Source organism: Crinia signifera, chromosome 6 (genome assembly GCF_055691185.1).
Source record: "Crinia signifera chromosome 6, ASM5569118v1, whole genome shotgun sequence".
Lineage (NCBI taxonomy): Eukaryota > Metazoa > Chordata > Amphibia > Anura > Myobatrachidae > Crinia > Crinia signifera.
Genome location: NC_139222.1, coordinates 151,233,975 through 151,471,665, shown reverse-complemented (window position 1 = coordinate 151,471,665; position 237,691 = coordinate 151,233,975). Strand labels below are relative to the sequence as shown.

The 237,691-nt window shown below is 43.1% G+C and overlaps 1 protein-coding gene across 4 annotated transcripts; it reads left to right on the top strand.

The window, feature by feature from the left end:
• The first annotated feature begins 106,300 nt into the window (after positions 1-106,300).
• Positions 106,301-237,225, top strand: CHD6 (chromodomain helicase DNA binding protein 6). 4 transcript variants are annotated; one of them, XM_083147651.1, is made up of 39 exons: positions 106,301-106,480; positions 119,136-119,343; positions 134,574-134,624; positions 140,358-140,842; positions 141,797-141,938; positions 143,851-144,000; positions 148,077-148,142; positions 154,853-154,911; positions 156,908-157,025; positions 159,181-159,267; positions 161,114-161,248; positions 165,437-165,558; positions 165,706-165,949; positions 170,310-170,486; positions 171,933-172,076; positions 172,277-172,532; positions 172,749-172,959; positions 174,895-175,090; positions 176,082-176,246; positions 179,508-179,687; positions 180,342-180,452; positions 180,532-180,734; positions 180,979-181,178; positions 182,263-182,422; positions 190,377-190,466; positions 193,380-193,483; positions 193,889-194,015; positions 197,627-197,681; positions 198,348-198,405; positions 198,548-198,761; positions 204,240-204,448; positions 204,805-206,247; positions 209,866-209,916; positions 218,842-218,984; positions 220,237-220,440; positions 221,625-222,068; positions 223,336-223,512; positions 226,093-226,212; positions 229,693-237,225. In XM_083147651.1, exons 3-39 carry the CDS (start codon positions 134,592-134,594, stop codon positions 230,584-230,586), a joined length of 7,977 nt encoding a protein of 2,658 aa, XP_083003777.1. In that variant the 5' UTR covers positions 106,301-106,480; positions 119,136-119,343; positions 134,574-134,591; the 3' UTR covers positions 230,587-237,225. The 4 variants fall into 4 exon arrangements, with proteins under 4 accessions (XP_083003777.1, XP_083003776.1, XP_083003780.1 ...); XM_083147650.1 differs by lacking the exon at positions 119,136-119,343; XM_083147652.1 differs by lacking the exons at positions 106,301-106,480; positions 119,136-119,343 and adding an exon at positions 107,082-107,155.
• Positions 237,226-237,691: the final 466 nt, after the last annotated feature.

The following is a 237,691-nucleotide window of genomic DNA, read 5'->3' as shown; positions in this document are numbered from 1 at the left end:
GACCTGCTCCCATTTCCAATAACACTGCCATGCCCCATTCCACATGCTGGTAGCCTGTCAATCAGATTACGGCTTGGGGCACTGGATGCAATAACACAGGGCCAGTTTTTCAAATGTGCAGATTGGGTTTTGTGCCTTCGCAGTGGTCTCACCATTAGAGAAATGTGCTTAAACCATCAGTTTTACATCCTATCTAAATTTGGCCTTAAATATTTAAGAGTATTTTTTTTTTGCACAAATTTATTGTTATAAAAAAGCAGATAATTTATTTTAAGAAAAAGTTGCATGGCCCTTCTCAGTCTATGGCCAAACAGGGCTATTTTTAAAAAAGTTGAGGGTAGGTGTGTTTCTAAACAAGTGCAAAATTCTAGCACTTTTGATAATCCGTAATATCCTTTTTATATATAGACAAGTTGCTGTCTCAGGTATCAAAAATACTATAGCATAGTACTTCATATCAAATTTGTTGTTGGGAGCCAATTAGCCTAACAGTATAATTTTGGATTGTGGGAGGAAACTGGAGCACCCGGAGGAAACCCACACAAATACAGGGAGAATATACAAACTCCGCACAGTTCGAGCCATGGTGGGAATCGAACCCATGACCTCAGTGCTGTGAGGCAGTAATGCTAACCATTACACCATCTGTACTGCTCTTCATGCCAACATTATATCCTAGTGGCAGTGGCATTTTTCAGCAGGATAATGTGCCCTGAAATGGTTTGAGGAATATGACTACTGTTGTTACCAGTTATATAGCACTTTACAGAGAATATCTGGCCTGTCAGCTCAGTCCCTGCCCCCAATGGAGCTTACAATCTATAGTCATCATTGCATATGCACACCAGGGTACATTTTCAAAAGTCAAATAATTTACTGGTTGATTTTGGATTGTTTGGGGTATCCCAGAGTACCATGAGAAACACCATGCAAGCTTGGAGAGAATATACACACACACTCTAAATTCCCTAGATGTCTATCTGGTTGAATGTCTGGTAGATGCGCTGGGGAAAAAAAAAAAAAAAACCTTACAAGGAAACAGCTCTAATGTGGTATCTAAATCAAGACATTAGCAGCAGATCCTTTAAAATATCTTCAAAGGTCTCGTAGGGTCCATGTTTTTCTGTTTTCCGTCATAAGGGGGACCTACACGATATTAGGAACATCATTTTAATGTTTTGGCTAATCGTGTTGTGTGTGTGAGATATATATGAAAAATATAACCACAATATACTGAAGGAGAAACAAGTACATTTACAGAGGAGAAAGTCCTCACAGAACTCTCAAAACTGAAATTGGATAAATCAATGGGGCTAGATGGGATACATCCAAGGATACTAAAAGAGCTTAAAGGGGAGCAGGTAAAACCAATAACAGAATTATTCAACCAGTCACTAGCTACTGGAATAATCCCAGAGGACTGGAAAACAGCGAATGTAGTCCCACGGCACAAAAGTGGAAGAAAGGAAGAGGTAAGTAACTATCGACCAGTGAGCCTTACATCAGTAGTAGGGAAATTGATGGAAACACTCTTAAAACAAAGAGTTGTAAAATATCTCAAAACCAGCAAATTACAGGATCCGAAACAGCATGGTTTTAATGGGGGAAGATCATGTCAAACAAATCTTATTGACTTTTTTGGCTGGGTGACTAAAGTAATAGATCAAGATGGGGCTGTAGATGTAGCTTATCTAGACTTTAGTAAGGCTTTTGACACTGTCCCACATCACAAACTGTTAAACTTGAAAGCTTGGGATTGGATTTTAAGATAGTTGAATGGATAAGAGCATGGTTGCAGGACAGAAAACAGAGTTGTAGTAAACTGAGTATAGTCAAAGGAGGGAAACGTTACAAGTGGGGTACCCCAGGGATCTGTACTTGGACCAGTGCTTTTTAATATCTTTATTGGTGATATCGCAAATGGAATTGAGGGTAAAATTTGCCTTTTTGCAGATGGCACAAAGGTATGCAACAGGGTAGACACACCAGGAGGGGTAAAAAGAATGATTGATGATCTAGGTAGATTAGAGGAATGGTCAAGAGCATGGCAACTACAGTTTATTGCCAAAAAAATTTAAAATCATGCACTTGGGTCTCAAAAATCCAAAGACTAAATATAGTATAAATGGCACTATAATGGAAACTACTGAGGAAGAGCGGGATCTAGGTGTCACTATTTCAGGGGACTTAAAAGCAGGTAGGCAATGTAACAAAGCAATGAAGAATGCAAGTCAGATGCTTGGTTGCATAGGGAGAGGTATCAGCAGTAGAAAGAAAGAAGTAATAATGCCACTGTATAGGTCATTGGTACGACCTCATCTAGAGTACTGTGTTCAGTTCTGGAGGCCATATCTCCAGAAGGATATAAATACATTAGAGACTGTACAAAGAAGGGCAACTCAAATGGTGCATGGTCTACATTACAAAGCGTACCAAGAAAGGCTAAAATATCTTAATATGTATACTTTGGAGCAGAAAAGGGAAAGGGGGAACATGATAAAAACTTTCAAATATATCAAGGGTTTTAACAAGGTACAGGTGGGAGACCTTCTTCACAGGAAGAGAAGATGCAGAACAAGAGGACATGCACTGAAACTAGAGGGAGGAAGAATTACTTCACAGTAGTAGATAAGGGGAATAGCCTCCCATCAGAGGTGGTAGATGCAAATACAGTAGTACAATTTAAACATGCTTGGGATAGGCATATTGATATCCTTACAAAATAAGGATCAAATATGGTTTGAGGTAACATGTTTAAAAAAGGGGCAGACTAGATGGGCCAAGTGGTTCTTATCTGCCGTCAAATTTTATGTTTCAAATTCTATAATATACAGGTTGAGTATCCCTTATTCCAAATACTCGGAACCGCAAATATTTTATATATGGGGTTATTCCGACTTTTGGATGATTTTTTTTTTTTTACATTCTTACCTGCTCCCCTGACTCCCACCGTGACCATCAGATCCATCTACAACAGCATCCCCGGTCCGAGGGATGCATTGCGCAGATGATGTCACCGGTGTACCCACTCAAAGCATCCTTGGGACTGGGGATGCCACTGAAGACTATTCTGATGGCTGCTGTGGAAAAAAAAGGTGGGGGGAGGGGTTTATTTTGGATATGGAATTCAACCTGTATCATCAAATTGCAAAGTAAGGAATCCAAAAAAAAGTGCCGTATTCTGCAGACCTGGGGATTGTAGTGTTTGTATAAGAGGAGAGTGGTCAAGAGTGTCAAAGGCAGCAGAGATCTACAGTAGAACAAAATAAGAGTACTGGCCTTTAGAGGCCTTTAGCAGTGACCAGTTAATTCACTACTTTAGTCAGTGTTGCCTCTGTGGAGTGTCTGGAAGGAAAGCCTGACTAAAATGGGTCCAATGAAATGTGCAAGTTAAGGAAGTATGTGAGGTGAGTGTAGGCAAATCTCTGAAGAGGGATGGGGGATGGTAGTTAGATGGTTTTTGGTTTAGAATTTTTTTTTTCAGAATTGGAGTAATAACTGCATGGTTGAACAGAATACGTTGGTACTTATGTATTATCTGGGCTCCCATGTTAAATGCACCCCATTTTTTCATACCTCTACTATCCAACTACGCATGGAGTCAATTCTATATAGTGTGGCGAGCGTAGCGAGCCACCATGCCCGAAGCGTGGCGAGGGGATGCGGTCTCATAAGAAAAACGGGAGCCCAGATATTACATAAGTACCAATACGTTCACTAGGTCGACGTGCAGGAAAGTCGGCATGGGCTTGGTCGACAGTCATTAGGTTGTGCTGACATGTCCTGACAGGGAGAATAAAAGTGCGCCGAGCGTAGCAAGGCACCGTGACCGAAGCATGGCTGCTTCAACATTTCAGTGTCCAAGTTGACTGTCGAAATTGGGGACAAAAAAATGTGAAAAACCCCATATCAAATACCCCCCACACCCCCGAAGCATGCGCGCATATGTAAGTGGCGGGTGGGTGTGGCTTCTCCCCGCCCGCCGCGTCACTCTCCCAAAAGCACGCTTCTCTATGCAGAATGACTTGCCAGAGCAGCATCTGCCAATACCATTTAATTTTTCTTTCGCGACCCCACCCTCAGCATTTTTGCAACCATGCCTCCGGATCCACTGTGAGAAGTGTCACCCCGGAAGGAAGCGGTTCTGTAGCAGTTTAAGCCCGGAGAGCTGCCCCCAGTTGGGGCATTGTGTGATAGGGCGGCTGGTGTCATGGCTGGTGCTTGTGTGCTTGGTCTGTGGCTTTTGCTTGTTGCTGACTGTACGGTCTCACACAGAGAGGCGGAGGTGACACCGAGGCTCGAGAGCCACCAGCAGCCTCCTCTTCGCGAGTGTGGCGAGCAGAGCCAGGGCAGCAGTGGCACATGTAACCCGCCCCCAGTACTAGGCATGTGTGGGCATAACAGGTGGCGAATGTGGGAATGGATTTGCAGTTTGTTTTTTGTCCAGCAAACTCCTCGCATACTGTAGGGGCAGATCTGTAGTAAATCTGGGGGAGTGTTTACAAGTGGAGAGAGAGATAAAGTAGCAATTGCCATGTTACAGGCTTCTTTTCATAAACGACAGGAGCTGATTGGTTAGTAGTTTATCTCTCCACTTTTCACTTAGTACCCCTGCCCCACTGTGTTTATGACCTGTGAATAGGTCGGTTCATCCCCCTGAGAATCGTTATCTTATGGGGCATGCACACAGAGATTTGAGCATATCATTCTTAAAATACAGCCGAGTTGCAGTCTCTTGCTTAAAGCGTTTGGACTTGACCCCGGTGATTGACTAGATTTATCCAGCGTGTGGGGGTATATCTAGCACTATGGGGCCATATATGTGTGGCACTCTTGGGGCATATTAGTAATGGGCATCAGTTGTGCAGCAGCAGCAGCGCAATGGGCACTACAGTGTGCGGCATACTGTGTAATGGGCATTACGATATGTGGTGTAATGGGCATTATAGCATGTATAATATGTATTGCGTAGGTGACTCGTAACAGGAATTACTGTGTAAATTGTGTCCGCACGCAATATCCCTGTTTTGTGGTTCATCTGGCTCCTACACTTTGTGTGCAGGATGCAATGCACAAGCCCAAACAAAAATGTGTTCTAAAGTTTTGTCATGTAGCTACTCCCCCTCGCATCATATGACCATGCCCCCGACCACGGCAATTTTCCGGCGCGCAGCACAGTACCGCTAAGTTGTTTTGGTACTTGTTTCCTAGCACGGCCACACCGATTTACATCGGGGTGGTCGTGTCGGAAAAATCGCGTCGATCGCATCGCATGCGATGCGATCGACGCGACCGACCCGATTTTTTGATTGAATGAAATGTAAATCGGGTCCCTGCGCTCGCCACACTATTCTATTCTCAACTCCACGCCGACGTGGATAGTAGGGGAATGAAAAGGTCGGAGGACGCGCACCACCGCCCCTCGCGGGCTCACTGCGCTCGCCACGCTTCGGGTTGGCGTCTATCGTGGGGTGACGACGGGGACATCTATAATGTGAAATGGGTCATATTGGCCCATTTCACATTTTTCACATTTTCTCACGATTTCAATGTTAAAAAATATTTTAACATTAAAGCCTATGGAAAATCGGGGGCATCGCGTCGGGACCAATGTTAATGGTCCCGACCGACGCGATGCCCCCGATATTTTACCTTTCCCGACACGATTTCAATGTTAAAATATTTTTTAACATTGAAGCCTATGGGGAAATCGGGGGCATCGCGTCGGTCGCGTCGGGACCAATGTTAATGGTCCCGACCGACGCGATGCCCCCGAAATTGTGTCTTAGCCGGCAAAATGGACCTGATTTCAAAGGAAATCGGGTCCATCGTGTGGATCGTGTACCTTAACTTAAAGGTACACGGTCCACAAGATTGTGGCCGTGCTAGGAAACAAGTACCGTTGTTTTTTTTTTCTATTTGCACCACTGATGACTGATGCTGGAACAACTGGTGGCTGGAATAAAAATCTATTTGAAGTACGCACAGGGTCAAGAATACTTTACTATTTGGTTACTGGTCTGTGGTCACCTTGGCAAAATAAAACTAATCTGGTGTCGCTGTGCTGACTGTCTATCTGTTTATTGTCTCTTTCAGCCGGATATGTCTTTCAAATCCTTTCACAAGTGATATAACAGAATACTAAACAATATGTCGCCAGACTAAAATTAAGGTAGATTGTGAATGTTTCTTATTTGAGTATAATGATAATAATGATATTCTCTATCAGTGAGGAAGATGTATCAAACCTGGAGACAGCTAAATTGAAGAGAGAAATAAAATACCAACAAATCTTATTACAGACCTTGCTTTACAAATAACAATATAGTTGGTACTTTACCTCTCTCCTAGGTTTGCTACATATCTCTCCTGTTCTCATATGTAAGCATCCTGCATCAATCTTGTATGCATTTGTTCTAATATGTTATATTGAATTTTGTGGATCTTTAAAAATTAACCATGCTGATAAATTGTTAGGCTTCAGATTAACCTTTAGGAATTTTGGTATTGTCAACATGTGTTGTAATTTTGCTGAAGGCCAAAGAAATCTAACGAAAATTGTAAGCGCTCATAGTAAATTTGTGCAGAAGATAGATAGATAGATAGATAGATAGATAGATTCTATTTCTGCAGATAGTGTTACTACAGTATATCTATCTGGATACATTAGCTGCTGCTCTGCAGAACCTGCTGTTAATGCTGATCAAGCAGCACCCCCTGGTGGTCTCCTGCAAGCAGTGAGATGTGAGTCAGTGGACAACAGATGGCAGAGCTTCCATCCTCTGCATGCAGATATGATCTCACCTCTTCACACAGCTGCTCAGCTTGCTGTATGCAACCACAGAACACTGCTACAAGGAGGCACATTCAAGCTGCATAATAAGTAATATGATTAAGAAAGCAAAACCTAAACCTGAAATACTACTGTGGAAATTAAGGTTGTGTACCATCATATATTACTGACACAATGTTAAGACCATTTAACATTTACCAATAATATAGGGGAAATCCCTGTTGGTGGCCCCTGACTGGTGTCAGTTGGGCCCAATGTAATGTAGAAAATACATACAGATAGTGGTAGATGCTCAATTAGTTCAGTAGCATTTCCCAGGTGCATGAGGGAGGGGTTAAATACTGGGTAAGTAAAACAAGACATTTTTTCCCTCAGCACACTGAGCAATGCTAGTAACCAATCTAGAACACTACATGATAATAGAATTCAGAGATATTGGTTACATATACCTGCGCAGGTGTATGCTATGCCCCCAAGCCGCGTCAAGGCTTCTCTGTATATTGGGGGTCCCTAGCGCTATATCTAGGTGCAGGGTGCTGCACCCCAAAAAACCATCATAAGCTGGGAAGCCCAGTGCGGCATGCCAGTGATATACTAAGTGTTAATAATTAGTGATAGGAAGCCGAAGCTATGTAAAAAGAGATAAATTAATGTAATTAAAATAGGATAGAGATAGTGTTAGTGAGGGAAAAGTGTTAATAGAATGTAAGGGCATGCCGCACTAAAGCCACCCAGCCCATCCAGTCCAGGAGCACCGCACCCCACACCACCGTTACCCTAAATTGGGTCTACGATTAACCAGCAAGGAGCCACATGATAATGGCTCCTTACTTGATATATCCAAACTAAGAGCTACCTACCTTGGAGCAACCCCGGACTACTCCATGTGGCATATCAGGACCCACATCTCCTCCTAATATGGGCTCCCTTCTGCCTCTAACAACATACATACAGATAGTGGTAGATGCTCAATTAGTTCAGTAGCATTTCCCAGGTGCATGAGGGAGGGGTTAAATACTGGGTAAGTAAAACAAGACATTTTTTTCCCTCAGCACACTGAGCAATGCTAGTAACCAATCTAGAACACTACATGATAATAGAATTCAGAGATGTAGAAAATACACCATAGTCCTAAAAGGAAGTTATCATTTTGGGACAATGGTGTATTGTCTACATGCCATTATTAATCTGGTACATTATCATTCATGCACTAGCAGTATTTTATTAAATGTATTTAGTAAGGGGCCCACACCATGCTCCATTCCATGCACAAGTGAAATTGTGGTGGCAGCTGGCCACACACCCCTGAAGACTTTACACACCTCTGAAAAAGGGCCATTACCACTTGCATTCCCCTGGCAGACCCTTTCACAATCCTACACGGAACGTTTTATAGGGGGAAATCCACCTCATTGATGAAAGCTGTGGTCCAGTATTGAAGGATGTTTTACCAGTACACCTGGAAAAGACCAGAAGAAATTACCTGACATCTCTTTTGGCTCAAAGGTATAATAAGAGCATTTAGCAGGGATCACTAAAAACTGTCATACAGTATAAATTCTGGCATGAACTGTGGCTCAACTATGTCCAGCTTCCAGGGTTATCTGAGGGGAGCAGGGGTTACAGCAAAGACGATTGCCTAATCACTAGCACAACGTCATATGTCCCTAAAGTGTATAATGCAGGTTTAAGCCCCATACACACTAGGTGACCCTGGCCGCGAGTGGCCGATATTCAGTGTACACACAGAACGATATCGTTCAGTGACGTCGCCGACATGCGGGTCGTTTTGGCTATGTAGCCAAATTGATTTGTATGTTCAGCAGATGAGAGGGGTCATTAACGCTATTGGGGGTACACACTAGATGATATTTTAAAAGATATCTCAGATATCCTTAAGTGTGTATGGGGCTTTAGGCTGGATTCAGAACAATTTGTGTTTCCTAGCTAATTTAAAGACTGATGGGATCATACATTGTGTTGATGTGTGCATTCACCCCTATGTCGCCATAGCTGGAGTCAGCACATCTGCTGTGCCGCACATTAGATGGGCAGGAGCTCACAAACACAGGTATGTGCTGAGTGATATGGATTATACCAGGGGTAGCCAACTCCCGTCCTCGAGAGCTACCAACAGTTCACGTTTTCCATGTCTCCTCACAGGTGCACTCATTACTGACTGACACATTTTCAAAGATCCTCAGGTGGATCTAATTACTTCACTTGTGATTCTGTGAGGAGACCTGGAAAACATGCACTGTTGGTAGTTCTCGAAGGACTGGAGTTGACTACCCCAGGATTATACAGTGGGTATGGTATAAGTCTGGGGTAGCCAACTCCAGCCCTCGAGAGCTACCAACAGTTAATGTTTTCCAGATCTCCTCACAGAATAACAAGTGAAGTAATTAGCTTCACCTGTGGATCTTTGAAAATGCTTCAGCATGTGCAGCAGCTAGGTTGTCTGGAAAATGTGAACTGTTGGTAGCTCTCGAGGACCGTGGTTGGCTACCACTGGTATAAGTTACCAACAGTCGGTATTCAGTTGCTCATTTCTCCGACATCTGAATCCTGACTGCACTTGCCACCTATTCTATTCTCACTCTATGGGGGGGGGGGGGGCACACAGACAGACACACACACACGCACACACCCCCAAGGGAAAATTGCCCATGTAAGTTGGTATACTGACTTTGGCTGCTGAGAAACGACCACCGGAATTCCAACACTCATCCAGCACCCGATACACACAATCACTTTGATCAGCTTAAGACTGGGGTAGCCAACCCTAGTCCTCGAGAGCTACCAACAGTGCATGTTTTGCAGGTCTCCTTCCAGAATCACAAGTGAGCTAATTAGCTCCATCTGTGGATCTTTTAAAATGTATCAGTGATTAATGAGTGCAGCTGTGCAGCAGCTAGGTTGTCTGTAAAATGTGAACTGTTGGTAGCTCTCAAGGGCTAGGGTTGGCTACCACTGGCTTAAGAACTATATATTGTCCAATATATCACTTAATGCAGGGCTGGGCAATTGCGGCCCTCCAGATGTTGAGGAACTACACATCCCAGCATGCCTTGCATCAGGTTCAGCATGGCCACATAGCAAAACTAATGCAAAGCATCCTGGGATGTGTAGTCCCTCAACATCTGGAGGGCCGCAATTGCCCAGCCCTGACTTAATGTATAACCTACCACAGAAACGCCAATATATAATATCCCATATCATAAATACCCCTGATATCTAGTTCAAATATAAATGTAGCTCATCCTTGTGGTACGTTGGAGGTTGGCCTATTCTCTCATGACAGGCTGCTAAAATTTGAGACTACCCCAGACATTCTGTTAAGATTGGTGAAGAGGGACATGACTAAAGGTGCCCATACACGTTACAATTATTGTATACAATATTGCATCTCATCGTATCTCGGTTTTGCGATGAGATGAGATCTAGTACAAAAAGTATGTGCTGCACGTACTTTTTGTACTAGATCTCATCTCATCGCAAATCTGAGATGCGATGAGATGCAATATTGTATACAATAATTGTAACGTGTATGGGCACCTTAAGCTCTATTTGCTGCCTCTTACATAAAGTATGTGCACCGAGGGAGACATGGCACCGCTCCCCAGCAAGCCAAGCTTCTAGAAAGACCAGGCCCTTTGTACTTAATACCCTTTCTCAGCACACCTGTCTGTGACATCAAAGCCAATGCGGAGGCAGCGTTATCCATAGTGGTTATCATTAAGGTATTGAGTGCTGTTACTTTTCCACAGGTACAATAAACAAGACTGAAAGCATTACATAACATCAAAAATAATCAAATCGAACAAATGAGAGATCCTCTGGGTTTTATTTACTAAGGTGGGAGGGAGGTCTATTGAAGATTGGATGTTGCTATGGGCAACCAATCAAAATCTACTTATTTAGCACCTTCTAGAATATAATAGATTCTGATTGGTTGCCCATAGCATCCCATCTTCAATAGAAATCCCATCTTAGTACATAAATGCCCTCTTAAGAGACAGCTCATGTGTGTGAGTGTCTTTGTGATGTGTAATGCTGGATCTCTGATTGGTAGCCCATGGCAAGTGCCACATAGTGCAGGAGGGGTCATTGCATGATGGCAGCAAGGTTAGAGGGGAGTCCTGTAGAAGAGTCCTGAGTAGCCACATGCTTATGTAGAACAGCCCAGCAGTGGAGGGCTTAACAGCTTGCTTAAATATGACAGTTACCAGCGAATCATATGAATGGTCCCTGCATAGTGCAATGTGCAATAGCGGCAGAGTCCTTGGGATAAAGAGATCTATAGTATGCCTGAAGAAGGTGTATGCTCGAGACAGGAGTGAGGGTCACTGTATGATGGCATGTGCCGCACGTTAGTAGTCTCCTATGACGATCGAGATGAGTGTGATAACAAGCCTTGAACTTTGGAATCCCCTGTATGAGTATGCATCAGCACCCAGCAACATCAGGGTTGCCGACCCTCCCGGAATTTGCGGGAGTCTCCCGAAAATCGGGTCCTTCCTCCCGGCCCCCGGAAGGGTGGGCAACCCTCCCGGAATCAGGGGGACCCCCACTGAGCCCCCCGATCGCGGCATTTATATGCCGCAATCCGTGGGTCTCAGGGGAGGGGGCGGAGCTAAAACTGCACAATAGTGACGTTTTAGCCCCGCCCCCTCCTTGGATATCAGTTATTTAGTCTATTTCCCGTAATGGGGGCGGGGCTTAATGACATCACGGTTAAGCCCCGCCCCAAAAAATCAGAATGAAAGCTTCCTTTCTGGGCTTCTCCCGGAGAGGATTTTCTAAAAGTCGGCAACCCTGAGCAACATCAAGTACAGTATGTGGTGTCTCTTCTCTGCTGTCATATGCATAGGACTGTGCTGGAAGTGTTCATTTGGAGTGCAAATAAAACTACAGTACTTAACTTTTTGTACCAATCATGCTTTAAATATGTATAACCCTTATGCTTAACATTCTGGGGAATATATGGAAATGTAAAGAAAGTTTTTCTGTTGCATTATGAAATGGTCTGGTGCGCAACATTTCTTTCTTGCACTGCACCTGTTGTCCATGTGTGTTCCCTCCATCCGGTACTTTGGGGGTGATTCATGTTAATTCACAAAGCACATTTGGTTTGCAAACGGACAAAACCATGTGCACTGCAGGTGGGCCTGGTGTAACATGTGCAGAGAGAGTTAAGGCCCCCTTACACTTGCTCAACTTATTGTTCAACATATTGGACCTGATTGACTTGAGATTTATCCTATGTGCAGGAGGATCAATCTATTACAATCTCTTGGTTATACCCAATGGCACAGGATTGTGCATTGTGTCCTACACATCAGGGACATCAGATTTTGTCAGATAAATTGACTCAATCCACCTGAATTGGCTCAAATCTCACAAGTGTAAGGGGCCCTTTAGATTTGGGTATGGTGAGTACATTAAACTGATATCTATATTGCAGTGTCAAAATAAAGAAGGCAGTATTTACCCTGCACAGAAACAAAATAACACCCAAATCTAACTCTCTCTGCACACGTTACATCTGCCCCACCTGTAGTGCACATGGTTAAAGATCGCAGCTTACCGGACACACTGAGCGTCCGCCCCCCACCGCCGCTGAATCCCCTCATTTACATGCGAGGGCATGTGTAACGATGATACATATCCTCACATGTCTCCACACAGGAGAAATCATTCGATGGTCACCGACCAACAAATGATTTCTCCTAGCTTTGCAAATAAGTCAGTGGTAACTGACTTATTTGCGAGCGTCGGGACGAAGACTGGGCACGCCCAGTGTTTTCATGGGGACACCCGTCCTCGCTGCCGTCTGCCCCCAGCCCTCCACGGTCTTTGCGAACATCCCTTTGTATGTCTCATTTTGCTCGCCATTCTTCGGGCTAGGGGGCTTGCTGCGTTCTACACACTTTACTGTTCCCAGTCGTAGCTTACGTGGATGGTAATGTATGACATTTTTTGTCAACCTTTCCATGTGTCAACCATAACCATGTCAACCTTTTGCTTGTGTCGACCTATTGACTGTTGACCTACCATCCAGATCCCAATCAATTAGCAGGTAAGAAGAATAGAAGCAGCATGTATGTATTCTAAAATATATGATAAATGACTGATATTTCATTTTATTTTATATGTTGTTCATTTGTCTAAATTAGTAATAGAAATAGCACATACTGCACACAGCAACGTGCAATATTAATAACCTAGAACAGACACACACACGCACATATATATATATATATATATATATATATATATATATATATACACACAGTGCTCGAAGTGGAAATTTTAAACTGGGGGCGTGGAAAAACAGAGAATGTATTTATGCGCGTGCTCCAGAAAAGGGGGTTTGGCCACTCAGAAGGGGCATGTCTTTAAGTGCAGTGTGCCACACCACATATCCCCACTCCCGACATCACTACACTACACCCCATAAATGTGGCACACATCTCTACACAACATCCCCACAATACACCACAATAAATCACTATACAACATCACCACAATACGCTGCAAGACATCACTACAATAAATCCCTCTAAATGCTACACTACATTTACATTACAGCTTGTGTAGGAAAGAGAGAGTAGGAATAGCGGGATAAGGGAAAGGAGGAGGAATAGATGGAGACGGGAGAGGAGGGATAGTGGGAGACTGGAGAGGAGGAGAGAGTAGGAATAGCAGGAGATGGGAGAGGAGGAATAGTGGGAGACGGGAGAGGAGGAGGAATAGTGGGAGACGGGAGAGGAGGAGGAATAGTGGGAGACGGGAGAGGAGGAGAGAGTAGGAATAGCAGGAGATGGGAGAGGAGGAATAGTGGGAGACGGGAGAGGAGGGGGAATAGCAGGAGCTGGGAGAGGAGGAAAAGTGGGAGATGGGAGAGGAGGGATAGTGGGAGATGGGAGAGGAGGAGGAATAGTGGGAGATGAGAGAGGAGGAGGAACAGTGGGAGAAGGAAGAGCAGGAGAGAGTAAGAATAGCAAGAGATGGGAGAGGAGGACTAGTGGGAAACGGGAGAGGAGGGATAGTGGGAGATAGGAGAGGAGGAAGAATAGTGGGAGAGGAGGAGAGAGTAGGAATAGCAGGAGATGGCAGAGGAGGAGAGAGTAGAAATAGTGGGAGATGGGAGAAGAGGAGGAATAATGGGAGACGGGAGAGTAGGAATAGCAGGAGATGGGAGAGGAGGAGGAATAGTGGCAGACGGGAGAGGAGGAGAGAGTAGGAATAGCAGGAGACGGTAGAGGAGGGATAGTGGGAGACTGGAGAGGAAGAGTAGTGGGAGTTGGGAGAGAGAGGAAGAATAATGGGAGAGCAAGAGAGGTTAGGAATACCAGGAGACGAGGGAGGTGGGAGATGGGAGAGGAGGAGGAATAGTGGGAGATGGGAGGAGGACTAAGGGGAGACGGGAGAGGAGGAGGAATAATGGGAGACGGGAGAGGAGGAGGAATAGTGGGAGACAGGAGAGGAGAAGCAATAATGGGAGACTGGAGAGGAGGAATAGTGGTAGACGGGAGAGGCTGCTTTCTCACATTCAGCGCCAGTGCTGCCATCAGAGATTGTGGGGCCTGGTACTGACAAAATAGGTAGGGCCCCACCCCCCTCCCACTGCTGTGGGAGGGGGGGGTGTACTACCTATTTTGTCAGTCCCAGGCTCTTATGATACTTGCATACCTTATGCAGCAGCAACAGATACGATCACTGAGTAACATCTGCCAGTGCAGCCTCCATGGAGATGGATGCTGTGGTGGACCTGGGGTGTCTCCGAGGTGACAGAAGAATCCGTGGAGGAGGCACCGAGATAGGAACAGGGAAGCAACATCAGGTGGCGATCGCTGGGCTTTTGTGGGCGTCCTTTAGATGGTCCGGCAGGCTGTATAGCAGTGGAAGAAGCGGGTGTGAGTGCGGCAGCTGTTAAATGCGGGCATCCGTTTTGTGCTAAAATCGCATTGCATGCCTTGTGCATGTGTGACACAATCATCAAAGAGCACATAGCACTATACATGCGATATATAGATGACTTGTTCATCTCATGGACCGGAGACCAACTTACATTGGAAACATTCATAAAATCTATAAATAAAAGAAGTGGCCCCATCAAGTATACTTACGATATACAACTGTCTAAAATACATTATTTGGACATACAAGTATCAATTGCAGAGGGTAAATTACATAAGGGAGTTTACTCCAAACCAACTGACCGCAATACACTCCACTTGTCTTTAAGTCACCATCCCAAACCCCTAAAAAGGGGATTGCCTAAATCCCAGTTGATGAGAGCAATGCGAATATCTAGCTCTCAAGCAGCAGCTGAGGAGAGTACCAAACAGATTGTAGATAAATTCTGTACCAGGGGATACAATCTGCATGAACTGTACAAGATCAGAAATGAGGTACTCCAGATGCCAAGGGAGAAGTTGTTTGAACACAAACAGAAGGATACTGTAGTTCCAATATACTACCATGGAAACAGACCTTCAATACATCTAGTGCGGAAGTCCAGAGAGCAACAAATGCACTATGGCCGATAGTGAAGACAGACCAGAAATTAACATCACTGCAGACCACTAAACCAATGGCCTGCTACACTAGAGGCCGCAATATCCGAGATATGGTGGTCCATACTGACATCACCAACTTTAAAGCTTCTTTGAATGAATCCACCACATTTCTATCGCGCCAACTGGGTTGTTACCGGTGCCTACAGTGCACTATCTTTACAAATAGGCAGAGAATTCAAGCATCCAATTAAGGACATCCAATTCAAAATTCGTCACATTTTGACGTGTACCACCACCCACGTCATTTACCTTGCATACTGCCCCTGCAAGATGCACTATGTCGGGAAGACCATCAGGACCATCCGGGAGTGGATGGCCTTGCACCGCTCTGCTATTAAAGCAGCCTTGACTACGGGCAAACCCGCTCAACCTCTAGCAAGGCATTTCAGGGATCACAAACATTCCCTGCATGATCTGAAGTTCATCCTCATAGACCACGTCCCTGCGTCCCACCGGGGGGGTGCTCTATTGAGAATGGAGAGTAAGTGGATTTACCGCTTACAAACGGTTGCACCGAGCGGTCTTAATGAGCAAATGAACTGGACCGTATGTTTATGATTATTCGTCATACTGTCTGCACACATTGACTGACTGCTGTAAAATGTCATCAGTTTACCTTGATGAGGCATATATGTAAACCTATCATTTGTATTTGCTCCACAGATTTATCCTATTGAGTTTGTAATCGGCTCCCGGGGACCCTTCCTAGCTAATGCAGTGAGTGACCATAGCAACGCGTCTGGTTGCCAGGCACTCCTGACCAGCATGGATGATGTCAGTATATGGGGATGCAACTGCGCGCGGAAGTGGAGACCGAGCCACACTCGGCTGCCGTCCATAACTCTGCAGGACTGTAAGTATTTAAGATACCCGCTTGCGAGCGGCTGTTGTTATTTTTCATGTGCCAGGCGCCTTGAGGAAAATACCCGCCGTGGTATTGAAACGTCGGCCATGCCGCACATGTTGTATTTACTTTTGATCGATTAAACCATTGTAAACAAGACCCAGGAGTGACACTACTTATTCCTACTAAGTACATATTCACATTGTGGGCACCCGGGCAATTTATCACCTATTGGAGAGTGCCGGTTCAACACCACATCTATTTTTATATTATATATATATATATATATATATATATATATATAATATATATATATATATATATGTGTGTGCTGCCAATTAGTGTTATGCCAATCAGAGATTGCAACCACCTGTGAAGTAAAAGTGGGTATAAATACCTGATACTCACCTAAGGTAACCACACCACCTGACGAAGTCGTTCTGTGTAACGAAACGCGTTGGGCGTGGCTTTTATGGTCCGACGTTGAGACGTCCCTCTTCCACCTGTGTTCCAGCTGGCGTCCTCTCTGATCCTGTGTGAAGTGGTGCGGTTTCTCGGTCTAAGGTCTTTGGACTGCAGCTGAGCAGCGGTGATTCCCCCACAGAAGTATCCGGGCTGTGACGGTGAACTGATCTGGCTGGCAAGCATATTACTACAAACCCCTGTGTACGTGAGCTTTGTTATATTAGTAAAATTTTGTTACATTGTGCTCATTGGTGCGTATTTTCTACTTTTTTGCAAGTTTCCCATTGTTGGATCATTGGCACGATCCTAAGAAAAACACTGCACACACCTGGGGTTCAATGTGGATTGCTCTATAGAGACACTGAGGACTTTTGCGCTGGGTATTCTTGTTTGTGTATATATATATATATATGTGTGTGTGTGTAAATTTGTGTGTAGGTATATATGTGGTTATATATGTGTGTGTAGGTACAGTATATGGGATACATCTGGATTACTGGTGTTGGCATGCCAGCAGTCAGAATACTGACACCAGCATCCCAAAGGAGGGAATCCCTCCCCCTGCCCCCCTTATCCTCCCTTCACACAGCCTAACCCTAACCACCTCGCCCAGCAGCCTAACCCTCCCCCCCCCCATTCCCTAGCGGCCTAACAAACTAGGTCCTAACCCTCCCCGCTAGTGGAGGGGGTAGGGGCCCCACAGAGATAACACAGAAAGAGGGGGGTGTTAATCGCACAGGTCATAAGTCTATAGTAAATTCTTAACTGGCCCCTTGTATTGGGTATTTATTTGGAACATATACCATTACCAAAAGGGTGTGCTACCACTGGACACTGATTGGTTAAAGCAGAACATGATGATTTTTGAAGAGACAAAAAACAACTGGAGAATGTCTCTATGTGGTGCACCAGAGAAAGCAAAAGAATAAAATGTAACTTTTAATTAGATACTTGATAAAATTTTAAGCGAAATAAAAGACACAATACATATACACATACACATACATGGACATTGGAATAAAAAGGATAATTAAATCCTCACAACGTGGGACCCCCCTGTCCCATGTAAATTTGACAATAAACTTTATTATTTATAAATGTGTTTATTTGATGATCTGTAATTGAACTGGTTTATACAGATATTACCAGTATACACGTGTTAGTGCACAATTCTTCCTTTGTATAGGCGGTATTGTTCTGGTGATAATCACCTAAATGATACTGTAGCTAGTGGCTATGTTCGTTGATTTAAATTCAACATTCAGTTTAGGCAAATATAGCAAGCAATATCTGCCAATAAATTGCCCAGATTGGTTGGTGTGTATGACACCCTCAAAAATACAGGTATTAGTGCACAATTCTCCCTTTATATGGGCGATGTTTTTCTGGTGATAATCACCTAAATGATACAGTTGCTAATAGTTGCATTTGTTGATTTAAATTCAACACTCAATTTACGCAAACATAGCAAGAAATATTTGCCAATAAATTGCCCAGATTGGTTAGTGTGTGTAACACTTATGCTAATACTGTGGGTTGCGGTCCCCTCCCTTTTTTTCTTTTTACCACCACCCTTTGCAGTGTAATCACACAGTGTTCTGTTTTTTCACCTCATATTCTCGCCTTTATGCGTCATCACAGACACATTATCACTCAAACATTTATTAACACAAATCCGTCATTTGACACCTACCTCCTTTTACGTATATGACACCCCCCCCTTCTCATTAATTGCCTTTGAATATGGTAGCACTTACCAATATTGATCACTAGCGGATCGGTTTTCTCTCTAAACTGTGTGCCTGGGTGACGTGTGTCTAAATATATCACACGTACCCCAGTGTATGCGGCGGGAGAGTGGACCCAGATCTGTCATTATCCCTAGGGATGCCAATCCCGGGGCATTTTTTCAATCCCGGGATTCGGGATTGAAAAATGCTCAATCCCGGGATTCCCGGGATCCCGGGATTGGCTTCCCTAATTTAATAAAAAACACCCTGGCCACCCGAGCGCTGGGTGGGTGGGTGGGCGGGTGTCAGGGACCGCTGGGTGGGCGGGTGGTTGTCAGGGACCGCTGGGTGGGTGGTTGGTAGGGAGTGCTGGGTGCCGGTGAGCGCCGGGTGGGCGGGCTGCCGGCCGTGAGTGCTGGGTGGGAGGGCGGGTGGACGGCCGTCAGCGCTGGGTGGGTGGCCGGCCGTCAGCGCTTTGGCCGTCAGCGCTGGGCGGGCGGGCAGCCGTGTATGTGCGGCTGTGCCGTGTGCCCTGCGCAGCGTGACCTCGCAGCGTGACCTCGTCACGCTGCGCACTGCGGGGTATGGGGAAGCCGGGCAGCAACTGAGTGCTCAGACGCTGCCCGGCATTAAACTGCGCATGCGCAGTTTAATCCCGAAATCCCGGGATTGGAAATTCCAATCCCGGGATTGAAATCCCGGCGTTTTGGGGGCCAAATCCCGGGATCCCGCCGATCCCGATCCCGGGATTGGCCACCCTAATTATCCCCCTTTTATTCTCACCGTACTATGTCTATAATATTTAGCACCTCCAATTTTTAGATATACCCCTCCCTTCACATCCCAATAATAATTATGTATGATATTCACCAATACCATTCTAGGTATCAACCGATATGTAGATTTCTCACCTGTCACACATTGCTCTATATTTTATTTTTACAGCAGAAAGATTTTTTTACATTTATATCAATTTCTAAACCATTATTTTTCATTATTTAACATTTTTTCATTCAATAATGCATCTTTTACTAACGAGTACTACACCAATATATTTTTTCGGTACTTATGTAATATCTGGGCTCCCGTTTTTCTTATGAGACCGCGTCCCCTCGCGGGGCTCGCTGCGCTCGCCACGCTTCGGGCACGGTGGCTCGCTGCGCTCGCCACACTATATAAAATCAACTCCATGCGTAGTTGGATAGTAGGGGTATGAAAAAATGGGGTGCATTTAACATGGGAGCCCAGATAATACATAAGTACCATTTTTTCTTATCAATCGCCTTTTTAAATCATATTATTCTCTTTCTCCCTATAAACTCCAATATCTCACTAACTGGTTAATTGACATTTTTCTCCGTCGCCTACCATTGATTCTCATGTCCACTCATTAACTTTACAATTTATATAATATCACAGACCTCCAATATTGCGATCTTTGTGATATGTGTATGGTCTAAATATTTAAATGAATACATAATGTCTACTACGTTCAAACCTTCTCATGAAACCAGCCCACTTTGAATGGCACCTTAATAAACCAATAGATCAAGAGACTGACACACCTTGATTTGCATGTTATGAATATTCATGAACGGGCAGGTATTTAATGGGCTTCCGGGGCTCATTCAGGTTGGTCCTGACGAAGCTGCTAGGCGAAGCGTACGCCGACTATACACTTCGTGGCTTCTCCCCCTGCTCCCCCCACCCCATTTGAATGCATTTTGATCTGCTTTCTTTCCTCAGCGGTATAGGTAGCGGCTTTCCGCACAACGAGTCTGCCCGGCAGACACACGCTGTGTGTGACGTCCACACAGCTTCTATCTGTCTCCCGGCGAGCTAACCACGCTGCAGCACAGTATACTGTTAAAGCTCACGGCCCCTTATATTAATATTGGGTTGCCGTACTCGTGGCTACCTGTGGCTATTATTACCACCTGCTCATGAAACACTGGCTAGTGGAAACCACGCGACATTATATGTGGGGACCGCAACCCACAGTATTAGCATAAGTGTTACACACACTAACCAATCTGGGCAATTTATTGGCAAATATTTCTTGCTATGTTTGCGTAAATTGAGTGTTGAATTTAAATCAACAAATGCAACTATTAGCAACTGTATCATTTAGGTGATTATCACCAGAAAAACATCGCCCATATAAAGGGAGAATTGTGCACTAATACCTGTATTTTTGAGGGTGTCATACACACCAACCAATCTGGGCAATTTATTGGCAGATATTGCTTGCTATATTTGCCTAAACTGAATGTTGAATTTAAATCAACGAACATAGCCACTAGCTACAGTATCATTTAGGTGATTATCACCAGAACAATACCGCCTATACAAAGGAAGAATTGTGCACTAACACGTGTATACTGGTAATATCTGTATAAACCAGTTCAATTACAGATCATCAAATAAACACATTTATAAATAATAAAGTTTATTGTCAAATTTACATGGGACAGGGGGTTCCCACGTTGTGAGGATTTAATTATCCTTTTTATTCCAATGTCCATGTATGTGTATGTGTATATGTATTGTGTCTTTTATTTCGCTTAAAATTTTATCAAGTATCTAATTAAAAGTTACATTTTATTCTTTTGCTTTCTCTGGTGCACCACATAGAGACATTCTCCAGTTGTTTTTTGTCTCTTCAAAAATCATCATGTTCTGCCCCACAGAGATATCAGAGTATGGGGCCCCAAGATTTCTATTGCCAGCCCTGCCTGTAGTGTCTGCCCGATGAAAGCATTTCAAACAGGCTGTGGCCAGGGTGAAGCGTATCAGCTGCAATTTTCCATGCACACTAGACCCTGGGCACGTATAGCTTCTTGACAGGGGCAAGTCCGCCCCAATGATCTTTTCTGCTAACCTCACCACCCTTTGCAGCCTACATCTGTCCCTCTTGTTGGCAGCCCCATACCAGACTGTGATCAAGGAGCATAGGACTGACTCTACAATGGCAGTGTAGAATATGAGCAGCAGCTCCTATATATATATGCACCGGGACAGTTACGTTTATTATGCAGTGAGTGCCGGATACACTGTTACTATATATATATATATATATATATATATATATATATATATATATATATATATAGCTATTGTATTGCGGCCTGGCACTCTCCCGTCAACGACAACTGCCTCGGTGCCCTCAAAACGAAATTTGTAGATCCAAGAAAAAAAGACAGCGGCAGTCCAAGGTCTTCATAAAACGAATGTATTTCAGGTAGTGACTGACGTTTCGGAGCTCACACGCTCCATTTTCAAAGTGAAATGGTGAGAAACACAGTGATGGTACAATCTTACCTTAAATAAGGTGCCTTCCCTCCTGCGCTGTCTCCCGGGCCCGCCCGCCAAGGACGCCGTGTGCTATGCGCCGGAATAATGTCCTGGCCGGATGTGGTGTACAGGAAGTGCTCTGTCGGGTTTGCTGTGGAACGCAAACCTTCTGTCACCATGGTAGCATTCCCTACAGTACTATTTAATGTACGTCCTGGCTGCGGGGAACCTGGGGGAACACGCGTGAGATTGACAGACACTGACATTGTGCAGACAATTAAACAAATGAACAATGTTACGTGCAAAATACATTGAATGGGCAATTCAAAAGAGAGATACAGGGGAGCGATGGGTAGATAGTGGCAGCATGCCACAGCCAGGGAAAGACAGAATACACGGCTGCCATAGAGATCGATCTGAAGCCAGCCACGGAGACAGGAATAGCAGTATTTCAAATATGGATGCTGGGCATTTGGCTGCAGACCATTCCTGGTTGGCTGTTGGCCTGATAGCTCTAATTGGCTGATGGCTGGCATCTGTCTCCATGGCTGCCTGGTGCAGCACCCTCCTCTTTACTCAGTCACATACCCCGCGTCATTTATTTATTATTGTTATTTATTACCAGTTCTTTATATACCGCACACATATTTCATATTAATTCCAGACTTAATTTTTATTGGCAGTCAATTAACCTACCAGTATACAGTATGTTTGGATTGTGGGAGGAAACCTGAGTGCCCAGAGGAAACCCACACAAGCACTCAGTGAATAATTCCGCACAGTTAGGGCCATGGTGGGAATCAAACCCATGACCTCGGTGCTGTGAGCCAGTAACCATTACACTATACGTGCTAGGTGTAATGGTCAGGTCAGATCAGGTCAGGTTCGGGACAGGCTGGCCCTGAGGATGTCTTGGAGGCATTTGTGGGAGGAGGTGGTAATCACTTTGTAGATGTTGGCAGGCTGGAGATGTATGAATTGTGTTTTTTACAGCTATTTTTTTTATATAGATTTATTCTGGTATCTTAGAGGGAACTAATGCTAGGTAACTCATAATTCATTTACAGACCCTATGTTTTAACTACACGATAAAGGTTGTGTCTGCAATAGTATGCAGTCTACAAAATCCCTTGCCGCTCGGAGCATATGCTCCTTGTGCTATTATTATCAAACTCTTCTTGACTCACGTCTTACTATACTGTGTTACAATCCTTTATGGCATCCTGGAATTTACATACGGGTGGGAGTCTTGCTGAATTGTGTCCATGCGCAGAATGCTTAATTATGTTTCTTTAGAAAAGCAAACATTTTCAACATGAAGGTTAATTACACCCTTAGCAATTAGATATAAAGTGAAGACACAAATACATAAAATGTATCATTACAACACTGTACGAGATTGTTCAGTCACAAGAAAACATAGCATGTTTTTTTACAGTATAATTCAGTCTCTTTCCCAGTGTCTGTATCTGTCTCTCCTCCCCTCCTTTCCCGTTTTTTTTTTTTTTTTTTGTACAGAAGCCAGAGGCAAAGCGCTATAGACCTGCTGAGTATCAGGATACCAGGGGAGTCATTTCCATGACAACCAGCACCACGTGCAAAGAATACACGGATCTTGTAGCATGGCAACCAGACTACGTCCATCCACACTGACACTTTCCTCACACACATGTACATGTCTATTAAATACTGCCTGGACTGTACTAGGTTGTGTGCTAACTATGAAAACAAGAAACAAGTTCTTGAATGAGACTATTGAATGGCACTTTGTTATATTTATAAATGTCAAGGTGCCCATACACGGTGTGATGCGATGCGCGCTCCCGCGGGCATCTCATCGCACAGTACAAAAAGTATGTGCTGCACATACTTTTTGTACAGCATTCAGATTGCATTGAATGCAAATTGCGTGTGATCTGATGCGATGAAATTTAGTACAAACTACATGGGCACCTTTACTGTTATTGTTCTTATTATTTGGGGGACATAGGGCCTAATTCTAGTTCACTCTTTCTGACAAAATCCTTCTTATGGTGTGTACACACGGGGGCGATATGCCGTGCTATGTGAGTGAATCGGGACTCGCATCGCACGGCATGCTAGAGTGGCACAATTTAGACTATATAGTGCAGATCTGCACTATATAGTCTTGCCTGCCCTCTCTATTTCACTGCCGATTTGCGCTCACACGGGAGCATGCAATATGGCTTCCAATGTTCATAGGGTGACCAACTCATCCCTTTAATCCGGGACACATATTAATTACACAGATTCTGTGGCTGGCTTTCACCTGGTTTTAAACTGCCACACCTCAAGACTCCATTTCACCTGGTTTTAAACTGCCACAGAACCTGTGTAATTAATATGTGTCCCGGATTAAAGGGATGAGTTGGTCACCCTAAATGTTCACTATATTGGTAACATCGGAAGCCATATCTTACCGTCTGTACACACCATTAGATGGACAAATCCATTTTTGTTTCGGTTTTGTTTCTGTGCAGGGAAAACACTGACATTGCTTTATTTTTACACTGCAATATAGATCTCACTTTGAAGTAAAACCCCACCCAAATCTAACTCTCTCTGCACAAGTAACATCTGCCCCACCTGCAGTGCACATGGTTTTGTCCATCTAAGAAGGATTTTGTCAGAAAGAGTGAACTAGAATAAGGCCCATAGTCCATTGCTATTGTATTATTGTAATGTATATTTTGTTATACACGTCATGCTTCATTATAAAACACATTTTTAAAAGCAAACAAAAACTATTGAATAATTGGATTTAATGTGTTTATTCTAGTTCTTTATAGAAGTATATACATGATTTGATTTGAAGCAGTTACAAATCATTTAATCAATTATATTTTGTATTTATGATTGCAATGTTGCAGTTAGTATATATTTTTACTTATGTTTATATTAAAGATTTTTAAAGCAGATTCATTTCAATATATCCCCAGACTCACAGATTTATCTGTACAGGATAACCTTGGTACATGTTTTTTGCACAGAAATGAAGCTACCTGCTATGATTCGCGTGTGCAGAGTTCGCCGCAAGATCACACACCCTAACCGCGAGATCATATGTTGCCATGGTGAATGTACCAGCTGTTTATTTTATTTATGTAACTTGTTGTTCAAATACACATTGAGCCCATTCTAGTGTGGGAAGTGGATGGGTGGTGATGCAAGTCTGCTTCCGTGAAAGTTTCACCTGGTGCTTTCCTTGGTCTACCCACTCTCAACCTCTGGCCACATAGGCGGTGGTTGTCCTGGAACAGAGGTTGGATGCAGCTACAGTATGAAGAAGAGGAAGGTCCTCATTTCCAGGTTCTACAATGGATGGCAGAAGAGCTAAGTCTGCTTGAGCTCCACTGGGATCAGAGGAACATCATCAATGGCACTTATGACCCAAGACTCAGCTACATCCTGGTGCCAAGCACCCAGATGGGACATATTGGGATCACCAATAAAAAGGAAAGGGGATTGAACCAAAGACAAACAATGGTTGCTGTCATCATGATAACCTTGTCAACTCAATTCTAGCTTCACTGTACTCTTTACAGGTCTTATGAGGCGGACATGTAGCGAATTTAGGGCATTTTTAAGCCATCTCCCATGCTGGATATATCTAGTCATATCACCGGAGAACACTGGCCCTGATAGATTGCTCAGCACACAGCACTGATACATTGCTATGTCTCACCCCGTGTGTAGGCCCCTTTAGGATAATAACATTCAACCCACCCACATGACCTATACCTGCCTAACACTACTGTTAAGCCAGATGGCATACACATGGAGTGATCCATGCTTAATTTCTACGTGCTCAAGTCACATTGCCTAGAAATAGACCCCATTGTGTATGCCCCTTTAGTCTATGCAAAAAGTATGTTCAGACAAAACAATTAGAACATGATTAATCACCCTAGAGTCCTGATTGCAAATCAACTGAACTCCTTGGGGACCATCTGGATTGGTGTGTTTGAGATGTGCTAGTGAAGAACTAAAATATACTTAGGAGTAGCTACAAGTCAAGTGTGCTGCAATCCCAGTTAAGACTTTACACAAGTTTAAGGAGATCATAATTACATTTATTTGTAAACAATGTATACAGTATGAGTAGAAAACATTTTATTTGCCAAAATAAACATATGCAGCCTCTGGTGCCATTCATACGCCTTGCCTCACCAATTGACTTTTCCGCCCTATCCCTCAGCCCACTCCTCCTCAAACCCTAACTGTGATAAAATCCTCTGTGTATTGCCCAACCACAGAGTGCCCCCACACACCACCCGATTTCATCTGCAGGTTCTGGTACCAGTTGACAGCAGGAACAGCCTTTGCTGGTGAGAGCTGTTCACACTGGACTCTGTTTCCATCCACAGAATACCTGCATCCATTTCATTTATTTCATTGTATTTACAATATGTCACTTTTGCACCAATAAATAAATTATTCTTTATCCCTAAAACATTGACATCCATTTATTATCTGCACACCGCAGTTATACATCATCTGCACACTGCAGTTATACATCATCTACACCTTAAGATTAGAAGGTGAGCGCAGGGTTAACCCCATATTCTCATGTACGTTCATGAGTGTAAGGACACACTCAAACTCAGCAGCCCCTTCGCACATTTAGGTATCTTAAGGTGAGTACACAGGGGTGCAATTTCACGTAAAATCGCTGGGAATATGGTTGCTGAGCGACCATATTGCCAGTGATTTGGAGCGCATCTGGCGATAAATCGCCAGCTGCGCGCTCCCGTGTGCACTGCCTAATGGTCGCTGGTCGCAGGAGCATGCTCCTGCGACCAGCGGCTTTCCCTGGCGATCGCTGTGCCAGGAGGTCAGCACCGGGGAGATCAGCGTTGATCTCCCCAGCCCCGTGCCGCTGCTCCCTCCCTCCTCCCATTAAAGTGACAGCAGCAGCGTCTGCTGCTGCGCTCCCCCTCCGCCCCGTAGCAGTGTCTCCTTTTCATCAGCTAGCAATATATCCCCAGCAATCATATTACCCCGTGTGTACACAGCATTAGCGCGGACACAACAATATCTATCTCCAAAATAAACATATATTAACCACAAACTAGCTTCTTCTGAAAAATGTACTATTTGGGTGGTGTATTGAAATAAATGCACTGTAATGTATACTCTACAGCAGGCATGTCCAAAGTCAGGCCCGGGGGCCAATTGTGGCCCATGCTGTCATTTCAAGCTGGAAGCTGGCAGAGCATCAGATGTGGGAAGCACAGCACAGGACACTAAAGGTGGGGCCCCGGCGAGCGCGCCTTTACCTTGCTGTCTTCTGCAGTGAGGAGGTGCTAGCCGCCACAGTCAGATGTGTTTGGTGTCCTACACTTGCTGCTGCAATCGTATATCACCCTACTCCACAATCACAGTGACAGCAGTGTTTGGGGAGGAGGGCAGTAAGGGGGAAGCTTGCTCCCGTAACATGCAGAGCAGAGGAGGGCAGCAGCGGAAGCCCAAGCATCTCCTGTCCTTGCAGTGCCTGCTTTGCCTCTCCTTCCTCTGGCTCACACAAGGGGCTGGGAAACATACAGAGAAGGGAGGGAGCAGAGTGGGAGACATACAGTGAAGGAGGGTCAAGCTGGGGGACATACAGAGAATGGAGAAAGTGATGGCCATTCAGAGCAGGGGCAGGCTGGGGGACATACAGTGAATGGGGGAAGTGTGGGGTACAAAGTGAATGGGGGTCATACAGTGAATGGGAGTCATACAGTGAAGGTCAGGCTTGGGGACATACAATGAATGGAGGCACTGATGGACATTAAGAGAAGGAGGCTGGAGGACAGTGAATGAGTGCAGAATGTGAAACATACAGTGAATGGGGGACATACAGTGAAGGAGGGGCAGGCTAGGAGACATACAGTAAATGGGGGCAGGTTGGGGGAAATACAGTGAAAAGGCAGAGTGGGGGACCATTCTGATGTGATTAATGATTCAAAGAATGTCAGGATGTATGGCCGGCCCCCACACATTTACACTTCACCAAATCTGGAGTTTGTCGCAAAAGGTTTGGACACCACTGCTCTACAGCATGGGTCTTCAAACTGTGGCCCTCCAGATGTTGTGAAACTACAAATCCCAGCATGCCTTGCCACAGTTTTGCTATAAGGGAGTGTTAAAACTATGGCAAGGCATGCTGGGATTTGTAGTTTCACAACATCTGGAGGGCAACAGTTTGAAGACCCATGCTCTACAGCCCACCCACCAATTCATGGGATTCAGATAATAGATTGACAATGAATAGGGTCAATAGGTGGACACCATATTTGACAAGCTGTTTGGAATGTGTCCCATTTGAAACACACTCTGATAAATTTGGCCTCCAGTTTTGTGATAACTTAAGGTTGTTCAGGTTGTGGGTATCCACGTAGTGTTAGCTGTTGAGGGTATACTGCCTGCCACAGCAACTATGCCATGCATTCTCAGAATGACTATGGCAGATCGCTTCTTGATTGAAAACTCCTACCTTGGAGACATTTATACTGTAAGACCACGTTACACACTTTCAACAGGTGTTCACACTATCACAATGCAAGACAAACTCTGGAAATCTTCCACTGTGTATGAGTTGACGAAATGCGCATTGTGACCTAGTTGGTGTCATTTGTTCATTTTCAGGATCAAACATTATTTGTCTTTTGGCATACAGCGCAACTTCTTCAGGAAGATGGACCTTTGTGTGCAGTGCAGCTACACGGCCTACATTAGGGTTCTGTGGTCTCATGGTTTGTGATCTTGTGTGGAATTCTGCACCCACTAATCACAGCAAGTGGCTTCATTTCTGGGGTATGGGTCATAGGATGGACAGAATTTAGGTCGACAGTCATTACGTTGACCACTATAGGTTGACAAGCACTAGGTTGACACATGAAATAGGTTGATATGCATTAGTTCAACACTTATGTTGGCATTTTTCATAATGCTTGTGTCAACCTAATGACCATGTCAACCTATTTCTGCGTGAAAGACCTGTACTAAGGTTATGTTTTACAAAGCAATCTACAAATCTTGGGATGTATTGAAATAAATAATTTTAGTATATAAACATAAAGCTATCCAAAATATATAACTGTAACACTGCAATCATAAATACTAATTTTATTAGGTAAATGATTTGTATCCACTGTACAGGTGATTAGACATTGCCGTCACGTTTCTAGCCTCTGGGGCTCTTCATCCCATGCAAAATATTTGGAGCCTGGCAGGGTACACATCTGGATTGCATCCCTGCCTTAAAAACATCCCCGCAGGCTCCAAATACCCATTGGGGAAAGATTCCACTTTTATTGGAAGTACTTCTATTGTTTTTATCATATTGTTTTATGAAATACTACTTTTAATTATAACCTTGGCGCCTTATATATATATATTTTTTTTTTTTACAAAAATCTTTTTCACACATCTGTATATGGTCAGAGGGAGACCTACGTGATAAAATCTAAGGCTGCGGTAGGAGGGAGTGCAGGACACTGATACCCCAACAAATATCTTTGTCACAAATAGATTAATCAGTATGATATTTCGGTCCTCTAACTGTGGCCCTTATTCTGATGGGTGCGGCCGGATCCGATTATGCGGCCAGGACCGTGCGTGCGAAACCCCGCCTTCCATACGGATCGCCAACTCCGTCCGTACGCGGTAAGAAGCTGGCCGAACGGACCGCACGTGTGTTTTTCACGGAATACGCCTCCTCCATCTAAGGGAACCTCCCCCATCATTCGATGGTCGCAGACCATCGAATGCAGGACCGAGTGCTCCACCAGCTCCCGCAACCTCAGACCACACGGACATTTTTCCGTGCAAAAGCAGGGATCTGGGCAGGCAGCTAACATCCGGCGATGTCATATGTCCGCCCCCTACACGTGCGTCACGGCCGCATTACCATACGTACGCCCAGCGTATGCATATGGTAATGAGCCCAAATAACCCTTCACGCCCCTCTCCACCCCCTGTTCGGAGTGTTCACATATCATGCGGGATTTGGCCGTACGCCCCGCTCGCACATGCGCAGAGACGCCTCTGCACATGCGCAGATACAAAACATTGGCGGCCCGAACGCACGCGGATATATCCCCACCGATCAGAATAAGGGCCTGTATCTCAGCTGCTCCCGTGCCCTCAAGGTGTTGAAGATGTGTAGGCAAAAACAAAGGAGGCGGCACTCGGGGACTTGTGAACATGGCAATTTGTATTCTAAGGTCACAGGTAATCCAACGGTTTTTCAAGGTGTGTATATAAAAATGTATAATTTATGGTGTGGTTTCATTATTATTCACTTTTAACAAGATCATTATATTGAATAGGTGGATATAGAATATATATATATATATATATATATATATATATATATACACACACACACACACACACACAGTTGTGCTCATAAGTTTACATACCCTAGAAGAATTTGAGATTTTCTGGCCATTTGTCAGAGAATATGAATGATAACTCACAAACTTTTCTTTCACTCATGGTTAGTGGTTGGGTGAAGCCATTTATTGTCAAACAACTGTGTTTACTCTTTTTAAATCAGAATGACAACAGAAACTACCCAAATGATCATGACCCTCTTTGTCACTTCCGGCCAGAGAAGACTTCCGGTTTCTGGATCAAGACATTCAGGCAGCCGGGGATCGTGGGATGAACCAGAGTGAGAGGTACTATATTTAGGTAAGCAACTGTCACTTGTCATTGTCTCACACTTACCTTGAAAACAGAGCCTACATGCTCTGAAACGTCGGTCACCAGCATTTGTATTCAAATGCCCTAAATATATTTTTTCACAAAGACCTCCAAGTGCCGCTGCTTGCTATATGATATATATATCTATATATCTATATCTATATATAGATATATAGATATATACATAGATATATACAGGGCTATTTTTCAGTAGGCTCCAGCAGGAACTGAGGCCCTTATTCTAGTTCACTCTTTCTGACAAAATATTTCTTAGATGGACAAAACCATGGCCCTTATTCTGGTTGGTGCGGTAATATCCGCGTGCGTTCGTGCCGCCGATGTTTTGTGTCTGCGCATGTGCAGAGGCGTCTCTGCGCATGTGCGAGCGGGACGCACGGCCACATTCCGCATGAAATGTGTACACAACGAACAGGGGGACATATGTTTACACCCCGCGTTTCATGGGCGTTCCCATGAAAACGCTGGGCGTACGTATGGTAATGCGGCCGTGACGCACGTGTAGGGGGCGGACATATGACATTGCCGGATGTCAGCTGCCCGCCCAGATACCTGCTTTTGCACGGAGAAATGCCCGTGTGGTCTGAGGTTGCGGGAGCTGCCTGGCCACTCAGTCCTGCATTCGATGGTCTGCGACCATCGAATGATGGGGGAGGTTCCCTGAGATGGAGGAGGTGTATTCATGAGAAATACACGTGCGGTCCGTTCGGACAGCTTCTTACCGCGTACGGACGGAGTTGGCGATCCGTATGGAAGGCGGGGTTTAGGACGCACGGTGCTGGCCGCATATTCGGTTCCGGCCGCACCGATCAGAATAAGGGCCCATGTGCACTGCAGGTGAGGCAGGTGTTACTTGTGCAGAGATAATTAGATTTGGGTGGGGTTTTACACCTGCCTCACCTGCAGTGCACATGGTTTTGTCCATCTAAGAAATATTTTGTCAGAAAGAGTGAACTAGAATAAGAGCCTCCGTTCCTGCTGGAGCCTGCTGAAAAATAGCCCTGGATAGATTTTATATATATATATATATATATATATATATATATATATATATATATATATATATATATATATATATATATATATATATATATAAATGGAAGACCGTCATCAGTAGCATAGCAGCAGTATCAACATTCCAAACAAGTAGCACAGCACAAACCAGGCAGCAATTCCTACCATAATGGATGGCGGTTTTCCATTAACCAAGCAAGCTGTGTTAGATTATGTGTTATATGGCATTAAACACATTTTATAACCCAAAAACTAGGACTTACACATCCCAATGGCAACATTCAGATTTGTGTCTCCAAAAAAAGAATATTTTCTGAGGTTTTCATCATCACTTTAGGAAACTCCAAATGTATGATCGTTACGTTACCAAGTGGATATCCACAACAGACGGACAATCAGCACAGCAGTCTCCATGTTGTGTGTCCCTCCTGGAGAAGGTCATGTTGGGAGTTATGAGAACATACTGTGGTCCGGAAAGCTGCACCTTTACTAGACAATGAGCAGTCCACATATCTAGTTGTATCTACCGTATGGGCTTTGCTTAGTCTAATTTTCAAAGTTGAATTGCAGAAACTGTATCTATCATTCAAAGCATGTTGATCTATACTGGTCAGAAGTTCCCCTGTACTTATAATATTATATACTCCCTGATGTTCAGTCTATTTGTACTGATCTTTGGTATGCGATATATGCTGCAGTCTGTTTTTGTATTAAACCAGTAATCTTATTTGCTAAAGTCTGCTTAAGGCTTTACCATTCACTAGTGAGACAAGCATCTCTGCCTCAGTCACCATATTGCTTTTGTGTGACACGTACTGTACCTCTTTGTGGCAGGGAGTTTCTGTAGCATCCTCTCACGTGGGACTCAGAAGGAGACCTATCCAGATTCGGGAATCCAGTGCCAATGCCTACAGTTTCTCATTTCCTTTAAAAATCCCACCTGTCCCAAGGCTAGGAATGAACCACTGTATTGTGATTGTAACCACTACATTCCTGAACATCACACATACATAACTTGGAATGCAATGGAACAAATATTAAACTATCTGTTCTGTGCTGCTGCATTTTAAAAGCTTCCTGTGTGAGTGAGAATAATCAAATTAAAACATTACAGCTGAGTTCAGAATGCCATGATTTTCTGCCTTTAGGATTGCAGCATTATCAAAAATCACATATGACAGCCCTGCTAACAGTGGCGTAACTAGATACATGTGGCCCCCATTGCAAAAGTTTGTAAGGGCCCCTATTTATCACCTAATGCTGAAAAATGTATACATCATATGATACTTTGACAGGCAAAGTGGGCCCCTCTCAGCTCTGGGCCCCATAGCAGCTGCACCCCCTGCACCTATGGTATACTAGTTACGCCCCTGCCTGCTAAGAAAAGGAAAGGTAATCCATGCTTTCAGTTTATTCCTAAATCCAGTCTAGTAAACGGTTGTAACCTTCTGTTCAGTGTGAGTTACTAAGCATACAGATACCCTAAGATTCTCGCACCGTCTCCTTTAAAAGTGAATTATGAAATAATAAAGCAACCACGATGCATAACATAGAAAATGAAAACAGACACTATCTAGACCAGGCATGTCCAACGTTGGCCCTCCAGATGTTGTGAAACGACACATCCCAGCATGCTGTGCAATAGTTTTAGCATTCGCTAATAGCAAAACTGTGGCAAAGCATGCTGGGATGTGTAGTTTCACAACATCTGGAGGGCCAACGTTGGACATGCCTGATGTAGACTACATGGTTAAAATTGCATAGCAAGTTAGTCAAAACCGCACATTGTTCAGCCGCATGCGATCCCGATGCGTGGCTCCGCTGCGTCAGTTTTGCATGGCTTGATAGACTGTGCAGGCAAGTCTTTCTTGACTATGTTGCATGTACAATGTATTTGGCCTAGGGCTAAATAGCAATATAGTGTAAATCTAAAGTAAAAAATCTTAAGTGCTTTTAGCCAAAATCAGATAGTCAAAATTGGCCATTAGCCTGAATCTCACCGTGTGTTCACACCATTAGTCTAGGTCGACAATCATTCGGTTGACGGCAAAAGATGAACATGCACAAGGTTGACATGTTTTCAAATTTTTGGGGGTGCCAGTGCCGACACATGAGCATGTGGACCCCTCAATTAGTGTACCACTTCCCTTGCCATGCTTTGGCACATTTTACCATTCCCAGTGGAGTCCATGTGTGGGGCAGTGAGGACGCAATTGTTTCTCACACACCTCCTATAGGGCTGCCCCCTCTGGGACTATCTCCAGGGGGCCCAGCAAAGGTTTTGAAGAATGATTTTGCTTTTCATGCGACCATGTTAGCTGCTGTTGGAAGCTGTTCATGCTGGCTACAAAGCACAATTTGTAGTACATTCTTAATAATTTCCCCTCCTCCCTCAGCCAGTGTTTAGCATGACCTGGTAACCCTTGTTGTATTTTCACACTGCAGACTACCCAGGTCAGTCCTGGCTTCAACCATGGCCATGATCCAGGTCAAATTCCCAAGGCACCAGAAGCAGTTAGTCCCTTTCTGCACCAATCTGCAATTTAGGTTGCCCCAACATTATCCCTGGGAAGGGGCTCGTGTATAATGGGGATATCCGAGAACACCTGGACTCACAAGGAACTGTTCTTGTGGAAGTAGAATCCCCTTGAGGTAATCGTAAACATTGGCCTAGAGTGCCCTTGCCTCACCTGACTCTCTGTTGATCCCCCAACACCACACGCATGCACACCTACTCACACCCACACCCACACCCACACAAAAACCCACATACATTTAAAAACATAGAAACATGTGAAGTGATATTAATTTAAACATAAACATAGAAGACCCCCTAGATGAGGTATGTGCAGTAGCATGACCTAATTAGTATGAGTCATTAATTTAGCAATGACTAAAAAAGAAGTCCTCAATAAGCACGGAAATAGTTAAAAATTCAGCTACACATAAAAAGCCATCATTGATAGAGAGCACTAAGAATTCAGTCATTTCCTCCTCTTTATAGACAACAGCTGCATGTTGCAACCAGTAAAGTCTTGTACTTGCAGATAAAGAGGTACTGTACTGTATATGCAGTATTTCTCCAGTCAGTGCATTTTCTTATCTGTCCCGTTATAGCAGCCAACCACGGAGTCAGTAATATAGAATAACCCCATGTCCTTATAAGGATGTGACCAACTATAAATAGGTGTGTACAATTGTGCCGCTGTGAAGAGTGACATATCTTATTTCTATTAGCTTTGAAGGCTCTGGACCATGCACATATTGATTTGAAAATGACTGAGATTGTATTATTTATTAAGCAAGTTCTCAGTGAAGCAATACACTTTAATTTCAAGTGTATGTGCTTCCTAAATACTGATGTCAGGTGTAGGGTGGTGTGGTTTAAACTATCAGTGGTTCAGACTATTAAGGGCCCTCATTCAAATGTGGCTAGAGAAAGAGGCCTAGGTTCACAAGTTGAAGTTTCGTGCCCCCAAACCCCCCCCCCCCCCCCCCACATTAGAAAAGAAAGGACCCCACAGTAAATTGGCAGGACGCCAGCTCTGCAGTGTGATGACAGCCAGTGGGTTAGGGTCAGACTCATGACATCAAGCTATCTTCAGCATGCTATGCCATTTCACAATCTAGCTGCAGGGGGCAGGTGCACTGTCACTTGCTACAGAACAGGCTGAGTGCTACCAGACAAGAGCCGTTCTGACCCCTATTTCAGGTGTTCGCAGGACTCAGGATCCAATTAACTATGCAGCAGCAGCAGGTGCACTGCAGAGCTCCGTTTGAAGATCAGCGGTCACACTTGGATCCTGTTGTGATCCAGACAGGTGCTGCTGTACATGTAGGGGCCCCTTCAGGGCTTGGAGCAGGCTAATCGATTGCCTCTGGGAGTTACACCTCTGGTTGGAGGAGCTATTAATGCAGATTACATGGAAGCAGAAGTAATAGCACTAATATAGTAGTGCAGCAGGAAGCATTACTGATCCTAGGATGCAGTACAGGATCATCTCCAACACCATCGGCCAGCTGCATGACCAATGGGGTCATGCAAGCTGGACATTGCTGGAGTTATTAAGAGGCCAGTCATTCTCTGTCCTCTGACACAAATACTGGCCTTGTCTCTCCAATGCAAAAGTAGGTGACACGTCTCCCCACCAAGGAACGGCATCAGACTGTCAAACTCGGTTGCAGGACTATGAATGGGTCCTGCACATGCACAGAGCAGCAAAAGGGCTCATGGTTAATGCATGTTTGTGATCATTTATAAAGTTTTGGTTATTAGCTCTTACACTGTGGGAGTTATTCTGGTTCACTCGCAAAGGCACAATCACTCTCTAATGGACAAAATCATATGTACTGCAGGCGAGGGTGATGTAACATGTGCAGAGAGAGTTACATTTGGGTGTTTTATTGTTTCTGTGCAGGGTAAATACTGACTGCGTTATTTTTACACTGCAACAAAGATATCAGTTTGAAGTACAAACCAAACCCAACTGTAACTCTCTCTGCACATCTTACATCAGCCCCACCTGCAGTGCACATGGTTTTGTCCATTAGAGAGTGATTGTGTCTTTGCGAGTGAACTAGAATATCCCCCAGTATGTCAATGGTACCACAGTCTCTGCCTGCCCTCTCCTGCCCTTCACGCTGCCAGACCCTTAGCTGTCTGACCTCCTCTCTGCCCTGTCATTCTGGGGGAGTGCTGAAGGCCTTTTTGAAAAATCTGCTATGGGGCCCACAAGTCGAGCTCTGCCCCTAAAACATAGCAGACCCCCAACAAGATCATATAGTTTGTAGTATATGGATATCGGGAATCTAGGCGCTTCAAAGTTATCTGCCTGCGATCTACCCCCGTGTGACCCACAAAATCTACCCCCGTGTGACCCAGAAAAAGTTTAACATACTTTGGTGGTCTGTATACTATGTCTGGAGGAGTGATCAATTTTGTTAGGGAACCATTTATACAGTATACAGATGGAGCAAGCTCCATCTTTGCAGGGGCTGGCGATAGAATTGCATGCCCCTTTGCAAATGGAGCCTGCCTGCCGCCTCCCCCGCTGGTTCCCCTTGCTTCACCAAACCCCCACCCTGAACTAGGCAGCGTCTCCCTGAAGCGGCCATGATACTGGAACGCATGTGCGTGTGAGACGCACGTGCGTCCCAGTCTCTATCGCCGGCGTTTGCCAGTGCAAGGGATCTGGCGAGCGCCGGCCAAGGATGATGCCCGCTTCATCTGTACAATAACACTACTGTGCAGTCGCATATCTATAATGGGTGCAGTGTACGCAGTACACATGGGCCTCTGAGTACCAGGGAGGCCCACACTGCACACATTGCACACACTACACCCATTTGGTAATACTTAGCAGGAGCACTGCAGAAATCACCAGAAAAATGTTCCAGTGAACTGATCAAGCGCAATGGATTCTGAGAGTTCTAGTGCTCAGACTTCACAACGTGGCGGAGGTTCGCGCATGAGCAGTAGGGTATGAGCACTACAGCGCTCACACCATACTGCTCCCAGCAGAGGAGACGGACAAGCCGAAAAGGCTGCACACGGCCTTCTCCTCTCTTAAGATGCCCCTGCTATTGTGGTTGACCCAGAAGGTCGTTATGTGATAGCTGATGTATCTATACAGTCCTCCAGATTTATTATTTGCAATATTTACGCCCTTAATGTATATTCAAAATCCATTTTTTTACATATATATTGCTTCCCTTTCCAGTTCATACGGATAAACATGTCATTTTTGGGGGCGACTAATACAGTATAACTGCATTTCCTCAAATGGATAGATCTGCACAAATTGGATCATGTTTGCTCTGAAGCTTAATATTCCCTATCTTTCCTAATAAGTACACTTAGTAGATTTATGCAGAGCATGCCATTCGTCTTTCGGCAGCTCATGGTACGCTCTCCCACATTGATTATATGTTACTAACTTACTATACTATATGTTCCGCTATGTCTATGTGTGCTTGATTCTAAAGTCAAACAGATATGTGCTTCTGACCATACCTTATGTTGCATCAAAATTGCCACCACTAAAGATAAATGCCGTTAGAGATAATGGCGGTTCCCATCCTACCTCTGCACTTCTTTGAAATTCAGAAATCTGCTTGGATGTACGATAAGCACAATAACTCTGAGGTGGAATGGGATATGCCTCTCTTGTCCTGGGAAGCTTCAACATCATTAATGAGAGGTGATATTATGCTGTCTTGTTCTCCGTAAGGTTTATTTAGATACACAAATTTTTGTAATATTAAGTAAATATATATTTTTTTAAAGCGTGTTCAGAGTCTTTCTTGTGAATCACACCAGCGCCAAGCGATCTGTTTTCTCCTGTAATTGTACCTGTTCCAGATATCTACTGAAAGTATGCTAGTGCTTGTTCACGGTCACTGACCAGTGCTGCTGTTTGCAGTCATCTTCCAAGTACAGTATATGCTGCAATTATCTCATCATTGCCAGTCCAAAGTGCCTGCTATTTATCATCTGCTCTCTGTTTACATCACAGCACCCAATTCAGCTTTGGTCAGTCATCTGATTTCCTGCTTGATTTTTGTGTTCTGACTAAAGGTTTGTTAATATACCGTTAATATACAGTGATAGTTCTATAAGCAGGTTCCTTCACTGGTTCCAGTTATTCCTAGCTATAGTACACAGTCCTGTATCCTGATATTTAATCCAATCTGGGCCGTCTCTCTCAGCTTCGGAACCACCATAAATGCCGTCCTGCTATAGGGGGCTATTCTGATTCACTCAGAAAGGCACAATTACTCTCTAATTATTTATTTATTTATTAATTAACAGTTTCTTATATTAACAGTTTCTTATATACACATGTACACACAGACACACAGACACACAGACATTCTAGGGTTAATTTGTTTTTGAGCCAATTAGCCTACCAGTATATTTTTGGATTGTGGGAGGAAACCAGAGCACCAGGAGGAAACCCACGCAAGTACAGGGAGAACATACAAACTTCGCAGAGTTAGGGCCATAGTGGAAATAGAACCCATGACCTCAGTGCTGTGAGGTAGTAATGCTAACCACTACACCATCCATACTGCCCCTCTAATGGACAAAACCATGGGCACTGCAGGTGGGGAAGATGTAACATGTGCAGAGAGAGTTTGATTTGGGTGGGGTTTGAACTTCAAACTAATATCTATATTACAGTGTAAAATAAATCAGCCAGTATTTACCCTGCACAGAAACAATAAAACACCCAAACCTAACTCTCTCTGCACGTTATTTCCTCCCCACCTGCAGTGCATATGGTTTTGTCTATTAGAGAGTAATTGTGCCTTTCCGAGTGAATCAGAATAAGCCCCATAGTGAGATCCAACATTGCAATTTAATGTGTACGCTGTTTGAATAGATGACCAAAATCCTTTGTTAGAGACTCATCAAATGATTTTTCCACTGGGCAACAGTCATCGCAAGCTAGGAGTAGCCAGGGACTTACTCGATGGATATGATGAATACAGGCTTATACAGGGGATGGGGGATGGGTAGGTGAGGAGTGAGCAGGGGATCTGGATGGGGGAGGGTGGGGGGTAAGGGGTGCCCCTGTTGGAGAATGTGAGAAAGTGAAAGACCCTGTAAGAGAAAAACTACATACAGAACCTACCATATTATATGGCTGCTGTGGCTCTGCTGTCTGTCTGTGGCAGATGATTGCCGCTTTAAAAAAACTAGAGATTTCTTACCAAATCTCTCACTTTCTGAATCTCTCATCCTATTAAATCTCACCCATAGGGGGGAATTTACTAAAGGAAATTTGTAAAAAATAGGTGTATTTGTATCCAGAAATACACTTATTTTTGACATTTACTATCCCGAAAATACGGCAATTCGTATTGGTATTGATAGCACATCAATATGAATACGAATTGCCGTATTTTCGGGATAGTAAATGTCAAAAATAAGTGTATTTCTGGATTCAAATTTATCTATTTTTTTACAAGTTTCCTTTAGTAAATTTTAGGAAGTGGTGGTCATGTGGCTTCTTTTCTAACTATGCATTGGAGACAAGGAACTATTAGCAATTAAAAATGGTAGCACTTAATGGAATGAAATTAAATACAACAATACATCTTGACCTAAATATATTATGCAAAGGGTTCGGCAGCCAGGCGTAGCTTCGTTGCTTAGCAACGGGCGACGCTGCCAGGAGCAGCAGGAGGCGCACAGATAGGGCCAGGTAGCAGGCGGACCTCAAGTGTCCGGGCCGCAGCTGAGCTTAATGGAGCTGGGCTGGCCTTCCATAGGGATTGGCCACAGTATCCCATTTAAGGAAGCCAGTCCATTACAGCCCCACCGGTGATAGCTTCAGTCTCTGAGCGATCCACCTGCCCCTTCTCTCCAGTGCCTGTCTGTGCCAGGTAGGTGCTTTCCTGTGGTGTTCCAGCCTTGCTAGCTGTTCCCGGTCTCGTGAGTACCCTGCTAGGGGCTTGCTTTAATCACTTTGTTACTTGTGGCTCTCCAGAGCACATCTTTATGTTTGCAAGGGTGTCATTTCAGTAGTACGCTAAATCCTTGTTTGTTTTTGCCGGTGTGCCGCTTCCGGCCTTATTCTGTGTTCTTTGTTCCGTGCGTATTGTTCGTTGTGTGCTTTTTGGTGTGGTGTTTATTATTCTTGTGTATGCGACGCGGTCGCTGGTGGTTGGCTCAATTAGTTGCGTAGTTAGTTTTCGGCAAGTTGCTTTTTTTTCTCAATTTTCAGTTAGGCCTCCGTCGTTAGTTTTCACTTTTGGCCGTACCCTGAGGGGGTCCCCGGTTCTTTGTCATAACCCCTGGCTGCACCAGAGCTAGGGCAGGCTTAACTCGCCCTTTCAAATGGCAAAGCCTAGTTCCTGCAAGAACCGGTCACCCAACTGGGGGGTCAACAGAGATAGTATAGGGCTCCGCCGTGCTTGTCCTAAACAGCGGTCCCGGCTGTGGGTGCACACCTGAAACCTAACAGAATGCAGGCTTTTCCTTCACACAGACTCATTTAAAAAGTTTTATACAAGAAATTAACCTTAAAGGGTTAAATCTCCTATACATATGAGTAATGTAATTTAAAAAAAGAACGTACTAACAACATTTAAGGGAGATAGCTAAAGTCTGGGAGTAATACAGGGTCCCTGTGCAGAAAAACAAAATGGTCTGTGTCATGGTTTTACTCCGGGATGGGTCTAATCTAGAGCTAGAGCATTCATGCATATATCAAAATGTGTCAGCCAAACTTCAATGTGAAGTTTTCCGTAGACTGTACAATAAAGGCAATCTCTATTTGGAGTCTGAAGTTAGTTGATCGTACAGGTTTTATAACCTAAACAAATTTTCCAATCTGTTTTTAAAAATGTCAGACTTTCTTTTTTTTTATTCAATACTTTATTTATTTTTCAATAAAACAAACAAATCGCCCGAGTTTAATCGCAATCCACCCACTATATAGAGGTGTCTTCTAACAATTTCTTTATCATTACCGTCAGATTGGCAGTCTTATTGGTACTCTTTACCTAGCACGGCGCCCACGATGTCCATCGCGGTCATCGGGGGTAAAAAATCGCGGCCATCGCATGCACTAAAAAATCGGGTGCGACGCGATGCCCGCGATTTCCCATAGGGATCAATGTTAAAAGTGTGATTGGACGCGATTTTACTGTTCAATGCCTCAATGCCCGCGATTTTTCCATAGGAAACAATGTTAAATGGACCACAGAGCCCTAATAGTCCCCCTGAAGTCTGAAATGGCCCCCACAATTTTTAATGCCACCCCACGATCAACGTGAACCCGAAGCGTGGCGAGCGCAGCGAGCCCGTGAGGGGCGGCGCTACGCGTCCTCCGACCTTTTCATACCCCCACTATCAACGCCGGCGTGGAGTTGAGAATAGAATAGTGTGGCGAGCGCAGCGAGCCACCGAGCCCGAAGCGTGGCGAGCGCAGCGACGCGGATACCTGTGAAGCCCGCGAAGGGACGCGTTTACCTGTGAAGGTATCCGCGTCCGCTCGCCACGCTTCGGGCTCGCCACACTATTCTATTCTCAACTCCACGCCGACGTGGATAGTGGGGGTATGAAAAGGTCGGAGGACGCGTACCGCCGCCCCTCGCGGGCTTGCTGCGCTCGCCACGCTTCGGGATCGTGGGGTGGCGTTAACAATTGTGGGGGCCATTTCAGACTTCAGGGGCACTATTTGGGCTCTGTGGCCCATTTAACATTGTTTCCTATGGAAAAATCGCGGGCATTGAGCCATTGAACAGTAAAATCGCGTCCAATCACACTTTTAACATTGTTCCCTATGGGAAATCGCGGGCATCGCGGCCATCGCGTCGCACCCGTTTTTTAGTGCATTTGATGCCCGCGATGGGTGCCGTGCTAGGTAAAGAGTACCGTCTTATTTTATAAAGATCTATTGATCAGTGAACTTGATTCAAAACCCGAAAAAAGACTGCTATTTATAGACGGGGTTCACACATAATATAGAACGATTTGTGTGCATAGGTTCTGTGTGTCATGTATGTGTTGTGTCATGTCAGAATCGATTAACCAATATTTTTAGGATTAAAAATTAAACGTTAAGTTTTAATTAAGCGTGCCCCCAAACAAAGCGAGTACTTTTCTTCCTTTTGTTGATCCTATCTTACTCTCGGGGGAGCACCTCCACACCGTCCATCTGTGCCTAGGCACACAGATTCTCATTTTGTGGATATGGTATCATTGGTATTCATTATCAATAAAAAATATTTTGTTGCCCTTTTTGTCTTCTCCTGTCGCAACATTATAATACCACTTTCACATTGCAAAAACCTGCTTTCAACCCGTTTTTCTAAACGTGTCTTAAAACTGGTCAAAAGCCAGTTAAACCCCTTTCATATTGCATGATGTAAAGGTATATTGCAGTTTAAATACCGTTTTGTACCTTTCAGATTCAACCCGTTTCACCCATAGAAAGCCATACAATGTCATTTTAAATGTTTTTTTTTCCTGCTTGGGGGCGGGGATCAAGTGTGGTTATCATTTATAGCAAATACCGTTTCTGAGCTGTTCACACTGCAGGTGAAACGGCTCCGAACCGTGTAGGATCCTCCTTTTAACACGTGTCAAAATGCCGGTTTTCTGTAACCGGTAAATTGACAATGTAGCTTTCACATTGCAGCTGGAACCGTTTTAAAGCACTAAAAAAACGGCAATATACCGTGTTACAGCTGCAATGTGAAAGGGGTATAAGAAGCAGAGGGAACCTTCATCTGTATATTTTCAAAGCGTATATAGTGTACAGAAGTATAGGGAGGAGATGTGTCATCAGTAGCCCCTCCACCCCTCCCACCAGAGTTAGTTGCAGGGGAACAAGTATTCAAGTGTATCACCTCAAGCTGATTGAGGAGACTCTGGGACGATGCCCAAATAAATTGGAGGATATGGGAAACATCCATGGTGCGCTCAGTATGTCAGTAACTTGATATAGAGAAAACTGCTCCAGGAGGCCTCAAAATGGCTGCGGGCTCACCTCGCTCACGGGTTGTCGCAGCCAAACGAAAGGGGAGCACTCAGAAGGGTCTAGTACAAACTGGCAAGTGTCACTGGCAGACTTCAGGGTAGTCCAGCAGCACGGCGTCGCAGCAAGCAGGCAGGAGGACACACTCGTACAGCCCAACTTCCCGCAACAGCTTCCAGCACACACTGGAGCACCACGAGGACGGGACAGCCGCTGTAAATATCGGGCCACTGACGGAGCTGGAGACCAAGGAAATCCAGCTGGCTACCCACAGCGGGTGCAGGAGTCCTTCCCTCAGTTGTGGTGCCCGACTGAAAGAGGTATCGCCGCTAAAAAAGGATGTTTATTAGGATGTTTGGTGGAAGAATCAGAAGACACGTCTGCTCCCAGTCACTCCAGGCCATGGCCCTCCAAAAATGTCAGACTTTCAATGATCATTCAAGTCCATATATTGAATAAGGTCAATATAACTGGTTGTTTGGCTGGTTTGAACACTTGCCATGCCGTGACCAGCTTATGTGCTCCTTTCCCATGCAAAATTGATCTCCCACTGTTATTACCATCTTCTTATCAATCAGTATTATTTTTTTTGTGATTTGGAAGAGGTGGTTAGGATGCAGCAATACATGAGGTTTCACTCACTCGATGTCTAAAACTATTTGTGAATTTTCAGTGTTTTGTAATTATTTGGACATTTTTAGAATAGCTAGCATAGAATGTAAAACAAACCAAATGATTAGCTAATCAAACATACAAAGAGTCTGCATATTTCCTATAAGCTATTGTTCCAAATGCTATGGAAATTAAAATGGTTAAGAATCCCAAAAAGTGTGTGGATGGTTTCAGTCAGAAGATCAATTGTAATCACATCATCAAGCATAATGTTGATACCACAATGTAATATGATTGATATCATCTACATGGTTCAGACTTAAGGCCCCCATACATTAGGCCGACTTGTCCTTAGGACAAGTCGGACCCAATTCTCCTGTGAGCCGCCCGGCAGCTCCCCGGGAGGCTCACATACAATTTGGCACTTGATGAGCCAGTTTTTACATGTGATAAATCGCTTGCGATTTATCACATGTAAAACAAATGGGGAGCTGCAGGGCGGTGAGGAGCAGTGGGGCGGGCAGCGGCAGTAGTTGGGGCGGGCAGCGGCAGTAGTGGGGGCGGGCAGCGGCAGTAGTGGGGGCGGGCAGCGGCAGTAGTGCCTGGCCGGCATGCTGTGATCACAAACAGCAGCGCTGCCGCTGCGGGACGGGACGCACAGTGGCGGCTATTAGATTTTCAAAATACCTGTCAAATGACCGGCTGTTCTGTGATTGGCTGAGAGAGCTCTCAGCCAATCACAGAACGGCCGGTCATTTGACAGGTATTTTGAAAATCTAATAGCCGCCACTGTGCGTCCTGTCCCGCAGCGGCAGCGCTGCTATTTGTGATCACAGCATGCCGGCCAGGTCAGCATCACTCGCCGGGAACTCATTTGTGAGCCGCCGCCCGCCCCCACTACTGCCGCCGCCGCCCCCACTACTGCCGCTGCTATTTGTTATCACAGCATGCCGGCCATGTCAGTGTGTCTGCCCGCTGTGCTCCCCCGCCCCCCGGTGTCTGCATGCATATGCCTGACAGGTGGGCAGGCATATGCATAGCATACAGGGAGGTCGGATGATCTTATGTGCTGACCGTCCGACCTCCCTGATCCGGTCCGATGCGCACGGGACCGCGCATCGGATCGGATCATATATCACACACCTGCGATTTTGGGGCGATTTCATCCGGTTATCGGCCCAAAGTGCCGAAATCGGATGAAATCGTCCCAAAATCGTATAGTGTATGGGGGCCTTTAGACAGGCATGCCAAAATGTGCATACACAAAACACTGAACATGTCCAGACAGTGATCTGGTCCAATGCGATGTCACACACATGCGATTTTGGGCCGATTTCACCCAATTTATCGGCCCAAAGTGCCAAAATCATGTGAAATCAGCCCAAAATTGCATAGTGTACTGGCACCTTAAGCCTTGAGTCTATTTTTCAAGAATTGTAGAGTGGAGACTTCTAGAACTGGACAGGGAACAGACTTCCATAGAATCAGAGTCACAAAGCAAAAAGCTTGTCCACAAATGACTTCAGAGAGATTCTAGGTACAGTGCAGTTAATAGTCCATCTCAATAGAGTAATACAGTAAGGAATTCTTGACTGTATTGCAGTAATACAGTAAGGAATCAGAAGCTTCAGGCCCTGGTCATGTAAGGCATTTAAAGGTAGTAAGCCATTTTTGATCATCCCCCCGAAACCTGTCTGAATTTGCCCCGTTCCGACCTTGAATCATACCCTAAGGTCAGTGATACAGTACATGGTTGTTTAATCACTAGAACTAATCCTCATGTGACCGATGGAACCCATAATAAGATGCTGAAGCCAGCGGGAAAGGTATAGTGATCACCAGGTATAGTTTGTCATGTCAACATATCAGCCATGTCCACATGAAGAATGCAACAGTCACTGTCAACATGCTGTGCATGTTGAAGTGCTGCATGTCGACAGTTCAACCTTATTCACAATCTCATGTCGATAAGATGCATGTCAACATGATAACCCGTCCACCAATTATACACAACCGAGGTTAATTTCTATTGGGCACTAGTTAATCTGATAACTTCAGAATTCCGATTTTCTTCACTCTCGGTCTATAACTTTGACAGGGTGGTTTTGTACAGTGAAAAATTATTACTGTGTTCAAAGCAAACTGCAATGAAATAGAAATTAAGAAACAAAACTAATTGCTGAAGAAAAAGATTGTCAATAGCAAGAAATTAAAAGCTAATGACAATAATGCACTACATGTTTTCCTTAGAAGTACAATTATGCCAAAACCTAAAAGAAGCATATTAATGGTTTTATCTCATAAAAGAAAAGAATATTTCTTTATTTGCATATTAAGTTAATATAATGAAGTGTTAGCAGACTATTTAAACCAATTTTCCTTGCTAAATTAATGATCTCTTAAGCCTCATTATGCAAATTTTTCTCCTGGAAATTTACCAGCTTTTCACTTTAGTTTCGTAGTGTGACAATTTCTATTGTGAAACTGAAAGGAAAAAAATGCCTAATCAGATCATCTCTCATTAATGTAGAATGAATGAAAGTGAAAAAGGATTAGGAAATACATTTATAATACTATTTCAAATGTATCATGAATTAATTCTTATATGTACTTGTTGATGATTTATGAAATTAGACTGGTACATATTTTTGTTTAGCAAAAGATCATTTTCTATTAGGGGCTCCATAAATATGAAAGTGGCATAAACTTGCCTTGTTGACTGCATTAAAAACAAGTTCTTGTTTATTTTTTTTAGGGAAATGTAGGGAATAATTACAGAAATCCGTTGTCATTGCCACATTATCTTTGTTTACTTTATTTGTGTTAAGAGTTGTGTAAAAGCAATAATGATTTCCAGGTTAAAGATTTTATTATATTTTTTACAATGTGTGTATTTAACCCTTTGAGTGCCATCATATTTGACAGATGTTCAAAATATCTGCAGAAAACGCCAGCGTCGCTAATATATAAATTAAAAAAAAAAAAAAAATAGGATTTTAATACCTACCGGCAAATCCTTTTCACAGAGTTCATATGGGATACTGACAGGGGTGGATTGGGAATTGAAAGCGGCCCAGGAAATATGACGAAGCAGCCCTGGGGGAGGGGGGGGGGGGCCTGTTGCGCGCCCATTTTTTGTGTGGGGGGTGTGGCCAATTGATATGGGGGTGTGGTCGATTTCAACAAGGCCACGCCCCATTTTCGCTGCTTTGGGGGCATGGCTAGTGGCTCTCTGAACTGCTGGCTATGTCCCCAGCCCCTCAGGCTGCAGAATAGGCGCATGGGAGGGGGGACACTCCATTATACATATGCCGCACACTGTGATGCTCCATTATACATATGCCGCACAGCGTGATGCCCATTATACATATGCCGCACACCGTGATGCCCATTATACATATGCCGCACACCGTGATGACCATTATACATATACCACACAGTGTGATGATCCATTATACATATGCCGCACACCGTGATGCCCATTATACATATGCCGCACACCGTGATGCCCATTATACATATGCCACACACCGTGATGCTCCATTATACATATGCCGCACACCGTGAGGCTCCATTATACATATGCCGCACACCCTGATGCCCATTATACATATGCCGCACAACCTGATGCCCATTATACATATGCCGCACACCCTGATGCCCATTATACATATGCCGCACACCCTGATGCCCATTATACATATGCGAACACCCTGATGCCCATTATACATATGCCGCACACCGTGATGCTCCATTATACATATGCCATACACAGTGATGCCCATTATACATATGCCACACACAGTGATGCCCATTATACATATGCCACACACAGTGATGCCCATTACACATATGCCACACGCAATGATGCCCATTACACATATGCCACACACCGTGATGCCCATTACATATTATGGCACATAAGCGCCGCTTACCGACATGCTCATTCCAAGGTTTAATGCTTGTTGCCAAGGAGGTTTACATGCTCCTAGCCATGGGGAAGCAGTCTGATAGCCAGGCAGAAGTGGTGGGCTGCCTGGCTGTCTTTAGAGTGGGTCCACTGCTGTTTGAAATCTTGCGCTGGGCCAGCAGTCAATATGAGCACACATTTGCATGACACCACCTCTCCCCAGCACACATTTACATGTCACCCCCCACCACCACCACCACCTCCCCAGCAAATATTTACATGTCACACACACCCCTCCCCAGCACACATTGACATATCATGCCCATCACATTACATACCTGGCTGGCTAGCTAGCTGTAGAGCTGCTCCAAGCTCTGTCCATACCGCCCTGGCTGGCTCTTCCAGTATATCAGCAATGGCTCCCAGGCTGCTGCTGTTATGAAGGAGGAGGAGGAAATAAGAAGGGTGGGCAGCGCTGCTGACTGCTCCCGTTTTTGATCCCCAGAGCGCGAAAACTCCTGCGCTGCCTGCTGGGGATCACTTCAGCATCCGCACACTCAGAGGACCACGGGAGCAGCTGAGTGCGACCGCGCATGCGCACCAGCGCTCCCGCGGTAATTTTCACTGTTGAAATAGCTGAGGCCGGGCGCGGCCATCTTTGCTGTGGGCACAAGTGCTGTGGCCGCGGCCGCAAACCGTGTGCGGTCCGCGGTCCGCGGCCCAGCCATGGGTATGTGCGGCCGTTATATGTGTGAAATGGCCCAGCCCACCGGGAAATAGCCCGGTTTCCCGCCGTGCCAATCCGCCTATGGATACTGAGGTCTCAATACATTGGGGAATAGAGGTCATCCAACAGGAGACAGCCACATAAATTTCTTCAACCAGGGTGTGCTGGCTCCTCCCCTCTAGTTCCCCTCCACTAGCCAGTTAAGAAAACGGTGCCCAAAGGAAGGTTGAACGTATGTGAAGTAGGATTAATGTGAACAAATAATGTGGTGAGATTCGCACCAGCACACCACAACAAACACAACATACTTAACTAATTTTAGTTAAACCCGTTATTGTAACAGTTATCATAACAATAATCACTACTGTGATTAATAAGTAGCTACAAGTCACCAAAACTCTTCATGCCTAACATTGACCTTATATGTTTTCTACACCAACATGATCAAGAGATAACAACTGATTTCAGAGACAATCCACTCTTGTGGTCAGTAAAGAGAATAAGGCACATCATTCGCCAAGGCGCGGGATTGAATCATCATCATTTCTTATACCTACCCATAATACGAAATCCGGGATTTTTGGATGGCATGGCTGCCCACCGCTTCACACTGTGGAGGGTGTCGGGCATTGATACAATTAGATCATTAGACTCCATAACAGACAAGCGCCTATTGATGTTTTCAGAACTTTCAACAACTTTCACAATGATTAGCCCTTACCCCCTCGCATTTTTACAAATACGTTTCTATAGTAATCGCGTCATCTCACACTTCTCTGATAAGGTTTGGAGCAACACACTAGACACGCTTTTATCCTACCAGGTACCAACAACTAAAGCTATTTCCATACACTATAACTTCATGAGAAAGATCATAAATTACTCTAAAATTAAAAGGGGGCATGTCCAATTGGCTAGGGCATTTCCCGGGTCTATCCATCTCAGATATAGATGGGGCTCTTCGATTCTCAGGAGGAGCCTTGACCTCTAGCATATACACTGAACTGTTCCTAAATACATTCCATCATGCTTACTTATCGCACCTCAAATGCTTTCAAATGGGGATATCTGAGACTCACCAATGCCCAAAGTGCCACCAACCAGAGGCAGACATATCACTGCGTGTGGAGTTGCCCCATCGTGCAATATTTCTTGCACCTCATCAGAAAATATGCAGAAAGGAAACTTATAAACTATGTGCCCTTTACCCCAGAGTGGGCAATTTTAGGGGCATTTGACAAAAATTTGAGGATGACCAAAGAAAGCAAAAAAATATTACTGGCCCTCAGTGCAGCAGGAAGAAAAACCATACTGCAGGGGTGGATTGATAGCTCCCCACCTCAAATACCATTGTTCTTATCTAAACAGAACTTTATATTCAGAATGGATTGGGTGGAGGCCATTATAGATAAGGGGAAGAAGGTTGAAAAATTTGGTACTTGTTTCCTCGCACGGCGCCCAGATTTCCTACGTACGGCACCGTAGGGAAATTGCATTGCATCGCATGGGCCATTATAGCGGCATGCGATGCGATTTTTTACTGTAATTTTTTCTATCCTCATTGTACCCCCACTATATTGCATCGCATTGCATCACGTCCCGTAAAATCGCATGCGATTACATGCGATTTTATAGGGTGTGCGATGCCATGACATTAGGTATACAATAATATGATTGTATGTCCCAAAAATAGGTTTAACGCACCCCCCCACTATCCTCGCCACCCCGAAGCATGGCGAGCGCAGCCGGAACGTGCCCTCCGACTTTTTCATTACCCCACTATCCACATCGGCGTGGAGTTGATTTCATATTGTGTGGAGAGCGCAGCGAGACACCGAGTCCGAAGCGTGGCGAGCCCAGCGAGGGGCCGCAGATTACTTTACATGTATTCCACGTCCCCTCGCGGGGGTCGCTGCACTCGCCACGCTTCGGGCTCGCCACACTATATAAAATCAACACCACGCCGACGTGGATAGTGGGGTAATGAAAAAGCCAGAGGACGCATTCCGCCGCCACTCGCTATGCTTCCGGGTGGCGTGGATAGTGGGGGGCTGCGTTAAACTTATTTTTGGGACATACAATCATATTATTGTATACCTAATGTCATGGCATCGCACACCCTATAAAATTGCATGCGATCACATGCAATTTTGCGGCAGATGCGATGGTCCGGGGCTGAGAGAGCAGTGAATAAATTACATAGGAAAATCGCATCGCACATCGAATGGCCCATGTGAAGCGATTTCCCTACGCAGAATAGCCCACTAAGCAAATTGCTTAGTGAGCGCCGTTCTTGGAAACAAGTGCCAAAATGTTTTTACATACATACATTCACTCCCTCTTCCTACTTGCAACCAAATACACAATAGCCTGAAAAATACGACCTGGTACCTAACTAGGATGGCGGCACAGGACCAACCAATAGTTCTGTATTAGACATGAAGCAGTGACCCACTCCTAAACATGAAACTTAACTCCCATATTTGTATACACATGTAAACGAAATAATGAATACTCATAACTTTATTACAAGACTTTATTTAATAACAATGTACAGATGATTCGCAAAATATGCTGTATTACATATACGTATGTACAATTGTATATCCATTGTAAGCTTTTCCACAATATTTCAATAAAAAAGTTTAATGAAAAAGTCACCAAAACTCAGGTTTTCCAACCTGTAAGGTACAAACCAGAATTCTAAACACACTGTCATGTAACTTGCAAAAAAACAGTTGAAAAAAAGATCACACAGACTTGCAATCAGGACACCGCACTGAGGCGGGTGCTCAGTATCCCATATGAACTCTGTGAAAAGGATTTACCGGTATGTATTAAAATCCTATTTTCACTATCATTCATATGAGATACTAAGGTCTCAATACATTTGGGATGTCCCAAAGCATCCAGAAGGAGCTGAAACGTGTGGAGCCTGTTGCAACACCGCCTGCCCAAACTGGGTTTCAACCTTGGCCAAAGCGTCAAACTTGTAAAATTTCACAAAAGTATCGTGACCCAAAGTATCTTGACCCGACCAAGTAGCAGCTCTACATAGCTGCAATGCAGAAACACCCCGAGCAGCCGCCCAGGATGCGCCCACCGCTCTTGTGGAGTGAGCTCTCACAAAAGCCTGCACCAATAATTGTGCTGCCCCATAGGCCTGCTGTATGGTGGAGCGGATCCACCTAGCAATTGATTGCTTGGAAGCCGGGCAGCCTTTCTTTTGTGCATCATAAAGCACAAAGAGACACTCTGTCTTATGGCAGTCCTCTTGATGTAAGTCCAAACAGTCCTGACCACATCTAAGGATTCAGGAATATCATGATGCTCCAAGCTGGAAGGCACCACAATCAGCTGCTTCAAATGAAACGCAGACACAACTTTTGGCAGGAACTGCTGTCTTGTCCCAAGTTCTGCCCTATCTTGATGAAATATCAGATAGGTGCTCTTACAGGAAAGAGCGTTAGCTCAGACACCCTCCTGGCCAAAGCCAGAGCCAACAATGTCACTGTCTTCCAAGTGAGGTACTTCAACTCTGTGGAATCCAAAAGGTTCAAACCACGATGACTGAAGGAAGGCTAGGACCACTTCCAGGTCCCAAGGCGCCGTTAGAGGCACAAATGGGGGCTGTATACGCAGGACTCCTTGTAGGAACATCTGGACTTATGAAAACGCAGCCAACTTCTTCTAGAAGAAGATAGAAAGGGCCGACACTTTTAAGGACCTCAGACGGAGGCCTAAGTCTAGGCCCTTCTGCAAAAAATGCAGAAACCGTTCCAGTTTGAAATCCGCTGGTGGAAAACTCAACTTTTCACACCATGCCACGTATCTACGCCAAATCTTGTGATAGTGTGACGCGGTCACCGACTTCCTGGCCTGGGTCATTGTAGTAATGACCGAAGAATGAAACCCCTTTTAAGGCTAAGATCTGCCGCTCAACTTCCAGGCCGACAAATGAAGCCGCCCTAAGTCCTGGTAGATGAAGGGGCCTTGAACCAGAAGATCCCTTCTGAGAGGCAGTCACCATGGGTCTTCTATTAGCATGCTTAGCAGACTTGCGTACCACGCCCTTTGAGGCCAGTCTGGGGCTATCAGAATCGCCTCCACCCTTTGGCTTCGGATTCTTTTCCATTATCTCCCCAACAGCGGGAGGGGAGGGAACAGATACACCAGATCGTAAGACCATGTTGTGGTCAGAGCATCCACCGCCTCTGCCTGGGGATCTCTCGTACTCAAGCAATACCGGTCGACCTTCTTGTTGACTCTGGCAATCAGGTTTATCTGTGGCATTCCCCACAGAATTACAATGCTCGCAAAAACCTGGGGATGTAAAGCCCATTCCCTGGGGTGAAAGTCGTGGCGATTGAGAAAGTCCGCTTCCCAGATGTCCACCACAGGGATTAAAATAGAAGATATTGCCTTAGCTTTAAGCTCCGCCCAGGCAAGGATCTTGGTGGCTTCTCTCATGCAGGCCCTGCTCTTTGTCCCTCGTTACCGGTTTATATATGCAACTGTCGTTGCATTGTCTGACTGGACCTGAATCGCCCGATGTTCCAGAAGGGAATGAGCCTGTAATAGACTGCTCTCAGCTCTAAATTGTTGATGTGAAGCTGAGTTTCCAAGGGTGACCACTTCCCTTGAAACTGAACCCCTTGTGTCACCGCACCCCAGCCTTGGAGACTGGCATCCATTGTCAACGGGATCCAGTCCTGGATTCCGAATCTCCGTCCTGCAAGGAGGTTTGGAGAGTGGAGCCACCACTGTAGAGACTGTCTTGCCTGAGCTGACAGGTGGATTAACTTGTGTATGTGGACGTGTGATCCGGACCACTTGCTCAACAGGTCCCCTTGTAACACTCTGCAGTGGAATCTCCCAAACTGACTTGCCTCGAATGAGGCCACCATTTTTCCCATCAACCTGATGCATAGGTAGACTGACACCTTCTCTGGGGTCAGCAATTCCAACAGCAACTGTTTGAGTGCAGTTACTTTTCCTCTGAGAGAAACACCCTCCTCTCCACCGTATCCAATATCATCCCCAAGAATTGGAGACGCTGGGTCGGCACTAGAGAAGACTTGGGTATGTTCAGTATCCACCCGTGGTCCAACAGTACACATCTGGTGGTTTCTATCGCCAAGTAGACTTGTCTCTGACTCCGCTTTTAGAAGCAGGTCGTCCAGGTATGGAATTATATTTATCCCCTGGGTCCTCAGAAGGAACATCATCTCCGCCATCACCTTGGTGAAGACGCGTGGAGCGGTGGACAGGCCAAAGGGTAGGGCCTGAAACTGGAACTGTTCATTCAGTATGGCAAACCTTAATCGATGGATGCCAGGAATTCTTCCTCCTCCAACCCTGCAATGATCGCCCTTAAGGATTCCATTCGGAATTTGAAGACCCGAAGATAAGGGTTCAAGGATTTTAAATTGAGGATCGACCTATCCGGCTTTGGTACTACAAATAGGTTGGAGAAATATCCCTGGCCCCTTTCCAGTGCCGGTACAGGTATGATTACCTGGGCATGTACCGATTTTTGCACTGCCTGCATGAGAATCCTGTGATCCTCCGCAGCTGCTGGGAGCCCTGACCTGAAAAATTTGAGAGGGGGCAGTCTTTCGAACTCCAGCTTGTAACCGTGTGAAATAATATCCCTGACCCAAGGGTCGAGGGATGATGCATCCCACATGTGGCTAAAATATTTTAGCCAAGCCCCCACCACGAGTATGTCTCGAGATGGGAGGAGCCCATCATGCTGAGGGCTTGGGCTACGGTCATGATTAGAAGAGGTCGCTGCTCTCCTGGGTTTATCATGAGCACCTCTGTTGGCATTTGAGCCGCCCCTGGCCTTAGGTCGACAAGGAACTCCTGTTGCCCCTGTACATCCACAGAAGGAATTCCTTTCAGGACCCTACAAGGAAATTTGTGTGAAAAGAAAACTGGTTTCAACAGAGAAGCATGAAAGGTGTTTGCAATCCTGAGGGACTTGGGAAGCGACAGACGGAATACAACCAGATTAAACCTCTTAATGATTTTGTATGGCCCTATGAACCTAGGCCCAAACTTTGCCGACAGCTGATGCAATTTGATATTCCGGGTTGATAACCAGACCCAATCGCCAACCTTAAACGGACAAGGACGTCTAGAATTATCCGCAAACACCTTCTCTTTGAAGGCTGTCTCCTTAAGGATGTCTTGTATCTTCCTCCATGTGGCCTTAAAACGAAAGGCCCTAGACGGAGCAGAGGAAGAAGCCTGAAGAATTGAATTGGCCTGGGGATGGTAACCATAAACTGCGAAAAAGGGTGATACTTTGGATGCTGAATGCACCGCATTGTTGTATGCAAATTCTGCCATGGGAAGACAATCCACCCAAACGTTCTGCAACTTAGAGATGAAGCATCGCAGATACTGCTTCATAGACTGATTCAGCCGCTCAGATTGTCCATTAGACTGAGGGTGAAAGGCTGAAATCAGGCTCAGTTTTATTTTGAGAGAAGCACAGAACGATTTCCAGAATTGTGCAACAAATTGTGGACCCCTTTCGGACACAATATCAGTGGGCAATCCATGCAACCTAAAGACATGCCGCAGAAACAAAGAGGCCAATTTCTTGGCCGAAGGCAACTGCTTCAGAACCACAAAATGCTCCATTTTGGAAAATCTGTCAACAATCACCCAAATGGTTTGACAGCCAGCTGACACTGGCAAATCTACCACAAAGTTCATGGCAATGTGCGACCATGGTCTTGAGGGCATGGACAAGGGCATAAGTTCTCCAAAAGGCCTAGACCGAGGAACCTTATGCTTGGCACAAACAGTACGTGACTGAACAAATTCCCTGACGTCCCTGGACATTCCTGGCCACCACACGACTCGGGCCAACAAGTCCTTGGTCTTATTGACCCCAAGATGCCCTGCTGTCTTGTTGTCATGAAAGTCTATAAGCACTTTCCGCCTAAGCGTATCTGGCACAAATAAATGACCACTAGGAGTCTGGACTGGCGCCTGGATCTGGGCCTGGCGAATGAGCCCATCCAGGGTCAAACTGAGACCAGCCTGTATACAAGAGGCAGGAATGATGGGGGCAGCAGTCTCCTGGCCCGAATGCTGCAGAATAAAGCATCATGAAAGAGCATCCGCTCTAACATTGTTAGGTCCAGGTCTATATGTAATAAAAAAAATGAAGCGCGCAAAGAACAAAGCCCAGCGGGCATGCCGGGCATTGAGCCACTTTGCAGCTTCAATATACTGCAGGTTCTTGTGGTCGGTTAAAACCAACACCTGATGGTTGGCTCCTTCTAGCCAATGCCTCCATTCATCGAAGGCCCACTTGATGGCTAATAATTCTATGTCTCTGACGTCATAGTTGGTTTCAGCCGCAGAGAATTTTCTTGACATATGCGCAAGGATGAAGGACCTGGGTTTTGGGGTTGCTTTGCGAGAACACTGCTCCTGCTCCCACTTTGGAGGCGTCCACCTCCACCACAAAGGGACGATCCAGGTCAGGATGCCTGAGGATCGGAGCAGAAACAAATGCTTGTTTAAGAGTTTGGAAGGCCTGTTTGGCTTGGGAAGACCAATTAGCTGGATCCGCCCCTTTCTTGGTGAGAGACACCAGGGGGACCACAATAGAGGAAAAAGAATGAATAACGCGCCGGTAGTAGTTGGCAAAACCAAGAAACATTTGGATTGCCTTGAGATTGGTAGCCTGTACCCAATCTACTACTGCCTGAAGCTTTTTGGGATCCATGCTAAAGCCCTCAGCTGAAATAATATACCCAAGAAATGAAATCTGGGGCACCTCAAACTCGCACTTTTCGAGTTTGGCAAATAAACAATTCGCTCGGAATTTTTTGCTAAACCTGCCTTACTTGGGCTGTATGTGAATCAAGATCCTTGGAATAAATAAGGATGTCATCCAAGTAGAGGACTACAAAACTACCCAGAAAGTCTCGTAAGGCGTCGTTGATAAAATCTTGAAACACGTCAGAGGTGTTGGACAGCCCAAAGGGCATAACGAAGTACTCATACTGCCCAGAATGCGTACTAAGTGCAGTTTTCCACTCGTCCCCTGCCTTTATTCTGATAAGGTTATACGCCCCTCTCAAATAAATTTTAGAAAAGACGGTAGTGGACCTCAACTGATCAAAGAGAACTGAGATCAGAGGGAGTGGGTACGCATTTTTCATCGTAATCTTGTTTACGGCCCGAAAGTCAATACACGGGCGCAAGGACCCATCTTTCTTGGCCACGAAGAAGAATCCTGCGCTAAGTGACGACTTTAACGGGCGGATAAACCCCTTCTCCAAACTTTCCTGAATGTACTCATTCACGGCCTTGGTCTCTGGAATTGACAAAGAATAGAGCCTACCCTTGGGTAATGGAGCGTCGGGTATAAGCTGGATAGCACGATCGTATGGACGATAGGGCAGAAGCTTATCCACTTTACCTTTGGAGAATACATCTGCATAGTCAGAGTAGGCAGCTGGGATTGCAGACAGTGAGACCGAGGTCTGGAGGAAATAGGTATTAATGCAAGAACCAAAACAACTGGAGTTCCACTGGACAATATCCCCAGACTTCCAATTAATCTGGGGACTGTGTTGGACCAACCAAGGATGGCCCAAGACCAGTGGTATGGTTGGACAAGTAACCAAAAGAAACGAGATCTCTTCCTTATGAAGAGAGCCAACAGTCAGCCGCAGATTAGGAGTTTGAAAATAAAACTCCCCATTGGGCAATGAACTACCATCTAATCCTCTCATGATGATGCATTGCCTTAAAGGAACAGCGGGGATGCCGAGTCTCTTGGTTAAAGCGATATCCAAAAAATTGCCGGCTGCGCCGCTATCAACAATAGCGGAGCAATCAAAACTAACCTCCCCATAAGCGAGAGTAGTTGGTATCAATAGGGAGTTATGGAAGGAGAACAAATTTTAGGCCCAAGTGAATCTCCTCCTCACTCATTTGGCCTGACCTTTTACCACATTGTTAGGACAAGTATGGTATGGGTGACCCTTACGACCGCAGTACAGGCAAAGACCAGCACCGATCCTGCGAGCCCTTTCCTCGGGTGTGATCCGAACGGACCCCAATTGCATGGGTTCTTCAGCATCATCTGAGGTATCCATGACAAATGGGATGGGGTGAGAGAGTGACGCTCTCTCTGCTCTGCGTTCACGGAGCCGGCGGTCTATTTTAATAGACAGCTCCATAAGTTTATCTAAACGAACAAGGCACCGGATATTGGATTAAGCAGTCTTTGATGGTATCGGTCAATCCATACCGGAACGGACTACGCAGGTCCGGATCGTTCCAACTAGGGTGGCCAATCCCGGGATCGGGATCGGCGGGATCCCGGGATTTGGCCCCCAAAACGCTGGGATTTCAATCCCGGGATTTTCGGGATTAGACTGCGCATGCGCAGTCCAATGCCGGGCAGCATCTGAGCAGCCGCTCAGCCGCTGCCCGGATACTCCCATACCCGGCAGAGCAACCCTGCGCAGCGTGACCTCTCAGCGTGACGAGAGGTCATGCTGCGCAGGCAGGCAGAGATGAAGCCGCCCGTCCACCTAGCCAGCCCACCCAGCAAGCAAGCAAGCAACTCCGCATTATGAAGTCGCCCGCCCGCCCACCTAGCCAGCCGACCCAGCAACCCATCTCCCGAAGTAGGAAGCTGCCCACCCGGTATCCCGGCTCCCACCCTGCCGCCGGCCGAATGAAGCTGCCCACCCGGCATCCCGGCTCCCACCCATCAACCCGGCCGCCCCTGCAAATGTAAGTAAATGCGGGGCGGCCAGGGCGGTTTTTTATTAGGAAAGCCATTCCCTGGATCCCGGGAATCCCGGGATTGTGCATTTTTTAATCCCGAGATTGAAAAAATGCTCCGGGATTGGCTTCCCTAGTTCCAACCACAGACGTTCGCCCACCAGCGGAACTCCGTGCAGCACACTTCTACTGAATTTCTACCCTGCCTTAGGGCCCGTAAGTGGGATTCTGCAGACGCCTCTCTATCAGGGTCATCATAGAGCAAAACCCAAGGATTTAAAGAAATTTTCCACTGAGGCTAACATGGGACTATCAGAGGGCAAGCCAAAAGCCCAGGTCTGTGGGTCCCCCTGTAACCACTGTGACAAGAACACTGGAGTAGTGTTTGAGGGCAGGTATATTTGTCCCAGGTTCTTGTCCTACACCTTTTAGAAACAGGTGTTTTGCCTCACAGAGGGCTAATCAGCAAGCAAGCTGTAAAAAGGCTGCCAGAGTGAACAGTGTGAGAGGATTGCCTGGGAGATTGCAGAGTCCCAGTGTTGACTGGGAAACTTTGTATTTTTCTTTAGTGACAGTTAGGAGCACCCTGTGTATAGTTAGTGCCGGACAGGCAAGGTATTTTCTTTTATGTTTATTTTGTTTTCTGCCGAAATAAAACTGGTTGCGGCCAGTTGTACCACAAAGACTGGACTGGTGTGATTACTCAGCTGCTGTTGGCTGCCTTCTACCCCAGGAAAAGGCATCCAAATTCCCCTACAGTGTTACACCACGAAATAACCAAACTCACTCTTTGGGCCTCTGACCCTGAAGACTTAGGTCAGAGATGAAAGTACAATTTACAACTCTCCCTAAAGTTGAAAAAATCTCTTCTATTACCCGAAAACCATCATTTTTGGTTCAGATGCCGCTACCAGGGGAGCTAGGGTAACCCGGAGTGAGAAATCCTGAACCAGTTGTGTTAGACCCATAATCTGGGCGTCTAACGGAGGGGCAGTGGGATTCATGATGAGGATCTCCCACAACCACCAGCACCCACGGCTAAAACAGGTATATTATATAAATTAAATTTAGGTACTTGTTTCCTAGAACGGCGCCCAGATTTCCTACGTATGCTAACGTAGGCAAATCGCATTGCATCGCATCGCATGGGCCATTATAGCGGCATGCGATGCGATTTTTTTTAATGTAATTTTTTCAAAGCTCTGTGTACCCCACTGTATTGCATCTCATTGCATTGCACCTCCCGCAAAATCACATGCGATTTTATAGGGTGAGCGATGCCATTACATTAGGTATACAATAATATGATTGCATAGGTCCTATAAAGAGGTTTTACGCACCCCCCACTATCCACGCCACCCCGAAGCGTGGCGGAACTCGTCCTCCAACATTTTCATTCCCCCACTATCCACGTCGGCGTGGAGTTGATTTTATATAGTGTGGCGAGTGTGGCTTCAGGGTGACGTGGATAGTGGGGGGTGTGTAAAAACTCTTTTTAGGACCTATACAATCATATTATTGTATACCTAATGTAATAACATGCAATTTTGCGGGAGGTGCGATGCGATGCCCACAGAGCAGTGAATAAATTACATGAAAAACCGCATCGCATATCGCATGTCTCTAAAATGGCCCATGCGATGCGATGCGATTTCCCTACGCATAATAGTCCACTAAGCAAATGGCTTAGTGGGCGCCGTTTTAGGAAACAAGTACAGAAATGTATATTATCTGTTTGGCCAGTGATAATGTAACGTGTGTGGGTGCGTGCAGGCAGTGGTGGTGGGCAGAGCCCTCAGCCGGGACTGCTGTTTAGAACGGGCACAGCAAAACCCTACTCTGACTCTATTGACCGTCCCAGGCTTCTCCTTTAGTCGCCGCGTTCGAAGGAGCGAGTTAAGCCCGCTCCGATCCCGATGCAACCAGGTTTTAGGATGGTACAAACCTATGGCGACCGTCAGGGACAGGACCAAGAGGACGATCTAACTAACAGGGTCTATCTGGACTAAACAACCTGGCTAACGGCACCAGGCCAAGGACGGGGAGTGTGACCGAGTCACAAGCACCGGACAAAGTGATAACGGGGTGCCACCAAACAAAATACATGCCAACATAAAACAGTACGCTAACAGTAACGGTACCCCAAAACAGGCATGGGCCCACAACCGTGGGCCTCTCTGAATCACGGAGAGCAGGACTCAGATAATAATAATGAAAACTTAGGATAAAGGGCAGCTTGCCCACAGAAATAAAAGATAAGGAACCAGGCTCCACTGGAGCACTTACGTGACCGGTCCGAACCCTCCGGCAGCACCGGATGGAAATGTGCACACCAGGGGTGACTTGGCAGGAATGGATGGAGATACGCCGACTAAGACGGACCAGCCCCCCTCAGATGCGTCCACCTCTGAATCAGGTCCAAAGATCTGACAAAATGTGAACATCTTATGCTAATGAAAATATAAATTTCTCTGTTTATCTAGCAATTTTTATTGGCACTTGCAAAAACTCCATGTAGTTTGCAAAAGATCTCCTTCCACATACCTCAAGCAGGCACGAAAGTATGAATACATGCCCATGACACACATATACAATGAATCTGTGGCATGTGTTGACACAATAAGTAGATGCCATCCAGAAAAGACCATATCACAGAAAGAAATGGCATTCATATCCTCTATCTGTTGAAAGAGGAGTGCTGCACTGTGCAGACCCAAGTCTAACATGGTGGAAGACATAAGTCTCCTCCTTACAGGGCTTCCGTTCCCAGAGGCCGAGTGACTGGGACGCGCATGCGTGTGGGACGCTCACGTGTCCCAGTCAGATGGAGCGCCTCTCCATCGACGATCACCAGCAGGGGCATTCTGGCGATTGCCGGGGATGAATGAGAGATCTGTAGCTTCTATGAGAGACCTGGTTAAAATCTAGTGTAAAGCTGTTCAATTGCGCCAGGGATGGGGAAGTTTTGGACCTCCAGCTGTTGTGGAACTACACATCCCAAGGTGGCTATTGGGACTACCCAGAGGACTTACAAACCAACATATCAGCTCGAACCAGCTCTTTCACACCAAGCGACCTTTTGGCCCCGATCATCTGGATTCCACCCTGAAGTCCCTTCATTGACCGGATTGCACCAAAAAACTCGCAAACTAGAGAGGTTCAAGTCTACACCATTTGGAGCCAAAGTTCCATCTCTCCAGCAGATTGCCTTGGTACCGGACCAACTTGGGACAGTGGTGATGTATAATTGAGTGACATTCTCATTCCCCACCAAAGGGGGGCCTTTCAATTGTGATTCATGAACTGAGCAATATAGGAACGAGCTACATATACAATATACTATAGCCTCTATTCCGTCCCCACAATTTTACTTACTTTTACCCAGTATATTTTAATTGTCTAGTCATGCAAATGTATGATATGTCTTTTTATTAACTACATGCATATTAAATAAGAAATGTTCTAACTTTGAAATTACAACACAGCACTACTCCTGTTTAATTCTGGTTTCCATATTGTATCAGGAGAATTGACCGACTCCTTAGTGTAGGCAGCTAGACAACACACCCAATTTTGAGGTGCCTGATTTACTTGGTAAACAACTCTCTATGCTACAACTGTTGCAGGGCATGCTGGGCTGTGTAGTTAAACAACAGCTGGAGGGCCGAAGGTTCCCCATCCCTGCATTACACTTGTGCAGTATATACTCACCAGCTGCAGAGCTGTAAGTAACAGTGAGTACATCTGTGCCTGCTATCTATCAGCCAACAGCACTGATTAAGTAACTGGGGTGTTTATAGTTTGACACATGTACTGGTGTGTGACTGTGTAACTGTTATATGAACACCTGCACAAACATTATTTCAAAAACTATCAAGGTGCATATGCTTAGTGAGCAGTCTGCGATTGCTTTCTGTGGCAGCTGATAAGCACAGGATGCATCCAATTTTGGACATGTGACTAACTCAGAATAATGCCTAGTATTGATTCTTATTAGACAAGACAGATTTAACCAGTTTGAACCAATTTCTATATCTTTTACACTTCTGTCTCTTGTTTCACGTTCATTACACTATAAACATAATATAGCGTACTGTATAGGCTTGTAAAATGGTAACTAGACATTAAGGGCAAAATGTAATAGGGTGTGGGAATGGAAAAGTTAGATTTTCAGAGTTTTCCCATTTTTTTAAAGCGACAATCATTTACACTGAAAAACAAGATATTTTGCCATGTAAGTTATTGGCGCTTTAAAAATATAAAAAAAAAATGGGAAACCTCTCCCAAAATCTCTCAAAGTAATTAAAACTGAAAAAGACGTTAGTCCATCGAGTTCAACCTATCTAACTACTGATGTGAGTAAGTCATATCTATAGGATTCCCTTTGTGGACAAAAATACATCCAGTTTTAATTTCAATTCATTAACAGTAGTTGCTGTAATCACCCCCACCGGCAATGAGTTCCAGAATTTTACTCTTACTTTCTGATTCTCACACCCTATTAAATTTGGCTCTGAATCTCTGTTGTATCCCTAATAACTCACAAATACTGTCACAGCAACAGATATGTGCTTAAGGGGCAGATGTTTAAGCCTTAACATGAGATAAATGCAAGGGTGATAAAGAGAGATAAATGTCCAGTCTATCACCTGCTAACGGTCATGTTACAGGCTGTGTTTGAAAAAAGTCAGTAAGGAGCTGATTGGCTGGATGTTTATCTCTCCTGATCACACTTGCATTTATCTCTTGTTAAGGCTTAATACATCTGCCCCAATAACTGCTACAACTAAAATACTGTTCGAAAACATATCAACACATACCGAAACAAGAGCTAGTATAGTCAATTTGTATTAACTGCCAAGAACCATCAGCTACATACTTGTAAATGCAGAAGGACATTTTTACTTTCCTGTTATATAATTTTGAAGAAAGCAAACAAGACTAATATTGAATTTCAACACAAAGATTCCCCACATTTATAATGTACATTTTGAAAGGGTTAATATTTAAAGACACTTATATACCTGATCAGAGTCATAACAGAGCAATATTGAGCCTATGTTAGCCCAGACGCCCACACCTGTGACATCATGGGGGGCTGCCACTGGCAATAGGAATCTGAGCTCCGGGCACTTCCTAAGGACATGCAGGTAGGTATTTAGTAAGTAAGTACATTTAATTAATATAGCGCAGTTTCCCCAACAGGACTCAAGGCGCTTTACAGACATTAAAAACAATGCACATAATACAGAGGATGTTGGTCGTACAGTAACAAACAAGTCACAGACAAAATAAACCCTTGAACGCACAGTAAGCATAATGCAGGGTTTTTCCAGAATTTTGGATAACTTCCATGGGTTGTGTACCCTGGCAAGGTAACAGCTGTTCTGCATAGGATTACCCTCGGTGGAATAGATTACCCCTAAAAGAATTTACCCAAATAGGCGATTTCAGTGTATACTCAGGTCCATGTATTTTTCATCCCATCCACATGTGCACCAGATGAGGCAACCATGGTGGTGGGCACCCTAAGAAGGTTACACTGTAGGAGGCGAGCCATACAAGGACCAAATGTATATATTGGAAAGCAAATACTTGTGTAGTAGTATGATAAACCCTGCACAGAAACATCCATGTGACCTATATCCTGCCCACAGAGAAACCACCTGAGGCAACCATCTGGGTGCACTGCATAGGTCAGCACTGGCAGGGTGTGCAATCTGATACACATTACAGGAATAGAACATGGATGGGTATATGTATGCTGTGTGGGGTGGGGGTGGGAGGGGAAGAGAAAAGACATGAACACACCTTTGCAAGGGACTGACGAAATGGAAATATTAAGAAATAATTTCCATGGAATCATCAATGTCCTGGTCTTCCTGGTCTCATGAGAGCAGTACAGGTGGCTATGAGAAAGTGGGGAGCACATTTAAGTGTGAAGTGTTGCTACATAGGCTGGCCCTGGTGCTTTCCCTCACAGCTCCAGGCATGAGGGCCTGGGGTAGTCCTGGTGTTCTCAGCTGTAGGGGTGAAATCAGGCCCAAATCGCATAGCTTATGTACGTAAATATGTGCCAGAATCACGTTTAACAGTGACAACATCTATACCTTCAATTTGCCAACCACCTTTTTCAGAGTTGGTCCCTGATGTTTGAATTAGCAATCCGTAATATATATATATATATATATATATATATATATATATATATATATATATATATATATATATACATATATATATATATATACATATATATATATATATATATATATATATATATATATATATATATATATATATATATATATATATATATATATATATATATATATATATATATATATATATATATATATATATATATATATATATATATATATATATATATGAAAAAAGGAATGGGAGGAGGCGCGCCAGTGAGTATGAAATATAACAATTTTTACTAGATCATAAAAGCTCACGTACACATAGGTTCAGATAAAACAGCATATTCGTCACCAGTGTCCAAAGAATTTCGGTACACTCGGTTTCTCCAGAGTCGGTATAAGAAGCTTTATGATGCAGCGTGGATGTCTGCTAGGCTTCACCGCAGGATCAGACCACCGGTTCACGTACGACAGGAACACCCTCAACGCGTTTCGTCACGCTGGACTTCGCCAGGAGGCGTGTCCACATGGTGTTGTAGGTAAGTATATATAGCTATATATACTTACCTACAACACCATGTGGACACGCCTCCTGACGAAGTCCAGCGTGACGAAACGCGTTGAGGGTGTTCCTGTCGTACGTGAACCGGTGGTCTGATCCTGCGGTGAAGCCTAGCAGACATCCACGCTGCATCATAAAGCTTCTTATACCGACTCTGGAGAAACCGAGTGTACCGAAATTCTTTGGACGCTGGTGACGAATATGCTGTTTTATCTGAACCTATGTGTACGTGAGCTTTTATGATCTAGTAAAAATTGTTATATTTCATACTCACTGGCGCGCCTCCTCCCATTCCTTTTTTCGCATGTACCCTAATCTCTGAGGTTGGAGATAGCCTCTATCGTGGAGGAAAGGCTGCGCTACACGAAGGAATATCTATAAGATTGACCACTCGCTATAAATTAATGACCGAGCGCTCTTCAGATTATTGGTTGTATATATATATATATATATATATATATATATATATATATATATATATATATATATATATATATATATATATATATATATATATATATATAAAAAATATACAGAAAAGAGAGGTGCGCTTCATAGTGCAGGTAAAAGAGTTTTTTTTAATAATACATATATAATGAATCCAGGTATGTACAGACAATTGTTTGTACCGGTACTTGTGAGTTATCCGGGCGTCCGATTTGTAAATCGGGTCGGATCGGGACATCGCATCGCATCGCATGCGACCATCGGATGCGATGCGATGCGATGACCCGATTTTTCCATAGGAATCAATGTTAAAATGGACTGAGTCCATTTTAACATGGAATTCAATGGGAAAAAGGGTCCTTTTCATACCCCTACTATCCAAGTGGGCATGGAGTTGGATATAAACCTGTGGCGAGCGTAGCGAGCCACCGAGCCCGAAGCGTGGCGAGCGTAGCGAGCCCCGCGAGGGGACACGTAATACCGTCCCCTCGCGGGGCTCGCTTCGCTCGCCACGCTTCGGGCTCGGTGGCTCGCTACGCTCGCCACAGGTTTATATCCAACTCCATGCCCACTTGGATAGTAGGGGTATGAAAAGGACCCCTTTTTCCATAGGAATCATTTTAACATTGATTCCTATGGAAAAATCGGGTCATCGCATCCGATGATCGCATGCGATGCGATGCGATGCGATGCGATATCGCATCGCATCTGATTGTATGCCTTAACTTAAGGCATACAATCAAAAAATCGGACGCCCAGATAACTCACAAGTACCCTCGTACCATATATAAAATCACTGTGGGCTGATTACCACATGATATAAACAATACCCAAGGCAAAGCAGCTCCTCTCACGCCAAGGACGTCTTCAGGACAGGGAGTAGGTGCAGACGCTGGATTGTGCCGCAGGAACCAACCGCGCAAGCCGACGGAAAGGCAGGTAAGCCGGAGAGATGCCAGGGCATAGACAAGACGGGTGTCACAAGCCACGGCCTAACGCGTTTCGTCAGAGACTTCATCAGAGGGCGTGGTCTTGTGAGTACCCGTGTTGCATATAAAGCATGAACAACCAATAGGGGACCTCCATTGATTAGGTGACATCACAGCAAGGTGTTACACATTATACAGGCAACGGCACACTAATGATCACTATGTGAAACAATATAACATATTCTTGTAGAACGAGCATTCATACATACAAAAGGCAAAAAAATATTTTTTTTAAAAACAAGCAATACATTTACAAAAAATATTGCTGATCATATAAAACATTAAATGTACAAAAATTATCGCATCATTTAAATACACCATCCAAATGGATGCCTCTATACAAATAATTCTGTATAAAAAAGAGGAATTTTTATACAACATTAATTAATGCTGCACTATAAATATACAGATATGAATAAAAAAGATATAAAACAGAAATATAAAACAGTGAAAACACTATATCATATTGCACAAATATACAGCAATATTTTACAATTAATACTCCAAAAAATATGCAAAGTTGAAGAATAAAGAGAAGGGAAACATCATTGGTTGATAAATGGGGTTATTTCGTACCCTTCATTGAGACCCCGCGGTGTTAGGGTATTAAATTTCAGAATCCAATAGGTTTCCCTACGTAACAGACGTTTCTCCCTATCTCCTCCTCTTTTAGGCTGATGTACTTGTTCGATAGCTCTAATCTTCATCGAACTAGGGTCACTGTTATGGACGGACTTGAAGTGACGTGGAACACTATGATTAGTTAACCCATTCTTTATATTGCGCTGGTGTTCTAGCGCTCTAATCTTTAGTGCTCTCTTAGTCTTTCCCACGTATTGTAAGTCACAGCTGCAAGATAAAACATAAATCACGTGCGTGGAATTACAATTGAGAAATTGATGTACTTTGATATTACTCAATTTGGGATTCAATAACTCAGAACCTTTTGTTATATGTTTACAAATCTTACAACTGTTACAAGGGAAGCACCCTTTTATCTCTAAAAAGGTACCAGAAATGACAGGATTAATTTGTGCAAGCTGGCTTTTTGCAATCATGTTCTTGAGGGTTTTGGCTTTTTTGAAAACTAGGCTGGGTCTATTTGATAGCGAATCGCCCAGAATAGGGTCTAGTTTCAAAATGTGCCAATTCCTCTCAAGGATATTCTTAATTTCTTTTTCCTTGTCATTGTACTGTGTCACAAAAAGGACAGTCATTTTTCTTAGTAAGAGATTCAGGCTGTGACTTGTATTCTAATAAATCTGTACGATCTAGCGCTCTAGCTCTTTCACGTGCCCGATTAACAGTGTCGAGGGGATACCCTCTTTCATTAAATCGTGAAGTATACACATTTGCCTGAGAATCATAAAGGGAAACATTAGAACAATTTCTCCTTAAACATACAAATTGTGAAAAAGGTATATTTTGTTTCCAAGAGTTAAGATGACAACTCTGATATTGCAAGTAACTATTACAGTCTACATGCTTGAAGAACGTGGATGTTTCAATATCCCTAACATCTGGATATTTCTCGGAACTCAGAAAAAGGTCAAGAAATTCAATATTTTTCTTATCAAACTTATGGGTAAATGTTAAATTATAGGTGTTATTGTTAAGCGTTTCTACAAAAGAATTAAACGATACTTCATCACCAACCCATATAACGATAATATCGTCGATATACCTTTTAAAAAGAACCACGCTTTCAAGCAGGTCTGGGGTAAGGGTATTCTTCTCCCAGTCACCCATATATAGATTAGCCAGACTTGGGGCACAGATCGTCCCCATCGCTGTGCCCCAAGTCTGGAGGTACCAGGACCCCAAAAATTCGAAGTAGTTGTATTGCAATACAAATTTTAAGCAATCACAAATAAATTGGATTTTTACATCAGAAAAGCCGCTTTTGAGTTTTAGTACATCTTTGATAACCTCAATACCTTTCTGATGTGGAATTTTGGTATAGAGTGAGGAAACATCGATTGTTCCGAAACCAAAATTATCACCCCATTCAATGTTTTTCAATATTTTAACATATGGGTGGAATCTTTAACAAAGGTGTCTAGAAGAGGGACAAAGTCTTTTATAAAAGCATCCACGTACTCAGACAGACGCGATGTTAGAGAACCGACACCAGCAACAATCGGGCGCCCCGGAGGGCATTCCCGATTTTTATGTAATTTGGGCAAATGATAAAATGTTGCCAAATTGGGTGTCACATTGTATAGATATTTAAACTCCTCTAAAGTGATGCTTTTTTCTGATAATCCACGCTTTAACAAAATCTCCAACTCCACAATAAATGATTGAGTGGGGTCACCTTTGAGCTTTTTATACGAGACCTCGTCCAATAATAAATTGTGTGCCTCATTTATATACTGATCACGATCCATTATAACAATGCCGCCGCCCTTATCGGCATTCTTAATAACTATGGACGTGTCACTCATAAGATTTTTAAGGGCACCTCTTTCTTTAAATGTTAGATTAGACAGGTTTTTGTTAGTAATGTCCATTTTATCAATGTCACGTTTAACAAGCTCAGAGAACATATCCAAGTATGGTCCTTTTGATTCTATTGGAAAAAAAGTGGATTTTAGTTTGAGACCTGAATTCGTATCATTAATAGGTCGTTCAACCATAGGTGCGGACTCAGTGTCTTTTTTGAGAAAATGACGTTTAAGTGTTAATTTTCTAACAAAAAGGTTAAGGTCTATCTGTAAGTCAACTTTGTTAGGAAGGGACGAAGGAGCAAAAGAAAGTCCTTTCATCAATACCGATTTTTCATGTGGTAAGGACTTTTTTGGATAAATTATAAATCCCATTTTTTTCTTCTGAAGGAATCTCAACTATAGGAATACTCTCACTTACAGTACTCTGATTTTTGATTCTCTTCTTGGCAACTCCTGATCCCCTCCCTCCCCTAGTCTTCTTTTCAGGCTTATGGGGGTTTTTGGTGGACTTTTTGATAAATGATGTTTGGGATGAGGGGCCTGGCCTAAAAAATGGTGGTCACTATCTCCATCTTTAGAATATAGTCGTTCAAAACGATTATTATGGACAAATCCACGTGGTTCATCAAAAACAGGCTTGTTCCAAGAAGTTTTAGGATCTCTCATTCAAATGTTTTTTCTGTTATTTTTATTTTTTGGGCGTACTACATTCCATCTATCCCTACTGTTAGAGGAAAAATTGTTGTTACGACCTTTAGAATGATTATCATTAGGTTTTCTATAGTGGTATTGATGAGATTGATCCTCATAATCTCCTTCATAGTATCTGTGGTCATAATATTGTTCACGCCCACGAAAACTATCCCTCCTTCTAAATTGATTTCTATTTTGACCATGGGTTTTGTTTGGTCTATTAGGACCATCAATGCCTGATATTTCAGGGGGTATATTTTGGATGGGATTTTTCTCTTATATATATATATATATAGTGGAGGTAGAACAGAGTTGCACACCTTTTGGAATTCAGCGGTGAAGTGCTGTAGCCATGTAGATAAATGGTAGATAGAAGAAATATGAAGCCAGCACATCCAGGAAACGTTTTCAATGCAAGATTTTATGTAGAAAAAGTCCAAGCAAATGACAAGAGGTATCCATGGAAAACAGGCAGTACATCCAATGCAAACAGGTACTTAATACAGGAAGCTGTTACATCATGGCGATCCTCAGGCAGTACATTCATGCCCATGAATGGACTGCCTGAGGATCTCCATGATGTAACAGCTTCCTGTATTAAGTACCTGTTTGCATTGGATGTACTGCCTGTTTTCCATGGATACCTCTTGTCATTTGCTTGGACTTTTTCTACATAAAATCTTGCATTGAAAACGTTTCCTGGATGTGCTGGCTTCATACTTCATATATATATATATATATATATATATATATATATATATATATATATATATATATATATATATATTTATATATATATATTTATATATATATATATATATATATATATCTATATATATATATCTATATCTATATCAAGGGGTTCTCAAAACGGCACTCTGTAGCATATGGTAACGTTTTTGGTGCAGGGTCCAATTTAGTAGATAAAAAAAGCACTTACCCAACCTTGCAGCAGGATAAGAGACAGACCAGCACTCAGTGAATAGGTGAAAAAAATCCGTGTATTAAAGTTGTATCACAGCATAGTTACAATAGGTTATTACAACATCACAGCTGACCCGACAGCTGTTTCAAACTGGATCACACATCTAGTTCTCATCAGGGGTACTGACAGTTACTGAGGCAGCTACATTTATAGTACAAATAAAGGCGCCAAGTACGCCCAGAATCCAGTACTAGCGCTGTCACTCAGCACCACGGGGTGTGCTGTAGCGTCCAGTTGCTAGGAGACCAAGAGGGGGCGTCTAGCTGCTCAGCGCGTCACAGGGGAATCCCAGTCACGGCTGTGTTGAACTGTCAGTGCGGCTAGATGTATTAATCTCGGCAGATAGTAGCGCTAGCGCTATTGCCGTTCCTCTAGTGAAGGGGGGTGAGTGTGGAGTGACCATGTTTCTAAAAGAACGGGGGTGGGAACAAGTCCACGGTACATGACTGAAAAGGGAGCTTTAACAGTGCAGCTGCTGAGACAGAGTGATGGAGCCGTCACTTTACACTTATGCGTTGCGGTGTCAGCGTGCGTATTGTATGCTGGCACTGTGGAATCCATGTAGGAGCGCTGGTTAGAAATAATGGCCAAGTAGCTGTTAAGTGTTGAAAAAGCTGTATCCTGTGTTTTTGCTGTATATATGCACAATTATAGCGCTGTCTGAGGAACAAACACCCGGACACACATTGGTGTCAACTTTTGAGTGTGTAGACAATGGGCAGCAAAGTCATTAGGGCGGCTTAAATAAACCACGTATCTACAGGTTGATAATCATCCTGACACACGGTGGTGTCAGCATATGCTAATGTCGACCATTAAACGCATAATGTGGATATAGTTAGTAAATCAGCCCAATTGGCATATAGCAGTGTTAGTACACAAAATCAACAAGGTTGCTTTGATAAAATACGGATCATCAGGTCAATGGATAACCTGACACACGGCGGTGTCAGTACAAGAATATGTCGACTGATTATAGCATGACTTAAATAGATATATATATGGTCATTGAATCAGCCCAAGATGCATATAACAGCGTTAGTCCACAAAAGCTAGTATAAAGACAACGTCCAGCTCTCTTGCCCACGGCGGGGTTAATATATAACATAGAGTTCAGCTCACATGCCCACGGCAGGGTTAATGTGTAACATAGAGTCCAGCTCACATACCCACGGCGGGGTTATTGTAATGTGTCTGTTGTGCTTTTAAAAGAAAAGAATCACAAGCCATGGCATCAGAGAAGACTGCCCGACCTGTTCCCAATTCAGTTTGTGTGCATTATTTTATTGGTATGTGTTTAAGCGCTAGTCAAAAAAAAGGGGTTGGACATGTGTCTTAAGAATGTCCATAAATGAGTACACTCAGGCACTGTCCGTGAGGTGTCTGCTAGATGAAGCAGCCCATTTTAAAGTCCTCATTTAGGCCATGAGGGGTTAGGGTATTCAAACGATAAATCCATTTGAGTTCACGCTGTAAAAGGAGTTTGTCTCTGTCCCCACCTCGCCTAAGTGGCGGTATGTGGTCAATGAGGTGACATTTGAGGTGTCCGATATTGTGTCCTTTTTCAAGGTAATGTCTTGCCACAGGGAGTTGTTTGAGGTCCACGGTTGCATTAGTAGTAGATGAGCTTTTCTTAATGGATGACCTGTGTTGTCCAAGTCTCTCTTTGATCATTCTGGTCGTCTTGCCGATATAAATCAACTTACAAGGACATATTAACGCATAGACTACGTGTCACAATATGTAGTATTCAGTGTTACCTGCGTGCAAAATCCTGCTGGCTCTGTCTATTACTGCTGACAGCTCTGTGTGGTTGAACTCTGCATGCTGATTTCAGCTTCTGATCCACTCCATGCTGCAGGAAAGTCTGTGTGATCTGAGCTCTGCTGATTAGTTGCAACACCTGGTAACTCTCTCCTGCAGGAGAGTTCAGTGTGAACTGACCATGCTCAGCCTTCATTGATTAGGGCACCTGTGAGTAATTAGCTCCCTGTGCTTCCTATAAAAAGGCAGTCTCTGGCAGACAGAAGCTGCCAGAGTATAGGCTCACATCCTGCTCCAGCGTCCCTTGTACTTCACTGTATTCCTGATCACCAGATACTGACTTCGGCTTGCTTCCTGACTATCCTTCGGCTTAATCCCAGTGTACCGTGAATCGTGGGTTACCTGTGTATGACCTCGGCCTGCCTCCTGACCACTCTCCTGCCTGATCCTCGTGTACCGTACCCAGTGATTACCAGTGGACGACCTCGGCTTGCCTTCTGACTATTCTCCTGTCTGACCCTTGTGTACTGTGCTCCGTGACATACCAGTGTACGACCCGGCTAAGATGACTACGCATAATCCTGAATCCACGCTACCTGTTTCCAAGGGGTTACCAGTGCCACATGGGGAACCTGCTCAGGGGACCGCGACCGGCATGTCCATAGCAGCAAAGCCCAAATCCCAACTGGAGGGGTCACTGGTGAACACCTATGGCATGGTAAGACTCCGCACCCCTGTGTCAGGTCTAGCCAATCCCCGGCCTGGTGACCAGCGTGATGTACCTGAGACCGTGACAGAATACTCTGGCCCAAAAAAGGAGCTATGGGAGCAACTGTCTGCTAGGGTCTGTAAGCAAGAGCAGAACCAAGCTCTGATCTTACAAAGCATACAGACTCTGTTACAGCGGATGGACTTCGCTTCATCTCCTCCAATATCCGTGGAACCAGTGTCAGAGGCATTGAAGATTCTTCACCTTTTAATGCAGCAGTTGCAGGAGCTACTGACTAAGGTGTTTTCAGTGATTACCGTCTTACTAGGCAGTCCTTCTAGTGGCACGGTACCTTCCACTCTAGGTTCAGTGCCTGTGAAACCCTCTGATGACATTCCGGGCACTCCAGTGGCATCTACATCTGTGCCCTGCAAGGACAGGTACCTGAGTCATCCTCGTCCCCAGTTGTCTGATGAGGAGCGCCAGCGGCGTAGATCCCTCAGCCTATGCTTTTATTGTGGAGCCCAGGATCATTTCATCGGGGAATGTTCCCTACGTGGGACCCGAAATAGAGCAGTAGATTCTGTTCTAACCCAGAGGGAATCCTATGGTTACAACTGGGGTCCTAGGACCAAAATTTCTTTGAAGAACTGTATAGCCCAGGTCCAGCCTCGGGAAGGTGTTCATGATCGCAAGCCCCAAGAGGGGGTCCTGTTGGTCCAAGTCCATGAGAGGGTCCAGCCAGCCTCACCCCAAGAGGGGCCCCTGTTGGTCCAAACTCAAGAGGGAGTCCATTCAGTCTCACCCCGAGAGGGGGTCCCATCAGTCCAACCCCAGGTGGGGGTCCTGTCCATCCAGCCCCAGGAGGGGGTTCATGGTTACAAGCCCCAGGAGGGGAGTATCAAACCCAAAGATGGGGTCCTGGCAGTCCAGCCCAAGAAGGGGCTTCCGAGTAATGTGCTCCAGGAGGAGCTTCCTAGTGTTAAGTCCCAGGAAGGGCATCAAAGTGCTGTACTCCAAAAGGAATTCCCCAGTGTTGAGTTCCGAGAGGGGTCTCAGAGTGTCGTGCACCAGGAGGGGTCTCAGACTGGCAGGCTCCAAGCAGGGTCTCAGAGTACCACACCCCAAACAGGGTCTCTGAGCATTGCGCCCCAGGTGGGTTTCCTGAGCACTGCACCCCAAGAGGTGTCTCTGAAGGTGGTACCCCGAAAAGGGCGTCTGAATGCATTACCCAAAGAGGAGTCTCTGAGTGTGGCTTCCCAAGTAGGGCCACCGAGCACTTTGCCTCAAGAAGGGGCTCTGTATGTCACCCCAAGTAGGGGTTCCGAGTTTATCACCCCAAGTGGGGGTTCCGAGGTTATCACCCCAAGTGGGGGTTCCGAGTCTATCACCCCAAGTGGGGGTTCCGAGTTTATCACCCCAAGTGGGGGTTCCGAGTTTATCACCCCAAGTGGGGGTTCCGAGTCCGTCACCCCAGGTGGGGGTTTCGAGTCAGTCACCCCAGGAGGGGGTTCCGAGTTAAGCACCCAAGAAGGGTGTCCCCAGTTAATCACCCCAGATGGGGATTCCGAGTTAATCACCCCAGATGGGGGTTCCGAGTTAATCACCCCAGACGGGGGTTCCGAGTCCTCCACTCCAGACGGAAGTTCCGAGTCCTCCACTCCAGACGGGAGTTCCGAGTGTGTCACTCCCAGTAGAGATCCATCTGCCCTTGCCTTCGGGCATGAGGACCCATCTGCCCTTGCCTTCGGGCATGAGGACCCATCTGCCCTTGCCTTCGGGCATGAGCACCCATCTGCCCTTGCCTCCGGGCATGAGGACCTATGTGCCACGGCCTCCGGGCCTGTCTCCGCGGCCTCCGGGCCTGTCTCCGCGGCCTCCGGGCCTGTCTCCGCGGCCTCCGGGCCTGTCTCCGCGGCCTCCGGGCCTGTCTCCGCGGCCTCCGGGCCAGTCTCCGCTGCCTCCGGGCCAGTCTCCGCTGCCTCCGGGCCAGTCTCCGCGGCCTCCGGGCCAATCTCCACGGCCTCCGGGCCAATCTCCATGGCCTCCGGGCCTGCCTCCAAAGTCTCTGGGTCTTCCTCCGCAGCCTCCGGACCTGTCTCCAGTACCCTCATGGTCTCTAAGGTTCCAATGCCTGCCATTCAAGAAGATTTGCCTGTGTTGCTGGGAGTCCCGGCTCTACCCAAACTGTCCTCCAAGTCCATTTTCCAGGAGGATCCAGTTCAATTGGATTCATTTAAAGAGCCTCAGTTTGTCCAATTTGATGGAGATCTCACCCATTTCCAAGCCCTAGCAGACTATTATTTAGATGCTATGAACTCTGATCCATTCTCCGGGGGTTAATTTGGCAAACATTGTCAAATACTTAGTGTTGTCATTCAGGGGAGAAGCCATGGAGTGGGTTAGTACACTCATTGAGACTCATGACCCCCGACTAAAAGACCTAATTTCTTTTTCCAAGGCTGTGGTTGAAAGATTTGGACCCAAGACTCCTGGTGAGAGGTCTACCCTTGCCGCACCTGAGGTCAGTCAGAGTGGTGAGTCAGCTGGACTACATTCTAAAATTCCCAGAGCATCTCCAAAAATTTTTTTGAGACCCGATTCCTTGAATTTAAGAGGTGGAGTTATATGTGTAGGTTCTTCCAGGTTGATGGTGGATCCTCATGAACTCCCTACACGGACCATGGACCAGGATTCAAGTTCAGAGTGCGGCTCGGATCATGATGTCACTCCTTTTCTGGGACGTCCAATATTATCTACTGCCCGTTTTGTAGAGCCAAAGGTCACACATCAGTCAACAAAATCCAAACAGTCTTCCAAAAAGAAGAAGCACCGCAGACGACCATGAAAATTTCCTTGTGGGGTGTTCGGAGCCCACCCCTAGAGGGGGGGGGGGTAATGTCACAATATGTAGTATTCAGTGTTACCTGCGTGCAAAATCCTGCTGGCTCTGTCTATTGCTGCTGACAGCTCTGTGTGGTTAAAGTCTGCATGCTGATTTCAGCTTCTGATCCACTCCATGCTGCAGGAAAGTCTGTGTGATCTGAGCTCTGCTGATTAGTTGCAACACCTGGTACTGTAACTCTCTCCTGCAGGAGAGTTCAGTGTGAACTGACCATGCTCAGCCTTCATTGATTAGGGCACCTGTGAGTAATTAGCTCCCTGTGCTTCCTATAAAAAGGCAGTCTCTGGCAGACAGAAGCTGCCAGAGTATAGGCTCACAACCTGCTCCAGCGTCCCTTGTACTTCACTGTATTCCTGATCACCAGATACTGACTTCGGCTTGCTTCCTGACTATCCTTCGGCTTAATCCCTGTGTACCGTGAATCGTGGGTTACCTGTGTATGACCTCGGCCTGCCTCCTGACCACTCTCCTGCCTGATCCTCGTGTACCGTACCCAGTGATTACCAGTGGACGACCTCGGCTTGCCTTCTGACTATTCTCCTGTCTGACCCTTGTGTACTGTACTCCGTGACATACCAGTGTACGACCCGGCTAAGATGACTACGCATAATCCTGAATCCACGCTACCTGTTTCCAAGGGGTTACCAGTGCCACATGGGGAACCTGCTCAGGGGACCGCGACCGGCATGTCCATAGCAGCAAAGCCCAAATCCCAACTGGAGGGGTCACTGGTGAACACCTATGGCATGGTAAGACTCCGCACCCCTGTGTCAGGTCTAGCCAATCCCCGGCCTGGTGACCAGCGTGATGTACCTGAGACCGTGACACTACGTATCTGCTATTGCAGTCTAGCCTGTGGTGTAGTTTGTATTTCTGTCCAGTTGCTGGGTTTGTGAATTCATTCCCGGTGACCAGAAAGTTGCAATTGGTGCAACCTGAGGATTTATATATATATATATATATATATATATATATATATATATATATATATATATATAGCAGATGGGGGCACTCCTATTCATCACCGAAGAAACAACACAGGTATACACATATAAATCCGGTGCCAGCCAATATGCAGCGCTGCAGCTGCTAAATATAGGGTCCAGGGGGATGGCGGCACTCAGTTGCAATAAAGACTCCACACTCGGGTAGTGTTCAGAGTTTATCTGTCAGAGGCACAGTCAGCGTGACTGTGCCTCTGACAGATAAACTCTGAACACTATCCATCGTTATCTAGAACTGACGGTAACGTGAAAAAGACATCAGTTGGAGAGGCGTTTATTGCGCCCTAAGTTCTGAAATCGCTGTTTTTCCATCGAGTGGACCAACACAGAATTGGTAGACTAACAGCTGAGACCTTGTCATCACTTAAAACACTCACCCAAGAGTGTATCTCTAGATTCATACACTTAATCAAGGTTTAAAAGGCTTATTGATCTTGGTGTACTACCCCTGAAGAAGTCCCTAAGGGACGAAACGCGTTGGGTTTTATCGTATGATCATGTTACACCTGTGATTGAAGTCCTGTACTGAACCATGAAAAATAGTGCAAAACGATTTCAAAACTTGTACTCTTTTAAATTGTTTTATTGTAAAAAATAAATATTTTGTATTTTTACTAATTGCGGACTGGTGAAACCACCCTTTGAGCGCACCTCTACACCCTTTCTTTTCCATATATATATATATATATATATATATATATAGATATAGATATAGATATAGATATATATATATATATATATATATATATATATATATATATATATATATATATAGATATAGATATAGATATCTATATATATATATATATCTATATATAGATATATATATATATATAGATATATATATATATAGATATATATATATATAGATATATATCTATATATATATAGGCGTGGAACAAATGGTGGCACTTGGAGACTTGTAGTAAAAGACAATTCGTTTTTATAAATTCATGGTGCAGAAAAAGATACCGTAGTTTCGGGGAGACCCCGTTTTCAAGGTGCAGAGATACAACAAACAAACAAGTGTAAGGACCCTTACCTTTATACGGTATGGGAAAGCTGAGAAAGGAGCCCGTCCCCCTCGACCGCGTCCAGCGTGTGGCAGGAAGTTGCTGGTGCGGTACTTCTGGCCTTCCGCCGGCATCGCGCGTCCAGGGTTGCCTAGGCGACCTGTGCGTGCAGGAATAAACAGTGTAAAAAAAGGTGCCGTACTTATGTAATATCTGGACTCCCGTTTTTCTTATGAGACCGCGTCCCCTCGCGGGGCTCGCTGCGCTCACCATGCTTTGGGCACGGTGGCTCGCTGCGCTCGCCACACTATATAAAATCAACTCCATGCGTAGTTGGATAGTAGGGGTATGAAAAAATGGGGTGCATTTAACATGGGAGTCCAGATAATACATAAGTACCAAAGGTGCTAATAACAGTGTACAGGGAGATTATATATATATATAGCAGCGTTACTTATATCCTGACAAGCATATATACATTGAGACAGTGTAGCCTGGATGTGCTTTGTAGACATAACTATTGGCTTTTGTGCGGCTGGCATATGGTGTTATGAGGCAGTCCCGTCTCTTAAAGAAACACAGAGTAATCTCTGCGTAGTCCTGAATAATGTCTGCCAGATTGTTGATGCCACGGCCAAATACATATATACAGGCTGCTGCATGGAACATTGTATATGCTCTATAATGAACTTTAAGAAAAAACAGGTGTGGAACATGTCCATGGGAAATGCAATGGGGGAAAAAATTGACAGCAATGGAGTGGATGGACAAAGCTGGGCAGCATTAGGGGATTTGTGGTGAAAGTGTCAGGTTTGTCCACTGCTGTATGCCAAGGGGCCAGGATGGCTAGAATACATTCCACGGCATTCTCTCATTCAATCCATGGGGGCAGGTTGTCTTCAATTTAAAGATCCAGCGGGCTTCGGTTTGCAAGAGCTTGGTGTCTCTATCTCCGCCTCTTAATTGTGCTGGTACATGCTCAATGATGATGTGGCGTAGGTCACTCATTTTGTGGCCTGCTTCGGCGAAGTGCCTGGCAACGGGATGCTCCAAGGTTTTTCCCTTTTCTCTGTTGGTCAGAGCAGCTTTGATAGTTGAGCGATGCATTGCTGCACGTTCCCTAAAGGGTCGGATGGTCTTGCCTACATATCCTTTGGAGCACGGGCAGGTTAACAGGTAGACAACGTGTAGTGTAGTGCAAGTAACCACCTGTGTGCCCTGTGCTGATGGTATTGTGAACGTGCTGCCAGTCCTCATGGATTGACAAGTCGTGCAGTGGATGCACTTGTAGCATCCTGGTAATTTCCTCAGAAAGGTTCCTTCAGCTGGGATCTGGGTGCTGCTGTAGCCAGTGATGTCAGTGTGAACGACTAGGTCACGGATGCTTTTGTTGCGTGTGAAGCATGTCATCAATCTCTTATTTTTGAAGCAATAGTCAGTACTGACTATTGGCCATAGAGCCCTGGTGGCTCTGGGTATAACTGGGCTGGTGGTTGAATATTTGTTGGTCCAGGGTATCACATTGCTGTGAGCTCGTTCTTGTTTATCCAGCAGTATCTGCCTGGGCATCTCCATTACCTCACTCTTCTGCTGCCTCAGTGTCTTACTGTTATAGCCTCTGGCAGCAAACCGTTGTACAACTGTGTCAAGAGACTCCTCCATCCTTTCGGGCTCGCTGGTGAATCTCGCGCTGCGAATGAGTTGAGACTTCGCAAGACCCTTTTTCAGAGCCATGGGATGGTGGCTGGAGGCCCTAAGCAGAGTGTTTATGCTAGTAGGCTTTTAGTATACTCAGGGCTATTTTTGTGCAGGCTCTAGCAGGAACTGTGGCCCTTATTCTAGTTCACTCTTTCAGACAAAATATTTCTTAGATGGACAAAACCATGTGCACTGCAGGTGAGGCAGGTGTAAAACCCCACCCAAATCTAATTATCTCTGCACAAGTAACACCTGTCTCACCTGCACATGGTTTTGTCCATCTAAGAAATATTTTGTCAGAGTGAACTAGAATAAGGGCCACAGTTCCTGTTAGAGCCTGCACAAAAATAGCCCTGAGTATACTGATGTTGCCAGTGTGTCAACTCCTTTGCTCACAAGCACATCCAAGTAGTTGATAGCCTTGGTCTCAATCTGGGTGGTGACCCTTATGGGTGAGTTCCTGTTGTTTATAAACAAAATTAGATCTTTCAAGGCATCTTTCCTGCCCTGCCACAGCAGGAAGACGTCATCTATATAACGACAGTACATTGAGATGCAGCCGGACCACTTAGCTTCTGTGAAGTACATCAGTTGTTCCTCCTGTTGCATGAAGACATTGGCGTACGATGGGGAGACGTTGCTCCCCATGGCACACCCACTGGTCTGCAAGTAGTAGGCCCCGTCGAACAGAAAGTAGTTAATCTTCAGTATGAGTTCGAGGAGACACATAAACAGTTCAATGTCGAGGGGTACGGTTGCCTCTTGCGTTAGAAACCTTCTCATGGCCTGCAGCCCCTCACAATGGGGGATGGCCGTATATAGGCTGCAGATATCCATGGTGCAGAGTAGGGTGTCTTCATTGATGGATCGGCACTGTTGTATGCGCTTGAGGAAGCTTGTGGTGTCTTTGACGTGGTTAGGCTGCTTTAGGATCAGGGGCTGGAGTAGGCTGTCCAGGAAGGCTGAGATTGGATGGTACAGTCCGTTCCGGGCAGATATGATGGGCCTGCCCGGTGGATGCTCCTTGTTTTTGTGTACCTTTGGTACAGTAAAGAACACTGGGCAGATGGGGAAATTTTGTTTTTAATGCTTCCGCCAACTTGGCTGAGATTATTTTGTCCTTCGTCGCTTTGTCCAAGATCTGGTCTAGTTCGGTCTTGTATTCTGCAGTAGGATCCTTTAGAAGCTTGCAGTAAGTGTTGGGGTCATCTAATTGGGATAGGGCTTCAGTGCGGTAGTCGTCGATGTTCATTAGAACTATCCCCCCGCCCTTACCTGCTGGGCGTATGATGATTTTCTTGTTGTTGCCCAAATTGCGAATGGCTAGTTGTTCCTCGTGGGACATATTGGAATGAGTGACCCTGTTAGCCTCAGTGTATTTGGTCACAGAGTCTCCATGAGTCTCATTGGCTATGAAAAAGGGTCTCGCGAAGTCTCAACTCATTCGCAGTGCGAGAATCACCAGCGAGCCCGAAAGGATGGAGGGGGCTCTTGACACAGTTGTACAATGGTTTGCTGCCAGAGGCTATGACAGTAAGACACTGAGGCAGCAGAAGAGTGAGGTAATGGAGATGCCCAGGCAGATACTGCTGGACAAACAAGAACGAGCTCACAGCAATGTGATAACCCTGGACCAACAAATATTCAACCTCCAGCCCAGTTATACCCAGAGCCACCAGGGCTCTATGGCCAATAGTCAGTACAGTGCTTCAAAAATAAGAGATTGATGACATGCTTCACACGCAACAAAAGCATCCATGACCTAGTCGTTCACACTGACATCACTGGCTACAGCAGCACCCAGATCCCAGCTAAAGGAACCTTTCTGAGGAAATTACCAGAATGCTACAAGTGCATCCACTGCACGACTTGTCAATCCATGAGGACTGGCAGCACGTTCACAATACCATCAGCACAGGGCACATTTTAAATTAACCAGGTTGTTACTTGCACTACATCACACGTTGTCTACCTGTTAACCTGCCCGTGCTCCAAAGGATATGTAGGCAAGACCATCCGACCCTTTAGGAAACGTGCAGCAATGCATCGCTCAACTATTAAAGCTGCTCTGACCAACAGAGAAAAAGGAAAAACCTCGGAGCATCCCGTTGCCAGGCACTTCGCCGAAGCAGGCCACAAAATGAGTGACCTACGCCACATCATCATTGAGCATGTACCAGCACAATTAAGAGGCGGAGATAGAGACACCAAGCTCTTGCAAACCGAAGCCCGCTGGATCTTTAAATTGAAGACAACCTGCCCCCATGGATTGAATGAGAGAATGCCGTGGAATGTATTCTAGCCATCCTGGCCCCTTGGCATACAGTAGTGGACAAACCTGACCCTTTCACCACAAATCCCCTAATGCTGCCCAGCTTTGTCCATCCTCTCCATTGCTGTAAATGTTTTCCCCCATTGCATTTCCCATGGACATGTTCCACACCTGTTTTTTCTTAAAGTTCATTATAGAGCATATACAATGTTCCATGCAGCAGCCTGTATATATGTATTTGGCCGTGGCATCAACAATCTGGCAGACATTATTCAGGACTACGCAGAGATTACTCTGTGTTCCTTTAAGAGACGGGACTGCCTCATACCACCATATGCCAGCCGCACAAAAGCCAATAGTTATGTCAACATTTGCACACACCACAAAAACCATTTGATGGTCTCGGAATTGCGAATGGATAGTGGATATTGATATTTTCAAAATTTACTCACAGATTTGCACAGCATGGGTTTGCAGATGAACGATTGTCTTTAGGGTGAACTTTGGTGTGAGGTCTTGAAGTGAATCCTGCTTATGGATCAAAACATTTTTTTACATTAAGTCCGGTGAGTGCTTAATCTTCAGTATCTATCTATGTATATACATGCATACATACATACATACCCACCCACTTACCAGAGTTAGATAAAGTAGCACACCAGTCATCCCAGCAGGTCATTAATTTGGCAGGAGCTGAAGGCATCGCATCATTAGGCCAAATGTAGTGTGTGTGTGTGTGGTCTGGATATCCAGAAACCCTCCTGCATGTGCCACTGGATTAGAAACTGTCATAATAGTAGTATAGGTGCCATAGATATACTGTATTCCTTATTTTCCTATTATTCCATACATTTTTGACAGTAGATTCCATGTTAAAACAAATACCTTCAAAAGTAATTCATATTATGTCAAATTGAAGTCCCCATTTCATATTATGCCCATTTACAATGATGTCAGTTCCATTATGCCACATTACAACGCCCCCATTACATTACAATATGCACTACAAAACAACCTTCAACAATGAGCCTGGTTCATGATTGTAAGTAATGCAAAAAAAGCAAGCATCAGGGAAAAACCAGGTACAGAGAGATTATGATTTGGGTGAGGTGTGTTCAAACTGAAATTTAAAAGGCACTGCAAAATAAGGCCCTTATTCTGGTTGATTCGCAAGGTTGCAAATTTCACAGCCTTGTGAGTCCACTAGACACCCCCCCCCCCCCCTGAACGGCTCGATTCCCCACAGGCATGCGAATGGATGATTTGCATAATCATACATTCGCAGCATTGGGTGCGTGCACAAAATCATTTGATGGTCGCAGACCATCAAAATAATTTGGAAGCACTCGCAGATCAGAGACACTTCTGGAGAATTACCATGAGAATTTCCAGTGTTTTCATGGGAGCGCACATTAAATGCTGGGCGTTCCCATGGGCGAATCCCCAGTCCTGCCACCCCTCACCCACACTGTTGTGTGTGAGCACCCGGCGAGTGAGAGGGGAGCATGCCAACCAGAATAAGGGCCTAAATCTAGTACAGATATTTACCCTGCACAGAAAAAATATAAATGTAAAGCCCTTTAATGGCACCATGATTTGTTCCAGTTACAAAGTTACTAGATTTTTTTAAATCTTCATCACAGATTTAAAGGATTGTTCTAGGGCAGCAGCCTAGGTAGGGCCTTGGAGTGGGCTCATCAGCAGTTTCTCCCAGGTGGAACACAAATGGTCACCCCATGCAATCTCTATATGCAATTATGTTGTCCCAAGGTTTACATCTTGTTCTCCATTGGGCAGATCCTTTAAGACCAAAGATCCAGCTGGTGAATTAGTTGATGTTATGTCTGGTTGAACTTGCTCATCTGTAATAACATAAAGTTGCATTTCAAGATGAGTGGATATGGCAGCTTATGAGCTATCAACTCCATGGTCCACATGGTCTGGCCCCTGAGGGTGACTGGAAGGTTAGTCTAAATGTTCTATGAATACACAGGACCTTCAGTTTTGGCAACTGTGACGTTCAGATTCTGCTGGGATCAGGGAATCAGACACAAAAGTTAGGTCATGATTTATATCCAACAAGACCAGGACCACATTCTGGTTAATGAGGATGTTAAACCAAAATAATCAGTTGCCTTTCTGGGGTACACTCGCCTATGTACATTTGGCTTTCTCCTGGGCAAGGGAGCAGTCCATAGACTCCAGCAGTGTTGTGCACTTCATCTGAATGTGGTGGGGCTCCCCATATTCAAAACACATAAGCTTATCCAGTCTCTAACCTCTTCAATCAAAAGGGTTTTTCATCTTTAGGCCTTAGTGGTTCCTGGAAACCACAGGTTTTATACGAGCATAGGACGATGTTTAGTGTCCGATTCCATCCGTACTGGCACACAACTATCTCTAGGTCCAACCTTCAAGCGGCAAATAAAAAAAAAAAAAAAACACACCACACATTCAAAAGAATGAGTGGTCGCTGATTGACTGAGACAGCTTTCTGAGACAATTAGCAGCTGTCCATTAATTTAGGTTTTTTTTTCAAATTCTCCCCGCCACTGCAGCAGATCCCTGGGAGTCTTTACATTGCATGCGATTTATTGCATGTAAAATATAGCATATCAAGTCCAGCCTTTACGAGAACCGGAATTAAACCTAGCTGCACCATTCTCTGATGACCAATGGGAACAAATCAGACTACTTACATATTTTATTAGTGTTGCAGTTCATGAAACCTGCTAAAAAGTTTACACCCAGTGGTACTTGGGGGTTGATTCAACATAGATTGGACAGGGTTGAATACGGAGACTTACATAGAGAAAAGAAAAGCAGAGAGAGAAAATGATAAAAAATAAAAAAAATGATCTATCTATCGATCTATATAAATAATATAAAATAAATAAATACAAATAATAGAAAATAAATAAAATTAAATAATAAATTGCAATGCAATATGTTTTTGTTTACACTCTTTTCATGAACAATTGGAAGTGTCCGATACCGGGATAAAAGGAAGGTTTCCTTTGCAAGTCCTTGATTTGGTGTGGGTGCAAACGCACTGAGAGGGAGCAGTCTTTAGGTATTGCTATCTATCCCTTACTTAGTATGGATGATCAGCAGTCCTCTTCTGCTGCTACGATGTACCTGCGGCTCTTCTCTCTCCACGCTTGTGGCAACTTCTGGTTTTTGGCTCCATGTTTCCGGTCGCGGCTATTCATCTTCGCCAATGCGTTTCAAGCCTGGGCTCTTACTCATGGATGTCTGCTGTCTGGGAATGGCTTCCTTTTATTGGCAACTTTAAGAAACTTTATTTAGACAATTCAAAAAACGGACACTTTGCCCAGAATTGGAGACTTGATTTGGCGGTAACCACATGTCTCCTGAGATATTGCATAGGTCAAAGATTTTTTAATCAAAATAAATAAAAAGGAAGCCATTCCCAGACAGCAGACATCCATGAGTAAGAGCCCAGCCTCGAAATCCGGAAGTTGCCGCAAGCGTGGAGAGAGGAGAGCCGCGGTACATCGTAGCGGAAGTATCATCCATACTAAGTAAGGGATAGATAGCGATACCTAAAGACTTCTCCCCCTCAGTGCATTTGCACACACACACACACACACACACACACACACACACACACATATACAGTATATATATATATATATATATATATATATATATATTTATAATCACTCTCTATGTAAGTCTCCCATACCCTTTTTCCAATCTAATACCAGCGCTTTGTATCCCCACTTCAAGTTTGTTCAATACCCCAACAGAGATGCTTCACATGAAAATCAGGCGCAACGAGCAACTCTATATTTTCTTTTTGAAATATATTTTTATTATTAAATTCAAGTCAAATATGGTACAACGATATTAACAGTGAGTAGCATATCAGGTTCAATAGACATAGGTAGCAAAAAGGAGTTATACATTTTAAAGGTGTACGTTATGACAGTTCGACCAATGGTTATCAAATAGCGCGTATGGGACATCTTGTGTTAGTTTAAAAGGGGGGTTGTCCCCTTTCCAGGGTGGCCATATTATACCAAGTTGTGAGTGACACTATCTGTCTAATGTTGTTCTTTTCTTGGGCCGTAAGAGAGTTTATGTACAATAGCCAAATGTCAAAGAATTTTTTGGCCCCTGTTTCCGTGTCTAATAGACATTCTATCCAGTCCATCTGGTATAGGAATTTTAGTCTTGGAAGCATGAGTTGTAGTGAGATTGGGTTGGGGTGTATCCACTGAGATAGGATGGTTTTTTTGGCAGTTGCCGCAATTTTCGCCAGTAAGCACCTTGTGCCCCTGGGAAGGCAAGAGGGTGTGTTCGCATCATGTATATTCCATAACGCCCAAGAGGGGGTCATGCTAAAAGGTATTTTTAGTGTGTGGGTGATGTACTGCTGTACGTCCTGCCAGAAAGTTTGTACTGTGGGGCATGCCCATAGGCAGTGGTATATGTCAGCTTCTGGGGAGAGGCATTTAAAGCAATTGGAGTCATCCGATATTCCCATTAAGAAGCGGTGTTTGGGCGTGTAATAGGCCCTATGTAGGATCTTGAAATGCATCTCAGCATAGGATGATGAGATAAGTAATTTGTTTAATGAGATTGTGGCTTTTATGATGGTTTCTATTGGTGTGTCAGGAAAGGTCTGCTTCCAGTGAATCAGTCCTGTTTTGACCTTGGAGAGGTCTAAAGTAGGGCGGATATGGGAGTGCAATATTGAGGTGGGTATTGGTTCTCCTTTTCTGTAGACTATCATCAGGTCAAACGCTCTGTCTGTGCCTGTTTTGCATAATGTTTGCAAACTTTTTGTTATGTAACTTCGCACCTGAAAGTAGGCAAACAGGGGGAATTGTATCTGAGGAAAGTTTTCTTTCAACTGTGCTAGGGTGAGAGGAGTGGTGTAATCTTCACCTAGAAATTGATATATCGACCTGAGTCCCTGTAGATGCCAGGAAAAGAATATAGGGTCCGGGTTTCCATTTTGAAAATCTTGATTATGGATCAGTGGTGTGTGGAGGGATACTGTGAGTGGTAAACGGAGTCGTTTCCGTGTGGTGCGCCAGGCTCTGTATGATGAGTGGAGTAGGGGGTTATCTTTGACATGTGGTGGGGCAGACGTGGGCGGTATGTACAGTAGAGCGTCTAAAGTGCATTCTTGGAGAAAGGACTGATCTAATGCTCTGTGCGTGTAATTATTGGTACCACTCACCCAGTCTATAGCGTAGCGTAGATTGGCAGCTAGGGCGTAATCTTGAATACAGGGCAGGTTAATACCACCCCTAGACTGGGGTTGCTGCAGTTTCAATTGGGAGATTCTAGGGCGCTTACCGGCCCATAAAAACTTAGTAAGAGCTCTATTTATGGTTATGACATCCTGGTCTCTCAGCAAGAAGGGTAGCATCTGAACCGGGTATAATAGTCTAGGGAAGGAAACCATCTTAAAAAGACTACATCGTCCCAGATATGATAGTGGTAAGTGTCTCCATCTTTGGAAATCTGCTACCATTTGGGCGATGAAGTGAGAGTAGTTTAGGTCATATAAGTCTGATACCTTACTGGAAAAGCGTAGACCAAGATAGGTTAAGAATTCGGTGGTCCACCTGAATGGGAAAGTGATTCCCCATCCAGACTGGGCCTCGGAGTGAACGGCCAATGCCTCCGTTTTTTGGTAGTTGACCAGAAATCCTGATATGTTTAGAAATATATCTAATATCTCCAATAATTTGGGAAGGGCTTGTTTAGGATTGCTAATGTATAAGAGAAGATCATCAGCGAAGGCAGATACCTTTACTTCTGACCCCCCTATCTCCAACCCCTGCCATGTGGTTTCCTGGTAAAAGGTGCGTATTAACGGATCCAGTGCCAGGTTAAATAATAATGGGGATAAAGGGCAGCCCTGGCGTGTACCCCTGGCTAACTTAAAGGTTGGTGAGTTCAGTCCGTTAATGGTTATGCATGCTTCCGGGGAGGAGTATAGCATGTTAAAAATATTAATGAAGTCTGGGCCAAAGTGCTGTATTTGTAATATCCTTAGTAAGTGAGACCAGGAAACGCGGTCAAACGCCTTGTCTGCGTCACAACTTACGATAATCGCCTCTTTGTTGTGTAGAGAATTATAGCGTATTAGTGCCGCTGTTAGAGTGCGAATATTGTGGACAGAGGTTCGACCTCTCACGAAGCCGGTCTGAGCTGGGTGTAGAATCCTATGTAGGATAGATTGTAGTCTTCTGGCTAATAGTGTGGTAAAGATCTTTAAATCTTGGTTCAGTAGGGATATTGGGCGGTAAGACTGAACTAGTTGGGGATTCTTCCCCGGTTTTGGGAACACCACTATGCGTGCGGCTGTGAATTCTGGGGGGGGTGCGTTACCTTGTAACAGAGAGTTGAATAACGATATCAGGTGGGGGGTTAAGCTTTCTTTCATGAGTTGGTAATATTCGGCACTAAAGCCGTCGGGGCCTGGAGATTTACCTTTTTTTAGGGTGCTAAGTACTGCTTTAAGTCCCAGCTCCGTGATTGGGGCGACAAGTGCGTCCCTTTCTTCGGTAGTAAGGGTAGGTAGTTGGGCCTGCTGTAAGAACCGCATACCTTCTGAGGGCTTATCAGTAGGTGCTTCATATAGGTGTTTATAGTAGTTCTGAAATGTTGTTGAAATGTCGACGGGGTTCGAGGTCAGCGTTCCATTCTGCGTGGACAGTTGTAGTATGTGCAGTGGGGCAGATTGTGAGCGAACTAGATTGGCCAGGAGTCTCCCCGTTTTGTTTGAGCTTCTAAAATATTTGTTACGGGAAATGTCGTAGGAGAATTGGGCCTTTTCGGTGCATAGTGCGTCATAAGCTTGTTTTGCTTCTGCATATGCCGTTTTGGATATCTCTGAGTTATTGAGGAGCATAGCGTTATATGCCTTTGACAGGCGGTTACTATGATCCGCAATAGCGAGGTTTAATTTTTTGCGTTTCCTGGCCACGTATTCCATTACCTGTCCCCTAACCACTGGCTTTGAAGCCGCCCAAAATAGGTGTATATTCTCTATATGTTGTGCATTGTCCGATGCATATGTGGAAAAAGCATGTTTCAAATGTAGTGTGAAGTCTGTAGAGTGGGTCAGGTAGGAGGGGAATCGCCAATTGTAGGATGTGGTGATTGGGCTATTTAAGGTGAGTGTAAACCAAACCCAGGCGTGGTCAGATAGGTCTATTGGCCCTATCCCCGACTCCACCACTTGGTGATATAAGGAATTTGTAATCAGCCAAAGATCAATGCGTGAGGAGGTGCCATGGGGATGAGAATAAAAGGTGTATTCTCTGGATGTGGGATGTTGGCATCTCCAGAGGTCACATAGGCCCAGATTGTCTAGTAATAAAGAGACGGGGGAGGGTGTAGTTGCACCATCCCCACCAGACCTCCGTCCAGATCTGTCTAGCCCTGTTGACAAGACATTGTTAAAGTCTCCACCCATAATTAAATCTCCCTCTTTCCAGGATAGTAGTTTAGTGTATAGTGATGTGTAAAAGGGGGCATTAGGTCCATTGGGGGCATATATTGTTGCTAGAGTATACATTGACCCACATATCTCAATTTTTATAAATAAGAAATGGCCCTCTGGGTCCAACCAAGTGTCTCGGATCGTGTAGGGCAGGTGTTTTCTGAATAGTATTAGTACTCCTCTACGTTTAGCTGTGAAAGAGGCTGCCCTGAACTCACCTATCCAGGAATCCCTTAGTATGTTGGGATCCTTAATATCCCAATGCGTTTCCTGTAAAAAGGCTATATCTGGACGTATGCGTTTCAGATGGGTTACTACTTTGCGCCTTTTAATCGGTGAATTTAGTCCCTCTACATTCCAGGACACGAACTTTAACGTGGTCTGTGTCCTAGTTGGTCTGTTAGTCATGGTGGGCATCTTTAGCCGATCCCCTCACGGGGTCTATATGCTACTGATAATGAGTTTTTTCCGGGCCCCCAGTCTGTCCCAGCGAGCAGACTGTAAAGGGGCGATATGAACCCAAAGTGCCATTTCTCGTCACAAAACATATATCGTGTACCACATATTATAAACAGTAACCATCTAATGATAAAACATTTTTGAACATTTTCATGAATCAAAACAGGCGGTCGTATAGACCAATATTTAAAGTAATCAACTATGGGATATCTCAACAGGGAAGGGGGAATATTATTTGGTAGTTGCTGACAAGGGGGGTGTGAGCCCACACCAGTCCCTGTGACCTCGTCAGCAAGAAACACATAGTCCCCCACTACATAATTCAAAGAGGCCCCAGCGTTTGGAGCAGTTCCCTCGCCTCTGTAGGCGGCATGCTGGCTCCGGCCATATATAACTCTAGACCTCCCAAACCAGACCTGATAAGCAATAACATATAACAAACCGGTGTAGAAGAATAAGAAGAAGTTGTTGCGTATTACCAGTCCCTTAGATATGAACATAGAAACGTAGGATAAAGATGAGATTCCTGACGGGCAACCGGTCAGTCTGCATCGTCCATGGTTGTGGGGGGCTGTTGGGGTAAGGAGTCGAGGAAATTCTTTGCGGCTTCGGGGGTTTCCAGGTAATATGGTTTGCCGTTGTATTGAACTCGTAATTTTGCTGGATACAGGAGGGCGAAGCGGTATCCCAGCTCGAATAGACCTTTGCAAATCGGTGTGAATTCTTTTCGTTTCATGGAGACCAAATATGAAAAGTCTTGGAAAATGAGTAGCCTAGCACCTTCATAGCGCAGGTCAGAGTGTTTCCTGTAAGCGTCCATTAGGTTGACCTTGTCGGCATAGTTCAAGATGCGTAGGATGACAGGTCTGGGCCTGTCTCTGTTCTGTTGGCGGTCTGGGCCTACACGGTGTACCCTCTCGACTTGGATTGAGTCGGTTGGGGAGACACAGCCCAGGGTGCGTGGCAGCCACTCAGAGACCAGGGACATAAGGGCAGCCGGTTTAACGCTCTCTGGGACGCCTATTATCCTAACATTGTTCCTCCTATTTCGATTTTCCAAATCTTCCAGCTTGTCATGGATGGAGGACAGTAGTTTTTCCTGTGAGGAGGCGGTGGCTTTTGTGGTAGCCAGTTCATCCTCCAGATCAGAAATTCTCTGTTCAGCTTCTGACAGACGTTGGTCATGTTGTAGTATTTGCGTCAGGGCAGAGTCAATTGACTCCTTCAGTGGAGTCAGTTTTTGGTCTAGTAATGATGCCAGTATGGAGGTTAGCTCGTTGGTGGAGACAAGTTCCCCAGATGGTTGGGGTATGGTTGCAGAATCCTCAATCGAGGTAGAAGATCTCGGGCCGGGGGAATGTGGGTCAGGGGAAGATATGGGGGTGGCCTCCCTGACACGGTTTTTCCCTTGCTGTTGGGACTTAGTGCCACGTTGGGGTTTGGCCACGTACTTATCCATTCCGGGCATCCGAAGTACCTCCAGAGAGCCAGGGGTTATTATGGCGATGTTATATTTTCCCAAGTCTGATGAGAATTGCGATCTAGATCAGGGCTTTGGCTTTGACCCCGGGATCCTATGAGTCCGTGACCCGCAGCGGGCTCAGGTAGCCGGGGCAGAGTTATCAAGTTGTTGGGGCAGCTAGTGCCAGTATATTGGTTATGTGGAGGGGGGTGAGAGGTCAGCAATAGTGCCTGCCGCCTCGGGGAGTCCTCTAGATTGTGGGGGTTGTCGGCCTGGGGTGCGTCAGAGCAGTAAAAGGGTGTAAGTGCCTGCGGCTGGCTAATTAGTTGAGAAAGTCCGGACAGGCTAAGACATTCAGCCAAAGATGCTAGTAGCGAGGGGGTTGTGACTTTGAGGCACGGCGTGGGGGGGTGGGGGGTGGGGGGGGTAGGGCCGTAGGTCGTTTGTTTGACAGGCCTTGAATAGTTAGATCGATAAAGTAGTGCTTACCCGCAACTGCTGGTTGGCAGAGATGATCACTTGTTGCATCAGAGTACAGTTCTGTGTGGAGTCTTTATGGGTGATGCAGTACCTGGGGGTGTCTGAAAGGTTGCAGACTTGACCGGTTTCTCGGTTGTTTATGGTGTGGTAGCAGTAGGTGGCCCCTTCACAATGAGGTTTCAGTCTGGGCCAGGTCCCCAGGAGTGCTTGGGCCCAGCAGGTCACAGGGAGCTGGTGTTTGAGTCCTGGCAGGTCTAGGCAATGTTTCCACTATGCAGTGGGTCCAGGAGAGGGGGTTGATGAGCATCCCCTGTCACCCCGTTTGCACAGATCCCCTTTGCTGTATTGCTGCCTCCGGGGGGGTGTCTGTGATATAGGCCGTGGCTTGGGGCCTGTGTGAGCCGGAAGATCTAGTTCTTATCTGCACCCGCCGGGTGCTTGAGCGGCTCTGCGGGGTTGATTTGGAGGGTGAGCGGGAGGGTGTGGGGGCCGCCAGGGAACCCCAGTCATCCGGTGCTGGCTGGCGTCTGGTCCGACGCGCTCGTTGCGGCGGCCGCGTCGCGGGTTCGCGGCCGGAAATCGAGGCCGCGGCTCCGGCGCTGTGACTAGGCCGCGACCTGGAGCGGCTCTCCGGCTGTCACCCCGGAGCTGTAGTTGAGCGGGTGTGTAGCGGGGACGTCTAGGGACCCGCTAGGACTGCAGGGCGCTGTTAATAGCTCTCTGAGCTGGCTCAAAAGGTGGTGTATAGAGCCAGTCCACTCTATATTTTCTTAATCTAGGGTTGAATACGGGCCCATTCCGTTGGGGTGTGTATGTGTGTGTGTGTGTGTGTGTGGGGGGGTGTCTTTGCATGCGCATATTTGTGCATGTGCAGAACCACCTGGGAGCAAACGTCTTCGGCGAGTTATATTTCTGCACTTCAGAGCAGCTTGACCTGTACAGTAGGTGTGTCACCATACACACCGCACATAGACCAGAAAGGGAATACCGACAGTTTTTCATGTGCTCCTTAAATGTGTAAATTCCAGTGTCACTAATGTATCACTGATGACTCATATGACATAGAAAAAAGAAACAGCAATATAGTATAATACCGTCAAGTGGAAAGTGATGACAAATATGACAATTTAAGGTGGGAATCGTACCCTATGTATTTGTCCACTTCACAAAGAGTAGACAATATTCGCTTGTGGTTTAAATGAGGAATAGGTCCTCAAAGGATCCTCCTAGATTCTCCACGTTCATCCGACATGTAGAAATATCAAAAAAGATCTCCAAATAGTGAAATACCATTTTTTGGTGGATTAAAAAGCAATACAATGCACAAATGGGTATAAACAATGGACTCTCACCGGAAATCAGACAAACACAGCATGAATGGTAAACCTCAGGTGTCCCTGGATGCTGGCTGTAGATGTTCAGTCCAATGTTTATCAGTCCCCTCCTCCAACGCGTTTCAGACTATCTGTCCTTTGTCAAGGCATAGAGACTTGCCCCCATATCCGGATTTTTATACCCATACAACAAAATAAAAGTAAAACCTGTTTCCAGACATGAACTACTATCTTCTAATAAACCCCTTTGGCAAACTGGATTTGATCTCCAGTATTTGACATCAACCCTCCGTATCGGTGATCAGCAATAATTAATGACACGCCCTCCGGAGTTCAGCGCCGTCCGCCGGAACTTCCCTGCGAGCCACGGATACCGGAAGTCTTATGCGTTCCACCTTTTTTCATGTCGGACGCTGCTCACACATGATATTCCCTTGTGCCGTACTGATCATCATATGAGTTCCTCATGACATTGCGTCCATGTGCGTTCCACACATGTCTAGTTCCGGGGTATTTGCGGTCCACCGCCATTTTGTTAGCGGCTCCATATTAAACCGCCCTCATATTATACATAAAAGGAAGACAAAAAGACATGGCATTATTTACTTGATATTTTTGTTATAAATAACTTAAAACGGAACTTTATAAAAATGCAGATTATGATCATTTTTAAAGTGATATTAATGAACATCGTTAAAAACCTATAAAAATTACTTTAGTTTGAAATCCTTATTCAGACCATTTGGTATCAATGTTTTATATTGATAAATCATGCTCATTTCACACTTGGCCAATTTTGTGGCAACATTACCACCCCTTTCTCCAACATCGATTTTTTTAAGAGCTGCAAAATTTTTTAGACATTTTGGGTAACACTGATGGTCTACTTTGCAGTGCGATGAGAGTGCATGCGTCTCAAGGCCCTTCTTGATATTTCAAAGGTGTTCCCCATCTCTTATTTTAAAGTCCTACTGGTACGACCAATATTGAATTTCCCACATGTACACTCTATCACATATATAATGTTAACAGAGTGGCATGTTAATTAATAATTCAGTTAGTTTTGTGCCGAATTTATTGGTGACACATCTGCAACCCAGGCACGACCGACACCTAAAAAACCCTTTAGTTAGTATAGTGTCCTTTTTTGGTGAACTTGGACATAAACTTTTAGTTAATTTAAACAGAAAAAGGATGGTTGGCGCTAACCCAGTGGGGGGGGGGGGGGTGTAATTGCATACAAGCTGCAGGTCCTCAAAGAGGGGGGGGGCTACCCTCTGATGAATAGTTTGAACAATGGTTTTTTTGAGGTCTTGCGCTAAGTATGAGTACATAAATCAATAAAACAAATGAATGCTGGATGTGATTGCAAGTGAAAAAAACACACATTTATTGCTGCGGTACTAAACAAAGTTTTACACATGTGCCTAGTTAAGCATGTGAATGACAATGTCCAGTGGTGGTGCAGGCAATAAGCAAGTGCTGCAGTGCAAAAGGTGAGCCTGTGGCTCAAGTTCCCAAAGGTGGTGGGCAGCGGGATACGCTGCACAAGTGTGGTGGGGTAGGCAGTCTGGAATGGGGGGGGGGGGGGAAGAAAAGTCTAGGTGACACAGTACTGGTGGTGTGGGGGGCTGGCGTCCCGTCCGCAGTACACCTCTGACCTGTGTATGCCGGACTGTGTTCTCCTCAGGTCCCACGCCGCGATCGCCTCTCGATAGGCACCTCAGTCGTGCAGCCCGCCGGGCTCCACAGATTGTGTTTGAGATGAGACTTCCGGGTCCGGTTTTGCGAGATCCCGGCACCGGCGTCTCAGTCCCTACACGCTCCGTGCGCTCTACTCCCAGCCGGGAGGAGACTTTGGTCGACTTGGATATGGTGTGGATGTCTCTCCAAAGCGTTGCGACCCTTGAAGGGTCTTCTTCAGGGAGTTGTGATGTGGGTTTGTCTGGACGTGGTATTTAACATAATGACGGTGGGAGGTGCTGAATGTCCGGTGGCCATCTTGGTTGAGGGCAAATAGCCCTTACCACTTTTGCGCGAGTGTGATAGAGAAACTGTACGGTTTAAATAGCAGTGCTGTGTTTCCATAGAGGGCAAAACCTGTTGACTTGCACATATACTATTTGTATCTGTTTGATGGGATGTACCAGGCTGCTTATCACTGTGCTTGAGGAATGTGGTGGGAATTTTATTTACATTTGTGATGAATTTTAATCAAGGCACATTAATTAATGCGCTCGGTATTTAATTTATGGGATGGTGAGGCATTTTTGTAGCGGTCCCTGGTGGTGCTAATAATTGCTTATGGACCTGACCTCATTGTCTGCATTTAGGCCCCTTGGTATCATGGATCTGAGTAAAGATCCACTTCAGTTCTTCCTTATTGATAGTCTTTATAAAGTCGCCCGCTCGCCAATTTCTGTGTACTAGTTTTATTCCTATGATGGATAGGCCTGTGGAGTTACTGTTGTGTACATCTCTGAAATGTTTCGAGAGGCTGTGTGTTTCTGAACCCTTATTGATATTTCTTATGTGTTCTGCTGTTCTTATCTTTAACTTTCTTGTTGTTCTCCCCACGTATTGCAAACCACACGGACAGGTGGCTAGATAGATGACGCCCGTGTGGTCGCAGGTGAGGTGTTCTGAAATTCTGAATTCTTCTTTTGTTATATGTGATGTGAAGGAGTCTATTTTCTTTGTTGTGTTTATGTGTGATTGTTTGCATAATTTGCATCTACCACAATAGTAGAAACCTTTATTCTTGGTGTGTTTGTCTCTTGATTTTATGTGATTGTTGGTAAGTTGTTGTTTTAAGTCAGATGACTTTCTGTAAATCATTCGGGGTTTGTCTGGCAGAATGTCACCAAGGGTTTCATCCTCTAGTAGGATGTGCCAATGTTTCTTCACGATATTATAGAAGAGTCTGTTATCTGTGTTGTATTTTGTTATGAAAGTCAGTTTGAATTTGTCTTGGTCATTGGTCGGTTTGTCTTTGTACCTAAGGAGGCTTTCTCTGTCTAATGTTTCTGCTCGAGTGTACGCCTCATGTACTTTGGTGCTGTCATACCCTTTCTCTATAAACTGTGTGCTGAGTCTGTCTGCTTGTGTCTGATAGTCTTTTATGTTGGCGCAGTTACGTCGTACTCTTTGGAATTGGCTTATGGGGATGCTTGATAACCAGTTGGGATGATGGCCGCTGGTGGAAAGGATGTAACTGTTCGTGTTAGTTAACTTAGATTTTAAATTCGGGGCCCTTGTAAAAATGCATTTAGGTAATTCCGGCAACATGTTGCCAATCACTGGATCTTTCTTTAAAATCGACCAATGCTTCTTAACAATAGTTTTGACTCTACTGTGTTGAGTATTAAAATGCGAAATAAATGACCATTTAAAAAAAATAATCTGAGTTCGATGGACCTAGTGGTTGTCTTTTCTTTAGCAGCTCTTTTCTTTCTATATTTTTCACAATAGACATGGATTTCTCCAGATCTTGTTTTTTATACCCACACAATAAAAAAATATTTTTCATCTCTTCAGCCTGCTGGTTAAATGTCTCTGGTTCAGAGCAATTTCTCTTGAGTCTCTTGAATTGCCCAATTGGTATTGAATTGAGCCAGGTTTCCTGGTGGCAGCTATCCCTATTGATGTATGATCTGGAGTCCGTGGTTTTGATATAATTTTTCATTTTCACTTTACCCTCTTCCACATAGATCTCCAGATCAAGGAAGCTCACACTTTGTGCATTAATCTCATAAGTGAGTAATATATTTTGATTGTTAGTATTCAAATGGCTGCAAAATTGACTTAAAACCTCCCTATCACCTCTCCAAATGAATAAAATATCATCGATGTACGGACGCCATGACACCAGGTTTGCCCCAAATGGGTTGTTGTTATATACACATTTTTTTCCCATGCGCCCATGAAAAGATTTGCATAACTTAGGGTGAACCTGGTGCCCATGGCCATACCTCACTTTTGAATAAAAAATTCCCCTTAAAAAACAAAATAGTTGTTGTTTAAAATAAATGCAATGCCTTCTATTAATAATTCCTGTAAATGGGTATCAAGACCTGAAGTGGAAAGTGCTTTTCTAGTCGCATCTATACCATGACTATGTTCAATAATGGTATAAAGTGAGCTGACATCAGCAGTCACTAGGTAGAAGTCATCACTCCAATCGAATTCTTCTAAAAATTGTAGGACCTCAGTGGCGTCCGTCAAGTGGGAACGGTTTTTAATTACAAGGGGTTGGAGAAAGGAATCTATGACTAGCGACAAATTAGGTGTAAGGCCACACCCGAAATAATGGGTCTCCCAGGCAGTCTAGTGGTGCTTTTATGCACCTTGGGTAAGATGTAAATCGTGGGAATGATGGGATCCTCCACGTTTAGAAATTTATATTCTTTATCTGATAAAAGTTCCTTTCTTATGAAATTTAGCCAAGATACTTTTCATTGCCAGGGCCTTTTTTTTGTAGGTATTTTGTTCAGCTAATTGTCTATAAATTTCTGACTCGTAATCTACTTTATTAAAAAACACTATCCCCCCCCCCCCCCTTGTTTGCAGGTTTAATTATTAAGTTGTCTTCTTCTACCAAATTCTTAATTGCGAGCCTTTCTTTTTGAGATAAGTTAGATTTTTTTCTTATCTGGTCTATCCCCTAATTTTTGTAAATCCTCCACTACCAGGCTCCCAAAGGTTTCAATGAAACAGCCCTTTAGATAGGTAGGGTAAAAGGTTGATTTGTGTCTAAATGGTGTATGTGGTTCTAATAAATTTGGGTCTTCCTTTTTTTTTGTTTAGTGTTAACTTTCTTAAAACTTTTTGTACAGCGACATAAATGTTAAATTGGTTTATTCCAGTGGCTGGACAAAAATGTAATCCTTTTTCTAGGAGTGTCCTTTCTTCCTCAAGTAAGAGGTGTTCACTGAGATTGAGGAGCAAGTAACTGAAAAGGAAAAAATCTTCAATCTCATTTGTATTCTGTGGACTATTTTGACGTTTTTCTTTTTTTTTGTTTTATTTTTTTCTTTATGTTTAATTAAACCTCCCCTCTTTCCCCTTCATTTTTTTTCTGAGGTGGTGGTCGAAATTCCCCCTTCTTTTTGCTAAAAAAGGGTAGAGGGAATCCACCCTCTTTAATGGTGAAAATCTATTCCTTGTTGGCACTGGTGAATTATTGTATTCGATTAAAGCTGGGTTCCTTCTTATTGGGGACCGTGGTTTATAATTTTGTGGGGTCACATAATCCCTCCTCTGATATTCTCTATAATTCCTAGGTGTTTGTTTTGGACTTCTTTCCCTGTCCCTACCACCAAGATGTTCTAAGGAATGGTCCCTTCTATTACTTCTCCAATCCTGTCTTTCTCTCCTTCTATTATGATAATGATTATATTTATAACAAAAATATTAATAAATAATGCCATGTCTTTTTGTCTTCCTTTTATGTATAATATGAGTGCGGTTTAATAAATCAATATGGAGCCGCTGACAAAATGGCGGTGGACTGCAAATACCCCCAGAACTAGACATGTGTGGAACGCACATGGACGCAATGTCATGCGGAACTCATGATGATCAGTACGGTACAAGGGAACATCATGTGTGAGCAGCGTCCGACATGAAAAAAGGTGGAACGCATAAGTCTTCCGGTTTCTGGTATCCGTGGAACGCAGGGAAGTTCCAATGGACGGTGCTGAACTCCGGAGGGAGTGTTATTAATTATTGCTGATCACTGATACGGAGGGTTGATGTCAAATACTGGAGATCAAATCCAGTTTGCCAAAGGGGTTTATTAGAAGATAGTAGTTCATGTCTGGAAACAGGTTTTACTTTTTATTGTGTTGTATGGGTATAAAAACCCGGATATGGGGGCAAGTCTCTATGCCTTGACAAAGGACAGATAGTCTGAAACGCGTTGGAGGAGGGGACTGATAAACATTGGACAGACCATCAGGACTGAACATCTACAGCCAGCATCCAGGGACACCTGAGGTTTACCATTCATGCGGTGTTTGTCTGATTTCCGGTGAGAGTCCATTGTTTATACCCATTTGTGCATTGTATTGCTTTTTAATCCACCCAAAAATGGTATTTCACTATTTGGAGATCTTTTTGGATATTTCTACATGTCGGATGAACATGGAGAATCTAGGAGGATCCTTTGAGGACCTATTCCTCATTTAAACCACAAGCGAATATTGTCTACTCTTTGTGAAGTGGACAAATACATAGGGTACGATTCCCACCTTAAATTGTCATATTTGTCATCACTTTCCACTTGACGGTATTATACTATATTGCTGTTTCTCTTTTCTATGTCACATGAGTAATCATCAGTAATACATTGGATGGAATGACACTGGAATTTACACATCGAAGGAGAGCATGAAAAACTGTCGGTATTCCCTTTTTATTAAAAATATCAGCGAGTGAGGCATCCGATGCTTTGACCCCAGAAGGGGTATCTGTTTCTCCAGTTCCAGAAATGGCACCCAAGCCATTTACTCCAGGTCAGCCTTTTTCCAGTGTCATTATGTCAACACCCTGTGTTGTCCAGGTCCAAGACGAGCCATCTGAATGCCCGTATTCTGCTCATTCCGGTTCCAGGCCGGACTATGCCTGTCCCAGTGTGGGACTTCTGTCTGTTTGTCTCCCTGAGGGACTACAGTCCATCAACCCTGGAGAAGTATCTAAATGTCTAACCAATGAACTGACATCAGACCTTTCAGTTTCCAGTAAAGTTCCCTGCATCATGGATTCGGCTGTCTTTCAGACGTTTTCAGAAGAAGTTCCTATGCCAACTGATACGGTCGTCCAGATCCAAAAAGGATCGATTATGAAACTTCAGTCTGATCCTGTTAGTATTGGACTTCCCATTGTAAACCCAAAAGGGGATTTAGGTTCAAACTCTTCAATAGACAGTCTACTCCCAAAGGATGAAATTGTTACCACAATCCCAGAGACTTTTTCCATTGTCCGAAGTATCTCACCTGAAGATGTTGTTGTAAGTAGTTCATCATTATACTTTGAAGATGATTTTGCCCAATTTCGCTGTATTGTTCAACAAATCCTCGCCCAGATGGATTCTGATCCATCAATAGTCATAACTCCTGCTAACACAGTTAGGCTTTTACTGCTTTCCATCAAAGGTAAAGCCTTGGAATGGGCTAATCCCCTCATCGAATCTAAGGATCCCATAATTAGTGACCTCCCGGCATTTCTAGAAGCAGTTCAAACAAAATTCCCTCCAAAACCAGCTACTTTGGGATCTTTGAAAAGTTCCACCAAGGTTACCAAGAGCTTATCCACTACTGCACCATCACTTTCCGAACAAGATCAGGCTATATAGAATCAAAGCATTTTGCAATACAAAAACTGGAATTCTCCCAGTGTACATCAGCGTTCTCAAGTTTCTGGAGTATCCAAACTTGAACAAGACCAGGCTCTCCAGGATACATATATTAAGAGTCATCATATCTCCAGAAATAAAGATATTTCTAAACCCCGGTCCCTTGACTTGAAGATGGGTGTAGTTTCACTCTGTTCTTCTGCAGGTCCTTTGAGAAATTCAAGTCCTATGGATGTACCAGCTGACATTATTTCTGTCCCTAAAGAGAAGAATCTTGATTATTCAGATTCTGGAATCTGCATTGGTTGTTCTGCTTTACATTATTTACAGGACTCTCTATCTGATAATTTCAAGAGAGAGGAATATATACATCCATTAGAATTGGACTCAGATTCCGATTATGACCCGGTTTATGATCAAACTCCTTTCTAGGGAGGTTCTATCCTTCCCGACCAAGTCCAGCTATTTCAGGAACACTGGGATTGATAGGATGAGGCAGAGCTAATGGTATGTTGATACAGACCAGCTATTTAGGAACTCCAGGGTTTAGTACTTGTATCGATTAAGCATAGTGGCTGGGAGAGAATGAAGGCCAGCTATAGGGAAAACCAGGGTTTAGTACCTGTATCGATGAAGCAGAGTTGTAGCTATTCAGCATAGCTCAGGTAGTGTGCCTGACTGGGCTGTGCTGTTAATTCCCATTTTGTGACACACTGGCTACAGAATAAATGTAAGTGGGGTGGCACTGGCTAAAAACATAAATATAACTGGTTGAGAAGATGGGATACTGGCTATAGCATAATACTGGTGGGTACTGGCTATAGGTTAATGGTAACTTGGGAAGGGTTGTGTCTGCTTATTGGATACATTTAACAGAGTGGGGACTGGCTATAGGATAAATGTAACTGGGGAGAGGGGACACTAGATATAGGATAAATGTAATTGAGGAGGGTCAGGTCTGGCTATAGGATAAATATAACTGGGTGAGAAGAGGGGGTACTGGCTACAGCATAAATATGCTGTAGGAGAGGACTTTTGGTTATAGGATAAATTCAACTGGTGGATCTTGGCTATAACATAAAATGTACTGGAGGGAGGGGTCACTGGCTACGAGATAAATATAGCTGGGTGGAAAGATGGGGTACTAGCTATAGAATTTATGTAACAAGGGGAGAACAGTCTCTGCTTATAAGATACATTTAACTGAGGGGTATTGCCTATTGCAGCGGTTCCCAACCTTTTTTCTCTCCCATGCCCCTTGATTAGGCTTGTCATTTTGGAGTTCCCCCTACTTACAATTGTAAATATCCACGATACTTACAAATGGCGTATAAGTGAGCGGTACGCACATCCTTATGCATGTCCTTATATTAAGGAGTAGCAGAGGACTAGTCTTGCAGTCAAATATCGAGTCCCTCTGTGTCTGGCCTCTGGCTGTGTACTGTCTCCATGGTTCCCACTAACACCTGTATGATTAAAGCCACTGCTTCCTCCAGATAAACGCTGGTGTCCGAGGGCAGCATGTGTAGATCCCATTGGATTGCTGGTTGGGAACGAGGAGACCCTGATGACACTGCAGGCACAACCATAAGTGACACAATGTGCTTCATCTTAATGGGAATGGGAGACTTCTAATTGGTAGACCAACATTCATTTCAAGTACCCCAAAGAATGGTCTGCAGTGTACCCCCAGGAGTACTCGTACCACAGGTTGGGAATGACTGGCCTATTGGATAACTAGTAACTGATAATGCCATCTAAGCATCCCAGCCCATTTCTGTCAATCTGGGGGATGATGGCTGCCCCTCAGAGACTGCCTTATCTGCAGTGACTGTCCATGGTGACAGGAGCTGGGTGCTGCACCTGGCTTATGTCACTGACCTGGAGCTGACAATTTGGAGTCAGCCAGGTTCCGGCTGCATCCCAGGCACACTATTGCGGAGAGGTTATGTCTATAGCATAAATGTAACTGGGGGAGGGGGGGGGGGGGTAAGGGTGTTTGGGGAATATCTTCTTATATGGTTTATTTATTCTTGGGGCTGGTTGAAGGGGCTTATTGGCGATAGGATTAATGTACACTGCTCAAAAAAAATAAAGGGAACACTTAAACAACACAATGTTACTCCAAGTCAATCACACTTCTGTGAAATCAAACTGTCCCCTTAGGAAGCAACACTGACTGACAATCAATTTTGCATGCTGTTGTGCACATGGAATAGACAACAGGTGGAAATTATAGGATATTAGCAAGACACCCCCAATAAAGGAGTTGTTCTGCATGTGGTGACCACAGACCATTTCTCAGCTCCTATGCTTTCTGGCTGATGTTTCGGTCATGTTTGAAAGCTGGCGGTGCTGTCACTCTAGTGGTAGCATGAGTCGGAGTCTACAACCCACACAAGTGGCTCAGGTAGTGCAGCTCATCCAGGATGGCACATCAATGTGATCTGTGGCAAGAAGGTTTGCTGTGTCTGTCAGCGTAGTGTCCAGAGTATGGAAGCGCCACCAGGAGACAGGCATGTACATCAGGAGATGTGGAGGAGACAGTAGGAGGGCAACAACCCGGCAGCAGGACCGCTACCTCCGCCTTTGTGCAAGGAGGAACAGGAGGAGCACTGCCAGAGCCCTGCAAATTGACCTCCAGCAGGCCACAAGTGTGCATGTGTCTACTCAAACGGTCAGAAACAGACTCCATGAGGGTGGTATGAGGACCCGACATCCACAGCCCAACATCATGCAGGACGTTTGCCATTTGCCAGAGAACACCAAGATTTGCAATTACGCCACTGGCACCCTGTGCTCTTTACAGATGAAAGGAGGTTCACACTGAGCACATGACAGAGTCTGGAGATGCCAAGGAGAACATTCTGCTGCCTGCAACATCCTCCAGCATGACCGGTTTGACAGTGGGTCAGTAATGGTGTGGGGTAGCATTTTTGGGGGGACGCACAGCCCTCCATGAGGTAGCCTGACTGCCATTAGGTACTGAGATGAGATCCTCAGACCCCTTGTGAGAACTGTGGAAGTCGAGTTGCACACACGCCATTTTAGGATAGTATGGCCGCCATTTTGGTTCGCAGAGTTGCGCTAATAAAGTTTCCATACCCGATTCTGTGTGACAAAGTGGACCAGAAGAGTAGCCATACTATCACACATAAATTCATAAATACATACTGACACTAAGTAAAATGTAGTTAAAGGTTTAGAACGCCACACATAGCTTAGTTAGCCCTGCATACATCTGTCTGTATCATGTTTAGTACCGTTCTGTTCCGTTTCTTATGCGTAGTATTCCGGTCATTGCGAATATTTCGCAATAGACACGGCCTGATAGTTATGGACATAATTCCATATTCCCAAGACAGTTTCGGTTGAAAGTATATAACAAAGGAATCTAGATGTAACCGGTTTCTACAGCTGTTTACAATCCCTGCCGACGATACTAACGAACAAAGGACTCCTAAAGTTCACTCCCCTGCACCTAGTCAAACCAGGTGTATCATCTTACCCCCCAATCACAGTGGACCTGACATACGATCTCTGACCAATGGGAATGGCCTTTGACCTCCCCTTTCTGACCCTATAAGATAGGCGACCCAGAACAGTCACGGTCACTTCGGCACATCTTTCTTTCCCTGACCTTCAACCGGGCTATAGTTCAATCCTGAACGATAGCGAGCTCTGACCGGACTGCGCTTCGCATATTTGATGAGACGGTAACGGTTGCATTCACGGTACTTATACTTATTGTATTGTTGGCTGATTGTATCCTGTATCTGTTTTTCTTCCCTTAGTAGAGTCTAATTATTGAATTCATTGTTAGTCTATTGCATTACCTGTTATACCTGTATCTTCTATTCCTGTAACCCCCTTTTGTCCATTAGGGACTTAAATACAACCTTTTACGGAGTTCTTATCTCCTTATTTCTATACAGTGGTTTGTGTCTGTTATTCGCACTTAGCGATAAAGGTATTTTACGGACACAGTCCTTAAAGGTATATTCGCAGATTAGAGACAAAGTACTGCGAAGGGATCTCTTATTAAGGTATTGGTTCTTGGGTGTATAATACACAATAAAAGGTACGCTACGCTGCGCTACGCTTTGTTCGCACGTAGTTAGGTATAAAGGGTACGCAGGTTACGGACATAATACGTTACCTGCGCTTTTCACTTATTGTATCTTTGGTCATAATTCATCAGCATTAACAGAACATAAGCTAATGCAGTTGGCCCTGGGTTCCTCCTAGTGCAAGACAATGCTAGACCTGATGTGGCTGGAGTGTGTCAGTTCCTGCACGCCAAAGACATTGATGCTATGGATTGGCCCGCCCATTCCCCAGACCTGAATCCAATTGAGTACATCTTAGACATCATGTCTTGCTCCATTCATCAATGCCATGTTGCACCACAGACTGTCCAGGAGTTGGCGGATGCTTTAGTCCAGGCCTGGGAGGAGATCCCTCAGCAGACCATCCGCCCAGACATTATAGGGAGGTCATACAGGCCACACACACTATTGAGCCTCATTTTGACTTGTTTTTAGGACTTTACACAGAGCCGAATTTCCCAATAGGCACGTGAGGCACGTGCCTAGGGGCGGCACATGTTTGGGGGCGGCACTTGGATGCCTGTGATGGTACTGTCAGCCCAAAATGTACCAATAACTGCAAAATATCCACTATACTGTACTATATTCCATCTTAAATAGAGTGTAAATGGATGGGACATGCAGATACTGCCCCTGTAAACTGTCCTACTTAGTAAATATGTATTCATAATAAAAGAACATGTCACAGTTAGTGGCTTTTTTTATAAATCCATTAAATTGGCTATTATCAAATGAGGGCTTATAAGTAAACAATAAAAATAATAGACAGGGGGTGGCGTTATTGTTGTGCCTAGGGGCGCCGTCATCCCGAAATCCGCCCCTGACATTACATCAAAGTTGGATCAGCCTGTAGTGTGTTTTTCCACTTTAATTTTGAGTGTGACTCCAAATCCAGACCTCCATGGGTTTATAAATTTGTTTCCATTGATAATGTGTGATTTTGTTGCCAGCACATTCAAGTATGTAAAGAGCAAAATATATAATAAGAATATTTCATTCATTCAGATCTAGGATGTGTTATGTTAGTGTTCCCTTTATTTTTTTGAGCAGTGTATTTGATATTGTAATTTAGAGATCTAGGGTGAGATTTAATGGGATGAGAGATGCAGAAAGTGAGAGATTTGGTGAGAAATCTCCAGTTTTTTTAAAGCAGCAAACATTTACACTGCAAAATCAAACTGGTATTGCAGTGTAAATGATTGCCGCTTTAAAAAAAACTGGAGATTTCTTACTAAATCTCTCACTTTCTGAATCTCTCATCCCATTAAATCTCACCCCAAATTTTTATTTTGCTAGTTGTTGAGGTCAGTACTATGGTCATTACATTCCCATTCCGGAATATATGGGAATTCAGACTCAGGAGTATTAGATTAGTACAACAGTTTATTTTTACCAAGGATTATAAAGGTAGGAGGTTCATATAGCGGGTGACATCATGATTTACCACGTTAGACGACACCAACCCTAGTGACGCTACTGCACGTAAATTCTTCAAATATTTTTTTGTACTTTAGCGCACCTTTTTAAGATGTACAGTGACAATATTGGTTAAGCAATGAATGCTAATAAAGTTTTTTTGTAAAAAAAACCAACAACAACAAAGTCCATACTAATATGCATATTCCATAACATCACATATTTGTACGTCATCCTCCTACCACATGTATTCTCTCTGCAAGGAAAGGTAGCGTTTATTTAGCCCTCAATAGTACACCATCACACCTGCAGTTACTCCCTCTGACATGTATGATAGAGATTAGTACGGAACCAGCAGGAAAAAGCTCAAATATCCAGAAGGACCCCCTGTGTTCCCCATAGCTGCTCTCCCCCCTTCTCTCTCTCTCTATCTCATACACACTCACACAGTGACTGCACCCCCTCCGTTACCTCTTCCTCCCCATCAGCCAATCCGCAGGCACATCTCATCCATGCAAATAGCAGCACAATGGAGCAAAGCAATAACCACGCCGCAACCAACCTTGAAACGACCACCACTTGTTTGACAAGCCAGAGACCAATCATTTCTGAGTTTTGTTCCTGCCTGCCACAAAGGTAACCAATCAGCGTGAAAAGGAGGCGTTCCCCGGCCAAGTTAGGGTGTCCTTGCAGGGTGTCTTGTGCTAAACTTCACCAAATAATAGCTGTTTGTATTTTGGCTGCAGCAGTGGCCATTTTAGGTAAGTTCTCCTCTTAACTTTTTAATTTGCAGCTTCTTTACCTGTCTGCATGTTACTGTGGGCGTGTGGCAGCTATCCATCCCCTTGCTGGGCATCTCTTATGAATGAAACTGTGATTTTTCTCTGCTATTCCTTTGCTTTTTGTATCTGCTTCACAAGGAGGGGGGTGTATGCAAACGTGTCCACCTCGGAGAGTACGGGTATATATGTAATGCATCTAGCTCGATTTTGGACCCCCTCCTCCATCTACCTTGCTCTGGTTCCCTCGCAGGTTTTCGTATTTTGGGTTATCCACATCCCCCTTTTATACCCCCGTGGATCTGCCCACTGCACTAAAGCGTGTGCTGTGGGCAGTACCAAGTGGGGGAGGAGTAGGGAAACTGCAAGCTGTTAGGGCATGAAAATACTAAAATAGGAATTGGTTATAGGGCGATGCATCTATCCCCGTTAAGGTGGTGAAATCAGCTGACTGGTGTGGGTGTCCGTGTGAAATATATATATGGTCATTTAACAAATGAATATGGATACTATTGTGGTACTAAACGTGTGTGTACACTGCAGAGGGTTATATTGCTGAAGGACTGTTGTCTTTCACATATAGGTAGCCTGCCAGGCCTACACCACCCACTTCCCCTACTTCCCACATGTGGGCTGAAGCAGCTGCAGACAGTATAGGTGAGGAGACCTGCATGTTGGTTTAAACATTGGGATGCACCAGAATTATGGCCTAAAATCAGGATTTTTATACTTGCTTTGAACATTTTTGTTCATGTTACCATATACAGAATATTCTCAGCATATGGTTGGTTAGAACTGAACTGCAGCTGTGCTCATTTTCTTATTTATATATTTTCATATTTAATAAAAAAATTTTTTTTTATCCTTATGAGATTGGCGTTCCAGCATATAAATATGTGTTTGTATTGTTCTGGCTCATATTTGTTAATTTTCCATCGTCAAATAGTTAACTGTTATGTTTGCCATGCCAGTTAATGCATTGCTGAGTACTTTAGTAGGTATGCTGTTTGTTTGTTTTTTTTGCACATAGTATTAATACTTGTCATTGCTGAATCTGAAAATGTTTGAAGTTGATGGGCCCTCTGTATTAAATTGCTACATTATTTTTTTTTTCCTTTTTGGTGTCTCTTATTGCTGTTTTTTTGGAAGTTTTAATTTGATTATAAAAATAAACAGATTTTATCTATTGCGGCTACAGTTGTTTTGGTTAGAAATTATTTGTAATTTGTATACCATATATCTCTTGAAGTCAGTATAATTTGCAGCATGGATGATGTAGTGCAGTTATTCCCAAACTTTATTGAATAATGGCACTCAAGTGTATCAGATTTTGGTACTTGTTTCCTAGCACTGCGCCACAGATTTTAATTGTATGAAATCGGGTCAAAAAAATCGGGTCCATCGCATTGAACCAAATCGCATGAGATGAGATCGACCTGATTTTTACATTGGAACCAATGTTAAATGCCCCCCAGACCTCATTTTTCATTGTATGCCCCCCCATTGTTAATGCCACGCCACGATCAACGTCAACCCGAAGCGTGGCGAGCGCAGCGGTACGCGTCCTCTGACCTTTTCATACCCCCACTATCGGCGTGGAGTTGATTTTATATAGTGTGGCGAGCGAACACACATTACTTCAGACATATTACGCGTCCACTCGCTGCTCTTGCTGCGCTCGCCACACTATATAAATTCAACTCCACGCCGATGTGGATAGTGGGGGTATGAAAAGGTCGGAGGACACGTACCGCTGCGCTCGCCACGCTTCGGGGTTGGCGTTGATCGTGGCGTGGAGTAATGTTAACAATGGGGGGGCATTCGACATAATTCACCATCAGGGTGGGTTTACAATTAAAAATTGGGTCTGGGGGCCATTTAACATTGGGTCCAATGTAAAATCAGGTCTCAGGGACCATTTTTACACTGGTTCCAATGTAAAAATCGGGTCGGTCGCATCGCATGCCATTATAATGATGCGACCAATTTTCAAAGTGCATTAAAAACGTGTTTTAAAGCCCGAAAATCGGGTCGGTCGGGTCCCATCGCATACCTTAAGTTAAGGTATGCGATGGGACCCGACGGGCGCCGTGCAAGGAAACAAGTACCCAGATTTTTCTTTAGTGGTACCCTTAGGAAAAAGGTTCATTATTTAAATATTGAAGATGGCTATATGCCTACTGATTTGTCTATGCAGTATGTCTGGTGGGAGCATATTGAACACCATTTACTCAAAAGATTGAATGTAAAGGTGCCCATGCACATTACAATGATTGTATACAATATCGCATCTCTGTTTTGAGATGAGATCTAGTACAAAAAGTATGTGCAGCACATACTTTTTGTACTAGATCTCATCTCATCGCAAAACCGAGATGCAATATTGTATACAATCATTGTAATGTGTATGGGCACCTTTTATACACACACACACACGTTCCAGTTTAATTTCCTACATGTGCACTTCATCAGCAGAACTCCATAGTCATCAGTGATCTTTGTTTACCTGCAAATGTAAAATCTAAACAAATTAATGAATGACAAAAAGATTTAGGGCCAGATGTACTAAACTTTAAAAAGATAAAGGAGAGTGACAAATTACCAGCCAACCAGCTCCTTACTGTAATGTTTCAAACACAGCCTGTGACATGGCAGTTAGCTGGTACTGGTTGAGTATCCCTTATCCGAAATGCTCAGGACCACGAGCATTTTGCATAAGGGATTTTTCCTGTTTTTGGATTTATTTATTTTTAACATACTTACCTGGTCCCCTGGTGGTGCCCCGATGGTTCCACAACAGCCTTCAGGATCCTCTTCAGTGGTCCCAGGGGTGCATTGCGTGAGTTTGAGCAATGCACCCCTGGGACCGGAGATGCCACTGAAGAAGATCCAGAAGGCCACCGTGGACATCGGGGTGGGGGAATATTTTGTTTTTTGGATATACGGATACAGGATACTCAACCTGTAGTTTGTCACTCTCCACTTTATCACTTGTTGAAGTTTGGTGCATCTAGCCCTTCATGCCATGGGTTGCGTATAGCTTTTGGATTCTTTCCTGAAAAACCTATAGTGTGATGCTTATTTCCACTTCTAGTAATTGACCTGTACCATAACAGTTGTTCAATATGACTGATATGCAGACAAAATGGGGTGCAATACAATTTTTATTGTCACTAGGAATATTATTCTGGTCACCACCTTCTGATTGACAGTCTGCTGTTCACTGCGGTTATATACAACCCATACAGGCCAAGCCATGGTTATTGCATGCAATGATCTGACTGTGATTCCTTCTGCTGAGGTTCTTGTCACAGTAAAGTGTGTTATGCTGTGTACACACGGGTACAATCAGCATGAGATTTTGACTATATAGTCAAAATCGCATGGGGATCATATGCAGATCGTACAGGTTGCGTGCTCCCATGACAGTACAAATCGAAACCCAGATAGATAGGGCAGCAATGACTATATAGTGCAAATCGAATGTAGATAGCAGGAATTGTATGCAAATAGTACAGAGATAGCAAAGATTGCATAGCACTCAAATCTTTAGTCGAATAGCAAGGGGATCGCAATGTGTGTACACACCATGGGGTGTATTCAATGCCACAGCGAGGGGGTTAAACAGTGAGGATTGCAGAAAACCAGCAATCCTCGCTGTTTACCCCCGCGCCGGCCGCTCGCTCTATTCAACGTACCAGGGAAATCCTTGCGAGAATTCCCCAAAACAGCGAGACCCGCGGCTAATGCAGGAAACTCGCTGTATGTAGCCGCGAGTCTCGCTGCTTCTGGAGCCACATACGCCAATTTCCCCTCGCTCAAAAAATGGAGCGAGGGGAAATTGGCGTATGAGGTGGGCTGCGTTGAATACTGTCAGGGTGAGTGGTGGCAGCGAGCAGGAAGCTCTGCTCGCTGTCTCCACTCGCCCACAGCATTGAATACCCCTTCATTACTTGTAGTGCAATATCAGGGACCGAAAAGGGCATTGCAGGAGGTCACCCTGCTCATTGTTGGAGCAGACAGACAAGAAAAATAGAGATCTATCCTGTAACTTCATGTATGTAAGGCACTGTATGAGTACATACAGTATATTGGTAGTAAAAAAAGGGGTTTCTTTCTACTGTATTCACTGCGCCTTGAGCAGCAATGAGGATCACAACAAATGAGGGGTGGTTCAGTCCCTCCACATAAATACTAGACAACAACAAAATTTATGATGCAATCCTATTTGCACTCAAAATAATACAAATGTTTGGAAATAATTACATATCCTCTGCTGTATGAGGCCCAAGAGTGTATCACATCAAGTTTCTCGTGGACAGTCCATACATGGAAAAACAAGTGAACAACAAAATTCATGGTGTAGTATTTCAACAAAAAGTTCTTATGGGGACTATCTTCCCATGGATAATATATCTGGTCTTCTTGTATAGAATGGTGGTTCTATTCCTTTATAGGTTCACCCTTTGTGCGGCAATAATAAACTGTGCCAAGTTTTGACTTCATCGCTAAATCTTGAATTTTGGATGCAGCCTTATGTAGCTGTGTACAAAAATCCATGATCTCAGTTCTACTGTAAGTGTAGTATATGCACCCAAATACTACTCCCTGATACTCACTAATTGAATTGATCTCTAGATGTTCTCAGTGTTGCCTTTTCTCCTGCTCCCCTGCAGAGAAGACATAGAAAACTGTCAGGAGTTGAATGTGAGGAAGATTATGGCTAGTAGGGCATGTAGGCATTAAAAAGCAAATTATAGTCACTGAAATATACCTACTACATTTGGATACACTGTTAAATAATGACTGACTGGTGGATCAAGTACTCACAGCAAGTTGTGATCAAACTGAAGGCTCTGAGGAAACCTAAAGTGCAAGACTACAAAAATAAAAGTGGTGTGGGCCAAATAGAGTGGCCATATTACACCTTGTGATTAGGGTGGCCAGTCCCAGGTTCGCTGGGATTTGGCCCCAAAATGTCCGGGATTTCAATCCCGGGATTGGAGTAATGCATGCACAGTCTAATGCCTGGCAGCATCTGAGCAACCTGCTACCTGTTTCCGACCCCAGCCTGTAGCCTGCGCAGCTTTATTTGGCCTCCGCTGCCAGAAACCTCTGCCCCTGACTGGTCACGGCAACACACCAGCATTGCACCCATCCCGACTGCCTTCACTCCGCCACACCACTGCCACCTGCTCCACTCCCCCAAGTAATGTAATGTGTGGAACAGGGACAGTTTTCTTTTAGGGATGCTAATCCCAGGATTGGGTATTTTTGTATCCTGATTCCCGGGTTTCAGAAAATGCCCCAGGATTGGCATCCCTACTTGTGATATGCTCTATTTGGCAACTCAGCCTTATCCCTTTCTTCAGCTTGTCCAACTAGATGGTGGCGTTCTATTGACCTAGACACCGTCGACCTACTGCATCACTCAGATCTTTTTTTTTTTTTTTTATAAGAGCTATCATGTTGCTTGCAAAAGTAAAAGCAGATTACTGGGTCAAACAATCCTGACCATTGCAGGATCGTTGTAAGCTGTTTACTGGATAAAGGCACACACACTAGGCGATTTTGAGCTAAAAGCCACTCTAAACACCAAGTTTGAGCAGCTTTTAGCGCAAACCCGCCCAGTGTGTAAGGCCCGCCGATAAGCGGTGATGCTCGCTCCCGCATCGTCGCAGGGAAAGCTGCTCATCTGCTGGTATTACCAGAAATTGAGCGGCTTTGTGGACGGCTTTGCATAGCGCTGCGCTTTACAAAGCTGCCCCCCCCCCCCTGCTGACAGCACTGGGCAGGGGAAAGTGGATCAGTGTGTATGCAATGATACATACACGCTGGACATAATTGCCCGTTGTGTATGGACCTTAACACTCCTGCATTCGCACTGCATACACACCTGTAAAATCAACATCTGTTTCCGCCGATGTCGGGAGAATGCCCTGACGATTTTATAGGTGTGTACCCAGTTTTAGAAGTGATTCAGATTATTCCAGCAATACACAGTAGAGAAAGGGTGGAGGGGACAAATGGGCACAGGCTTGTATTTTGTGGAGGAACTTGGTTGCTAAATGCATTACCAGAATGAGCTGATCACTCAGATTGTATGCAGTTATAAGTTGACATTCTTACATAGGATGCTGTTTTATTTCTTGCACCAGGGGTTCCCAAAGTTTTTGAATCACGGCACCCCAAAGCATCAGAAATATTTTCTCAGCACCCTTAGGCTAAAGCTTTCTCATTGAGAAAGTCAGAAACAAATATTAAGTTAAATAAATTGTGTTTCTATCTCATCCTTAGGATCAGTTATGTGGTAATGGACAGGATTTCCTTCTGTTTGTCCACAATTTGACTATTAAAAGGAACATAAAAAACTTGAAGTGGTCCTGGACCACCAACCCAGGCACCCCTGCAAGGCACCCCAGGGTGCCACGGCACACAGTTTGGGAACCACTGTCTTGCACCATATAATGAAATCATTGTGTATGACTGCATTCTTAAATATTGTGTGTTATTGTGTGTTACTTGTGTATGCTTTCTTAGAAAATAGCTTGCACCTAACTTTTTCTGGAAACTTGTCCAATACAGGTCGCTGCCTGAACAAGATTTTTCATGCTTAGCTTTTATTACAGGATAACTGAAGCCAGAATGGGTAGTTTTCTAATTTGAGGCACGGCTCATTCAACACTTAACCCCACTGTCATGGTTGCTACTCATTTCAGTTATATAGGGGCATGTAAAACAATAACTGCATCATAACTACCACTTTCACTTTGTCAATTCGTTATGAGGCTTTGCAATGTGAGTTCTCCAGTGAAAATAACCCTAGATATCTGCAAATACACTCCAAAGATACTGTATTACAGGGGTTCTCAACTCCATTCCTCATGTACCACCAACAGGTCATATTGTGTGGATTTCTTAAATCATGCACAGTTAATCTGTTGTGCTAGGTCAGTAATTATCCCACCTGCTTCCACGGGCAAAAATCCTCAAAACATGAGCTGTCGGGAATTCTTGAGGGTTAATTTGAGAACCCATGCTCTATGGATTTTAGATCTGGGGACTGCAGCGGACATGGAAGTGTATATACTGCATGTATATAAAGTGTTGCTACATCTTCTGGGATGAGTGCTACTGTAAGTCTTTTATTTAATTTTTTTTACCTATGGCCAATATTCAATGCCCTCGATTCACTGCTTTTTTGGTGAATCGGGCTGTTTTCACACTCTGCGGTGAACCTTTGCACTGAAAATCTGATTCATCCTATTCAACGATCACTGTTCGCCGAAAGCGAAAAGTGGATGCCGGCCAATTCTCCGTTTCATGCTGCAATTCGCTGGTGTATTTCAATGGGGTTTTGACTCTAATTCGCTGAGAGTGTAATCATTGCTAGAATGGAGAACTGCTTTCACCATAATTTTCGCCGCGATTCACCGTTCAACATCTTTTTACGGTGAACTGGAATGTGATCTTTTAAAATAAAGGTTTTCTTTTTTGGGGGGGGGTCAAAAAATCATAAATTTCACTATTTTACTAACTTGCAGCACAAGAATATATATTTAATTATTAATGTTGTTTTTTTTTTGTTACATGACGTCATCAGGGGGGGGAGGGGAGTCGCTCAATAATATTTACTGCGCTGGGTCCAGCTCATTACATATGCAGGAGCAGGACCAGCACCCTGCACCTCCCCACCTGCCCAGTTTCCTTGGGGAGGCAGCTTCTGCTGCCTGTGTCCCCACCAGACCTCCTTCTCCCCTGCTGCTGTGTGCAACGAGCGGCACAGGCAGGGAGGCTTCCACCTCCCTGCCTTCCACCGGCTCCCTGCGGCATTCGCCGGGGGGTATACAAATTTGCCATCATGGGCAGCGAGCTCCTGGCGCGTTGAATAGAGGGAGGGCTGGCAGCGAATCCTCCAGTCCTCCGAATGCTGGCGAATGTGCAGCAAATCCTAAACAGGATTCGCTGCACAGGGTGAAAATTTTCATTGAATACTACCCTATGACTATCCACAGGAGAATGGACTTATTAGCCGCAGGGACAAGGTATTTCTGTAGGTTTGAGTGTTTGTGTACAATAAATAATTACAATATTTGGTGTGTGTATACTATAAGTATATGTAGATATTGTGATATTGTGGTTCTCCTTGTTGAGCCGTGTGCTGATTCATGAAAAGCCTTAAACCTTTTTCCTAGTATTACCAGGAGCAGGACCTGCTCATAGAGCCTGGTGCTTGCTGTACTTGATTTTTTTTTTTTTTTATTTTTTTTTTCTATTTTTTAAACCATAACAAAGATCTTGGTAATCTGTACAGACTACAGCAGAGCACGCTGCTCACATGAGAGTATTTTTTAAACTTCTGCTTGGGTCATAGTTTGCTCCGTGTTTACAAACCTGATTCTCAGTAAGGGGGTATTCAATCTGTGCTGATATTTCACAATGGGTAATATCGGTACTCGCCTATCCAATGCTGCTGTTAACTACAGCATTTAAGGAAGTGGTTCCCAAACTGTGCCATGGAACCCTGGGGTGCCGAGGAGCACTTGCTGGGGTGCCTTGGGTTGGTAGTTCAGGACCAATTCAAATTATTTATGGCCAGTACAATAGGCAAAACCACTGATGGTGACTTTTAATCATAAAATATGTGGACAAATCAAGGGGGATCCTGACCCTCACCACATAACTGAACCTAATGAAGACAAATAAACACAATTTACTTAATTTAATATATTTTTTTCTAAATTACTCACAAAACTTTTGGCCTTGGGGTGCCACAAACAAATTTCTGATACTCTAGTGCGCCATGATTCTAAAAAGTATGGGAACCACTGATTTAAGGATATCAGATCTGAATTTTTTTTTTAAAGTTCAATTTGTTTTGGCGGAAATGGCTGCAGATTGTTGAATTCACTGCCATTTTACAGCAATTTACGGACTTTGCAACACTCAACAGTTGTAACATAGAATTCTGACTGTCGAGTTCGAATTCGGAGCCTACCGCCTGCACTGTGACAGGTATGAATACCCCTTTTACAACAAATGCCAGGTTGCACCTAAGTTTTTGGACCAGGATGCACCCCGGCGTTTGCCCCTTTTTTTCAACTGGCATACCCACCCTGCATATTGCCAAGTGGGTGATGTCGGCGGGTCCTGAGCTGGCACTTGGAAGTGACATCATCTCCCATGCGCCGGGAAGTCTGCCAGCCAGGATCCCCGCAATACCAACTGACACACTGGGGGCAAGCCCAGCACCCGGAAAAACTGCTGGGCTGCCCTCAGCCTCCGTGTGCCCCCCAACCTTAGTCCGTGAAATGAATGGATGCCGCACACAGCATCCATTTATCTAATCCCTGCTCTGCTGCTGTTTGCATAGTACAGCAGAGCAGGGATTAGATGAATGCCCAACCTTTGGACTGACCGCAGGGCACTGCGATAGGGAGGTATGGGCTCCCCCATTGGTGTAAATGGGTTTTGGGTCAGATGACCTGGGTTTACCCATTTACACTGCCTCTGAACCTGGGTCTCATCTGTGTTCAACCTGGAACTTTTCCCAGGTTGAATTGCCGGTTAACAGGACCCGGGTTAGTTATTTATTGTTTTACACCAAACATTAACCTGGGTTATTGCTTTTTTGTAAAAGGGGGTGTAAGATTCATCAGACCAGTTATGTCTTTCAATCTAAAACACCAGGGGCGAAATGTAATAGGGTGCGATTTTTTTAGAATAAAAAAAAATCGCACCTTTTAAAAATCGCATTTTTTGCAGCGAATTCGCATATGTAATGAGATGCGAATTTGCGGCAAAGAAATGTGATTTGCCGCGATTTTGGGCGATTTTTAGTCATGAAAATGTGCGCATTTTCAGTCATAAAAATGTGCGCATTTTCATAAATGCGATTTTGTGCTAAAAAAAAAAAGTTTAAAAAAAAAAAGGCGTGGGGTCCCCCCTCCTAAGCATAACCAGCCCCGGGCTCATTGATCCGGACCTGGTTCCAAAAATACGGGGGACAAAAAATCTGGGGGTCCCCCGTATTTTGAAACCAGCACCGGGCTCCAACAGCCCGCGGTGTCATGCCACAGCCGGGGGACACTTTTTATACAAGGTCCCCCGGCCAAAACATGAGCACCGTGGCTGGTCAGCCTTGGACGGGGTACCTGGAGGAGTGGGGACCGCCCCAATAAAGGGGTTCCCCCCCCCCCCCCCAGGCTTCACCCGTCCAGGGCTGAAGCCCGGGGCTGTCACCGGCGTCCGTGGCCAGTGGACGCCGGCCTGATAGGGTTAAATCGATCATACGTTACATTGCTTTATACCGGAGAACTACAAGTGCCAGCAGACCTCCCCCGCATGCTGGGACTTGGAGAACCACAAGTCCCAGCATGCGGGGCATTAATGGGCCCGCTGGGACTTGTAGTCCACCTGTAAAAAGAATGTTTATAAAAAACACACACACAGAGAAGTAAAAGTTTATTACACACACACCTCACTTTTACACCAGCGTTACTTACCATTCCTAGATCCAGCGCTGGTCTGGCTGCTTCACAGCCGGCTCCCCCCCCCCCGCACTGACAGGCAGCGGGGAGAACCGGCTTTCTCCGTTGCCTCTAACAGCTTCTGTAGCGCTGTCCCAGTGCTACAGAGGCTGAGAGCGCGATTGGCTGAGCTATGCGTCTCCATGGAGACGCATAGCTCAGCCAATCAGGACTGAGCTATGCGTCTCCATGGAGACGTATCGGCCAATCGCGCTCTCAGACTCTGTAGCACTGGGACAGCGCTACAGAAGCTGTTAGAGGCAACGGAGAAAGCCGGTTCTCCCCGCTGCCTGTCAGTGCGGGGGGAGCCGGCTGTGAAGCAGCCAGACCAGCGCTGGATCCAGGAATGGTAAGTAACGCTGGTGTAAAAGTGAGGTGTGTGTGTAATAAACTTTTACTTCTCTGTGTGTGTGTTTTTTATAAACATTCTTTTTACAGGTGGACTACAAGTCCCAGCGGGCCCATTAATGCCCCGCATGCTGGGACTTGTGGTTCTCCAAGTCCCAGCATGCGGGGGAGGTCTGCTGGCACTTGTAGTTCTCCGGTATAAAGCAATGTAACGTATGATCGATTTAACCCTATCAGGCCGGCGTCCACTGGCCACGGACGCCAGTGACAGCCCCGGGCTTCAGCCCTGGACGGGTGAAGCCTGGGGGGGGGACCCCTTTATTGGGGGGGGGTCCCCACTCCTCCAGGTACCCCGTCCAAGGCTGACCAGCCACGGTGCTCATGTTTTGGCCGGGGGACCTTGTATAAAAAGTGTCCCCCGGCTGTGGCATGACACCGCGGGCTGTTGGAGCCCAGTGCTGGTTTCAAAATACGGGGGACCCCCAGATTTTTTGTCCCCCGTATTTTTGGAACCAGGACCGGTCCAAGAGTCCGGGGCTGGTTTCAGAAATACGGGGGACCCCTATGCTTTTTGTCCCCCCGTATTTTTGGAACCAGGTCCGGCTCAATGAGCCCGGGGCTGGTTATGCTTAGGAGGGGGGACCCCACGCCGTTTTTTTTTTTTAATAAAAACACTTTTACACATTTTTATTAACAGGACCATGCACAGATCTCAATGATCTGTGCATGGTTCTGTCAAAGTCGCCTGTCAGAACCTGGTCTATTTTTTTTTTGCGATTTTTGGTAACATTTACCAAAAATCGCACCCTATTACATTTGCGAGTTGTATACTTTATAATGGGAAAACATCTGGATGCGATTTGAAATGTGTCTAAAAATCGCACTTCTAATGCAGCCCACACACGCACCAATTCCAGCGTGCATTGTGGGCTTAACTAGCACACACAGCATCGCATCGTATGCCTTGTGCATACGATGTGCATGCGATGCGATGCTGTGCTAGAAAAAGCTAGTACAAAAAGTATGTGCAGCACATACTTTTTGTACTGTACGATGAGGTGCCGCGGGAGCGCGCACCTCATCGTACAGCATCGCACCGCCGGCATCGGCGCGTGTGTGGGCTGCATAAAAGTGCGATTTTCGGAAAATGTGCGATTTCGGCCGTTTTTGACCAAAAATCGCACATGTCTAAAAAATCGCACCCTATTACATTTCGCCCCAGTTTTTGTAAGCTTTTGCCCATCCACATACAGTTTAAAATTACATATGGAGATTACTGCTATTGTAACAATATTATTTCAGTTATTACATTCAGCTTGAACCAGTCAGGCCATTCTCCTCTGCATCAGAAGATGGCTATGGCACATCTTCTGACGAGGGAAAACCGTTTTCCCTCGTCATTCGGGTTGCAGGTTATGCTTCGGGTTGCAGGTTATGCTTATTTTAAAATAAGGAAAAAGGCTGACCGTAAAATGCAGTCATCAAATCTGTTCTGTTGACTTGTGATAAGCAATTCTTTGTTGAGACATCCTGTAGTTGTCTTTGGGTCAGTAATTCCGAAATGGCAAGGGATGTCTATCATTATTAACATTTATTAACATTCTGGCTTTAACAATGGATTGGAGGAACCTTCCCGTTTTGCTTCTTTGAGGGAGATTTAAAGACCCCATTGAATTTGCCTTGACATCTCAACTGCATTATCTGTGAACTTTTATATGAATTTAATAGCCTCTTTTAAAACAATCTCTCTGTTTTGTCAGTATAAGCAGAAGGAAAGGGATATGGATCTTTGGTTCTACACTTGAGTGTTATGCAGCTACATTTCAGAATTCCTTGACCAGATGAATACAATAAGTTGTACTTCTCTGGCACTTTCATGAGACCTCAGTGGTGTGTAACTTTCGTGCCGGGCAGATGGGAAGCGTGGGGTGAAGCCAGTGTTGAATACCCATACCCATCGTTCAGAAGGTGAGTGAGGTGTTTTGGTGGTGGTTAAACCCTTAGGGAGAAATCTATAGGGATTTCCTGAATGGTAACGCATTAATTACGGTAATATTTGGAGTCCAATATAAATCTTTGGAGGCCCAGTAATAGCTGAAACAAATGGTGGAATTACATGTACAGTAAGCCAGTGAGGGGTAGATTTATTAAGCTCGTAACACATCGTAAAATGTGTGTGTCTCAATTTGTTAGGCAACGAATAATTGTAAATTGGTGTACGTTTAGAAAAACGTAGGAGTGATTTAAAAAATATATATATTTTACTTTCATTATTAGTCATCTGTTTGGTGCCAAATGGATCAGAATAGACCCATCCAGAGACTTTATGAATACGAATGTGATAAAAGGTTTGAAAGTTGGTAGAAAACAAAAAAAGGAATATGCCCACACTTACTGCCATGCATATTATTGTACATGGTACCAGCTGCATGGCAGTATTGCAACCATCGTCAAGGAACCCCAATCCTCTGCAAAAACCTACACTAGCTGAGTATATGCCCAACACCATTACCTTGAAGATAAACACACTCCTAGAACTAGGCCTTTATTGGCACCAATAACAAACGTATTTCTGTTTTGAAAGTCTGTGACACATGGTTTTGAACAGATTGCAGTCAGTCATGTTAAGACAGAAGAAAAATGTCTGTTATCCATCACCTGAAAATCTCTTATGTTATATGGGTTAGAAATGTTGATATTTTGTTTATAGCCATAATTTACAGCCTTCAGTGGTTTGGTGTGCCCACATACACTGAATCAATCACATTGGAAAATCATGCCAATAAAAATCTAGTGATAACATAGTTCTGATTCTGGGCCAATGTTTACTTCACCTGGCATAGGTATTCTTGCTGTATACAGTAGGGCTGCTGCAGCATCAACAGCACTACAAATTGTTCCACGGTACTAGTCATTGTAACCAATTTACTTACTGCTAAGTGTGGACTCACTGCTCATAGACAACTGTGTCCTCATCATTCATGTTCACTATTATGAAAACTTGAGTGCATCTCAAGTTTTTAATACTGAAAAACAAGGGTTTCAGTAAAGTCTTGTTGTCCATCCTTTGTGGTAAATTCACAACAATGTATGAAGGTACAGGAATCTCTACCTCTGTGGCAGTGTGTCTGAAATGCTCCATATGGCACAAAAGGATAGGTGTATTAAGACACATCTGCACTGGAAATGGCCACCTAAAATTGTAATTTACCAGTGGATACAGGTATCTTGTTCCATAAGAAAAAAAAAAAATCTCTATCTATCTATAGATATATATACACACACACAGGTTGAGTATCCTGTATCCGTACATCCCTTATCCGAATTATTCCAAAAACCGTGGTTTTTGGAATCATTCAAAAAAAATTATTTTTTTTTAACCCCCCCCCCCTAACCCTCTTTTCATACTTACCAAGTCCCCGGGCGTCCACAGCAGGCCTCCGGCATCTTCTCCAGGGTCTCCAGCGGTCCCAGGAATGCATTGCGCGAGTGTGCGCGTGCACCGGTGACGTCACCGGTGCGCGCGCACACTCGCGCAATGCATTCCTGGGACCACTGGAGACCCAGAGAAGATGCCGGAGGCCTGCTGTGGACGCCTGGGGACTGCGTGGACGCAGAGGGACCACCGGACACCATCAGGGGACAGGTAAGTATGCCTAAAAAAAAATATTCCAAAAACCGAAAAATTCCCCTATCCGGAATGCTCGTAGTCCCGAGCATTTCGGATAGGGGATACTCAACCTGTATATATGTGTGTGTGTGTGTGTGTGTGTGTGTGTGTGTGTGTGTGTGTGTGTGTGTGTGTATGTATGTATGTATGTATGTATGTATGTATGTATGTATATGTATATATATGTATATATATATATCCCTATAGATTGTAAGCTTGCAGCAGGGCCCTCCTACCTCCATGTCTGTCTGTTGTTACCCAGTTTGTTTTATCACTGTTTACTATTGTAAAGCGCAACGGAATCTGCTGCGCTATATAAGAAACTGCAAATAAATAAATAAATATATGTATGTATATATATGTATGTATGTATATATATATATATATATATATATATATATATATATATATATATATATATATATATATATATGTGAAGAAACCGGCACTCCAGCAATAAAATGAGATATCTGACCGGGGTGCTGCAGGTAGAGGAAATGCAAGGGGGATGGCGTAGCAGCACTCCACGGATTTGAATAAGAAGACTCCAGACACTGGTAACAGTCAACGTTTCGGAATTTACTTCCGTTCTCAAGACAAACCAAATGCATACTAAACAATGAACAACATAAATACCGTGCACTGTGTGAAGATCATCCAATCCCACCGCCAGCTTCCAGGGTGTCAGCTCCCGTCTCCCAGCCATTTCCGGGTCCGTCAGGCCTGCGTGCTGATGTCATCAGCCTGCGTCGTGCTCATTCCCTGGTTGCCTGGGAAACGCCTCACGCCAGCCCGTGTTGTTAGTCACACAGAGCCGGCATCCACGACATCCACGATCAGAATATCTATGTCTCCAAAGCGCCGCTATGGGACCTCCACCGGGCTGTGTGTAGCGCTCGCTGGCGTCAAGGAAAGAGTGCACTGAACAAAGTGCACTTCATAAGCACACTGGTCACGGAGCACACGTAGATGGCATCCGGTTGCTAGGCAACCCGCTAGAAGCTGTCTGGAACGGAAAGGAGACAAAACAGTAAATAAGTGAAAAAATGAAAAAAATAAACATAAGTGCATAAAACCAACAGTTAACAGTATCAGTGTAGAGAGCTGACATAACGTTACAGATCAGGAGGCCAGAATCAGGGGAATTAGAGAAAAATATTAAATGGCATGTGTTCATTCAGTCCCTTGGGACTTAAGGTTTGAAGCCGAAAGATCCAATAAGTTTCTAATTTGAGCAATTTAAGAGCCCTATCACCGCCCCTAATGTCCAGTGGCACGTGATCAATGATCACATATTTCAGATTGGCCAGAGAGTGTTTGGCAGCCACAAAATGCCGAGCTACCGGCTGATCATTTTCTTTGTTATTGAGTGCAGCCTTTATGGCGGATCGGTTAGCCGCTATCCGTTCCCTGAAGGTTCGGATTGTTTTCCCCACGTAGCATAGACCACAGGGACATGTGATCATATATACTACGTGGGTACTTAAGCAAGTGACAGCATGCTTAATGGGTATCTGATGTCCCAGGTGAGGGTGGGAAAAAGATTTGGTGGTTCGCATCCCACTGCAAGTGGTGCATCCCACACATCTTGTACACCCCCCGGGTTTGCGTTGTGTGTTTGGTGGTAATCAAAGGGAAATGTCCGACCTCACGATCCAGTCGCGAAGATTACGGCCGCGTTTGTAGCATGCCATGGGGGTCTTGTTCTTCAGTACTCGAAGATCCTTGTCAGTCTGTATGACCGGCCATAGAAGCTTGGTGTTTTGAGAGATAACATCATCGGTGTGGTTATATTCTCGCACCCATCCGAACCTATCATCGAGGTTTTTCTTGGGCCCTGATTTCTGAAGCAATTGGCTCCGGGAGAGATTATTGACTTTATTTCTAGCATGTGTAAGCGTCTGAGCAGAATATCCTCTATCTGAGAATCTTTTGACCATGCGGTCAAGATTGGAGGAGAGTTGGTCGTCTCTGCTGGTAATTCTTTTCACCCGGATTAATTGAGAAAAGGGTAAGCCTTTTTTGAGTGCGGGTGGATGGTGGCTCTGGGCACTCAATAGGGTGTTTCGATCGGTGGGTTTGGAGAAGGGGGATGTCTCTAATTTCCCATTGAGTATAGAAATTTCAACATCCAGGTAGTGGATGGTCGTCTGACTCAACTCGTAAGTAAATTTAATTGGACAGTCCCTCAGATTGATTTCTTTCACCATATCTTCAAACGCATTCCGGGTACCTGTCCAAAACAGCAGGACATCATCGATGTACCTCAAATAAAAAATTATTGAGGCGGCATAACTGGACTGCAGGAACAGGTCTTGTTCCACGAAGTGCATAAAGACATTAGCGAACGAGGGTGCCACGGGAGATCCCATGGCACACCCCGTCCGCTGCTGGAAGAACTCTCTATCAAAAATGAAGAAGTTACGGGTGAGCGTCAGCTCCAGTAACTGGTTAAAAAATGGGACGGGAGGGCCAGTGTAAAGAGGGTCAGACTCCAGCAATTTTGCAATGGACAGCAGCCCCTCACCATGCGGGATGCTGGTGTAGAGGCTACTGATATCCAAGGAGCAAAGCCACATGTCAGGTACTGGATCCCCGAACCTTTCAATTTTGTTCAACAGGTCCGTCGTATCTTGAAGATAGGAAGGTAGTCGCTGTACACATGGCTGCAGGAAGTGGTCTAAGAAGGAGGAGATGGGACTGTATAAGGACTCCCGGGCCGAAATGATGGGTCGGCCGGGAGGACTCTGGGCATTTTTGTGAACTTTCGGCAAACAATAGAGGACTGGTGTCCTTGGAAAATCTGTGGTAAGATATTCACGAGTGGTGTTGGGTATCCAGCCCTGATTGACAGCATTGGTGAGAATCTGATCCAACTCTTTCTTGTAGCCGATCGTTGGGTCTGCTACCAATCGTTCATAAGTGTCCGGTTTGGATAGTTGTGAGAAGACCTCCTGTTTGTAGGCCGTCACATCCCAAAGGACGATCCCCCCACCCTTATCGGCGGGGAGAATCATGATGTCCTCATAAGACTTCAAATTTTTCAAGGCCTTCCATTCTTCCTGGGAAAGATTAGAGTGTGAAGGAATTTTAGGGACGTTCATCACCACCTGTGAATCAAGAACCTTGATAAAGCTCTGTATTGCGATATTATTGGAAGGTGGGTCGAACCGTGACTTCTTCTTAAAGATATCATATGGGGTTGGGACAAGTTCAAGTCTGTCCCCTGATTGATGCCCGAAAAAGTCTTTCAATTTTAAGTTTCTGTGAAGGTGGTTCAAGTCTATCCTCCATTTGAAATCGTCCCACTTGTTGGTAGGGACGAATGATAGACCGCGATTGAGCACTCGCGTTTCCATATCGGTCAGAGTTCTGTTGGTTAAATTAAAGATTAGGTTCTCTTGGTGCGTCCCTTGGTTTTGGATCCTTCGCCCTTGTCCTCCCCTGCGTTGGGGCCGTTGTCTTTTTTGATGCCTGCTCTGGTGCGGACCCCTGCACCAGGGCGCTTGGCGTTTTTTGAAGCCTGGTTGGACTCGGCCTGTGATGTTGTCGACTCACTACTAGTGTCAGTCTCAGGACCGCCTCTGTTAGCTTGGCGACGTTGTCGTGTCGATCTGCGGGAGTTCCTGGTAGAACCAGTGGTCCAAATATAGACCCGTTGTTCCAGATAATCCCGGTTCACCTTCTCGAACTTACTTTTCTTAAAGGCGACTAGTTCCTATATATATAGTTTGCAATTGTGAGTTTAAATATTTGGCAGCCTCACCACTCGGTTCCCTGAGGGGTAGGGAACAGACAAAACCCAATATTTCTACCCAATAGTGGTATGGTGCCTGATTTTAGAATATTAATGTCCAAATACAGTTTAAAAGGTCCACATCCAATGAAGCGACAAGATGATATCTTCCGATATTTGTTTATTAGTCTTCACAGGATTATCGACAATAAAAACCGCATGTAGAGAATATATATATATAGAAGGTAGGGGGTCCGGCAGAGAAAAGAAAAAAGAGGGCACTCACCAATCGTTGAATAAAACGTGAAAAAAGATTTATTGTTGCTCAGATAACAGGGCTAAGCTTTAGCCCTGTTATCTGAGCAACAATAAATCTTTTTTTCATGTTTTATTCAACGATTGGTGAGTGCCCTCTTTTTTCTATTATATATCTCTATCTCTATCTCTCTCTCTCTCTCGATATAGATATAGATATAGATATAGATATAGATATATATAGATATATATGATATATTTTTTACTAAATGTTGAGGTTCCTCCCATGCCTGGGGGGAGAATCTCAGTACTCACTACTATCTGAAGGCTACCTAGAGAATTTCACATAGACCATTATATTTTAGAATAGACCGAGGGATAGACAGATAGACATTCGGAAAATATATTTAGATCATGGAGTATAGTGCTAAATTGTCATGCAGTTTACATCTGGTGATAATCAACCTCCCAGCATCCATTAATTCTAGTCCTATAATTTGATGCTGACACCATGGAAGTTGGTTAAATGATGATTTGGATGGACGGCTCTTCTGCTACTTACTGTTTGGCAATCTGCATGAATTAATAAATGGTGGCTATATTGTAAAAAAAGAAACTGTAAATTGTTATCTCCAAGGTATATGTTATTACTGAAATACTGTTTTCTCCACTCATCCAATGGAGAAATAGGGGTCTATTTACAAAGCCTTCGTTGTAAACAAAGTTGACAGATATAGGAGCAGGTGTATTAAGCCTTGGAAAGTGATAATGCACCATCCAGTCCTCTCCTAATGTCAAGTTATAGGCTGGGTTTGAAAATGTCTTGGTTTGACTGGTTTGTGTGTTCTCACCTTCCACTTTATCACTTAACCATACTTAACACAAGGTACCAACCAACCCACCAACCCCTAACTGCTATTTTATCTGTGCCTGTAAAATGGCAAATAGGAGCTGATTGGCTGATGCTTTGGTGATCTATTCATGAAACAGCGTGGAGAAGTGAGCTAGTGGAGAAGAAGTCCATGGCAACCAATCAGCTTTAAAGTAACCTTTATCAAGTGCAGTCTATAAAATTATAGTTGCCATGGACAACTTCTCCACCAGCTGACTTCTCGTCTCTCCTCACTGCTTCATAAATATCCAGCCAAGGCTTAGGAAATAGACCCCATATGCTTTATACACTGGGTATAGGAAGTGAGCTGAGCCGGGCATTAAATATTTGATTTCTTCCCCCTACTCCCTAAAAGGGGGGGTGGGGGGGGGGGCAGCAGCATCAGATCACCCCACATGCCCTTCACATAAACCTTGGGTAGTCACACATACAATTTAAAAAATAAATATGTTTTTAAATCATAGTACACCACTAAATCACGAGTACAGTATAGGGTGGTGGGGGGCGGGCAGCATTTGGGCCAGTGCTGGGTTCATGTGGCAGCTTGGACAGTGGCGGTTGTCATAGGAATGTGGGGATGAAGTGTAGATATCAGCTGGGTCAGTACTGGGGGGAAAGGAGAGAGTTGGGCACAGGCAGTGCTAGGGTTAGGGATAGTTTGCTGCTGGTACACAACTGGGGCAGAGCAAGTGCAGGGGGTAGTGAGTGGATAAAAGTAGATATCAGCTGATGGACAATTTTGGATCAAGAAGGGGGTTAGTGTCAGGCATTGCTAGGGTTAGGGAGTGGATGAGGGTAGTTAGCAGCTGGGACAGCACTAGGGGGAGCAAGAAGGGGGTTAGGAGCAGCCATGATGGGGGTTTGGAGGGGATAAAGGTAGATATAAGCTGAGGCACCATGAGGGTTAGGGGCAGGCAGTACTGGGGGTAGGGAGGGGAAAAGTGCAGTTAACAGCTGGGACAGTGTGACATTCCAGAAATTCATAAATATTGTAATAAATATGTCAAATTATTTATTGAAGATCCCTCACATAGGGAACATATAGGGATTCAATCCCCTCACAGAGGGAGAGTTTAGTATTATATCAGAAACCCCTCATGGAGGGGAGGCGGGTTAATCACAAACTATCTTGATGGTTAAACTTCCCTAAAGGGAGATGGGAGGCTGATAAGTGACAGTTAATCTGAAGGTGGCTCAAAGGCAAAGTGAGAGCCCCACAGGCCCAGGATGAGAGGGGCGTAAACAGCAGAGCTGCTTGTGACAAATGGAGCAGTTGCTGAGGAGAGAGATGCAGAGCAGAGGTGCACTCTGTGATGAGTGCTGCAGAGGCAGTAAATGTGGCAAGAATTACCATAAGGCGAATCCCGGTGATGCAGCACAGGTGCCCGGTGTCCAATGTGTTCCTTCCCATCAGGAAGCAGCGCAGTGAATCCCATAGAGATGCATCAGATTTCAGCTGTCTCAGAGGCCCGGCCTAGCTGAAGGATGCCAGAGGTGGGTGTCGACGCAGAGCCCCTCTATTCCATAAAAAGGGCAGATATTTCACACCAGAGCCTCGACCAGGGTTATTGCCGCTCCACTCTGGGCCGGGGCTTGGTGTAAAAGGGGTAAAAAAAAATAACCCCAGTTCAGGGTCGGACACGGGGCTTCCCTGGAGTCAGGGGCGATGTAAATGGGTAACCTGGGTCATCTGACCCGGCACCCATTTCCACCAATAGGTTCAGTCCGGAGGTTGGGCAGGGGCCGCATACAGCCTCCACTGCAGTCTGTGGTACTATGTAGACAGCAGCTGTGAATGGATGCCTGTGTTCTGCATCCATTCACCTCCATGGACGGAGGCTGGGGGGTAGCCCAGAAGGTTTTCTGGGTGCTGAGCTTGCCCCCAGGTCGGCATCGTCTGGTCCCGGCTGGCGGGTTTCCCAGCGCTTGGAGATGATTCTTCTCCAAGCACCGGCTCAGGGCCCAACTTCACCGGCATCGCCCTCCCGGCATAATGCCTGGAGATACCAGAGTAAAAGGGAACAACTGCTGGGTTGCATCCGGGTCGAAAAACCCAGGTGCGGTCTGGCAGTTCTGGTATCTGAGTCAAGCCCTGGATATCCATGAAAGCCAATAGTGGTGGACCTAAAAGTATTCCCCAGCGCTTGAGATCAGACTTTGGATAGGGAGGCAGACTTTGCATATTCATTATAGGCTCCCTCAGGACATTCACTGCTAATTAAACTAGGAGATCTAATATAGCAGCAGAAAAGAAAATTACAAAGGAACTATAAACAGAGTTGTCAGCGCAAGAAACATTAAATGTTAAACTTCATATTATAACTAAGTACCTATACAAGATACGTGTATGTGCATAGAATAGCAGTTCCCCTTAATGGTGTGTACACACTTGTACAATGTGCATGAGATTTTGACTATATAGTCAAAATCTCATCTGGATCACATGCAGATTGTATGGGTTTTAACCCTTGCGATCCCGATGCGTGCTCCCGTATCGCAGCCAGAAAGTCTTTGCTGCATAGACTATATAGTGCAGATCTGCACTATATAGTCTAAATTGTATGCTGATAGTCTAAATTGTATACAGTGTACACACTTGTACAATCATGACTATATTACAATTTAGACTATCTGCATACAATATATACAATTTCGACTATCTGCATACAATTTAGACTACATAGTGCAGATCTGCACTATATAGACTATGCAGCAAAGACTTTCTGGCTGCGATACGGGAGCGCACATCGGGATTGCAAGGGTTAAAACCTGTGCGATCTGCATGAGATCCAGATGAGATTTTGACTATATAGTCAAAATCTCATGCACATTGTACAAGTGTGTACACACCATTAATTGTAATAGTCTAAATTGTACAAGTGTGTACACACCATTAGAGCTAAATTGCGCAATGTAGAGAAAATGACTTGAACTTTAATATTATAGTAAAATATTTTAGTTATTCATTTGAATAATTTATGAGTTGTTTTTGGCAAGATTAAATGCTTTGTATGGTAAATTAATGACCTATTTGAAGCTGGACGACAAGATACAGTACTTGTCTATACTACAGCAGTGAAATAAAACCTTGTTTGCTATTGTCAGAGTTGTGCAAAACCTACTGTTAAAAATGTAACATTAATGTATTGTCAAACTGGATTGTTTTAATATAAAAAACATTGTTAACCTTTAACTTAACCCTTTGTAAAATACTTACCTGATTGAGAGAAAAGGGTGAATCCACTCTAAAGGGGTGTACACACGGTGAGATTTTGGCAGTAGATTTTGACTAGATAGTCAAAATCTCCTAGAAGGTTAGCCAAAATTTCCCTATTTTTCTCCTGCTTAGTCAATATTGTCTATCATAGATTGTTTAGCTTATGCTGCCCATACACTTGTGAGATATTGCATGCAATCATTCGATTTCGACCACATCGCCGATAAATCGAATGATTGTATGCACAAAATGTGTACCATTCGACACAATGCGCGGGCACGCCGGTCGAATGTCGGGTCTCAATATTATTGGACATAATATTTATTGAAATTGCAGGAGCAATGGCATGTAATCCGCTGGTGGGGGGGTGGAGGGAACGCTTCTTCAGCGGCATGGGGAGAGAGGGTCGGAGGGACCGCTGGCGGCATGGGAGATGGTGGGCAGAGGGCAGCGTTGTAGCTGTAGCGCTAGCGGCACCGGAGGTCAGTCAGCATAGGCAGCAGAAGTGTTTAAAACACTGGGCAGCCCTCTGATTGGCTGAGCTATCTCAGCCAACCAGAGGGCTGCCCAGTGTTTAAACAATTCTGCCGCCACCGCTGACTGACTCTCGCCGCCCGCTAGCGCTACTTCTTGCGCTACATAACGCCGCCCTCTTCCAGCACCCGATGTGCCATCTCAAGATGGCATATGGCATCGGGTGCTGCAAAGGGGGCACTTTAGCACCACAAGATGCGATCAAGTTTGATGGACATCGCACTGCATGTCTCCTCGAGTCCGATCGCACAAGTGTATGGGCAGCAATAGATTGACTGTGCAGGCAAGGCAATTTTGACTAGATCATAGACTATTATTACTTAGACAAAATCACTTAAGGTCCATACACACTAGGTGACTATGCCCAGCGTGTATGGACAGTGATGCTTACGATCATCGCTGGGGGGAAAAGCCGCTCGGTGCATTCACACTGAGCGGCTTTCCCCCTGCCCGGCGCCAACGCAGAACTATGCAAAGCCGTCCTTAAAGCCGCTCATCTGTTGGTAATACCAGCAGGTGAACGGCTTTCCTGGCGATGTTGCGTGCAGTAGCGCTCATCGGTGAGGCATACACACTGGGCGGCTTTGAGCTGAAAGCTGCTCAAACCTGCTGTTTTTAGCAACTTTCAGCTCAAAGATGCCCAGTGTGTATGGGCCTTTAGTCAAAATCTCCAGTGCATCTAGTCAAAATCTAAAAATTGCTTAGTCAAAATTGTCCATTAGCCAAAATCTCCCTGTGTGTACACCCTTTAAAACTGTTTGAGAGCTTGCTTGCAAAGAAAAACATGAGCTAATACTTAATATAGTATCACAACAGGACTGGGGGGGCAAGTAGGGTTTAACGCCAGCCAGTGCTGGGGGAAGGGAGGGGAATAAAAAAGTAGATATCAGCTGTACAGCACTGGGAGTGGTTAAGGGCATCATCCAGCCATGATTTTGTGCCATCATCATAGTGGGGTGACTGTGACACTACTTACAGGTGGACATACTTGGCAGCTTTAGGGAATTATTTTCCTGGACTGCATTTGTGTGATTGATATGCCATGGCCTTCTTTGTTACTGTATTTGATTCTTATTTTGGGGAATTTGTTATTTCACTTAAGACAATGTTTTCCACCACCATGTTTCATGTAAAAGGATCGTGGTATTTCTCTCCTGCACATTCTCAGACAAATGCCCGATTTGCTGGATCCGTGCTTTCAGGCTACATTGGACCATGAATTTGTGTTTGGGCACAGGAACTGGGACCACTGGGCTATATTAATAAAAGCTAATTTAAGTACATGAATGATGCTACTTGCTGGAGGGTCGACTTCTGAAATTGGTCAACATGGCTAAGGTTGACTGTCAAAAGGTCGACATGAGTTTTTCACATTTTGTCCCGAATAGTCGACGTGGGCACTGTCAAAGTGTACTGCGTCCCCTCGCTGTACTCGCCATGCTTTTGGCACAGTCCCCTCAGCACAGTATTCTGTTCTTCCTCCACGCCCTAGTGGATGGTAGGGTATGAAATACCACTAAAGCACTTCTCTCAGCCCAAATGCTGGAGTGCCCCATGTGTATGATGCTTAAGAGGTTTTTTATAGGCTATTAAGTTTTGTGTTTATGTTAAACATAAGCCTGAGTTTTGATTGAGCAGAGATCAGTGCTGCTTCCTGTTAAGCTTGCTTATATCCAGGCATTAAGGGCCCAGATTCTAATTGACTCGGAAGCTCGCAGCTTACCGTGTCCTTATAACGCCCATGAAATGCTGGGCGTTCCCATGGGCGGCACCCATCCCCGCTGCTGCGCTGCAGCCTGCACTGCTCCGTGCGAGCGGCTTGGTGACCATGTAAGTCATCGTTGCTGTTTGCACAGGGACCCTGCACACGTGCATAAACCATTATGCGTGTGCACAGTAAAAAAACATTGATCACTCGTGCGATCGCGCAGGGGACCGAAGCAATTAGAATGACCCCCAAGGTTCATACTGCATAGGTCTAAAAATGTGTGTGACAAATTTAATTGTGACTATCCTTAAACAAAGTGCAAATGTACGTTGCTAAACGATTCTTTGCAGAGCCATTTCAGTTTGCTACTTGATCCCCATTCATTTTGTCTGTTTGTCCGGCTGTCTATCTATCGATCTTATGCATACATATACACACACTTTCCAACAACCGTTCCCGCGAGATTTCCAGCATACAAAGAGAAGTGCTGCTCTCTGGAAGCCTGGCAGCCGTTCCAGAGCACATTGCAGCAGAAGGCAGAATCTGTCTGACGATGTGACTGTGCCAGGAGAAGATTAATGTTTAGACCTGCAAGCGATGGATGTGGTGTTTTGAAGGACAGAGATGCTTTCTCTGTCTGTCTGCACAGTGCTTCTTTTCTCAAGAGGCATCCAGGATGAAGCTGAATTAGCTATGCTAAAGTTTGTACATTGGATTTTGTGCCACAGAGATCATTACATCAGGAAAGAATGTGTCGCATACTGGGCTTAACGGCACCAGAATTGCATTTGGAGAATAAATACCACATAATGTAGCATGTGCAGTATAGCAAATGAAATGCACCAGTTATTTAATCATACTTTCCATTTGATACAGTCTTGTACAGTGTATTTAGCAATAGGATAGCAATAGGATATTATTAGTATATGAGGACAAAGAACACAAGCAACCACTGTCCTACACTAACAAAGTCAACTTTTGTATGTACAGTAGAATAGTTGGTACATATTTCTTTGTTGCTTATAAGACTAGCTTCACTGATCTTTTTAAAAATTTGTTCTGCAATTTGCCTCACTGGCTGATTTTGGACAGAACATAACCTATGCAGAAAGGCTGTTAAGGGTTCTGAACCAAATTCAAACAATTTCAACTTTAAATAGGGATTTTCCCCAAGTTTCTTGGTGTCCAGCTATAGCAGCACTTAAAGCGACATAGAAACTAAAACCTAGCAGGAGCTGAAATGTATAGAGGAGGATAGCTGCCTAAGAAAATGGCTGCCTGGCATCTCCGTGTAGAGACCTTTGGCAGAGCTGCCTCTAGAAGAGGGCCTTCAAATGGTTGGTGGAGGAGAGAACCGGAGAAGAGTCCCCCACCTGGCCTATTGGCATCAGGAGCCACGTATAAATAAAATAAAGAACAATAAAATGTTACAGCAACTGACAAAAAAAAAAATGCTTAGCTCCTATGAGCATGAAAAGAACTTGACTATACATAGCAAGGGGTGGTGTATAAAAGGGGAAGAGTCTGTTCTGTCAAACTTTAACTATTTAGTGCCTATACTCCTCCATCTCCACCCATACCCAGTCTTCTTCATTGTCACCCATGGATGAAAAAGAAAAGGCTATGCAGCTTGGATATCTGTGCTATGTGTTCTGTTTTGGAATGTTGCTCAAGAAGTCTCTCCATTGGATGCACTGAAAGTCCCTATTGTCTTTGCTCCATATTCGTGCGATCACAATTATCTTTATAAATCCTTAAAGTTGCACATATTCTGGAGCGCTTCATAAAAATTGTTTAGTCATTCACATCTGTTGCTATGTTTCCTATCACATTTACATATACTTACTGGGTGTTTTCATTTTTTTTGTCGTTTCAGTATTTTCCCATTATTTTTTAAAATTTTCTTACAAAACCGGAACACTCTTTGTTATCACTCGCAAACAAGGGTAGAACACAAAACTACCACAGATTGGACCATAGTGGGAATAGAACCTGAATCTCTAAGGCCATGAGTAGTAACATTAACCACTATGCCATGTTCTGAAAAAGGGGGGAGTGAAGTTCTTTTGCAGTGATGTATCTCTAAGGTTAAGTACCAGGAGCTATTCTGTGGATTTCATTGCACCAGGCACTTAACCTGGGAGATACACCATGCCTGTGGCTTAGTTGCAGTAAACAGCATATTCCTAGTTAAGTGCCATGCGCCATTTTTTTATTGAATGTCCTAAAACAGAGACTACATCCTAATTGGCTTATTGCTGAAAAATCTGCAATGTACATGACAGAGGTGTAACTCTGGGAGGCAATGGAGTTATCTGCCGCCGGGCTCCTGCTCTCAAGGGGGCACCTCTCCTCCCCGGCAAATTTAAATTGGTTAATTGAAAGCCTACAATATTGGTTCTGTGGCTGATTTCCCCTCCTAGTAGGACCATAGACATCACACTCTGGTTTAAACCTAACATTCATACATACACACATGTATACATATATTTATATAAGGTGCTGTGTGTGTGTGTGTGTGTGTGTGTGTGGGGGCACCAATATTTATCTTGCCTCCGGGCAAATAAGGCGAACTTACGGCACTGGTACATGAAATACTAAAATGCAATGATGCTGAAAGAATGATTTTACATATTTAATGCTTGGAAGTAGCTACATCAATACAAAAAAAAAAAAGGATAGATGTATACTGTGACAGGTGGTGGCAAGACCCTCAGTAAAAGAGTTCCTATGGTCCCTAAAGCTGCCTTGTTTACTGCAACAAATATACCATTGTTGGTACTTGAGCTGCAATTACATTTATGCTGCACAAAGCTATTGCGAGTGATATCCTCTTTCTTTTTAACATTTTCCATCCTCCTGACCCATGGCCAAACTGCTGGGTCACCGTGATCTTACAGCATGCCAGGAACCTTTGCATTCTGGTGGAATTAATGCAATAAGATTACAGTATCAATGCCTATTTCCCTATAGATTGTAAGTTTGAGAGCAGGGCCCTCATACCTTTGACTGTCTGTAAATACCCTGTTTGTTATATCACTGTCTCCTTTTGTAAAGTGCAACGGAATATGCTGCGCTACATAAGAAACTGTTAATAAATAAAATAAATATCCTACATATAGTGGTGATGGTAGATTGCACTAAATTAAAGCAAATGTTTTATACAAACATCTTTTTGTTTCCTAGGTGCAAAACCTTTTATTTATGATAATGAAAATACAAAAGCAAGAGCAACAGGTTGGTATAAATCTTTACTGAATTAATATAACATATATTTTAAGTAAACATGTCAGTGTACCTAATTTCTGCTCCCTGGTGGGTTTCCCTACTTAACCTAAAAAATATAGAATTTAAAACAAGAGTATCTACAGTGCTAATTGTTTTCTTCTTTTTTTTTTGGGGGGGGGGGGGGGATTTGATTAGTGATTACACACATTTATATGTAATGATCTATGTGGGGGACATATAGATTGAAAGGTGCGCGCGTGCCAAATGAGATTTCCTAATTTATTTATTTATTAACCGTTCTTTCTAGAACACACACATTTTCTGCAGCGCTTTATAAAGAATATTGAACATTCCCATCAGTCCCTGCCCCAATGGAGCTTACAATCTATATTCCCTACCACATGTACACACACACACGCATTCACTCCTGGATTAATTTCTGTTGGGAGTGAATTAACCTACCGGTATATTCTTTGACTGCTGGGGTCAACAAGGATGGAGTACCCGGAGTAAACCCACGCAAGTACGGGGAGAATATACAAACCCCGCACAGTTAGGGCACTGATGGGAATCAAACCCATGACCTCAGTGCTGTGAGGCAGTAATGCTAACCATTACACCATCCGTGCTGCCATGACTTCCCATTTGTAAATAGGCATGGTGGTGAAAAGCTCAAAACTTTTTTTTTAAAGTGCTGTGGCACTTGAGTGGGCCTTGTCCTCTGCTGTCTAACGGCATATCCAAAGTATGAGCCCCACCCATCCTCTGCAGGGAAGGTGAGTGCCTGGGTTTCTGCTACAGTTTATGTGTTTTTTATAGAAAATTACCCCATCACATTTTTCTTTTTCCTTTTTTTAACAGCAACACCTCAATATATCCTTAATTTATATTTTTGCTTATTTTTCTACAACATCATTCCAAATTACATGACTCCCAAGTCTGAAATAGATTTTTTTTATTTTAAATTGTGATTTGATCCTTAATTTCTATTAGCAACATAAGTGAGAGGTTTAAAATAGTAGATCTCCTTACAGTGTAAATGGTAACATGATCAAACTTTGTATCGTCATATATAATTGTCATGTGTAATAGGTGATACAAAAAGCTACAAAAATATGCAAAGATAATGTTCACATTGTTCAGAAATAGTCAAATAATTTAAGTAGATTTACAGTCTGTATTCTGTTCCTTAGGAGTAGATTTATTAAGCTCGATGAAGTGATAAAGTGTCTGGTTTTTATCACCGGCCAATCTGCTCCTACCTATCATTTTTCAAACCAATTGACAGGAAGAAAAGAAAGACTCTTTTTCTTGGGGCACTCTTTTATGAAGATTATGTTTTGTAATCAGTAGATCATGGTGTAGTAAAGTTAGGTTTAGTGAGAATCTGAGCTGGGGTACATTAGAACACACTTGGTTAGAGCCTCTCCATTAGGGCCATTCCTAGGTTTGAATCCAAAATAATGGTTAAATACTAGTAGCACAAAATTGTGGGGGAGAGTATTCCCTGAGTATATGAAAAGTGTAAAATATAACTTTTAATAATTCATTTAAAATAGGTACTAGACAGACGTTTTAGACATTGACACACATACAGACAAACAACAGTAACATATATACACTTATGCTATAGGGTACACTGTATAATCTATAAGTGATCTCAAAGTTTATAGTAAGTGTAATTTGTCCCCAACAAGACCAAGACAGAGCTAATACTTTGTTTCAAATTCAGTTATCACTCAGCTTGTAAACAAGATAGTGTACAATGTATCAGACTGCTCACTGCAGTCAGTTTTGACACTCCTTAGGGTACTGCAATCTTGTCATAAAGTTTGAAATTATACGGGAAACAGTAAGCAGTGCACTGTATCGCTAATTATCTTTATGCAGATTGGTACCAGTGTATTGTTATACCCTTTTCACACCGCACGTGTTAAACGGTATATTGCCGTTATTTTCCCATTTCAAAACTTTAATGGCTGCAGTGGGAAAGCGCCAGAGTTGATTTAACGGTTAAAGCTAACCAGTATTTCAAAACGTTTAAAAAGAGTCCTACACGTTTCAGAGCCATTTTTATTGCAGTGAGAATGGCTCTGAAACGGTATTTAGTAAAAACAACAGATTACAGACCTGTGATAGGCTGTCTCCTGCATTCTGCCTTGAAACGTGTTCATGGGATTAAACTGGTTGACTGATGTGAATGGTACTTAAATGGTATTTAAAACGGTTATCTACTGCAATGTGAAGGCTCAGACCCTTTTTAAATACCGTTTAAAAATACCGGTTTTTGAAACGTTTTGGCGGTGTGAAAGCGGTATTAGAGTAACCAGCGAAAATATATAGGGTTATGAAGATGACGTACGTGACATGCGGTACGTGTCTAAAGCAGGCGTTAGACCTATGCCAATTCTATATCTCAGCAGTTTAAATTTCTTTCAGCATTATTGGCAGTTCCTGTAAATCTCTGAATTTCAGTGCAAAATATTGTTACCTAGTGTTGACACTACGACTCTGTTGATACATGTATTTTGCACTGATATTCAGAGATTTACAGGAACTGTCAATAATGCTGAAAGAAATTTAAACTGCTGAGATATATGATTGGCCTATGTCTAACGCCTGCTTTAGACACGTACCGCATGTCATGTACGTCATCTCCATAACCCTAAATATTTTCACTGGTTACTATAAAAATACACCGGTACCAATCTGCAGGGCCGGTGTAATTCACAGTACCCTAGGCAAAAATTCAACTTAATGCCCCCCTCCCCTATACTGCCACCAATACCCATGTTCCAACCCCTTAAGGCATACTTGACAAACATTCTGAAATGGCAGGGAGGCTCCCAAAAAATTGGGTGGTCCTCCCTTGCCCACCTTGGTAAGGTGTGCAAGTCCCCTGCTTTCCCTGGAGGCTCCTTTTGCCACCCACAATAGAGTACAAGGAGGAGGGGGCAGCAAAGTAGGGAAGTATGCCTCAAGGGAAAATATGGAGATGAAGTTCCACAGCAGCCACCTGCATTAAGTACAACAAGGATCTTCATAGACATCCTTAGATTTTGATAGGCAGACCTGGTGGTGCCCCCCCAGAGCCTGGCGCCCTAGGCAGGTGCCTAAAGCTGCCTAATGGTAGAGCCGGCCCTGCCAATCTGCATAAAGTTAATTAGCGATACAGTGCACTGCTTACTGTTTCCTGTATACTTTCAAACTTTATGATAAGATTGCAGTACCCTAAGAAGTGTCAAAACTGACTGCAGTGAGCAGTCTGATACATTGTACACTAACTATCTTGTTTAGATACAAAGTTTCTTTCCCCACACGCTGAGTAATAACTGAATTTGAAACAAAGTATTAGCTCTGTCTTTGTCTTTTTGGGGACGAATTACACTTACTATAAACTTTGATATCACTTATAGTGTACCCTATAGCATAAGTGTATATATGTTATTGTTGTATGTATGTATGTGTGTCAATGTCTTCAACGTCTGTCTAGTACCTATTTTAAATGAATTATTAAGTTATATTTTACACTTTTCATATACTCAGGGAATACTCTCCCCCACAATTTTGTGCTACTAGTATTTAACCATTATTTTGGATTCAAACCTAGGAGTGGCCCTAACGGAGAGGCTCTAACCAAGTGTGTTCTAATGTACCCCACCTCAGATTCTCATTACACCTAACTTTACTACACCATGATCTACTGATTACAAAATGTAATCTTCATAAAAGAGTGCCCCAAGAAAAGAGTATTTTCTTCCTGTCAATTACTTAATTTACTCTCAAGGGTGCACCTCCACTTCTTCATTTTTTAGAGAGACTCTTTTTTTCTCTTGTGATAGACTCACTGTGGATTTACTATATACTGCTTTTTGAACATTACTACTTCTACTTAAACCTGTGCACTGGTCCACCTCCCCATCCCCTTTTCCTTCCAAACTAATTTTTCAAACCAAGCATGTAACTTCACAGTTAGGAGCTGATTGGCCGGTGATAAAAACCATACTCTTTATCACTTCACCGAGCTTAGTAAATCTACCCCTTAGTTTCTTACGTTAATCCATATTTAGTGTTCAGTTTCACTATTAGATTTGAATAAAATGCATTATCTTTTAGAAACAAAACTCTGAATGTCAAAAATGATTTTGGGAATCTGTAGAAATGATTGCAGCAAACAAATATTTAACCCACGATATTCATTATTTGTATTTCATGTTACAAAAAAAAACCACTACAATTAATGTGTGCCTTTTGTCACCTAAAATGAGTTGGCAGGAAAACTTTGTTCTACATCACAGGAAGTCAAAGGGACAAATATAAACTTTGACATTTGCATAAATTGTGGAAATTGCTTTTCTATTTCTTGATGATGCTATGTTTTTAGGTGTGTGGATTTAAATTTAACCATATCTAATGGGAATTCAATTAAGGGTGACATTTTCTGAGTAAATGCGGCTATATGCCACATTTAAGGTACCAAATGGATTTGCTTAGTTTTGCCTGCAGCTTCGTATGGTTGCCTGCAAGACTTTGCAACTTTAAGCGATGAGAGTTCCGATGCCAACGTTTATATAAACTCATCACCTCACATGCAGGGGTGAGGTAATTCAATTTACTCATGCAGTCTTGCAAACGTTTCTTGTATGAGCACTTAGCATATTTGTCTACAATACCATCTATAGTCATGAACCAGTAAATTATACTCGGCTACTTTCCTACTGGCAAATAAAACACCAAAATGCCTCAAGGCTAAAATACATGCTTTGTCTATGTAAACCATGGTCAGGGAAAGATGACAATGATAACTTCATAATTACATTTCTTACATTTGTAAATTACACCATAGAATGTCAAAATAATCCAAAATATGCAAATTGAGCTATGCCTGTATCCCCTTTACTGAATCTGAAACAGGGGCGTAGCACCAATTTTTGCACCCCCCGCCGGATAATATCGGCGCCCCCCTCCATCCATAAATATAGCGCTGTTCTTACCCTGCCTCCCCCGCCGCGTCTATATTCAGTCGGAAGTTGGGACTGCATCTCCCGGCGCCTGGCTCCTTGAGTAAATTGTCCATTACAAAATGGCCGCCTCCTTACAGCAGACCGTTTGTAAGGATGCTAGAGGAGGCCGCCGCTGCCTCCTGTAGCATCTTAAAAAAACGGTCTGCTCTAAGGAGGTGGCCATTTTGTTATGTACATTTGACTCTAAGGAGCCAGGCGCCGGGATGCATATTAGTAGATATGCAGTCCCAACTCCTGGCGATACAGACACGGCGGGGGAGGCAGGGGCACAGTAAGTAGATGGTCGGAGGGCAGTGGCTGGTGCCAGCACCCGGCGCCCCCGCTCCCCCAACCAAGCAGCAGCGGGGGCTGCCTTACGATAGCTACGCCCCTGATCTGAAATACTGTTCCGAGCTGTTCTTAAAAAAAGAAAAAGCATTTGCATAAACTTTGTGTCTTATTATTAAAATACTTGAGGCTTCACATGACCAAGTTCTGAGTTTGTAAATATACAAATGTTCTCTGGAGAAATGTGTCGGTATGTTTTCACTTTCTGCTGCCACAATAATGATAATTATTCTTTAAGGTAACCAGACAATATGACTAAGTACCAGTTTGAAATTAAATTGTTTTAATTTGTGCAATAAGAAACTTCCATTTGTATTGATGCTCATTGTATTTAAAGGTAGTTTCAATTTTTTAAATCCTTTTAATGTGTTCATTTTCTCTTCACTCTAAGCTCCCTAACCGGAAAGCACTTACCTACTCATCAATGTCCACTGCCTCAATATCCTGTGAACGCCAAGTACTTGCCCCGTTTTCTGAATCTAGTCTTGAAGATTTCCACCCTGTTACACTTCTTGACACCTCTTCTCGTCTCCTGCCTGAGAATGAACTGTTCCCTGGGCAGGAATCTTGTGAACTGGGTTCAGTGACCAATCTTAATGGAATGGAGGACAGTGGAGGGGGCGGGACGGGTGTAAAGAAAAAAAGGAAAAAAAAGGAGCAGGGTGAGGAAAAGGAGACTAAACCAAAGAAAAAGAAGGAGCCCAAGAAGATAAAAGAAACTAAGAAAGTGAAGGAGCCCAAAGAGGCCAAGGAACCCAAGCAACCGAAGAACCCCAAGGAGCCGAAGAAGCCAAGGAAGCCGAGGGAGCCAAAACCTCCTAAAGAGAAGAAGGCTAATTCAGACCCAGTTGCTAAAACCAAATCTAAGAAGGCAAGGTGAGCTCTAATGCAAGTTTAGTTGCCTGTGTTAGAGGAGGCATAGCATGCTAGTATTTGTAATCCCACAGTTGATGACGGATCACGCATTTACTTATTGTAGTGTAGTCAGAATTGCTGTTGAATAGTCTCTTTGCTCAATGAATGTAAACCTATTTATTTAGGCTTTCAGAGACATTCTTTTGTAGTATTTTTTTTATATCAAGTATTTTTATTGTTTTTGTTAAGACCTATAAATCTTATATCCAGAACAACAAAAAAAAAAAAACATGCTCCATACAGTCCGCAACCCCCAAACCTTCTCAAATTTTGCTGAACATTTTCGTTTTTTATACATAAATCTTTTGTGGGAAAGGGGTAGATTTAACCAATGCCACCCAAGCTGAAAAGAGTTCTTGAGCCATCCAGGTTTGGGCTATGCCCACACGGGACAAAGTAAGGAGATTGTTAACATATAAACATTGAAAGGAGAGGGTCTTTGTTGTAGTGGTTTAATATTTCCTATGATAGAGCACACCGGATGCATGAGTTTTGATATCACATAATTCTAGTATCTGAAGTAGAATGGAATATGGTATTTATTTAATATTATTGCATGGAACATTGATCAGCATAAAAATCTATTAGCTATTGTGATAGTTATGTCTATGAACTTGATGACTATAAGATTAGTGTCAAATGATGCATGATCAAAACATAATAGAACATTTTTAATTCAATTTTTTTTTTTTTTTTAAATAATAAAGCAGAACATGTTCAGTGAATTCTACATAGAATTTCAGGATAATAAACATTGCAGTGGTAACCAATATTGTCACAGCGAAGAAGCCCAGATTTGTGAAACGGCCACCAAACCATTGTTTTTTACTTTTTTGTAAACGGACAATAATAGATTTGTATAGGATTTGATTGAGTCCAGTTATAAGGCCAAACATCTTGATTTTTGCCCCACAGCAAAGAACAAGGACCAACGCCAGTAGAGAAAAAGAAAAAAGGAAAGAGGAAAGCTGAATTATGCGAAGAAAGCTTGGAGAGCGAAATGTCCATTCTGAACTCTCAGAGCACAGAAGAGTCCACGGAGTCACTTGACAGTCAGGTACAGGCTTTCCTGTCCTTATTAGTGTTTACTGCCTACAGTATATACCATTACAGAATATTTCTGCTATTGGGGGCTGGGGTGTATTTTTATTAGTTCAGATTTTTCTGAATGTTGGAAAATTGTCACTTTTTACTGAATTTCGGTCAAATTTATATTTGACCTATTCAAATTAAAGTGCTGATTTTTCGACTCGGTCCATGTGTTTTGTTTTTTTGGAAAATGCGTCTGCTTTCAATTATTTTCCACCAATGCAGATTTTTTTTTAACAAGAACTGTAGCTTCGGAAATTCCATCCAAAAATGGCTGCATTTGAATAGGTATGGTCGAATTTTTCAGCTAGCCAAAAACTCCGGACATAAAGGGTGAGATTTAATAGGAGATATTCAGAAAGTGAGAGATTTGGTAAGAAATCTCCAGTTTTTTTAAAGCGGCAATCATTTACACTGCAAAACCCGGTTTAATTTTGCAGTGTAAATGATTGCTGCTTTAAAAAAACTGGAGATTTCTTACCAAATCTCTCACTTTCTGAATATCTCATCCTATTAAATCTCACCCAAAGTGTTTAGCTATTTGTGTTCAGCAGAAAATACAATAAAATACAGTGAGTGCATGTACCTGTGAGATTTTTCTTGCCTCTGAAGACTCCCTGAACTTGCCTACACATCTCTACAATATTCTATATCAGGAGAAACAATGTTTATTGTATTCTGAGGCTTCTGCAATAGTCAGGATTGGGAGGTCTTATATTAGATGCTGTTTAATTTTGTTGAGGCTGTCCTCCCGAATCTATAGAAGCCTGTACACACATGCATTTAACTTCAATATTGTAGATGTGTGTACATGTGTCAGCAGCAGGGTTAAGCCAGGTACACACTGCTCTGCTGATTGGGATCATTAACCCAATCAGTAGGGGGATTGCACAGGGGTGTATCCAGCTTTTAGTTTTTGTATCTATTCTGAGAGTGGAGACTTCATTACCATTAGGTGTCTTATCCTTTCCAGAGCACATTTCTATCATTTACTACTGCCATTCTAATTTCCATGTTAAATCTGTATGCATTATTTATTACTTCAGTTTACTTCATTTGCAGTACAAGGATATGATCAACTTTGCAATATGAGGTTTTTGTTGACACTTTAGGCTTTGTTTTTACACTAGATTCTTATTACTGAAGTTGCTGAGAAGTAAATGTTAAAACTGCTGCTGTTATCCAGAAAAATATAATGCATAAACAAAAAGTACCTTTGTTTACATGATGACCAAAACACTGTATATAGTAAAGAACTGCATGAACAATCACACTAATGGAGTGTACACACGGGGGCGATATGCCGTGCTATGCGAGTCCCGATGCGATCAGATCGCATTGGGACTCGCATCACACGGCATGCATTGAGTGGCACAATTTAGACTATATAGTGCAGATCTGCACTATATAGTCTTGCCTGCCCTCTCTATTTCACTGCCAATTTGCGCTCACTCGGGAGCGCGCATCGGGCTCGCAAGCCCTAAAAAAAGCATGCGATCTGCATGTGATATGGCTTCCAATGTTCACTATATCGGCAACATCGGAAGCCATATCTTACCATCTGTACACACTATAAGACAAAACCTTTCCCATAAATGCAGAAAGTAATTTTTGCTCCATATGCTTTTTGTTTCTTTTGTAATGATGTAATAAAAATAAAAATTGGCAAGTACAATTTAAAAATCTTCAATATGCTGCTGATTTTATTCTTGTAGAGTCCGATTAAATCATCTAGACAATAATATTGTCTGTAGGTGTTTTTATTTTTTATTATTATATTTTTGCTTGGGTGGGGGCTGGTGATGATGTAAATTTACTGTACTGCCTAGGTTTTAATATTTCTCGGTCACAAACCCTTCATATACTTACCCCCTGTTCAGAAACGGAGGTCTGGACGACAGGTGAAGCGTAGAAAGTACAATGAAGATCTTGATTTTAAAGTGGTGGATGATGATGGAGAAACTATCGCTGTGTTGGGAGCTGGTAGAGCATCTGCACTGTCTGCATCTACACTGGCCTGGCAAGCTGAGGTAAGACTGTTGACTGGATGTCCACATTGGGCAGATATAAATATAGTATATCAATGTTCATATTAAACCGATAGATAATAAGTGAAGTGCGCAGTTTACATTCTGTGTCCATCAACTATAACCTTTTACTCCTAGCTACGTGCGAACAAAGCGTAGCACAGCGTAGCGAACCTTGTCCGTGTATGAAACACGCTATACCTATACCATTGAATCAGTATCTTTTTGCAGTACTTAGTACTCAAGTGTAAGTACAAAGTCGGGTACTGTTTCTTTATAAACCTTTCCGCTTATTGCGAATAAAAGCCAAGACTCTGTATAAATTAAGGGGATATAGTCCCTGTACCATGTATTTACGTCTCTAGCAGAAAACGGGGGGTTACAGAAATATAGAAGCAAATAACAAGGTATACAGGCTGCTACACAATACAAAATAGGTTCTAAACTAACAAGGGAAAAACAACAGATATAAAAGCAATCAGCCACAATACAGTATTCACATACATGAATGCAAATGTTACCGTCTCATCAATAGCGCTGGCGCAACCCGTCCGAGCTCACTAATTTCTGTCCAGAATACGGTCCAGAGAAGAAGAGGAACAGTGAGAGTGCATTTAGGTTGTTTATATATACCCTCACTGTCCCCCTCTTCCTGGACACTATAAGAGGTTAACTCTTATAGTGTCCAGGAAGAGGGGGACAGTGAGGGTCCCCATTGGTCAGAAGGTCAGGTGTCGCTTCTCTTGAATTGGTGCAGGGGAATGCACCTCTGTGTCTTTGTTCTTTAGGCATCGTCATAGGCGTCATAAATCAACATTGTAAACCAGCTACATCTGGATCTCCCACACTGTCCTTGTGGCAAAAGTGATCATACAATAAGTAATTGTTCCATAACTTTTGGCTGTTACAAGTTGCAAACTTTATACCAGAACCGGAGCGCTGCGCATGAGAGACGGAATACACAGATGTGAAATATGTACAAGAAAGATTGTGTTTTACCAGTTAAAACTATGTGCTTCGAATTAAAACCAGATTATCTATATTTGATTATTTGAGAGTGTGGGATATGGATTTATGTGTATCAGTATGGCTGCACATGGGGTTTGCCTTATTGTAAAACCTGGTTTCTATACTTCATTTACGTAACTCTGCGAACCAAGATGGCGGCCATACCATTCTATTGTGGTGTGTATGCTACTCCACTTCGACAGTATGGCGCTGATTCTAATTCCTTTGGTCCCCTGCGTGTTCACATGGGGTCCTATGTTGAAGTCATATCATAATTGCACGTGCAGGGCTTCTGTGCGGGCGCCTTTGCTGACCTGCACAGTCGGCATGGTGCTCACAAAGGGGGGGGGGGGGGGGGGCGGGCGGTGACTTTAAGCTTACCAAGTCAACCAGAATCTGGCCCTATATGTCACCGGGCAAAAAAAATAAAACTGCCATGTGTTGTGGTGTTAGAGAGAAATAAAACCATGATGAAGTTATTATGATATTAATATTATAATATATATTTATTTAATAGAGGCACTTGAAGAATTATGAAAAGTTATATTGAAGCATCACAAAGTTATACTAACTTTGGGGGCTTTACTACCCCTTTGTCAAAGTGAGATATAACATAGTGACAGAACAATTGCCCCTCAATGGATACAAATCAACAAGTTGCAAGGTTTCACATCCGCAAATTTCGCTTTTTTAGATCACATTCAAGATGTGTCCATGTACATCTTTTGTCAAATTGCAGCAAATAGCCTCTTTTGTGAATAGCGGTGCATACACAATATACTGGGCGTTTTTGCCCAGTGTGTATGCACCCTACAACGGGAGACACTAAACTGGCATATTTAAAGTGCTTTGATGTGCCACATAGCAATATGCTGATAAAAAAAATGGTTAGCAGTAATGCTGCCCATTATCACTATCATTCTTACCAACCCGTTGGAATATTTTTTACTACTGCTATGTATTGGTTGTATAACTTTGTGAAGTTTCTCTTCCTCTTAGTTTTGGGACATAAGGCTCTCATTGTGTGCTTTTTATGGTTTTGGTATTTTATTGCAAATGGTGCAGTTAACACTATGGCTATTCCACTTCCTTAGTACCCTACCTCCTTTTCCTTGTAATTTCCCAACTTATCTTTGCTTTCCTAAAAGATCCTATCAATACCATGTCCAGTTTCAGTTATAACTTTCACTGTGTACAGTAGACTTCTAGTCTTAATGGTCACCTTATCGTGGTAATCATTAATGTGTTTGTATAAAGAGGCTTCCTTCCACTTGACTGCTTTTTCTTTTGTTTTCTGTTCTCTTTACTTGAACACTTGCATTAAAAAGATAAAAATAACTTTACAGCAGTGTCATTGTTTTGCTATTTTGCTATTTTTTATTTTTTTTTTTTTTTTTTTTTGTGAGAAGGGGGAAGGTTTTGAGAGGGGTTTCCAGTGTTCTCTGTTGCTATTTTATGGCCTTTTTGCACAGCCTACCCATGACCCAGAGTGCCAAACAATCTCTGGTCCCTCTTTATATGCTACACTACCACCCTAGCTGGCATAATCCGTAGCTTGCTGCAGGGGTGCTTGAGGCACAAATGTTTTCTGGGAATACAATACATTGTCAAACACACATTTCTTTCTAGTTGTGCTAGTAGACGGTATATCCGGTCCCTGGGTCGACCATGGCTAGGTCGATAGTTACTAGGTTGACCACTATTGGTCAACAGTTACTAGGTTGATCACTCTTGGTCGACACCTATGAATGGGTGAAATACCTTAGGTCGACAATGACAGAAGGTCGACACAAGCGTATTGTCGAAAATGGTCATGACTGACACGCAAAATGACGACATGAGTTTTTCATGTTTTTTGTTGTTGTTTAGATCGACTTGGTTCATACTTTACTATCCACGTGGGCATAGAGTGAGAATATAATAGTGCCTGATGTACGGTGAGCGGACATGGTACACTTATACGGTGTCCATGTCGATGTATGTCGGCACAAAAAAACAGGAAAACCTTGTGTCCACCATGTCCATGCCAATCTTCTGTGAATGTTGACCATTTGTAGGTTTCGACCTTTAGACCCCTATACCATAGACTAATAGACTAGACATGCTGAATATGTAATGTAAATAGGCTCCCAGGTACAAGAGCATTGATACTTTGCCCTATGGGGGTGACTAATGGTGATGCACTGCAGAGGTACACTTATACGAATGACATACTTCTCAAATACCAAGATTTCAGTGGGTCTTAAATTATAGTTTAATGTTGACCATACACTAGACCTGGGGTAGCCAACCCTAGTCCTCGAGAGCTACCAACAATGCATGTTTTGCAGGTCTCCTCACAGAATCACAAGTGAGCTAATTAGCTCCATCTGTGTATCTTTTAAAATGTGTCAGTGATTAATGAGTGCAGCTGTGCAGCAGCTAGGTTGTCTGGAAAATGTGAACTGTTGGTAGCTCTCGAGGGCTAGGGTTGGCTACCACGGCACTAGACTAACTTACATCCACCCATCCAACGAGTTGGTTGGACTGAAAATCTGGTACTGGATGGGAGCAAATGACAGTCGGCAATTTGCTCATAAACCCAGGAAAATGGGGAAAAAACTTTCAGTTAAATTGTTTCAATCAAACAGATTAAACTACAGCACCTTGTCTGACTGACAGTTTTTGTCCATCTCCAGATTTTGGAAGCAAATTACTGAATTACAAATTACATTTGCTCCCATCCGATACCATATTTATATTCAATCCAACTAACTAGTGGGATAGTTTGATGAAGTTTCGTGCATGGCAATAAAATCATACTAGTAAGCCCACTCGAAACAAAAGCAGTGAAAGCTAGTAGATGTAGTTTCACTTGCTGAATATATACGTGTGTGTATGTATGTGTATATGTATGTATATATATATATATATATATATATATATATATATATATATATACACACAATTTCTTAACAAAAAATTCTAACATTTTTTTAATTATTCACACGTTACAACCATTTAAATGTTTTAAGTATGTGTGTATATTTGTATTTAAAATATATATTTCATGCTTAATCTGTATATAACAGGAGCCACCTGAGGATGATGCTAACATTATAGAAAGGATCCTGTCTTCAAGAGTAGTTCAGAGGGAGGTGAGTTGCAATGCCATTAATACATTTCTTGTGCATTATTATTTTTATTATTTTCTGTTTAGATTACCTTTACTTATATTTTTGCCTAGTCATTCGTTTGTGCAGTAACAATATTATTGGGATTGAGGATTATTTAGAGAATTGTTGAAGTTTTTCCACATGGTCACTTGGAGATTTCAAATTTGTCCTTGACCATTTTTGAGATGTAGGGCACACTAACCTTATTATTATAGTGTTCCCTTTCTGTTGTCCGTGTGGTGTAGAAACTCTGTAACTGCACTCCATGCAAAGCCCCATGCATGATTTATTTACAGTTTCTTATATAGCGCAGCATATTCCTTTGCGCTGTACATTCTTACATCATGTAATCAAAATGGATTGATTCAGGGAAAACAGGATTTTTACATGTCCATTAAATCCTTTTTTATGAATCCTTCTCTATGCTGGTGATGGGGTATAGAGCCATGTTAAAACTTTGGCATTCTAAATATTAAATATATTGTGTGCTCATTACTTTCCTATATCCTTTTTATGCAACTAAATTTTATTTTCCATTAGCAATGAAAAACATTGCAAAGGAACAGGTTTCCCATTTTAAAAAAGAGGAATCGCGGAAATGATAACGTACATATAACTATTATATGCTTTTTTGCAGGCCAGTCTATTTTATAGGTGTCATAGAAGACTAGAAGATCAGTAGTATTCTTAAAGTGTACTGTTCTTGTAGCATAACCTTTCCATTAAGTAAAGAGATCTCTCTGCCTTAACATACGAATTTGACATAAAAAGGGGTTGTAATTGATTATCCACTTGCTTAAAAGCTTAAGGGGGTATGCAATCCTCTGCTGCTATTTCTGATGGGGGAAATAGTGGCGGGCCTTTTACAATGCTGTCCTTACCGACAGCATTGAAGAGGGATCACGGCAGAATGAGCCCGACTTTTGAAGCTGTCAGGCCCGTTCTGCAGATAACGGTCGTGGATTGTCACGATCCCGGCTGCAGATTGACAATCCACTGCCATTTACACGGACATGCCCCCTTTTCACCGATCGTCAGGTGGGACATTGAATCCCACCTGCCTATTTTCTGTCAAGCAAAATGCAAACGGGCCAGGAGGGCAGTATTCAATGCTCAGGATTCACTGTTTTTTGGGGGGCAAATCGGGCTGTTTTCACTCTCTGAAAATCTGATTCACCCTATTCAATATTTACTGTTCACTCAAAGTGAACAGTGAATGCCGGCCAGTTCTCTGTTTCCTGCTCGCTGCAATTCGCTGGTGTATTTCAATGGGGTTTTCACTGTGATTCGCCGACAGTGTATTCAGTGCTAGGATGGAGAACTTCTTTCGCAGTGATTCACTGTTTTGCATTTGCCATCTTTTTAAGGTGAACTGGAATGTGTGTTTTTTTTTTTGTGTCAAAAAATCATTAATTTTATTATTGGAAGGGTCTTGCTATTTGGATTCATGTGCTTGCAGCACATGAATTTATATTGAAATTTTTATTTTTTTACACTTGACGTCAGCAGGGGGCTGGGAGCCGCTCATTAGATATTCACTGCACTGGTCCCGCTCATTACATATGCACGAGCGGGACCCTCGCAGCCCTACTTCTCCCTGAGTTGCAGGGACCCCCTGCCTGCTGGTGGGTGGCATGCAGCGGGGTCTGGCAGTGCAGGGTCAGGTCGGGTAGTGATGGCAGGCAGGGGGTCCCTACGGTGTATGTGGGATCAGAGGTAGGGTCCCTGCGGCGGATGGGAACTACTAGTTCCCATCCGCCGCAGGGACCCTGACGCTGATCTCACATACACTGTAGGGGACCCCCTGCCCGCCAGCGCTACCCGACCTGACCCTGTGCTGCCATTGTGCCCCCGCCATGCCTTCTTTTCCCCAACACAGCGTGTGGCACAGGCAGGGAGGCTTCCTTCTCCCTGCCTTCCGCGCCCCCAGAGGCAGCGAGCCATCAGAGGCAGCGAGCCCCTGACGCGTTGAATAGGGGGAGGGGGAGGACTGGCAGCGAATGCTCCTGCCCTCCAGAACAAGGCGAATGTGCAGCGAATGCTAAACCGGATTTGCTGCACATAATGAAAAATCGGTACTTGTTTCCTAGCACGGCGCCCATCGCATCCCATACTATAAGGCATACGATGTGATGCGATGCGATACGATGTTAGCCAATTTTAAATTGTATAAGCACCCTAATGGGTGTTTTCAATGTTAAATGTGCCCCCTACAAGATAAATAAATAATTGTATAAGCACTGTAATAAGAGCTTACAATGTTAAAAGCACCCCCACGCCACCCGTACTATCAACGCCAACCCGAAGTGTGGCAAGCGCAGCGGTATGCGTCCTCCGACCTTTTCATACCCCCACTATCCACGTCGGCTTGGAGTTGATTTTATATAGTGCCCGAGCCCGAAGCGTGGCGAGCGCACGCGGAATACATGCGCTCACCACACTATATAAAATCAACTCCACGCCGATGTAGATAGTGGGGGTATGAAAAGGTCGGAGGATGCGTACCGACGCCCCTCGCGGGCTCGCTGCGCTCGCCACGCTTCGGGTTGCCGTTGATAGTGGGGGTGCATTTAACATTGTAAGCACCTATTAAGGTGCTTATACAATTAAAAATTGTATGTACAATTTAAAATTGCATTGCATTGTATGCCATATACAATGGTATACAATTTTAAATTGAATACAATGCCATACGACTGAATATCATGGGCGCCGTGCTAGGAAACAAGTACCAAATAAACCCATTGAATACTGGCCATTGTGTCCAAACCATTTTATTCACTGGCATTGCTAAGGAACATGATGAGAACTGTTCAGACATATTGGGGTTACTTGCTGAAGTTTCAGCAAAAGAGGCAGGGGTATGTTTTACCCTCAACTTCAGCAACTTGCTTGAGCTCTGATATAGACTGCCAGGAGATTTGACCAGGTTTGAGATCAGTACTCTAAAAGAAAAGGAAGGGGTACATATTGGAGGACCAATAAGTACAATACACCTTAAAAAAGTTTACAGACATCAATTTGATATACATCATGAATTGTAAGCTTGCAGCAGGGCCCTCCTACCTCCAAGTCTGTCTGTTGTTACCCAGTTTGTTTTATCACTGTCTACTATTGTAAAGCGCAATGGAATCTGCTGCGCTATATAAAAACTGTAAATAAATAAATGAAGGAGTAGACCTCCGTCACATTTTCAGTCTTGTACTCTCTTCTGCAGTTTCTGGACTAACTTCCCCACAGTTCCTCCAAAATTATTTAGTCTGCAGGCCATGGAAATAGTCAGGGGTATGGCCTATTCTATAAAGCAAATTAACAAGCATATCCATGTGATTTAAACATTTGAGCATTAGTGATGGTAAGGGCCAAATCAAGCTCCCAAAGGTACACAGGGTTGGGTGCACAGACGCCGGAGTAGCATCGGAGGACGTGCTTCACATACAGCGGCAAGAACCGCCAGATCCCCAACCAACACTTCATGTTAGTTGAACGTGCGATTGTCTCTTACACACGAGTGTCCCAGACACAGGGTTAGGGGGGTGTGGCCCATGTGCATCTTGTGCACAAAAAAGGACAGGAAGCATTTGCCAGTGCTCCATTTCAAATTCTGACAAATGCACTATCCACGTCAGACCGAAGTGAGCCCCGCGAGGGGACACATTACGCGTCCTCCTGACCTGTTCATACCCCCACTATCCACGTCGGCATGGAGTTGAATTTATAAAGTGTGGCGAGTGCAGCGAGCCACCGAGGCTGCAGCGTGGCGAGCACAGCGGATTACTTCACATGTTTTCGCGGGGCTGGCTGCACTTGCCACGCTTCGGCCTTGTTTTCTGAGACCCCTTGTGGGGCTCGCTGCGCCTGCCATGCTTCGGGCTCAGTGGTTCACTGCGCTCGCCACACTTTATAAAGTCAAATCCACGCCGATGTGGATAGTGGGTGTATGGTCGGGAGGATGCGTAATGTGTCACCTCGCAGGGCTCGCTTCAGTCTGACGTGGATAGTGGGGGTTTTAAATGGAGGCATTTGCCAGAATTTGACATGGAGCACTGGCAATTGCGTCCTGTCCTTTTGTGTGCACAAGACGCACGTGCTCCACACCCTCTAACGCTGTCCGTCTCACTGAAGCAGAGACGGGCAGGGTTTACATCCACAGCTGCAGATTGTCTGGGACACTTGTGTGTATGAGACGCTCGCGAGTTCAACTAACATAGAGCGCCTCTCTGGGGATCTGGCGTTGGGGATCTGGCGGTTCCCGGCTCTGTATGTGAAGCACGTCCTCCGATGCTGTTCCGGCGCCTCCCAGCGAACCCGACCCTGTTGACACTGGCAGCTTTACTTGTTACTTTACACTACACTGCCTTACTATGACTATGCTAGCTGACGCTGACTACATACCTTTGACTACACTGCTGCCGCCATGCTGAAGGGACACTACGCTGAGTAGGACAGTACGCAAACTACTTAACAGGCGCCATGATAATACACAAGTACCAAATCCAGCAGCCAGACACAGAGAGAGGAGCGTCAGGAACAGATTGTTTTTTTTTTTTCTCCCTTCCCATCCCACAGGCTTTGGTCACAAATTCTGCAACCAGTTTTCTTAAGTTGTTATTGGGAGTATGTATACTGATGATCATCCAAGATTGGTTGTGGGGTCTGTACATTCGCAGCCAATTGATTTATGCCCCTGTCAGATTTTCCATAGATCATTTGGCCTCCTAGAAACTGGGCCCTGGATGACTGACCGACAGTCAGGATTCCGACGGTCGTTTCTCCGACATCGGTATCCCGACTGTCAGGAGCCCGACAGTCGGAATCCCAGCTTACAAGGACTGTTTTCCCTTGTGAGAGGCCACGACCCCCATAAAGGGAGAACAGAATAGGTGGGGAGTTCAGCTCGCAAACGAGCCCGCAAGGGGCTTGAATGCCCTCGTCCCCCTATCAGGCTCCTGACAGTTGGGATTCCGGTGGCAAAAGAAACGACCATCCGACTGTCATGAATTATACCATATACCTAAAAACGACCTTGTCATTTGGATTCTCTCTTTTCGAGTACAACCTGTTCTAGATAAACTCACTTGTTATATGTCCTCTTATTTAGTTCAGAATTTACTTGACAATGCTCCAGGGGATTATAAAATGACAAGCTTTGTGACTTCTTAAAATGTGTTTATTTTGCCCATCAGTGGATCCTCTTTAGTTATAAACAGCTGGATTGCCATCAGATAAAGGCAAGTGGTTGCTTGAGGGTTTATTTCCAGAGACCTTAGCAATATCTTGTACAATCATTTATCTGCTTTTTGTTTGTAATTAAGAAAAAAGCTTTGGTGCTTTCCTTGTTTGACATTGCAGAGTGATGAGGAGTGACAAATTTAATAACATTATGTAAGAAATGTAGAATTGCATTTGGGATGTTTCTGTTAATTTGAAATATACTTTAAACTTTGGTTACACATTAGGCAATATATCTAACAATATATTGTTCCATTGCAGATTAGAACAGCTGATCGAAATGTATGCATTCTGTAATGTTCTTCAATGATACATTTTGTTACTATATTCCTTTATGCAATAAAAACTATTTAGAAAAAAAAAAAGAACAGCTGATCGATCGGTCTCATGGGTCGTTCCTTGTATAATTCCATCGGCCACCACCCGTACACGCTGTACGATGTGATGGACGATGATGCAATGTATCGTTTCTCACCGCATTTAAAATGCATTCTGGCAATCTCTGAGTCATCCCAATGGGCTTGCAGCACACCCTATGGGACTACTTGCGGGACCGCACCATTGGTCATAAACATTTGACATTATATTGTATGTGTTCCCAGAGATAGGGCCAGATTCTCTAAGCTTCAAAAAGTGATAAAATGGAGAGTGATAAACAGCCAGCCAATGAGCTCCTGCCTGACATGGCAGGTAGGAGCTGATTGGCTGGCTGTTTATCACTCTACATTTTATCACTTTTGAAGCTTAGAGAATCTGGCTTTTGGTCTGTAAAAAAAATGATAGTGCTTTTTCATAAATAAACAAATACACAAATCATTTTTTTACAGACCAAGGTCTTAAGGTGCCCATACACGTCCCGATGCGGGTGTGCGTTTTGAGCTTAAATAGCCTTGTGCATGCAATGCGATGAAAAGCAAGTACAAAAAGTATGTTACTTTTTGTACTGTACGATGAGGTGCCGCGGGAGCGCACACCTCAAAGCACAGATGGCACCGCCCGCATCGGGACATGTATGGGCACCTTAAACCTAAAAGTATCTCACAATATTTGAAAGCAAAACTCATAAGTTATTTCCAAGCATCATACACAAACCAAATTTTTGGTTTGGGGGACACTCAAGGCTACAAAATTTGCAGCCTTGCGAGTCAACCACAATAAGGACCTTAGGGGGAAATTGACTAAAATGGGAGCTCTGTTTCATATGGGATGTTGCTACGGGCAACCAAACAGAATCTACTTCTTCTTTACATAGCACCTTCTAGAAGATAAAAGACAGTATCTGGTTGGATTGCCATAGCAACATCCCATCTTAAATAGAACTCCCATCTTAGTAAATGTCCCCCTTACTGTTAACTCTTTCTTAAAAGCCAACTTATATTAAGCGTTTGCACCCTATTTGATTTTGTTTTTCTGACCTGTTATATAATATGGGTATACTCTTTCTTTGTCTTTTTTTTCAGTTCTCTCCTGGAGGAATGCCAGTGGAGTTGGAGGAATTCTTTGTCAAGTACAGAAATTTGTATGTCACTTGTAACAGATTTTTGTATTTCAATTGTTGATCAATTTACCTGGTCTCTCTACAAATTATTGTAATGAAATAAATGTATTTTGCATACAGGGAAAATTTCAGTAAAGCACTAAAGCTAGTAATTTTGTGTATAGAACAAACCATGCTGCTGTGCAAGGGGACAACATATTTATATTGTTTCTCTGCAGGATAAATACTGTCTGCTTTGCATGTAGCCCACAGATAATAAACAACTTTACTTTTTTAATTTTTAGATTTGTTTGAACGCACCCCACCCAAATCTACATCTCTTGGCACATGTTACATCTGCCTCACCTGCAGCACAACATGGTTTTGACCATTGCATTTTTTGTTTTGCTTGCCAACAAAGCTGAGTCCTGCCCACTATAACTAACTAAGCAAATGCATTTGATCTTATTTATTTGGTTTCCTAGAGTATTACTGGTCATGTTGGGCAGTTTGAATGTTTTGTAAAAAATGTCCCATACAGTGTGTCGGTATCGGTAACTCTGCACTTGCGGATGCAGGTTCCTTGCTGCTGCCGCCTATATCCTGGCTACATGCATTATGCAGTGTGCACCCAGCAGAAGTCTAAATAACTAAATATACCAAATTTAGATAAAAATTCATACAGTTCTGCTTTTAGTTCATTGACATCTCAGATTCCAAAGATAGATAGTAAAGGTTGTTAATTCCACTAAAGTATACTTTCGCATGATATAATGTACATTGCTGCAAAGTACCCGTTACTGTGGGTGGAGAGCACTACACCCACGAGGAGCATAGCGGCTGCAACAGCCTATTGTTTACGGGGTGCCTGGTGCTGGAGGTGTTCAGGAATGGTGAACAATAAACCCAGTGTGCAGAACTTATGAGAGAATTTAGAGGGGCCTTGTAGTGGGTGCGAGATTCACGGCAGTGCTGATAAGGCAGTAAATGTAACTTATGAAGCCGATAACCTACCTTTTTCTGCATCCTCCTGCTGTCAAGGCCTTTTCAGCTTAGAATGGAGATAAAAACTGTTATATCGCCTGCTCCAGTGCAGTCCTGCAGTGGCATGTAAAGCCTATTGATTTACAGTAGATAACCTAAATCTATACATTTAGTAAAAATGCAGGTTTTTATGATATAATGTTAGACATTTGCAATGTAACCTTGCAAGCAACCAATGTGCACATGCTTTCGTAACTGGTCTATAATAAATTGAAGTGAAACTACTAGCCAATAAGCTCCTTTTTTTTCAAACACAGCCTGTTAAATGACAGTTAGGGGCTGATTGGCTGATACTATATCACTATCCAAAGTTTACTAAATCTCACCCTTAAGAGCTACAGGAATTGAGCTACAGGAATTCTTGGTAAAATCTGATCATGTCCTTCTTGACACCTTCTCCATGTATGTAAGGAGTTTGGAAATCCCGGCATTCATGTCTGGAAACTGTATAGGTGTGCCGGTGCCCTCTTAGGCCAAAAGGCAATAGATAGATTCAGATGAAAGCGGCACTCAGGATACAGGTTCAGAAGTGAATTAAATTCAGTTTAATCCATTAAATAAAATTATTTCACTTCTGAACCTGTCCCCTGAGAGCCGCTTTCATCTGAAGATATATAATATATACATATGTAATATCTCTGTATTCACATCATTTAAAGTTTGTTTTTGCCCACGAATCTGGCGTGACAAACAAGCATGAGTGGCTGGTTGCCGCAATGATAAGCGTGGCTACATCTGTATATGTGTGTGTGTGTGTGTGTGTGTATGTATATGTATGTGTGTATATGTATGTGTGTGTGTGTGTGTATATATATATATATATATATATATATATATATATATTCACACTACAGAAAGTCTGAATAAAAAGAAGAATGTAACTATGTATGTCACATGGATATATCTCCCATTAGTAGATATCAGATTGATGTCTAGACTACTGAAGTGTAAGTGTTTTAATGGGATTACTTTGTGATGGATGTCTCTCTCACAGTTCGTACCTCCACTGTAAGTGGGCAACTCTCCAAGATCTTGAGAAAGATCCAAGGATCCAGCAAAAGATCAAACGATTTCGCAACAAACAAGCGCAGATGAAGCATATTTTCACTGAGGTCAGCCTAATGTGTTATGTTGTATAAACCATAGGTACACAAATTGTGTGTGGGACTGAATGGGGTCAGACAAACTGTTTTTGTAGTCCCATGGTTGTTACATGTACTATTGAGAATCACTACATTTCAGATTGCAAAATAATGGCACCCGATTCCTTGGAATACTAGCTAACAAATGTTAAGTACAGTACTAAACGGTCTTTGTCTTCTTATTTTCTTTTTTTTAATGCTACTCACAATTCTAAACTGAACATCTCACTCTCATAGTGGGCCAGATGCACTAAGCTTCAAAAGTGATAAACAGCCAGCCAATCAGCTGATACCTGCCATGTCACAGACTGTGTTTGAAAAATGTCAGGCAAGAGCTGATTGGCTGGTTGTTTATCACTCTCCATTTGATCACTTTTGAAGCTTAGTGCATCTGGCCCTATATATTGCACTGATTCCAGCATTATTTTGTTACAGTCCATTTTCTACTTGTACTGTACCTTGTTTAACCCATTTCCACAAGTAAAGTATTTGAATGACTTACAGAAGCTTAGGAGATAAGAACTACATACAGATGGAGCGCAAGACATCTCATCTTTGGCCGGCGCTCGCCAGATCCCTTGCACTGGTGAGCGCCGGCGATAGAGACTGGGACGCACGTGCATCTCACACGCACGTGCGTCCCAGTTTCCCGTCGGCAGGGGGGTGGGAACCCTGTCCGCTTCAGGGAGACGGACAGGGTTAGGGGGGGGGAGGTGCGGCAAGGCGGCGGGGACCCGGGGCGACCATCGGCAAGGCGGCGGGTACCCGGGGGGGAGCCCCTTTGTAAAGGGACGCATGCGCGTGTGTCCCTTTACGGCGGTTAGTGGGGAATGGCGGATGGCGACTCCTCCGCCATCCCCTGCAAAGATGTCTCCCGCTACATCTGTATTGGGAGAAATTTACTAAAATTGGGGTTGTTTTTCAGATAGGGTGTTGCTATGGGCAACCATTCATCTAGTATATTTTAGAAGGTTCTAAATAAATAAGAAGTAGATTGATTGGTTGCCCATAGCAACATCCCATCTGAAATAGGACTCCTATGTCAATAAATTTCCCCAATTATGTTTGTTTTTATTGTTAAAAGCCACAGACCATATTTGTTCATTAGGTTTTTTTCCCTTAGATTTATAATTGCATTACATCTGTTATGACATGTACAAACTTCCAACCATGTTAGCCTCTACCTAATTACTAAAGGTGTCCATACATGGAGCAATGTGCTCCGTACTTTCTGTACTAGATCGCATTGCATCTAGTACAAAAAGCATGCAATGTGCTACAGCAGTGTGCTTTTTGTACTAGAAGTATGGGCTGCACATACTTTTTGTGCTGTGCGATATATGTTGTGCGCATTGCATCACATCACACGGACAAAACGCACTGTGCATGGGCACCTTTAGACTCACACTGGTCTGAATATAATTCTGAACTTAATCTGAATATAATGCATGATATGGTTGAATTTATTTGACTTGATATTTTATGCCCTTAAATTTGTAGCAGCCTTTACTAGTTAATCAAAATACTGTCTTCTATATGAACACTTCATATTAATCAACACATTTTCACAGTTTAATGCACCTTTAAGAATAGGTTCAGAGCACCTTATTGTATTTGATCTTTAACTATGTCAGGTCATTTGAGTGCTCATGTGATACTTATGAGTACAGCTCTGTATGTTACACCAGTGGTTCCCAAACTGTGTGCCGTGGCTCCCAGGGGTGCCACGGAGTAGTTGCAGGGGTGCCCTGGGTTGGTGGTCCAGGACAAATTCAAATTATATATGGTTAATGTAATAAGGAAAATCAGTGCTTGTGACTTCCAATTATAAAATATGTGGGTAAACAGAAGTGAATCATGTTCCTCACCACATAACTGGACCTAAGGATGACATATAAGCACAACTTATTTAATTTAATATTTTTTTCTGAAGCTCTTGGTATCTAACTTTTGGCCTAGGGGTGCCGTGAAAAAAAATCTGATACTCTAGGGTGCCGTGATTCAAAAAAGTTTGGGAACCACTGTGTTACACGGTAGTGTTGTGGTGTGAGAAGTTACAGTAAAATTAATTTAATAATTTTTTTTTTTTATTATTGCTGACCAGTATTTTTTTTCCTACCTGTAGCCAGATGAAGATATGTTTAACCCTGATTATGTGGAGGTGGACAGAGTTTTAGAAGTGGCTCACACAAAGGATGCAGATACAGAAGAGGTAAGTGCACTAGTCCTTGTAAAGTGTCTGTATGAAATCTTAAAGCTGAATATAAAAAAAAAAATCATGTTAAGGCTATGGGAAACTAGAAAAGGGACAAAGAAAATAGGCAAATTCCTAGATGTATACTTTAAATAGTATGCAACACATTAGTTACTGCAACTGTCTGCATTTGCATTAGGCATTTTATAGGTGAGTGTCAATGGAATGATTTTGCACTTTGTTTTGTATGTTTTTCTGGATATATTATGCCTTTTCTGGGAACCTTTTGTGATGATTAAACCGAGGCTCGACAAATTTTTTGAAAATCTAGGAGCCAGGATGAAAGTGTAGGTGCCAGACAAACCAAATATAGGGACATTTGTGCGGCAAACATTTACACCATAATGCCTGTTACATATGTCACACCCATGACATTTTATACCACATGCCATAATGCCCATTACACGTTAATGCTACATGCCGTAATGCCGATAACATATTATGCCACATAAGTGCCACTTACCTATAGGCTCATTGCTAGGGGTTGCATGCTCTTTTGCCAGGGGTTCCATGCTCGTTGCCATGGAGGATTAACACCCCCCCCTTCCCTCTACCCTCCCCACTACCCTCCCCACTGTTACCATGGGTGATAATGGCAACAGCTGGGCATAGTGGTGGACCACTCACCCGGCTGTAATAGGCACTGAAAAACCCTGGCACTTGTAGTTCCATCTAACTACAGAGCCTCATTCTGCATACAGGAGCCTTAAGCAGACATTGCTGTCTTCAAGAAGAGCTCTTCCTTACACGTGATACAATATTAAAACATTGTCCATTTTGTTGCATTACATTTTAATTTAGTTAAAGGGTCTAGTAGCCCTGTCACACGCATTATACATAAAAACAATTATGCACAGTTGTGAGGGCTAGAGTTTCTGGGTAATCAGAGATCAGCGGTGTAGTCCTCATTGCTATACATGCCACAAGGGACACAAATGACCAATGTTTAGTCCTCCAGCAGCCAGTGGGTTAATGTGCCCTGTCCCTGGCACAGGTGGTAGAGGTGCAATGTGAGCACTGCTGCCTGGCACATTGCTATCATATCTGGTCTGTGGTGCGGCTGTTGCAAAACTCGAGGTGACTTGAGAGCTGATTGACGTTCGTGGTCCAACAGACAATCAGGAGCTACCACTGCCGCTCCTGATTGGCTGCTGAACCCCTCGATTTTTTAATTGCCACTCCGAGGACCTAATCTGATACAGCTGGAGCCAGGTGAGTTGTCCACCCCTCTGCCCGGCTGTTATATTTATGCAAGCCACCACTCTGCCCAGCGCGATCTGCATCCTGACTAATCTGATTTTCAGGAAGCAGAATCTGGTCACCATGGTGACCTGGCCCTCAGGTTTTGTCAAGCCCTGGATTACATACGTTTATGGCAAAATATTAAAGTAACAGTTTATTTCTCTTATGTGGGTCATACATATCTAACAGCATGAAACTTATTTTTTACACAATATCATGTTCATGTTCCTTCTCTGTGAAGGAATAAGGGAAATACCTGTTGAAGAGTAATGGCAGAAAATAAACTGTCAGAAGTGACCATTTAATGGCACTAATAATCTGCATATTGGGAAGATATATGCATTAAGTATGCCTGGATTTACTTACATGTAGAGATCAGTATAATTGGAAATAATGGTATTGTCCTATATCTTTTGCTGTAGTGTCATGAATTTTCTCTTGTTTAGAGATCACTGTAGATATCTGTTGATCAAATTGGTGGATACAGAGATGTGCCTTAAGCTGTGCTGTTTATGTCCAGTATCCACTATTGTCTGCATTAATATTACTCCTACTCTAACAGGAGGTGACACATTATCTGGTGAAATGGTGTTCGCTGTCCTATGAAGAGAGCACCTGGGAACTGGAGGAGGATGTTGACCCTGGAAAAGTAAAGGAGTTTGAAGCATTGCAAGTTCTGCCGGAGATTACACGAACGGTATATTAGGCTAAATTTTCTGTATTATGAGAAAACTCCACTTCAAAGGAAGAAGCAAAAAAATGGTCATATAATAGGAGGCAGAATAGGGCTTATTGTTGGAGTGAGGCTGTGTTACTTCCTGTGACACCTGGGGAACATAAACATCAAAGGATTAAGATTGACTCGCTGAATGCGGGGAAAGTCCGACCACAGCCCAGTTATGCCTTCTTAGTGGCAAGTGGAGGCGCAGTGGAAATGTGCACAGCTATGCTGCAAAACAAAGTACCGTCCACAAACTGGAATATATATGTATATTTTATTAAAGTGCGGATTGATATTAGTGGTAGTATTAACAACTATTCAGATCCTTGTTATTTATCTATCCTACTAGCCTATCAGATCCTACTAAGATTCTCCCACTAATCCACTCCTTATTTGATTCTGTTCCCTACTGGCTCGCATCTCAGCCCTAGCAGTGAGTGCTTGTCGCTTGCTATGGTTGTGCCCTTGTAATGGTGATTCAGACTCAAAGCACACCTTGGAAGCATTTCCCTTTTGAGGGCGAACTATTATTCAGCCTGGAATTTGAAATGTTTATTACGATCTACTGATGGGAATAGTCGTTTTCTTCCGGGATGCTGAAGGCCAAATCCAAAACCTTCTAGTTTTCCGTCCTTTATGCCTCAGGGTAGGATCTCTTCCCTTCTATCCAGTCCTTTCGGGTTAATTCATGTTTCTCCCATAGTGTCTCCTTCTGGGGCCGAAGCAGGGAGACAATCCATCGCCTCAGTCAGGCCATCAGTCCCCAGGTGGTACGTGCTGGAATTCAAACCCAATCGGTGGGTAAGCTGCATTGTATCCAGGTTATATTCTGGCTCTTCAGGCACATATGCAATACAGATTCTTTGTGACCCCTCTTCCTCTTCCTCAGGAGTCGGCCAGAAAGCGGGCCTTACTTTAAGCTGTTTCTTCTACCGGTGAAGGGGTCATAGATACAGTCCCAGCACCAGTCTATCACTGGTAGTCCGCTTAAAAAACATTAATCAATTGAAGAGGAAAGATATAGCCAAATTGAATAGAAGCTTCTTCCAATTCATGTAGCAGGGGAAGAAACCACGTATAGCTAGGCATAAGACATAATAAGGAAGTCGGAGGGGGGTTGGGGGTACCGAACATTATGGCATTCACTCAATCTGTGTTTAGCAGCCAGTCCAACATGTAGTGTAAAAACAGTCAGTGTTATACTCATAGGGCCGTGGAGGGCGAAATGGTGGCTCCACACTCTCTGCCAAGAAACACACTCCCCACGGGAGTTTTAAATAATGTGATGTTTGCTGATACCTATTGGGTGTGGGTCAACATTAATAAAAAATTGAAGCAACGCCATACAGTCACCAAGTTTGCACCATTGCTAGACAACCCAACCTTTCCGGCGGGAGAGGCCTCTGCAGGGCACCACAGGAAAGGGGAATTTTGTTCATAAAGGAGGTGTTTGATCCAGGGGGAATGGTAGTGTCTTTTCAGAATCTTAAAGAAGAATATAATAAACCCAACAGTGATCTGTTTTATGTATTTCCAAATACGCCACTACGTACAATCCATGCCACCTCCCATGTCAAATCCTAATTTGCCTGATGTGTTGCATTCAATATTAGTGCTTAGCTTGACTGGACCTTTTTGACTTAAATATGTGTATGCTGATCTTTTACCGGCACAGCCGGAAAAGATCTGGACTGATGCCATTACATCTTGGCACAGAGATATCCCGAATATATCGGAGGCTAAGATCTTTCTGAAGCCAATGGAAAAAACGTTAAAAACACTCAAATCTGCCCAGATGCAGGAGGTCCATATTAAGACCCTACATAGGGCTTACATCTCCCAGGCACAGAGGTGACATTTGTCCCTGGGGAATCGGGGAGATGTTTGAAATGCAAAGGCACAGGCGCTGATTTCTTTCATAATATGTGGGGTTGTGGTCGCGTTAGAAAATTTTGGGACAACGTGATGGGCTTTATAAATGGGGTGTGCCACTTGCAATTGACTAAAGACCCCCTTGCAATGATGTGCTCAAACTTTACCAACTGGAATCTGTATTATGTATACTGTATTATTTATTATCTAGTATTTCTTGTCTGAATAACTGACACTGTGCGAGTATACCAGCGGAAGGTATACCTGAGTTAGGAACTATCAGGGTACACCCCACACTACCCACCTCCAAAATACCAGTCGGGTGCAGAAATATATGAAACAGACGAAGAGTCATATTTAACTTGTCCAGTAGAGGACACTGCTGTCCCATTTCTTATCTCTTGCGATACTATACAAGAGGTATTCTCCTCTCAACCTCTGGACACAGTGCGAATGTGATGTAAATAGATAAAGCCATTGCAGCTACTGTTCATAACTGAATATCAGACACTGTATCTTGCAACTAATACTGTTTATCCCATAAAAGAAGCCATTTACAAGATTGAAAGCCAATTAAAGGCCAGTACCTAAAGTGTAAATTGGTGGAGATTATAAGTGTAATATTAGAATACTGTCAGAAATAAACCCTGGTGGGGAATATACCCCGTTATACACCTAAGCACCAATACTCTACAGTCCTCTCTACCTACATTTTAAATCTTTAAATCACTAATCCTTTTCTTTTCAAACACCATCAATGTTTGTATGTTAATGTGCAATTTTTAACCTCTCAATTTCGCTACACCAATAAAGATAAAAGGAGCTCCCACTTTTTAACTAAAAAGGAATATACCCCAAAAAATTTCGATCAATTGTAAGGAGTGCATCCAATACAAACCTTTTCTCTTCTTTCTTTCTCCAATCATAAATGTTTGGGATAGCACCCCCACTGGTGCAGATAAACACACAGTGGACCTCTGCCGATCAATAAAAGGGCATTAATCCAACTTTGTGTGCAGAACTCTAAAAACCCATATCCTTGCCAACTGGAATCTGCAGGGTCGAAAGGCCGCACTTACACCTTTTCTCACTTTAGTGGTGACGGTAGCAAGGAAGACCATCTTGAGAAACTGGACGGCATCCTCTCCTTCATTTCTTTATTCGGTTAAACAGAACTTGCTGGGTCTTCTTCGTTTGGATAGGCGATCCACAATCCCGCATATAGAACAGGGGGTTAAAGGCTTTATGCGCAAATGGGGGTTATACATAGATTCATTGGATGGCGAGTCCCAACAGCGTATTTACTATATGAGGGCACAACTTGGTACTTGACTAGATCTCTTAGCAGAGAACCAATTGCACCCAGGACCTGACTGGTGGGAGGGGGGAGGGGAGGAGAAGGGAGGGAATGTTAGGGGGGGAGGAGGAGGAGGAGGGAAGAAAGAGAGAGAGGGAGGATAGTTTAATAAAATTTGATGTTTATTTGATTATTTGTATTTTATAAGAAAGACAGTGACGGCATGTTTTTCTAAATCACTATACTTTTAATACTATTGATGCTTTAAATGCTGTGACAATGCATATATGTCAGAAGATGTGCATGTACATGGAAAATGATCTACTGTTTACTGTCTTAACACAAAATAAACAATCATAGAACATATGGCTTGGAAGAGCGTGAAATAGTACATAAGTTATATATATCCAATTTATTTTTGCACACGTGTTTGGTAAAGGGATTAGGTACCTTTTGGAAATATTCACCTATTGGCTGCTTTATGTGCATATTTCTTCTTTAACCTTTCTTTCTAACATTAGAACCTTTACTGTAATAAAAGCGTTTGAAAATCTCTATTGTATGTTATGTACATTTTTGGGTATAGTTCTTTTGGCTTTGTACTGTATATCTGTATCTTTCAAAGTTACAGACATTAAATGCAATAATTTACTTAAACAAAAAATATTAATATTGCATCCACTGTATAGAACAGTAAGGTTAAGGAGCCCACACACGCACTGTTGCCGGCGGTGCGATGCTGTACGATGGGGTGCGCGCTACCGCGGCACCTCATCATACAGTACAAAAAGTATGTGCTGCACATACTTTTTGTACTAGATTTTTCTAGCATAGCATCGCATCGCATGCACATCGTATGCACAAGGCATACGATGCAATGCTATGTGTGCTAGTTAAGCCCACAACGCACGCCGTGTGTGGGCTCCATTACACATGATATGTTTTCTTTTTCTGAGTAATTGACTAAACTAATCCTGATTATTGTATCTTCACAGGAGCGTCCATCTTCTGAGTGCTGGCAGAAGTTAGAGTGTACCCGTGCATACAAGAACAACAACCAGCTAAGGGAGTATCAGCTTGAGGGCATGAACTGGCTGCTTTTCAACTGGTACAACAGGTGAGGTGCAGTGCATGGAATTGGGAAGATGTATTAATGGTAACAGAGTTTACGTATGAAGGATGTGAATCTGAGGTCCCTTCAAATGGATCATCCCAGTGCTCTATAAAATAAGTAAATAATATTGAATATGCCTTAATGTTGTAGGAAGAACTGTATCCTCGCAGATGAAATGGGCCTTGGTAAAACTATCCAGTCTATCACCTTCCTCTCAGAGATTTTCTTTATGGGAATCCGAGGACCGTTCCTTATTATTGCTCCACTATCCACAATCACCAACTGGGAACGGGAGTTTCGGACATGGACGGAGATGAATACTGTAGTGTACCATGGGAGCCAGATCAGTCGACAGATGATTCACCAGTATGAGATGTACTACAGGGATGCTCAAGTGAGTCTTATACCTAAAATCATTTTATTTTGCCTTCGCTTTATCAGTCTGTATCCTATGCTTGGAATAAAATCATAATTAACTTTGTACTTTAGGCGTTTTGTGAGTCCGACTGCCATGCGGGATGCCAGCCGAACTCAGATAATATTTTAAAGGGGCAATAATTTTGAAGTCATGGTGTTGCCATGTAAATGACTGCCCCTTTAAAAAAATACTTAAGTTTGGCCAACATCCAGCATGGCTGCTGGACTCGCAGTGCATTACATCCCACCCTAGGTATTCTAATACTGTAGGGGTTATCCGATTACCTGTGTTGATTTACTGAGAGTAATTGTATCGCTGGGTGCTGACCTATTTTCCCTGAATAGTCATCGCGAGCCATGGTCTATTGGGTACGCAAACCTGAAAACACACTGGTTTCACTGAACCTCTGTGTTCTCAGAAAACAATGTATTTTTTGTGACTGTCTAATCAGATTGCACATAAAATAAAATATATATATATTTGTGAAAAATAGTGAGAAACTTCCATTTATCTCTCCCAATAAATTTTTTGGGACTGAACCTATACTAGGTTTCTTCTTTCATAATTTGGCTCGGATAGATTAGAAGGAACTAGATCGTTCTCCAGGTTACAGTAGTAGAATAAAATTGTTTGCCTAATTTATTCACCCATGTTCAATTTTTTATGCTTTATGAAATACATTTAAAGGTCATTAAACAATACAGTGGATAGGAATAATATGTTGGCATTCACAATATGAGAATGTAGACACTGATCATATGTCATGTGACTACCATCTGGTGCACTAGCGTTCTGTAAAGTACAGTCCCCCTAACACTAATCGACCCCATAGTGCTAATCTCTCTCATTCCGCAGCCTAATACTTATGTGACATTCTGACTGTGTTGGCATTTCACATGTCCACTTTTTGAAAATGTTGACATGTTTCCTTGTTGTGTTGGCATTATGTCAACATTGTTTTTTTCAACCTATTGTTGTCCTCGTACTTTTTGAAACATGGTATTAGACACCTAGGGTGAGATTTAATAGGATGAGATATTCAGAAAGTGAGAGATTTTGGAAGAAATCTCCAGTTTTTTTAAAGCGGCAATCATTTACACTGCAAAATCAAACTGGTTTTGCAGTGTAAATGATTGCCGCTTTAAAAAAACTGGAGATTTCTTCCCAAATCTCTCACTTTCTGAATATCTCATCCTATTAAATCTCACCCCTAGTTTGATTTCCTAGGTGTGAATTTTTACAAAATTTTGCTCCTTTTTCTTCAACTTTGTATCATCGTTTGCTTTAGAATATCTCTGTACTTGGGGTTAGGGTTTAGTTGGAGCTATTTGCAGCGATTGGAGGATATTGTGGAGATATCTGTAGGTCACAAAATAATCCATAAATGTATTTCTCTAAAATTGTAATGTTCCAATTAACCATGCTATGGAACCATTTTTCTCATTCATATGAGTAAAAACACAACACATTCAAAATTTAATTAGAATGTATGATTAAAACCCATACATTAATTTTCATGCTTTTTATTATTTTTATGTGGAAAGATATCTAGTTGAGGGGCATGTAACATTCCCGCTTTGGATACAATTGATTTTGTATCTAATGTTGATGTAAAGTACATTTCTGTCTGTAGAGTCAGGGCGGTGCTTCAGTAAATTGCATAATGTGGCTGTAAGCCATAGCCATGACTTTGTCCTATTCAATTATAAGTCCCCAAGGAAAAATAATGCAAAATTCACCATGCAGGTGTCCACCGCACAACATTATGCTAGGAGCCCGCTTAATGAAATATGCTGGGAATGGGAGTGGACCATTGGGAAGACCAGTATTGGGTCAGTCAATAGGTAATCCCCATATAGTCAACATTCAAGTGGCCGACAGAGGCAATAGGTCAACATGGAAATGGGCAACACTTTTTTTTGGTGGAAAGGGGTGGTGGTATTAGTTGTAACATTAAACCACATGTAACCCCCTCCTGTCGCTTGGCTCACTTCACTTGCTATGATTTTGGCAAGATGCCACATTTTTACCACTGCACTCAGCACAGGTTACTATTCCCAATTGTAGTCAAAGTGGATGGTAACGATGAAAAAGTTGTCATAAAGAAACAAAAAAAAAGAAGAAAACTCCCCAAATTTGCATCAGCGACCATGTGTGTCAACCATTTGAACTTTTCGACCTATTGTCCACATGAATATTTTTAAACTGTCAACATGCATGTCGATGATGCGGGGTCAACCTCTTGACTGGCGGCCTAATACTGGTCAGCTGATCAACCGGACACTGTTACAGTAATATAACTTGTGCCTCCTGCAGACAGAACTCTTGGTTAATTGAATCTGGAAATACGTTTTCCTGCCATAGTTTTAGCTATAATGCTATCTCATGTAATCATAACATTAAATAAGCAGAGAACATATTATTGTGTCTGTATTGCATACATTCTGAATCAGCATTCATTTTCTTCTTGGAATTGTATTTGAACCTTGGTAATTGGAGACTTTTGCCATATTTCTTGCACTTATTCCTCGGTCTTGCACGTTATATGAGAAGACTTTTGGCTTATTCCTCTTTACAGATCTGCCTTATCTCCCTGATATATATATATCTGCCAGTAATGGGCCCCATACATCAGCAATCACAATTTATGGATTTCCAGATACAGGGATTTTTTGGCCAGATAAATGGATTTTACAATCTATCTGACTTTGCCCACACATTACAGATTTATTTCAGTGATCGGCAGATTTTTCCATCCAAAGATTGCATCTTCATATCTGGAAATTGCCCAATTGATTGTCATTTCAGCTGTTCATAATGTAAATAGATGAAGAAGACGAATTGGGAATGCCCATACATATAAAAAAGATCCGCAGATAATACCAGATTATTACCATATATACTCGAGTATAAGCCTACTTTTTCAGAACATTTTTTATGCTGAAAAATCCCCCCCCCCCCCTCGGCTTATACTCGAGTGAGGGTCCCACTTGAGTCAATGCGTTTTCCCAGTTTTTTTAGTTGTAAAATTAGGTGCCTCGGCTTATATTTGGGTCGACTTATACTCGAGTATATACGGTAAGCATGTTTAAAAATCTGATTAAGCAATCGATTGGCGATTTTGATTGGGATTGCCAAAAGGGGGAGCCCACACATCTAAAATTTATTGTGGCAATCATCTCCATATCTGAAAATTGTCACAATTAATTTCTGATGTATGGGGCCCTTAACTGTTATATTACAGGTTGAGTATCCCGTATCCAAAATGCTCGGGACCAGGAGAATTTTGGATAACGGATTATTCCGTATTTCGGAATATTTTTATATTTCAATGATGTATTTTGAAGTATCTTGCATTTATGCTGTATAAACACATAATATACACACAAATATATTTTATTACCACATAAAATACACACAAATATATTTTATTTGTTCAAAAAACAAGGTTTCAAAACGTGAAACAAAATTTGTGTACTATCTCAGATATTGAATTTGAATGCCAAGCAATTATTTTCTTGTACATATATAGTGCCAGTTACATATCATGTCCTCAGTAGTGCTGTTACAAATGTCCCCAGTGAGTTTTTAGCAAAAAAAAAATTTTTTTTCACTTTCTGGAATGTCCGTATTTCGGAATAATTCGGATAACGGATATTCGGATACGGGATACTCGACCTGTACAACATTTCAGTTGTTTGAAGGTCAAGATTTTAAATCTTGATTTCTAATGTGAGATCAGTGAATTTTCTGCTAGTGTTGCACATACTGTAGACGTAATATAAATCTGTCAAGAAAAGCAATATGTTAAACACAAACAATTATTACTTTAAGCTTAGTGCTACTTTGTGTAAGCCAACTGTGGACCCAGCATTCTTTGCATGTAGTGACTTAGGGGCAGATTTATTAAGCTTGGTGAAGTGATAAACTGTCTGGTTTTTATCACCGGCCAATCAGCCCCTAACTGTGAAGCTACAGGCTTGGTTTGAAAAATGACAGGTAAGAGCTGATTGGCCGGTGATAAAAACCAGACAGTTTATCACTTCACCGAGCTTAATAAAACTACCCCTTATTGCCTACTCCATCGTGAGTGTTCTCTATGTCCCAAGGTAATCTGTGTCTCCCAAATGGAATAAGAGAAATGCATGGATTTTAATATAACATGTACATTAAAGGTGTTTGCAAACTTTATTTTCACTCTGTAAGCTTACGTAGAAAATATATAGATCGTGTAATAAACATGTAATTGGTTTACTTTAGAATATAATTATTTTAAATGTAATTTATAATGTTTGCTAATTTGTTATAATAAATTTGTTTTTTTGCATACAAAAAGGGAGCTCCGATTTCCGGAATCTTCAAATTCCATGTAGTCATTACAACGTTTGAGATGATTCTAGCAGATTGTCCAGAGTTAAAAAAAATCAGGTGGAGTTGTGTCATAATTGATGAAGCCCATCGGCTCAAGAACAGAAACTGCAAGCTTTTGGAGGGTCTCAAGCTCATGGCACTGGTGAGTAGCAGGGTATCTCTCATACTGCATAATCTGCTTACTCCTACATAATACAAGGGGATACGGTCATATTGTCTACAGCAGTGGTAGCCAACCCTAGCCCTCGAGAGCTACCAACAGTGCACATTTTCCACACAACCTAGCTGCTGCACAGCTGCAATCATTAATCACTGACACATTTTAAAAGATACACAGATGGAGCTAATTAGCTCACTTGTGATTCTGCAAAACATGCACTGTTGGTAGCTCTCGAGGACTAGGGTTGGCTACCCCAGGTCTACAGCATTTAGGTCTACAAGCATTAGGTCTACACCAGTAGGTCGACATGACTTAGGACGACAGGGTCATTAGGTCGACTTTTATAAGGTCGACAGGGTCATTAGGTCGACATGGGGAAGGTCGACAGGCAAAAGGTCGACATGGGGTAATTTGACTGTTTTATGAGTCGACATGTGCCGACAGGCGGTATTTCATGCCCTACCATCCACTAGGGCATGGTGGGAGAATAAAACCGTGCCCGAAGCATGGCGAGCGGACGCGGTGCTATGTTGACTCTGTCGACGCTTAAAAAAAAAAAAAACCATGTCGACTTATGCACTGTCGACCTAACACCTGTTGACCTAATGACCCTGTCGAACTAACCCATGTCGACCTTCAGTTAGGTCGACCTAAATGCAAGTCGACCTAATGGTGTAGACCTAAATGCAGTCTGACGAATGATCCCATTCCAATACAAGCCTGCATGTACTGGTGTTTACTTTGTTCTTTAGTATTTCATTGATAAAGATAAAAATGTTTCAATAGAAGGAGACAACAACAGATAAGTTACTCAGGCCTAGTAGCCTACTAGTTTTATACCCTGCTATCCTAAAAAGTGGTGTGTTGACTTGGCCCTCAGAGATATTTCTTACAACAGAATACAGCATAGTATAATGATTGAAGTCATTTGTGTGCTGTAATTATCAGGTGTATTTTTGCCTTCTGAATCAACCTCTGTTAAACCTGATCGTAGAGAGGAGTGTGTTTTTTTTTTTTTTAGTAGGAGTTTTTTCTGTTTAAAAATGTTTTTTTTTTATTATTTATTTACAGTATGTGCCTATGCACATCCTTGCTGGCGGGTCGCCAGAACGTACGCGCTGGCGACCCGCCAGCAGCCTCGCCAGCGAGGAGACTGAGACGGATGCAAGGATGGGAACAGACCCATCTGTATTTATTTACACAAAATATTAATATTCTTAACATATCTGATCTGATTTTGCATTTTAACTAGCATTTACTAGCTGTGAGGTGTCAAATAATTGTTCTTCCCCTCTAAATTGCTATGTGCATTCTACTCTAAATTAGCAGTGTTTGAAAATGTTTATATTTATGGATTAGATTGTTCATAGATATAAAATATTTGATTTCATTTTTGGTCTTAAATAATGTTTTTTTTTTCTTCTACAGGAACAAAAGGTACTTCTCACTGGAACACCCCTGCAGAACTCAGTGGAGGAGTTGTTCAGCCTGCTCAACTTTTTAGAACCAAATCAGTTCCCTTCAGAAAGCACTTTTCTTGAGGAATTTGGAGATCTGAAGACCGAGGAGCAAGTAAGGTTTTATTATTGGTGATGTTGCTGTATTAATATGCTTTTGTAAGCTTTAGGGGCTGCTTCTAGTAATTTAAGCTTGGTGATGGATTCCTTTTTGCAAAGCCGTTTTTGTAGTAATCATCATTAGTAGGCTCTGCAGAAGTACAAACAATGCTGAAATATTTCAAGTCATCTATAATCTGTATATTTTGCTCTAAGGTAATAAAGTTACAGTCTATTCTGAAACCAATGATGCTGAGGCGATTAAAGGATGATGTGGAGAAGAACCTGGCCCCTAAACAAGAAACCATTATAGAGGTGGAATTGACCAATATACAGAAGAAGTATTATCGGGCCATCTTGGAGAAGAACTTCACATTCCTGGCCAAAGGTGCTAACCAGCACAACATGCCTAATCTCATTAACACCATGATGGAGCTACGGAAATGCTGTAATCACCCATATCTCATAAATGGTAAGTGCATTATATGCTAAAAACTATTGTATCATTGTATACTTTATTTACTAGCGAAGTGGAGTAATTGTGCTGGGTAGTTATGAAGTATGTTGACCAGTAGCACTTTATGTACTGCATGCTATAGTTGCAAGTGAGCCATAGGTTGCCTCGCTCAATAATATATAGTAGACATTTAATAGTTGATTTTTATAAAACCGTTTACCTCTTCATTAGGTGCAGAGGAGAAGATTCTGGAGGACTTTCGTAAGACACACAGCCCCGATGCCCATGATTTTCAACTGCAGGCAATGATACAAGCAGCAGGAAAGCTTGTGCTGATTGATAAGCTATTACCAAAGCTCATTGCTGGTGGACACAAAGTTCTTATCTTCTCCCAGATGGTTAGGTGCCTGGACATCCTTGAGGACTATCTCATTCAGAGGAGGTCAGTCACGCCTAATGATGAGAAGGGAACATAGAAATAGACAAGCTGAAGTAATCTGCTGTCATGCTGTATGTCATCAAATACATTTCTCTGTTTTCCAATTTGGGGTACATTACCAACCTTGGGGTATAGACTGTGCTGTAGTAAGGAGCGGTCACCGTACACTACTCTACACTAGAATTATTTGAAACTAGACCCTCCGCCTCTACATCTTATTAACCGCTCTTGGCCAATGTGATTTATTTTCTGGACCAGGTACAGTCTCCGATTAGATGCAAAAGCAGCTTTCAGAGTCTTTAATTCCTCTTCCATTTATCTGGGGAACACTGTGTGTTCATATTTATAATGGGTGCAATGTGTGCTTTGCACACAGGCCCCTGAGTCCCAGGGAGGCCCGCACCTTGCACACTGCACCCATTTTGGTAATACTTACCCTCCGGAGACCAGCGGCAGGAGCGCTGCAGAAATCACTGGAAAAACAATCTCTAGTTCTCAGACTCGACATCACATCGGAGGTTCGCGCATGCGCAGTAAGGTCGGAGCACTAGAGCACACAGACCCTACAGGTCCCTGAAGAGAGAAGGGGGCTGCGTCGAGGAGGCTGCCCATTTGCCGTCTCCTCCTCTTTTAAGAGTTTCCTGCTGTTAGCTATTATATGTGGGTAAGAATGTAGCTTATGGAGTGTGGCACTAAAATAGTTAAAAACAAAAAGTTCCTTACTTGCTGAGAGTGGCTAAACAGCCGGATCCCAGTTTAGCAAGGTCCCCGGCGCTCTATGAAGGGTTAATATAATCACACTATGGTGCTCAATTAATCAACTGTCAGCTGCTGCACACAACACCTGTGGGATTGCCTCAATTTTGTTACTAAAATAGTTAAATCTAAACTCCTCCCCCTCTAAACTTTCCCAACTCCAGTAACTCCTCAATCTTGCTCTTAGGGCCTGATTCAGACCCGAATGCAGGGCTGCTAAAAAGCCGAGCCATGCGGTCAAATTCCCACCTCCCTGCTAGAGTGAAATCTTGCTCCTGTGCAAGCCTGCGAATGAGCTGTACTAATTTTGCAGCCCGGTGGCGAAAATAGGCATATCCACTCGCAGTACACTTGCCATCAAGAGTTTCCCACGGTGTGCAGTCTCTGAGTAACCCTGGACTTAGTCAGCAGCTGCAATAATACAGGCAGTTTGGGGCTGTAGCTGTCGTCAGCTGCCTTCCCTGAAATCTCCTGTCCATGCCTGCGGTTTTTCTTGCCGCACTGCCAGCGAAAATAGAAGACACTGGCTTTTTTTCGCAGGGGGCCATCGCACATGTGCGCTATGATCTGTTTTTATTAACCCTTTGAGTGCCAAAGTTTCTGTGAGAGATCCTCAAAATATCCGTTAAAAATGCCAGCACCACTCGCAGTGACTGCTCTTTTTTGTGTGCAATAGTTAACTAAACTTAATGAATTGATTTGGCTGTATTTGTATTTATTCATACTAAAAGAACAGTCGCTGTGAGCGATGCTGCCATTTTTAGATGATATTTTGAGGATTGCTCGCAGCAACGTTGGCACTCAAAGGGTTAGATGTATTTATTTTTTGTCTGAAAATGGCTGATGGATTGTAGGGAAGGATGGTTTATATTCAGACAAGTTTAGTTTAATGTGCAAGCTGATAATATTCTCTACACCCCAAGATTGGCAGTGTCCCCCAGATGTAGAAAGAGAAACAGATTAAATAGTGAGTACTAGAAATCCTCTTTCTTTTCTACTAGAAGAAACAAAGGAAAGTCACAAGGCGCTCTACCTGCTTGTGCAAATATTTGCATAAGATTAATTAACTATTTCACATTGCATCATCTTGTAGAGTCTATATTTTATATAATACTGTACATGTGTTAATATCATTATAACTATTAAAATAACAGCTGTTCTTACTTGTCATTTTAATTGCAGGTATACTTATGAACGAATAGATGGAAGAGTAAGGGGCAATCTACGCCAGGCAGCCATTGACAGATTCTGTAAACCAGACTCTGATCGATTTGTGTTCCTGCTCTGCACTCGTGCTGGAGGTCTAGGAATCAACCTGACAGCTGCTGATACTTGCATTATCTTTGATTCTGATTGGAACCCTCAGAATGACCTACAGGTAAAACTATTTCTGGGTTACTCTTGGCAATAACACTAGAATATAAATATGTGTGTATATTTGACATTTTAGTATTTTCTTATATCTAGTACAATTTACTAGTTTGGCCAAATGTTCTAGATTTCATTTTTTTTTTTATCTTTGGGGTATAATTTGTTCTCTTAGCATAACTATAGGGATAAAATAAATTTTGGGGTGTTAACAATCCTTATTCTGCTTTGACTCCTTTTATTGTGACCACACAAACTAGACAAGTACACACAGTTTGATTCAGTGTCATTTTTTATTTGCTTTGGACTATATAATCCAAATCAAATCTAAAATTACACTGAATCGAACATTGTTAGCTGCATTTGAAGCAGATTCGATCCTGATGCGTGGCATCGGGATCAACAGGGCAGTATGGATGGTGTAATGGTTAGCATTACTGCCTCACAGCACTGAAGTCATGGGTTCGATTCCCACCATGGCCCTAACTGTGCAGTTTGTATATTCTCCCCGAACTTGCGTGGGTTTCCTCCGGGTACTCTGATTTCCTCCCACAATCAAAAAATATACTGGTAGGTTAATTGGCTCCCAAAAAATGTCTGTGTGTTAGTGTACATGTGATAGGGAATAAAGATTGTAATCTCCACTGGGACAGGGACTGATGTGAATGTTCAAATATTCTTGGAAAGCACTGCAGAATATGTGTGCGCTATATAAGAAACTGTTAATAATTAATTAATAAATAAAAAGCAGGAAGGCTATTTCTACTTTGATCTGCTAAATCTAAGGAAGTGCAATGCTGCATTGCCCCTCCCTCCCTCGCCCCTCTCCCCTCCCCCCATGCGCCGTCCTACCCTCCCTCCTGGCCTGTGCCCTCGATATTGAATCGGTATCAACGGCCATGTTGATACCAGGTCTGGCCATGTGTACACAGCAAAATAATGTTTTCATTTGTATTGTTTGAAACTTATATTTGTACTTGTATTTGTTCTATTGTATTCAGGCACAAGCTCGCTGTCATCGTATTGGACAGAGCAAAGCCGTGAAAGTTTATCGTCTAATAACCAGGAACTCTTATGAGCGTGAAATGTTTGACAAGGCGAGTCTAAAGCTGGGGCTGGACAAAGCAGTTCTGCAGGACATTAACAGGAAAGGAAATACTAATGGAGTAAGTTTTTTTTTTTTTTGCTGAATAAGCAACTCCTATATAAAGGGGGTTGTAAAATGAAAATCATGGAACTTTAGCTAAATTCTGACTAGTTGAAAAAAATTGCACTTTTCAACAGTTTCAGGTCAAATGTAGATTTGCCCTTTTCAATCGAAGTGCCAGTTTTCAACTAGTCGAAAAAATGGCTTGGTTGAAAATTTTGTGGATTGACTATATACTCTCCAATCCATATGTTTTTTTCGTCAAAATTTGAGGCCTTTTAGCTCGGTTTTTAGTGAGTTTTTGCAGATGCCGATTTGAAAAAATCCTGATTTGGCATTGGTAAAAAGATGAAAAAACTGGATAGATACACATGAAATTGAATACTAAAGCTTAATTGAATACCCCCGCCACAGATTCCTTTGTTCATTTCACATAATTTTTCACTTCTGCAAATATTCTCACTATCTATATTTACAGTTTTAAAGTTTGCTTACAAAGGTACTGCGGCTACTTCAGTTAGTATCTTTCAGATGGCCACAACAGTGTGTTTCTGAGTCTCAAGCAGAAGTCTCATTTCAATTATTGTACTATACCTTGTATTTTTTTATTTTGCCATGTCATTTTCAAAGGCGATAAACTAAGTGTATTCATTTTAGTTAATAATTAGCTGTATGTATGTATGTATGTATGTATGTATGTATGTATGTATGTGTGTGTGTATATGTATATATAAATATATGTATGTGTGTGTATATATGTATATATATATATATATATATATATATATATATATATATATATATATATATATATATATATATATATATTATAAGACCATGAGTCTGAAGCTGCACACACAGTACCAAAAAATAAGGGAGTGCTGAAGCTCACAAAAATGGTATAATACAAAAATGGGTACTTGTGAGTTATCTGGGCGTCCGATTTTGGTACTAGATCACATGCGATATCGCATGCGATTTAGCATGCGATTTGCATAAGATTTGCTATTCATTTCATTACCCCACTATCCCCAAAGTGTGTCTATCAACGTGAACCCGAAGCGTGGCGAGCGCAGCGAGCCCGCGAGGGGCGGCGGTACGTGTCCTCCGACCTTTTCATGCCCTACTATCCACTAGGGCGTGGAGTGAGAATAGAATAGTGTGGCGAGCGCAGCGAGGCGAGGGGACGCGGACACCTTCACAGGTATCCGCGTGCCCTTGCGGGCTTCACAGGTGTCCGCGTCCCCTCGCGGGGCTCGCTGCGCTCGCCACGCTTCGGGCTCGGTGGCTCGCTGCGCTCGCCACACTATTCTATTCTCACTCCACGCCCTAGTGGATAGTAGGGCATGAAAAGGTCGGAGGACGCGTACCGCCGCCCCTCGCGGGCTTGCTGCGCTCGCCACGCTTCGGGTTCACGTTGATAGACACACTTTGGGGATAGTGGGGTAATGAAATGAATAGCAAATCTTATGCAAATCGCATGCTAAATCGCATGCAAATCGTAAATCGCATGCGATATCGCATGCAAATCGCATGCAAATCGTAAGTACCCAAATCGGACGCCCAGATAACTCACAAGTACCCAAAAATGCATTAAAGAGCCAGCAGCATCAAAGTGAAAAACGTTTATTTAGGCATATAAAGTGCAAATCGAATCATTAAAAAAGAGGGAGCGTCTATTTAACATAATGGAGGAATAGGCATCACAGACATCCTCAGAACGCAATCCCTCTGACAATCAGTCATGCCGCTCGACAGGCTAGATGCAAATCATGCCATGTACGTAGCGCAACAGTCATAAATAAGTGTATGCATCCAGTGCCCGGTAGACACATGCTATTGTGTCCTAATAAAACCTTTGACAGCACTAATTTACTTATGATGCTAATCATACAAAAAATTACAAATAATAAGAGTATAGAGCAGGATCGAGTCTTAAAAAGAGACTGATAGTCCAAAAACAGGGGTATATTAAGCGCATATCAAGCATTATAAGAAAAAAGAAGCAGTCAAAGACAAACATAAAGAAGACCATAATGTACAAAATCTCAAGAATTGCGCTAAAGATAAGAATAAATACACGGTCGCCTATAACACTTGGCCTTCTACTAGCAAGGCCCCACAATGGAATTCTCCACACAATAGTGTTATACTGTATGGCGCCCTTACATAGGTAAAGAGGTATTTCCTGTCTTTCCTTATTTTATCAATCTATAATCAATAGAAATTTTCTTTAAATGTACAGCATTTATTAAAATATAAGCATTAAAACAAACTTTTCTTGGCAAAATCTTGTTTTTAGGAATTTTATCCTTAGATTGTAGATGCGCTTCGTCTCTTTAAGCGACTTCATCAGGGGTGTAACAATTTTTGTACCAATCTAGGAATGTCTTTATTACCAAGTTAAACCGGACAAGCCTTCTCAATTTATTTTGGTGCTCCAGGAGATTTTATAGATTTCTCTCTGTAATAAATGGCTTTATATTCGCTGATAATGGATGTTATAGCTATAATCACACTATTATCAAGTGCACACCACACTATTATCAGGTGTACAAGTCCTTGTTGTTTGCACACTGAAGAGTGCACTTGTACTGGCACATCAGGAGTGATCTCTTTTTTTGCCCTGATTTTACCTTAGAAAAGGTGACTGTACATTTTTGAGGAAAAATCGAAGGTCTTTTACCCTATACACCTTTATAAAAGTGAATTTGGGCACTATTGATAAGTGTGTTTATAGCTAACCTATGAACCTTCCTTCTCAGGGGCCTCAGATGCTTGGCTGATGCACAATTTGGTAGAAATGTCCTTGCCACCGTCCACGAGTATCCTACACCCTTGAGAGAACAGCTTTAGGACTTCCCAGCGTGTAGTCTTGTGCCCCTACTGGACGAAAAATAAAATATGATTTATGGTCTTACCTTGATAAATCCCTTTCTTTGAGTCCATAGGGGGCACAGGATGCCCTCCCGAACGCACATGTTTTGCAGGTTCTTCCTGTATAGGGAATTGTTCTGAACATGGCCAGAAAGTCTGTTTGTGTGTGTGTGTCAGTCTTTCTTCTCTGGCTCCACTCCTGCCTTGGGCTTGCTAACAAAACTGGTGACCCAGGGTCCGGGGTATGGGGGAGAGAGGAGGCGGGGAGCATGCAGGTTACAAATTTGTAACCCTTTGGTGCACACTCTGCTACCTCTCCTCTTGTGTAGTCCTGTGCCCGGATGGAATCAAAAAAAGGGAGTTTCAAGACCATAAATCCAGTTGCTTTGGTCTTTCTGTCTAGGTGCAGCCACTGTCTAAAATTGAGGTTGAAGATCTCCTCCGAAAGGGAGCATACGGTGCCTTGATGGATGAGGAAGATGAAGGTTCTAAATTCTGTGAAGAAGACATTGATCAAATTTTACAGCGCAGAACACAAACCATCACTATACAGACTGAAGGAAAGGGCTCCACATTTGCTAAGGTAAACACAAGCTACATTAATATAGGGATGGGACCTATATCTGTAATAAAAATATTTTACTTGAGTACTGCCATCCTAGAGCTAAAGGTGCCCACACACGGTGCGATGAGATGCACGCATTGCTTCGCACAGTACAAAAAGTATGTGCTGCACATACTTTTCGTACTGCCCTCATATCGCATTACATGCAAATCGCATGCGATTTGATGCAATTTAGTAGAAAACGCATGGGAGAAATCTCACTGTGTATGGGCACCTTTATGGCAGAGAAGTACAAGCTACTTGGCTGGAATAAGATTTATGGTTGTGCTATGAAACAACAATCTTGCATACAACAAGAATGATGTGTTGATAGCTTTTCGATATATACTCATCAGAGATGTACACAATAGATTATTATATCCAAAGTGTACACTGAATACCCATGTTTAATAGGTTTAGATCTCATATGCTATATTTTTCTGAAGATTGTGTGCTGGATGGATTGTGGATCACATGTTCAAAGTGCTATGAAACAAACCTACAGGCAACAAGGTAGTTTGTTGGGTAGAAATCCACATCAGAACATTCACAGAGTCATGCACATGTTTTCAGACATATCTAAAGAGCAATAAGCTTGTGTCTGTTTTGTTTTTAAGTCTTCTCTTTCCACAGGCCAGTTTTGTGTCTGCTGGTAATAGAACGGACATTACTCTAGATGACCCTAACTTCTGGCAGAAATGGGCAAAGATTGCTGAGATGGACACTGATGCCAAGAATGAGAAGGTAAGCAATGCTTTTAAGCATACTGTACCACTGGCCCAGGACTTCGTAATTATAGTAAGCCCTTCAACTTTCGTTTTAGGAGAGTTTAGTAATTGACCGCCCTCGTGTAAGGAAACAAACAAAACACTACAATTCTTTTGAGGATGACGAGTTGATGGAGTTTTCAGAGCTAGAAAGTGAAACTGAGGAGCGTCCAACAAGGTCACGGCGGCTGAATGACAAAACACGTCGTTATCTGCGGGCTGAGTGCTTTAGGGTGGAGAAGAACCTTCTGATATTTGGGTAAGTATCAGAATTGGATATCAAAGTAGTATGAAGCTTTTGTTTAATGCTTATACCCGAATAGCATGATAATTGGAAGCTAGACTATAAAAATATTGAAATGTTTGTCCAGACACAATGTAAAGACACAAAATACAGTCAAATGCAGGTTTTCGTGTCCTAAGAGCTATTATATTATTTTGTGTTTCAGTAGCAACATTGCATTTTCTATGTATTCTTTAGTTTAACCATGTTATTTCTGTAGCTGGGGACGCTGGAAGGACATCCTTACACTTGGTCGCTTTAAATGGCACTTAAATGAGAAAGACATGGAGATGATATGCAGAGCCTTGCTGGTTTATTGTGTCAAGCATTATAAAGGTGATGAGAAAATCAAAAGTTTCATCTGGGACCTCATTACTCCCACGAAAGATGGCCACAACCAGGCTCTCCAGAACCATTCAGGTATTTGCAGTTGACACTTCTTTTTTATATTTTGGCTGTTGCTGTTATTTGGCATGTATATATGGCACATTTACATTTCATAATAGTAAAAGCTGCACTCCTTTGCATTCCTGGTGCAGGCATCCACTAAGTTTAACTGGTAAGGTGAACCTTATTAAAGTTCTTTTTGCTGTATGTATAGTATGTTAAATTGACATCTATATATCCTCTCTGTTCTGTAAGGACCGTCGTCTTTACATTAAACTGTATACTCTTGCAAGGCCCTTCTGGAGCCTTAGCCTTACCGAATATTAAAATATACTTGTTGCATCACAGTTAGCACATATCTGGGAATGGAAGCAGGTTGGGAAGTCAAAGTATTTACCATCCTTATTGGTTGCCCAGTCTGGTCTGGGCCACTCTCCCTTTAGGGAGGACATGGTGTAAATTCGGATTTGCCTCATATTTTTCCCAAACTATGTAGTTATTAACCTGTTGTGCTACTCTGCTTTGAACAAATACTCTAGTATTTGGCATTTTCATGTCCAGCAGTAATGCATGGCTCAAAATAGTTAAAGTTATGGTGTCCATATGCAGCCCACTTATGCGGTCGAATGCGATGCGACATCGCAATGTGATGTCCCATCGCATCTTATGGTGCCTAACGTGCCCTCCTCCAGCACCCAATGTTGCATGCCATCTGCGATGTCACATTGGCGAATCACAGTAAAAACCCCATTGAAATACACCAGCGACTTGCAGAGAGCATGATACGGAGAACTGGCCGGCATTCACTGTTCGCTTTCGGCGAACATTGAATAGGGTGAATCAGATTTTCAGTGAAAAAGATTCACTGCAGAGAGAGAATACAGTCCGATCCACGGGAAAAAAATGGTGAATCAGGAGCATTGAATACTCCCCAATATGTTTTGTTGTGAAATTTGACCGGTAAGCCCGAGAATCACGTCAGATGACACATTCAACAATCTTTCCATTCATCGCATAGTTGCATTTGAAATGGAAGGATTGTATGAAATATCGCCCTAGTGTATGGGCAGCATTACATTTTTGTTTATTGGTGGTAAATGTGGGTTATTTGTTGAAGGTCTGTCTGCCCCAGTCCCACGTGGAAGGAAGGGGAAGAAAATGAAGAATCAGATGCTACTTCCAGAGATTAAGAATGCAGATTGGCTTGCTAGTTGTAACCCAGAGATTGTTCTACATGATGACAGCTACAAGAAGCATCTCAAGCAACACTGTAACAAGTGAGAGAAAGTTTGCAACAAATGTTCAAACTGAGAAATTTAATTGGAATTTTGTCAAGCAGTACTGTCAAGATTCTCCTTAGAAATCTATCCATAGATTGTTCTAAAACAAACCTTTAAAAAATCTTTTAAGACCAGGAGTCATTAATGAAAAGATTCATGACCAGTTGAAAAATGGTAACACCCAGACAAGACTGAAAAATGCAGCAGGAAATTTAGGTGTATGTCTAAAAACAGGGTTTTGTTATTTGTGTTGAGTTTTTAGGCAATTCTGGGGTACAATGCAGTTACCCTTTATGTAGCTTTATTGTTCAGGATACGAATAAGAAAAATAAAATAACAAACATTATTCCTAACATGGGCTGCCTTTTAATGAAAACCTTCAAATTGCCCTTTTAATTATGAATGATTTTCATATACGGCTTTCACAGAGCAATTATTACAAGACACAAGTTTTCCCAAGTTGCGGGTCAAATGTCTTGCATGTTTGCCTTTTCTGACGTGTTTCTGGCAGAGAGAGTGGGCTTAAAAATCTATACCTATACTTTTTCTTCTGCACCATGGGCCTTATTTTGGTTCATTCTTTCTGACAAAATCCTTCTTTTTTTTAATTGAGTCTTTATTTAATTTTCCAAATTATTAAAATACACACACAATAACAAATACGTTACATCTACAATACATTCATATACACATACATAGTCAGGGCTTGTGATCTTTTACAGTATTTAGAGGTTTATGCTATATGATGAGGATACATCTGACTTAATAAACGGACCCACAAAAATATCCTTCTGGAGGGGATTTTATTACTACCAATCAACTTCATTATGTACGTTCTTTGTGACTTTAATAGACATATTCTGCCACCACACTATACCATTGTCTATACGAGACTTCTCTCTTTGGGGCCTATACTTCACTACCCATACGATCAACCTAATGTTAGCACAGTACTACATTTATGGCACTTTCTGCTGATTGCTGATTTTAACGATAGGCACTACAAGCAACGAGCGGTGTCCCACATGGGGCGGGTGTCTATCTGCTAAACTTGTTGTCGACTCATATTCCTATTCGCACAATATATAATGGGCATGCTATCTGGCTACTATCTTATAATAACATATACTTATACCACTACCAAAAAAAAAAAAAAAAAAAAAAAAAAAAAAAAAAAAGCACGATAATCTAACTACCCAAGTTCTGTGCTTGTGCACGACCCTTCTCCCATATATACTAAATACATAACAAAATATTATCTTTTCAGATTCGACTACAACCCTACGTGCTTCTTTGAACTCCTCTGAGTCCCCTTAAACAGTGATCGAAGGGGATCTGGTCCCCCCACTTATTCATATTACAAAAAATACACAATATACATTTAATATCCTCTCTACCCCTTAAACTGATAATATACCGACTGTTGCCACACATTCCATATTGAATAAAATTTAGTGCTAAGGCCTTTAGAGGCATAATAATATTTCTCGTGCTCAAAATTAGTGTTCACTAAATTTGTCCATTCTGTAAACGATGGACCTTCTTTTGCCATCCAGCATCGTGCCACTATAACTTTAGCTAGTGCCACAAGTTGCATCAATAAAGAGCGATATTCTTTAGTGCCAGTTTCCTCCTGCCACATCCCCATAATATAATTAATATCCGATATAGCGGCTTGTGTCACTCCCAGATCTTTAAGGGCCATACCTATATTATCCCAAAATCGAGCAACTTTATTACATTCTCTAATAAGATGCCAAAATGTGGCACCGTTCTCCCCACACCTAGGACATCTATCATTATCCGAACCTCCTATCTTCTTTAATTTAATCGGAGTCATATATGTCCTATGTAATATATTGAACTGTACCTGTTGCACCCTAGTGGAATTTGTTGCTTTTTTGGGAAGGGCTAACATTATTGGCCAGTTATTTTCATTTATCTCAGATATATCTTGGGCCCAGCTCACTCTTAATTGGCTGAGTCCGTCATCCTGTGTGCATTCAAAGAGGAACTTATAAAGTTTCGCTACCGCTTTCCGCGTTGATATCTTCCTAAGGAACATCTTAACGGGAGTCTCACTTAACCATCCATCATTCTCTCTACCCCATCCGTTCAGAGCACTCCGCAATTGGAGGAATCTATAAAACATGGACTGTGGCAGCTCATATTCCGCCTGAAGCTGAGAGAATGATTTGAGGGCTCCATCATGATAGAACTGGCCTATTGCGCTGATACCATGCCGCTCCCACATTCTCCCCCCCTGCTGTCTCATCAACTCCTTCATTGATGGAAAGAATATAATAGATGCTTCAGGATCCACTCCCTGCCAGTTCTCCAACCTGCTAACTGCTTTCCAGATTTTAACGGCTTGAGTGGCAATAGGGGGGTAATTCCTCCTACAAAGCCCAGCTAGTAGTATCTGAAGGGGCGTCGCTCTAGGATCGATACAACTAATTAATTTACTGAGTTCTAGGGTTTGTTCCTCCTGACTCACCCATGTCCTTAGATGTGCCAGTTGAGCCGCATAATAATACTTCTTGAAATTAGGGAGGGCCAGACCTCCACTCTCCCGGGTTCTACACAGCGTCGATAATTTTACTCTTGGGCGTTTATTACCCCATATAAACGATGATAATATGCTATCGAGATTACTGAAGTATTCATTTTTGATAAAAATGGGCGAATGCTGTAGCTGATATAATATCTTAGGTAAAATTACCATTTTCAGCATATTCACCCGTCCCATTATTGAGAGAGGCAGTCTGGCCCAACACTTCAGTCTTGACTTAGTTTCCTGAATTATTGAACCTATATTGTCCCGTAGATAGTCCTCTGCATTTGCCGAGACCCTTACCCCCAGGTATGTAAACCCCTGAACTTCTACCAGTGGCCCTTCTTGTACCCCACCATCGCCCCCGCTGCCGTTACCCGTGTATAGCAAATTGGATTTGCTCCAATTAACATTAAGCCCAGATATTTCCCCGAATTGACTCAAAGAGCTACTAACTACTGGGAGATCTTTATCTGGGTCTGCTAATCCAACCAGTAGGTCGTCGGCGTACAATGACACCATGTTATATCTTATGTCCCTGCCAGGGTCATAGTGATGTATTTTTGCTCTTAGGAGACAGGCCAAGGGTTCGACAGCGATGGCGAAAATTAGAGGGGACAGGGGACACCCCTGACGGGTTCCTCTGAATAATGGGAATGGCCGAGACGTATGCCCATTGATGGAAACTCTGGCACTAGGATTATTATACAACAATCTTAGCCACCGTACAAACCCTGGTCCGAACCCAAACGCCTCTAATGTGTACCACAGGTATTCCCATTCAACAGAATCGAATGCCTTATTTGCATCGAATGAGGCCACTGCTGCCCTTACCCCCTTTACCTTCATATATTGAATAAATGAAAAGACCCTTCTAACGTTGACTACCGTAGACTTCCCCCGCATAAACCCTGTTTGATCCGGGTGAACAATATCTTGAATTACATTGCTTAACCTATTTGCCAAAACCTTCGCGATAATCTTGGCGTCAGTTGGCATCAGGGAAATAGGTCTATATGAGTCAACGCTAGAAGGGTCCTTGCCCTTTTTAGGCAAAAAAACTATAGAGGATTCTTTCATTGAGTCCGGTAACTCGTCGCCCTGCTCTACCCCTTGACATAGGGCCATCACCCGGGGTGTTAATATGCTGCTAAATTTTTGAAAAACCTCCCCCGGGAGCCCGTCGAGACCCGGAGCTTTACCCCGAGGCAGGTTCCCAATTACATTTCCTATTTCTTCCGATGTAAACGGGGCATCTAGGGCTACCCTGGCATCCGAACACACCCGGGGGAGAGCCAGATCTGTAAAAAAATCCTTTATTTCCTCCCTCCCATGCCGCTGAACTGATTGATAAACCTTACTAAAATGTGCCACAAATTCATCTACAATTTCAACAGTAGATGTCAGACTCACCCCCTGGTCTGTACGGATACAGGGTATGATATTGGAAGGCCTATCCATTTTCAATAATAGAGCCATATACTTGCCCACTTTATCTGAACCCGCGTACCCCTGATGTGCTCGAGTGCCCAATCTACGATAATTTACACCTTGCAAATATTCCAGCCACTCTGCCTGCCGTCTCAGCCATTCATCCCTATCTACCTCCAGGTGACTAGACTGGTATGTATGTTCCGCTTCCCTTGATCGCGCCTCAAGTTCCCGCACCCTCTCACGGTGCAGCCCCTTGAGGCGAGAGATTTTCTTAATAAATATTCCGCGCATGTGGGCCTTAAATGTATCCCATATGACCGCGTTAGATGCTGATCCCTCGTTAGCCTCCAGGAATACCAGCATTTCCTCCTCTATCTCCTGCTGGCTCAGCTGGGGCAGCCAGAATGGCTGGAGCTTCCAATACCTATACCCTGTCGGTTCCGACATGTCGAGTGTCATAACTAATGGGGAGTGGTCTGAGATTCCACGTACTTTGTAATCTATACTGATGATCTTATTTAATAGACTATCTGATACAAGGATCATATCTATCCTGGAAAAAACTTTATATGTAGCTGAATAACATGAATAATGGCGGATAGCTGGGTGTCTAATTCTCCAGGGATCGTACCAGCCTATCCCCTCAATAAATTCCGCGAATCTAGTACCCCCTTTACTGATAGCATCACTAGACCTATACCATCTATCCAACTGGGGGGAAAGGACATTGTTGTAATCGCCCATACAAATGATATGGTTCAGGGGAAGGGAGGAGGTAAAATCCACGGCCTGTCTTAATATTTCATATGAAAATGGGGGGGGAATGTACACCCCCAGTAAACTAACCCCTACATGATTGATGCTAGAATCTATGAAAATAAATCTCCCTCCTGGGTCTATCCTTACTGCCCTATATTCGAACACCACTGATTTTTTTATTAAGATGGACACCCCCCTAGATGAGGAGGAACACGGAGCATGAAACGCATTACCAACCCAGGGACGTTTCAGAGCAGACAATCTATCGCCACATAAATAGGTCTCTTGAAGACAAATAATGTCCGCGTCCAATGATTTACAGTGGTTTAATACCAAGGACCTTTTTACCTTATCATTGAGGCCGCGGACATTCCAGGTTACAAATTTAACCATATCCCCATTTAGTCATTTTCAACCTCTCTTGCCGCCTCCCTTTCTTTTCCCTCATATAACTCGACTTTGCCCTGACATACAAATCACCATTTTTGCATACATATACATAACTACAACAATCTATACACATACTAATACCCACCTCCCCCCTCCCCCACCCTGTACTACCTGTATCCCCCGGCGTACCTGGATCCCCTCCCCATCCCCACCCACAACACCCCATATTAGGGCTCAGGGAGCAATTGATTAATGGCCACCATACTCGTGGCCGGCCCTCCTCATACAGAATTTTATAAACATATCAATACCTTTCCCACCCTTCCCCCACCCCCCCCCCCACCCCCACCCGCACACAAAAGTTAAATCATTAATAAAGAACTACTGGCTGACTAGTGATTTTTTTCCTGGGTACGACCCGTCCAGCCATTCTGCAACATCACCTGGAGAAAAAAAAAATTTAGTTGTCCCATTCACTTCAATCCTCAATTTAGAGGGGTACATCATAGAGTACTTTAGATTAAGCTCACGGAGCCTTGCCTTCACCTCCCTGAACCTAGCTCTCTCACGCTGGATTTCCACAGGGAAGTCTGGGAAGGCTGCAATTTTTTTACCCAGATGCCCGAAGTCCGCCTTATTTCTTGCAAGTCGCAAGATACAGTCTCGGTCCCTAAAGTTCAAGACCTTAACGATCAATGTACGTGGGGGCCCCCCTGGAGGTGCCGGACGGGATGGGACCCGATGTGCTCTTTCAATACAGAACTGCGGGGAAAAGGCTTCCCTGCCAAATTCTTTTATCAGCCAGTCCTCGACAAATTTCTCTGGTGAGCTCCCCTCTACTCGCTCCTCGAGCCCCACAAATCTGACATTGCTTCGACGGAGCCTCCCTTCAAAATCCGACATTTTAGTGCGCATGTCCTCCATCTGTCCTGATAGAACTTTTACTTGGCTCTTGAGAGGAGCCACTACATCCTCCAATGCGGAAATCCTGTTTTCTGCCTCGGTTACTCTCTCTCTGATGATTTGGGCATCGTGGCGTATCAGTGAGATGTCGGATTGCACCTTATTTATCTGCTCTAGCAATCGGGACTCACAGGTGTTCACTGCATCTAGTACCTGCTGCAAGGTGACCTCAGCTGGACGAGGTTCAGATGTACTTTTAGATGGTGTTGTCTGGGGGGTACTTGGTTGCGAACTGCTCCCCGCCTGGTTTTGCGTGCGTGCATATTTTTCGAGACGGGCAGCCGCAGTGTTCGTGCCCGTCTTGCCCATTCTGGATTGCGCCACGCTGCTTCGGGTACACGCAATAATCTCAACTTCTATTTAAGGTTTTTGCCCCCCCAATCAGGGGTTTCACAACCCTGCTCACAATCCCAGCACACTACCACCTAGTCCTGCTGTTAATAAGTCTCTTGCAGGTTATAGGTACACGGCACCAGACACTCGCTCCAACACTTTCAGTTAACTGTATATATTTTTTACTAGTTAACTTTTAAAGTCAATATCAGTGGTCACACTGGGAATAATAGGAGCTGTACCTTTCTGCCGGCTGATTGATCAGGAAGCCTGAGATGAATCCCGCAGACTGTTGATTTAGTGAAGGTCGGCGTTCTGGCAATACTTGAGCTGTTAAGGCCCCTGCATCAATATCCTCCTTGGTATCTTATTGCCAGCTTTATCCATAGAGCATTCACCTGGCACCATACACGGATCCACTGCCGCCTGAGCTGTGCCGGAAACTTGTCTCTGCCCCGGGTGCTGTGGTAGGCAGGCACGCTGGTTTGTTTTTCCCCAGGGTCTATAGTGACCAGTATCGGTATCAGGGGAGACAGCAGGAGAAGCCACCCGTCCTGCGCTGCCGGGCTCTAGATATCCGCCGCAGGTACACTTTGCGGTATGGCAGTGGCGCTTCCAAACAGCCGGCTGTCTCTTGTATGCGCGCTGCTCCGGCTGGCGTGTGACGCTGACCACAAGCGCCCACCCCTCCTCCGGCAGCAGTCGTCACCGCGCGACGAGACCCGGCGGCGTCACGGCTCCCAACCTCACTCGCACCGCCTAACTTCTCCACGCCAGGACCACTCTCCAGACCGGTACTTTATGCGGGGTTATGGGATACAAGTTCCCCGTCTCATGTGTGCGTTTGAGCGGGCAGGGAGGCGGTAGGGGCCGTTAGGATCATTAGGATAAGAGGAGAGCCGGCATCGACCTCCCTACCTCACTCACAAGCTGCCGTGGCCACGCCCCCCCGACAAAATCCTTCTTAGATGGGCAAAACCATGTGCACTGCAGGTGGGGCAGATGTAACATGTGCAGAGAGAATTAGATTTGGGTGGGGTTTTACTTCAAAGTGAGATCTATATTGCAGTGTAAAAATAAAGCAGTCAGTATTTTCCCTGCACAGAAACAAAATGACTCACCCAAATCTAATTCTCTCTGCACATGTTACATCTGCCCCCCCTGCAGTGCACATGGTTTTGTCCATCTAAGAAGGATTTTGTCAGAAAGAATGAACCAAAATAAGGCCCCATATGCTCCAGGCAGCTAATTAAAATATATTCAATGTCCACTAGTTTTCCAGTACTTCTCTCACAAATTGTATCCATAAAAATGTTAAACAGAATAGAAGGCATGTTGTTGTTTTTTTTGTTGTTGTTTTTTTAAATGGGATTGGAAGAAAGTATTGAGCGCTTCTGCTCCCATTTATGGGAAATTACCTTAGTTTATATGCTTTCTTATTACAGATGATTTTTATGTGATGTAATTTAGGTAGCCTAAATGTGCCTTGCAGATAATTTTTCTTGTGTCTTATGTTAGAGTTCTCCTGCGAGTTCGAATGCTGTATTACCTAAAAGCAGAGGTTCTGGGGGATGCGGCTGCCAAAGCTTTGGAGGGTGTAAATGTGAGGTAAAGTTTATCCTCATTTAAAATGGAGACTTGGGCAGAAATGACTGAAGAGTATGATTTGGGGTCTTTTTTGTGTGTGAACTTGCAGTGGCGGGTAATCTCTCACAACGCTGTTTTTTACTTTATCACAAGTTCAGGATGAGGGTTGTGTTGACCATATCGACCACCCTGGTTTAAGGTTAGGAAAAGTTTACAAAGGCCAGACAAAACTTTTTGATGAATTAAGGCCATTTCTCTGCTACATATAAATCTGAGGCGTGAATCAATATTTTGCTGCTATATCCATTGCTATATGCATTCATCAATAAAGTGTATATTCATAGATTAGGGAGTATCTTTCTTTGTAGGACATTTACAAATACAGGTCGAGTATCCCGTATCCGAATATCCGTTATCTGAATTATTCCGAAATACGGACATTCCAGAAAGTGAAAAAAAATTTTTTTTTTGCTAAAAACTCACTGGGGACATATGTAACAGCATCACTGGGGACATGATATGTAACTGGCACTATATATGTGCAAGACAATGATTGCTTGGCATTCAAATTCAGTGCTGAGATAGTACACATATTTTGTTTCACGTTTTGAAACCTTGTTTTTTGAACAATTAAAATATGTTTGTGTGCATTTTATGTGGTAATAAAATATATTTGTGTGTATATTATGTGTTTATACAGCATAAATGCAAGATACTTCAAAATACATCATTGAAATATTAAAATATTCCGAAATACGGAATAATCCGTTATCCAAAATTCTTGTGGTCCCGAGCATTTTGGATACGGGATACTCAACCTGTAGTATCTTTGAAATAATTTACCACTACTTAGAGATGGTAAATATGCATTTCATGAAAACGTTTACATTAACATTTAAGGTGGGAAACCATTGTTTTTTTATGTATATATTTCCTCTCTACAGTATATCCATGTACATTTATATATCTAATATAAACACACATAAACAGCAGGATTAAGGGTTGTGGGCTCCTAACAATAATATTGTCAATATAATATATACGGCCTACACACATGCCGATATTAAGGCATTTTCTAAGAGATTTTGCGATACACATCGGTGTATGTGTGGGGGCTATATTGGCAGCAGTGCGCGTCCCCGCGTGTCTTTATCGCTGGCCGAGATTGATGGACAGTGTCCATCAATCTCGGCATCGGCAGGGTTCTCCCACCGGAGAACACTGGCGCTGTCTGCTCGCTTAGCACACAGAGCTGACAGCTCGCTCTGTGTGTGGGCTTTCAGCTCTGTGTGCTATGCGATAGCACAGCCCGACCTAGCATAGCTAGGTAGCCCTGCACACATCGCTATGTGTGTAGGGCCCTTTATAGCTTCTCATTGGAAGCATATTGACTATTGATTTGATGTATTGACATTATTGAAAAAAAAAAAACGTTGTCTTTAATAAATCTCTCAGATTTATACAAGTATGGAGTCCTTGGTTTGCTCTCAGTCAGCCCAGGAACATTAAGGTGGGGTATTTAATCCCGGATTCTGACTGTCTCGACGGCTGGCATTCAATGTACTGAGTGTCGGAAAGTCTGCAAATCGGTGAAAAGGGACGCGGTTTATTGAAATATAGCTGTGAATTCGATAATCCGCATTAGTTTCCGACAAAGCAAATACAACTTGTTTTAATTTTGGATCTGTTTTGTCGGAAAAATTGCATTCAATGCTGTCGGTAATGGCAGCATTGAAAAGGCGATGTCCACTATTTACCTAGACAGAAATAGTGGCGGGATTGAATACAGCCCTAAATGTGTTTGATTCTACTTCACTCATCGTTTTACAGACCTCGCTTGCTGTGAACACCTTTGCGACCAGTTTGAGGGTGGCCAACTTTCCTTCTTCTACACTTTTTTTTTTTTAAATAATCTTTTTTACTTTTCTTTTTCAACCTCGGAGATAAGTTTCTATCCCAAACCCTTACACCTTCCATTTCCAATTTCTTTAGATATATATATATATATATATATATATATATATATATATAAAAGCACTACAGAACATAACTGATATCTAATTAAAAGGTAAATCTAGAATTATCTCACAGAAAAACTTTGTAGCTATGGGACAGGTTTCCTAAAGTTTCAGACCACATAATTGTTGAATTAAACTTATTGTTCCATTTTTATATAGCGAGAGAACTTGTAAACTGGTGCAGTTTGAACTCTGAACATGACTATCCAAGAATAGACATTTAAAGATGTTCAATAAAACACATGAATTCATAGGCATATATTCATATTCGCCGTGGGCGAGCGGTGACTGCGAGCAGGACTTTTTGCTCGCAGTCACCGCTCACCCTGTCCGTATTCAACTGACCCCCCTCATTCGCAAATTCCCCCTCGCTCCGTTTTTTGAGCGAGGGGGAATTTGCGAATGTGCCTCCAAAAACTGCGAGAATCGAGGCTAATTACAGCGAGTTTGCTGCACTAGCCTCGGCTCTCGCAGTTTAGGGGAATCCTCGCAGTTCTGTGACAGCGAGGATTCCCCCGGAACGTTGCATAGTGCGAGCGGCCGGCTCGGGGGTTAAACTGCGAAGATCACTGGTTTTCTGTGATCCTCGCAGTTTAACCCCCTCGCCGGCCGCTCGCACAGGCATTGAATACCTGCCATATAGTTTTGATGTATGTTTGACAAATTCATTTATAATGTCTTCAATAGGAAAATGTGGTGGGTTCATACATTTGTATGGACATTAATAGTTCTTCTTGCCTGTGAGATTTTAAGGGACATTTAGGGCTATTCTCAAGAGTGAAGTTCTCTGAGCTCTATATACATATGAAATAATAGTCCTGTTATGAACCTTTTGATTAATGTTCTATTTAAAAGTGCACTTTCTTGAACTGTGCTTGTAAAAAGGATTTTCATATATGTTTGACTTCTGTTGCAGAGATTTGGATATCATGTTACCTGATATAGATTATGTAGAAATTCCTGCAGACTGGTGGGATGCTGAAGCAGATAAATCACTCCTGGTTGGAGTTTATAAGTTTGGTATGTGTTTTACTAATTCATTTAAATACATTTTGCATCTTACAAATAGACTCATTATCTTTAAGACTCATTACCTGTAAGCAGTGAAGGAAGAAATTGTGTGTACTTAACCAATATTCATATAAAGACCATTTTTATTTTAGTTGTATTTATAAAACTGTATTCTGACTGGTTTAGATTTTGAGTGGGATTTAATGCATTGCGAGTCTGGCGGTTGAGCGGGATGACGGCAGAATTTGGAGGGTTTTTTAAAGGAGCAGTCACTTACAAGGAATGGTTTTGACTTGTAATTGACTGCCCCTTTAAAATAAATTCTTAGTTCGGCCGGCATCATTCACAGCCATTGAACATACGACGTATAACATCCCACCCTCTTTATTTTGTTATTTTTGCACCTTTTTCTAGGTTATGAACGTTACTGTGCCATTAGAGCAGACCCAGCTCTATGTTTCCTGGAGAAAGTGGGAATGCCAGATGAAAATTCTCTCTCAGCTGATGGAGTTAATGATGTGGCACCAGATTTATCAGAACGGTATTTGTCTAAATTGTGCCTTTTAATAGTGGGGATGTTTCATATATTGTTATATATATATATATATATATATATATATCATATATTGTTTTCATTAGAATTGCTCTTTCAGTTTTCAAAATGAGGTGGATGCAGAAGATTTTTTTACCTTTTTATTTACCTTTTTTTTTTATTCCACCGAATTGTTTTCTCCATAAATCATTTTCATTGAACCCAGTGGCTCAATGCAGCATCCCCCCCACTCGCCTACAGTGCAGTTGGAATTAGTGAGTACAGTATGCACCATTCCCAGATTTTTCTTGTGTAATTTATGTTGTCACACAAGGTGTTTTGTGGTTGAATTTCCACGAAAGAAACCTTTATAGGCTTTAAGCCCTCCGCCACTATAGTGAGTATGGTACGCACCTGGAATTATATCATCACCACCATTAATTTGGTACACCGTCACCTGTTATCTCACCTGGGTTATCCTGTAAATTGAGATTTAAAAGATATCTTTACACACATGGTCACTCCCAGCTCATTGTGAGTTTTGGTACGAGCTCTGAGGTCCCTCTATTAAATCACCTTGGTTGCGTATTAAAACATTGTGTCACTTACACAATTTTTTCTTTATGTATATTCCCATATCACAAGAAAATTTATTGGATACGGAGACGAACAAGTTCAGTGCCATCATATCCACTTTTTTGTTCTGGATACCTTCGAGTGGTCCTCCAACTGGATTTGTGGCTGCAGGGACTGAAAGCACCTTGGGACATTTCGACCCTTCTTTTGTTTACAGGAGTTAGGCCCACCCACCAGCCAATCATGATTGGAGAAATTCCAATGCCCGATCATGATTGACTGGTGGTCCAAAATCGCAAATTCCCACATTTTCATGACTAAAAATCGCACCATGTTGCACTTTTCAACCACAAATTCACATTAAATAGTTTTCGCAAAATGTGATAATGTGCCATTTCAGAACTGCGATAAAAATGGCGTCCAATTAAATGTTACCCAATATATCTATTTCCTTTCTAGTGAGGAAATCTTCAGTTCTCCATCCACTGGAAAAATACCACTGCAATGGCTAGAACGGTACTTGTTTCCTAGCAGGGCGCCCGTCGGGTCCCATCGCATACCTTAACTTAAGGTATGCGATGGGACCCGACTGACCCGATTTCGGGCTTTTTAACAGCTTTCCCGACAATGTAAAAATCGGGTCCATCGCATTCCATTATAATGGCATGCGATGCGACTGACCAAATTTTACATTGTATGTAATGTTAAATGGCCGTTTAAAATCGGGTCCATCGCATGCCATTATAATGGCATGCGATGCAACCAATGCGATGGACCCGATTTTACATAGGGACCAATGTTAAATAGCCCCCATACCCGATTTTTCATTGTATAGCCACCCAGATGGGTAATTTGTATGTCAAATGCCCCCCCCCCCCCCATCCCCCATTGTTAAAGCCACCCCACTAGGAACGCCAAACCGGAACGTGGCGAGCACAGTGAGCCTGCGAGGGGCGGCGGTACGCGTCTTCCGACCTTTTCATACCCCCGCTATCCACGCGGAGTTGATTTTATATAGTGTGGCGAGCCACGCAGCCTTAAGCGGGGCTAGTGGACGCGTAATACTTCTGAAGTAATGCGCGTCCCCACGCTTCGGGCTCGCCACACTATATAAAATCAACTCCACGCCGACGGGGATAGTGGGGGTATGAAAAGGTCAGGGGCGAGCAGACGCGTAATACGTCTGAAGTATTGCGCGTCCCCTCGCGGGCTCGCTGCGTTTGCCACGCTTTGGGTTCACGTTGATCGTGGTGTGTTGTTAACAATGGGGGGGCATACAATGAAAAATGGGGTCGGGGGGCATTTAACATTGGGGCTAATGTAAAATCGGGGCTCAGGGACCATTTAACATTGTTCCAATGTAAAAAATCGGGTCGATCGCATCACATGCGATTTGGTTGCATGCGATTGACCCGATTTTTGCGACCCGATTGCATACAATTAAAATCGGTGGCACCGTGCTAGGAAACAAGTACCGCTAGAACTTATTGCATGATACATTTTTTGCATGTCTAGGGCACTCCTCATATCTCTTTGATGATTGAGGTACAGTATGCCACTACCATGGCTTTGTTTGATATGATGTTTTTAGAAGGAGTGGTTATGAAGAGCGCAGAGTTTGACTGAATAGACTGTAAATACAATTTCATTCATTTCATAAAGCTAGTTTATTATTAAAAAAGGAATATGGGTATTCCTAAAAGCAGTTTGTTCATGAACATAGGTAAAAAAGAAATGTAACAATAAAGCATTCATATAACTCCCAGTGGGTGTTTGTAGCAATATAGGTTATTATTATATTATTATAATTTTATTTATAAGGCGCCACAAGTGTTTTGCAGCGCCGTACAAAGGAACAATACAGGGAGACAAAGCTTGGCATAACATTGAATAAATAACAAAAATACAGTACAAATAAAGAGCGCCACAGTTCAATGCACATTACAGCTTGGATATAAGTAGTGAGGACTCAATCAACATACAACTAGAGGCTAGATGCCAATGATGGAGATGAGTATACGGACAAAGATGGTCACTGAGTGTTGGAGTATAGGAGAGCTGTGAGTGAAATGTGAAGAGAAGAGGGCTTTGACAACAGGAGGGAAGAGGGCCCTACTCGGAGGAGCTTACAATCTAGTAGGAAGGGGAGACAGACAGATTACAAGAGGTGCAAGCAAGTGGGTGGTGGTTAGATAGCAGGATGTAAACAGGCAAGGGGTCGGAGAACCATCTGGTTTATGCAGTGGAAGGGTACGCTTTGATGAATAGGTGAGTTTTCAGTGCCCGTTTGAAGCTTTGCAAGGTTGGGGAGAGTCTAATGGAGCGAGGTAGTGCGTTCCACTGAAGGGGTGCAGCACGGGCAAAGTCCTGTACTCTAGCATGGGAAGCAGTGATCAGGGTGGAGGAGAGACGACAGTCGTCAGCCGACCGTAGAGGGCGGGAGGGTGTATGAATGGAGATGAGGTTAGAGATATATGGAGCAATGGAATTAGAGATGGCCCTATATGTGAGTGTGAGGTGTTTGTTATGATAATACCTTTATAATTTATAGGGTGCACTGATATATAAGACCACTATGGATTCCAGTTATTTAGGTCATGCAGAGCTGGGAATTGTGGACAATGGTGAAAAAGTTCTGATTTAATGCCCAACAATAAACTAATTAATTACCCAGTGTTGGTCAGAGTCCATGGGGGTACATCTGGAAATAATTAAAAATGAGGGGCAGATGCACTAAGCTTCAAAAATTATAAAATTCAGAGTGATTAAACCACCAATCAGCTCCTGCCTGACATTTTTCAAACACAGTCAGTGACATGGCATGTAGAAGCTGATTGGATGGCTGTTTATCACTCTACATTTTATCACTTTTTAATCTTATTGCATCTGGGTATGTCAAATATACAGTTGATAGCTGATAGGCTAGTGCACCATTTATCATAAAATTATCATTTTAATTAGTTAAAACTTGTTGATAAATTTCCCCCTATATAACAAAAGTTTACACCATGTGTTTATTCATGTTCTGCTTTTATATTGTCAAGGAGTGGTGCAGAAAAAGAGGAAAGTAATGAGGTTAAGCCAGAAGGACAGCAAGAGGTAAGCAGGCAAATTGAGCCATCTCTATTGGTTTCAGAACATATAAACACATCTTTGGGACAAGTGACAAATACTTTGCTCTGGTTTAGAACGTAGAGGGTTTTTTTTGTCATTCAATCCTCTTATTAGTGGGGTTTGATTCTACCTTCAAGATAACCATCCAATTCTAACACAAAAGTGAAAGCTCTATTTCGCTCAAGTTAAATTAACATGTCAAAAGGAATGACAATGAGCATAAGAAATGAACACATGTTTTGCCATCATACACAAACCATTAAGTAGACACATTATATTAAGCAGATAACATATGTTTAACCTTATTCTGGTCCTTGCTTTTGCGTGCATCCACATAAAGTACTCACAATTGGTACAAGTATAAGAAGTTAGGTATGTTCTGCTTAGTAATTGTAACTGTGCAGAACTCTTTATAAGTTGCCTGTGATTGTGGTATAATGAAATTTCCACCATACAGTACACTGAAGTTTGACCATGACCGTATTCCTATATAAAATGGCAGTATACTTTCTTGTCTTAAACAACCAATGTCTTGTAACTAAAGTATATTGCAGACCTACTGTATGACTTGGTTAAGATGGTCAGTTTTATAAAATTCATAATTATCTTCACATTTAGTGTACTATTAAACCGGTGTTTTTGTTTGTCTAGGTGGACACCAATCCCACTGAAACCAGTGTAGAACAGATAGATAATGAGAGCAATGCAGGTGAGGATATGACATTTAACTTGCTATTGAAGTGCAGATGTATAAATAAGAATGATGCTTTTTTGTTTTGTGACCTGCACCTTTAGTTTGTTACTCTATGTGACGTTTTTGCTGTTGCTATTGTTTTACATGATGTCTGAAGCCCAGGAGAGTCTTGAATCGGACAAACTGTTGTGGCCTGTTGCATCGGCTCTTACTGCAAGACTGCGTAGGCTCATAACTGTATACCAGCGCTGCAACCGCAGGGAAATGGCACGGCCAGAGATTTTAGCCCCTACTAACCATAACTATTGGCTGCAGGAAGAAATGGTCAGAAGAGCAGAAATGGACCCAATAATGAAAGAAATGCAGAAAAGGTTAGTGTATAAGACTCCATTATAGCCTATTTCTATCTATCTATCTATCTATAATATGTATGTCTAGTGTCTGATTGTGTGTCTCCGAAACACTGACATCTGTTGGCAGCGAGTGAAACTACATCTCTTTCGCTCTCTCACACAGAGGCAATCACAAGGTAGCAGACTAGCTTTCGAAGCATTTGGTTTAAGCGGGCTAATCTATGTCAAATATATGGTGCAGGAGCAAATCTTAGAGTGCTAGGATTCAGCTCAGGCTGTCGGTTATATGTCACCAACATATATAAATTACTAGTAATCTATATTTCTGTAAAAAAAACACACTATAATTTCACTGAAACTTTTGAAATAAATAGACGGAAGAGTGGATTAAATCTTAAAAATCCTTCAATTGCTACTTAACCGCTGATATTGATAGAAGTTAAGCTATTTTAGAGCCACAAAATGCTCTCCCACCTCCAGCAGAGCCTCAGTCTACAACAGGCGTTCCCAACCACAGTCCTCAAGGCACACCAACAGTGCAGGTTTTGTAGATATCCAGGCCTGAGCACAAGTGACTTAATTAGTATCTGAGGGATTCTGATTAAACCATCTGTGCTGAAGCCTGGATATCACTAAATCTGCACTGTTGGTGTGCCTTGAAGACCGTGGTTGGGAATGCCTGGTCTACAATTTGTGCCTTGGAAGAAAGGCATACTTTATTTCCTGCTGGTTTTTAGATTTGGTTTCTTTATTTTACTTTTAAATGTATTCTTAGTAACAACTACAAGTGAGGAGCATAACCAGAGTGAGGTCTGTACTGCCTCTGGGGGAGTCACTAAGTGGCTGTGGTAAAGAACAGCCAAGGACTTGTAGGCAGCGCTAGACTGTGACCCTTGTATTGCTGTATTCCCCATGTGCATGGTTCTACTGGCGGGCTATGCATTTTGCACTTCCCTGTATTCTGAGTTGTGCTGTGAGGAGGAGGGGCGTAGCACTGTCCTGTCCTGCCCGGCACTATTGAAGTAAGTCTTGTGTCTTGCTTAACTCAGCAATGGGGTCCCATTTTTCGGCAGTGCCATTTTAGGAGCCCTTCTCTCAGACGAGCCCTGCTCCCGCAGGCAGTTGTTTTTTAATTGCTTGGGCATTTCCCTGGGCTGCTTTCCATAAGCTCCACCACAGACAGCTCTGCAGGAACTTCTTGGCACCATTGCACTCTTTTTCTCTCTCTCTCTCTCTCTCTCTCTCTCTCTCTCTCTCTGTCTTCTGTTCTGCTACAACACTCTGAGAGGCGCTGCCTGTCCTGCCTGGCACTATTGAAGTAAGTCTTGTGTCTTGCTTAACTCAGCAATGGGGTCCCATTTTTCGGCAGTGCCATTTTAGGAGCCCTTCTCTCAGACAAGCCCTGCTCCCGCAGGCAGTTGTTTTTTAATTACTTGGGCATTTCCCAGGGCTGCTTTCCATAAGCTCCACCACAGACAGCTCTGCAGGAACTTCTTGGCACCATTGCACTCTTTTTTTCTCTCTCTCTCTCTCTCTCTCTGTCTTCTGTTCTGCTACAACACTCTGAGAGGCGCTGCCTGCCATTTTTTGCACACAGGCACAGACCACACAGCAAGGATTGTGGGGCCTTTGCTGAATCGCATTTGGCCCACTGATTTAATCTCCTATACCCTATTTTGTTGGTACTGCTGTTAATCTATTGTGGAACTATTACAGTACACTGTATTTACTCCACAGGCATTATCTTACCAAGTTTTTTTTTTTTTTTTTGCTAGTATACTAGGATGGTTACTTTGTTAGTTACTAGCCCACGCACATAATTTCTGTCTGATTTTTCACTAGTTGTGATTAAGGTTGCAGACACTATTTAGGATAATTTATTTGCTGTTATAGCATATTCTCCTTATATACAACGTCAGGAAGGCCAGACAAAGGGTCTAAAACAAAAACAGGCTCTGCTGTTTATTTTTCTTGTGCACAATGTGCCAATAAATGACTTAAAGGCTTCACAGACCCAGGTACTCTCTGCTCAGCCTGCACTGCGACACCTGCAGTGTTGCTTCCTGGCACTTCGGCAGTCCAGTCTGATATGCCACAATGGGCCAGAGCTATGACAGATGCAATAGCCCAGCTACGGCAGGCTTGGGGTGCTGATTCCAATGTTAGACTGTCTACTGCTGCGGCTGAGGAGCCCCTTTGGGCCCATAAAATGGGCAGGTGTTTGTCTGACTAAGATGAGGACCTCCTCAAATTCCACTGCTACAAGGCACAGACCAGCATCATTCCCTGTTTCCTCAGGAGGATAGGGAGATGGACCCAGATTGGGAAGACACTTCTAGATGGGAAGATGATACTTCTTCAGACTCTGAGGTCAAACCTTTAATTGAAACAGTTCGTCAGACAATACAGTTGGATGAAATCTTGGTACCGGGGTCGACTTCCACTTCTTATTTCAAAAGAAAAAGGCTTTTCTTATTTGAATAAGGAATTACAGGAAGGCTGATTGAAGCCTGATACAAAGGTCAAGGTCGCCGGGATGAAGACACCAAGTTGTGGGAACAGGATCCAGCGCATAAAGTGGTCTTAAAGTCCATATTCAATCTGACAGGAGTATTCCTACATTCCTTCCTTGCCATTGCATAAGTTTGGCAGTCTAGGAGTAGTTGACACCGATTGTGTATGGTGTAAATTTAAAGGTCCATACACACTGGGCGACTAAGCTGAGTGTGTATGGACAGCGATGATCGCTGGGGGGAAAGCCGCTCAATGCATACGCACTGAGCAGCTTTCCCCCTGCCCGGCGCCGTCAGTGGTGAGTGGATGGCTTTGCATAGTGCAGCGCTATGCAAAGCCGTCCTCAAATCCGCTCATCTGCTGGTATTACCAGATGACTGGCTTTCCTAGTGATGATGCAGGAGCATGCAGCAGCGCTCACTGTTCATCGCCAGGGCATACATGCTGTTTTGAGCGGCTTTCAGCTCAAAGTGGCCCAGTGTGTATGCATCTTTAGGTTCCTATTCAGATCTTCTCACTGACCACACAGGCTTTGTCCTATGTTACTGTCACCTTATTGGATTCTGTTTCTCTACAGGCTCGCATCTCCACTTTTGGCAGTAATTTCACCTTGCTCCCTATGGTTGCACTCCTGGAATGCTGATTTGGAATCAAAACGCACTTGGAGGCATTTCCCTTTTGAGTGTGAACTGTTACAGAGCCCAGAGCGTGCAAACATTACTACAAAAGAAGCTTCCAAGGTTCTCGCCATCCAGGACCTAAGCAGGGCGATCTGTTTTTGGCATGACTACTTCAGTTATGCCATTAAGCCCCAGGTGGTAGGCACATTTTTGCTTTTCTTTCAGGAAGTTTGGCTAGAATCCAAACCAGATTGGTGGGTAAACTGCGCTGTATCTAGGGTTATATTCTGGACCTTCAGTCACATGCGACACAGATTATGTGTGACCCCTCTTCCTTAAGACCTGCCCAGACCTGAGGCAGGGGTCATACTGGCAGTCCTGGCACAGCAGAGTCTTGGGTTCTACTCAGCACTAATGCTGGTTTCAACCAATTCTCAACTTAAAGTTGTTGTACCTACACTTCAGTCATCTTGGTCATGAAAGCAGACAATGTTTTAGCTTCTATTGATAGAAAGGATGCATACCTGCCTGTGCCCATTTGGAAAGGACACCACTACCTTCTACTACCAGTTCAAGGCCCTTCCTTTTGTTCTCTCCACAGCTCCCAGAACATTCAGAAAGATAATAGCTCATGGTATCGCTTTATTATGGATGCAAGGAGAAATAATCAACCCTTACCTGGATGACTTTCTACTCAAGGGCCTGTCCGAGGCTCTGCTCTGGTCAAAGAACTAACGTGGCCACTCTCCAATCCCTAGGTTCGTTGATCAACATTCCCAAATCAAGCTTTTTACCATCACAACGTATGGTGTTCTTGGGCCTTCTCTTCGATACCACAGAGCAGAGGTTCAACCTTTATCGAGGCAAAGTGACGGACGTCCAGTCTGGGACACACATTTTACTTCAAATATTTTGGGTCAGTACTACGATGCATTCAGTTACTTGGAAAAATGGTAGCTACCATCAAAGCAGTTTGGTTTTCATGCTTGCTTGCCAGGGCATTAATGTCTCAGATCTTCATTGGTCCCTTCCCGTCAACGGCCTTCAGGTTGGACACAGAGCTTCTCCGACTGTTGACTCCTACATTTTCAGTGGTGGCATCACACATCAAATCTGACCAAAGGATTCTCACCTGAATTTGGACTGTGGTATCCATGGATGCCAGTCTCATAGGCTGGGGTGCTGTGTTTAATCATCACCATCTCCAGGGTCAGTGGTCCAGGGTAGAATCAATGCTTCAATCAACATCCAATCAACATCCTTGAGCTTCAGGCCATTCACAATACATTGAGCCAGATTCAGGAACTTCTTCAGGAACATCCTGTGTGCATAAAGTAATGTGATGGCCATCGCTTACATAAACAAGCAAGCCAAGGCTTGCAGTTGAGGAGCCATGAGAGATCTAGCCCACATTCTTCGATTGGTAGAGTTTAGGGTTCCGGTGATATCGGCCATCTTCATTCCCAGGATGGAAAATTGGGAAGCACACTTTCTCAGTCGTCACACGGTCCATCCTGGGGAATGGCAGCTCAACCAGGAAGTCTTTCTGTCTCTTGTCTCTAGATGGGGCAAGCCCGACATTGACTTAATGGCATCTTGACACAACAAAAAGCTTCCCATGTTTGGGGCTTGCTCCAGAGATTGTCAGGCAGCTTCTGTGGACGTCATAATGAGCATTTGGCATTTATGACTTGTTACCTGTTTCCACCACTGGCCATGATGCCACAAGTGCTTCAACGGTTACATAGTAACATAGTAATTAAGGTTGAAATATGACGTCCATCGAGTTAAGCCTATTTGACTTGTAACTACTGACTGGCCAAAAATGTATCCAGTTTGGATTTAAATTCATTAATAGTAGTTGCTATAACTACTGCCAACGGCAATGAGATCTAGAATTTTACTGCTATAATGGTGAAGAATCCTCTTCTTAATTCAGTACGGAATTTCTTTTCCTTGAGCCTCCGTACATGCCCACGTTTCCGAAGTATAGACCTGTTAGTGAACAAATAATCTCACTGTTCCTTATGATTCACAATATTTTATTTGAACATACTAATCATATCTCCTCTCAACCTCTGTTTCTCCACTGAAAACTCGTAAACTCTTCCAGTAATCCTAATTGCTCCAGATTGGCCCGCCATCAATGATAGGGCGAAGGAGTCAGCTCTTAGTGTTTTTTCTGTGCCTAACTTCCATAGCCCATACTATGATATGTGATTTTACGGTGAGTTAAAAAAAAATCCCATTATTTATCAATCAGGAAAGAGATATATCAAAATAAGAGAACTTGCATTCCTTCAAAATTAAAAAAAAAAAAAAAAAAACAATATCCACTTCAGCACAATTTTTCATTTTCTAGATGGACAAGAAGAGAACAGGCAGACTTCTACCGAACAGTCTCCTCTTTTGGCGTAATATACGATCCAGACAAAAAGTGCTTTGACTGGACACAATTCCGAGCATTGTCCCGTCTCGATAAGAAGACTGATGAGAGCTTAGAAAAATACTTCCACAGCTTTGTGGCCATGTGCAGAAATGTCTGCCGCCTCCCACTCAGAAAAGATGACGGTAAGACTGAGTACTCCTTATATTTAGTGGCATGCACATCAAATAGCATAACATTGGACATGTTGCATGTTTAGCAAAATGTGTCTCCATTCATGTAACTATTAAAATATGTGGATTCTGCTCTGTGCTAAAGTATCAGACATATTGCATATTTCACAGAATTTCTATATTCATATAACTATTAAAATGTCTGGAAACAAGTGAATTCTGCCTTGAGATATTGACACTTTGTAAAAGTTGCTCTCTAGAGAAGATGTTGCATTTGTAAAGGTTTTCTTGCACCAAGTCAAAAATACACCTTAAACTTTGTGAAAATGAAGATGACAGATGTTGTGACCCTGTGTGTCTCTCTGCAGGTTCTGCTGATCCTTCTCTATTCTTAGACCCTATAACAGAGGAACGTGCTGCAAGAACTTTGTATCGTATAGAACTTTTAAGAAAGGTGCGGGAACAAGTACTAAGACATCCACAGCTTCATGAGCGTCTAAAGTTATGTAGGCCCAGCCTTTACCTTCCTGTTTGGTGGGAATGTGGCAAGCATGATAGAGACCTGTTAATAGGCACCGCCAAACATGGACTAAGCCGTACAGATTACTACATCATGAATGATCCCCAACTGACTTTTCTGGATGCTTATAGGAATTATTCTCAGCATAAACGAAATGGTGTGGACAACTTGTGTTGTCATTATCAGATAGCTTCCAAAATGTTTGATCCTGATTGCCATTTAGAGAGGACATTTGATGCTACAAAGGTAGAGGCTGAAAATGAGATTAAAATTGAAGCTGTCGAGGAGCCCATTGCAAATCAAGTCTGTAGCCCTCAGGACCTTTCCTGTGAAAACTTTATCTCTCAAGTTGGAGATATAATTTCCAATAGCCACGATGACTGTTCTCTGCCTGACCCTCTCATGTGCATGATGTATGATGAAAAGGCATGTAATAGCACTCTTTTACAAGCTACCTGTGAACAGAGCGCTCTCACTCAGGAGAGCTTTTTGGGTTTGGAAGAAAAAAGTGAGCCGACTGATTACTCCTTAAATAAAACCAAAGAGGAGAATTTAACACAAGTTGAGGAACCAGTATCTAGGGATTGCTTCCTGGGAAGCAATGAACAGGAGTGTGATCCTATAGATGGACAAGATAGTAGATTAGGCAAACCGTTTAACAGCAATGAGAGCCATCTCAGTTTATCAACAGAGGAGGATGAACAAGCACACACTCAAAGCATTGGACAGAGGGAAGCACAGGCTTTAAGTGATAATCACTTTTGTGCAAACCTTGGTCAAACTGCCTTGAGCCTAGATCTAGATTTTCTCGATCATTCAGCTCTTAGCCCCAATCTCAATGAGGAGAAAGATTGTGGTATAATTGGAGAAAGTCCAGAAAGCCCAAATTGTGAAATTCCAATAGAGGAAAAAGAGGAATGGGGAGCTGAGCTCCCGGAAATTAAGGATGATCCCATTGTAAAATGGCATAAAGAGCTAGATGATATGAAGGAACTTCCTTTGGAAGAAGGTAGTGAAGAGCAAAAGATAAAGGATTTAAGTGTACAAAATGTTTCAAAATCTGCTCAAGATTGTGGTGTCCAGCCCATAGATGAGAAAGACACTGTGGAGTCCAAACATAAAACTGGTGAAATGCTTTCTGGCCTCTTAAAGCAAACTCTAGGGGATTTGAAAGTTAAATCCTCAGATGAAAAACTGTTAGCTGGGTCTAAGTCTCTTTCTGATGGAAAAATTAAAGTGGAGGACTGTGAAGTAAAAAAGGAGAATATAGAGGAGGAGTGTGGCTGTAAAGGTAAGCAGCCTATCTTTTGTTTGGCAATACCTTTTTGTCATGTAAGTATTACCTTTCCTGTGCATACATCATTAAGTTTAATACTATACAGATACAAATTGCCCATTTATATTCATTGGATAAATACATTTTTCAACTTATTAGGCAGATCTGTTGGCAAATCTATTTGCTCATAGTAAACTATCAGAAAACATATATATTTCTCCTTCATCCACCAGGGGACACTGGAGCTCAAGACACTGGGGTATAGACGGGTAGGTGAGTGGAGGTGCCTAAAACTTCTGCACAGTTATGTGTATATAGAAGCTATCCAAGCATTGAGGACACGTGGCTGTCTGACTGTTACAGGGAAGTTGTCGGGAAGGACCCACCACCACATATTGGGGCTGGTATCTGGGTCCCTGGCCGCCTGACACTGCTCATGGGGGATCCACCACAGCTTACAGTGGTTTTTGTTCATGTCCATACCACCACCTTCTGCTGCAAACTTGACAACAAGGCAGTAGTAAGTAGTCGCAACCTCTTTTATTAGAAGGGGGTATTTGCAACAGCCGCTGAACAGCACACTATTTTAGACAGTGCTGAGTAAGCCCCTTGCATGCTCTGCTGTCTCCATATAACTAGCTGCATTCACAGGTTATGTTCTTTAACAGCTACTGTGCTGATACACTTTGACTGTTTAGTGCCATCCAGACCTGCTTTGGTAAATTCAGTCCCTGGTATTTAAATTTGGTGGGTACTGGGGGGCTAGCGGGGGGTGGATCATCGCAACAGCAAAACCACTCTGTCACTGCTGCTGAACCAGACTGCTCTAGGAAGATGGAAGCTTTTCTATTGGCCCAGCTTCTGGGACTCCAATTTGGAAGTCCCTCTCCCTCTGGTGTGCTCTAATAACTCTGTATAGCATGGCCAGTACTATCTTTCCCACTGTGTACGGTTAATTCTCCAGGGCTGCGCTGTACTCCAAACTACAATAAGGCTCTGGTGAACAGCTCTATTTCTCCAACACACAGAACTTCAACAACAGGAATATGAATGCACTGTAAGAAATTGTTGGGTTTGGGGTGTAGGGAACATAATATATTGTGGGATGATGTGTGACTCTCCTCTTCCCTCATACCTTTCTATTGTTACACCGTGTACTGCTCTGTTGTGGGTGTGAGTGCATGTGTACAGGGATATCCTCTGTACTCATTAATACAGGCAGTGGTGCAGCCTCTAAGATGTCCCTGAAGGTGTTTGCCTATACTAAGTGCAACACAAAGTTTCCTTACACAAGCTCTAACCGTGCGGCAGAGTGTGACTCCTGTGAGTCTGAGGGTTCAGCCCCCTCTAGGGCTCCACCTAATTAGGCCACGATGTTGCCTTAGGTTTTCACCTTAGCTAGTATAATGTAGAAACAGTCTTCTTAATTAGTAGCATCCCACAGTTATCAGGAGTCAGCAAAAAGGGGGGGCAGTTCTGGGTCCTTGTTACCTTCATAGGCTGAAGAGCTTTGCGTAGGCTCGGGGATTTGTCTGCTCTGTGGTGTGACTTATAGTGGGATCCTCTTCCAGGTTTACCAAAACTCCTCCTCAGAAAAGAGACTCTAATGGTGTTCCGTCAGAGCAGATCCTTTTAGAACAGGTATCCTTGACCCTTTTCTCTGCTGTGGTGCCGATCTCATTCTAGAGCTCTGAACACTCTAGTGTTCTTCTAGCAGCATCCCCTTTTATACTGTGACTGCCCATTTCAGTGCAATCGGAAAGCACCACAGCCATGGCATACATCAATCGACAGTAGTGCAATAGAAATGAAACCGCATGACAAATTGTGAATCGCATCCTACAGTGGGCAGAGAAACATGCTGTGTCAATCTCCAGATGGAGAGAACATGGAGGTAGACTATCTTAGTTGCCAGAGTCTTCATCCCGGGGAATGAGCCCTACATCCAAACATATTCCAACAGCTGGTCTGACATTGGAGCAGTCACCAGTTGCCTGGTACAGCTCCATGATTTTGTAATGTACCATCTGGTGTAACTGTTCCTGACATTTCCCATCCTGCCATGGTGCTTTTGTCTTTATATGACTGCAGATTAGCCTTGTCGATCATGGTTCTTGGATCTTTTATTACTGCTCTCTTACAATCTGTGGTCATTGGCACTACTGTTGTATTGTGTAGAACAGGATCCATTTGTGTACCCTGATTTTACAGCAACTGTGTATAACAATGTGGCTGTCAAAATCGCACTCTTAAGATGCAGGGGTATTCCCGTAAACTGTTATTCCTATCATGCCCTGAGCTTGGAAGCTGGTGACGACTGCCCACTACCTTAGCATTAGGAGGTCCTATGCGGCATGGTGTGAAGGGCTAGGTTTCTCCACTTTTTGCTTTTATCTTCAATGTCTCCTCCTCTTCCTCCAAGTGGGGCTCGTTGTTGTTGCTGAAGGTACAAGTGTCTGCCTCTTCCGTCTGTTTGCTTTCGGAAGTTAAGACATTCCTTCAGGGAGACCTTTGATTCCTGCCACCCTTTTCTGTTTATAGTTCCTTGGGATCTAAACCTAGTGATGACCTTTCTACAATCTGCCCTATTTGAACCGTTGGACCTTTAGAACCTGTCCTTCTAAGAAATTCCTCCTGTTGGCCTTGGTGTTGACCAGGAGGGTATCGAAACTTGAGACCTTATCAGGTTGCTCTCCATATCCATCTTCCATGTACAGATGGATCCCTCCTCATTTAGCCTGTTAATTGGATTAAGTGAGTAATAGGATTACTATGCTAACCCCCTACTGTATTGTTCTATGTATTGAATTTCTGCTGAGAACAATAGGATAGCCATGGCTAGCCATAGTGAGCCACGAACTAAGGAATAAAGTTGACAGGGGCTCCAACTGTATCTAAGTTAGTGTTTTCTAGGAAAACACTGTAATGATGCATTTCGTATGCAGATACAGGTGCGGTCGCAGACAGAATATTGGCATGCAGCATATCATTTTCATTGACATAAGCTGCTTGTGCATCCTATTAGTATCGTTTTCATAGGAAACAGTGGCACAAAAGATGCTTGGTGCTTTAGTTGCAGCAAGGCATGGCGTGACTAGTAGAGCTGTTTTACATAGATGTATGTGGACACAATCTATAAGATTTCACAACATACCACCTTTCTGAAACATGTTCAATATGCCAAATTCATTTATGAATGAAATGTTTTAATTTTACACTTTATTGTTCAAACGACTAGTTATTTCCTTTATATATTTGAAAATCATAAAGTCTCTATCATCTGCTAACAAGTGAAGTTGTGTATTATAATAATGGCATATGTTTTTGGGGACATTATAATGTCTGCATGCTGTTGTATTGATTATCACCATATTTTGTAGTGTGCCGTCTGAGCATGATACATCTTTGTATTTGTGTGAACACGTGTAATATTATCACACGCTGGGTAGTTGTAGGTTACTTTCAGTAATCATTGGTGTTCTTCTATGACAGAATGCAGTGACTTCTTTTATGGTGTGGCTGTACTACAGTATGTAATTCCGCATGCACTACATTAGTATGTATGGCTGTGCAAGTTTAACATTGAGTACCTGGTTTGGGATTTTCTCTTTCTCTCTTGTATTCATCCACCAGAAGACACCAATAATTATGGCAGAACATGGATATGGAAGTCAGAACCTGCAGGTTAGAATCCATTCTGTTGGGCAGTTAGAAATAGTTTTGTTTGTTTGTGAAATGATCATGAGACCAGTTGTCATTTCCAAAGTAAAATTTAGATAAAGTGTATGTGCCAGTGGTTAAATTTTTGTCCATTTCCTTCCACTCACTTGAAATTCTATTAAAAGGAAATGTTGGTCAGTGGCATCACTATCGGGGTGTGGGGTGACTCCAAAATACTGGAGATGCAGACTAGGTATCTGGGGCATTGAGCTTTTGGGGGCCCCTGGAGTGCCAAAAACAGGGATCCAGATGCAAAGCCATGCCCCCTCAAGAGGCCACTCCCCTTTTCATGGCATGTTCCATGGAATCTTAGGGCACGCACCAGATGCCACTTAGGTAAGTGACAGCCCTGGTGTGGGCCAAGCCGGAGTATAGGCCTGAGGTATCTATCACACTGGTTACAGTCCCTTTATCTTCTTCCTGTGCAGTTTATTGGGATGTGGCAGTTTTCAGCTAAGGTAGTTTCAGCAAAGGTAGTTACACATACACACATATGTATTCACCATACATACTTACACTCCCTCCCATACATGCACATATTATTTTTCTTATACATACAATTTATGATACACATTAACCTCACTGACACACACACTGCATATCCTTCAACATGGTTTATTCATTTAGGTACAAAGGGCCAACTACATTAAGCCATAACAAGTAAATAAATGTAGAAGGATAAAGTACCAGCCAAACAGCTCCTTACTGTCATGTTACAGGCTGTGTTTGAGAAATGACAGCTAGGAGATGATTGGCTTGTACTTTATTACTCTCCACTTGTTAAAGTGCTTACAGCGATGGTGGGGAAATTACTGTGCAGAAAATTGCCCGTGAAGCAATTTTTCCGTGAGTGGACGGCTTTCCATAGCAGGACTCTATGGACAATAGCAGGACTCTATGGAAAGTTGTCCACCTCTATGCTCATATGCTGGTAATAGGAGCTGATGAGCGGCAGGGATGATGTGGGAGTGCTTCTTCAGCTCTGGCGATGATGCGGTAGCGCTCATTGATATGTCGTACACAGTGGATGGCTTTTGAGCTGAAAGCAGCTCAAACGCTAAAAGTGAGCTGCTTTTAGCTCAAAATCTCCCGCGCACCTCATCGCACAGTACAAAAAGTATGTGCTTGCACATAAGTTTTGTACCTAGTTCTCATCAAATCGCATCGCATCGCATTGCATGCACAACGTGTGCACATGCAATGCAATGCGATTTGATCCGTGCTAGTACAGCACGGAAAGGACGCCCACAAAGCAGCGTGTATGGGCTGCTTTAAGGCTTCATACATTTGGCAATGCTGTGTTCCTGTTCTTACTTGTCCGTGGCAGTTGCAGGGGTGGGGCTGCAGCAATGTCCAACATTCAGAGAGGGGAGACTCACCAACTGCCACTCCAAACATTGCTGCCTGGGACTCACAGTTGGTGTGGCTCCCCTATTTAAATTTTGGACTGTACTGCAGCCACACACCTGTCACTGGCAAGGAAGTCCTAATGGAATAGCGTCATGCTGGAGGTTATGACATTTTCTTTTGGTATTGCTCCCTTGTTCAGTTTCCTCCATGGCTGCTTGCTTGCACTGTAGATGGGGGCAGTCCTCTGCTCAAATTGGCTGAATGACTCTGATGTTTGGCTTGCTTGAAATAACCACAGCAGGGGCTGCTGAGGAGTTCCTGGCTGTTCCAATAGTGTTTTAAAACTGTAATGGTTTTTCTTGGTCAGGTTTTCGTTTTTTCATCATAGGCAGTGGTCGCTACCCTGCAAATTCCCTGGCTACACCTCAGGGAATGTTGACCAAATACCATGGCTTGAGTAATGTTTTCTGTACTTTACTTGTAAATAGGACATTAGGTGCCCATAGAGGTATTTTTTGTACTATGAAGATGAAGAGTATGCACTTCAGCGGTTATTCTAATTCTTTTTTTTTTTTTTTAAATTGAGTTTTTATTTTTCATATGCAAATTACAAACATAAATACACTTACGTACAATACATTACATATACATAAAGACCCCGCTTACAATCCCCTGGCCGGTCACTCCCCCAACTATACAGAAAACATCTAGACCTATATACTATAAACGCTTGGCTGTGAATGTCACTAATTCATAAATCAAGTCCAATCTATGATAACCTATCACCCGAAGAGGAAGATGACCCATCGTCCGTCATTGTTCCCATGATGCACAATTACCCTATTGATCCATAACACTTCCGCCCCTCCTGACCCCCTGAACTTGGTCATAAACCCCTATCAAATTAATGTTATAGTCAATGCCTACCTCCCTACTCACCAAAGTTTTCCATACAGCCTATAATCAAAGGCGTGAATCCATATACTATTAACAATATTCTAGTGGTTAGATACCCTCCCCCTTCCCCACAATACAAATCTTTAAACCCCCCCAATATCCTGTAATCATAACTACAGCGTGCACAAAAATGTAGTTTACTTCGTTAAGTGAAAATCGTGAAAACCAATGTTATCTCCTTATATCACAATCGTGACCGTTACTTAATTTCATTTCATAAATGTATCAACCATTATTATCCTTAATAACCGTGCCCCAATTAATTAGCTAACATTAACTATAAAAAACCCTTTTGTTATTAAATAACACAATCTCATTGTAATGCAATATAGAATTTAGAAGTCGTCCACCCCCCCCATACCTTATAAAATTTTGCAAAACACCCTCGTGTAGCATACATATATTTTTCATGGGAGCAGGTAGCATTGACTAAATTAATCCATTCCACCACCGAGGGCCCCACCGTTGCCATCCACTTCCTAGCAATAATAACTTTGGCACAGGAGACTAGGATCCTAATTAGTTGGGTCGCTTGCCCACTCTGTTGTGTATCCACCACCCCTAGTACTAAACAAATGGGACTGAAAATAGAACTGGGAATTCCCAACTCCGACATAACATTACACGTGGCTGACCAAAATGCTTGTGTACCCATACACTCCCACACTAAATGCCAATAAGTACCTGGCTCCATCCCACATCTGGGGCATCCCCCCCTAGTAGAACTCCCCATATACCTCAATCGCTCTGGAGTAAAGTAAATTCGATGTAAAATATTAAATTGTACCTGCTGGACCGAGAGGGACATAGACGATTTGCCATTAGCCGATAACACCTCCCTCCAATCTATTACCAGGACCTGAGGGATTACCTTGGCCCACTGAGACCTTAACTTATCCAAACCACCTTCTTGTTTAAAGGAGTGGATAAATCTGTATATGTTAGAGAGGTGCTTCCTGGTGCCCAGTTTTTTCATAAATTCCTTGCACGGATCTTCCCTAATGATTAGGGATCCTCTCCTCAACATACAGACCAATGCACTTCTAACCTGAAGGTAGTTGAAATACACTTTCCTAGGGAGGTCATGCCTCTGTTGTAGTTCCTCAAAGGAGCAGATTATTCCTTCCCTTACCCATGAACCTACCGCCAGCAAACCATACGCCTCCCACAATTCTCCGCCTACGCCCCTCAATTTTTTAACCTCCGAAAGGGAGAAAACTGAGGACTGTGGATCCGTGTCCATAAAGTTTGTCAACTTTTGCACCTGTCTCCACACACATATGGCTTGGGCTATCAAGGGGGGTGCTTTACCCCATACCTTCCCTGCCAACAATAATTGCAGAGGAGATAACCCTAACTTCCCCTCCATTGCTAGGGTCCTAAATTCCCCCTCCTCCTCACTTCCCTTTATCCATGGGCAAAGGTGACATAACTGTGATGCATAATAATAAAGTCTAAAATCCGGGAGAGCAAGACCCCCCTCCCCTCTATCCCGGGTCAGGACGGATAATCTGATCCTTGGGCCTTTGTTTTTCCAAATAAATGAGGATAGAACGTTATTCAACTCATGAAAAAATTTAACATTAATATAACAGGGGGAATGGAGCAACATGTACAAAAGTTTAGGCTGGATACACATCTTCAACAGATTAACCCTTCCTAACTGCGACAGAGGCAACCCAACCCATCTCCGGCACTTAGCTTTAATTTCTCCCAGCAGCGGCCTTAGATTGTCTGCAATATAGTCCCGCGGGTTATCGGAAATCGTAACACCCAGGTACTTAAATTTACTGGAGATTTTTAACGGGCCGGCAAGCTGGATATCAGAAGTCACGGAACCCAGGAACAAAACGTGGGACTTGTCCCAATTCATTTTAATACCTGACATACCCCCAAAATCATTTAGGAGGTTCACAATTAATGGGAGATCAACGCCCGGACTATCAGTTCCAATTAGAAGGTCATCAGCGTACAGAGAAACCAATTTACTCCCATATGAACTATGACAACCCAACTTCTGTCTCAGTAGATGAGCCAGAGGCTCCACTGCCACCGCAAACAACAGCGGGGACAGCGGACACCCCTGCCTTGTACCCCTGACCAAGGGGAAGGAGGAGGAGGTAAAACCATTCACCGAGATACGCGCCAGTGGCTGCCGATACATTAATCTTATCCAACCGATAAAGCCTTCCCCAATACCAAATGCTCTCAACACAGGCCATAAATACTCCCACTCGATTACATCAAAAGCCCTACTGGCGTCAAATGAGGCCACTGCCGCCCCTTTACTACCCGAGTTAATAATTTGAATGAAGGAAAGAACCCTCCTCAGGTTGACCGCCGTCGACCTGCCAGGTCTGAAACCTGTCTGGTCATCATGTACAATCTCATCCAACACCTTCCCCAAACGGTTGGCCAGTATTTTTGAAAAAATTTTTGCGTCCGAGGACATAATTGATATAGGTCGATAAGACCCAACCCGAGAGGGGTCCTTCCCCGCCTTGGGTATCATAACAATGTAGGCTTCTTCCATAGAGGGGGGTAACCTACCCTCAGCCAGGGCACCACCCAACAGTTCCCATAACGGAGTGGCCAGGACGTTCGAGTATTTAGAAAAGAATTCCCCCGGTAGCCCGTCCAGCCCCGGGGCCTTGTTTTTCGGAAGGGCTTGAATTACGGAAACTACCTCTTCTAACGTAATAGGGGCATCTAAGAGCTCTTTCGAGGCCGCAGAAATTTGCGGTAGTTCCATTGCCCCCAAATAATCTGCAATATTCCCCTTACTATTCAATCCCTGAGACGTAAACAGTTTTTTATAGAATGTCACAAAACTGGCCACAATTGCGGGGGTATCCCTTACACTATTCCCGGAATCATCCTTTATTTCAGAAATAAGATTAGAAGAGCGCTCATTCTTGGCCATCAACGCCAGCCATTTCCCACCCCGATCTGAATTTATATATCGCCTGTGATCCCCCATTCTAACTCTCTGACAGAAGGTGTCCTGGACATGATCACGCCATTCATTAAGAGCAGCCTGCCACGCTACCCGATCCCCTTCCTGACCACTGGAAACATACGAATTTTCTAACTCCACTGACCTACCCTCCAATCTATCCGTCTCTGCCCTATACTTCTTTTTAACCTATGCAATCTTTTTAATGAACACCCCCCTAATATAAGCTTTAAATGAATCCCATAAGATGGGTCCGCAGACTGAGCCGTGGTTCAGTTGAAAATACTCCCCAATCAATTGTTCGACCTCCTCCACCTCGCCCATCTGTGAAAGCCAGAATGGCTGCAGCTTCCAACACCTATATCCAACCTGCCTTGCCATATCAAGATCTACCATAATCGGAGAGTGATCCGAAATTCCACGCGACTTATATTCAACCAACTGAACTCTATTTAATAGGTCCTTCGAGAGAAGCACTAAGTCCAACCTCGAGAAGACCCCATGCGAATCGGAGTAACAGGAAAATTGTTTTCGGTCGGGATACCTAATCCTCCAAGGATCCTCTAGTCCAACCTCATGAACAAATTCCCTGAATTTACTACCTTCGTTTATGGAATGCCCTCCCGGCCTCCACCTATCCAATCTGGAGTCTAAAACCTTGTTAAAGTCACCAATACACATTGTCGACGCTTGAGGGAAGCCTGCCGCGAATTCCACCGCTTTTTTAATAACCTCATAGGAGAATGGGGGGGGGATATAAACTGACAGAATACAGATCTGAACTTGGTCTATACGGCCCTCAATAAATATATACCGTCCACCCGGGTCAATTTTGTAACTACCCAAGGTGAATGCCAGGGACTTCTTAATCAAGATTGTGACCCCCCTGGACATATTGGTGAAAGGAGCGTGAAACACAGGGCCAATCCAGGGCCGCCTTAGGGACTTAGATTTTTCTGCGCTTAAATGAGTCTCTTGGAGGCAAATCACGTCCGCCTCATACTTCTTACATTGCCCCAAGACCGTTGCCCTCTTGACCCTGTCGTTCAGACCCCTAACATTCCATGACAAAAAACGCACTCCCATTCTAGGTCTGCCTTAAATGAAACCTCTCCATCCACAGCCGACAACCTATACTTCCTACCCACATATGATCTATATTCTCTCGGGGGTGACCGGACCATGTAAGCACCCAAACATAGAAAGACAACACTAAACACACCCCACCCCCCCCTCCCCCCCTCCCTGTAGGCCCTACCCTGGGCATACCTACCCTACTGCACCCTCTCCCCCCCCTTATTTTGAGGCTTACACTACTAAACCACACAGAAGACTAAATACAACCCCCTCCCCCCTCCCCCCCTCCCTCCGGCTTATTTAACTTATTAACCGCCTGTAGGAATCGGCCTGGCCTCATCCAGCCCGAGCAACACTATGCAGAACTTAGGTTCCCCGGACATCCTAATAACAGTTATCACCCTCCATTTTAGCTGGCCAACACTTGGCGCTTCCCTGGATGTGAGCGGTCTAGCCATTCCGCCACCTCTCCTGGGGAAAAAAAAATGTTAGACACACCATCAACCGCCACTCTCAATTTGGACGGATACAGCATATTAAATTGAATGTTTAACTCGCGTAACCGAGCCTTGACCATTTTGAATTTCATTCTGTCCCTCTGCACCTCAAGAGGAAAGTCAGGAAAGGTGGATATCTTTTTCCCATTATACGACAGGTCCCCTTTATCCCTTGCCACTCGAAGGAGAGTGTCCCTGTCCTTAAAGTGCAAGAATTTAGCAATGATAGTCCGCGGTAGTGCCCCCGGTGCGGGGGGTCTCCCTGGGATACGGTGGGCCCTCTCAATAGAGAACTGGGGAGAGAAAATATTCCTTCCAAACACCTGGACCAACCAGTCCTCTAAAAACTTTTCGGGCTCACTGCCTTCTACTCTCTCTTCAAAGCCCAGAAAGCGAACATTGCTTCGCCGAAGCCTGCCCTCCATGTCGGTAAGTTTCATCCTCAACTCTCCAACCTGCGAGGAGATGGAATTGATTTGAGAGCTTAAGGGTATAGTCAAGTCCTCTAAAGATGAGATTCGGGTCTCCACCTCAGTCATCCGTTCTCTCATTTTTTCCGCATCTTGCCGGATCAACATGATATCTGACTGGACTTTGCCCAGCTGCTCGGCAAGGCGAGTTTCACATTTATTAATTGCCTCAATAACCTGTTGTAAAGTTATGTCCGGGGTGGCTTGTGCCCCTTCACTCTTACTGGGGGATGATACAGGGGTCACTGAGCGAGACCGGCTCCCAGACTGGGACAAGGCCTGAGTTCTGGCATACTTCTCGAGCCTTGCGGCCGCCGTGCTTTGACCGGTTTTACCCATCTTTAGCCAGCACACAAATTTAGTATTGCACAATACTGCAGTAGTCACTGTCCCGCCGTCACGATGATGTAACATGTGCAGAGACAGTTAGATTTGGGTGTGGTTTGTACTTTAAACTGATATCTATATTGCAGTGTCAAATAAAGCAGTCAGTATTTACCCTGCACAGAAACATTAAAACACCCAAATCTAACTGTCTCTGCACATGTTACATCAGCCCCACCTGCAGTGCACATGGTTTTGTCCACTAGAGAGTTATTGTGCCTTTGCGAGTGAACTAGAATAACCCCCTTAGTCTGGCGCATTCACAGCAGTCTCCTATTAGTATGATAAATCCTTCTTCTATTCACCCGAATTAGTGAACCACTTATGCACAGCATCCTATGTTAACTGTATGTTTTTAATTATATTTGGTGTTGTTTTTTACCCTTTAATCTGCTTGTATTACATAATATTTTTTTTACCCCTATTATATGGGAGTATTGGAACATTTTTAATGGTGAATGCACCAGACTAAGTGCATATTCTTCATCTTTATTCTTACTTTGAGTAGTTGGTGTACTTCTCTATGCACTGTGGGCTGCAATCTCCATAATTCGTTGTGCAAACTATAGAACAAACCTTTCCATTACAAATTTTTTGTACTATATTGCATCTTGTACAACAAAAAGCATCTGAAGTGCTACAGCATCGTGCTTTTTGTACTAGATGTGATGTGATGTGATGTAGTACAAAAAGTACGTACCCCACAAACTTTTTGTGCTGTGCAATCTGATGTGCGCGGGAGCGTGCAGCGCATCGCACCCGAAAAACATGCCATGCGTGGGCAGCTATAGCACTTGATAAACAATCTCAAAGATACAGTGATTTAAAGGATTAAACTGTGAAGAAATGGGAAAAGTTAGTTTTTGTTTTCACTGTAGTGGAGTAACTATTGTATGTGTAAAAATATCCAAATTAAATACGAATATATGTTTGATGAAACTTTTACTACAGATCACCAAACAGAGGGCCACAAGTTACAAATAAAAGTAAAGACGTTTCACTATTAAAAAAAAAAAAAAAAAAGTCTTTAATTATTTTCTGCACTTGTTTTGATTTTTTTTAAATGAACTCTTATTTTATATCTGGATGTGATACTTAGTTGACCAAAAAAATTATGTAAAATACATTACAACAAAGTCTGTTTTTTTGCCATTTTAAAACCATTTTATTTAACATTTTGTGTGTTTGTTATTTGTAGACCTTCTTGACAAGTTTCCAGAAGATGAGGCTAAAATATGCAGAGTATCAACTCCAAGGGAGGACTTCCAAGATGGCAGGGCACCCACTATTGCTCAACTCCTGCAGGAAAAAACTTTGTATTCCTTTTCTGAATGGCCCAAGGTGTGTAAAGCTAATCTCCACCTTTATTGTCTCACTAATTTATATGACAAGCAACATCTCGCCAGGGGCGCTCGTGCGTGCCCCGTAGCTACGGTGCTTTCACCGCTACCCCCGGTGCCCCTCGCTGCCCCGCCGTCCCCCCTATCCCTGCCCTTCTCCCCGAAGTGGAGACGGGCAGAGACTCGCATCGCACTGTTCAGTATTAAAATTTGAAGAATATTTTGTTAGAGTGATGTACCACAACCAAAAGGTTGACATGGCAATTTTCGATTCATGAAAGGGTTGATACGAGTTTTTCATGAATTATGTTTCTCAAAAAAATTTTTTTTTTAGACTTTGTCATACTGACCTTATGATTGTTGACTCCTTTTGGAGTTGATCTAGACACTATCGGCCTCCTAACTAGTGACCTTATGATCCACACCCGTATAGGTCAACACCATATGGTTGACATACATATGGTCAAAATGTTGACTCAAGAAATAGTTTGACATGACAATGGTTGACATGATTCCCCCCCCCCCATTTTTTTGGGACTTCTTCATACTTCACCATACACATGGACTTTGGGAACAGTGAAGTGTGCACCTTTCCCGAAGCATGGCGAGTGAAGGGGTACACTAATTAGGGGTCCGTGTGCTAATGTGTTGACATCATGTTGTCCTTGTCATGTGTCAATCATTTGCTTGTGTCCACCTTTTTCTAGTGTTAACCTTGTACATGCTGACGTATTGACTGTCTACCTAGACGTTGCCTGTGAGCTATACCACCCACATTTATTTGTACAATAATAGGACGACACACAATGATGTTTTATGGGCTTTTAACATTACTGATCTGTAGATAGTGCGAATGTATTACATATAAAATATTAGAGTGCGGTATGTTTTGTAGATATAGCAAAGAAATAACTTTCTGGGAATAATATATTTTATTATCGTTATGAATATAGCCATAGCAATGTATTAGCATTGTGGTTTTTTTTACTATAGTGTTCACCAACATTTCATAAACTATATAAAATAAATGTTGAAAGTAATGAAATAACTATATAGAAAGATAATATTAGATTAGCTCTACAGACACTTAGTAAAACCATATAAATAAAAACTTAACTATTTTCTTTGGTTTGGGTCTATAGTCTCAAAACTATTTACAGATGTGGAAGGCAATTTTAAAGGAGATAAAATAGTTTGACCACAAATATAATTTGTATGATGATGACATGACGGTTTCCTTTCCTATTGTGCAGGATCGAGTGATTATTAACCGGATAGACAATATTTGCCACTCAGTACTTAAGGGCAAATGGCCATCTTCCAGCCAGCAGTTTGAAGCACAGTGCATGGTACCGTCAGTGTTAAACAGTAATCTGTGTCCAAGGAGCAGCTATAGCACTGCAGAAGCACAAAATTCAACATACAGTAATGGCTCTCCTGGATCACATGTGCAGAAGGTGAGATGGGAGATTGATATGTAAAATATATTGCAAAAATGAAACCTTTTTTTCCCTCTTGGGTGTCAGTCCGGGTGTGGTACGCTGGTCTGGCAGTCGGCATTTTGGCGGTCAGTATTCCGACATCGGAATCTCAACTGCCACCACTCGGACAGGGGGGGGTGAGCGCATCGAAGCCCCTTGTGGATTTGCTTCACTTGCCACAGGTTCTAGTCTCCCTCTATGGGGGAAGTGGACCCCTACGAGAGAGAATATCCTCTGTCAGTTGGAATCCCCACTGTTGGGCATTTAAAAGTCCGGACAATGTATGTTTAAATTGATAATATAGAACAATGATGTCAATTTTCCAATGTCCATGCTACTTTTGTTAAAATTATTGTACTTGTAATCAACTTGTGAATTGTGACTTACGGTGTTTCAATAGAACATGTTTAAAGAAAAAAAAAAAAAATTGGGATTCCGATGTCTGTATACTGACCATCAGATTCCTGGCTTGGGTTGGGGGTCCACAACCAAAACAAATTATTTTATGCCCAAAGTGAATAGGCATAACCAGTGCTGGTGGCTGCCGGTCATAAAATGTAAGGAAAATTAGAACCACAGCTATGTTCACCACCACATAACTGAACCTGAGGGTGACAGTTAAGCACAATTTACTTTATTTGTTTATTTATCCATAAGAATGACAGGGGGGGCCTTGAACAAATGCTAGTATTCTAGGGTGCCCTGGTCAAGAAACATTGGGAACCACCTGCATATCCTTTCCCTGGTACTTTCAAACAGAGATCTCGCATGCAAGCATAAGATGAAGATTGATAGGAAAGTGGAGCATAGACCCTAGTCACAAACGTGTATTAAAATGTGCAGGTCTTTGACCAAGTCTTTGCAATGAAGCAAACACAGCCGTTCGATATTTGATTGGTCTATGAATTTACTTAAAATATTTACTTGATTTACTTTAAAGAAAGGATTATGACTGTGGCCTAGATTGTGTTAACAAATTTATTAAATATTTTCTATTTGTCCAAAACTGTATGTAGAAAAATTATATTCAACCAAAGTGCACTTGAGAATAAAATTAGTAATGGTTTTCAAAGTTCCAATAGGGTTTAAGCTTAAAAACTGTATTTGCATATAAACTGTACATAGATGCTATCACCTTTTTTTCCTAATTACAATCATAGGACACAGGAACGAATGCCACATTTCCAAATGATGACCGGAAACATAGGCGGCCATTTGAGTTTGAGAGCGAAAGGCCAGATGCCAAGCCCAGAGGAGCGCAACATCTCAGCACTTCACACGGAAGAACCACAGCAGCATTGAATGGATGGAGAGAGACTGCCATGGAACTTTGTAGAGAACAGTCTGCAGGAGGCAGCTCTGGCTATTCCATCAATAGCAGCACAGGAAAGATGGCTGGCATGAGTGGGTTACAAAGTTCTTTAGGATTAGACTTGTCAGGAATCTTGCAGGCTGGGCTCATCCATCCTGTCACTGGACAGATTGTAAATGGTAATTTACGGAGGGAGGAGTCTTCCCTGCGAAGGAGAAGAGGAAGAAGAAAAAATGTTGAGGGGATGGATCTGGTGTTCATGAAAGACAGGGGACTGCATGCAGGAATTGTGGTAAGAGGACATGGCTGTAATAAACACCTTTTAAGCTCCTTTAGTTAAGATTTTTACAGCTGAGTAGAACAGATTGGTGATTATTTGTTATTTTGTTTCTCATTTTTCTGAACATTGCTACCATGGGTTGCTTGAGTGGTAAGAAGGAACTGGCACTCAGTGTAAGGAAAGCTAGGCCTTGCTTCTTAGGGTTTGATTTTAGTTGTCATTTTTTTCTTTATTTTTCCTTTTGTAGATGTGTGCTGTGATACTCGGCATACCTCAGGAGAGCGGTGGCAGCAGTGCAGTGAGGATTGGAGGCTTCTACCCAGAACAGTCGGTCAAGCCTTGGACTGTTTTGTTCTGTACTCCCTGTCCAAGGCTTTCCAAACTGTTTTAATGTAGAAGAGTAGCATAGTGGTTTTGGCCAACTGTGCCACAGGATCATTCAATACTATGATGTATACTGCTGTAGCCCCGAAAGTCAAGCACCTGCAGCTCATAGAAAAGCATTAGGCAACATATGGCACAACATTGTGGTTCCTTGCTGCACGTGCGACTTGCTTATATCTGTAGTTCCCATTTCTGCATATGATCCACCAGCTATGTTTTAGGAGTTTTCCAAATCTCTTCTATCAGATCCAAAAAGATTTGAATACTATGAAAATGTAACTGTGGGAAAAATACTTTAGGGTGGATACTCCTGTGATGCAGGTCCCAGGGTTGAAATCCATTGGAGACCAGCTTTACAGGAAGCTGAAGGGGCACAGAATGCAGCTTCAAGGGTTTCAACTATAGTGACCAATTGAGTAGAAAAAAAAAATCTGAGAAACTGCAGAAAAATCGTGAAAACCATCCATTATTCGCGACTGATGTTATTTCCACACCTAATTGAATACCCACCAGATTAAGGGGGTTATTCTAGTCCATTCTTTCTGACAAAATCCTTCTTAGATGGACAAAACCATGTGCACTGCGGGTGGGGCAGATGTAACTTGTGCAGAGAGAATTAGATTTGGGTGGGGTTTTACTTCAAAGTGAGATCTATATTAAGGTGTAAAATCATGCAGTCAGTATTTTCCCTGCACAGAAACAAAATAACTCACCCAAATCTAATTCTCTCTGCACATGTTACATCTGCCCCCCTGCAGTGCACATGGTTTTGTCCATCTAAGAAGGATTTTGTCAGAAAGAATGAACTAGAATAAACCCCTAAGTGATGTATAAGACTCATCAACGCTTTTGCTGCTAGTAGAATTGTATATAAATTTTACGCTTCTCCGTTCAGGGTCTGCGTGATGAATCTACTGCACTTGGCTCTGCTCATACAGATGGTTCTGCCCCTGCACAGTCTGTTACTGCAGCCATGAAGATACAGTCGGAGAAGGTGATTCCTAACAAAAGCCTCCTTGAGTGGCTACGGCAGCAGTCGGACTGCACAATAGACATACCAACATATGGAGGTGTAAGTAGATGAATTGGTTTTTTTATGTAATTTTTTACCTTCACAGTCAAAAGGGAGTGACTTGAAGCTGCACATTTTTGTATATGGAATATTACACTTTCTTTTTCGTCCACAAAGGGGCACAGGAGGCCTTACAGCAGGTATAGGCTGGCTAGAGAGGCAGGTACCAAAGGTTAATTTTAAATTCCCACAAGGTCTAGTCCCCTATACCCTGCCCCCAACCTCAGGACCATCAGTTTTCTTTTGTTGCCAGGCAGGAGCAGACACCTTTTTTATAAGAGGCTGCCTATCTGCCAAATTTCCTTTATTTGTTTACATTTTTTATATTGTCTTTAAACAACTGCGATGAGCGGCAGTAGAGAGAACATAATTGCCCTGCACAGCTGCGAACGTCAGTCTGTGCATTACCACACGGAGCCTCACGCTAGCCAGGAACGGAGCCGGGGCTAAGTAAAACAGGGTTCCTGCACCCACGGAGCCCGACTAGCGGTGAACCCCCTAGGTCTCCACACATGAAGCAGTGACAGAGGTTGTCCAAGTGGTAGGTAGCAATCCTTGAGTCAGAAGGTGGGTCCAGGAGTGAGGAAATACCTGACACATTACACTACTGGCTGTAGCTTTATCAAAGGTGATAAAGCTATTGCCAGTAGTGGGTGCTCCGGATTGGCCATGTCTGCTGTGATACACAGATCTCCTCAAACTATCCACTGATGTGCCCTGGCTTCTCCCAACACATCCAGATCTTTTGTCCCAGGTCCCCTGTTTACATCCAGACCTCACCTGCTCACTTTGAAATTAGGTTGTCCTCCCTCAAGGTTCACGTATCGGCCCTTTCTGGGGGTTTTCAGCGGCAGCTTGCTGCCTTAACGGATGTCATAACTTTTCTCCACAGTGTCCTTCATGTCCAGCCTCCTTTTGTGGCTCTGGTGGCTCCATATGATCTTTCCTTGTACTTCGGGCCCTCCAATCTGCTCCCTTCGAACCATTGGACTCAGTTGACCTCCATGACTTCAGTCGAAGACTCTGTTACTCTTAGCCATTTCCTCTGCTTAAAGAGTCTCTGACCTAAGTGCCTGTTGGTGGCGCTTGCCCATTCTGGTGTTTCATCCGTATAGGGCAGTCCTCCACACTAGCTTGGGCTTTCTGCCCAAGGTTTTCTCACAAGAAATTGTTGACCCGGCATCCAGAGGAGGTCTCCAAATCTATGCTGACTGGATTAGGGATATTTGCAGATGTTTCCCTGTTTGTCCTGGTGGATTCTAATAAATGGGGCTGACCAGATTTTAAGCAGACCTTGACCAGGTGCCTCCATTTGATGGTTCACTGTGCCTACTTGGTGGCAAATATTTATACCCCTGCATGGGCTACGGCTCATTTTACTAGAGCCATTGGTGCTTCTTGGGCAGCTTGCTTGGGGGTGGGCTTCTGCTGCACAGCTGTGTAAGGCAGCTACCTGGTCTTCTGTCCAGACCTTTATCAGTTTGTATGTGTTTGACACCTTTGCATCAGCCTTTGGGCTTAAGGTCCTTAGAGCAGTCCAGGAGCATCCCCACCCTTAACGGGTCAGCTTAAGGATGCCCTACTGTAATGCCTCCTGTTCCCCCTAGTAGTCAAGAAAGAAAATAGGATTTATTACCTTGGTAAATCCTTTTTCTTTGACTCCATAGGCCCCATATGGAGTCAAAGAAAAAGGATTTACCAAGGTAATAAACAGGAGGCAAGTTAGTGATGTGTAACCATTTCCTCTCCCAGTGTGCCTGTATGATGAGTACGTCCATCCATATTGTTCCTGCTTATGCCTTGGGCTTGCTATGAAAACTGTTGGGCTTGAAGTTGGTGGTGGGGTATAAGGGACTGGGAGACTAGGGGTGGGATGCACTAGGATCCCCCCAATCCCCTCTGCCGTCTACCGCATTGATACTAATCGCATATGATCTAACATTTGCGATAAGTATAGCCAAGGGCAGCTCTTGCGATAAGAGCTGCCCTTTGCGAAGCAGCCGGCGGGGGGTGAGCTTGTCCCCACGGCTCCCCCCTCCTTATCTGCCTGGCAGCCCCCTGCTCAAATGGCTGCAGGTACTGCTGGGCTCCACCTCCTCCAGGAAGTCGCTGGTCCAGGCAGCACAGCAGGAGGCTGCCTTGGACATCAGGTGAGGGGGGCATGCGGGGTGGCGTGGGATGCAGTAAAAAGCCCAAAGCCTTTTGCGGGCGATACACCCCGCAGCGGAAACCTGGCATGCAGGTTTCCTGTATACCAAAATGCAGTATTAACCCCAATAAAGGGGTTTTTACCTCATTTTTGCTTTAGTGCAACCCGGTGCCTACTTCTCCAGCCAGCCTATACCCACTGTAATGACTTCTGTGCCCCTATGGACTCAAAGAAAAGGATTTACCAAGATAAATCCATAAATCCTATTTTTTCTGGATGTGAACTCTGCTGAATAAAACCTCATTTGCTTGTTCATGTGCATTTTATAAAATAAATTCCACCAGCAGAATGCTTGCTAGATGAGTTCTAACCATCATAATGCTACACCACTATATTGCCTGTGTATTTCCTACAATCCTGCTGTCTTGTAGAGTTTTTCAGAGAAACCCAAGCCGAGACGGCAGCGTTGCAAAGACCCTAGTAAACTGGAGGTTAACATCCTCACTGGAGAGGAGAGGATCCCGATTATCAACAAGGACACAGGACGAAGGGTATGATCACTACTGCATTAACCAGAGCTATAATTTTTCTTGCAAAGAAAATGGAATGTAATACACAAAAGTCAATCACATTTATCTTGTATTCATAAACATTTTATTTAGATTTAAAATCGTTAAATGATTTAAACCTAATCCAAAGACTACGGGAAAATATATGTAATGATTATGCTAATAAAATATGTAAAATTATTCTTTAATAGTTAATTTGAAAGAAATGCACCAAAAGTTTAAAAAAATTGTATTTTTACATGATAACCCCTGAGAGCAACAATTCGGTCTGAGTATAGCTAGTTTTGAGACTGACACAAGTATTGGTTTTAACAAAGTTTGATGCTCCAGTTTTTTTTTAGACCTTTTTGCCAGATTTGTTTTGATGGTATACTAGAGTAAAATTACAAGCATTTGATAAGTGTCAAAGGGGCAGATGCATTAAGCCTTAAAAAGAGTTATCCTTTACTTGTGCTTAATAAAAGTTTACACTTTTTTTCAAGAAAACTCTCACTTCCTGTCAGAGTTCAAACATTTTAGCTTTTCTACCTGTGCTTTGCTTGGAGGCCATCTTCTTGGCAGGTGAATTAACAAGTGAGAGGATCAGTGTTAGTTTCTCTGTCATTCTGTTTTCATTTTGTTTTAAGAACAGCAGTATTTAATTTAACCTAATTATTTCTGCATTTCTGTGCTTGGCCTTCTTCAGAGAAGGAATCTAAGCCATGCATGGCTGCCATGCAGGCCATGCTAAATGTAATTTTATTATGTTGGTGCCTCATCTTTGTCTGTCCATTTTGTGATGGTATATGTGACAATTGTGTAAGCATATCACTGGCAGACAAGCTTCCTCCTTTTGTTTCACTGTTCAGCTATAGATTTTTCCTAGTCATAGTAGCTTAGATTATCTGCTGAATCAGGGTGACTGAATCCTTTGTTAGTATTGCTACTAGAGAAAAAGTCTCCAGGAGACAGGGCAAACAGGTTGTTCACGCAGGCCCTCTTATGGGCCTTTCCTCCCTGTATAAAGGCTTTTGGACAACCAAAAGGGCTGTGTGCCCAGTTGGATGAATGATAAAGAACCTACCAACTGGGCCCTGTTAGGACATGTTCTGAAATATTTGATCTGTTCAGGGTTTCTGTCACTCTCACCTGTCATCTTTGCTATACTATATGTATATTGACCACCTTCAGGGTTTTAGCCAGCATAGTAAAGTGCCCTGCTCCTGGTAATGGGGCTAAACTCCAGAGTGATGTCAGTTTCTCCTATTTGCATTCTGAAAAACTACATTTTATGTTAAAACAAGCTCTTGTTTATACAAAAGTACTGCAATCCAGTATAGATACTACAGTAGCTTAATGGTAAAAGAGTTTAAGATGGCCACCATACTGTAGATCATCATCAACAGAATTTTTGCTGGTCTTGGGTATAGTACTGTAATGCTGCAAACACACGGGGTGACAGAAGCTTTGTGCTCAGCACACAGTGATGCACCAGTGATATGTGTTGAGTGATCTGTCACTGTCCGTGTTCTCAATTGAGAGAACACTTGCGATGACCAGATTTATACTGCATGCATTAAGAATCTAGTCAAGCGATAGCAATGCGCCCGACTGCGCTTTGCCGTCGCCCATACACACAGAGCTATTAGTGCTTAAGTTTTAAGTGATCTAGTCAGATTGCTTAGAAATGTGGCTGTAATCCCCTGTGTGTCTGCCCCATACATTTTTAAAGCAGCCTATACTGACTTAGTTTACTAGGCAGCTGGTCCAGTAGGATATTGGGGGGGCATAGCAGATTTACAGTGTCTAGGTAGACGGTTATTAGATTGACTTGCATTAGGTCGATAGGGACAAAAGGTTGACCTGTAAAAAGTAGACTGTGTGTAAGGGAGACAGCGTCTAAAAATCAAATGACAATGGACGTCACAAGTTTTTATAGGGATTTTTGGGTGTCCTTTTGTATGTTTAAATATGTGACCGCAATCCATGGAAACCTATACACTCGCTCCGCTCACCACCTTTTACTGGGTTAGTCACTTGGATATTAAATTAGGGAAAAGTTGGAAAAACATGTAAATAAAACCCCCCAAATCTTGTTTTGATCTTTTGTACCTGTTGACCATTTGACACCGGCCTATTAACTATCGACCAATAATCCGGGCACCCACTGTGCAGTACACATAATCAGCAGTGCTCCTAACACTACTCCGAATTGTCATTTTTTATTGCGCTTACATTATGCTTATTAGTAAAAAAATGGATAATCGTAGGCGCTGTATCCTCACTGTATACACCGTACAGTAAATTATATCCTCACGTCCAGATGTTCAAAATAGGACACTGTTAACTGACCTGTACTCAGTGCCCTATATGCACATCAAGGTTTCTTTATTCCTCCTTCTGATCAACCCGACAGTTATAGAGCATACACCACACACTCTGGAACAACTGAAATTGAACTCACCCGGGGTCAATGCCCTATGTTCCTTGAAAGGTATCTTTAAACCAGTTCGACATATAAAGGGTACCACCGATAGAGGTCCAATCCAATTTGGTGCAAAAAGTAGACACTTTATTGTTCATACAAAGTTCCAAAATATTCAATAAAAGTCTATTAAGGTTGCTCTCCGGATAGGAGAGCAACCCTGAAAAACTCGCAAGCACCAGGTGTCTCCCCATTTTTTATGGAATTTTAATAGACTTTTATTGAATCTTTTGGAACTTTGTATGAACAATAAAGTGTCTACTTTTTGCACCAAATTGGATTGGACCTCTATCTGTGGTACCCTTTATATGTCAAACTGGTTTAAAGATACCTTTCAAGGAACATATGGCATTGACCCCGGGTGAGTTAAATTTCAGTTGTTCCAGAGTGTGTGGTGTATCCTCTATAACTGTCGGGTTGATCAGAAGGAGGAATAAAGAAACCTTGATGTGCATATAGGGCACTGAGTACAGGTCAGTTAACAGTGTCTATTTTGAACATCTGGACGTGAGGATATAATTTACTGTACGGTGTATACAGTGAGGATACAGCGCCTATGATTATCCATTTTTTACTAGTGTATCTCTTCAGGATTCTAGGAGTCCTGGGATTACTTTGTGGCAGCAGTATCTGGGGCGCGGTCATTATTCTGTAATCTTGTTATACATTACATTGCTTATGTTGAGGACCAGTGTTTAGCACCACTGTTTGGGGAGTACAAGGTGTACAGATTATTAGTAAAAGCAGGGCTCTAGAAAAGTGCACTTGTAGATCTGCTAGTCATTTTGAAAAAGTTGATATGTTTTTTTAAGGCGGGTTAACATTTTTAGCGATGTTAACAATGATGCATATCTTTGTAATATATATTTATATATAGAATTGCATTTACTGTTTTTATTTTATTTACTATTTTCACATTATCAAAATTCTTAATTTTCATCAAGTATTCTTTAGTAAGTAATGTAGGTATTTTTTCTTTTCTTGTTTTCTGTGCTCAGGGGTTTCTGCCTGAAGCGAAGTTCGGCAGGGTATTGACAGAGCCCATTCTACGTGAAACAGGGCCAAGGAGGAGAGGAAGAAGACCTCGCAGCGAGCTTATAAAGTCTCCAGGAGTGGTGGGATCTGATTCCTCATCATCAGGCATGAACCCACTTTTTATGAACGGCCTTATAGCTGGAATGGATATAGTTGGTTTGCAAAACATGAGGAACATGCAGGGTATTCCACTAACAGGGCTGGTGGGATTTCCTACTGGATTCGCAACAGTGTCTGCCAATGAGGACGTAAAGAACACATTGAGTATGTTGCCCATGATGCTCCCCAGTATGGCTACCATGCCTCAAATGTTTGGCGTTGGTGGAATCATCAATTCTCACATCTCCTCCTCTGTGCCAACATCTCTAGGAAGCACAATAAAAGGTGGTGCCACTCTTACAGAGAAAGCTACTGAGGACAAAGACACCAGCCAAGAAAGCTCACAAGATGCAGCACCTGCAGATAAATCTGTAGGTACCACCTTTAAAGAGCAGTCAGAATCTGCAGTGACTACAAGCAGCTCTGTAGCTTTTAACCCATTCCTTATTCCTGGCATGTCCTCAAGTCTACTATATCCTTCCATGTTTCTGTCGCCAGGCATTGGCATGGCAATACCAGGCATTCAGTCAACCCGCTCTACAGATGCAGGTGGTCATGAACCACAACGTAGGAGAAGGAAGAAGGTAAAGGATGATCCCCAGACTTCTGAACCAGAGTCTGTGCCCTTTACAGAACCCACGGACCACGAGCAACGGTCTCCCAGTGCACAGAACTGTGTAGATACAAGTGAAGCACCGGCATTTGAGAAAGATGAGGACAATTCTGGTTTAAAAGAGACTCCGGACAATAGCATTTAGAACTTTACCCTCAGAAATTTTGACTTGTGAGTTCTTTCTCTCAGAAATATTTCTAACTCTCTGGAGTGTCCATCAGTAAATTCTACCTAAACATTTCCCCTTTCTCCTTTCTCTGCGTGGTATATCTGTCACAGCTTGTCTCTCGTGGTAGACAACACCACAATACGTTGCTGTCATGGGAAAGCTAAACATATATTTTTCAGGGTTTTTTGTTTGTTTTGTTTCCATTCCATAGATGGATTATATAACTTTTATTTCTGTTCCACTTACAGACTTCTCCCTTGACTTAATTTAAGGGCACAGTGTAGCACAAGGCCTTAAAGCAGCAATCCCTTCATCCAAAGAGAGGCTTTTGGCCAAGTCAGAACTGATGCTGACACAAACAATTCAGATGGTTAGCTAGTAAATATACAGTTTCTGTTTGTATGTATGTGTTTACCAGCTGCACAGAATCCTCTCAAATAAACTGCTGTAGATGTCATAAAAAGTAACATCTACAAAGAAGTGGGGATATAAAAAAAGGACAATTATTATTTTGTTATTTTAAATTCAAGCTTGGCATCCAAAGTTGGGAGATTTTAGATCTCAATAAGCAAAGGGAAAGGGGTGTTGGAAAATAAAAGGGTTAAACTGCACTCCATAGGATGCAAGGCAAACTCCTCTGCTATATGGTATAACTTCTTTTAGCAGAGTTAGAATAGAAGTGCCCATCGCACAGGACAATTAGATTTCCTGTCTGTGTTATGCTTGGTATGAGGGCAGGCATATGTGCAGATTCATTAAAAAATAGATGTATATTTCTTTAAAAAAAAGAATAGTATTTTTCTTAATTAGTTTGAACAAATGTATTATGTACACTAATACTGAGCGGAATGTGTTTATTCAAAGATGCAAGTTCATTGGGTTGTTTTGTCAGAAAGCCCGTGGTGGTTCACGTTTTAACATATTCTGTGAATTTATTTTGTTTGTGTTCGTCTTTTTCCCAGCTGCTTAGGTTAAAAGTCACACAGCTGATTTAGACCTGGCAAAAACATTGACTTTTTTTTTTTTTTACTCCAGTACATTTAAGCAATAAGATGATGTGCAGTAATTCTGAACATTCATGGTGACAGCAATGTACATTTTTACTATTATTAATAACGTATTAGTTAAAGCCACATCACTACAGCTTTAAAGTATGCTTTAATTATCACGCTTAATACATTCTTTCAAGAGTGGAATTTGCGAGTCTTGCCACATTGTATCATAGACTGTTACAATCTTGAGGCTTTTTTGTATGCAGATTACCCAGAATCTAAAAAGTAAAATTTAAAATATGTTTATAATGAAGTAAAACTCTTTGGGGAAATCAAATAAGGCTGATAATCCATGGCCCCCAATTCAGTTAGCAGGGATATCCCTGTGCATAAAACCACGGAGCAGAACTTTTTCTCACAGTTTCAGGAGCAACAATGCAAAGTCTGCAATAAGGACAAGCAGGAAAACCTAGAGATTCAGCACTGTACACAGAATAAATATGTTAGCCGACGTTAACCAAGTGTTTAATGCATGAATTGCTCCAGACAGCAGCACACTCCAAGGCTATTTGGATTCCCCCATATATGTTTGTTTGCAGTTTTTTTGTAGTGTTGTTGCTTGGTAGTAGAGAAAAAATTACAAAAACTGCATATGGAAAAAACATTATGCCACAATTTAAAAGTTATTCCCCCTCTAAATCATAACTACCCATCTTTAAATTGAGACTAAAATTTTGATATCAATTGGTATATTGGTAGAGATCATTGTTGAGATTTTTTGTTTGTTTTCCTTTTATTACTTCAAATGTATTTTTCTTTATATTTTTGTTTTATATTTTTTGTAGCTAGCAAAGACTTTTACAAACTAAGTGGAAGGAATAGGCAATGTAGCACAATGTAATAGGCTGAGTTTGATGGTTGTTCTAGTTCAGCACTATCTAGAGTGACAGATATTTCCTGTCCTTCCTATACAGTAACTTTTGAAAGACTTGCCTTAAATATTAAGCACCCTTATACACATAAGGCACTTTCTCCCATTCAACCCCCAGTTACCCACTCTCCTTTAATTAAAAGGCGCACTTGATGATCCAAATGTCACCTTATTTTGAAGTTAACAAAGGCATTGCCTAACGTTAAACAAATTTATATAAATATATAGAGATTTATGACGTTATTAGGTAGGATATCACTGTAGAGTAGTAAAAGTTATAAACTGATGCATCAACAAATTCTTAGAAGAGAGGGGCTGCTGCTTTAATCTGGCACACGTTTTTTTCTCACCCCAATGCTGTAACCTGTTGCTGAATGTTAATGGTAAAATGAACACTAAAGGACCATGCTGGACCAGTAGTAGCAAACCCCTTGAATGTTAATTGGCCTGTTGTATTCTAAACAAATATGTAAACCACAATCTGTACCTAAATTAAGCACAGGAATATCAAGTGCTATGTATTCCTTTTTATTATTTAGAAGTATTCACATATTTTATTATGGTTACTAGTCTGGTTGCATAGATGCAAATTATATATCTATAAATATTGATTGAACAACATATTCATTTTTTCTTATAAAAAAAAAAAAAAGAAAAAAGTAAATAGAATGATTTTGTTCTTGAGTAGGTAATGACATAAAAGCATAAGTGCTGTCTTATATTTTTTTAAACCATTACAGTTGATGTGTGTAATGTTGCGATTTCGGTCTCACATCTACGCAGGTGCTTTGTAAACTCAGTTTAATTAGTTTTTGCACAATGTTGCTTTTAATTACATTCGTCACCATGCATTTTACAGTCAAATTTTACAACGCAACCAACTGGGAAAATGAATAACGGCCTAGTGCAGGAGTTAGGCAGATTTAAGATCAATTTACAATTCATTTTTGCTACATGCACCATGTTTGTAAATCATTTTTGCCAATTTGGCTGTTGAAAATTAAGCACACACTGTGACAGAGAGTCTATAGTCAAGGATGCATAACATGCCCTAAGAATGTGTATATTTCTCATACTATACATACAAGGCAATATTACTTTTCAGCTTTATACTTAAGATACCTATAACATTCCTCCCAACTGTCACTATTCCAGCGAGCATGCCCCAAAAATGATGAACATGGTTGTGTATCGAGGCCATGCCCACACAGCCATGGTTATGTTCCCGCCCACCAGAGGCTACGTCCCTTTTTAAGGGTCCCGTTTCGAGGAAGCCAGAAGTTGGGAGGTATGCTACAGTATTTGACTCCATTGTGTACTATTCCAACCTGGCTCTCTCGGTTTGTCTGAGAAACAACCGTAGTACAGCATAGGCACGTATAAACCTATTCAAATGTTGGCCTCCTGAATATGACGGTGGTGGCAGAAGTTGGACTTGTGCAAAAATGGACTAATAAAAGGCCACTACACAAATATCTAGACACTGATTATGATGGTAACTTTGCTCAAAACTCTCATCAGGCTATGTATTTTTTGATTAATTAACATTTTGGAATAATTCTGTTTCTAAAATGTCTTAAGTGTTTGGGGCTAATGGTTTTTCAGTGACAATATATATTTAGCGCATACTTTTGTTAAGGAAATTGCTAGGAATAGGTGAGAAGCAATGCCTAATAACTGCTGAAGTCTGCTTAAATTTTTTTGTTATAAGCAGTCAATGACACACATATATATATATATATATATATATATATATATATATATATAGTGTGTCTTGTAAACAAATAAATTGTTTGATTTGAGCTCTAAAACTGTAACTGGTACTTGTAGTTCCACAGTAGCCATTTGTTGTCTAGTCTTGCTCTGGAGACTCTCTGTTACAAAACTGTGCTTTGGCCACAACAGTAAGCATTTACCCACGTTAATTTCCTGCTACAGGAAATAATTTATTTACTCTTCATTTTACAATGATTTATTTTATCAGGTGTTCTGTGTCCCTGATAGAACAAGACTTTAGAATTTGATAGTCTTCATAAAACCGCTAAATGGGTCAAATGTAGTGTATTTTCTAACATGCCACTGACCGTGCTGAGTTGCTTCAAAATCATGTTCTATTAGGTGCTCCAAAAAGACTAAATTGTTTGGATGCAGTTTGGCTGCTCAAATCTTTTCTTCAAAGGCTTCAGTGATTATTGTTTATTCTTATTTAGGAGTAAAGAAGTGTTACTTTGTTCTTACTAACACTATTGCTTGTACTTCAGCAGTGTAAAGATTACTGGTTACTGAATACCTATACACATTGCAGCTAAGAACCCTGTCTCACTGTTAGTTTTCCACATATACAGGATACATTTCACAGGACATAGAAACTGTCTATACCTATGTTACCGCAGCCAGTCACAGACTGCAGTATGTCCTGAAAGCTGTGTGTTAACATACATATGGTGATTCACTCCTGATATTGTCCTTGCAATCAACAAGGTAGAAACTGCGCTTTTTGGTGGAACGTTAAAGAACACTTGTTTTTACACAGAATTACACATTTGGTACCTCTTGCATGGTTGCTTTAAGTGTTTTGTCTCTGTCCGATAACAAACACAGCCAGGCTTTATGGAATCTACTACAGGTGGAGGACTTGTATATGTAATGCATATTTAGAATGTTTGCAGTAATGTGTCACTGCCTGGCTGGCTGGCTAGATTTTATGATACTTTAAAATAACATTTCTGTAGGTACCTAATTTTCTTGAACTCTTTTAGAAGATTGGCTACTCTTGTTGCATGTAAAAGTGTGTATATGTGTGTGTATATATGTATATTTATATATGGACTATTTAATCTTTTCAATGCAATATTTGAATATGTGTTTGTCTACATGCATTGAGTCAAACATAAATATGTATGTTAATGTAATTTATAGTGGTTTAGATGATAGGATTACACTCATGTTTGCCTTACGTTCTATATTTTTATCTTGAAGAGGGTAATGCTACCTAAAGTGTACTTTAGGTAATGATTAAGAGTATAAATAGTCCTTTTCTCCTAGCTCAGGCACGTCCAAACTCTGTTCCTCTAGCTGTTGTGAAACTACACATCCCAGCATGCCTTGCCATAGTTTTAGCAAAAACTGTGGCAAGGCATGATGGGACTTGTAGTTTCACAACAGCTGGAGGGCCATAGTTTGGACAGGACTGTCCTAGCTTATATACTTAGAATGCTCAACTACTACAGATATGTATTTTAGCGTTTTCATTACTTTTTGTATTTTTTACTCATGCATTTAGCAATCCAAAGTCCAGGTATAACACACAACAGCCATGCCTGTTGTGTATCATTCTGAGCTGGGGCTTCACACTATATAGAGCTGAAGGCCAAAGCAATTAATAGGAAGTTGACACAGGGCAGGTACAACCGGGTTTCTGACCAAAGGTTTCTATGCAGACAGTGGCACACAGCTGGAAGTTTTCAATCTTCAAAAACAGCTCACGGGAAGCTAATTTAGTGACTGAAGTATTTGCCATCAACTATAATGACACTATAATTTAAACATAATTATCATAAGCTTTTGAAACAAAAAATGTAAATGTAGACTTTATGTTTAGTCAGCCCATCTCTGCTTCCTTCTAGGTACCAGAAAAGAGGATGCAGTATTGGTAGCACTTGTTTGATCTCATAGTTTCAATTATGGGAAAATAAGACCTAGAACAGATTAGATGTCGGCTAACTTGTCTTCTCTATATGACAAAGCATTGGAACTGTTTACTTTTGCAATTTGCAACTCTATGCAAATGAGCAACTATATTGGCATATTTATGTAGCAGTTTAAAATGAAGAGACCAGCGCAAACATCACATCATTCAGTCATAAAGTCATAGTTCTCCGGTTAGTATCAGGTGTGGCTGCTGCTATATTCAGAGTGTGGAACTTTATGTTCATCAGCGTGTCTATTGACTGCTACAGCACCCCAAGGTTCTCTCCGCATTGATGATAGGTCTGCTGTGTTCCATCGCAGCTGTAATGCTATCGCTTATACATTGATTACACCGGTCCAGTGTTAGCAAATTCTGATCACATTCTAGTGATAATCTGTATGTAAGGTGTTTTAGTTTTTTTTATACGCACAAAAGTTGTATATTAAAGGATATATGTATATACATTCATGCACACACATATACCATTATTAAAAAAAAATGCATTGAAAATTGGTGATAGAACATTTTTAACGTGCACTGCAAAAATGTTAATATGGATAAATTGCCTCGAATGCAGGAAAGTGTTACAAATATTTTATGCTAATCTCGACTTCATATCAATGACTATATATAGTGTAGTTTTGTTTATTTTTTTTTCCTTTTTATAGTGTTACTAATTTATCAGAATGGTCCAGATGTGTCTACAACAAGCCTAACATTTCAGCAGCTGACTTATTTATTTAATTTTTTTTTTTTTTTCTGTTTGGTCACTTGTCTTTTATACACTTGGGATTATTAATGATGTATATGTTGAAATTGAGACCTTGAAAGACTATGTTAACTGTGCAAGCAACTGATTTGTTTTCTTCATCCTGATGCTGACATCTGGGTCTTTATTACATAAAAATGCTGTTGATAATCTGTGTTCTGTGACACTCTAATATGTGTTGGTATGTGTTTTGATTTTTGGGTTTTTAAACTAAAGAAATGTGATCTAAATTGTAAGTGCTTCTATGCAGTCTTTAGAGAAAACTACTTTGTCTTCTATAAAAACTATAATTCACAGTAAAGGAAACCTGAAGGTTTGATCAGGTGGCGCATAATACAAAGAGATACACAAATTCCATCTCCAATACACATGATTTTTCTGTATTCTTGTTGTGTTTAAGTAATTTAATACAATGTGATACAACATTCAATGAGAATACTCGACATGTGCATCCGGTTTAGTATTCGCTGCACAGTCGCCGTGGTCCGGAGGGCTGGAGAATCCACTGCCAGCCCTCCCTGTCACCGTATTCAATGCTGTAGGGGCTTGCTGCCCCTGACGGCGATTCTTAACCCCTGCAACAGCGGCAGGCAGGGAGATGGAAGCCTCCCTGCCTGAGTCGGACACTGTGGGGGAGAAGGAGGGCTCCCGGGGACACAAGCAGCAGCAGCTGCCCCCGGGAGAGCTGGCAGGGGACT

What these genes read in the sequence shown, in the direction of transcription:
- CHD6 (XM_083147650.1), top strand. Translation starts at nt 134,592, where the DNA reads ATGATAATGAAAATACAAAAGCAAGAGCAACAG. An exon ending in ATCTGAAGACCGAGGAGCAA is followed by an intron (nt 172,077 to 172,276) that starts GTAAGGTTTTAT and finishes TTTTGCTCTAAG; the next exon opens with GTAATAAAGTTACAGTCTAT. An exon ending in AAGAACCTTCTGATATTTGG is followed by an intron (nt 180,735 to 180,978) that starts GTAAGTATCAGA and finishes TTATTTCTGTAG; the next exon opens with CTGGGGACGCTGGAAGGACA.